Source organism: Notamacropus eugenii, chromosome 1 (assembly GCF_028372415.1).
Source record: "Notamacropus eugenii isolate mMacEug1 chromosome 1, mMacEug1.pri_v2, whole genome shotgun sequence".
Taxonomy (NCBI): domain Eukaryota; kingdom Metazoa; phylum Chordata; class Mammalia; order Diprotodontia; family Macropodidae; genus Notamacropus; species Notamacropus eugenii.
Genome location: NC_092872.1, coordinates 171,945,497 through 172,180,914, shown reverse-complemented (window position 1 = coordinate 172,180,914; position 235,418 = coordinate 171,945,497). Strand labels below are relative to the sequence as shown.

At 38.6% G+C, this 235,418-nt stretch overlaps 2 protein-coding genes and 2 pseudogenes across 2 annotated transcripts; 2 read left to right on the top strand and 2 right to left on the bottom strand.

Moving 5' to 3' along the window:
* Positions 1–21,798: 21,798 nt before the first annotated feature.
* LOC140510078 (protein FAM136A pseudogene) lies at positions 21,799–27,491 on the bottom strand (annotated as a pseudogene).
* A 70,204-nt stretch (positions 27,492–97,695) lies between these two features.
* On the top strand, positions 97,696–104,359 carry BCL2A1 (BCL2 related protein A1). The gene is made up of 2 exons (XM_072618927.1): positions 97,696–98,204; positions 104,051–104,359. Exons 1-2 carry the CDS (start codon positions 97,785–97,787, stop codon positions 104,171–104,173), a joined length of 543 nt encoding a protein of 180 aa, XP_072475028.1. The 5' UTR covers positions 97,696–97,784; the 3' UTR covers positions 104,174–104,359.
* Positions 104,360–108,715: 4,356 nt separating this feature from the next.
* MTHFS (methenyltetrahydrofolate synthetase) lies at positions 108,716–213,619 on the top strand. The gene is made up of 3 exons (XM_072618916.1): positions 108,716–108,936; positions 119,003–119,264; positions 212,239–213,619. Exons 1-3 carry the CDS (start codon positions 108,817–108,819, stop codon positions 212,460–212,462), a joined length of 606 nt encoding a protein of 201 aa, XP_072475017.1. The 5' UTR covers positions 108,716–108,816; the 3' UTR covers positions 212,463–213,619.
* LOC140521910 (U6atac minor spliceosomal RNA) lies at positions 201,329–201,437 on the bottom strand (annotated as a pseudogene).
* Positions 213,620–235,418: the final 21,799 nt, after the last annotated feature.

The following is a 235,418-nucleotide window of genomic DNA, read 5'->3' as shown; positions in this document are numbered from 1 at the left end:
AGGCCCAATTTCTTTCCTGAAGTAGAGTTCCATTTTTGACTATTTTGCACTAGAAACTCAGCATATCTGAAATTTAAATCATTTTCCCACAAAACATACTTCTCTTCCTCCCATCCTTATTTCAAATAGGAATCAAATGAAATAGTCTTTGTAAAGCATTTAGCAGTTCCTGGCCCATAGTAGGTGTTATACAAATATTTATTTATTCCCTTCCCTTCCCCTCATTTCTGTTGATAGGACCATCTTCCTCTCAGTAAGGGAGGATCAAAATTTCAGTCATCTCTGACTCTCCTTTTCTTCTTCCAGAACCCCAACATCCAGTCATTGACTGAGTCCTATTTGGACTTTTTCAACTTCTTTCCCAATCACAGAATCACCCTAAATCTCACAGGCCTCACAGGTCAACGAGTCCAACTTGTATGTAAATAGGAACCAAGTCTATAACATTCTTGGCAATTGGTCATCCGGCCTCTGCTCAAACTTGCAGTGAATCACTCCCTCTTCTCTCTAATGCCACTTCCTCCACCCTGGACCTGGTCCTCCCATCTCACCTGGAATTATAATAGCCTCTTAACTGGTATATGAATGGAAGTAAGGTGAAGGAAGCAGAACCAGGAAAACAATATGCATGACAACTACAGCAGTGTAAAAGGATGAATAAAACTGAGGCTGAACTGGTGTAATTTTAATGACCAGTCTTTCCCTCAAAGAAGAGATGCTGGATTGTACCCCCTCATCCACCATTATTCTTTGTAAAAACAGAGGGGCTGGTGACACTGATCAGGTTTGCTAAACTTCTGTTTCCTTTTAACTCTCTTTAAGGGATAGTTTTCTGGGTGGGAAACGGAAGAGAGATAATAGACTGAGAAAGGAAAGTAATATAAAAACAAAAGTTATAATAAAATCCTAAAATAAATAGCCTTTCTGCTTCAGTTCTCTCCCCACACCCTTTCTCCCGTGTGTGTGTGTGTGTACTTTTTTCTAAAGCACAGTTCGTATAATGTCATTCCCTTGTCAAAGAACAACAAGAAAACAGATTCTCCATTGCCAGCAAGTAAAAGTCAAACTCATTAAAGTCATATTTGAGGATATCTCTAATTTGACCTCAACGGACCTTTCAAACAGTATTCCCTCTTGTACCTCTTTGTACCCCTATACTCAGACCAAACAGAACAGTTCTTATTCTCTCCCCATATCCCTAATGTCTTCCTGCCCTGCCAGCCCACATCTCCTGCTGAAAACCTGCCCATCCTTCTCAACTCTGTTCAAATATTATCTTTCAAGAAGTCTTCTTTCTGGCTCCTAAACCCAATGTAAACTCTCCTTCTGCTAAAGTAACAGATCCCTGTGTGACTCTTGCACCTTCTCTTACCTTGTGTTATACCAATAGCTCTATTTCTATATGGTTTATTTCCTGGACTAGCTCTACGCTCTAAGCAGACCTTATCTTATTCATCTTTGTGCTACATATGCACCAGCAGACCAGCAGCATGCCTAACAATAATATCTCTGGTTTTGTGTAGAGCTTTACCAATATTTTCTCATTTTATCCTCACAATAACCCTAGTAGGTAGGTGCTATTATTATCTTCTTTTTAGTGATGAAGAAACTGAGGCAGATAAAGGTTAAGTAAGTTGTCCAGGGTCACAAAGCTACTAGGGTGTCTGAGGCCACATTTGAACTCAGGTCTTTTGAACTCCAAGTCCAGGGCTTTATGCAGTATGGCTTCACCTCTCTGCCATTGGATATTTAATAATTATCCTTTTGAGCAAGTGTGGAAGTATCCATTCCACTGCAAGATTTAGAGATACCTCACTGATGATATGCCTGGTGCTTATATATGTCATCAGGAAGTAGCTAATTTATAATTCAACCAATGACTAATAGTCTGAGGCAAGTAATTCTACATGCCAAAGCATACCACAATCTGACCTTGAACTGTAATTTTACACTTTGATAAAATTGCAGTATTCCGTGGGTGATTTAGGGCTGGCATACTATTCCCTCTTACCAGGAAATGGTTCTGCCAAATATTCTCAACATAATTAGTCTTGCTAATGATAAAAAACATCCTCAGATATTCTATAGGAATCCCATTTTTAAAAAAAACCATCCTAAGAAATTAAAGTGATACTAATATATAAAGCTTCTTGGATTGAAATACAAAATTTTCTTTCCCCTAAAAAGTCAGTCTGATGACGCTTTTTATGTTGAGATTCCAAGAACCAGTCTAGCTAAATTCAACAAGGCCTATTACCAGGTTGTCCATAGAATGGATTTAACCACAGTGACTAGCAGAGTTGGTGGGTTCAGGGCAAATACTTCAAACTTATCTCAATTCATCCAGGCCTCAGGATCCCACTGACCTCTGGCTTAACCACCAGACAGGTCCAAGGGACTACTATTTGCCAGGGAGAAGCCTAGGATAGTTTCTGAGATACAATCCAGACTGCTTTCTTCCTCCTATTCAATTCTGAGTATAGATCCCTGACTATTAACGTTGCTGGTTCAATACATACATACATACATATATACATATATATATGTATATGTATTGATAAACTAATTCAATTGCCTGAACATCATAATTTGGACAGTTGCTATTCTTTCTCTATTTGGTTTTCCTTATATAAATTTCTATATAAATCTCTTCAATGTGTTTATGGACCTTATTGAGAAAGCCTTACAGTATTTTGTGACTTGAATCATTCAGCACAATGTCATCTACAAACAAAAGTATCTGAAGGACCTCTCCTTCCATTTAGACTGTACAGATTATCAAGTCAGGTTCAGTCAGGAAGCATTTGTTAAATTATATGTTTATTATGTGTGAGGCACTGTGTTAAATGCTGGAAACACAAATAAAATAAAGAAGAAAGCAATTTCCCAGTTTCAAGGGTTTTACTTTCGGGGAAAGACAATACATAAACAGAGCTTGGGGGAGCTAGCATGAGGATAGCTGTGATAGCATGAGGATAGTGAAGTCCAGACCTCCTTCATAAACTGACCCATATGTCAACTTTCTCATTCCTATAAAATAATCTAAACACTAATTGAAATCAAAAGCAAGGAAAGGAAGGCAGTAAGCATGGATGGTCTGGGCCCTTTGGAGGTTCTGAGAAAAGCTCAGAAAAGGGGCCAGAAAGGTCAAGAAATGTTCTGAGATGAGGTCATATACACTATATGTAACTGGAGTTGATAGCTTTGGCGAGAATATTTAATCCCCTTTTAAAGCCTCGCCTGACAGTCATAGTCAAATAAATCATTGAACAAGATTATCTTTGTGGTTGTACCTTTGAAGAAATCCCAGTTGAATGGGAGACATGTAAGAGACCCTTTAAGTTTGTGTTTTGCTCTACCAGATCAGATGCTTTTTTGTAATTTAAAAAAAAGGTAATGCTCTCTATCATATACTTGCAACAATATGATCTGCTGTAGAAATACATCTGTAAAAATACACGTAATTCCTTCATATCTTTTCATCAAGTATACTTTCAATTTGTGTTTAGATTATTTTATAAATATTTTGTAGGAATGAGAAAAGTGACATATGGGTCAGTTTATGAAGGAGGCCAAGGTCTATTTAAAAAAAAGAACTAGGTCTTGATAGTGAATTGGGAAGATTGAGAAGGGTGACCATCTCTAGATTTTGGTGACTATTCTTTCCTCTTCTCCTCTTACCTGTTTGACTACTTCTTCTCTGTCTTCTTTCTGGATCTGCGTCAACCTCATACCTGCTAACTGTAGAAGTCCCCTAAAGCTCCGTCCTGGGCTTTCTTCCCTTCTTTCCCTAGACTATTTCACTTGATGATCTCATCAGTTCCCATGGTTTCAATTATCATCGCTAGGCAAATGATTCTCAAATCTAATTATCCAGTCCTAACCTCTCTGCCTATTGGACATCTTGAACTAGATATCCTTTGGATGTTATAAGCTCAACATGTCCAAAACTTGAACTCACTTTCTTCCCCCCAAAACTCTTCCCTCTTCCCAACTTTACTGTTCCCATCAAGTGGACCATCCTCCTCCCAGTCACCCAGGCTCACAACCCAGGTGTTATCCTTACCTCTTCTCTCACTCCTGCTATCCATTCAGTTGTCAGTCCTGTGGTTTCTGCCTTCATGGCATCTCTCGTATATAATACCCCTTCTCTCTTCTGCCACTGCCACTGATCTGATACAGGCCCTCATCACCTCACACCTAGACTACTGCAGTAGCTTGCTGCCCCAAGTCTCTCCCCATTCCAGTCCACACTCTATTCAGGTGGCAAATTGGTATTCCTAGAATGCAGGTCTGACTTTATGACCTCCCTCCAACCTCCATTCAATAAACTCTCTATTATCCCCAGAATCAAATGTAAAATCTTCTGGCTTTTAAAGCCCTACATAATCTGGCCCCTCCCTACCTTTCCAGGCTTCTCCCTTACACCCCTTCATATTCTCTGGGATCCAATGGCACTGCCCTCCTTGCTATTTCTAGACCATGGTGCCCCCTCTCCTGATTCCAAGTGTTTTCAGGGACCATCCCATCCCCCCTGCCTGAAACTCTCTCCCTCCTCTCTGACCCCTGCTTTCCCTGACTTCTTCCTTCAAGTTCCACCTTCTGCAAAAGGCCTTTCTCAGTCCTCCTTGATCTTTGTGCCTTCCCTTGAGATTACCCCCAATTTACTTTGTATGTATCTTATCCATACACAGTTCTTTGCTTGTCATCTCCACTAGACTTTGAGCTCCTTAAAAGCCGGGACTGGGGTTTTTGCCCTTTTTTGTATCCCCACCATTATGTTATTTATACTAAATGCTACTAGACTGACTGACTAATTCAGCACATTGGCCTGAATATTATTATAATTACATATCTTGAGTATTTTGAATTGATGGAAAGTTTTAAAAGGAAATGAGTAGTTGTGATTTCCTATTTTAGTTAAACTTTTTTTTAACCTTATTCTTAAATTAATAAATTTGCTTTCCTTCCTTCCTCTCTACTCTTCTCTTTCCTCCAACAATAGCTTGGATGAAACAATTCAGTCTTCATCGACACAGATAAAGCAGCTGTACATAATGCTGATTTCACAAATCTGTAATAATTTACTCCCTTGGATTAATGTTTTTATTTGAATATAAATAAAATTTGTTTTAAAAAATGAGCTCTTGAATTTTCTCAGTTGGTTCAAGTCCTTGTGCCATTTATAATCTCAGAGGGCCTGGATTTGAATCTTTGCTTTTGCATTTACAAATTAAGTCCTGCAGCAAGTGACTTAACTTATTTGAACTTTAACTTCCTCATCTCTAACTTGGAGGCAATAAAATGATCTACCTTACAGTCTTGTGAGGGAAGTGCTTTGTAAGTTGCAAAGTGTTTTTGCTAAAGGTATCTATTCCTGCCTAGCAGTGGGATATAAGTCAGTCATCAGGGGCCAGAACTTACTGAGATGCCACATAAAACTTCATACAGGCTGAGTGTTGTTCATCTCGGCACTTTACCCATCATGGTTTAAAATAGCAAAAAAGCAAAAGGTTTCTGAGTAGGCCTGGGATTTTGCTGTAAAGGCAAATGTTTAGCAGGAATACATCCGCAGCTTTCACAAAAACACTCAGGGATTTATTTTAATGTAAAAGGCAGCATTCACATTCGAGTTACCCACTGAGTGACAGAGAATTTTAACACAAGCAGCCCCACAAGGTGTGACATATCCTATTTTAATAAGTTCTCATGATACTTTAGCCAAGTGATCTCTAAGCAGAAGTAAGGGAAGCTGAAAGCAGCTGTTGACAATGCTGTGTCTTCCCTGACCTGCTAAGGATGTCTATCTAGTTTTTGCTGCAAAATATATGAGAAGCTTAGTTCAGTCCCTAGTGTCTTTCAGAGCATTGGCAGATGTTATTCAAGTGTGGTCCTGGGAACAGACTGTATTTCAAGGACTAGATTAGCTGACTGTGGAGTACCTAATCACTAGTAGGCAGTCCTATTGGTGATTCTTTGGCCTTGACAGCCCAGGGGAGGAAATAAACAAGAATACAAAATGATCCTCATTCCGTGGGATCCCCTTCTACGTCCATACTGAGGGTAACACGTTGATTTAAACGAGGGGAGGGGTGCTTAGAATTCTGTAGTTTTTAGATTGTCACAGACATTAACTATAACAATGAGTATATTCTGTGGGATGCTTAATTTGGAGTTAGAGAACCTGAGTTTAAATCCCAGCCCTGCCGTTTACTGTGTGATTTGGGGCCAGTCATTTCACATATCTAGACCTTCTGTAAAATAAGGGAGTTCAACCACATGACCTCCAAGAGCCAGTCTTCCAATTCTAAATGTGTGTATGTGTGTATGAATGTGTGAATGTGTATGAACGTGTCAGAGAGGGAAGGGCATGTGTGAGAGGTTATGTGTCAGAGAGGGAAGGGGGGAAAAGAGAGAGATTCTGCTGGAGGAACTGAATGATATAAATATTGAAATCCTCACTATAAGTGAACACAAGAGACAAAAGGAAGTTCCAGTTAAATGGTTCTCTTTGGAGAACCAAATAAAGGAAATGGAAGAATTGGCTTTATTCTGCTTCCAAATGCATTAACAAATATTTCATACCAAGTAAGCATTAGCAGGAAGGACATGCTGAAAATAAGAGACACCCCCCCCCCCCAAAAAAAAAACCCTAGAAATTCTCTCAATCAGCAAACATTGGATCTCCTTGCCAGGTGGAGAGATATGGCGATAATAATACTGTCGATAACAAAGGCAAAATCTCACAGAAAAGGATGATGGAAGATTATAAGCAGCCTACCCTCATGTAACAGCAAGGACCCCAGCATACACCAGAGGCCTGCTGTACAGGTTCTTTGAGTGTCTTTTCTAAAAGGAAAGCAACTTTTGAGGGGTCAACAGTCACTTTAATCAAGCACATATATCATTCACTTAATTCAGGGGAAAGAGTCAGCACCCTGAACTTCAAGGAAAATACTAACAGAGAAATAAAGACCAACAGACAGGGCTTCCAGCTGAGTGGAATAGGTTTAGTGAAGACTTCTCAGATCGTAATTCTTCTCCCAGGGGTGAGTTGAGACCGAGAGGCTCAAGGTTACAATATTTTTAGAGTGGAATAATTCCATATAAGGATATAAAACTGTGTAGGGTCTCAATGATTGGATGAAACTTACATAATTCTTCGATGTCTTCATTTCAAAAGGGATTGGCTAGATTTCGCATCTAGAATGTAAGATCATAGTCTCAGCCAATGAGGATAATGGTCAGTGGAGGGAGGTGGGTCTTGTGTTAGGGTCTATAAATATCACTGCTTCTCCTTTGTCTTCGGCTTTTCTTGCTCCAGGTGAGCTGGTACAGGAACTGCCCGGCTTCTCGAGAATCGAATAAATAAACTTTCTGTCATCACTTTGAAAGGCCTCTGAGTAATTAATTAAGTAGGGATCTGAGCCATCCCATACATAGCTATCTGACCAGAAGCAATACATCCATAGTTACCAGAGAGACAAACACCCACAACTGGATTTTCAAAGTGGGGGTAGGGCTCCTTAGCAGCTTTCCAGGGTCTCCTCTAGCACACAAACCTTCTTCCAAAAACCAAGCCCCCAAAATAAAACCTCACCTCAGAGTATTTATACACTTTTCAGAGCTGGAGGGCACAACTCCTCTGACCCAATTTCTCAATAGAAATTAACAATAGGTACTGAGGCCTGTTATTGGTGGGGAAGACCTTTAACTTCCCCACCCCACCACCATTAACCTTAAATTACTATTACACCTCATAAAATGGTAAGAAGCAGTAGCAGGAGGAAAAAAAAACAAGTTTATAGAAAGTTTAGCAAGAAACCCAAGTAGTCAAATCATCCTAAGAGGCTGAAAGATTGAAATTGAAAAAACAGTGAACAGAGAAGAAATGAAAGCTCTATAAGATTTCTAGAAGAAAAGACTCTTTTTCTTCATTGATACTGCAGGAGCCATCATATTTGGACTCTTAACATCACGATCCCCCCATTTTACCTGAGAAAGTGGAAATTATGCTCAAAAAAATAGAAAACTTAGAAGAGCAAATAAGACTAGACTAACCAGGTACAGAAGAGATTTATCCTAGAAGTGACACAAATATCCACACTTCCTTACCCTATGTGTATATCTAACCATAAATCCTCTACAATGGCTCCCTTCAATGTGCTAGGGAGCTTTATGTAAGTATCAATTTGATATATAATCTGTCTTTCTTTTATTCTTGACATGCCTGGCCTACCTAAGTTTCCAGTGATACGTCTATTTAATTTCATCTTGCATATAACTTCCTGTGTACAATTCATCATTTGTAATATGCTGACTTCTATTCTAGGCCCAGTTCATTATCCATGTTGAGTATCTTTAATACACACACACGTGTACATGTATATGTATGTGTGTATACATATGTATGTATGTATCTTTTTTTTAGAAATCCTTGTGAACTGATGAGAGTGAAGTAAGCAAAACCAGGAAGAAAATTTAAAAAATCACTTCAAGTCCACAAGCATTATTAAGCACCTAGAGTCCAGATGTGGGGAACCTGCAGCTTGAAGGCCACATGTGGCCTTTTGACCAAGTCCAAATTTTACAGAACAAATCCTTTTATTAAAAGAATTTGTTCTGTGAAGTTTGGATTCAGTCAAAGGGCAAAACTTGAGGACCTAGAGGGCCACATGTGGCCTCAAGGCTGCAGGTTCCCTGCCAGGTACTAGAGTGTGCCAGGCACTATGCTAAATTCTGGGGATACAAAGAAAGGCAAAAACAGTCCCTTCTCTCAAGAGTTGGCATTCTAATGGGGAAAGAAAAAATGCAAATAGCTATGTACAAATATGATATTATATATTAGATAAACTGGAGATAATCCCATGGGCAAGGAAAAGACCTCTTGTGGAAGGTACCTGAGACTTGAATAAAGCCAAAGAAGCCAGGAAACAAAGGTGAGGAGGGAAAGAATTCTAGTCGGTGAAAACACTTGGAGTTGAAAGATGCAGTGTTAAGAAATAACAAGGAGGTCAGTGTCAATGAAACATAGAGCATGTGGAACAATGTCAATGCGAAGAGCAGCCACAACCAAACGAAACTCAATACTGTGTAATGATAGTGACTAAACATGGCACTGAAGCAGTGTACACCTTTTGTGGTACTGTGGCGTAGAACCTTGACTCATTTGTTGTACTGCTTAGTTTTGCTGGACTCTTCTTTTTTCTTTGCTATAAGGGATGGCCTCTAGGTAGGTGGAAAGAGTGATATATTCAGAAATGAAGAGGATATCAAGGGCAAATATACCAATAAAGACTAAAACTATTCTTAAAGAATATGGTGATTGAATCTGAAGGGTCTTCAAGAGTTCTTCTTATAGAATTATATACTCCATAATAAAATTTCTCTAGCCTCTCATCCTCTGCAACAGATATTGGGATAGAAGCAAAAATTATCTTCCTGTTAGTTTTTTTTTTCAAATGCTCATCAGAAATACTATAGTATGCGATGACCAAGTGTTCTACAAAATTGTTTTTCTTGTTCCCTTTGAGATGTAATAAAGCCAACTTTACCAACTTTCTTATTTGTTTCTCTAAGTAGAACCTACAAACCATCCCTCCTTTTAGCTGAAAGTTCCTTTTGTCTTCTAGTCTGATAGTCAAGTTTTATGTAATTAATTTCCTCCAGAAGTTGGTTCATTCATCAATCTCTGGACAAGAATGTCAGATCTAGAACACCATCAGTTAAGTTATGTTAATAGTCTAAAAATGTGGTTTTGAGCACTCTTTTCCATGATTCTGCCATGGTCACTGGAGGAATGAAAGGAGGCCACATCAACTGAGAATCGTTGTGTATTTTCTTTTTTATATTGCATCAGTATCACAGGGTTGTTGTGAGAATCAAATGAGATAATAGTGGCAAAAGAGCGCTTAGCATAGTTCCTGGCACATAGTAGGTGCTATGTAAATGACTGTTCTTTCCCTTTCCTTCCTTTTCCGTGGGTTGCCATGATCAAAACATTCATCATTTGGTGATCAACATGTTGGTGGTGGGCCTCTCTACACTTAGCTAGGTTGGTTCTAGGAAAGCAGACACAATCTGTTGTTGGGATTATATTTGAAGCCTTTGTCAGCACAGTGGAAACTGCCATTCCATTGGCATAGCCTTCAGGAATGGCAACATAATGTTGCATTGGAGTAGGATTTTTGTGAAGGCAAACCTAAACTGGAAAAGCAAACCTTAAAGTTCCATATAAGTGCTAGTATGTGCAATTTATATGTGTCTGCATTAGTTCATAACTCTGCACTTACACTGCTTTAGAATCTAGTCTCTCTGTACACCAGATAGGAGAGGTGATCTCTAGGGCACAGATTCAGCCAACAAGAAATGTGTATAATTCTGCAAAATGAATTTATTCTCCTATCTCTGGTGAGAAGTGCACAGCAATAGTCACAGGAATGTGACAAAGGTTTGGTTCAATCTCATTTTTTTTAAGCACTGAGATAATAGTTGAATAAGTTAAAAGGTCACTGAACTTGTATTAGAGTCACAGTTCCATATTCTCTTCCCTTCAGTGTCACTTACTGAAGGGTAAAAGCACTAGTCTCTCAATTACCATCCTCTACCCCCTCCCCAAACCATTCTGCCATCCAAAATCAGATTACTCATATTCATGAATAATTCTGAATATGCAATTGTCCTAATCAAAATCCATCACTGGCTCCCTATTGCCTGCTGGAAAAGAAAAATCTATAATCCTTAACCTGATTTTCAATACCCTCTACCATATGGGCCCAACTTACCTTTCTAGCTTTATCTTCTCTTTTTATACAATCTATACTCTAACCTACCTGGATTACTCTCCATTTCTCAGATGTCTCACAGTCAGCACCGTGGTCAGGGGTAATGGGGTGCCTAGGAACTGTGAAGGGAGTCAGCACTTTGCAAAGGACAGCACCATGCCCCAGTAAGCTAAACTGCATTTCTTCATCATTAGGAGTGTGCCAGGGTATTGTTTACTGGAGATTTTAAGCAAGAAGAATGGATGAAACTGCTAATCATTATAAATTGGCTATTATTGCATAGCTATATCATAGTGTAAGTTGCTTTTAGAAGGTGATTAAGACTCAAGTGAGTTCCAGGGGTTTGAGATATGAATGTGACAGGGATATTATGATCTCTGGAAGAACTGTCTGATATACAGATACGTTAGTGTATTATACCCCACCCTCAGGTCTAGCACATGGAAAAGTGGCCAGGAAAGATCTAAGTGTTTCCTTCTTCCTTAGGGTGTCTTATGCTGTAATAAAGTCTTGTAAGACTACATTGCCTAGGGACCAATCTTCCAGGATAAGCTGAGTCTAAAATATTAGTTCCTTTTTGCCAAGGTCTTCATCTTTGATACCATCACTGTTGGACACTATCCATTCATTCTCTGTGGTTATTAATACCCACATTTTTCTGCCTTTGTTTACATCATTCCCTTTGCTAGGAATTCTACCTATATTGCCTGTTAAAATCTTTATCATTGCACAATTTAACAAATGTAGGAAATATTAGATCTAATTATATTTATTTTTTGTGAATTATGAAAAAAGCATTTGACATAGTAAAACAAAATACTTTAAAGCAGGTCTTTGACTTTCTGGTGAAGCTCATGGACCCCTGGTCAGACTAATGGTTTTAAATGGATGCAGTAAAATACAGAGGATTGCAAAGGAAAATAATTATATGAAAAAATGATTATGAAAATATTTTAAAAAACAATTCTATGGACCATAGGTTAAGGACCTCTGAGTTAAGACCTCACACAAATACTATCTTCTCCATGAAGTCTTCTTCCATCCCTCTCATCCCCAGTCCTCACCTATAAGTAACCTGCTTTGGAATCCCAAAGAATTTTGTATCTCTCTTTTCTACTTTTTAACTTGTTCTACTAGGATGAGAAGGTTCTTGAGATGATGCTATATAAAGAATGGTGGAAGGAAGTAGGTAGAGGTGGTTTTCTGGAAAAGAGAAGATGGTATCTTCAAGAATTTGAAAAGTTGGTATAAGAAAAATTTATATTTTTTTCTGATTGGTCTCAGAAGGCAAAACTAAGAACAATGGGTAAGTTTTAAAGAAAAAAATAATTAGCTTGATGCAAGGGAAATTATTGTAGAACAATGGTTTTATCGAGAAGTTTAATAAAGGTAAATAAATTGTCACAACAGAAGATTGAAAGTGCCTAGGAAGCACCTAAGTCAGCAAATATCTGACTTACTTGCCAAACAGAGAGATGGCTGCCAAAGGCAACACAGGTTTAGAATATAGACTCATTTGTAAAATCCTACAAAGAAGAATGCTGGATGATTATGAGCATTCTTGTCTCATAAAGCAGAGAGAAGCAAAGGAGAGAAAAATCAGTTTAAAGAAACCTTGGCAAGGTATCTGACTCTACAAAGTCATACCAAGGGCATTTATGGATGAAAATGGAAGAAGGACAACAAACAAGAAAAGAAGGAAAGATTTGTAATCATTATAACAACATCCACAACACTAGAACCATCACACTTGGATGATAACATCACAATCCTAGATGTGTTTAAAAGGTAAGTTGGGCCCATATGGTAGAGGGTATTGAAAGTCAGGTTAAGGATTACAGATTTTTTTTTTCCAGCAGTCAATGGGGAGCCAGTGATGGATTTTGATTAGGGGATTTGCATATTCAGAATTACTCATGAATATGATGTGTTCTACTTCCTTAGGAGGAAGTAGAAACTGCCCTGACTAAAAAGAACAAAGACAAGAAAGGTAACTAGATTGAACAAAAGATATATAGAAGAAATTTATGCTGCAAATGACAAAATTGTGAGGCTATTGAAGGACTGATATTCATAATATTTGAGGAGGGGAAGATAATAATGTCATGGGGAAAATCTCAGACCTTAATATTATTTGGAAAAGGCAATCAAGAGAATATAATTCACAACTGACATAAATGCCTACTATCCCATCTATACAGAATTTTTATGAGAATCATCTATATGCGAAAAGAGGACATCCTTAGTGAGGGTATTAGTAAAGAATAAACAGGATTTTACAAGCAATATTCAACGATGGACATCTTTACCATTGCACAATTAAACAAAAGTGTAGGAAATATAAAATCTAACTATTTTTTGTGGATTATGTAAAAAACATTTGATACAGTAGAACAAAATACTGCCCTATAAGTTCTTTACAACAAGGTTTCTCCTATCCATATGTCAAATTTATTGCAGTTTTCTTAAGAGATACAGCAACAGAAATTGTTGTTCAGTAGTTTCAGTCTTGTCCGATTCTTTGTGGCCCCATTTAGGGTTTTCTTGGCAAAGATACAAGAATGGCTTGCCATTTCCTTCTTCACCTCATTTTATAGATGAGGAAACTGAGACAAACAGGGTTAAGTGACTTGAGCAGGGTCACACCACTAGTAAGTGTCCTCAGACACTTTTGTGTCTGCCTCAGCCAGATTTGAACTTGTGAAAATGAGTCTTCCAGGCGCAACATTCTATCCACTGTAACACCTAGATGTAACAAAAATAACCCTGTTCAATGTTCTCATCATGCATAAAACAGGAAGATGTGTGCTCCCCAAAGTTGTGTATTGCTGTGATAGAGGAGATCCAGTACAGAGTCCAAGCTGAAGAGAGATTCCCTGTGGATGGAGCATCCTCAAGATGCTCCTGTTTGTGAATCACATTCTGCTTGAATTAAACCACAGAATCCTGCAGAATCTCCTAGAAGGGATCTTTAATAACTGAAAGGAATTTGGCTTGCCCATTCACACAGGAAAGACCAAGTGAAGACTGCCTATTGTCCAGATGGCAACATGCATTGGGATAGATAATCCACAGAGTTTATCTGTTAGTATCTCTGAACGGAGAATGCAAGTGGACAATCAATTGGGCCAGGAGTTAAGCAGGAGGAAGATGACTGAATTGTCTTCGTGAAATTGCAGAGCTCTTTTAATGGCCCCAAAATTCCCTTGAAAGCAAAGGCCCATATTTTTAATACAAACTTTATACCAGTGTTACTATGTATAATTGAGATGTGGAATACAATAGTCTTTGAAGAATTAAAAATGCCTAACACAGAGGGCAATGGAGAAGAGTTTGCTCATGGTGAATATTAGCAGCCTGCACCATATTAATGAAGAACAGGAATTAAAGCTGTCATTAAGGAATGTAAAATAGAATGAAAAGATGAGCTGCTCACATGGTGAGGGCTGACAGATATACATCCATAATATTCTATCAATACCTTGTCAATGTCAGGAGAAAACAAAGAAGCCATCCAGCAAGTTGGGTAGAAATTCAGCAAAACTTCACAAAACAACAGCCAAATCTGAAAGTGTTTGCAGTGTTCTACTTTTATGATCCTGCACCTCTAAGAAGAAATATGGAAGGTTTATTTCCTCATCTCTTTTTTAGAGATACGTGAGGTCATTATAATTACAAAACATTCAGTTTCATTTTATTTGTGTGCTTTCCATTGGTGGGATCCCTGTATGTTCCTTTGTGGTTGGTTCTGCTTACTTCACTCTGATTCAGTTCATATAAGTTCCTGTGCCTTCTTTAATTCTTTATATTCATTATTTCTTATGTTATAGCAGTTACACGTATGTACCCCAATTTGTACCCATTTGTTGGGAGGTTACAGCTTTGTATAAACCTTTTCCTACAATTTTCTACTTTGAAAAAAATATCTTTGTATTAAACATTTTTTAAAGACTTTTAATTTTTCTCAATTACATGTAAAACCTAATTTTAACATTCTTTTTAAAAATAATTTTCCAAATTCCCTCCCTCCTTCTCCTCTTCCCTCCTTGAAAAGGCAAACATTCTAATATAGATTATACATGTGTAGTCATCCAAAACAAATTTCCATATTAGACATGTTGTGGAAGAGAATACAGACTGAAAAAGAAAAGTAAAGAAAGTGTTTTTAAAAAGTATGCTTGTATCTGCATTCAGACTTTACTAGTTCTCTTTGGAGGAAGATAGCGTTTTTCATTGTAAGTCCTTTGGAACTGATTTGGATCATTGTGTTGCTGAGAATCACTAAGTCATTCACAGCTGATCATTATATACTACTGTGGTTACTATGTGCAATGATCTGGCTTTGCTCATTTAACTTTATACAAGTTTTCCTAGGTTTTTTTGACGTCTGCCTGCTCATCATTTCTTATAGCACAATATTGTTTCATCAAACTTGTTCAACCCAATTGACAGGTATCCCTTCAATTTCCAATTCACTGCCACCACTAAAAGACCTGCTATAAATACTTTTGTGCATATGGCACTTTTTTTCTTTTTATCTCTTTGGGATATAGACCTAGTAGTGGTATTGATGAATCAAAGGGTATGCACAATTTTATAGCCCTTTGGGCATAGTTTCAAATTGCTCTCCAAAGTCCACAACTCCTCCAAGAGTGAATTAGTGTCTGTTTTTCCACATTCCCTCCAACATCTGTCGTTTTCCTTTTCTGTCTTATTAGCCAATTTGATAACTGTGAGGTGGTACCTCAGCATTTCTCTAATCAATAGTGATTTACAATAGTGATTTTATATGACTTTAAATAGTTTTGATTTCTTATTCTGAAAACTGACTGCTCACATCCTTTGACCATTTGTCAATTGGGGAATGATTTGTATTCTTATGAATTTGACTCAATTCTCTATATATTTGAGGAATTAGGACTTTATCAGAGAAACTTGCTGTAAAAAATTTTCCCTAGTTGCCTGCTTTCCTTCTAATATTGACTTCATTGATTTTGTTATTGCAAAACCTTTTTAACTTAATGTAATCAAAATTATTCATTTTATGTCCCATAATGATTTCTATTCCTTGTTTGGTCACAGATTTTTCCCTTATCGATAGATCTGACAGGTCAAGTATTCCTTGCTTCCCTAATTCGCTTATGATATTACCTTTAATTTCTAAACCATGTATATATTTTGACCTTTTCTTGGAATACAGTGTGAGATATTGACCTGTGCCTGTTTTTCTACCAATATGTTTTCCAGTTTTCCCAGTAATTTTTGTCAAATAGTGAGTTTTTGGAAACTTGGGTTTATCAAAGACTAGATTACTATGGTCATTATGTATTACGTATCTGATTTGTCCCACTGATACTTCACTCTGTTTCTTAATTAAAACCAAATTGTTTTGCTGATTACCTCTTTTTAATACAAATTTTTTTCGTTGATCCCCTTGATATGCTTGACCTTTTGTTTTTGTTACTATTTTTCTAGCTCTATGAAAAATATTTTGGTAGTTTGATTGGTATGCCACTGAAAAAGCAAATTATTTTAGGTAGAATTATAATTTTTATTATATTGATTTAGCCTATATATGAGCAATTATTATTTCTCCAGTTTTTTAGATGTGACTTTATTTGTGTAAAAGGTATTCATATAGTTTCTGGATTTGTTTTGGGAGGGTAGTCTCCTAAGTGTTTTATCTTAAATGTAATTTCTCTTTTTATCTTTTACTGCTGGACATAAGCAAAAATGCCCACAATTTATGTGGGTTTATTTTATATCCTACAACTTTGCTGATGTTGCTAATTGTTTCAATTAGTTTTTTAGTTGATTCTCTAGGGTTCTTAAGGTATACTAACATATCATCTAGAAAGAATGATGCTTTTGTTTCCTCATTGCCTATGCTAATATCTTCAATTTCTTTTTCTTCTCTTATTGCTATAACTAATGAATAATAGTGATAATAATGAACTTTCTTGCTTCACCCATGATCTTACTGGGAAGGCTTCTAGATTATCGCCCTAACAGGCAGTGCTTCCTGATGGTTTTAGAGTGATACTACTTACTATTTTAAGGAACTCTCCATTTATTTCAACAATTCCTAGAGTTTTTAATAGGAATAATTATTGTATTTCATCAAAAGTTTTTCTGCATCTATTGAGATAATCATTATTTTTGTTATTTTCATTATTAATATGGTCAATTATCCCCACAGGTCTCCACCCACCTAGCACAGAGGGAATGTAATTGTTAAATAGTAACCATTTCTCTTTTACCCAGGAACCCTGAGGGTCTTCCCCTCTCAGTTTGAATTTTTTTTTTTTATTTAAGGAGCCATCCCTTGAGTAACTACCTAAAAGAAGCCTATTCATTGAATGGGTTTATTTTACTCAAAGTGAGAATGTAATAAGACCTTAGCCTAAAAGGGCCAGGGTTTCATTGCATCCTGGGTCATCTCCAGCTGCCCTGATGAATATCAGGCCACTGGACCCAGATGGCTCTGGAGAAGAAAATGAGGTTGGTGACCTTGCACAGCCCTCCCTCACTCAAATCAAAGTCAACTGCAAGTCATGTCATCATCTCGATGTCATGGGCCTCTTGGAGAATGAAGGACAAAACACAACAACCTTTTATTTCAATGCTTCCTAGAGTTTTTAATAGGAATAATTATTGTATTTTATCAGAAGTTTTTTTACATCTATTGAGAAAATCATGATCTTTGTTCTTTTTGTTATTGATATGGTCAGTTATACTGATGGTTTTTGTAATATTGAATCAGTCCTGGATTCCTGAATAAATCTCACTTGGTCATAATGTATGATTTTTGCAATCAATTGCTGTAATCTCATTGCTGGTATTATATTAAAAATTTTTGCATAAATATTCATTAATGAAATTGGTCAGTAGTTTTCTTCTCCTTTTGTTCATCCTGGTTTAGGTGTAACACCATATTTGTGTTGTAGAGGAAATTTGGCAGGACTTCTTTTTGCCTATTTTTCCAAATATCTTAGATGGTTTTGGAATTAATTATTCTTTAAATATTTGGTACAATTCACTTGTGAATTCTTCTTTGTCTGGGTTTTTTTTTTTCCTGAGGAAATTTAGTTATGGCTTGTCCAATTTCAGTTTTATTAATCTCTCCTTTGATTTTTAAGGATTTCCTGTTTTTGTTTAATTGGGGATTTTAATTTGTTCTTTTTTTTAGATTTTTTTTGTAGTTACATGCCCGGTTAATTGATCTGTTCTTTCTCTACTTTATTGATGTAGGCATTTAGAGATATAAAATTTCCCTGAGTCCTGTTTTCACTTCATTCCATATATTTTGTTATGTTGTGCTATTGTTGATATTCTTTTTAATAAAATTACTTATTGTTCCTATGATTTGTTTTTTGACTCATTCTTTAGGAGTAGATTATTAGTATCCAATTAACTTTTAATCTGTGCTTCCACAGCCCTTTATTAAATGCAATTCTTATTTCATTATTTTCTAAAAAGGGTGCATTTAATTTTCTACAATTGGTTGTAAGATTTTTATACTCTTAATACGTGATCAAGTTTTGTGTAGGTGACATACCACTGGGGAAAGGGTGTGCTCTCTTCTATTCCCATTAAATTATCTCCAGAGTCTATCATATCTAACTTTTCTAAAATTCTATTCATCTCATTGTCTTCTTAATTTTTTGGTTTGACTTATGTAATTCTGAGAAGGGAAAGTTGAGTTTTCCCTACTAGTATAGTTTTACTGTCTATTTTCTCCTGTAACTGATTTAACTTTTCCTTTAAGAATTTGGGTGCTATACCATTTGGCACATATATATTTAATGTCAATATTACTTCATTGTCTATGGTGCCTTTTAGCAAAATGTAGTTTTCCTGCTTATCCCTTTTTATAAGGTCTCTTTTTTGGTTCGTTCTGCTTTGTCTGAGATCATGATATTACCCCTACTCTTTTTCAAAAATTTCAGCTGAAGTAAAAATAGATTTTGCTTAATCTGTGTGTCCCTTTGTTTCAAGTGTGTTTCTTGTAAATAACATATTGTTGGATTCTGGTTTTTAATTAGTTCTTCTATCTCCTTCCATTTTATGGGTGAGTTCATCCCATTCACAGTCACAATTATGATTACCAACTGTGTGTTTCTCTCCATCCTATTTTTCCCTGTATATTCCTCTCTCTCTCTCTCTCTCCCTCTCTCTCTCCCCCCACCTTCCTTTCTCCTTCCCTCCTCAAAAGTCTGTTTTGCTTCTGACCACTGTCTCACTTAATTTGCTCTTTCTATCAGTGCTCCCACTGCCTTCTCTTTTCCCCTTCCCCTCCTACTTCCCTGTAGTGAAAGATAGCTTTTTATGCCCAACTAACTCTATATGTTATTTCCTCTTGGAGCCAGTTCCAATGACAATAAGATTCAAGTGTTGCCCAGCACCCCTCTCCTCCACTATGAAAACTCTTCCTTAAAGCCTCTTTTATGTGAGATAATTTTTTCCCATTCTTCCACTCTTTTCTCCCTTCTTTCAGTGCAGCTCTCTTTCTTACCCTTTATTTTTTTTTAAAAATCACCCCATCACAGTCAACACACTCCCATACCATCTGTCTATGTATACTCCTTCTAACTGCCCTAAGAATGATAAGGTTCTCTGGAGTTACAAGTATTATCTTTCCATATAGGAAAGTAAATAGTTTGACTTTACTGAATCCCTTATGATTTCTCTTTCATTTTTGCCTTTTTATACTTGAGTCTTTTGTTTGAAAATCAAATTATCTATTTATCTTTGGTCTTTTCATCAGAAATGCTTGAATGTTCTCAATTTCATTAAATACCCATTTTTCTCCTGAAGGATTTTACTCAGTTTTACTGGGTAAGTGATTCTGGGCTGCAGTTCTAGCTCCTTTGCCTTCTGGACTATCATATGTCAAACCCTCAGATTCTTTAATGTGGAAGCTGCTAGATCTTGTGTTACCCTGATGGTGATATTTTAATTGTTTCTTTCTGGCTACTTGCAATAGTTTCTCCTTGATCTGGGAGCTCTGGAATTTGACTATAATATTCCTGGGAGGTTTCATTTTGAGATCTCTTTCAGGAAGTGATTGATGGATTCTTTCAATTTCTATTTCACTTTCTGGTTCTGGGATATCAAGGCAGTTTTCCTTGATAACATCTTGAAATATAGTGTCTAGGTTATTTATTTTGTTTGATCATTGCTTTCAGGTAGTTCAATAATTCTAAAATTCACTCTCCTCAATCTGTTTTCCAGGTCACTTGTTTTTCCAATGAGATATTTCACATTTTCTTCTATTTTTTTTCATTTTTAAATTATGTTTTAGGGTTTCTTGATGTGTCATAGAGTCATTAGCTTCCACTTGCCCAATATAATTTTTAAGGAATTATTTTCTTCAGTCAACTTTTGTACCTTTTACCTTATTTGGCCAATTTTCCTTTTTAAGGAATTTTTTTCTTCAGTGAATTTTTAAAATCTTTTTTCCATTTGACCAGTTTTGCTCTTTTTCCCTGAATATAACAAAATACTTAATAACTAACATCCAAAAATAATTTTAAAAGTAAATAAATACAATAAGAAAATAAATCTTATATAAACTCTTAGAATTTAACAGGTAGAACTGAATCAAATAACAGAAAAGTTTTTATGTTCTGTGTCCCATTTCATAATTATCTCAAGTTATATTCTCATCCTTTTCTTCTTTTTCTCCCATTTTCCCCTTTTTCTCCCTATTTCACCTTTCACTCTTCTTCTCTTTTTATTTCTCTCTCTCCTCTCTGTTGCTTTCTCTCCCTCTCTCACCAATTCTGCTTTTTAAGGAGTTCTTCTATTCAATGGATTTTTGTGCCTTTTTTACTATTTGACCAATTCTGTTTTTTTTAAATCAAACTATTTATTTTTTCATCAAACCACTAGGAAAATATGACATAGCCTTGAAACACAGAACAGGAAGGCTATGTTAATTGCATTCAGTAAGAAGTTGATATAAAGAGAACAAGATCTTTTCCAACACAATGCCTGGTACTACCATGTTGCTCAAAGTTTTAACCAACAGTGATAATTGGATAATTGGTGCTAGCTGCCTCCTGTATTCTGGGGTAGAAAAAATCTCTCCCTTGCAACCTGCTTAGAAGTTTAAGTTGTTTTCTTACCCTTCCTCTCAACAAAATGTTTCTGTGGAAGAGGGCAAATGAGCAGGGCCAGGGTCAGGTATCACATCTTTTTCTGCTTTGGGGAAAACTAACTTTCCCCCAAACCAGTCACCTACCATTCCATTAAGCAAGAGGTTTAAGATTGTTCTGTAAGCAAAGAGGTTATCTTTAGTCTTAACTCAAAACCATTTCATGTTAGTCTTAAAAAACACTAACTTAAGTGTTGCTCCTTCCAGAAGGGCAAGAAGAAGTAAACTGAGCCGCATTCCCATATGCCTGGTAGGAGATTTCCCATTTATGATCTTGCTTGGTGTCCCTGTGAAAGCTGGCACGAGCTGTCTTCATCAAAGGAAAGATCATCTGGAACCTGCTCAGGGCTGTCATGCAAGTAAGCCTCCTTCCCCAGACTCCCTTCTCAATGCCACTTCTTATACTGGGGAGAAAAGCACAACTGTGTTTCTCTTTTCCAATCAGTACTGAATTCATGGCTGCTGCTTTCTGGACTATCAGAAATGGTTCAATCAGGTGGATGTGAGGTTGGCACCAAACAAAAGTGGATAGCTATCTCAGGGATTCATACCAGATGGGAGGTAGGTTGGGGAGAAGAATTGCTAATACCTATAAACCCAAACATTTATTCTGGCTTCTAGGAATGGAATACCTCTGAACTAGCTGAAAGCTGTTAAGGGTCATCGTCACTGAAGGGATGGGCCTGGGCACTATTAGCTCTCCATGCTACCTCTAATCCAGATCTGAGCACCAATTTCTTCCATTTCTTCACCTATGGGCTAAAACATATAATGGAACCAACAGAGTCCAGAGGCAGATGGGAAATTCCTATAAAGATATTCTTAAACTTGCTACCAGCCTCAATTTCTTCATTCTTAAATTTTCACTGAAAGGTAAAAATTTCCATACAATTTTACAAGTAGACCCCTTCTTCCACCCCAGATAGCTACTGACAATGACTGTTTTGCAATAGATACCAGGGAATCCTTCATCTTCTTGGTATTGGTCAGGATGAGGTCCATGTGGGCATCAACACATTTGGTCACACAGGACTCTAGCTGCCTCTTCACCTGCTGCTCCTTGCCCCCAGCATCCATCAAATCTTTGGCTTTGTCATTGCCGTGCATGGTGCATTGAGCCAGACGGTCCTGGAATTTCTCCAGTTCGCTGGTCACAAGAGCCTGTGCCTGGGCCAAGGGAGCATGGCAGCATTCAATGCACTGATGAACCTGCTGCATGGAGGCCTGGGTATCTTCACAGCAGCTGGCACTGCACCAGAACATGGTACCCTGCATCTTGTGGATATTCTCCCGCTCTAGTCCTTTTACCATGGTGTCCACCACCTCCTGCACCTGCAGCTGCTGCGATTCCACCACGGTGTACACGTGTACATCCCCACCCCGGCCCTGTGCCCCACCCAACTTGGCCTGAGAACTCTAGCCCCACGTCCACATGGAGGCCTGAGAGTGACCCCACCTCCCTTGGGACGCCCAATTCTGTTTTTTTAAGGTGTTATTTTCTTTAACATTTTTTGTGCCTCTTTTTACCTAGCTATTGACTCTTTTTTCATAATTTTCTTGCATCACTCTAATTTCTTTCCCCAGTTTTTCTCCTACATCTCTTATTTGATTTTTAAAATTCTTTTTGGAGGCGGAGCCAAGATGGCGGAGTAGAAAGACGCACATACGCTACCTCCGAACCCACTGCCCATAAAATACCTGTAAAAAAAAGAACCACGGGTGAATTCTGGAGCAACAGAAGCCACAGAACGGAGCAGACAAGATTTCTGCTCCAGAGAGCCTGAAAACCTCTCACAAAAGGTTCCTCACGACCCAGAGCAGAGCCCAACCCTTCCTCGACAGCGCAGTGCTGAAAGGAGCAGATCCGACCAGGCTTCAGGAACGGAATCTCCAGCAGCCACGCGAGTCCCTCCGCCCACAGGTGACAAGGGTTGGTGAGAGGGTCTCTTTGGCAGGTAGAGAGGGGAGTGGGGTGCCCCCATAACTCAGGCCCCCTAGGGAGGCAGCGACAGACCAGGGTTCCCCAAGCAGGCAGGAGCCTGGATCCATTGTTAAAGGTCTCTGCATAAACCCCCTGAGGGAACTGAGCCTGTGAGGCGGCCCTGCCCTGACTTGAGCACCTGAACTTAATCTCACACTGAACAGCAGCCCTGCCCCCGTCCAAAGCCCTGAGGCTGGGGAGCAGCATTTGAATCTCAGACCCCAAGTGCTGACTGGGCAGATCTGGAGGCAAAGTGGGTGTGAAGAGAATACTCAGAAGTCAAGTCACTGGCTGGGAAAATGCCCAGAAAAGGGAAAAAAATAAGACTATAGAAGGTTACCTTCTTGGTGAACAGGCATTTCCTCCCTTCCTTTCTGATGAGGAAGAACAATGCTTACCATCAGGGAAAAACGCAGAAGTCAAGGCTTCTGTATCCCAGCCCACTCAATGGGCTCAGGCCATGGAAGAGCTCAAAAAGGATTTTGAAAATCAAGTTAGAGAGGTAGAGGAAAAGCTGGGAAGAGAAATGAGAGATATGCAGTCAAAGCATGAACAGCAGGTCAGCATCCTGCTAAAGGAGACCCAAAAAAATGCTGAAGAAAATAACACCTTGAAAAATAGGCTAACTCAATTGGCAAAAGAGGTTCAAAAAGCCAATGAGGAGAAGAATGCTTTCAAAAGCAGAATTAGCCAAATGGAAAAGGAGATTCAAAAGCTCACTGAACAAAATAGTTCTTTCAAAATTAGAATGGAACAGATGGACGCTAATGACTTTATGAGAAACCAAGAAATCACAAAACAAAACCAAAAGAATGAAAACATGGAAGATAATGTGAAATATCTCATTGGAAAAACAACTGACCTGGAGAATAGATCCAGGAGAGACAATTTAAAAATTATGGGACTACCTGAAAGCCATGATCAAAAAAAGAGCCTAGACATCATCTTTCATGAAATTATCAAGGAAAACTGCCCTGAGATTCTAGAACCAGAGGGCAAAATAAGTATTCAAGGAATCCACAGATCACCGCCTGAAAGAGATCCAAAAATAGAAACTCCTAGGAACATTGTGGCCAAATTCCAGAGTTCCCAGGTCAAGGAGAAAATATTGCAAGCAGCTAGAAAGAAACAATTCAAGTATTGTGGAAATACAATCAGGATAACACAAGATCTAGCAGCTTCTACATTAAGGGATCAAAGGGCGTGGAATAGGATATTCCAGAAGTCAAAGGAACTAAAGGACTAAAACCAAGAATCACCTACCCAGCAAAACTGAGTATAATACTTCAGGGGAAAAATTGGTCTTTCAATGAAATAGAGGACTTTCAAGCATTCTTGATGAAAAGACCAGAGCTGAAAAGAAAATTTGACTTTCAAACACAAGAATGAAGAGAAGCATGAAAAAGTAAATAGCAAAGAGAAGTCATAAGGGACTTTACTAAAGTTGAACTGTTTACATTCCTACATGGAAAGACAATATTTGTAACTCTTGAAACTATTCAGTATCTGGGTACTGGGTGGGATTACACACACACACATACACACGCACACACTCACACACACACATAGAGACAGAGTGCACAGAGTGAATTGAAGATGATGGGATCATATCTTAAAAAAATGAAATGAAGCAGTGAGAGAGAAATATATTGGGAGGAGAAAGGGAGAAATTGAATGGGGCAAATTATCTCTCATAAAGGAGGCAAGCAAAAGACTTATTAGTGGAGGGATAAAGAGGGGAGGTGAGAGAAAAACATGAAGTTTACTCTCATCACATTCCACTAAAGGAAGGAATAAAATGCACACTCATTTTGGTATGAAAACCTATCTTACAATACAGGAAAGTGGGGGATAAGGGGATAAGCAGGGTGGGGGGGATGATAGAAGGGAGAGCATGGGGAGGAGGGGGCAATTTGAGGTCAACACTCATGGGGAGGGACAGGATCAAAAGAGAGAACAGAAGTAATGGGGGACAGGATAGGATGGAGGGAAATATAATTAGTTCTTACACAATACTACTGTTATGGAAGTCATTTGCAAAACTACACAGATTTGGCCTATATTGAATTGCTTGCCCTCCAAAGGGAAGGGAAGGGGTGGGGAGGAAGGGAGGAAGAGAAGTTGGAACTCAAAGTTTTAGGAACAACTGTGGAGTACTGTTCTTGCCACTAGGAAATAAGAAATAAAGGTAAAGGGGTATAGGATGGAGACAAGGGCAGAGAGGGATGATAGAAGAGAGGGCAGATTGGCAGACAGGGGCAATTAGAATGCTCGGAGTTTTGGGGTGGGGGGAGGGGACAAAAGGGGAGAAAATTTGGAACCCAAAATTTTGTGAAAATGAATGTTAAAAGTAAAATAAATAAAAAAAAGAAGAAAAAAAAGAAAAATAAAATAAAATGTAAAAAACTTTTAAAAATAAAATAAAATAAAATTCTTTTTGAGCTCTTTCAGGAATTCTTTTGGGCTCATCTCCAATTTATAGTTTTCTTTGAGACTTTGCATGTAGCTGTTTTGATTCTGTTGTTTTCTTCTGGGTTTGTTTCTTGATGTTCCCTGTCTCCATAGTAATTTTGTACAGTCAGACTCTTTTTGTTGTTGTTTGTTCATTTTTCTAATCTCTTTCTTAACTTTTACTTTACGTTAAAATTTGGTTCTGCTCCTGGTACGGAGATGGCACTGACCCAACTGTCAGCTTTCTGTGCTGCTGTTTTCAGAGCTGGTTCTGGAGGACTGAAAGTTTCAGTTCTTCCAAGAAGGTATGATCTAAGGAGAGGAGTGGTCACTGCTCTCCTGACCTGTGCTCTGGCCCTCGAGCCTTCACTCTATATGTAGAACCAGAATGAGGGCCCCTGGCCCCCTCTGTGGTTTTTACTTCTTCTGGCCCTGTAAATGCAACTAAGTAAGTGATAATGCTCCTTTCTGCCCTGGAACTGTGACCAGGGCTCCTGTCCCCCCAGGGCTATAAATAGCAGTTTACTAGTGTTCCTTTTTTGCCCTGGGACTGTGATCCAGAGCTATATAATGGGCAATGCAACAGGATCCTGCCCCTAGTGACAGGAAAGGGTCCTCTATAATCTTCTGATCACTTGTCTTGCTCCCTTACTATCATGTGCTGTGAGCTCCTGAAGCTGCTGCCTAACTGAGGCAGCCATTAACAAGACCCAGTCTGTACTGCTTGCACTGTGCTCCTGGGCCCTGGTACCACGACTCCAGTGAAAAAGACCCTTCCTGCCAACTCCCTAAGTTGTTTTGGACTGGAAAATTGTTTCACCTCAACCTTTTGTTGGTTCTGCCACTGTAGAATTCCTTTTGAGGCATTATTTTAAAGTTGTTTGGAAGGTAATTTGTGAAAGTTCATGTGAGTTCCTGCTACTATGCCATCCTGACTCTGCCTTCAAATCCTATATTTAACATTGATGATAAAGATCTGATATCCAAAATCTAAAAGGAATTGACCAAAAAAAAAGTATAAGAGTAGAAGTCATTTTCTAGTGGTCAGGTGGTAAGGATAGACAGTATTACAAAAAAAAAAATACTATCAATGAATGGTTAAGTGTTTAAAGTCAATAATAACCAGAGAAATTAAAATTAAAACAACTCTGAGATCCCACATTCTACCCAACGCATTATCAAAAATAATAAAATGCTGGCATAGCAGTGGTAAGTAAGGGAGACTCGGTTTCTTTGGAAGGTAATATAAAGAGATACAAAATGTTCAGATACTTTGATTGAGCATTTGTATATCCTGAGGAAGCAACCACCTGATGAAAAAAGACCTACCTGTAAAAAATAAAAATTCTGGCAGTTTATTTGGAAGAGAAAGAATTTGAAAATAAACTATGTTCCTGGTTTTTGGAAAATGACTGAAAGTTAAGGTATGGAAATATAATACAATTTACTTATTGCTGTTTTATTGTTTAGTCATTTCCAACTCTTCATCACCCCATTGCAGGTTTTCTTGGCAGAGATACTGGAGTAGGTTGCCATTTCCTTCTTTAGCTCATTTTACAGATGAGGAAACTGAGGCAAACAAGGTGAAGTGACTTGCCTGTGGTCACACAACTGTTAAGTGTCTGAAGCCAGTTTTGAATTCATGAAGATGAGTCTTCCCAACTCCAGGCCTACCACTGTATCCACTGAGCCATCTAGCTTTCCATGGAATATATTTACAGGGGAAAAAATAACAAATATGAAGAACTCAAAGTGTAGCAATGATTTGTTTCACACTTCTAATCCGAGGTTAATTATATCTCCCCCTCAGAATCCTAGAGATACCCTGAGGGTTTAGGATGACTCTAATGCTATCCACTTGAGCCCCCATTCCAGTTTTCCCCAATGTTAATCACCTTGTGATTGGCCTTCCAATTCTAGTTAACTAATTAATCTCAGATAGCTTTTATAAAGGGATATTTACTTCAAAGACACAGCAAAAACAAAAGTACAAACATCTCTCCCCAATACAAGAGGTCACACTCTCCCCAACGGGAGGGGACACACTGTCCTGTAGGCCACATTGGTCCCTCAGGAAAGTGGACTCAAACATTTCCCCCAAGCCCTGGGGGCCCATGCTCCCTTATTACTTTTGTATTTGAGAAGATAAAACTTGTACTTCATGTCATTTCTACCTATCATTTGCCCATCAAGTTGACGATGGCTGATGAGTGCATGTCTGCATCTCCATTGCTGTTAGCCTGGGCCTGGCGTTTCTCCCAGGCTTCCAAAGAATCCAAGCATGGACTCTAGCTTCTGATCTCTGGTGGCTCGTTCTCCTACACTTTGGAAGTTCACAAGGTCATAGCCTCTTTTAATTAAAACAATATAGAATAAATTAAAGAAGGCCAAGAACAGAGACTCACATTCACAGGCCACATGTTGGCCCTGGATGGGAAAGTTCCAAAACTTCTCCCTTTACTTCATTGTCTCCCTTACTCTTTTCTGAAACTAGGCAGGAAAAGAGTCCCATCAAGGGCACAATACTGGCTGACTAGGACCTTCGGGAAAGCCCGCAGTTTCATCTACATATCCAATCAACAATCCACCTCCTCATTACATGTTTCGCAAAGCAAAACCAGTGATAAAATGTTTTCACATTCTCCATATCAGGGAGCAGGATACTTCCATTACACCCGTTCTTCTACATGGATATTGCATCAACCCAACTCATCCATTCTTATCATGTTACAAAAGAAATGGAAAAATATTTACACAATATGGTTTAGGGTAAAGAAAGCAGAACCAAAAGATCTAAATAGATAGATCATTATGTAAATAGATGATTAACAAAATTAATGTTAATTCATTGAAAGATGTTACTATCTTATTAGGATAAATGCATACATCTTTGAGTTTTTTTTCCAAAGGAAAAAACATATATGTATTTAAATATAGACATATATTCATACACTTGTTTTTAATAATTTTATATTTTTTCTATTTTTTACCTACATATACATTTAACTATATATTTATACACACATACATGGTTGTGTAAATATGTATATTTATATATACATGTATACACATGATCATTTTCAATCACTTTGTTCCATTTTTTTAATCTTGTGCATATATTTGAAGGCCTGAACTTGTCAATGGAAGTTAAAATAACTTTTATTTTAAAACAAGATGAAATCTAGCTGAATTATTTTCAAGACAAATCCTTCAGCTGGAGATCTCTAATACTATTACTACCACTGAAAATTCAAATGATTTAAGTGCTAATTTATATCTGCTAAATTATATCTGAAACAGAAATGGCATGTCATAGCACAAATACCTTGGTCTGTTCTTGGAGAGATGTTCAGGAAGCAAGTGTGTAAGAAGCATAATTAGGATAATACTAGATGAGATTGAACCTAAGACAAAAAAAATAATAAACACTGTGGAAATAAACAAAGAAAGAACGCCCACACTCTGTACACATACTAAGCAGAACAGAGGAAACAAGGGGAGCCTTAGTAGGGAACTATGGGAAGGGAAGGAGAAAGTTTGCAGACGTATGATGAAGAAAGGCATTGTAGTGGTCTGGCCCACTTTCCATACGAAATAAATAATCACTGGCTGATTGCTTCAGAAGCACTAGAAACTGGCCAATTCATAGAACTTACTTAGGGTAGAAATTCCTAGGGAAAATTTGAACAGCGACATCAGGGTTGAACATGTAGCTTAGAAGCAGATACGACCTATGGGAATATGTGCTTTTCAATTTAGTCATAATATTTAGACAGTATATTTTAGTGGTTATCGTAAAAGTAATGAAGACGAGTTCAAATTCAGACTTTCCAATTCACTTACATGTCGTGGCATCACCTCCTTGATGTTATGGTCTTCTTTGAGAAGGACAAAACATTTGAGTGTGGACAAATTGATTAATCTCTCAGTGCCCCCAGCCAACTTTCCAAGACTAAGAGAAATTGTATATGTCTGGATGAGAAAAGTTTCCATACTCCGAGTCCCTATGCCAATGAAATCACAAGTCTAGATCAAAGAATTTTTAAATGTCTATCATTTTTGGTAAATATTATAAACAACAATCATCATGTTCTTTTCTTTAAAAACAATATTTATTGATACATTTTTATTTTGACACTATAAGTATTTCCCACACATTAACAAAAACAATCCTCTTTACAAAATACATTCTTTAGAAAAGCTTGGTTATCTATTAACAGAAAGAAGGAAGAAAAGAAGGAATGAAAGAAAGCACCTACTTATGTACTAGGTACTGAGCTAATTTCTTTACAGGTAACTTATTAATCCTCACAGTAGATATTATTATCTCCATTTTACAGTTGAGGAAACTGAGGCAGACAAGTCTTAACCAGAGTTGCACAGCTAGTATCTGGGGTGGGATTGGAATTTAACCTTATCTAGCTGCCCCTGAAAAGAAGTGATGGAAAGAAGAGAGAGATGTATCCTTTAACTCTAACATTATAGTACTAACATTGCCAAGAATTTTATTGCCTTTTCATGTTGGTTTTTCTTACCTTGCTGTAGCCATTATATATTGCTGTTTTGGCTCTGCCTTTCTTGGTCTGTAACACCTCATATGAGTCTTCTCATGTTTCTCTGAATTTTTCATGTGTACGTCCTTTCTTATGATTCAATAATATTCCATTATGTTTTTGTAATAGAATTCGTTTAGCCATTAATCAATCTTTGGGTTCATGTTGTGTTTGCACCTTTTCTTAACTCAAATAATACTGCTATGAAATTTTTTTCTCTGTATATGTAGCAGGGTTTTTGTTTACTCGTATTTTTTAAAAAGCCCATTAATAAGATCCCATAGGTAGAAATCCTTTTGATGTATGGGTATGTGTTACAGATGTGAATACCTCTCTGGTGCTCTGAAGGAGAAATCCATCTAACTCTCATCCCTCATCTGTGTACTGGCTCATTACTCTGTGAATTCTCTCACTAGTTTAAATGATAGTCTAGGTGGGAATTGATCCAGAAAGTATTTAATATGTAAAATGTTTCATTAATTATACATTTAGATCATACAAATCATTTACACTATGAACTTATAACATATATGCATAATACATACATATGTATAATATATATAATACACATATATATGTATATACATATGTCTTTTCTTAACATAAGTAACTTCCTTAGGAAATAATCCTAGTTGTAGTATCTCTGGGTCAAAAATTAGGAACAATCCAGTAGCTTACATAATTCCAAATTATCTTTTCAAAACTGTTGAAACAATTTGCAGCTATATAATGGTTGAGAATTACTATACCTTTCTTCTCATAGTCCTTTCTATGGTTTTTTTCTATATTTTCTGACTTGATATTTGTGAGTTGTTCACTCAAGATTGCTTTATTTTCATTCCTATTTTTTATTAGAAATTTTGAACAGTTTAATTGGTTTTTAAATTGTATTATTTTGAAGGAAAAAACTCAGCTTTAATAACTTGTTTTCAATTCTCTTTCTTAGAGGGCTTTGCAAACATTATGGATCCATTCTAAATGGATAAGATCATATATTTAGAATTGAAAGATCCTTAAAGGTTCTTTAGTCCAATGCTTTTATTTTACAGATGAAGAAACTGAGGTACAAAAAGTTAAATTATTTCCCAAAGAATACACAAATAGCAAGTGACAGAGTTGTTTAGGATTTAAACCAAGGTCCTCTGGCTCCAAATCCTTCCTTTTTCTGTAATTACCAACAATTTGGTTTCAAAATCAGCTAGATGTGGTGCTGGTTATGTGATGCTTATTGCCAGTTCCAGGACTTAACTTTTGTAAGTGCTTTTCAATCTTCCAAAGGACTGACCTCTATAAATACAGTATGGTGGGAGCAGCAAGGAATAGTGACTTTACTGCAAGAATGCTAATAGTCTGAGTTCAATTGATACATTAGTAATGGTACTATTTCAGTAGCCTGTTAAGGGTAGAGAAAAACAGTGAATTATGAAACCTTAAATGTTGGTTAATTCCCAAATCATCCTCCAGTATTGCAGTATCTTATTATTATATAGACATTATTAAACATAGATGCTTTTTCCAATCAATAGATATCCAACTTTTAATTAGGACTCAAATAATAAGATCCTTATTATAAATACATTTATTATTATAAATAAATAGATCCCTAACATTAAATGCTTACTTTGCATCAGACTTTGTTCTAGGTCTTGGAGATACAAAGATAAAAATGCAATAGTTCTTGCCCTCAAGGAACTTATAGTCATATCATCTAGAAGATACAACTAGAAAAGAATTAGTTGAAGGAAGCATGTCATACTTTCTTCAACTGGTCTCTCCCTTCCCTGCCATACTGCTCTAAAATGATACTATTCCAAGTTATTTAAGACACCCCAAAGCTTTCTTATTTCTTCCATTGACATCAAAGTGTAAGTGATACCCTGCCACAGTGAGGTGTGCATGCTGTAGAATCATCTTTTAATAATAAGAAGAATTTACATGGCACTTAAATGTTTGCAAAGCACTTTATTTACATTTGAGCCTCTCTTACCTATACTATTATCTCCATTTTACAGATGAGTAAAGTAAGGCTGAGAGAGATTAGGTGGCAGTCACACACTTAGTAAAGTCTGAGGGTGAATTTGATTCCAGGTCTTTCACACTCTCCATTCCACAACACTGAAGTGAAAATTCCTTATGGGAAGATATTTTGGTAATGAATCTGACCATATAATAATAGTTAGCATTTTTATAGCACTTCAAGGTTTACAAAGCACTTTATAAATATTATCTCACTTTATTTTCCCCTAAGAGGTAGGTTCTATTATTATCCATTAGAGAGAGGACAGTTAGGTCGTCCAATGGATAGGGTGCTGAACCTGGAGTCGGGAAGATCTGATTTGAAATCCAGCCTCAGATACTTACTAGCTGTATAACCCTGAGCAAGTCACGTGATCCCTGCTTGTTCCAATTTTCTCGTCTGTAACATGGAGAATATAGCACCCTACTCTCAGAGTGACTGTGAGAAAATGTGAGGTATATTTGTAATGCTGGCTTTTATCTAGCAGACATTCTTGAAGGAACCTTAGGGATCATCTAACTCAACTCCTCATTGTATAGGGGCTGAAACTGGGACTCAGATTGATAAAATGACTTATACAAAATCAAATAGTTTGTCCAAGGTAGAACTTGGACCAGAAGCTGGATTTCCTAACTCCCAAACCCTCTTGAGTACCTAAAATCCTTTGAAGAAGGTGCAAAACAAACCTGTTTTGCAGGGAAGTCTATTCAGTGGACAGTAATGCTACATTGACCTTTCACAGCAAAGGACCCAAAATATGTTGAAATTTTCCAGTCTTGAGTTTAAAATTGGGACAGGAAGGACCATAGTGGTTTGTAGTTTGACTTCTGCTGGTTGAATTAAAAGGCTACACAAGTAACTTATGGAATATATGTACTGCTATGGACAAGTGGAATAGGTTGAGTACTGTTGCTTTCAGAAGGCAAATAGTAGCTAACATTTCCATAGTGCCTTAAGGTTTACAAAATGCTTCACATATATCATCTTATTTTATCTTCACAATAACCCTGAGAGCTGGGTGCAATTATCATTCTCATTTTACAGATGAAACTGAGGCAGACACATATTAAACTCCCAAGGTCACAGAGATTGTAGCTGTTTAAGGCAGGATTTAAACTCCATTCTTTCCAACTCCAAACCCAGTCCTTTATCCACCTTATCACCTTGCTACCTCAAAAGCAATTTAAGTTCAATAATCAACCTGCTCTATACTTAATTATATTTTATTGAAAAAGATATTCTAGCAAGACCAGTCTATTTCTTTCTTAGTGATGACACCGTTCTCTACTGAAGTACCTCCCCCCATGTCTCAACACAGCGTGAAGGTGACCCTGGTTAGCTAACAGATCCAAGCTCTGCCCATTCTTACCAGGCTGGAAAGAATGACTTTGAGTACAGATGGGCTTGCAACAGACTTTGTGTCTGCCTAGCCAAGTGCTGAAAGGCTTATTGCCAGGAGGTTGGCCAACAGGTAATGAATTTTTTTGGCCCTAACAACTCATGACACAATTCAACTTGGTGTAAAAGGATTTTCAATCTTCATTAATGGAAAGAACGCCTGCACAGATGAACCATTTGAAGATTTGAAATATCATCTGCCTCCTGGCTTCCATGTCTTTCTTCAAATTCGAGCTAAAATCCCTCCTTCTACAAGAAGTCATTCCTGATCTGCCTTAATTCTAGTGCCTTCCTTCTGTTGAATATCTCCAATTTATTCTACACACACACACACACACACACACGCATTGTTTGTACATAATTGTTTACATGTTTACTTCCCCATTAGATTGTGAGCTCCTCCAGGACAAGGACTGTCTTTTGCTTTTTGTTATATCCCCAGCCCAGTGTCTGCTACGTAGTAGATGCTTAATAAATTCTGATTGATGGACTGGCTGATGGTCATTACAAGTAGACAAGTGGTAGTAGCTCTTCTTCTGGGACTTTACTTTAAAAGAGCTGACAGGTAACACTCTGAAGTTTATAAAGTGCTGTACATATATTATGTTAACTGGGCTTCAAACAGCCCTGTATAATAAATACAACTTATTCCATTTCCCTCCTTTATGAGGAAATAGGTTGAGATTAGTTAAGTGATTGCCTTACAGTTAGACAGTATCAGGGACAGAGTTTGAACCCAGGTCTCTGGTGATGCCAATGCCAAGTAACTTTACTGCTATACCACATAGTCTTTTCTCCATAGTTTCTCTATGCCACCATAATATAGCATTCATTCTGAAGTGAACTTGTGTGTGCTATTGCAGAAAATCCACTGGACCAGAAGCCAGGAAGCCTGGGTTCTAACCCAGTCCTGCCTCTTTGTGGCTAGCTATGTGACCATGAGCCAGTCATTTGGCAAGTTTCTACCCAAGCCTCAGTTTGCTCATCTATAAAATGAGGGAGTTGAATGAGATGGTCTCTAAGGTCCCAGTTCCATGATTCTCAGGAAGAAGATTTTTTTTGTACTTGACACAGTCAAAAGAAGTTTTAACAAACTCTACTGTTTTAACTTTGCTCTTAGATCTGTTTGTGCTCTTTTGGCCCTGGCATTATTCAATAGAAGTCCCTCAGGCCACATATTGAAACAAAACCAGAACTAAAAGAATAAATGTCATTTTCCTGAAGACACCCAGAGCCCTATAATGACCTTTAGTCCAGCAAAGATCACAGATAAACAGGAACATACCAGACAGACTTTAGTTTAAAAACCTTAAGTCTGATGGTTTTACATGCAGCCTTCTCTTGGCTGACACTGTTCCCCCTGCCTGGGCTTCTTTTCCCATTTCCTTCTAGTTATCCAAGGATCAGCTCAATCTGAACAATTTCCCTTCCTGAATCAGATATACTGTATATGCCTCTTTCATCATGCCATTCCTTTGTACAAAAACCCTTCAGTGGTTTCCCATTTCAGAGTATTGGGCTGAAATGCTTTTGTCTGGTTTTCCAGGCTCTCCACAATAATTAACTCACCCTAATCATCCAAATTTGCTTTCTACTTCTTCCCCAAACTCATCCTCTGTGGTCCTCAGACAGGCCTCCTCATTCTCTCTTCCCATTGATAATTTATGTTTATTCCTGTCTTCATGACTTGGTCCACCTTGTTCCTCTTGCCTGAAATGTGCTTCTATTTCCTGTTTACCTAAATTCAGTCTATTGTTCAAGTCTCCTCATAACACCCAAGTGCTTTAAATACTTTTGCTCCTTTGGATCCAATTCAACAAATAGGAATAAGTGCTTAAATTGTACTTATATTGTATAAAGACAAAAACAAAATAATCCCTGATCTCAAGGAGTTTAACATTGTTTTTTCCTCTGAAAATCTACACTACTGCTAGTTTGCACCACACAGGCTCATAGTTAATATATCTTATTATTTTGTGTATGAATCTATCTCATGATAAAACATGGCATAACTTTAGACAACTGTTTCTTCATATGTAAAATGAAGTAGTAAATCTAGATAATCTTTCTGGTCTAGCTCTAAATTCTTTGATCTTAAACTATCTCTGCATCCCTCTGTTTGTAATGATAATAAGAGTTAAAGATCTTCCCTACTCATTAAGGGAAGCTTGATTAGGGGAGATTTTTTTGTTGGAAGGCCCATACCTTTTGTTAATTTCTATTGAGGCACTGGTTCTCAAGGGTTGTGATGCCCTCTGGCTCTGAAAAATGTATAAATACTCTGAGGTGAGGTTTTACTTTGGGGCTTAGTTTTAGGAAGAAGGGTTGTGTGCAAGATGAGACCCTGGGAAGCCGCTAAGGAGGCCTCCGGCTTTGAAAACACCGATGTTGGTGCTTCTGTCTCTGGTAACTATGTATGTATGTAATGGTCAGAGTATTGGATCTGTCTGTTTATATGTGATGTATGTATTGCTAATGGTCAAACAGTTGGAAGCCCTGTCTGTTGATGTTTATTTCTCTGTATTTTCCTTGAAGTTTAGGGTGCTGACTTTTTCCCCTGAACTAAGTAAATGATACATGTGCTTGATTAAAATAGATTGTTGACCCCTCAAAAGTTGCTTTCCTTTTAGAAAAGCAGATCAGAGAACCTGTGATAGCAGCCCTTCCTGTGTATGTGAGGGTCCTTGCTTTTACACTGTTCCATCAGCAGAGACAATTTCACCATTATGTGGTCCATAGATACTTCTAACCTTGCAAAGATCCAGGAATTATCAAATTGCTACAGATTTATGAGAGATTTGCTATATGAGGGCATGCTTATAGGGGCAAACTTGTTCTTAAAATAGTTGTCAATTACCAGTTGGAGGCTAACTTGGTGTGAGTTACTAAAAAAACCATCCATTCACTCATCTACCACATACAATGGAAAGGACACTGGATCAGAAGTCAGAAGATCTGGGTTTGCTATATCCTGGTTTTGAGATTTACTCTTTGTAGAATGTTGGACAGTTCTTTGAGAAAAGAGGGTGCTAGGCTCTTTGACTCATGTGAGTTTCTTCAGGCTCTGCAGTCACTTTGGCTGCTTCTGACTTCAAGCTTCAAGAGAGAAGATGGAAGATGCCGATCCCACTTCAAGGAAGGAAAAGACTCAGAGAAGAAACTTACATGAGAAGAGCTGACAATCTCCATCATGTTCCTTTCTCCAGCTTGCTACACGTGAAACTAGAAGTTTCCCTTTTGGTGACTTCTGGGATGCTTTCTCTTGGTTGAGCTGAGTTGCCTTGTTCCTAATAGGAGAGTTTCTTTACTCTGTATTTTCTAGTATATATTCTCATAGACTTTGTCTGATTTCTATTTTGCTTTCAACTTGGATAAATGGGTTTCTTTGTCCCTTTCCATTTGTGTGCATTGTACGACTGGTATTTGGTGGGAAGGAGACCAAGTATTAGATATAAAGTTTGAATCCTCCTTTCCTCATTAAGGAACAGCAATTAGGAGTCACCCTGAACCTGAAAACTATATCCCCTAGACAAATAATATTTAAGGAAACAGATAGATATCATTCTAGCATGGTACCCCCTCTCTCTGACCCTCTGGTCACACTTCTAGCCCCAAACACCTATTCCCTTCCTGACAGGAATTAAAATCTCTCTTGGAGAAGGGGATAAAGGGGGGAAAGTTAGAAATGTCTGTTCTCCTTCTTTTCAAGCCATACAATGACATCCCTGTAATACATGTAGAGAACAGCCCTTACTTCACAGAATTGAAAATAAATGCATCCTTTAAATGGTAGAGAAGGAAGAAAAAGAAATTTCCATTCTGGACTCGACTTTCACCAGTGAGAAATAATAGATTGCTAAGTATGATCCTGCAAGGGAATCTTCACCCAGTATCTTGAAATTAGTGCCATAAAAGGAGAAGAAAGCCAGGTATGATCTGACATGTGCTCTAGATTTTAGGAAGCAGATTTCAAAAGATTCTTTGAAAGGATAGTTAGGGTCTCAAGGTCTAAAATTCAATAGGGAAAGATAGCCTAAGAGGAATGGGAAAGTCTCAGGAATGAAATTTTGAAGGCATATAAATAAACAGTTTTGAGGAGGAGAATAGAAGTGTTGTCTAAAGAGACCAAAGTGGGTACCCAGGGAACTCACTAACCAACTTAGCTTTTAAAAATACATATGTAGAGAGTATGGTAGCAAAGATTAAGTTTAGATTTAAGAGGAAGATGGAAGTAGACAACAGAGAATGAATGCAGAAGCATGACTCAGTCTTTTAAGAACAATGTAAAAGGTGCTAAAGCTTATAATGAATTGTGTCTTTAGAGCTATATGAAAGAAAATCATCAAGTATCACTGTATATATAGATATAATCAGAGGATCTTCAGTTCAATTCAATAAACTTTTATTAAGTTGTCATACACATAGCATTGATCTAGGAAGGAGGGAACAAAGACAAGAATGAAAGACCCTGCCCTTAAGGAGTTTATATTCTACTGGGAGGAGAAGGGATATAGCCTGCACACAGATAATAAAATCTGGATAACTTGAGCAAGAAGAGAACATTAATGACTTGAAGAGTGGAGAAATAAGGACAGTCTTTATGTAGGATGATTCACCTAAACTGAGCCTTGAAGGAAGCTAGGGATTCTAAGGAGTGGTGGCTGGAGAGGACTTATGGGGTACAACTTGTATAAAGGTATCCCAGAAGTGGGAGATGGAAGGTCAGGTTCAGAAAACAGATGGTAGACCAGGATGACTGATATCTAAAGAATATGAAGTATAATAATATGAAACATCTAGAAAGGTAGCCTGGAACCAGATTTTGGAATGTCAGGCTGGCACGTTTGCTGTGGGCTTCTCAATAGAATTTTTCCCATCTCCCCTCAGAATTCTGTGATCATAGAGCTGGAGGGGACTTCAGAGGTCATCTAATTTAACCCTCCATGTCACTCCTTGAAACAGATGTTAGCATAGAGGGTGCATTCTCTTTACTTATTTTCATCACAAACACTATAAAGGAAAATGACAAAATATCATAAGAAATGAAGTTTCTTTTTGCCTCTGAATACACAATACAACTAAGTCTGCCAAGTCCTTCATATGTCTAAGAAGAAAGCTATGAGCTATCCTTCTGTTTAGCTCAACTTTTTTTTTTTAAGCTTTTACGAAGGACTATTTACCTTGACCCTTCTCCACCATTCAACCATCACCACTATGAAAGGAGAAACACAGGGCTATGCTTTGTATTTTTCTTTGTTTCTTCATCATGACAGCCAAATAAATCATCCACTAGTGATCATCCTGCTAGTGACAGAGGCACCTGGTAGCCCAAAGGATAAAACTCTGAGTCTCGAGTCAGGAAGACCTGAGTTCAAGCCAGCCTCAGACACTTGCTAACTATGTGACCCTGGACAAGTCACTTAATCTGTATCTGTTATAGTTTCCTCAGCCGTAAAATGGGGATCAAAATAACACCTATCTTCCAGGGTTGTTGTGAGGATCAAATGAGCTAATATGTGTAAAGCAATTAGCACAATCCCTGGCACATAGTAGGCGTTCAGCAAATGTTTATTTCCTTCCCCGAGATGATACTTTCCATATGTATCCAAGCCAGTCCAAGAATGCAGATGTAAAATGTCTCTGGGACTATACTCAAATACATCTCCACCAATATCCTATAGCAATCTCATAGTATTTTGGAGATTACTAAGGAATCTCAAAGGCACAAGTTCTAGAAGGTTCTATTAAGCTGGAAAATCTGATAGAAATTGTATTTAAAGAGGAAATGAGATTATTTTGACATAACTTCTGTTAGTGAACCAATTTTAACTTCTCATATTCACTACTTTTAGGTATTCATAAAATGTGTTTATTAATATCTAGACCCTAGAACCATTACAGGCATGAATGATTAGCAGAAGTACTAGAAACCAGGGAAATCTCTTATGCTTTAGAAAGTTCCTCATTCTGTGAAATGATTGACATGAAAATGGAGCCCCTGGCAGTATTCAAGTCCTCATTCTGATTTCTACTGTAACTGATACCTCTATGTCTTGGTAAAGATGATGTTCTGCTAGTAGGTGACAGAGAAAAGGCAGAACTACTCAACGCCTATTTTGCTTTCATGTCCCTTGTTCTTTTCCCCTGAATCTCCTTTATTGGTCACTTTGGCTTAACCGTGCTTCCCACTAGACAGGTCTCCAGTTATGATGTGTCCATAGGACAGCAGATTTAAAAAGTTTCTTTGAAAGGATAGTTAGGATCCTATGGCCTAAAATTCTGCAGGGATCTTGCTGCCCTTAAAGAGCCAACCACTGCCACATCATCCCACTTTGGTAGATTTGGTACTACTCATGCTAACCCACAACAAATGTTCTAGAATTTTGCCACAGATTTAATATATCTAGCTCTCCTCCCCCTTGAAAATCAAGACATCTCTGATTATCTGATATCTCTTCCATTCTCTATAACTTCTCAAAAATCATTCATAGCAATTCTCTCATAATCACATCCATAAATTTTCATAGTTATCAGACTTTAGAGCTTGAAGTTAACTAGCTTTAAATTAATTTAAATTAATACTTTAAATTAATTCATACCAGCTAGGTGTTCTTCTTATCAGCTATCTTGGGCTTCCATATCTTTATCATGACATTTCCAGGTTTAAACTGGATCTCTTTCCAGTTTTACCACCATTCATTTTCCTTTCTGGAGAAGATGGAATTGTGATGGGAATTTTCCAGTTCTGCCTTCTCTCTGCCACCTGCTACCATTATACAACTGTCCCCAAGCCATGGGGCCTAGTACATTCCTTCACTTCTTGCTCTAAATATCGATTTAAAATTCATTTGGACAGTATTTGGTTGTTGTTGCATGTCCACACATCTCAGTTTAGTTTGTAGTTTAGTTTTCTTAACATTCTTATGGGCTTATGCTTTACTGTGAGTTTGTCCTTGATTCTGTGTGCTTCTTTCTTATTTTATATATGTGTTCTTTCAATAGCTGGACTCATCAGAGAGCTCACTGTGCCACCACAATTTTCTTTGAATGCTTGCCCCATTGTCCTTTCTTTTTTGGACATAATTCTCAATTTTATTATTAGGATTTCCACGTTTATATCCTCCATCTGGAATCATATTCCTTTTCTCAAACCTCTCTCCTTTGAATCCTACAAAGATATCTTTACTGAGCCTCTAGAAATGTGCTTTGCTAAAGTCTAAGGCACATCCATAGTCAGCATTGTCTCCAAAGGTCTCTGTCACTTCTACATTACCAGTCAACCCTTCCCTCTTGATCAAGGCTATTGGATGTACTTCTCTGCCATGAGGAAATGGTAAGTCATCCCTAAACATTTTTATAAATTGCTTGTTGAAAAAATGTCCAAGTTTGTAGAGAAACACAAGCAACAAGGGAATATAAAAACACAAAGGGAAGACAATGCTTTCCTTATAGCAAACATTAATCATGTTGTGGAAGAAACTTCAATACAGTAATAAAAGGGAGTAGTGAAGACTTCCTTTTCCAAATCATTTCCTGAACTGCAGGATAAAAGTACATTATGTTATTGAGTGAAAGTCAATGCCCAAGTGCCTTGTAGGATTTTTATTATCTTAGTGCATTCTGCCAATTAAACCTAACAATTTTTAATCCCCGGTTTCTAAGAATGGCAATTCCTATATTTTAAAAATGATTAAAAAAAGGTATATAGCCAATTAATAACTTCTTTTTCTACAGAGTTTAACCATATAACCCTTATCAGAGGTACCCTAGCAGATCAAATTGCAAACTGGCCTTAAAATCATAAAGACCTAGATCTAATTCCTGAATCTGTCTGACTCAGGGCAAGTCCCTCAAACTTCCATTGCGCCAAATACCTCTCTAAGGTTATAAGTTATCTATACATTGCTGATCCTTGAGGATGAAAAAGGTTTCCTTAGTTCTGTGAACTGATTAAATCTCCGGGGGTAGCCAAATACCCTTTATCAACTGATTTTTGAAAGCAAGACCAGAATTGGAGAATGTTAAAGCTATAAGAAACCTTGGAGGTTATCTCATCCAACCCCCTCATTTTGCAAGTGAAAATGAAGCCTAAGAAAATTAAAGTAATTGCCCAAGACCTCATGGCTAATTCTTAGCGGAGTTCGCACTAGGTCCTTTAACTTCAGTGCTTTTTCCAATACATTGAACTTCCAAATTCAAAACTAAATTCAATTTATATTACATCATTATCATTTATTCTGTGATCTCTAAATATACTTTTAAGCCAGGTTGCCAATACTATTTCTTCTTGAGCAGGAAGAAATGAAAAAATGTGCCCAAGGCCTTTTCTGTGTTGGCAGAACAGGCAAGCTGGTGGAGACAGGTTTAAACTTAGTGGTTTGTTTTCACAGAGATAAACTGCTCTAAAGAGCAGATGGGGGCAGGGTGGTGGTGGTGGGGTTTCCAAGTTCCTCCAGCTGCCATAATTGTGATAGAGAACCTGCAGACTGTGACCTTTCATATCACCTTTCCTATTCCTGAATTTCTTGAAGAAGGGATATATTCTTTTATCAGGATGAAAATCTCATGGGATTTTTTTTGACTCAGGAATCCATGAGTGTCAAACATGGTATTTGGAGGACATGCTCCAAGAACTACACTCTACCCTGTCTCCTAGTGTATTTCTCAGCCTAAAACTACAGAAACAAGGCTTAGGAAAATGATCTTCATTCCTCCTTCACTGTCTCTAGATCTAATCAAATGGCTCTTCTTCTTCTCCTGTGTCTAGAATGTTTTCTTTCTTTACCTCCAACTCCTGGCCTCCTTCAAGACTCAACATAAATCTTACCTTCTTCAGGAAACAAAGCTTTCCCTGTACCTTCCCTCTGAGATTACCTTCCACCAACACTATATACATATCTAAATCTATATCTGTATGTAGATATAGATATAGATATATATGTGTGCGTGTGTATACATATATGTATATACATAGAGTTTCTTACATATTTTCTCCTTTATTAGATTGTGACCTCCTGGAATACAGGGACTATGTTTTTTACTCTCTTTGTATCCCCAGCATTTAGTACAGTCCCTGGCACATAATAAGTATTTAATCAGCGATTGTTAACTGACTGATTGTAATACAGGATAGGCATCCTGGATTAGTGAGGACAGTGGTTTTACAGTCAGAAGAGCTGAGTTCTGGCTCTGACTTTTACTAGCTATATCACTCTGGGCAAGTTATTTCTATTTCTTTGAGTTATTGTGAGGAAAGTATTTTGTAAACTTTCATGTGAATTGGATTTAAGTGAGGGAGAGCTGTGCCAAGTAATCAACCTCACTCTCTTCCAGTCATGACTGACATCACAAAGGTGATGGCCCAGGCTGCGGTGGGTAACATTGGCTTTTATAAATTCCTTTTGAGGATCTATATCCCTTTTACTTTTCTGTGGCAAACACTGTTGGCACAGCTGTTTATCCTTTCATTTTGTGGACTGCAGGCTTCTTTTGTTCGATATAAACCAAACCATATTTTTGATTGTTACATACGAGGTTGGTCTGTCTTTTTCCTCAACAATCGACATTTTTGCCATATGGCTTGAATTTGTCCTTCTTATGAGATCCGTATAACTCAGAAAGGGAACACTACCTTCCGTCTCCTCCTTGGATATACCAGCTGTACACTCTCTGGAAAGTACAGAAAAAAAGCAAGCCTTCCCACACAGCCACCTTTGTATTTTGCACAGGTGATAACCGAACAATGCAGATTGTTTAAAAGTCCATGATGTAAAAAACACAGTGTGCTATGATAAGAATATAGAACACAAAATGTCCACTTTGAGAAAATAGCATTCCTTTGTCTTTGGAGCTGTGAAAAACTGGCTTCTCTCATATTGCTTGTTGCTCACTGTTCCCCAGAAGACCCTATATACCATGCCACCTTTGAGGGAGGTTGTCATTCTTGAAATACAGCTTAAATGCTGTGTGTGTGTGTGTGTGTGTGTGTGTGTGTGTGTGTGTGTGTGTGTGTGTGTGTGTGTGAAGCCTTTCCTGAACATCCCTTCTCCTCCCTCCATGGCTGTGGGAAACAAGGAAATTCAGTTTCTACAGTTTTGTAACCTAGCATGGTCAGGTAGAGGTCAGAAACTTGTGTGCAGGCTTGATGAGCTGTTTGAGGGAAAGCCTATGAGAGAGGAAGACATGAAGTCATGTGGCAATGGACAGTGTCGTGGTAGGTCCAAAATTCAGAACAGTATAAGAAGATTCCATTATTCTGAACAAGTTGTAGTCTTCCCATAGCCTTACTAAAAACTACCTGTTCATTCAAGGGAATGAACGTAGAAGGCCCTCCCTCCGCTGAACTCTATTTTAACAAATTTTCCTTGATACCGTTTTGTGTCAAGTTTGTCTCTAACAACGACTCAAGTGCTTTTTATTCAATTCCCATTGAGCCCTTTGTATCTTCCTTCCCCATTCTCCCCCCATTACACTCTACCTTGTAGTATCCTGATTTGTGCACAAGTTGTATAGTCCTTGAGAGAGGACAGGGTAGTATCTTCTTTCATTTTAGTATCTCCTAGGCCTTGCAGGATGGCTCCTATATAGCAAGTAATAGCATCTGAGTGGAAATTCTGATTCTGCCTTGAGCAAATTTCCCAACCTCTCTGGACCTCAGTTTCCTCATCATTTACAATGAGAGGGTTGGATTAAAGGATGGATAAGGTTTCTTTCATCTCTAGAGCTATGATCATAGGATCTACTTTTTTTTTTTAATCGAACTGAAGGAGACAAGCCAAAAAGTATCCCTCAATATCAGTGAGGGAATTCCCTTTCTCCATTGTGCAGCCAAATGAAAAGGAAATAATCTGAAGCAAAATATATATATAGATGGATAGATATACACACACATATATATATGTATACATATATATATATACATATATACAAATCTGTATGTATCTATCTATATCTATACATTTGGAAATAGTGGGAGGGTGAGGTAAAATAGTTCCCAAATAAAGTCATAACTAGGAGAAGGTGACTGAGTCTACCCCAGGGCATGCAAATGTAAAGATACTGACAACACTTTGAATCCTTAAGTAGTAAAGAAACAACTGGGTTTTATAACTATTTGCCAGGAATCATTAGGAAGCCAACAGGTAATACACTTCCCCTTCTCCCTACCCCCAGCAGTGTTTGAAAGTACATTTTGTACCACTGGCTCCTGGACCAAAAATTGCTAGTTCTGGCTCCATCAATAAGATGCTGATTAAGTTCCAGTGTCATCAGGAACTTGAGAATTTCCAATCAGACTCAGTCCTAACAGATCCAGAGGATCTTTTGCCTCGTGTAAAATGGAGACCTGAAGATACAGAGATATTGACACTCTCCTCTGATACTCATCATTGTGTCAGCGTAATTATAAGATGCCACTGTAATGAGGGAAGTCATAAGAGAAAAATTTCCAGTTAAATTCTCAACAGTATTTAATATTTTATTCATTACCATGGTATTGTGTTCTGCCTAAGGTAAAACAGCTTCAGAAAAATGAGATGTTATACATAGTCAAGATGACAAGCTTCTTTTCCTGTATATTTCTCCAGATCTTTGGTGCTTTACTCATTTTAAAATCTTTATCTTCTTAAAGGAAGAGGGAAATATCAATTTAAATTCAAGTATCCCTTAGAGAGAGGGGAGGAATATCAATTCCACAAACACTGGAAAATTGAGAAAGGATGTGTTTAAACTTTGAAACATTTTCCTTTAACAGGCCAAAATATATGTGCCTGTTTCTTGTGAACTTTCCTTGACTTCTCCTTAATTCTGAGTGCAGAATAACCTTCTTTCATGTCACTCAGCCCTGCTTTTTTTTTTTTTTTTTACTGGATGCTGGATTAGAATGAAGTAGATGAAATTCTTGTGAAAACATGAAAGACTGACCTGGCTGCCATGATATCGAGTCTAATTTGGTGCTGTTTGGCAGCAGATATAGGCACCAGTTCTGCTTTGTACTGAGAAAAGGTCAAAGTGTTCAGTGATGACAAACCACCACCCCTTATACACCTCCTCAGTTTAGTGTAATGGAAAGATAAGGGAATTTTCAGAGTCAGAGGACTAGGGCTCAGATCCTGACCTCACAACATTATTGACATGATTGCTTTATGACTGACCTTGGGCAGCTCACCACCTCTCTGGGCTGCCTCCTTTCTAGGAAAGGACTGAAATACATGGCCTTTAAAATCCCTTCCTCTTGCAAATCCTTTCATCTGGCTATTTTGAGCCTCAGAATTTTGAGTTGCAAAGGGCTAGAAAGGAGCTTAGATTCTACTTAGTCCAAATTCTTTATTTCAGAGGTGACAAAAAAAGAGGAAGTAACCTGTTACGTTACTGGCAAAACAGGGATTAGAATTCAAGTCTCTCTGGATTGCCAGTGCTCTCCCCATTGCATTGTGAAAAGTTTGGTTTGTTCCTACACCCCCAGGGCAATCATTATTTGCATCTTCCCTACACTGAGCCTTCTCCATTGTCTTCAAGGGCTCCAAGATTCCCCCTTGTTCTGGAGACTTCTAGAAGGAGGCTGCTTCATCTCCCAGCCTTTTCAAGGAGAGTGTAAAACCACTACCCTTCTGGGCCGCAAAGAATAAAGACTTTTGATAACTGACTCTGAAAGTATAAGAAAAAAAATAAAACAAAAGGTAACTGAAATGAACCATGAGTAAGACTGATGGGGTCATTTTATTGAAATGGAAGCCAAGACATGGTGCCATAAAGGCAGGAATTAGAGTGTTCATTAGTCTCAGCTATAAATCTATGCTTTGTGTGCTCCACTCCCCTACACCCCCCACAGCTCTTATGAATAGAAATTTACAGCAATTTCAATTACAGTAGAAGACTGGTTTCTTAGTTACCCTATCTGCAAAATGGCAATAACATTGGGGCACTTCACAGGCCATATGTGCGAGAATGAATGAAAAGGATTATATGGTGCACTTTAAATAGAAATGGTTCTACCAGCACATCATCATAAACCCTGATGACAACATGCTCAGTACGGCAACTGGCCCATTCATTGTGCATGAGGCAGCCTCCTCCTCAGTGTAGTAACTGGACAGACAGGAGCAGCCGGGAATGAAGTGAGCCTGGCAAAGAAGCAAGCCAAGTCGAAGGTAGGCCTCCTACAGTGCTGTGGAGCACTTCGTGTACAGCTCTCAGAGGCAGGAATTCCTCCCTCCACACCATCTCCACTCCCATCCCCATACATGTTTTGATTCCACTTAGGGATCTCTGCAGGCTCTCAGGGCTGGTTTGACATTGCTATGAGTGACAGCCACTGCTGTAGCTATCACCAATACCACTGCTACTAGAGCAAAATTAATTTATATTTACAAAGCCCTTTCCACAACAACCCTGTGAGCTGGGTAGTATAATTATTAACTCCATTTATTTTCAATATTTTTAGACTTATACCAGAGAGTTGGCACCATGGTTGGCCACCAACTAACCAAGGTTAGAGGGCCAGTATCTTGAAGGACCATATGGCATGATCGAAGGATGAACTATTACCAAGGAGAAGGGGCAAAAATGAGGGTAGAGAAAAGGAGATGAATGGACATTGAGGTTTGAGGGAGAAAATATGAATGACATCTAAGAATCTGTTCCCTTTGTAAGAATTAAGAGAGGAAGTTCGCATCTCAAAGACTTGATTTCTGGTGTCATATTCCAGAGTTTGGGGAAGGGGACACAGAGGTATATCTCTTACTCTTCCTGTTTAGGGAACCAATGTTACTTTTCCTGGGAAAAGAGGAGAAAGAACAGTTTTAACTATCATGTTTTGTCTAAGAACCTTGGGCCTCTTAGATGGAGAGAAGAGGAGCAAAGCATGTTTTAGGGGTAATTATGTCATTTAGTAAGTGACTAGAACTGAACCAGCAAAAGAGAAACTGAAGGTCCCAGTCCTGTGAAGAACCAAGCTTAAACTGGATTGGAAGAGTTGAGGAAGGGATGGATAGCTTTCTTTCCACTTACCCTTTACTATAGTCTCCCAGATATTTACCTCAGTTTCAGAGAGATTCTAGATGTCTGTAGCCAAATCAGTGCAGTAGTTGGTAGTTAAGGTTCAAATCTGGATGAATGAGATACTTGTGGATCACTTGTTAACAAATTAATATTTACTAAGCAATAATATGGAAAGGATTCTCAGTAAGAATACAGTACTGGTTCATATAGATGATCTCCTTCTTGTCTCTGCATAGAAATAAGTATGGTCAATAGGGTAAGATGTGATGACCCACAATGGGGCAATGCCAAGCCTGAAGGGTACTGACTTCTCATAGGCTAGCCTCCTTATGCACTTCAAAATCAGTATCTACTACCTAGTATCTCTCTTCCTCAGTCCATTTTCCACACAACTGATCAAGAAGCTTCTTAGGATAGCTTACAAATCAACTCCTCTCTTTTTCATCTAAAATTCTTCATAGTCTGGTTCCAACATATTTTTCCAAAACAACTTCATGTGGCTCCAGAGCACATTCTACACTCCCCTGTCAAACTGGCCTAACCACTGTTCCCAATACTTGTTATTCCATCTCCTATCTTGGGGCCCATTATACAAGCTGCCTCTCATTTTAGAATGTTTTTTCCTTCTTCACATATACCTCTAGCCATCTCTTACTCCCTTCAAGACTAATCTCCAATGTTCGTTCCTAAACCACAGGCCTTTCTTGATCACCCCAGCTGTTAAAGCTCTTCTTCCTTTTCCCTGCCTCCAATTGTATTTACTCTCTCTATATTTTAAATTTTACTTATCTGTATTTGTAAGAGAAAAACTTATCAATATCCTCTACCACATGAGTAAATCAAGCAATACCTTTTATTGAGTAAATGTTGTGATAATTCTTGTTTTTGCCTTATCATTTATTAAATGTTTCATGTTTAAGAGTCAGTGGTATCACTATAACTGACTGATTTTGAAAAAAAATGGGAAGCATAGTGGTGAGGAAGTTCTTAAAAGAGATTAATAATCTAGCATTTATATGTGTCTTTAAGATTTACAAAGTGTTGTATACATGCTATCTCATTTGATTCCTACAATAACTCTGTGAGGTAGTTGCTGTTATTATCCCCATTTTACAGGTGAGGAAACTGAAAGTCACAAAGGTTAAGTGACTTGCATATAGTCACACAAATATTAAGTGTCTGAGGCAGGATTTGAACTCAGGACTTCCTAACACTTAAATCTATTGCTGGTTCCTAACTGAAGGCCTTTCCTGATCACTCCAGTCATTAAAGCTATTTTTTTTCCTTCCCCTACCTTAACCAAAAGAGAGAGTCCCACATCTCACCCAAGGGGAAATTGATTGACCTTTACTTGGGTAAATTAGGGATAGAGATACAATCAAGGTGCTAGCTCCTCCACATGTCACCTCCTTCCTGAATTCTTTACCTCCCCTCAGGGAACTCTCCCTCAAGAGAATCTGGAACAGATTCTTCTTCATCAAAGCTGGAAGCCAGAAGAACTAGGCTGTCTCATCTCCCAACCTCATGCTTCCCACTATTCACCAGTGAGGAAAGTCTTGAGCCCTGGTTACACCCATATGGAAATATGGCACTCATTCTCAATCATTTGGGGGCTCCTGACTAGTGTTTATCATGGAGGAGAAAAGACTTAAAGGTGATAAGATAGCTATATTTAAAGGGTTGTTATATGGAGGAGGGATCAGATATTCTACTTGACCACAGAGAACTAGTAGTTTCTAGAATTAGAAACAGAGAGTGGAAGTTGAAAAGAAGCAGATATAGGCTTCATATAAGGAATAATTTCCTAAAAATTACAAGTATGGAGTAGTGAAAGATGCTGCCTTGGGAGATAGTGGGTTCCCTCTCACTGGAGATTTTCAAGAAAAGGTAGGTATGTATTGTAATATGTGTGTTCTGAAGCCCCATCCAACTCAGTAATTTTATGAAGTATAATAAATAAGTAAATCCATCTCTTTTTCTCCACCCACACTGCTGTCACCCTACTTTCAGGTCTTCATTGCTTCTCATCTAGACAGGCTATTATAATGTATTGCTAACTAGTCTCCTGACCTCCAATCTGTCCATTCCTACTCCCATATTTTATAAAGCTGCAAAATAATCTTCCTAATGTAAACATTTGACCACAATGCCATGCATTTATGATTAACTGAGTCAGTGATCTTTCTTCAATAGATCCTCTCAGTGCATTTATTTGAGGGTAAGTTCTCTTAGTTCCTCAAAACAGTCTGTGTCTCATTTCATCATTTTATTTGAGAGGCTTTGTTTTTTCTCAAGGTGATTTAATTACTTTTCCTTACACAAATGTTCCTTTTCTACCTCTTTTCAGGAACTCAAATGTCCACATATGAAAGGGGTTATGTCTTACATATATGAGAAGATAGAAAATGTCCATGAGCTTTAAAGAGTAGAAAAAATTTGGGTTTCACCTATCCCTCAAACAGAGGAAGGGGAAGGGAAAAGGGAGGAGGACAGGTACAGCTTTTCACCTCATCTCTGTGATGGAAAAGTCCCAGCAATCAGTCCACTTTGGACATAGTCTCAACACAGAGGTGGGGAACCTGTGGCCTTGAGACTACATGTGGTCTTCTAGGTCCTCAAGTGCAGCCCCATACTTGAGGACCTAGAAGGCTATATGTAGTCTCAAGGCGGCAGGTTCCCCACCTCTGTGACGCTACTGGGGATCAGGGACAACAAAGATATGCTCCCACCTGAAACTCAAACACCATCTACAACCTCCATTTCCTGTCTATCCTTGGTTCATTCACCCACTTTCCCTTTCAACTAGAATACTTATCCCATACCTGACATTCTTGTTCACATCTGTCTTATTTATTGCAATGTTTCTCCTTCAGGGTAAGGAGTAAAGAAAAGCCACAATGTTCTCCCTATAAAATAAACTTAATTTCTTCATTCCTGATAAGCAAAGGAATTCTGATCTGGCTAGCAGAACTTTATTCCTCAGTGGGCTGAGAATTCAATATCTTTCTCCATGTTGAAGAAAGGTACTAGATTATACCAGAATGTTAGCAATACAGGCTATTTATTATTAAATACTCCCTAAATTCGAAGTTAGAATAACATTAGTTGGACTTGCTATGTGTCTTGAGCCCCTTTCCCAGAAATTTGGCATATTCACCAATAGGTCAAAACCAGCTTCCCCACTTGCACACAAGCAGGTTTATAGGCATATTATACCTGAAAGGAAGTTTTATTTTGAACCCAAATAAATTAAAAGGTAGCAATGTTACATTTTATGCAAACAGGAAGCTCCAAAAACATATCTCTGTAGTCCTTGACAAAGGTTAAGTTTTCTTGCTGAGCCCCAGAGAAGGGAAATGACTTGTCCACAGCTACAAGGTGAGATAGCCCAAAGCTGTGATTAAAAACTCCATGTCCCAGACTTCCAGTCCAGTGCTCTTTCCACCACAAAAGTCTGCTTCCCCTCTCATCGTAGCTCATGGTCATTTTGTGGCAGATTGTTTTTTTTTAATAGTCACTGCATGATATTTGTTGCTTGTACATGGTTCTCCACCACGTTCTGCCAGCTATCTTACCCTTTACTCCCAGAACAAAAGGGATGATTATTGAGACGTTTTCCCTGGTGATAATTTAATCAGGGAGGAATGTGTTAAACACTCTCACCTCCATTCCCATAAAGAGGAATAGGTAAATAGGTATCTCCTAAGAAGGACTGAAATCATTCCTCTGACACAAATCTCTGTCTTAACCCCAATGCTGTTGTCTTCCAGCCTTTCTAGACTGGAGTTAGGCACTCTTTCCAGGGACTGAGAGGATTTGCCAATTCCAGGAATTCTCAGATTTATCTCTCTGTTTAATTGCCCTTGTTAAGTTCTGTTGAAATATGTCTTCATGTTCTGTTCTGTGCAAAGGGACATGGTGAACTTAACTGAAAGCTGTTTATTATCTGAATCTAGTTAGAATAAGGGCTGGTCGATAAGGGATCCATTGTATGTAAATGCAAGATTGTCACCTGATGGGAAGGTGGTAGAAATGAATTAGAAAGGAAGGAAAGAAGAAAAAGAAAGAAAGAAAGGAAGGAAGAAAGGAAGGAAGAAAGGAAGGAAGGAAGAAAGGAAGGAAGGAAGGAAGGAAGGAAGGAAGGAAGGAAGGAAGGAAGGAAGGAAGGAAGAAAGAAAGAAGAAAGAAAGAAAGAAAGAAAGAAAGAAAAGAAAGAAAGAAAGAAAGAAAGAAAGAAAGAAAGAAAGAAAGAAAGAAAGAAAGAAAGAAAGAAAGCAGGGAAGGAGGGAGGGAGGGAGGAAATCTTCTGTTTGAGGAAAACACAGCCATGAAAGTTAATCTTGCTAGTAATGGTTACATTGTATGATTATGATGTCCTTGGCTTCAGAAGGAGACAGAAAAGGTAGTCACAGAGAAGCCAGAGGGAATAACAAAGTTGTATTATTTAGATCTATCCAAAGAATTGGTTCTACCAAGCTGAAAAGGGTTGAGAACAACAGCTTTTAGTTTCATTTATCATTTGAAGAGTCTTTCAGTTTTTGAATTTCCACAAAGATTTTAAGTGTGCCCCATCACACTTGACCAATGTAGCTAGTTAAGGATGAGAAGGCTCATCACTGGGTGATGGATTCATTGTCCACAAAAAACAATAAAAATGCAAAATGGCCCTCCCATAGCAAGTTTCCCTACTTCTGCAGTGAGTGGTGGAATAGCAGAAAAAAGGCATAAAATCACCATTTTGAGTCCATTTATACATATGGATTTAACTGTTGGTATTCTAACATGAAACAACAAGGCATGGTGGATAGAGAGCTAGCCTTGGCAGGAAGACCTCAGTTCAGATCTCACATCTAACACATATTGGCTATGATATTTTAGGCAATCATTTAGCCTCTCAATACTCAGTATAGACAAATTTTAAAACCATAAGTTGCACCAAAGATGCCAACCTGTGTTGCTAGAGTTTTCTCACTTAATAGAGTACCAATACCACATGTCCAATATCTATTTCTATTCTAAACATCTTTATCCAATGAGAGACAACTTGACATACCACTAGGGGAAATGAACCATGCTGGTATAGACATTCTCCCTATGAATCAAACTAGAAGACACAAAGAAGCTGCAGCTAAACAGCAACAGGAGTCATAGGTTCTTGGAGAAATGAAAGAGGAGTTTGCTCTCGTTTTCCTAATGCACCCATAATGCATTATTTCATGGGCTACTTGGGCATAAAATCTTAGCAGGAGCAAAAATACCACCATAAAAAAAATTGTAGGTTATATGCTGGTATTTGTCAGAGAGGACAAAAATGTGGAGAAATTGTGCATGGCATTTGTTAAAAGCCTCTGCGGAGACTGAATTCAGCATATAATTTGATATTTGGTGAACAAGTGAAGTATAAAATAGAAATATACACTCCAACGATATTCCACTTTTTAAGGAGGATGTCTTGCAAAGTCCAAATGAAATAGGGATTGCTTCTCATTTGTTAAGTTCTGCAGATGTTTTCAGGAGATCTTATTATGCTTATTACTATCAAATCTCAGAACACTGGGAGGCTATGGGGCCTCCTAAATGAGAATCATATTCAAAAGAGATCAGCCTAATAATCCACAAAGGAAAAAAATAGTAAATAAAGATTGTATATTGTTCAAACTATAACATGTAATTGGATGGGTGTCCTATTAAATTAATTCACCAGTACACATCTTTGACAGACAGATAAACATTCAGATAAATAAGGAGTTATATCCTATTTTTAAAAGGGAGGATCGTTGACTGAATTTCACTTGGGAAAATATATAGCATTATCAATCATTCCAACCTATGATGCAAAAAAAATCTTTTGAAAACCAGTATTATCCCTCTGATATTATATGACTGTGACTCATGGGATAACTTGATTTCTGAAGAACTAAAACTGTGACTTGGAACACTGATTCATTGTTGGTGGAGCTATGAGCTGATCCAACCATTCTGGAGAGCAATTTGGAACTATGCCCAAAGGGCTACAAAAATATGCATACCCTTTTACCCAGAAATGCTGCTTCTGGGACTCTATTCCAAAGAGATCATAGAAATGGGAAAGGGTCCCACATGTACAAAAATATTTATAGCATCTCTCTTTGTGGTGGCCAAAAACTGGAACTCAAGGGGATGCCCATTAATTGGGGAATGGCTGAACAAGTTGTGGTATATGAATGTAATGGAATACTATTGTGCTATGAGAAATGATGAACAGGAAGACTTCAGAGAAGCCTAGAAAGACTTAAATGAACTGACACTGAGTGAAAGGAGCAGAACCAGGAGAACTTTGTACACAGCAACAACTACAGTGTGTGAAGAATTTTTCTGGTAGACTTAGTACTTCATTACAATTCAAAGACTTAAAAAATTTCCAATGGACTCTTGAGGCAAAATGCCTTCCACATCCAGAGAAAGAACTATGGAATTAGACCTCAGATAGAAACAGATTATTTTCTTTTGTATTATGTTTTGATTTGTTTTATGGTTTCTCCCATTCATTTTTATTCTTCTATACAACATGCATTTAATAGGAATGTACATGTAGAATCTATATAAGATTGTACACCATCTCAGAGAGGGAGTGAAGGTGTGGGGAATGAGGGGGAGGGAGTGGAAAAAAATCTAAGATATATGGAAGTGATTGTCAAACACTGAAAACAAATAAAATAATTCAATTAAAAAAAAAAACAAAACTGTGAGTAGCCTGAAGGGCAATGGACAGAAATATGGTAGAAGCAAGTAAGTTGCAGCACATTACCAATGATAACTTAAAAACTAGAAGTAGCTTTAAGGTCTTGTAGGGCTAATGCAGTATTCACAGTACCTTCCTGCTCCACCCTTTCCTGTTCTATTCATCCAGGAAGCTCTTCCTACCACAGACTCATGTGACTTAGGCTTCCATGTGACCTGACAAGTCATATGAGCCTCTTAATGAATGGGAAAGATCTTCCTATTTAAATTACCATTACAGGTCTTTGTTCAGAAAATGTATGATAGGAAAAGGGAGCATACTGGTCATGTAGTAAAAGAAAGTACAGATGCACTGGTACCTATGAATATGCCAGAGAAAGGCCTTCATCATGTTAGACAGATATTCTTTGGAGACTTCATGGTAGTTGATGAATAATCACACAAGATGAAAAGGCATGGATGGGTTAAGACCTGCATGACTTGTGGGAGAACCAAATGAAGTGACAGTCACTAAAATCACAAAAGTATAAGCTTGGCAAGACCATTCATAGCATGCTGGCCAAAGTGGAGAAAAGGCTTGAACAGCTCCAAAGCTGGCAAAAAGCCAATGGCATATTTTTGGTGCTGAGTTGATAGCTCAGAACTATCTTTGGAAAAGAATGACTTTAAAATAATAAAGACACATAGGTGAAGAAGTCCCTTCAATTGAACTGTGTATTGTCTTCCTCCTTTAGATTATAAGCTCCTTGAATGCAGAGGCTGTCTTTCTTTTTCTTATATTCTCATTGCTTAGCACATTGCCTGGCACATAGTAGGTACTTAGTAAATTTAAACTGGCTCACAAAGGAAACCAGTTATCTTGAAATACAATTATCAGAATTTTTTAAAAAGTTCATGGACCTCAGGTTAAGAACATTAATTTCTTTAATGTTTACGTTTTTGCTGTTGAAATAAGTAACTAGATTTTTTAAAATGAAAAATATAATTGAGTGGAAAAGCAAGTTTATTAAAACCACATAAATCATTAGCATTTCTGTATATTATGAATAAAACTAAGTAGAAAGAGATTAAAATAGAAATTGAATTTAAAATAACTACAAAACATATAAAAACTTGGGAGTCTACCTACCAAGATATACATAGGAATTATATGAATTCAACACAAAACACTGTTTACAGAGATAAAGGCAGACCTAGGTAGTTGGAACAATAATAATTGCTCATAGAGTAAGATGAGCCAATATAATAAAAATGATAATACTGCTTAAGCTAATTTACCTATTCATAGTCAAACTACCAAAGGATTATTTTGAAGAACTAGAAAAAATGGTAACAAAATTGAAATGGAGGAACAAAATGTCAAAAATATCAAGTAAAATAATGAAAAAAGAGGGTAGGAAAGGGGCCCAACAGTACCAGATCTCAAACTTTACTATAAAACAGTAATGATCAAAATAATTTGTTGGTAAATAAAAAATAGAAAGGTAGACCAGTAGAATAGATTAAGCATACAACATACAGAATCAAACAAACTTCGTAACCTAGTGTTCAGTAATAAGGACCTTAGCTATTGGGGTAAGACTCATTATTTGACCAAAAAAAAAAAAAAACAAACCTTCCGGGAATACTGCACAGTAGCCTAGCAGAAGTTAGGAGTAGACTAACATCTTACACCCTATGCTAAAATAAGTTCCAGAGCAACCATGATCCAGATATAAAAGGTAATAGCATAAACAAAGCAGAGGAGCAAAGAAGAAATTACCTTTCATATTTTAGGATAAAGAGACTAAGCAAAGGACACAGAGGATCATTGAGATAAAATTGACAATATTGATTACATATAATTAGAAAGTTTTTGTAAGAACAAATCCAATCCAGTTAAGATTTGAAGGGAAAAAGTTTACTGAGCGGAAAAAAATCTTTGCTATAAGTTTCTTTGGTAAGGGTTTCATTTGGAAGATTTATAAGGAACTGATTCAAATTTACAAGAATAAATGTCATTCTTTGATTGGTAAGTAGTTAAAGGATATGAATAAGCAGTTCTTAAGGGAAGAAATCTAAGCACTCTATAGACAAAAAATACTCCAGATCAATAATTATTAGAGAAATGCTACTAAGGTAACTGAGATTCTTCCTCATATATACAAGATTGGTAAAGTTGACAAAAATAGGAAGATGACAAATGTTGTAGGCACTTCAGGAAAATAGGCACTTGATATGCTTTTGGCAGAGCTATGATTGGTACAGCTATTATGGAAAGGAACTTGGAATACGTTTTAAAAAATTGCTAAATTGTGCATGCCTTCTGACCCAGGGATATTAGGCCTATATAACAAAAGAGATAAAAAACAGGAGAAAGTCCTGTTTGTTCCAAAATATTTATAGCAATTCCTTTTTGTAGTGAAAAAATACACTGGAAACAAAGATTGTGTCTGTTAATTGGGGACCAGGTGAACAAGTTACATATCTGAATGTGATGGAATACAATTGAGCTATAAGAAATGAAGATGGTTTTAGAGAAACCTAAGAAGGTTTGTATGAACTGATGCCAGGTGAAGTGAACAGAACCAGAACAGTAATTTATAATATAACATCAACATTCTGAAAGATTTAAGAACTCTGAGAAACACAGTAATCAATCACAGTTCCAGAGGACAGATGATGAATGCTAGCCACTGCACGAAAGAGATATGATGGACTATTAGCTCGTGCAGAATTAGACACACAGTTTTGGTTGTGGCCAATGGAGGTATTTATTTTGCTTGACCATATTGTTACAAAGGTTTATGTTGTTTTTTTTTTCAAGTGAAGAGGGAGGAGGGGGGAAAGTGGGAAGGGAAAAACAATGTTTGATAACTGTAAAAAAAAAAAAAAAGAAAAGAAAAAGAAAAGAAAAGCAAGGTTGTTGTCCTTCTTTGTTAATATGATGCCTGACTCAGGCAGGATCAGTATGGTAGAAAGAACACTGAATTTGGAGTCAGAAAACCTGGATCCCAATCCAAATTCTACTATTTATTGCCAAATGACTTTAGGCAAGCCACTTCACTTTTCTGGGCCTCAGTGTCCTCATATGAGGGGCTTGGACTTGATGATCTCTGAAGTCCTTTCCAACTCTAAATCCTATTATCCTCTGGTTTTATAAACAACTCTAGTACTCTTGCTTCTCCACTGGCTACTTGGTCTACTTGTTTTATCACTCCTTCTAGGAACACCTTGACCTCTGGTTTACCCTTTATTTATTCCTTTCACTTATTTGCTAAACCAAATTTGAAATGTGCTTTGTCTCTGTGTCTCAGTTTCTGGCCACCAGTCACAGCCTGGCATGGGACGAGTAAGATATAGGCAGGTATGGTTCACTTCTCAGCTGTCCTGAGGCTTGGTAAATGAGAGTGATGCTTAGCTGAGATTATGTTCCTGAGTATGTCTAAATTAAACTGGACTTTGCCTACTTGGGTGCTCCACCTGGTGGGGATCTAGAAATGCTAGTACCCTGGAAGAGGAGGCCATTAATATGGTGCCTGAGCAAATGAATGCACCAATTGTTTTGATTCAATGCTCAGTTTGCCTGTGCCTTGTAAACTCAAGCTATGGATACACAATAAATGCTAAATCAATCCACCAAATGCAGAATTGCATTTTCATCCTTCTCGGAGTGATTTCTAGCCCTAACATAGCTGGAACAGCTACAGTAGTAGTTAGTCCACAGTGACGTAACCATAGTTGTAAATTTTTAGTGTTTTTTAATTCTAAACATGGTAAGAAAAACAAATGGAAGCAGTTCTCTCCTCCCATTAAATTAGTCATTTTAGGCTCTCATGCTGGAGGTATGTATTATCCTTAGACACTGAGATGAGTTAGCCAGATAGTGAAATCTCCTTACTTATAGATCTTTCAGCATGGGACACTCACCATTTGCCTTACCTCACAGAATTATAGTCTTAGGACTGGGGGAGACCTCAGAGATTGGTAATTACAGCTCACTTATTTAACAGATGAGAGAACAGAGTCCTAGGGTAGTTAAGTGACTTGCCCAAAGTGACACAGGCAGACCCAGCAGAGGTAAGATTTAAACCCACATCCTCAGGTTCCAAACTTGTACTTTTTTCATTTGTGGGGCTGGAGGCTGGAAAGAAGATGCTTTCGAAGGTGTGGGGAAAGGTGGCAAAAGGGGCAGGAGAAGGGAAGGGAGGAAGGAATCAAGAATCTATTAGGGGGTTAACCATCTGCTATGAACTACCTGCTTTACAAATATTAACTCATCTGATCCTGACAATAGCCCTATGAAGTAGGTATTATCATCATTCCCATTTTACAGTTGGGAATACTGAGGCTGAATTAAGGAAGTTAAGAGAGGTTATCTGACGTGTGTGACAAGAGTCATCCAACTGATAAGTGTCTAAGCCTGGATTTGAACTCAGACCTTTCTGATTCGAGGCCCATTGTTTTTATCCACTGCACCACCTAACTTACAAGACAAAAAAAAAATCAAACCAACTAACTAAACAGCAAAATAACCAGACTGTAATGAAACTATGCAAGCAGATCACTGTACTGAAGAAGTAAAGGGAACTGCCTATGGGTTCTAGAAACGATGTGGTCATCCCAGGAAGACGCCAACCCTGTGGAGATGCCACCTGGCAACTTTTCCTACAAGTGCTGCTGTTCCTGCCTTCTCAGCAAACACATCTACTGAAGATCCAGAAGAGAAAGTTTTGGATACCAAAATCCTTGGCACTCTCAAATGCCTCAAAATCCAGAAATAGATGGGGTTTTATCAGTGGAAATGACAATATAGAATTTCCTTTCCTCTCATTCTCTTTTTAAACCTTTACAGCCTGGCTTCTGACCTCATCATTCAACCAAAACTGCCCCTCCAAAGCTGCTAACAATCTCTTACTTTCCAGATCCCATGGATTTTCTTTTTAGGGGGAATGAGGAAGGCAATCGGGGTTAGGTGACTTGCCCAGGGTCACACAGCTAATAATAAGTGTGTGAGGCTAGAATTGAGCTCAGGTCCTCCTGCCTCCAGAGCCAGTGCTCTATCCACTGTGCCACTTAGCTACCCCTCCATGGCCTTTTCTCATTGCTCATTCTCCCTGACCTCTCTGCAGTCTTTGATACAGTTGATTACTCAATTCTCCTTTATATTCTCTTCTCTCTAGTTTCTGTCACTATTCTAACTGGTTTTCCTCCTACCTATCTGACTAGTCCTTTTCAGTTTTCTGTGCTGGACCTTCGTTCACTTTGGGGGTCCCCTAGGACCTGAGCCCTCTTTGTCCTAGGCCGTCTTCTCTTCTTCCTCTGTATTATTTCACTTGACGATCTCATTAGCTCCCATAGATTCTACGACCTCTATGCTGACGGTTCTCAGATCTACTTATCCAGTCTTAACCTCTCAGTTGATCTTCATTATCACATCTCCATCTGCCTAATAGACATCTCAAACTGAATGTCTCATAATCATCTTAAACTCAACATGTTCAAAAATGAACTCATCTTTTCCCCCCAAACCTCCCCTTTTCCAAATTTCCCTTTTACTGTTGAGAATATTACCATCCTCCCAGTCACTCAGGCTTGCACCCTATAAATAGCATCTATCTCTTGGGATGATTTCGAAGACAAAATGAAATAATATTTACAAAGTACTTTGCAAACCTTACAGTGTTATAATAATGTCTATTATTACTACTACCATTATTGTTAAGAATGTTTATTATTATTTTTATAATTGTTGTTTGTTATTATTATGTAACTTTTATAAACTCATATAGGTGGTAAGTAGTAAAGCCAGGATTTGAATGCAAGTCTGCTGCTCCTGGCTTTTTCTGATGGACAACACTGCCTCCTTGTCATCATAATGTACTCTTTGACTTAGCTCCTGACAGGTCCTAGAAAGGCACAAGTCTTTGCTGAAAAAACAATGTTCCTTAGCCACTTAACATATAAGGCAAATACAGGGACAGAGTTCTGCAAAAGTTCAGTTTTCTATCCAAGATATCTCAGCAAAGCAGTGGGATTACATAATATCTCTGTGTCTCAGTTTCCTTATTTATAGTAATAATAGCTAGTATTTATGTAGGACCTCAGAGTTTGCAATGCACTTCACAATGTCTCATTACAGCCTCACACCAGTCCTGGGAGCCAGGTGCTATTATTGTCTCCATTTTTACAGCTGAGGAAACTGAGGCTCAGAGTTGTTAAATGACTTCCCCAGGGTCACACAAATAGTAATTATCTGAGGTAGGATTTGAACTCATGTCTTCTTAACTTTGGATTCAGCACTTCACTCACTGTCATTTAGGCTCCAGAAGAGTATAAAATGGGGATAATATCTATAGTATCTACTTCATAGGGTTGTAGTAGAGCTTAAATGGGATAATGTATCTTAAGCACTTTCATAGCCTAAACCACTGTTTAGTCAGCAGGCTGTGTCACACCAGAAGTGTGACTGATGACTGTGTTCACAAGTGAGTTTCTCCTGAAGCCTCCATTTGTGAAGAGGCAAGCCTTCATTCCCCTCCCAGCCTTGGGGTACTTTCATCCCCTCCCTCCATGTTTCATTTTCCTCTTGTGCGTTGTCTTTTCAGGCCCCTTGAAGGAACATGCCTTCTTATTGTTTATATTTGTATCCTCAGCACTTAGCACAGTCCCTGGCACCTATAGACGGTGCTTCATGTTAATTGATTGATTTTTGGTTCTGGAGACCTAGAGGACGATCCCTAGAATATTGTGTGAGAGCCTGATGAGAGGGAATGCACAACAGGCACAAAGGCGAGGCAGTCAATGGATACATTCCAGTCTGCACTATTATAGGATGTACCAGTTGAGCATTTCTCTAGGAAAATGTGGTTTGGGTTTCAAATAACATATATAACATATGTTATACATACATATACACACACGTACACATATCCATATGCACATGTGTGGAAAACGGTTATATTAAAAAAATGAACAAATCTATAGGTGCCATTTTCAAATCGAGGACCACCTATCGTCCAGTTTGTATACCATCATGCTTTAGTGACTGTAACTTTCAACACACTTCTGAAATCTAATTTTAAAATTCTGATGTGAACAAAATGCTGAATTCAAAAAGCATGTGAAGTAATTTCTGTAACTATTTCTAAATCTATTTGTGAGTAATCTTGAGTAATTTACCAGTCCTAACAAAGGTGAGGCAGAAGATGCACATAGTAAACATGTTTTGCAGAAAGCTTGTTTGAACAAAGAATATAAAACACAATGTGAACATTTTCATTTTAATCACTTGTTATCTCTTCTTAAGAAAGACATGCAGATTTGTGAGATGCCTTTTTTGTTATTGTTGTTGGTAGTACCAGCAGTGGTATCTGGCTTCTTCAGCATAAATGTAAAAATAGTGTCTAAACAGATGTAGACAACAAATAATTGCAAAGAAAGGAGGAGGGAATAAGAGAAAGGAAACCAGAAAAATGATGTATAATTAAAATACTGCTCCCTTCGGTGATGTGAGGCAAAGCAGACTTCAAAAAGTTCAGAGCAAAGAAATATTGCATCTGCTTTATTCCCAGGAGTACCAAATGGGACTGATGAGCTATCACAATCTCAGGATTTCTAGATTTCATTGAAGTATGAAGGCAATGTGGGCTTTTTAAAAAATATACTTTTATTGGTTTTAAGTAAGATCATGGACTATAATATTACTTCTAATGCACAGACTTAGTCTAATGGATGACTGGTTTCTAAAACTCAACACAAAGAATGTTTCATCCTTTAATTATTTCTTTGAATTCTGAATTCTTTCCTTTACCCAATAACTCTTGATAGTTCACTGTCTTAGGAAGATTCTGAGGATCACCTGGCAGGATAAGGTACCAGACACTGAAGTCCTTGCTTAAGCTGAACTGCCAAGTACTCAAACTATGCTTCAGAGAGTGCAACTCCAATGGGTTAGTCATGATGTTTGAATGCAAAATGTATGCTTGCCAAAAAGACTATTTTATGGATAACTTGCATGGGGCAGGCGATCACATGGTGGCCAGAAGAAACACTACAAGGACACTCTCAAGGTCTCTCTCAAGAACTTTGGATTTGACTGTGCAACATGGGAGACACTAGCACAGGATCGCTCAGCATGGCATGCCCACATAAGAAAAGGTGCTGTGCTCTTTGAGCAAAGCAGAGTTGAGACAGCAAAGTAAATGCAGGATGCACAATTTGGGATATCCACCCCAAATATTCAAACGGATTATTTGTGCCCAACCTGTGGTAGGGGATTTTGAGCTCATATTAGTCTGATCAGCCACAGTTGGACACACTGAAATTTCACTTTACAATAGTGATTTCATTTTGGTCCTCTTCGAAGATGAAGGACAACAACCAAACAACTCTTGATAGTAAAGTATCATTTAGAGTCTTTCGGTATGTTGTTTTCCTTTGCTAATATTGATGCAAAGTGTATCAGATCACCACTACAGGAAAACATTGCCCCTTGGCTGTAACTACTATTTCCTGAAAGTGGAATGCAGAACCCAATTTGACTTTAAGATCACTTTCCCAGGTCTTTCCTCACTTTCTCTTCACTTGGACCTTCCTTCCCTACTAGTGGTGGCAGCAACATGGAGGTGATGGGCAATCAAAATGCTGATTTCTGATTGTTTTATGATGAATAGCATTTCTGTCCATGAATCTCTGTGGGAGAGTATAGAAGTAGGCAATAAATCAGTGTGGACGGTATTCAGGTGAAACTTGTTGTACTCAGTCATTTTAAAAGTAGGCAAATGGAGAAAAAAAGAACATTAATCTTTTTTTTCTCATAGAACTAGGTCTTTGTGCTGGGTTTAAAATGGCATCAAAATAACTGTTTGGTGCCAAAATTAGAAAAAATAAAGCTGATAAAAGGAAGGAGCTTTGAGATTACCACAGCAATGGAAGAGATTACTGATGTGTGCTTTACTTTGACAGAGGCAGGACCAAGATTTCATCTATTAATTGCATTAGGATGTAGGGCTAGATTTAACTCAGAATGCTCTAAATGGCTAAACAACCAGGTGGTAGTATAGACTCAAACTGTCTCAGCAAGTGTTTCCAGATGCTTCATCCATATAGGGAATTCCTAGGTTGGAAACTTCCTTTGACAATGTAGTTCATCACCTTCTCTGTAATTTATAATCTTGGGGGACTGCTGCGAATTTAAGGGACTTGCTCAGGGTGATGTAGCCAATAATGTGTCAGAGGCAAGATCAGTCAGCCAGGACCTGGCTCCAAGGCCAACTGTATCCATTTTGCTGTGGCTCCCTTTTATCTAAGGGTGTAGATAATACCAACAATAATCCATAACTTATCTGGCTCATCCCATTGAGACTCCCAGTCTTCTTACCAACTTCTATGATGCAAAAAGATTCCTTGTTCTTATACAGGTTTGAGTACATTTCTTGAGCAAGAAAAAAAAAGAAATGAAAGCTACAGTGCTCCAAGTCCAAAGTCATTGAGCCGAGCTGTTCCTTTCAAAGTTTATAGTTTCAATTCCCCCTACTCTGTCTTATGTTCCTGGTTCTCACACATTCAGCATAAATAACATTTTTAGGAAAGCACTCTCCAGTATCCTCCTTTCCAAGGACAAGGGGAGGACAGAATTGTCTCACCATCCTGCTCCTGAAACAATGGCACTTGGGCTGCTTCTCAGGTACTTTAGTGTCTTTCTAGGTAAAGCCCTGATGAATACTTAGGCCGTTGGTGGTAGTTGCTCAACCAAACGGAGAGACTGACATCCTTGTCCTTACTCCACAGCTATTCTGGCAAACAAAAGCTCCCCAGAACTTAGTCTTCTTTGTCTCTTTTCCTATTAAAGTTCTTCATTGTCTTTCCAAATTGCACTCGCATAGTGAGAAATCATAGTATCCTAGATAAATGCCATTAGTTTAAGTGACTCTGCTAATTCAACTCTCCACTATTATTTAAGGCCTGTGGATGGCAAAGAAATGCAGAGGAAAAGAAAAACCAGGCCACACTGAGGTTACTTATAGTTGTAAAAATTACTGGCAGACAAACAAGTCTATTGGTAACACGAGTCTCAATGATTCAAATGAAAACAGAAAGTCAACAAATAGTTATTTAAAACATTCTTAAATTCTGGAGAGGGACAGCTTAAAAAGGATATAATTGCTACTTTCATGGGGCTTACTGTCTATTTTAGGGGGATAATACATAAACATTACTAGAAGAAATAATACATGAAAAGTTCATAAGAGAGATAAAAACAAAATGCAGGGGCAGGGAGGGAGAGGGGAGAAAGGCTATTACCAACAAGAGAAATGTTTTCTGGGGGAGAGAGTATTTCAGCTGAAGATACAAAGGAAATCAATAAGCAGAGATGACATTCCAGGCAAAGATAGAGAGGCAGCAAAGTTCACGCAGGGGCAGGAAGAATTCAGTTTGACTAGATTTTAAAGTACATAGAGAGGAACATATTGATGAATTTGGAAAGGGAGAGTGGTGCCAGATTAAAAAGGACCCTGGGTTCAGTGTGAAAGAGCTTAACTTTTATTTGGTACGTGTTATGGAATCATTGAACAATAAGTTAAAATGGGGAAGAGAATGGAGGAAGGCAAGACCTATAAGGATGCTACATTCCTATAACAATGGCCTCAGACTTGTGGCAGCAAGGAGGGAATAGATAGGAGAGTAATTGTGAAGGCAGGAATGATAGCACTTGTTGACTTACTGGCTGTGGGAGAGCAAAGAGTCAGAGAGTCCTGAGAATTCAAAGTTCTGCTTTATGGATTACTGTTCTCTTGATTGAGCAATCTGGAAGTGAAAGAGGAACTACAAACTGAATGACTTTTTCTTTTCTTTTTTTAAAATTTTTTTAATTTTATTTTTTTAGATGTTTACTTATTTATTTTAAGTTTTCAACAATCATTTCCACAAAATTTTGAGTTCCAAATTTTCTCCCCATCTCTCCCCTGCCCTTATCCCATAACTCCTTGCATTCTGATTACCCCTTCCCCCAGTCTGTCCTCCCTTCTATCACACCCCTCTCTTCCCTTATCCCCATTTCCTTTCTTTTCTTGTAGGGCAAGGTAGATAGATTTTTATATCTCATTACCTGTATTTCTTATTTCCTAGTTGCATGCAAAAACAACTTTCAACGTTCATTCCTAAAATTTTGAGTTCCAACTTCTCTCCCTTCCTCCCTCCTCACCCATCCCCACTGAGAAGGCAAGCAATTCAGCATAGACTATACATGTGTAGTTAAGGAAAAGACTTCCATAATAGTCATGTTGGGAAAGACTAACTATGTTTCCCTCCTGCTCCCCATTTATTCTGTTTTCTCTTTTGGCCTTGTCCTTTCCCAAAAGTGTTTACTTCCAATTATCCCCTCCTCCCATTGCCCTCCCTTCTGTCATCCCTCCCACACTCCCCTTATTTCTTTCTCCCCTACTTTCCTGTAGTGTAAGATAGATTTTCATACCAAATTGAGTATGCATGTTATTCCCTCCTGAAGTCAAATGTGATGAGAGTAAGCTTCCCTTTTCCCCTCCAGTGAAAAAGCTTTTTCCTGCCTCTTTTGTGAGAGATAATTTGCCCCATTCCATTTCTCCCTTTCCCCTCCCAATATATTCCTCTCTCACCCCTTAATTTCATTTTTTTAGATATCATTCCTTACTATTCAACTCACCATGTGCCCTCTGTCTATATGTATATTCCCTCCAACTACCCAAATACTGAGAAAAGTCTCAAGAGTTACAAAAGTTATCTTTCCATGTAGGAATGTAAACAGTTCAACTTTAGAAAGTCCTTTATGATTTCTCTTTCCTATTTACCTTTTCATACTTCTCTTGATTCTTGTGTTTGAAAGTCAAATTTTCTATTCAGTTCTGGTCTTTTCATCAAGAATGCTTGGAAGTCCTCTATATCATTGAATGACCATTTTTTCCTGCGAAGGATTATACTCAGTTTTGCTGGATAGGTGATTCTTGGTTTTAATCCCAGTTCCTTTGACTTTTGGAATATCATATTCCAAGTCCTTCGATCCCTTAATGTAGAAGCTGCCAGATCCTGTGTTATCTTGGTTGTATTTCCACAGTACTTGAATTGTTTCTTTCTAGCTGCTTGCAGTATTTTCTCCTTGACCTGAGAACACTGGAATTTGGCCACAATATTCCTAGGAGTTTCTCTTTTTCGATCTGTTTCAGGAGGTGATCAGTGGATTCTTTCAATATTTTGCCCTCTGGTGCTAGAATATCAGGGCAGTTTTCCTTGATAATTTCACAAAAGATGATGTCTAGGCTCTTTTTTTGATCATGGCTTTCAGGTAGGCCCATAATTTTTAAATTGTCTCTCCTGGATCAATTTTCCAGGTCAGTGGTTTTTCCAATGAGATATTTCACATTATCTTCCATTTTTTCATTCTTTTGGTTTTGCTTTATAATTTCTTGGTTTCTCATAAAATCATTAGCCTTCATCTGTTCCATTCTAATTTTTAAAGAACAATTTTCTTCAGTGAGCTTTTGAATCTCTTTTTCCATTTGACTAATTCTGCTTTTTAATTCATTCTTCTCCTCATTGGCTTTTTGGTCCTCTTTTGGAATTTGGGTTAGTCTATTTTTAAAGGTGTCATTTTCTTCAGCACTTTTTTGAGTCTCTTGACTGTTGACTCACTTTTCATGATTTTCTTGCACCCCTCCCATTTCTCTCCCCAATTTTTCCTCCACCTCTCTTACTTGACTTTCAAAATCCTTTTTGAGCTCTTCCATGACCTGAGACCATTGCATATTTTTTTGGAGGTTTTGAATGTAGAAACCTTACTTTGATGCCTTCCTCTGATGGTATGCTTTGTTCTACCTCATCTGAAAGGATGGAAGAAAATACCTTTTCACTAAGAAAGTAGAAGTCTATAGTCTTATTTTTTTTTCCCATTTAGGGGCATTTTTTCCCAGTCAGTTACTTGACTTTTGAGTCCTTTATCAAGTCGAGAGTATGCTCTGGGTATCTGTAAGTTCTCAGTTCCTCCAAGGTGGCACAATCAAGGCCTGCACGCCAATCTGGAAGCAACCACAATCTTTTCTGTCCAGGATCTGCAAGTAGGATTTCGTCTCCAGAACCTCCACCTGCTCCACCAAGCCAGTGCTCTTTCTCACCCCACGACTGCCCCTCAGGACTGAGACCCAGATCAGCTGCTCAATTCCCCCAGGGTCTTTAGCCTGAGGGCTCCAAAAGAGGAGGTGCTGCCACAGTGATTGCTGCCACCCTGGGGTCAGGGCTTAGGGTGGACCCTGTTCCCTTCTCACCCAGGTGAAAGAGCTTTCTTACTTACCTTTGAAGCTGTCTTTGGCATTTGTGGGTTGAGAAATCTGGGAACTGAAGCTGCTACCTGTGGTTTCCACACCCTGAAGCCTGCTCCAGTCCTGTCTGTGCCATGTGGCCAAGGTTGGGTTATGCTCTGCTCTGAACTTGGTGGAACAGACCTTGCGTGTCAGCCTTCCAGGCCGTCTTGGACTGGAAATCTCTTTCACTCTGTTGTTTTATGGCTTCTGCTGCTCTAGAATTTGTTTAGAGTCATTTTTTACAGGTATTTTATGGGCTATGAGAGTAAAGCTAGAGCAGGTCCATCCTTCTACTCCACCATCTTGGCTCTGCCACCCCCTCATAAAAGATACTTGTACATGTTTGAAGGCAAAAGGAAAAGAGCTAATGGGTAGGAGAGAGAAACTTTGATTGACTGAAGACTCATTTCCTCATTTCTATTAGTCCTTTGTCTTATAACTACTTAAATCACTAAAAGATTAAACAATTATGGTAATTAATTGGACATCCCATTGGGTTCTTATGAGTCAGATTTCTTAGAGTGAGTTTCCTAGTCATATCTAAATTTTTAAAAATCTGCATATTTTCATGGAATTTACATCCAGATGCAAATTATACAATATATCTGCCAGCATAGGTAGAACAAAAGTATTTTACAATTCAATTTACCAAACTTTTCATTCACTGAAGTCTCATCTGCTGTTGCAAACTTATACATAAGCTCTGGAAAGTTCTGTCAAGCTGGAAAGGCATTCAGCACTAGTAAAGCAATGAACTGTGTGTCTGTTGTGCAAGCATTAACCTCATTGCATGTAGAGAAGCTCACCTTCAGAAGACACATAGTATATTGGAGATGGAAATCTCTGCGTTGGTACTGGTTGGACTAGATAACATCTACATTACCCTTCCAACTCTGTAGTTCTATGTCACTATTAAGCTCTCTTTTATAGAAATCTTCCATTGGTATCATTGACATATACTTTTTAAACACATGTATGTTCCAAATAAATGAACATGAAGGACAAAAATTACAGTTAAAATAGTGATTAAAACAGTTTCTTTTGTTAATTTTAGAAATTATTTCAGCTTAGACCTTGTTCAGCAATTAAACTATTTTAAAATATTCATTTGACAAGTAGTTTATGGAATAGATATACTTTAAATTCACCTCCTTTAAAACTATTTCAAGATTAGTATTCAGTTCTACAATATCAAGAAAGATTGGAGCATTCAATTTTGTCATTGTAACCCTTAGTGCCAGATATTTAACACAAAAAAAGAATGGTCACATTCTTTTAAAATGGTATATTTTAGAATTCCCCACCACTTTTGCTATTCTGATTCAACTATCTGTCAAATCTTTTCAATAATGTTCGTATTTCATTATTTTTCTATTGACTTCCTCCTCAGGCAATATCAATGTGGTGATTAAAAGAATTTTCATGATCTCATGATTCTCATGCTACAAATATAACCAGGGTGAGGACACTGAGGCTTTGCCCCGAGCATCAAATTTCTAAGATATTAATAGTACTTGAAGTCCTTCAGACCTTGAGAGGATGAGGTGGGAGGGGGAGGAGAAACAGGGTTTATAAACCAGTTATCAAGCATAGTTGTTGTTGTGGTAACAACAATAACAAGTATAATTATTTAAAATAGGAAGCTACCAAATAGAAGGCTAAGAAAGCTCTTCCTCTGCCTAGTTCTCCCAACTTCCCATGCCTGTTTATGCTACTGTCCTAGAGTCTCTGTATCTATACTCCCATCACAAAGTGATACCCCATCCCCCACTATGACTAAATTGAAGGCCTCCTTCATACTTCTTGCCCAGAGTTCAGTGTGTGCTACTTGCCCTGAGCTCAAAAATAGCTAATTGTAGCTCTGGATGCAAGTTTTGCTAGTCAAATCTTCTTAGGGATTTGGTAGCATCTTGTTTGTAGAAAAATATGCAAAGAAAATCTTCCTTTAAAAAAGACATTCAGGAGGTAGAGCCAAGATGGCAGAGTAGAAAGACACACATATACTAGCTCCTTCCCCACAGCCCATAAAATACGTGTAAAAAATACTTCTTAACAAATTCTAGAGCAGCAGAAGCCACAGAACAACAGAGTGAAAGAGATTTCCAGCCCAAGGTCACCTAGAAAGCCGACAAGAAAGGTCTATCACACAGAGAGGACTGCAGCCCAACCTTGGCCAAGTTGCAGGCACTGAGAGGAACAGGATGGGAACAGGCCTTGGGGGCGGAATCCCCAGCAGCAGCGGAGGTTCTCAGATCCCTCAACCCACAAACACCAATGACAACTTCAAAGGTCAGTGAGAGAGCTTTTTCAACTGGGCGAGAAGCAAGCAGGGTCCTCACTTAGCCCTGCCCCAGGCAGTGGCAGCAGTAGAGGCAGCAACATCAGCAGCAGTGGCAACGTCCATTTGTGGAGCACTCAGCCTAAAGCTCCAGGGGAAATTGAGCAGTTGATCTGAACCTCAGCCCTGAGCACAGTCCTGGGATGTGGCAGAGCTGGAGGTGGTTGTGGAGTAAGAATTCTACTACTCCCAGATTCTCGGTAGAAAAGTTTTTGGTTGGTCCCAGACCAGTGTACAGGCCAGGAGAAGAGTAAACTCCTCTTCCTGTACCACCTTGGAGGAAGTGAGAACTTACAGGTCCTCAGAGTAGAGTCCTCCTCTTCACAAAGGACTCAAAAGTCAAATAACTGGCTGGGAATATGCCCAAAAAAAGGGGGAAAAAATAAGACTATAGAAGGTTGCTTTCTTAGTGAACAGGTATTTTCTTCCATCCTTTCAGATGTGGAAGAACAATGCTTACCATCAGAAGCCTCCCAAATAAATATGCAATGGTCTCAGGCCATGGAAGAGCTCAAAAAGGATTTTGAAAATCAAGTAAGAGAGGTGGAGGAAAAATTAGGAAGAGAAATGAGATTGATGCAAGAAAATCATGAAAAGCAAGTCAATAGCTTGCTAAAAGTGACCCCCAAAAATGCTGAAGAAAATATAAAAATAGGCTAACTCAATCAGCAAAAGAGGTCCAAAAAGCCAATGAGGAGAAGAATGCTTTAAAAAGCAGAATTAATCAAATGGAAAAAGAGGTTCAAAAGCTCACTGAAGAAAATTGTTCTTTAAAAATTAGAATGGAACAGATGGAGGCTAATGATTTTATGAGAAACCAAGAAATTATAAAGCAAAACCAAAAGAATGAAAAAATGGAAGATAATGTGAAATATCTCATTGGAAAAACCACTGACCTGGAAAATTGATCCAGGAGAGACAATTTAAAAATTATGGGCCTACCTGAAAGCCATGATCAAAAAAAAGAGCCTAGACATCATCTTTTGTGAAATTATCAAGGAAAACTGCCCTGATATTCTAGCACCAGAGGGCAAAATATTGAAAGAATCCACTGATCACCTCCTGAAACAGATCGAAAAAGAGAAACTCCTAGGAATATTGTGGCCAAATTCCAGTGTTCTCAGGTCAAGGAGAAAATACTGCAAGCAGCTAGAAAGAAACAATTCAAGTACTGTGGAAATACAACCAAGATAACACAGGATCTGGCAGCTTCTACATTAAGGGATCGAAGGACTTGGAATATGATATTCCAAAAGTCAAAGGAACTGGGATTAAAACCAAGAATCACCTATCCAGCAAAACTGAGTATAATCCTTCGCAGGAAAAAATGGTCATTCAATGATATAGAGGACTTCCAAGCATTCTTGATGAAAAGACCAGAACTGAATAGAAAATTTGACTTTCAAACACAAGAATCAAGAGAAGTATGAAAAGGTAAATAGGAAAGAGAAATCATAAAGGACTTTCTAAAGTTGAACTGTTTACATTCCTACATGGAAAGATAACTTTTGTAACTCTTGAGACTTTTCTCAGTATTTGGGTAGTTGGAGGGAATATACATATAGACAGAGGGCACATGGTGAGTTGAATAGTAAGGAATGATATCTAAAAAAATGAAATTAAGGGGTGAGAGAGGAATATATTGGGAGGGGAAAGGGAGAAATGGAATGGGGCAAATTATCTCTCACAAAAGAGGCAGGAAAAAGCTTTTTCACTGGAGGGGAAAAGGGAAGCTTACTCTCATCACATTTGACTTCAGGAGGGAATAACATGCATACTCAATTTGGTATGAAAATCTATCTTACACTACAGGAAAGTAGGGGAGAAAGAAATAAGGGGAGTGTGGGAGGGATGACAGAAGGGAGGGCAATGGGAGGAGGGGATAATTGGAAGTAAACACTTTTGGGAAAGGACAAGGCCAAAAGAGAAAACAGAATAAATGGGGAGCAGGAGGGAAACATAGTTAGTCTTTCCCAACATGACTATTATGGAAGTCTTTTCCTTAACTACACATGTATAGTCTATGCTGAATTGCTTGCCTTCTCAGTGGGGATGGGTGAGGAGGGAGGAAGGGAGAGAAGTTGGAACTCAAAATTTTAGGAATGAACGTTGAAAGTTGTTTTTGCATGCAACTAGGAAATAAGAAATACAGGTAATGAGATATAAAAATCTATCTACCTTGCCCTACAAGAAAAGAAAGGAAATGGGGATAAGGGAAGGGAGGGGTGTGATAGAAGGAAAGGCAGATTGGGGGAAGGGGTAATCAGATTACATGGTATCTTGGGGTGGGGGGAAGGAAGAGGTGGGGAGAAAATTTGGAACTCAAGATCTTGTGGAAATGAATGTTGAAAACTAAAAATAAGTAAATTTTTACAAAGTATCTTTTATCTTGAAAAACCCTTCATTTCATACTGTTGCCCCCTTTACCTACCGTTGGCAAAGCAAAGTTGACAACAGGGAAATACACTGAGGCTTCAGGATGTAAATGCCCAACAGGAAGAATACACATTCATTTGTCCTTGATGAAAGCTACATGTACCACTTCATCATAACCATCACAATCATTGCATTAAATATCGATGCACAGAACTGGAAAGAGAAGAAACAGCAAAAGAAAAATAGTGCTAGAGCTTATGCAGCTATAGTGTATTTTCCTCAGCTAATACCCCCATGGGGGGGGCACATTAGTATTAGTCTTTAAGAAGGAATGCCAGAGATGTGCTAGTGATCTGATCTGACTTTATCAGTTTTACTTAGAGGGGTTATTGCAATTCAGAAACTCAGTAAGATTTTTTTGTGTGTGTGTGCAGATGTTCATATGAACTAGGAAATTCTCTTCTTGTGCCTGCGAACCCTCCTTCTATTGATTGGTTGTGTGAATTTGCATACTTCCAAATGGGTCAGATGATTCAGGATTAGAAAGTGTGCCCAGTGTTTGCCTTCGTAGTTCAGCAAGGACACTTAGGAAGACTTTCTGCTGGCTTATATTATCCTTGAATAGTGTATAAAACAGGGAATTGATCAGATTCGACCAGACAGATAAAGTTAATGATGAAACCAAGTTTTAAGTTTACTAACTATCTTTACCAGGAGGTCTAGAAGAGTATATGGGAGGCAGAAACAATCAAAGTGTTAGACCAAAAGGGAGCATATGCAAGTATCTTCACATTTGAGAATTGGAGTATACTTAAAATTTAGATTGATACCAAGATGAGATGATCAGCAAACTAAAGGGGCAAACCTGAACTGAAGGAAGCCTTCAAAAGCCCAGAGAAGAGTTGCTTCTGAAACTTGTTGTTACATGATGAAGTTGAGCTATTTGTAGACTTATTTAGATTAGGTAAACTGTTGTAGCAATCTTGTCTATCTTGAAATATTAAAAGAGCTAATGTTCAGAGACAACTCTTCCTCTCTCTTTACCATATCCTGATACCACTCACCTAGAATCAGACATCACCTAATATTGGTTTTGTGGTAGCACAAGATAATATAATGAATAATCACTTATGTTGGCATGGTACTTATTAAATAAACAATAAATACAGCAATACGTGCAGCATGGCACAGACTCTGGGCTCCTTCTCACAGACCCCACTGTTAGGTGATGTCCTAGGAGGGTAACTAATTCTTCCCTCAGCAGTCTAGGGGTAATCCTGAGAGGTTTGGGATGCTTCTAATACTGTTGCTTATAAGTCATCATATAATGTGTTCCCTTCAATACTGATTATCATTTAATGTCTCTAATATCATCTAACCAATAAATACTAATTAAATTAAAAAATTAGCTTTTACAAAGGGATATTTACTAGGAAAATATGGCAAGGACATAAGTATAAAATTCCAAACCAGGAACATACTCTACCATTCTAAAGCCTGGGAAAAGTGGGCTTAGACAAAGTAGTTGCTACAAGGATCCCCTCCCAATTTCTCTTTCCCACCAATTTCCCACCAACTAGTTGCTGAAGAGGAGCCTTGATGGTTCTTCCAACCTTTTAGAACTCATGAGATCATAACCTATTCCTTTGCATTTCCAATATTCATCCACCTAAGGTCAGGAAAGAATGAAACAGAAGAGGAAAGAAATAGAGGCAATTATGTTTTCATGAAAACATGATGTCTGGATGGGGAGATATGGCAGTACACAGTAGGCAGTGATCCACTGTCATTTGTATGTTTCCACCTCTTCTTTCCACTTGGATGCCCACAATATTTTTAGCTTTTCTCAACCACCAGGGAAAAGAGAGAGAGTTCATTCATTTGAACCTTTTCAAATTCATGTATGTCATTAGTGGTTTTACTTCAGCAACAAATAAGATTATATGCCTTATGAAACACACTCAAAGATGTGAATACACAAAAACAAAAATACGTCACTTCAGTTATAAATAAAACTACTTCATTATGTTTATATGCAGCTACAATTCAGTGATATAGTTACTAGCAACATTACTTCAGCATACACAGAACCATAATTATGTTTGCTGCCTCTGAGAAATCAGTGCTATTGAGGGTTTTTAAAAAAGTTTTATTGATGTCTTCTATTATTATATTACAGTTATTTCTGAAAATACTCTACTCCTACCTTAAATCACATCCTTTCATGTAACTGAGAAAAACAAGTAAAAATACTCCCATGCAAGGAGAGGGTCTGAAAAATGTTAACTTTCTTCCCTAATACTCACTCTCATTTTCTCTGAGAGAAGACAGAGATATAGGCTAACCATTTATTCTCCTAGACCATCATTAGTCTTTCAGTTGCTTGGAATTTAATTTCTTTTCTAATTCTTTTCTCATTTACATTGTGGATATTGTTTTTTGGTTCTGTTTACTTCACTCTGTACATGTTCATAAAAATGATTGTATGTTTCTCTGAATTCCTCCACCTCTTTGAATCCCTGACTTAAAGATGATTTAAAAGGAAAATGACAAGCTGAGACTTGGTCTAGTCATTATGGAAAGCTATTTGAAACTACGCTAAAAATGTCATTAAACTAGTCTTACTTTTGACCCCATACTGTTATTTCTAGCCTCATGCCACAGAGACCAAGGAAAGTGGGAAAAGATTAATAATGTACACAGATATTTAGCTCTTTTTTGTTATAATGGAGAGCTGAAAATAAAAGTTATTTACCAATTGGGGGATGGCTGAACACATTATCCTGATATAAGAAACAACAAAAGAGATGAGTTCAGAGAAACTTGGGAAGACTCCTTTGAATTAGAATAAAGTGAATAAAACCAAGACAACAGTTTATATAAAAACATTAAAAAGAAAATGGACTTTGAAAGACTTAAGAACACAATGCACAATGACCAGCCACTACTCCAGAGAACTGATGTTGAATGAGTACACACATATAAAGTGCTTTGTAACCCTTAAAGTGCTATCTAAATACTAGTGATGATGATGATGTAATTCACCTCCAGAAAGAAGGATGATGGCACTCAAGGTTCAAAATGAGGCATACAGTTTTGGACCTAGGAAATGTGTGGGACTGGTTAGCTTAGCCATGCTTATTTGTTACAAGGACTGCATTTTTCTTTTATTTTTTTATTTGGTGGAGGGGACTTTGGAAGAGAGGGGAGCTAGCAGTAGTGTTGCCAAGAAAAAGAAGAAAGGCAAGAGGGTCACTAGAGTATGATTTTTAAACTGGAGATTAGAATAAAAGAAATGAATAAAAATAGAATAGAATAGAAAAGTAGAATAGAAAAGAAGCGTAGAAAAATGGGACAGCTTTGAAAGCAACATGTTGAATTTATTATATACTCCAAAAAAAGCAAGTGGTTTACAATAGAGATTTTTCAGTTTCACATATAGTTCATTTTCTGTTCCACTTTGTATATGGAAGTGTTTTATTTTTGTGGTGTTTGCTAATATCAGAATAGATACTTTTTAAAAAATGCCCTTGCCTTTGTGAAGTTCTTTCTTAGTTTACCTGCCACCTCCTACAGGAAGCCATTACTCTTTACTCAACTGCTAGTATTTTCTTTCCCGTTAAAGGTTAATTTCCATCTACTATGTATGTTTCCTGTATAACACCCATTTGGAAATATATGATGAAGGGGCTCTCCCTCTACCACTCAACCACTTCAGAGGAAGCACAGATAACTTCTGAATGTTTCTTGTGGGCCATGATGACTTTTAAGGTTAGGTACTGAGCTAGAACTCTTATATGCTAAAGGGACAATCATTATTCCTCAGGCTTCTCTTCCTACTAAACTCAAAATATAAGGATGAATTCTCTGAACTTTGAAGATTCAATGGGGAATATCCTTCTACCCACTGGCCTCCAGTTCTCCTACCTGTCTAGGATGGCACTGCCTACTGTGAACAGATTATGATGATAAAACAGCATTGATGCATGCAAAAAGAAGTGCTTGAATGTAAATAGAAACCAGACCATGTCAAATAGAATTCTTCTTCCTGACTTCCCCATTCCATTTCATTCTTTTGTTTTTTTTTTGGTCCATTCCTTTTAATAGATGGACATGATCTCAGACTGTTTAGAGCAATTCCAGGGTAGAACTAGGGTCTGTCCAGGCTACCTAAGACTGCCCTAAGGAGATTGTCCCTAACTCTGGACTGACTCTGATGGCCCTCCTAGGTTTCAACCATTCTAAGGAGCAGTAGAATGAGTCAAACAGCTATTAAAGTTGGTTGGTGGTATATGCAAAAACATTACTAATTTTTTTCTAAGTTGTGAGTAGGTGGCCAAGCTAGATGAGTAACAAACTATAATGAATAAATATACCTTAACAGAGCTTAGTGTTATAAAAAGAAAAAAAATAAGAATGATAATATCATTATGACACATTTAAGGAAATGTGCATTTGTTCATGTGATGTGATGCATGGCAATTAGGCATAAATGGTGAGCAGTTCATGTTAATTACTGTAATAATACTGTTATTTCTGTAATAAGTTTAGGAGGGGATAAGGGTGACGCAGAGCAGAAGTTTTGATGAGGCCTCCACGATGATCCCCATATCTATGTGTTATGTAAATATACATAGGGGCAGCTAGGTGGTGCAGCGGATAGAGCACTAGTGCAGGAGTCAGGAGGACCTGAGTTCAAATCTCACTTCAGATACTTGACACTCATTAGCTGTGTGACCTTGGGCAAGTCACTTAACCCCAATTGCCTCATCCTGCGTCATCTCCAGTCATTCTGATGAATATCTGGTCACTGGATTCACATGGCTTTGGAGGAGAAGGGAGGCTGGTGACCTGCACGGCCCTCCTTCACTCAAAACAAAGTCAAGTTCAAGTCATGTTATCATTTCTCTGATGACATGGTCTTCTTTGGCAACAGAGGACGAACACACACATGCACAAATACACACACATATAAAGCAAACAGAATAAATACTAGCAGTTACGGGGACCAGGAAAGGCTTCAAATAAAAAGTGGTACTTGAAAAGAGGGATTCTATGAGGTAGAGGGAAGAAGGAGTCCAGTCCAGGAATGGGGGGGCAGAGAGTACACAGAGATGGGAGTGTGTGAGCACAGAGAAGGCCAGTTTGGCTTGTCACAGACTGTGCGGGGTGGGAGTAATACCCAGTGAGCCTGGAAAGATAGACTGGAAGGGATTAAACAGCTGAGGAGAAGAGTTTATACTTGATTTTAGAGGCAATAAAGGGGCCATGGGAGTGACATGATCAGATCTCACTTAAAACAAAGGGCAACAAAGGAAGCAGGAAGGGTGATGGACTGGAGTGGAAGTACAGGAAGCAGAGAGGTCAATTAAGAGGCCACTGCAAATCTAGAGACTAGGCACTGGGAGCCCGAACTAAGGTGGTAGTTGTAAAGCTAGAGAAAAGGGTTAGATGAAAAGATGGTAGAAACAACATGATTAAATTGTTTGAGGCAGAATTCGAACACATGTCTTCCTGACTCCAAGCTTAGTGCTCTATTATGTCTCCTGGTTTCTTCTAGGCACTCATGGGACATGTGTGGCAGGAACAGGGCACGTGTGTACCACAAGGTCAGTGAACAAGGATACTGAGGACTATTCATACTCCTAAGGCAGCCTTGTCTCTGCCCCGATGCTGTTTCTCAATCATGTGCAAAGCCTTTGTAATCTCTCTTGAAGTCATTGAGCTCACTGAGCTTCAGTCCTGTGCTGAGGACTGGGGGTGTCTAGGCTGATTTGCAGGGTGTTGCTGTCATCAATGACCTGCTCTCTACTGCCACCTGCTGGTCCTCAGCTGCACTGTTGACTTCCCTCATTAGGGGAAGGGTCTGTTATTTAAATCATAGCTTTCTATAGAAGGAGGGATTTTAGTTGGGACATAAAGGAAACCAGGGAAAACTGTAAATGGAGATGAAGAGACACACTGTCGAGAATTCAAAGTTTTCTTCTATTTACTCATAAAACTAGGCTTGTTTTCTGGATTGGGGCATTATTCCAGGGCCAGTCCCTTGCATTTCCCTTTCCCCACCTTCCTCCTTTGTCTCCTGTCTTTTGCACTCTTGGATGAGGAAGGCAGGTCCCATCCTTTTCCTTCACCTTGCTAGATCACTAACTCGATATTCTATCCTCTGATGCATACCCCATAAGCCCAAACTAGATTTTAGAGATTGTGTTGGTCTCAGAACTTCTAGAGGGTTCCTGCTTCAGGCTGCCTGGGCAACCATCCATCTGGAGCTAGACTTGTATCCTGTTATGGCTCTGATAGGAGCTGTGGCTTAAGGCCTCCTGGAGGATCCCAAGGAATAATGCCAAAATCTCAACTCCCTTCATAGTCAACTTCCAGGGGCAGGCTCCAGCTCTTTCTGCAGCTCTGACAGGCCAGATCTGAGACGTCATTATCTTATAGAGAGATATTCCTTGTCATCTATTTTGTTATGGCACCTAATTAAATATCTTCGAGGATTAATGTATCTTGTGGCTGATTTGGTAAAGAAACACTACTAGACCCTCACAAGGTATTGTTTTGAGATGATATTGATCCAAAGACTACCTTGAATCTGATGTAGCTGAAAGAGGGGGAGGAGTTAGGGTGATTGTCATGACTGAGCAGGTTCCTTCACTGTAATATTAGGGGAAGAGATCTCTTTTTAATCTACAACTAACCTCTCTACCCGTGCCCTTGATCCCATTCTTCTAGACTCTTGAGGAACCCTGCTTCTAATCAGCCCAAACATCTATAGAATCCCCAACCTCTCTCTGTTGATGCCTTCTTATGTGTCTCAAAACATTCAAAACTTTTCCCTATCTAGAAAAAAATAATGGCATTGACTTCGCTAAATGAATGTAGTTGAAGATGACTAAGATGTGTGCACATATGGTCACATGTATATGTGTATACATGCTTGCACACAAAACTGGAAAATAAGTGGGGTAAATTCAAACTGGGATAAATAAAATATTTTCAATATGGTATTCACATTCTACAGCACATAGATCACTTTTGCTAGTCATGTAAATCTATAGAAAGAATATATGTTTATAGATTCTGGGAGAACTAGTATTTTTTTGCCCCATGTAGTTATGGAATGACTCTGCAGATGGCTGTTCCACTCTCATGCTGTGCTTGGTGCATAGTGACCAGATAACTTTTTTTATCAGGAGCAAAGCAAGCCTCCCACCACTTGCTTTGACACTTCTGTGGCCTTGTGTAGTCTCAAGCTGAAAGATAAAAGATGGAGGGGGGAGTAGAGGGAGAAATGTTCCTTTTCTTCCTGCACAAAGGGAACATGCTGTCCTTACACACAAAAGAAGAGAACTGAACAAAAAAATTAAAATATTTACAAATTTTCTATGATTTCATTCTCCCTACCAAAAGTTCTCCTTTTTGGAAACTATAGTGATGAATCTCAGGAAAGAATGGCTACCATTAATTGAAGCAGTAGACATCATGTTTGTGTCCAGGGAAAATGGATTTTTCTTAAGGAATCTGTTTGTTTTTTTCCTTGGAACTGGGGGAATCAACAAACAGCTGTGGGGCTGGTCAGCTGTTGAAAGCAAGGTGCTTGTGGTACTTCTGGTCTGGGTTGTACACTCTGCACTTGGTAGCCTATAAAACAATTTTTGAGTACACCCTTCCAGCATGTTCTCACACACTCTCTTTCTCTGTTTATAAATGATAAACATATACACCTATACTAATTTATCCTATACATTATAAAACAATCAATCAATAGTTTATAAACATTAATTAAGTGCCTACCATGTTCCAGGCACTTCATTAAGCACTGGGGATGAAAAAAAGTCTAAAGATAGTCCCTGCTTTCAAGAACCTCATAATCTAAAGGGGTCTAATGACTTACTGAGAGATTATAATAATATATTCTGTACATTATAAGAATACACAAAAAACATATAACATGATGAGATAAAGGTGAAATAATGTTTTAAAATAATTTTAATTTATTAATAAAACTTTTTTACTATAACATTTAATAATATTTTTGTGGCAGCTATTTGATTGAATATGCTTTATTATTTTTGAAAAAAATTTGTATACTCTGGGAACACGGAAAACTAGTAAGTAATAACAATTTCTTTGTAGTTAAATAATTAGATCAATGTAGCTAGTTAATCAGATAAATTTTTTTTAAGTTACTTTTAAATTGAGAGATTCAAAATACAGTAACAACAATAGCAGCTAACATTTATATGGTACTTCAAGGTTTTCAAATTGCTTGACAAACATCTCATTTTATCTTCAAAACAATCTTGGAAGGTAGGTGCTGTTATTATCCCTATTTTATGACTGAAGAAACTGAGGCAGCGATTAAATGACTTGGCCAAGAGCACAGAGTAAGTGTTTGTGGCCAAATTTGAACTCAGGTCTTAAATAACAGGTCACAACAGTAAGTAAACATAATGGTTTTACAGTAGGAGAAATATTTCTGTATGTAGTCATAATAAATTATGCAAAACAAACCAAAATAATTATCTCTGTTTTCAGCAGAAAGTTTTGAATATAAATCCATTCCATTTTCTTTATGTGATTCTGCTTAATGGGGAGTATCATGCTTTAATTTCCTATTCAGTTTTGACTATTTTATGAGTCTTAACACAAGGCTAGTTTGGCTGGACAGGAGAATGTAGGAAGGGAAGGAAGGTATAATAAGGTTGAAAGGATAGGCTGGGTTATGAAAGGCTTTAAGTGTCAAATAGAGGGTTTTATATTTGATCCTAGAGTCAAGAGGGAATGCCTACTTGAGTAGGCAAGTGATATGCTCAGATCTGAACTTTAGGAGGTGTGCAGATGACAGTGAGGAAAGACTTGAGGCAGAGAGATCAACTATCGGGTAACTGACATAGTTTAGACAAGAAGTGTTGAGGCCCTGAACTAATCTCAAGTGGTCATATAAATAGAGAGACAGATCAGAGAGATGTGAGATAAAGGTGACAAGCCTTGCTTGGATACATGCGTGAGTGAAAGTGAGAAGCTGAGATTGACAACCAAGGTTGTGAATGTGAGTAACTTCAAGAATGATAGTGCCTTTTATAGAAAGAAGGAAGTTCAGAAATGTGGAGAATTTGGGGAAAAAGACTATATGATTAACTTTGTGACTCAGATCTCCACTCATTCATGCTTCCTTTTCCTGTGAGATTCCAAGACACAATGAGAAAAGGGGAAGGGGGTTTATTCATTGGTCACTACCTAGAAACTCAGAACCCGCCCTGGGACATTTGCTAAAACCTTGAGGCAACCTAGGGGACTAGGGATCAGTGTTGGTGGGTGGAATTATCTTTGTAGCTGCTCCAACCAAGTTTGGATTATGTTCTAATTGTCCTGAAAGGCTATGGTTGTCACAGAATGTGGATAGGTTGGGAATATGCACAGTGGTGGGTTGTCACTGTTGTTGGGGGAATGTTGGGGGATAATGAGTGAAGTATGGTTATATTGGAGACATTCTTCATTCTTCATTGGAGACCAAAGGATGGTGGGATGTAACCTATATTTCTACTATCTCATTGGTCACATACCATTGAGGTCATGCTACATCCTCTCCTTTACAAGACCAGGCCCTACTTTGGAGACAACCTCACTAACTTGTCTTGACTGGCAGAGTTATAAATAGGGTGAGGAAATGAAGGTTTTTCTACATCTAGGAGAACGCACCTCCTCCCTGTAGTGGACCTTCATCCCCTGCCCCTGTACACCATAACTACCTCTGACCCCGTGTCTAGTCCTGGACTATCACCAACATTTCCTCATTACATTCGTAACCCTCTTTCAGGGCCTTTCTTTCCTCCTCATGAAGCTTTCCCCCTTATATCAGTAGGAAGACTGAAACATGTAAGCTAAGGCGGGATCCGAAGGTTTTCCAGTACTCCATGTGAACTTTCCCTAGCCCAAACCCTCTCTGTTCCCTTCCCTTTTCCTTGTCAGGTAGTTTCTCCAGTAGTGTCACCCTTACGTCTCTACTTCCCTGCAACTGAGCAGTAGCCTGAGGGAATTTCTGCCCAGGCTTTCCCAGCCTACCTTCTCAACCAAATTTGCCTAGAATTCCTAGTTACTGGGAAGGGTGAGGGAGAAAGATAATAGTCAGTAGATCAAGCAACATTTATTAAACTTCTATTATGTTTCAGAAACTACGCTAAGCTCTGGAGATACAAAGAAAGGTAAAAGACAGTCATTGCTTTCTAGGAGCTCAATCTAATGGGGTAATAAAATGCAAACAATTGTATACAAACAAGCCATGTATGGGATCAGTTGGAGATAATTAACAGGGAAGCTTCACACAAGAATTAAGGGGGATCTGAAAGGCATCCTGTGAAAGGTAGGTTTTTAGCTGCGGTTTGAAACTAGGGAAGCTAGGAGGCAGATATGTAAAGGGAGAGTATTTCAGACACAGGGAACAACCAGTGAAAATGCCCAGAATCTGGAAATGGAGTGTCTAATTCAAAAAACAGTGCAAAACATTTATTATTGATCCTGGACTTTATAGGAAACCCTTGGAGTTTATTGAGTAGGAGATGACACAGTTTATTGAGTAGGGGATGAATGGAAGACTGGAGTGGGAAGGGGCTTGTGGCAGGCAGAACAACCAGCAGGCCATTGCAATAATTCAGATGTGAAGTGATGAGGGTGATGGTAGTGTCAGAGAAAGAGGGTGTATATTAGAGATGTTATAAAGGTAAAATTAATAGACCTTGGCATTGCCGTGTGTGTGTGTGTGTGTGTGTGTATCTATAAATCTATATCTATCATTACACATATGTATGTGAATCACCTCCATAAAGATAAATTAAAACTATTAGAACTGCTGAAGTCACCAATAAAGGGAGTATAGAAACAGAAGAAAAGAGTTCTTACAATAGAAATTTGGCCATACCAACAGTTCCAGGATAATGAGGCTGAGGAGTGCCACAGTTTTGAACTCTAGGTTGGGGAGCTAAGTATGAAAGTGCTGGATTAGGGAGGGTACATCTCGAGTATGATGGCTGTGTTGAGGCCTGAACCTGGTATGTGTGAGGAAATGTCAAAGGGTTTCAGTGTTCCTAGGATCATTGACTATGAAGAAACCTTACAGATCATCAATTTCAAATTCCTCATTTAAGAAATTGACACCCAGAAGGGTTGCCCAAATCTCATGGTACTCTTATTTGATTCTAGATTGCCTTGGAAATGCTTTTTTAAAAAGCATTCTACCAAACTTTCTTCTAAGCAAATGTTTGTTGCTTGGACCCTGATATTCTGGGTTCTTCATTATCAGTGAATGGTGAGAAAGGACATTTTCACTTCTCATTATGAAACTTCTGCTTTAATCATTTGTGTTAATGTTTTACAGTGTCATTTAGGGAGATGGAAAATCCAGAGCTACTTTGGTCAGTAATTACTTTTAGTTATTTGAATAGCTGTTTCTTTGGGTACTTTCCCTACAATGATTTTTTGACAAAAGGAAAGTTTGATTTTTATTTTTTTAGTGCTTAAAAAAGGATGAATACTGCATCTCTGGCCACAGCATTGATACAATTAAATGCAAATAAAAGTTCTTTGTAAAAACAATTTAAATAATGATCATTGGTCATTATTCCTAACATCTCCAATAACTTGTAACATTACCATTTAATACGCAGGTAGGAAGACAGGAAGGTAGGTAGGTAAAATTGAGATGTAATAAAGCATATATTAAGTGCTTACCAGATTTAGCACTTTCCTGAGTATAAGATAAAAACAGCCCTTCCCTTCATGGAGCTTATACTGTAAAAGTGGGTGGTGGTGACAGGAGTAACATGGTGAATGGAGAAAAGGAGACGGAATCCAGAAAGAGTCCAGCTGAGAGTGGGGTGAAGCATGGCTGGAGTTCTTTCTGAAATAGGTGGAAGAACTGAGGGCTCGGTAGTGTTTAGTCTGTGGTTAGAAAATGTACCTGTATTGGTTCAAAAGAAGGATGAATTGTTCTCTATTTTTTTCTAAGATGCACTCACTTCTGTGAAATCCAAGGTGACCACATGCCTTGCTTTAGGCAGGACCAATTGTAACTTCGATCTCCAAATAAGCACTATGTTGACAACACTGGAATATGCTCTGCTGCCCCTGCTCTTGTTACTTTCCTTCTTTTCTCTTTTTTCTTACCATTTTCTTCTCCCCCTTCCTCTTCTTTTTTCATCTTCGTGTCCCCCTAGCTATCTGAATCCTACACCTCCTGAACATTTCTCAACAGCTTCATCAACCAGGCAAATGTTTCTTCTTTTTGGTTCCTTCCTAATTCATATCTTTATACTGTTTCATAATATTCAAAAGTTCATTTAATTACTCATCAGTATTTCCAATATTCATTTCAATTCCATCCTTAATATGACTCTTTACACTGCGGAGTACGAAAATGTGGGAGCTTAAGGAACTGAAACTTCTTATGGTAAAGTGATTACTACAGAATGAATACAGCGAATATGATCCTAAACAGAGCATAAAAAGTTTTTTAACCAAAAACCCCATTACTCAGAATCATAAGATTGCAGACATGTATAGGTTCTTCTTCAGTATTTTCTCTTTAATAGAACTTTATTGTAGGTGGAAAAGAAAGTGCTTCCATTTTACAATAAGCTGGTAGACTTTTTTTTTGGAAAGGCTTTTACTGAAATCTAATAGCAGAAATAGTAAGTATAAAGCATTTCCCCCAAAAAACTTGGAGTGTACTCTCCCACAAATATACAGAGTCTCTGGGAGGAAAAACAAGCATGAACTATGATAGTGAAGCATACACCTAGGGAACACGTGGCCAAGGCAACTCACAGATCTGGAACTATGGGGCTTTAATGAGCTTTTTTTCCTCCAGAAAGTCCTCATGAAGTTCACTGTGGGGTAAGGTACTGCTATCAATGATGATCAAGTCCGTCTTCCACTGGCTCCTTTCAGAGGATGAAGTCTTGTCTAGTGAGCTGGCTCAGTGGATGAGGTGGTTCAGCTTCTCTGCTGGCTCCTGGCTGGATTTGACCGTTACCAGATGAAGTCAGACAGGTGGTTCTGCAGCTGGATTGCCACACTAAGCTGTGCAGATTGACTGCTTGATGGCTGACCTCCTTACAAGATACAGTATCTTGGGAGGATAATGTGATCTGCTGCGCTCCCTGGGCTTGTTCTTCATTGGCTAATGACAGTCTTTACTTTCTCCAAACTTTGGCTTGGTCAAGTGTACAATGTTTTTTGCAGCTGGGGTATTACAATATTCTTTTCAGCACGGACTGTGTCCCTTAGCCTAGGATGAGCAGAAGCTCTTTGAATCCCTCAGAGCCTGGGCTCTGAGGTTTGGAAGCTCCAGGCAGGTGGTAGAAGAGGTCTGGATTCTTCCTATTCAGTACTCTTTCCTGGTCCAGAGTTAACTTGCCTCATTGAGGCACACTTCACCTTTACTTCTGATGATTTACCCAAATTACACTTTCCAGATTCCTGTTGGGTCTTATGTAGATTATAAGCTAGTGGAAACTCAGTCTAAATGTTATAGCCCCAACTCCTGGGTGCAAGTATGCTAAGGCTCACCCTCCTCTAGCCACTTGTTTCCTGTGGCAGTTTTAGAGTTGCTTCCTGGGTCCTTGCCCTCATTCCTTATTAGGCAATTCAGAAAATACCCTGATTTCAGCTGTCAGGACTACCACACTATCTTGCCTCATGGGTGGGTGAGTAGTTTCCTATTAGTGCATGTCAGCTTTCTATCTAAAACTCTCTATGTGTAAACCCTGGGTGACTCGGGGTGTGAGATCAAACCTTGTTGCAAGTCCAAGACCCTAGCCCATCTGTGGAGCTGAGGAAAGTAGAGAAGTGTAACCCCTTCCATTCTGTTTCCCTTTGATATCTGTCCCCCTCCCAAGGCAAGGCAGGTAGAACAGTGTTGACTTTTGGAAACAGTTTTCTTTCTGCAAGATAAATGACTGAGGAAAAAGATATGGAGGCAGTCTATATCCTAGGAGTTACTTTCACTGTTTCTGCTGGAATTTTTACATGCAGTTGAGCTATTCAGGCTTCAGGCCCTTGCTGGGGTCTTTTTGGAGTGGAGTTCTTCATTTATGAAAGCACCTCCTTTTTACCTTTCAATGACTTTATCTTTCATCTCTCCCAACTGTTTTTTTGCTTTGCTGAAATTCAAGGAGGTAGAGGACAACCCTTACATCCATATCATTTTAATTTCTCAGGATACCTTCCTCTTTCCCCACTTGGAGAGCCATCCCTTATCTCACTTATTTCTCCTCTCCACCTGTTTCTGACTACAATTCTAATAGAAATTATTATTTTTTTTGTATTTTAACCATTTGTACTAATTTAGATTATTGGACAGTCCCTTAAAAATAGGCTTTTCCTGCTTTCCCCAAGATATTTTCCTATGGGGAAAGGATGAGACAGATGGAATGTAATGGAGGGAGAAAGCCCAAAGTTGTTCTTTTCCCAAATATTATGAATGCTGACAATATTGGGGAATGAAGTAGAACTGCCATCTGCTTTGAAACTGCACCTTGAATGTGGATAAATAAATTCTGCAGGTAAACTGGGAAAAACTTTTTAAAAAAACTTCACAAAATCAATTTGAAAATATTTTTAAGAGAAAAAAAGATACTGTGTAATGTTCATTCTAAGTTTCATGCAAGTGAAATGGTTTTTCAGAATTAGGTTAACATTAAGCAATTAATATAAAATTATAGGATTTGGAGATGGAAGGATTCTGGTAGATCTTTTGGTCCTAAATGCCTTCAATGAAAAAAAAATGAGTAAATTGAGACTCCAAAAAGAAAACTTTTATCAAGGTCAAATATTACCAAGGTCATACAGTAACAAAGTAGCATATAGAAAGTAACAAATCTGGGATAAAAATTTATGGCTTCTGACTAAAAATTGAATGTGCTTTTCATTATATCAAAGTTCCCTGTGCCTTAATAATTGTTTTGCCTTTTTTATGTTTTCCTTCCTCCATTTTTCATGTGGTAACATTGGGGTTTAGGGGTGCTGAGACCCCAAAATAGCCACACGCTGGTCCTGCCTGAATGAATTCTACCCAAGCTTTACTTCAGCCAAAGAAAAAACAAGGCTTATTAAAAATTGCAAATTGCTCTATTGGCTAGACTCTTAAGGAATCAGAACATTTGTAATGCTCTAATGGAAGTGGGCCAGATTGAATCTGAGCATCTTCACGGAGGCACAGATGGATCTTATAAACGGATTGTGGAAAGGATTTAGCATTGGCCAAGTAGTCTGGGGTGATTGGAGGAGGAATCTAGGGAGAATTTTGATGGCAGTGGCGAGTAGTCTGGGGTGACTAGAGATCAGAGACCAGGAACCAAGAGATAGGATCAAGGGTAGCCTGAGGCAATCTGGAGGTAACAGATAAGGAAGACCTGGGCTAGGTTAAGGGTAGCAGAGAATTGGGTTTAACTATAATGGAAGGCCAGTTGAGGGGATTATAGCCTCAGGGAATGCCAGATCTAGTGGGAAAATTCAAGGGAGAGTTCAAGGCGGGGTTCTGCAGGGCCCATAGGCAAATGGGACCCAAATTCTTTTGGGGTAAGGGACAAAGGTCTCAGCTTGGGCCTGTGTCCCCATCATTAGTATTTTAGAAATTATGTATCATATGTAGGTGTTTTGTTTCTACTATTGGCCATATGTGCAAATCATTTTTATATTATCACACATATAAGGGACTTCTTCAATTGATCTTGATCTCACAGGTCTTTGAGATTGGAGCTGTGTTTGTCTCAGTGATGCGATATAGGCTCTGGGAGCTCCCCTTGAAATTTCTTTGAATCTTCCCACTTGATCTGGCATTTGGCCATAAGCCATAAGCTTTTCATCATCACTATGTCCAAATCTGTTACCTCGGGATTGCCTCCAGCTACTTCCCACCCTTGATCCTATTAAAATCCCATTCTCTTGGTTCCTGACCTTGGATCTCTAGTTACCCTAGTCTACTTGGCCACCCCTAGATCCCTCTCACAGTCTTTCTGTATATAAGATCTGTCTTGTCTCCACGAAGGTGTTCAGATTCAATATGGCCCTAATCACAAGGGCTCAGATTCAATCTGACCCACTAGTCCATACAAGCGTCACAAATATTCAGATTCCGTAAGAGTCTACCCCATATGGTGGATTTCTAATAAACTTTGTTTTTCTCTGGCTGAGAGAATGTTTGTGTCTAATTCATTTGGGCAGGACCCAGCGTGTCGCTATTTCAGGGTCCCAGAACCCCTAAACCTCAACAGCAGGACAACATCAATATCATATGTATGTAGGGATGGGGTGGGGTGGGGGTGGAGAGTTGAAAGCACTGGAAATAAATAAGACCAGAAGAAGGAAAATATCATGAGCATGGGAGGATGTTTCTGTAGTGCCTGTTGCAGTCTGCCAACAGCAAGGGTTTCCTTTTCTCCTGCTGCCACACTCTCATCCACTCATACCACAAGGAAGTCCCACATGATAGGAAAATGAACAATATGATACCTCTTAGAAAGATCAGGTTTCCATAAACAGGAGAACTTATAAGCAGAGACATAACTTTTTTTATATGTATTCCTAAATTAAACAAATCCTCAAGGCAAACACAAACTGAGTTCAGGCAAGATTATTCTGGAGGTTGGGGGCTGGTGATATTTGTATTCTACGTAACTAGAGTAGACCCTCCGATCTCTTCCACCTAGAATGGAAACTCTTACTATGAGCACTGATCCTGACTGCTGTCCTCTTTCCATCCTTACAAATAGCTATCACTGCATCCTACTTCTTACCTATGTAATAACTGTCAAAACCTTACATTTGTGATGTCCTATACATGCTCACCTTTTGAGGAAAAAATCCAGGAACCTGGAGGTTGCATTTATTAATTTGAATATATTATACCTGAAAGGGCATCAAAAGCCTAGAAGTAGCTGGTGGCAGGAGAAGAAAGGCACTATGCAGATAATCAAATTAATTTCACATGTGAACTGAAAAAAAAAAACAGAAGGAAATTGCTTAAGAGGCTATGAAATTCCCTCCTCACGCATCCTGGTTTGATGCTTTGAAAAGGGCATCTAAAAAAGGTGCCTCCACTTTCTGTTTGCTGTATTAACTCTCTACAGTCTGGCACTTTCTCTCACCATTCATTTCAAACTTCACCCTCCAAAGTTACTAAGGATTCTGAATCATCAGATCTACTGGTCATTCTTCCTTTCCTCGTGGAAGCCTCTGACACTGCCAGTCACCCTATTTTCCTTGATATTCTCTTTTCACTTTACTTTTAGGATACTGCTCTCTACTGGTTCTCTTCTTACCTATCTATTCCTTTTGTCTCCTTTATTGGGTCTTTGTCCAAGTTATTCCTGCTATTTTCCCTTCTCCTTCTGTGCTGTTTCACTTGCTGATGTTTGCTTTCCTTGCATTTGAGCTTCATCTTTATGCTGAAGCTTCTCAAATCTGCTTATCTCTAACCTCTCTGCTGACCAGTCTTGCATCTCCAACTGCCTATTGGACATCTCAAATTGGATATCCCAAAGACATCTGAAACTTTGCATGTCCAAAATGGAACTCATTATCTTTTCCCCCAAATCCTTCCCTGTTACTGTTGAGGGTACTGCCATCCTCTCAGTCATCCAGGCTCATAACTTGGGTGTCATCCTCAACTCCTCTCTCACTTCCCACATCCAATCTGTTGTCAAGTCCTGTCAATGTTACCTTAGTGACATCTCCCTATGCACTCTTTTCTCTTTTTTAATATTGCTACCACCCTGGACTTCACATCTGCACTATTGCAATAACCTCCTGGTTGGCCTCCCTTCCACTAAAGTCTCTCCACTTTAGTCTATCCTCCACTCAACTGTCAAAGTGATCTTCCTAGGTTTGACTGTGTCACTCCCTTAACTCTAGTGGCTTCCTATCATCTGTAGAATCAAATATTAAATCCTTTATTTGGCATTCAAAGACATTTATAACCTTTCTCTTCCCTTCCCTTTTCACCTTTTCACTTTTTTTACACCTCGTACCCTTTCATGTACCCTGCAATCCAGTGAAATCGGCCTCCTTAATGTTCCTAGAACAAGATACTCTATTTCCAGAATGAACATTTTCATTGACCATCTCCCGTACCTAGAATGTTCTTCTTCCTCATATGTGCCTCCTGACTTCCTTCAAGTCCCAGCTAAAATTCCACTTTCTACAGGAAGGCTTTCCCAATGCCCCTATAATATTCTAGTGCCTTCCCCCTATTATCTCCAATTTATCCTGTTAATACCTTGTTTTAATATAGACTTTTGTTTTGTTTTCATGGTACATATTACCTCTCTCATTAGACTGTGAGCTCTTTGAGAGTGGGGACTATCTTTTGCCCTTCTTCATATTCTCAGTTCTTGGTATAGTGCCTGGCACATAGTAGGTACTTAATAAATGTTTATTTGGCCTCAAATACTCAGTAGTTATGTATAAGTCACTTAACCTTGACTGCCTCCAAAAAAATTTGTTGACTGACTAGTTTTATCAGCTAATTTATAATACCTTTTTTTACTGATCCTAAAAATAATTATAATATCTCAGTTATTGGGGCAGGACATGAACTCTTCTCTCCTTGTAGCTGTTTTAGGTTCTCTGGAGAGGTATAACTAAATTTCAATTATTTCTAGCCTTGAAATTTGTATCTATAATTGAAATACACTGTTCTTGTGGAGAATATGGAGAGATATGGATTCAATGATAGTATAGTCTGATGGATTCAGACTTGGTTGTATGGTTGTACTCAAAAAGTTACTATGGGTCAATGTGGCAAGTATCAATGATTTGGATAAAGTCATTGGTGAGTCATTATGCTTATTAAATTTGCAGATGTAACAAGCCTGGGAGTGTTAGGGAATGAGCTGGATCACAAGAATCAGGATCCAAAAGGATCCTGACAAACTAAAGCATTGGGCTGAATATAACTGGATGAGATTCAATAGGGAAACTTGTATTTCAATACCAAAAAATCCCTGTCACAAGTGTAAGATGGAGGAGGTATGAATAGGCAGTAGTTAGTCTAAAAAAAGACCTGTGGGTTGTAGTGGATTGCAAGTTCCATGTGATTCAGGAATATAATGCAGTAGTCAAAAAAGCTAATGCAGTCTTGGGCTGTGTCAAGAGAGGCATAGCATCTAGGAAAGGGGAAGTGATAATTCCACTATACTCTATTGTCTTCAGACCTTGTAGGGACTTTGTGTTCAGTTCTGGGCACCACAAGTTAAGGACAATAATAAATGCTGAAGGGTCTTCAGTCCATGACATGAGGATCAGTTACAGGAACTGAGAATGTTTGGCTTGGAGAAACGAAGGTATGGCAGCTACTTCAAGTATTTAAAGGACTCTAATGTGGAAGAACTCTAAAGGTTCTAGGATTTTTCTAAGGGTTTGGAGTATTTCTACTCTAAGGCCATTTGCTTGAGCCTTCCCCATTTCAAGTGAGGGTTCCCCCCCTTGTTAGTCACCAGTGAGTTACTTCCCAGTTCCATTAGCTTTTTAAAAATTGTTTATTTAACTTTTAATATTCATTTTCACAAAATTTTGGGTTCCAAATTTTCTCCCCTTTTGTCCCCTCCCCCCACCCCAAAACACCAAGCATTCTAATTGCCCCTATCACAAATCTGCCATCTCTTCTATCATCCCTCTCTGCCCTTGTCTCCATCTTCTCTTTTGTCCTGTAGGGTCAAATAACTTTCTATATCCCTTTGCCTGTATTTCTTGTTTCCTAGTAGCAAGAACAGTACTCGACAGTTGTTCCTAAAACTTTGAGTTCCAACTTCTCTTCCTCCCTCCCTCCCCACCCCTTCCCTTTGAATGGCAAGCAATTCAATATAGGCCATATCTGTGTAGCTTTGCAAATGACTTCCATAATAGTCGTGTTGTATAAGACTAACTATATTTCCCTCCATCCTATCCTGTCCCCCATTACTTCTATTCTCTCTTTTGATCCTGTCCCTCCCCATGAGTTTTGACCTCAAATTGCTCCCTCTTCCCCATGCCCTCCCTTCCATCATCCCCCCCACCCTGCTTATCCCCTTATCCCCCACTTTCCTGTATTGTAAGATAGGTTTTTATGCCAAAATGAGTGTGCATTTTATTCCTTCCTTTAGTGGAATGTGATGAGAGTAAACTTCATGTTTTTCCCTCACCTCCCCTCTTTTTCCCTCCACTAAAAAGTCTTTTGCTTGCCTCTTTTATGAGAGATAATTTGCCCCATTCAATTTCTCCCTTTCTCCTCCCAATATATTTCTCTCTCACTGCTTCATTTCATTTTTTTTAAGATATGATCCCATCCTCTTCAATTCACTCTGTGCACTCTGTCTCTATGTGTGTGTGTGTGTGCGTGTACATGTGTGTGTGTGTAACCCTACCCAGTACCCAGATACTGAAAAGTTTCAAGAGTTACAAATATTGTCTTTCCATGTAGGAATGTAAACAGTTCAACTTTAATAAGTCCCTTATGACTTCTCTTTGCTGTTTACCTTTTCATGCTTCTCTTCATTCTTGTGTTTGAAAGTCAAATTTTCTTTTCAGCTCTGGTCTTTTCATCAAGAATGCTTGAAAGTCCTCTATTTCATTGAAAGACCATTTTTTCCCCTGAAGTATTATACTCAGTTTTTCTGGGTAGGTGATTCTTGGTTTTACTCCTAGTTCCTTTGACTTCTGGAATATCATATTCCACGCCCTTCGATCCCTCAATGTAGAAGTTGCTAGATCTTGTGTTATCCTGATTGTATTTCCACAATACTTGAATTGTTTCTTTCTAGCTGCTTGCAATATTTTCTCCTTGACCTGGGAACTCTGGAATTTGGCCACAATGTTCCTAGGAGTTTCTCTTTTTGGATCTCTTTCAGGCGGTGATTGGTGGATTGCTTGAAGATTTATTTTGCCCTCTGGTTCTAGAATCTCAGGGTAGTTTTCCTTGATAATTTCATGAAAGATGATGTCTAGGCTCTTTTTTTGATCATGGCTTTCAGGTAGTTTCCATAATTTTTAAATTGTCTCTCCTGGATCTATTTTCCAGGTCAGTTGTTTTTCCAATGAGATATTTCACATTATCTTCCATTTTTTCATTCTTTTGGTTTTGTTTTGTGATTTCTTGGTTTCTCATAAAGTTATTGGCCTCCATCTGTTCCATTCTAATTTTGAAAGAACTATTTTCTTCAGTGAGCTTTTGAATCTCCTTTTCCATTTGGCTAATTCTGCTTTTGAAAGCATTCTTCTCCTCATTGGCTTTTTGAACCTCTTTTGCCAATTGAGTTAGCCTATTTTTCAAGGTGTTATTTTCTTCAGCATTTTTTTGGGTCTCCTTTAGCAGGGTGTTTACTTGTTTTTCATACTTCGCTTGCATGTCTCTCATTGCTCTTCCCAGTTTTTCCTTCACCTCTCTAACTTGATTTTCAAAATCCTTTTTGAGCTCTTCCATGGCCTGAGTGGGCTGGGATACAGAAGCCTTGACTTCTGTGTCTTTCCCTGATGGTAAGCATTGTTCCTCCTCATCAGAGAGGAAGGGAGGAAATGCCTATTCACCAAGAAGGTAACCTTCTATAGTCTTATTTTTTTTCCCTTTTCTGGGCATTTTCCCAGCCAGTGACTTGACTTCTGAGTATTCTCTTCACACCCACTTTGCCTCCAGATCTGCCCAGCCAGCACTTGGGGTCTGAGATTCAAATGCTGCTCCCTAGCCTCAGGGCTTTGGGCGGGGGCAGGGCTGCTATTCAGTGTGAGATTAAGTTTAGGTGCTCAGGGTGGGGGCAGGGCCGCCTGACAGGCTCAGTTCCCTCAGGGAGTTTGGGGAGACTTTCAACAATGGATCCGAGCTCCTGCCTGCTTGGGGAGCCCTGGTCTGCTCCCACCTCTGCTGCTGCCTCCCGAGGGGGCCTGAGTTATGGGGGCACCCCACTCCCCTCTCGGCAAGCCGAGAAGACCCTCTCACCAACCTTTGGGGCCTGTGGGTGGAGGGACCTGTGCAGCCGCTGGAGATTCCATCCCTGAAGCCCACTCAGATCTGCTCCTCTCGGTGCCGAGTGGGCAAGGCAAGGCTGGGCTCGGTTCCTGGTCCGGGGGCGACAGACCTTTTGCGAGAGGTTTTCAGGGCTCTCTGGAACAGAAATCTCCTCTGCTCCATTGTTCTGTGGCTTCTGCTGCTCCAGAATTTGTTGGGAGTTCTCCTTTACAGATATTTTATGGGCTGTGGGTTTGGAGCTAGTGTATGTGTGTCTTTCTACTCCGCCATCTTGGCTCCGCCCCCTCCATTAGCTTTTACAAAGGAATATTTACTTCAAAAATATAGAAAGAATAAAAATACAAACATTTCCCTGAGACCAGTTAAAGAATGTCCATGAATGCTCTAAAATCTCTCCAAGACCCTTCCTTCACACATCATTACAACTCTTAGAAGCAACCTCTTGGGCTTCTTTTACATGGAGAAATGGACCAGCTATACATGCTGATATAGTCAAGCACATACTTGCACTTATACAGATTGAACCACTTGGTTAGTTCCCACAATGCCTGTTAAATTCTTCCCTTTTTTTGATGTTGCTTGAGGGGGTATTTTGAACATGTCCACATCTCCAATTCAGACCAGTCCTCTAGGATCCCAAGAAGACATAAACGTCCTTTCATTTTCTCCCCAGTGCCATACAGCAAAGAGTTTCACACCAATCAGCAAGACATGGTCTAATGCTGTTCCACATTTACAGGCAAAAATCACAGTTGCCCCCAAATAAAAAATTATTGAGATTCAACAAGAACATTTTAGAAAAATTACCAAAGATTACTGCTTGCTTAGTACTCAATAAGTACCTTTTGGTAAGACAGATAGCACTAGCACACAGGCAGGCTGTTGACACAGGTTCGTTCTTGATCTGGTCATACAGGAAAGACATTAAGACAGCTTCTAGGGTTAGTAATCCTATTTTATCCTAGTCTAGTCTTCTCACAAAGGTTGCTGATAATGGGAGCACCAACTCCTACAGCATTCCCTAATCATCTCTCTTGCAGGGACATGGCGAGAAGTCCCTTACTTCTACTACCCTTACTTCTCAGTGGGGTCAATCGAGACAAGCACAGCTTCTGCACTACCCCAAATCCCCTCAAGCCTCAATGGGGGTCTGTTGAGGCAAACACAGATTCCCCCCAAGTCTTGATGGGGACCAGTCAAGGCATACACAGCATTCCAGATTGTGCATTAAACCCTAGGGGTTCCCCCACTCCTTAACCAGTGCCCACCTGATTTATAGGGCAACAGACAAAGAAGGCATTTTGCCAGCAATAATTTCCAATTAAATTACCTCATCCCTGTATTTACTGTGCAGTCACAGTAGATATTTAGATATTATTTATCATTATATAATGCTTTGCAAGCATGGTGAATATGTTTTGAACCATGAGCCTGGGAAATAGAAATTGTTATGGCTATGGATCCTCCAAAACTGAACTATAAGAAATAATAACAAAAATCTACTTTACACACCCCAAAATCCACCTTACTTACACTTTCTTAGTGCTTAAAATGGCTTTCCTCAACCCAAAGACAATAAAGAAAAGGAAAAAGACAAAGAAAATTGGCTTCCTGTGTTGGAAGGAAACCTGGACATAGCAGAGCTTCCCAAACCACATAGACAAAACCAAATTTCTGACCTAGTTGACTGGAAGTCACCCCCACATCCTTAGGTGAAAAACTAATTGTCCTTGGTGAAAACTCTTCCATGATTCCCTTAGTAAAAAGGCCATCCATCCAGGATTCAGACAAATATGTCTAACTTTTCCTTTCTACACAGGGTACACTAAAATTTCTCTAGGGATCCTGGGGCCATAGACAATTTTCTCAGAGGTCCAGGAAGATTTCCTCTGGGTTCTTCTAAAGAGCATCCCAAATATTCCAAAATGGATCTCTGCCACTGTGAGGGCAATCCTGTTGTTTCCCCTTCGTTCTTGAAGATGACCCTAATTTCAGGAAGGTGATACCATGACTTGCTAGTGAATTGGATTCCAGAGCCATCTGGACCCAGTGGCAAGATGTATAGATCAGGACTACTGGAGACAGTCCTGGATGCAATGGGAGATCTTGGCATTTTTAAGCTAAGGTTCTTTTCCAGGTCTCATTTTGAGTGAGGCAATGTCCATTCAGTTGGCCATGATTAAGGCTAGATAAGAAATGAAGCAAAGAACGGCCCTTTTACCTAATCAAAAAAAAAAAAAATCATCAGTCTGGAGGGGAAGACCCTCAGGGTTTCCGGCCAAAACAAAAACAACTGCTACTTACATTCACTCTGAGCCATCAGGGCCTAGACAATGACAAGTTGGGTTTGGGCTGGGACTTAATTGTTGGCCAATCTGTGAGAGCCAGAGTGATTTGGGTTTAAGGGTGGGTCCTTAAAAAAGAAATATAGCTGGTAAACCCCTAGATATCTTAGGAGGTTTCAGTGATCAAAATATACACTCCTTTGGGCAGAGCACCAGCAGGTAAGGATGTGATACTCTATGTGGACAGAGGGAGAGGAAGGAGGAGAAAAGAGGTAAGTGGAAGGGAGGGGAAGAGAGCAGAGAAGCTGCTTGGTCCAACTGCCAGGACAATCCTGTCAGAATTCCAGACTCACCCAATAACAGAACAAATAAGCTTACTAATTAAGCTAAGGGTTGATAGTTCTCTACCCAACTTCATGGTACATGGTACATGGTAAATCCACCAGGAATAGAAACTCATTCACATGGAATGCTGCAGCATATTTCCACAACTCTTGTCAAGTAGGTAGAGTAATATTGTTGTTCCCTTTTTAAAGATGATGGACCTGAGGCTTAGGGGGCTAAATGACTTGTGCCCTCCCTCCCCAGGTCATGCAGTAGTAGAGATAAGACTCCACTGCCATCTCCCTCTATAGAATGTGATACTAGTAAGTGTCCTATTTCAGTTTAATCATTAATTTCAATTCTTGTCTCCCATACTTGTTTATAAGAGTTGCTCCTGAACTTGGTTAATTAATAAACTGGAATTGGGGGAACTTAGAAGTCCCTTTCACAGCATGAAATCTATGATTCCAATTGACTTCTGAATTAATCAAGAGCTGAATGAATGAGAAATGCAAATTGAGAATTTTGTTTGTTTTTGTGGGAGAAATTTTCTCCGACCTGAGGCAATTCTAGAGTATCTTGACATTGAAGACAAAAAAAGACATCTTTCCCTTCCCTTTTTATCACATTCTTTCTCTAAAATAGCAGCCTTTATTTGAGTGTCAAAATATCAAGTTACCAACTGCTAGAGGACAGACAGAATGCTTAAATTTCTTGGCATGAATCTATGATCAGTGCCCATTTTCTGGGCTTGTTTCCAAAAGGAAATGAATATTATCATGTCCTTTCTAGGCATTCCCTTTCCCTCTCTTCCCGCCCCCCATGGCTTATGGCTTTTAAAGACTAATCAGTCATTTAGAATACAAGGAAGTATGACCTTTCTTTGAACAAGATTTTCTTCTGCATTTTGAACTTTCATTTACAGCCTACACAGGAAAAGCAGGCACATTAAAAAGTCCTCTGTGATGCAAACAAAAATTCCACCTGCCCCCACATCTTGATGTTTTATATTTCCTGAGCAGTTAGCTCTTTCTTCTAATTGTATCAGCAGCTTCAAAGTGTTAAAACCCCAAATTTGGTTCTCTTGTTTGATATGGCTGATTATGAATTTCATTATGTTCACAGGTTAGCCGAGGACTACTTGAAGCATGTTCAACGAATGCCACAAGTGGGATCGTGTCTAAACAAGACATCTCAAATACTACAAAAGGTTGCTTTCTCTGTCCAAGAAGAAGTTGAAAAGGATATGGAAACATTCTTGAGTACTTTGGACATTGTTTCGGTAGATTCTGCCAGAAGAATTTTCAATAGCGTTATGGAAAAGGAATTTGAGGATGGCATCATTAACTGGGGACGTATTGTCACCATATTTGCTTTTGGGGGAATTCTCCTCAAGAAGCTTCTGAGACATAAAGCTCCACTAACTATGGGCACCCATGAAGAAATTTCTTATTTTATTGCTGAGTTCATAATGAACAATATAGCAGAGTGGATAAGACAAAATGGAGGATGGGTATGTTTTATAGAAATGTTTCTCAAAATTTTTTATTGGTAAAATAGAAAATGACAGTTTCCTTATTCTTTAATCTGCCTGGTGATTCTATCTGTTTAGCACAGTCTTTCCTAGATGGCCTATTTTACGTGTCTAGACCTTGATTAAAACTTTCTGGTACAGTTTGAGAGAATCACATTATTGTGATGCTGGAAGGGGATTGTACCAGCAGACACAGAATATATTTTATTTGTAATAATATTAAGAGACAAGACTGATACTTCAGTGACCTAAAAAAATAATTAACTGCTATATGCACCCTAAGAATTAAGGAATGATTTTATTACATAGTGCAGCGAGTAGGAAGGGCATAGAGTGAATACCAAGGGATGTTAGGGTAGCTCAGGAATTCAATGAAGAGAAAAGGGGGGAGCACACCATAAATGCTTAGGAAGACAGTAGGCAGATGCAGATCCTCAAATGTAAACTTGATTGGAATTTGAAGAACAACATAGCCCATGCAGATGGGCTGGTTTGAAGAGATACAGCACAAAGCCAGAAGACCAAGTAACCAGAAATCAGTTCAGAAGAAGGGAGTCTTAGGAAAAAGATGACACAATGTATGCTGCTTGGCTTCCTTTGGAAAGGATGTATGTATGGTGGAACATGTTGGTCCTTATATCTTAAAAGTCAAGACCTACTTAACATGTAAGGAACATGTTGCTTGCCTTGTAGCAAGCATTATTAAAATAGGGTGGGTAATATTTTATAGTTGTTCTGACCATGTAGAACACAGAACATGTTGTAGGTATCTCAATTAGCAATTATTTTTAGACATTTCTAATATTTATTTGAGACAGTTACACATTTCTGCAAATATTTAAGCTATACTCTCTAGTAATAATTTTTGTTGGTAAAAATGCATGCATTACTCTGTCTAGTACAAAATGAGCATGATGTGGAAATCTACCTGTCAGTGAGACCTTTTTTTATGAACTTCTGAGACCTTGGTAAAATTGTGATTCATGTTAATATTTCTTAAAAGACTTAGATGTGCTAGGCACCGTGTTGGCCACTATACTGAACAAGAACTGATATGATTTTCATATCAGTAAGTAATCTAAACTTAATACATGTTTTCCTTCTTTAATAAGAGGGCTACTATTTTCTTTCTTTCTTTTTTTTTTTTTTTAGTAATTGAAATACTTTCAGTTATACTTAAAATTATAACTCATACAACACCTAATTTCTCTCCAAAATATCTCTGTGAAATGACAAAAGAAAATCATATTATCTCCCAATTTTGTGTAGAAGAACAGAGAAACTGATTTGTCTCAGAGTTTAATAATTAGTAGACTCATAACAAAGTAGTCCTTTGGCTTAGTTAGAAGTTCTTTTGGTTTAGTTTTAATACATGTAATCTGTTCAACTATGATTTTGTCACACATAGTTATAAGACTATTAATGTTCTCTACTCATACATAGCACCTCTATTATTTTTTAAAATCAATCTTTAAACCTTTTTTTTTTACTTATTTATCACAATTTTGCATTTTAAACATATTCAGAAGTCACTTATTTTTCTGCCCTGTGGAAATATTTACCTTGATTTGACTGATAAGAAATTCCTTCTCATAATCAAAAACAACCTATAGGAGATTATTAGATGAGTTATAGGTATAATATATCTGTAGTCAATTCCTATTACATTTATGTATAATCAAGAAAATTCTTCAAAACAGTAACAATGAATCTACCTATCTCAGATATCTGTATCTACATATGCATGCAGTAAAAATCTTCAAGAAGCTTTTGTGTATACTAGACATAATCAATAAATGATAAAGGCAACTGATCTTTAATCTCACAGCTGACAAGAATTTGTATTTTGTTACCCACCTCATCTACTTCTTTTGAAAGGTCAACAGATTCCATTGTGTGCGTTGTTGTTCAGTCATTTTGAGTCATGTTCAACTCTGTGTGATCTCATTTGGGGTTTTCTTGGCAAAGAGACTGGAGTGGTTTGTCATTTCCTTCTCCAGTTCATTTTATAGGTGAGGAAACTGAGGCAGATAGGAATAAATGATTTGCCCAGGGTCACACTGTTAGGAAGGAGGCAACATTTGAATTCAGGTCTTCCTGACTCTTGGCCCAGTAATCTATTCACTGGACCACCCAGCTGCCCTTCCATCATGTAGAAATATGTAACATATGTGATTATATTTAAAACTGCTTTGAAATGCCATTTTGAGATTTCTAGTATGCCTATATACTAAATTATTAAAGATGACTATATTTGGAAGTCAAGTGAAAGCTACCTTTTACTTTCTCTTTCCTTTTAGGTTTTTTAACTCCATCAGTTGGTAGGACTACTCAGAAATTAATCTGGAGATTTCCTTTTGAAGGAATTTGTCCATAAATTTTCATGTGGCAAGAAGTCTGAAGTGAAAATTTCACAATAAAATGCTACTTATTCCTTTGTCCAGATGAGTTGAGACATTGTAGTGGAGCAGAGGGCATATAGGATTTGGACCTGAGGACCAAGATTCAAATTATACTTGCTTTACTTACTACAAATTTCATTTTGGGCAATTTATTAATACCCTCTTGGCCTCCTTTTACTCACATGAAGAGGTTTAACTACAGGCCCATTCATCTCTTTTAGTTCTAAATCTACGATCTTTTGAGAGTCTCAGAATGTACATGAGCCTCCGAGGCAACTCACTGTCCTTTGGTCCTGTGCTTTCAGTTGCTTCATATAATGAGCCAGACCAGGGGTGAGGAACCTGTGGCCTTGAGGCCACATCAAAGCCACAGGTTCCCCACCCCTGAGTCAGACTTTATTAGTTAGTAACCTACTTCTATAATAACTCTTCGGAGCTTTTAGCAAATGAGTCAATCTGATTCCTGTGCTCCCTGAAATCATGCATGGGAGAATCTCTTCATTCTCACACATGGGAGATGACTGGAGAAAAAATGGAAAATATGCCACTGCTAACCTAGATGTTTTTCCCCTTCCCTCAAGTTTCTGAGTTTCTTTAATTCCCACTAAAAGACTACAGCTTAATTTTTTTTTTTTTAGTTCTACAGAGGTTATACAAATAATAACATAAATATATTTGAAGACTACTTAAAATTTGATGGGTAGGGAAAAGAGGCATGTTGATCAACACTAGGATCCCTCTCTTCACCAGAATAACTTTATTTTTTTCTTTTGCTACTTTCATCTCTTGTTTCTCTTCCCCTCGGTTATTTATTATTATTTCCCCTTCTGTTTCAATGTTTTCTTGAATATCAAGGGGATTCTTTCTTTCTTTAAAAAATCCATGCCAGTAGAGTGAAAATCTCCCGTCAGTCTCCCTTTTGTGTTCCACGTGGCTTTCTCTAAGATGACATATCTCATTCATAGAATAACAGCAATGGTTCTGAACCAGGGTTAGTAGGATTCTACTTGTACTTCTCTAAAGCACCCTCCTAGCCTATTTAAGTACTAAGATGTATAGCACCAGCAGACTGTTGGGAGAACATCACTGATACCAAACAAAGTCCTTTACAAAGCTAAATATAGACAGGGAGGAGTGGAATCTTCAGAGTAAATACTGTATGAAACTCTGGAACAGACAAATGAGCCATTAAAAGAAAAATCTAAAGAAAAAAAAACTTTCATGTTTCTTTGTAAAGAATGACCACTGCATACTTTGATGGCAAACATTTAACTCAGTGGAAACTCACAGAGCACTGACTATAAAGTTTGCTTTCTTTCTGGATGTCGACATTATCTAAATGTAAGACCTCAGGTTGAATGGCTTATTTGCTTTGCTCATCATACCTCTGTGTAAAACAGAATCTGAAAATTAAAAAACCTGAACTTTAAGTTCTTCTGAATTCTAACAAACCAAATTAAAAATGTTGTGTTAAGAAATGATGGCAGATGCTTATGTTTCCAGAAGAGCACAGTCCTAGCAAAGAACTGTTAAAAAAAAATTCTCATGTAGACCCATTTAAGTGATTTCTGGAAACCTCTCAGTGAGACTATTAAACACTTTTGAGTTTAGAATACTTTTTTGGGGTTTTAGGCCCAAAAAAGTAACTGTGATTTTATTTACTTTGAGCAGTAGCTGCAGTATTTTATTTCAAACTGTGAATTAGCCTGAGGTCAATATAGTTAAATTGAGCCAATTACTCCCAGAGATACTAAAATATATGTGAACATTTTAAAAAATGTCTCTTGGAATTAATAATAGAATAGTGGCTTAAATTACCATTATTTTAGATGCTAAATTTTTGCGTTTTAAAGAGATGATATAGTAACTTCCCAGAGCAAAGGAGACAATTTCATTTCCATAATAATAGGTGACATTTGGATATTATCTTTGATTCTCAACAACTCCATGAAACTGGTGTTATCTTCATTTTATAGATAATGGAATTGAGGCTCTGGAAGGATAAATGATTCCCCTGGGATCAAATGACTGCTCTTACAGGTGTTATTCACATTCTGGTCTCTCCTGACTCCAAACAGTGTCTTACACATATCAATGTTTGTTGAATTGTGCTTTGTATTATTCCACTGAGCATGGATCCAGGGTGGATAGGCTATATATGGGAAAATGAGGAGGTTTTCTCACCCTGTGTTTAGAATATAGCAGGGTCCTTATGACACAGAGAGAAAAGGGATTATTAAATATAGTAAAAATTGGTTTATCTTTTTGCCAAATTGAAATCTCTACTAACTGTCACTTTGCCAGTAAGAGAACAAGTGATCATAAAAGCAACTTGGAGATACTACAGGATCCTAATGTGTTTATGATTATCTAAATCATCTAAAAAAATACTGAATCATGTTCATTTTCTTGAATTTTATCTCCTTAAAGTTATTGTTCAGTAATGTACCACTGTATTCGATACAGAAATCTGAGATGTACTCTGATGGAAGATATACAGATCTAGGACACAGAAAGCCTGTGTCCTAGTCCCTGTTCCCCTCCTGAGTGACCTTAGGCAAGTCACTGAACCTCTCTTTCCTCATATATAAAATCAGCACGTTGGTCTAAGGTCCTTATAATTAATCGACAAGCATTTGTGTTAGTAGTATAGAAAAAACAGTAAAACATCCCTGCTTTTTAGAACTTAACCTGAGGTCTATGAAATTTAAAAAAAAGCCCAAAACTATATTTCAATATAATTGGTTTCCTTTGTAGTTCTGTGTATTTTATTTGATGCCTTTAAAATATTACTCTTAGAAAGGGTCCAGAGTCTTCATTAGACTGCTCCAGAGGTCCAGGACAAGAGAAAGATTAAGAACCACTTGTTGATCAGTCATAGTGAGTGGAGCCATGGGGCATATATATTACCCTTTCCAGTATCAATGGTAATATTGATTTGCTATGTAGATAAGAGGATAAAGAGGTAGGAGAGGTGGTGGTAGTGAAACAGCAGGGCAGATAGCAAAATATGTAAATGGGCTAGGCCTGGTGGCCTGTTTGATAGCTAGAAGAGATTAATTACAGCTTGAGTATCTAGGTAGACATAGAGAGTTTGAAGTAAAGACTGACTCATTCCCTCTCCTATCTGGGCAGCTCCATTTCCTGGTAAGTCCTAATGCTGCACAGAGTAACTCCATCCGAGTTAGGGGAAAGGGTAACTGTTCTTGGTAGAGAGAAGCAGGAGAGAGCAAGACAGACCTCTTGGGTCCATGGACCTGAGGTTAAAAAGACTTTTTGCCCTCTAGTATTTGCAAAAGAAATTGGGTGAACTATTTACCATTTATTGGTTTATGAGAGTTTTAATGCTTTACATCATTAACTTAATCCTCACTTGTTTTGGAAATGTTTAAAAACAAAGAATTCATTTTTTTTTTTAAACAGGAAAATGGCTTCGTAAACAACTTTGAACCTAATATGGCATGGCCAAACTTCACAGATATTTCAACAAAGATCTGGGGTATATTTTCCTTTCTGAAGTATTTCTTTTCGACTGAAAAAAATTAGCCTGCATTGTGACACCAGCCTATCCTAAAGCACTGGCTAACATAAGAACTCTAGCCAAGATTTACCTCTTTAAGGCAATTTTGTGGACATGACCAGTTCTTTAAGGAATCTATGACAACTTAAAAAAAAATCACCATTTTTTTTAACAAACTGGGAGTGTATCAATAAATCTACACATTCAGACAACCTATTTTGCTTGGAGTAGAAAATTTAAGCTCTTAGTAGGTGAGCATAGCAGAATACAAGTTCTGCCTTATCACTTCAATAATACGTTCAATTGACAGGAACACATCAAGCCTTGAACATCAATATCAATGAACATTTACTGATATGTTGTTTTTGTATACTACTGTACTATATAGTGCTACAATCTTCCTTGAAGACTGAGCTGGTTACATTATTTACAAATATTTTCAATGACTCTCTAAGGATTACCAAATAAAGTTCAACTCATCTCTAGAATGCAATACCCTACACACAGATGTGTGTATGTATATGTGTGAATTTGGAAGCCATGTACATAGAAATGATATTTGAATCTACAGAAGTTGATGAGGATACTATGGGAATGATGTCCAAAGAGAAGAAACTCTAGTATGGAGTCTTGGCAGACAACCACACTTGGAGGGTGGGAGAAGGATAATCCAGCTGTAAGGTAATGCCTCTTTCTTATGTAGATATTTTATTTACTGAAAGGGGTAGATAAAGGACATTTATGTCAGAAACAGAGAGAAGCAGCTTGAGATGAAACAGAAACTTTCTGAAGAGGACCTGGGAAAACAGTCCCTCAGTGCTTGGAGATACAGTTCTGAGTAGGTCCTAACGAAAGAAGATCCCCAGAGTCACTATTTCCCAGTAGCTAACTCACATATAACTGTTTCTGGGACTTGTAAATTTATTGCTGGGAAATTCTGAGTTAAAGAACTGCTTGGGGAGCAGAAATTAATTGTATATTGATTGTGTTATATATAACAGAAATTTAAATTTTCAATTTTCCAGTCTAACATAGAATTGGGTCATAACACAAGTAGTTACTGATTTGAGACAGAAAAGACAAATATGCCAGAAATTTTATAGTAAAAGCTAAGCCATTCAAAGCTGCTGCTCTGAAACAAGCTAATTAGAGATGTAGAGGTTCTTACAGTTGAAGCTGGGGGCTCAACTGATTGGAGAAGAGCTGATGCTTGGAGCTGGAGAAAGCAAAATCCTCTAATGTTTGAAGAGTTAAATAGGAAAATATGGTCCTGTTCTCTACTTAGAGCTTTAGAGAGGGGACACCAAAAAGATCTTACCACTGTTTCAGTAGAGAGAAAGTAGCAATAAAATAGCTTTATCTAAAAGGAGAGTAAATAGGCCCAGCAATGGAATGTTTAAATTATGTAACAGGTAAAGCAAAGTTCAGGCTGTTCCCAAGACTAAACACGTAAAAGCCTACCATCCAGAGTTGCTAGGTGCCATGGTTTCTCCGTTCTCTGTGTCCACTGTTTCCCAAAGACACTTTTGTATTTGTGTGATAATGTGACCCAAGTGTACAGGTAGATTATCATGGTAAGGTTATTATTGTTTTGTCTTCTGTTATTAAATGTTTCATGATTATTATTAAGAGTTAATGGTGCCATCACGGCTAATTCAAATGGTAAGCATATTGGTAAGGGTTCAGGAGTTACAACTGTGAATAGTAGACATATGTATACCCCCATAGCAAGGTTGTCTTTAGGCCCTTGAAAATAAGTTGTAGCAATATGGTGACACTAGATAACCATTATGACCTGACAGCATAGGTGGAACTGAAAAGTGAGAGAGTCCCAGCCCAGCAGGAGAATCTTTAGAGAGTTAGTGGTCAGTACCATGCCCTGCAGGCAACACAGCTAAGGAGACTGAGCAAGTCAGAGGTAAAATAACAATCAAACTAAGAGAGAGGAGGAAAGGGTGGTCAACTACAGAGAAGTACAATGGAAACGTTGGTAACCACTGAGAGAGCAGTTTCAATAGATCAGCAAAGTCATAAGTCAATTTGCCAGGGCTGAGTCATGGGAGGTAAAGGTTCTTTCTAAGAGGTTGTTTATAAAAGAAATATCTATAAATACAGAAGGACAGTAGAGTCAAGGGAAGATTTTTATGGATTAAGAGCCTACATTATGTGCAAGAATGGGGAAGATCTACAAATATTTGTAGGCTTTGGAAAAGGAGTCAGCAGATACAAAGAGGTCAAAGATGAGGTTAAAGGAATGAAACAAAGGAGATAAGCTCAAGGGTACAAATAGAGTTAATGGCACCAACTGGGGAATCCATAAACACATTTGGTTGCATGAATATAGAGGTAGTGATGAAACTATGATTTCATGGACACAGGGAACTCTCATGTGAGGAAAATCTTTCTATCAATGCAAGTCATCGCCTTAACTGCAACTAACAGTCTTAAAAGAGTTTGTCTAAAGCAGTGTGTCAAATTCAGGCCACTAATTCATACATAATGACCAGGAAGATTTAAACAAAATTATGTAGAGTGAAACAAGCAGAACCAGGAAATCAATATGCACAATCACTGTAACGAAGTACATGGAAACAACAATAAACCAAAACTGAATGTTGTATAATTATAATGTTCAAGTTGGGCCCCAGAGAAAAGAAGAAAATGTACCTCATTTCTTTGATGAGGTAGGGATGTGTGCACAGGGATGTAAAATATTTCATAAACTATTATATGTGGCTGATGTACTGTTTCATTTTGCTAAATATTTTTAAAAACTCTTTGTTACAGGGTAACAAAGACCAAGTCTTTATAGCCCTAAGGCCTCAAACCTATAAATGTCCATTGAATTATTCATGTTCGTTACTGAGGTCAGAAGAAGCTAGATTTTTGTCCCAGTTCTGTTATTGGTTGTGCCACCATATGTTTCCTAACTTCTGTTGAGTTTTTGTGTGGTGGACTCCAGGGCTATGTCTTGGCCCCTCATTTCTTTGGGTTCAATTATTATGTCTATGCAGATGGATGTTGATCAAATTGACCTATGCAGACCTCACCTCTCTTACTATCACCATATCCAGTCCCATAACACCATTAGTCTTCCAGATAGGCCCATCTGGATATCTCAGCCATCTTAACCTCAACACATCCTAAAAGGAATACATTCCTCCCCCCAAACTTAGCCAATATTTTCAACTTTCTTATTTCTGTCAAGGGTATTACCACATTTCCAAACAGATTTGCAACCTTGGAAAAATCCTTAACTATTTCCTCTCTCCAGTTATTAATCAATTTTTCCTTTCTTACCTTTCTCCTTATGTCATTTCTACTGTAGTTCCAACCCTCATTGCTTTTCATCTTGATTAGTAACTTTCTGATTGGTCCTCCTTCAAGTCTCTACCCAGCTATCAAACTGAAATTCCTATGGCATAGATCTTGTCATGTGATCCAAGAAGCTTCAGTGGCTTCCTATGGCCCTTTAGGGCAAAATACAGACTTCTTTGGCATTTAAATCTCATCAACCTTGGCTCCAACATATTTTCCAATTACTTCCTCTTCTAGATTCTACTTTGTAGTCACACTGGACTACTCCTTTTCAGCACTACACATTCCATCTCCCACCCTGGTGATCTTTGCATAGGCTTTTCCAACCCTAGCTCTTTCCAAGGCTCAGCTCAGGAGCCACTCACTAAGAGGAATTTCTTAATTGTTCCAGTTGTTACCAACTCCTTTCTCCCACCCCCAATTATGTTTATTTGACCCCTACCTAACTGGGTACAGGGGGCTTGCCTTCACTGGCTATTTTCTTTTGTCTATCTCTAGCCCTCAGCATGGAGTCTGGCCCTTACAAAAGGCTTGCTGAATTAGTCTTCTCCTCTGTAAAATAAGGTTCTATTACCCACCTCAGGACTTTTATGGGAAAAGTAGAACCTAAATGAGGAAAGTGCCTTTACAGTTCCACCTAAACACATGCTATTATAGCTGTTCCTAAGGACAAGCAAACCCTGTGAGGCAGCTGGCCCCTTTATTTTATAGGAGAAAAACAGAAATAAGATGACCAGGGTAAGGTCACACTGTGGCAGGGGGTCTCAACACCCCATTACCAACCACCCCGCTTCATCGGAACCACGTGGGGATATTCTGACCTCGCCCAAGGTACATCATTCTCCTCATCTCTAAAGTGAGGGAGGAAGACCGGGGGGCACGTGCCAGGGGGGCACGGGGGAGGACGGGCTAGTTCATGTCCAAACAGCAGTAACCTGGACTGTTCGTTCCGTACCTGGGGAGCCCATCCTATTTGGATCCGTGCCTTCTACAGCTTAAGGAGGAGCTAGTGGCCCAGAATCCCAGGCCCGCCTGACCCTGGGCAAGTCCCTAATGCCCGCTCGGAATCCTGCGGCCCTCCCGCACCTGGCTCATCCTTCCCGCTGAGCTGGTGTAAACCAGGGATTCCTGGGCCCGACCCTTCGGTCAAGGTGTCCCTAGGATTCCCGAGGCCCGCCGGGGAGGGCGGGGCCTACTCCTGGGGGCGGGGTCTGCTCAGGGGAGGGCGGGGCGTGCTCCGGGGAGGGCGGAGCCTGCTCAGGGGGAGGTCGCTTCCGAGGTCAGGCTCAGGTGTCCCTCTCCCCAGTTGGGCCGGAGGGGTCAGGGGGGCGGGTCTGCTCCGTACTCCAACATGGCGGCCGCAGCGGCTATAAACGGAGCCAAGCACAACTTGCGAGCCGAGCTGAAGCAGCGACTACGGGCGCTCAGCGCCGAGGAACGGCTCCGTCAGTCCCGTCTGCTGACCGAGAAGGTGCGCGGGGTGAAGCGAGGGCGCGGGTGGGGAACCCTAGGGCAGCATGTAGGAAGACTCGTGCTATCTCGCGTTTGGACTCAGGCGCGCGAGCGCGCACGTAATTAGGCCTTGGGGACGCGGCTCCACCCCTCACGTTTAACGCGCGCGCCCCCGCGCTTCTGCGTGTGTCCTTCCCGGGCTCCTGAGACCTAGGGCTGGGAGGGCCCTTTGACCTCATTGGCTCCTCCCCTCTCACTGCAACATAAGGAAACTGACGGAGATGAAACTGACACGTTGAGAAGAGCTGACCTTCCAGCTCGGGAGCTCTGGTCCTCCATCGTAGCTGCCTCCCCAAATGTAGCGCTTACAAAAGTCACACTTCAGTCCATTTCTTCAAACTACCCTGGCACTGCCAGGCACATACCAAGGGGAGCTTAAAAATGGAAAAGTCCCTACATCCCTCTTGAAGTTGTAAAGTGGTGGCGAGGCCCATGCTGGTCTATTTGGCCGTGATGTGGCTGTTCAGAGGTGCAGCAGTTCTGCACGAATATTTCTGGAAGACCTCGGTCAGGCGCTGCTGGGTGCTGAGAATGCAGATAGGATAGGATTTTTACCTTCAGAGGTTCTTGATTCCTAGGCTATAAAACTCTCAGAGTTGAAGGGTCGACCTCCTTTTGTGTCTAGCACTGTTTCTGGGGTGTACTGCTCACAATCCCCTCACCCCAGAAACTTAAGCGTTTATTTGAATGAATGATTATCCCATCAAATTCTTTAAGACGGACATACTTTGTATTAAACAGTTTTGCACAAAGTATATGTTTAAAAAAAAGGGACAGTTTTGGAAAGAATGAAGACCTGTAGCAAAGCTGTATGTTATAAGTCATCAAGTTAGGATAAATGTGCTGGATTTGGAGGCAGGAAGACTTATCTTCTGATAATTAACTAGTGGTGTTTCCATGGGCAAGTAAGCCCACTTCACCTTTCTCATCTTCATTGACAACATGAAGGACTGCCACTAGATGATCTATCTCACAGGTCCTTTCCAACTGTAAATCTATAGTTTGATTAGATAACTCTTCGTGACTGAATTATAAAGAGCATCTGTTTAAGGCAATTCCCGTAGCACTGAAATAAAAAAAAATCCTTGATGTTGGAATGACTTAGGCAGGAAATGTTAAAAAAGTGTTCAGAGAAAGAAAGATCACCTTCCTCTGGGGTGATTATTAATGCTTTCATGGAATAAGTGAAATTTGATCTATGCCTTTAATGGATGGATTGGATTTTCCTAGGTATTGAAAGGGGAGGAGAGTCTACTAAAGGAAGTGGATTGATTAATGGATTTGGAGTTAGTAGACCTAGGACCTAGTAGAATGCTACATAAATGAGAGATTATATAAATACATTTTAATATACTTATGTACCTTTAGTCTTAGAGATTTACCTGGGGCATTAAAATGTTAAATGGCTTGCTCAGCATCAGACCCGTAATATGTGTCAGACTATTTTAAATCTTGACTTTCCTAACTCAAAGGACAGACTTCTCCAAGGCTATAAATACCATTAATATGCTGACCTAAATTAGTGGAGGGAGTTTTATCTTGGTGGTTCCCATGCAGATACGCCCCAACAGTATTTTCATACTTCAGGGATCTATCATTTCATTGTACTGAGTGATGCTTTCATAAATTCATATTGCAACTACTCTCGAGTTCAGAAGGTGGTCTTTGAAAATTCTAGTGGCCAAAAATTTCATCCCTTTGAAGCCAACTTAGTGATGAGCCTCTTTGAAATTTCTGGAAGGGTTCTTGACCCTTAATGGAAGACTTTCTATCTTCATAGGACCTACCAGAGCTTGTGTTCTAGCTACGTGGAACAGTGGATAGATCACTGGGCCTGGAGTCATAAAAACCTGAGTTTTAATCCTACTTCACACACTTACTAGCCATGTGACCCTAGGCAAGTCAGTTAACAGCTATTTACCTCAGTTTCCTCATCTGTAAAATGGGGCTAATAATATCACCCACCTCCTAGGGCTGCTATGAAGATAAAATGAAATAATAATTTTAAAGTGCTTAGCACAGAGTACCTGGCACATGGTAAGCACTATATAAATGTTAGCTACTACTACTACATGGTTTTAATTACTCAATATCCTTACTCTCTGCCAATTAGCATGAGAATATCACGAGCATAGACAGACCTTGTCAAAAAACTCCATCAAAAAAATCTAGTCTGATTTCACCTTTTCTTGGTGAAACCTTGTGAGCTGTTAGGGATAACATACTTTTCTAAATACTCGTAAATTCTCCCTTTTAATAAAACATTTTAGAATTTTGCCAGGAATTAAATCACACTCACTAGTTTGGATACTACACTGTTTTCCTTTGGAAATTGGTACATGTTGATCCCCTGTTCTGTGATACTTCACTAATTCTATGCAATCTTTCAAAGTTCACTGACAGAATCACAGGAAGTACAAATTCTTGTTCTTTCTGTACCTCCAGTGGGGCTGATCTGGGCCTGGTGATATGAACTCATCTGCTGAGGGTAGATAAGTATTTTCTTTCCATCTCCTCACTTAACTTGGTGTTCAGCCCTCGTTTACCATATTTATTCTCCTCCCCCGTCCCAAGACAATTTTCCTTAGAAGGAAAACTGAGTCAAAATAAGACTTTTGAGGTTCTTTCTTCTCTAACTCACTCATTATTATTGTGCCATACATTCTTTATAGTAGAACTATTCCTTATTTAATCATCCTTTTGTCTCCAAAAAAGCTGAAAAAAGCTCCTTTTTGTTGTGCTTAGCATTCATTGTTAGCCTTAGCTTATTCTAGCATTTCTGATTTTTTTTTATGACTGTGCTACTCTTTTGTATTTATCCTCCATTTCTACCCTTTTTTCCATCTTTTATAAATGACTTTAAAAAATCTTAGTCAATGAATGCCCTGTGGCTCATAATCAGCATCACAAGATGATAGGAAAATATATTTCTTACTTCATTAAGTATGTTCTTCTTGGACAAGAATCATCATTACTGTATTTTAAGCCAAAGCCCAGAAATCCAAATCCAATTCTCAGGAACCATCTTCTTAATTAGTTGTTCACTTCTCTAATTACCTCTCTTCTGAAGGCCCTGCTTCAATAAGCTGCTGTAATGGAAACACCATTTATTTTTCTAGACTAGAGTCTTCAATTTCTTCCATAGGATTCATGAGTTGTAGTTTTTTTCTGTTAGTATCATTTGTCTCCATGAATCAATAGGAGTAGCTTGTGGTCCTTGGCTGTGACATGTCTGAGGCATATCTCCACATTCCAGATACATGCTCTAGGGAGCTAGGTCATGCAGTAGATAGAGCACTGGGCCTGGACTCGGGAATACCCAAGATAAAATTCGGCCTCAGACACTTAGCGGTGTGGCCCTGGACCTCTGTTTGCTTCAGTTTCCTCATTGGTAAAGGGATAATAATAGTACCAATCTCCCAAGGTGGTTGTGAAGATCAAATGAAGTAACTTTTGTAAAACTCTTAACATAGTGCCTGGCACATAATAGGTACTTAATAAATGCTTGTTTCCTTCCTTCTTCCTTCCTTTCCTTCCTCTCCCTTTTCCTCCCTCCCTCTTTCCCTTCCTCCCTCCCTTCCTTTCTGTTGGCCAATAGCCATTTTGATATTCTTTAGCAGAGACTTTTTCTTTTCGGCTGTTCTTGGTCATCATTATGCCTCAGAGCATAGGACTGTGTTTCTTCTTCAGTGGGTTCCCACTCAATGGGAAAAACCTCATACCTAGAGTTCCAGATGTTTAGTGATCAGTTTTCTCTTCCTGTTGTATTCACATTGTTTTGCCTTTATGGTTTCCCTCTCCCAGTCAGAAATTTCATATTCTTTGTTTTCTCTTTGAAGCACTTCCTCATTTAAAGGAATTCTACTCTCTGCTTATCTAGAGAGTAGAGAAGCTTTCTTTTAGCTCTTTCTTATTTTCTTATAGTAGAGAGGTCATTCTCCACTTTGTGTATATATGTTTGTTAACTTGTTACTTGGCAGAAACAGGAGCATGACATTCTTGACAGATCACTGCACAGTTCCACTTGCCCTTCATACTTTCTGGAAGCAAGATCTTCAGTCTTCTGTCATTCTTGTTTGTAGCTTTTGTGGCTAGTTGTCATGGCATACTGCAATGTTTGGTTTGGTTTGTTGCACCTCAGACTTCTGAATCAGGTTTTTCCTCTATATCTGCCTGTCTATCTATCTATCTATCTGTCTGTCTGTCTGTCTGTCTGTCTGTCTATCTATCTATCTATCTATCTATCTATCTATCTATCTATCGCAGATTTCTCACCTTTTCTTGCAATATAATAACAGTTTAGCTGGCTTTGATTAGAAATTTCTAGATTATTGTGCCTAGCTCAAATGGAGGTAGTAATTGCTGTAATCTCTTTTCTGTGAATCTTAATTAGAAAGTCTATTATCAACCTTTTTTGTACCTCTTCATACATCTCTCCACTACTATTCTTTTTATGAACTTAGATAGAACCTCCTGTATTAACTGATTTTCTGGCTACCGTTCCTTCCCCCTAGCACCTTGCCTGTTGTATTAGTACAAACACCACCATTTTCAGGAAGCTGTCCATGATTTCCCCAGTTGTGAACAATCTTCCCCCTCAGTCTTCACTTAGCATTCTGTTTTAGGCTCTCTAGAGCTCTTAACATGCCATATAATATATTACTGTTATCACCCTACTATTTTGTAATCTCCATATGAGCTGAGACTGTGTTTTATCTACATATTATGCCTCCCCTGATGCTTACAGTAGTATTCTGTGTATGATGAGGGCTTAATTGATATCTTGTGTTGTATTTTAAATACATGTCCAGGCTGCCATAAGAGAGGTATCTGAAGGTCAAGTGAGTGGATATGCTAGAGATATTGTTGGTGTGGAGTTACCAGCTGATGCCATGAGGATAAGTTATTTGAAGAAGGGCATTATAAGGGCTCTTCCTGTTTGGTTTTTGCTTATTTATTCAATGCTATTTGTGTAGGAGAGACAGCATGTTGAAGAAGGAGTGTAAAACTTTATGTCAAAAGAGCTGGGCTCCAGCTCTAACCGTGCTTCATGATTAGCTGTGTGACTGTGGACAAGCCATTTCACTTTTCTAAATCTCGGTTTTCTTACCTTTAAAATGAGGATAATAATACTTAAACCTCATTGGGTTGTTGGGAGGATAGTGCTTTGCAAATTGTGAAGAGCTAATAAATGCAAGTTATTATGATTTATGTTCCATGCTTAATCTCAAATTTGAGGCCATCTCTGGAGGGATGAGGGCCTGAGACATATCATTTATATCTGAGGCCCTTTCACTCTAATAGGTTCTGCAGGTGAAGTTTGATTGAAATGATGATCAAAGAGAATCAATGTTGGGAAGAAGTCAGTGGGAGATTCTAGCTAAGGATGCGGAAATATAAAAGCAGCTAAATTTATCAGAATAGAAGGAAGAGGAAGATGATCATGGAAATGGGCTTATGTGTAGACATTAATTAATGTATGTTTGCCAATGATACTTTATTGATGCTGCCTCTTCTCCTGTTCTGTCAGCTCAGGCTCTTACCTCATAAAATTCTGCAGCATCGGTGAACCTGGGACTCCTACCCTCATCTACTTGGCCTTAAGGATGACCGCTTAAAATAGCAAATGAGTGTCTCTAACAATATCACTGACTTTAATATGAACCTGTTCTCTCTTCTTACACCTTATCTCCCTTCTATACTCTATGATACAGCAATACCAGCCTTCTTGCTATTTCTCCTTGAACAGTCCATCTCCTGATGTTGCATTTTCACTGGCTGACCTCGAGGCTTGAAATTCTCTCCCTTCTCATCCCCACCTTCTAACTTTGAAGGCTTTCTTCAAATCTCAGTTAAAGTCCTACCTTCTACAAAAAGCTTTTCCTGATGCCCCTTAATGCTAGAGCCTTCCATCTCGTGATAATTTCCAATTTACCTTGTCTGTAGCTTGTTTATAGACAGTTATTGCATGTTATCTCTCCCATTAGATTTCTCCTTGAGAGTAGGGACTCTCTTCTACCTTTCTTTGTATCCCCAGTGCTTACTTAGCACAGTGCCTGGCACGTAGGAGGCATTTAATAAATGTGAGTTGACTGAGCTGACTGAACTATAAAATAATAACAATGATAGAAAACTTGCCTCTCAAGTTCACTAGATAGGATATGTGAAGAGGATGATGACTAAGTAAATGTTAACTGTTCTTTTTGGCATGTGATTTACCTGGAGAGAGTTTTATACCATTTTGGCATTTTCCCCAGTAGGGCCAAAAGCTTCATTTTATTCTGGCAGGTTAAAACTTTTACATTAGGAAATGTATCTTGGCAGCAATACAGAAAATATAATGGTTATGTTAAAGATGTCCTTAGGAAAATTTATATAATATTAGTTTTTTTTTAAAAAGTATATATACAGAATCGAATATAGAATGACTACTTACAACTAATCATGTTCACTAGAAGTGCTTTTCCTCTGAGTTTTGTGTAGTTTATTCTATAGGTTCTCCAAGACTTCATTATGGACTGGAGATGACTCAGTGTTCTGGAAAGCTATGCTAGCAGAGCACAAGCTCAGGTAGTGCCTTCTGAGCTAATAAGGCTTTGTCCCAGTAAGGGACTCTGAGTCTTTGTCCAGTTTGGAGAAATCCTTTATTTATTTGACTAGAGGATGATGAATTTTACTATTACAGAAACTCAGGAAGACCATCTAAGTGCCACAGGTTTTATGGTCTGTCTTTGTAAAAGGATGATCCCACAACATCGAAATCATAAATGCTAGATGTGTTGAGCATGGCACATAGTTCCTATAAAATTTTTTTTTTGTTTGGGAGGTATTTCTCAGTGTTCTGTTACTCTAAAGACAGCTTCTGAAGAATTTATGAAGTAGAAACAATAATAATTCCCTGTAGCATTTACATATAGTAAAATATTTTTACACATCCTGCCTTAGTCTGTTTCTCTTACAACAGTCTTGTGAGTTTAGCAGAGAAGCAGTTCACCATCTTTCATTGAGGAACCTGAGACCTAGATCTATTCAGCAAGGACCCAGAAGGCAAAACTAGGAGCACTGAGAGAATGTTATAGAAGATGGATTTTGGCTTAATACAATGAGAGACTTCCTATCAATGAAAACTTCCCCAAAGTGGAATGGGTTGCCTCTTGAAGTCATAAAATCATGGAGTAGGAGTTGTCAGGGACCTTAACAGTCAGTTGGTATAATGCTATGATTCTGCAGATGGGGAAAGAGATTAAATGGCTTGCTCAGGTCACTTTGGTAGTAAGTGGCACAGGCATATTTTGAACCCAGGTCCTCTGACTTCAAACCCAGCATTCTTTCCATTATACCCATCTCATATTCTGTAGTAAGCTGCCCATTTAGCACTTCAAGCCGAAGTTCATGTGACATCCCCCTCTCACCACTGCTCCCCGCTTTAACTTTCTCCTCCACCCTCTTAAAAAGTTTTATTATAGAAAGGATCCCTGAGATTCTCTTAGGTGCTGAAAGGTAGTAGGTGACATAGCCAGAAATGGAGCCTAAGACCTTTGACTCTTAACTCAGTTGTCTTTTTTTCCCCCAGCAGCGTACCTGGTACATGGAGTGGTCACCCACATTTTAATGCCTTACAATTCTCAAACAAACCACGTGGTTGTCCACTCAATCTTTGGTCTGGCTTGCTCATTCCAGTCTGCTCATGCACACTAACAGGTTCCCAGAAAACCACCATTAACTCTTATGGACCCAGAGAATGTGGACAAATATACTCTCATCATATACCACTTCAGTTTTGAGCCTCCGCTAACATACTTCACTTTACACGAAACCAAACACTGATAATAGTGGTACTTGTAGGTCTAAAACACAAACTTAACAATAAAACAAAAGAAATAATAATGTATTCATATACTAAATCCAATGTGGGAATAATAAATATGTCACAATCTACACATAAAGATGGATAGCACTCTGATACCAGTGTATCTGTGAATGAAAGCACGCATACACAGAAAACCTTCTAAGGAGGCACATGAGGGAACTCAGGGTAACACACAACTCTGCAACTGTAAACTTGGGTATCTTCTTTCTTTCCCAGGAAATGTCCCTAAAAATTCCTTGAGGAACTATGTAGCTTCTGTATTGAAGAGATGTGTTCATTGCCAAGATGAGTTAATCCATACTGTGCTTTATCAGTACCTCACACTGGCATGGTATCTTAGCTAAAGTAGTCAATCTGCTTAGTGACTTCTCTGATTTTTTATTTCTAAGTGATTCCTCTACTTAATTGCACTTATTTCTCAACATCAGCTGTAATGTCCATCACTTTCAGCTTCAAACTTAGTTGATTCTGTTCTTAAATCTGTTGTTTTACTTTTTTCTTCTCTTACTTTCTAGGGTCAGACTCTGGGTCCTTTCCACAAATTACTCCACTGTAGCTTATGGTTAATAATGGAGCTCTCATGTTCTGTCTATAGTCAGATAAAGAAATTTCTTTTATCCCATAATCAGAGAAAAGTTCTGGCATTGTTATCTTTCTATGCTATTATAAAGCTTTTCACATTTTTTTATTCAAAGTAAGAAAGAAAAATAAAGAATAGTAACTGTCTCAGAACTTTGAATTAGAGTATTTCTTAGAACTGATCAAAGCAGATACCTCCACAACAAACTGCTCCATATGAAGGGATAGTGACTTAAAATGATGGTACCTTACCATAGAATCATTAACTGGAATCTGGAAGAGACCTTAGATGAAGAAACTAGTCTGGGGCAGTTACTTGTCTGCAATGACACAGGTAGTAAATGGCAGGATTTAAACCTTAGGTCTTTGACTCCCATAGTGGTGCTCGGTTCATTGTACTATGCTGACTTTTTTCTTTTTTTTTGTTGTCTTATTCTCATATTGTCATTTCTAGATGTATCCCTCCGTTCAATCCATTATATCCACCTAATAATGAACCTTCCTTTTTAAGAAAAAAAATTCTGCAAACTCAACCAATACACAGCCCACCTCTGATAGTATATGCAACATTCTGCATCTCAGGAGAAAGGGTGTATCAGTAAGCCCTCCAGCATACACAGGGGTGTTGCCTTCATAAAAGGAAAGCAACTTTCAAGGGGTTAACAATCACTTTAATCAGGCACAGGTATCAGACAAAATCAAAATCAAAATTTCAGAGAAATCATCAGAAAAAGCATCAACTTCTGGGTTTGGGGGGAGGAGGGAGGTCCTTACCAGCTTCCCAGAGTCTCTCTGACCAAAGAAACATTTCTAATCAGTAAGCCCTAAAGTAAAACCTCACGCTCAGATTATTTATGCATTTTTTAGAGCCAGAGGGCATAGTCCTCTGACCCAGTGTCAATAGAAAGACCATAAAAAATAGAAAAAATAGAAATTTTTCAGTAGAAAAAAACAAAAGGTACTTGAGACCCTCCTACAAAATAACTCCCTTAATCAAGCTTTCCACAATAGGCAAGCCCATCCATGAGTGGGAAGGATCTTCCTCAATCACATTATTCAATCAGAGGCACTTTTAATAAAACAAAAACTGCAAAAGATCCTAATTTGATTGCCATTCCTAGGGATGAGGAGCATTTCCTTATATCTGGAGTAGCCACTAGAATTCTCCAAATTAAATGGCATTTTATTTTTTCTTTCTATTTACATTGGTTTAGTAATTATGTATAGTCTTGATTATGCTTATTTCACTTTGCATCAATTCATGCATGTTTTCCCAAATTCCTTATATCCATCATGTCTTAAAGCAAAATAGTCCATTCCTATTCCATAATTCATTTAGTTTTTCCCAAGTGGGTACCCACTTTCTTTGCAATTTCTTGCTACTTCAGAAAAAACTCCAATGCTGTCATGAGTATTTTTTTTTTAACATATGAGACCCCAGTGCTTTTTCTTGCATGCAACAAATTGGTGAAGAAATTGGAAAAAAAAAACTAATAGGAAGTAGAAAGATTTTTAATTAATATTCATCATATTTTCAGTAGCTTCGTAAATATAATTGCAATCTTTTCCCTTTTAGGTGATTGCTCACAGTAAATATCAAGAATCTCAGCGAATTTCAATCTTTCTGAGCATGCAGGATGAAATTGAGACAGAAGTAATTATCAAAGATATTTTTCAGCGTGGTAAAACATGTTTTATCCCTCGGTACAAATTCAAGAGCAACTCCATGGATATGGTCAAGTTATTTTCTGCAGAAGAAATTTTTTCACTTCCCAAAACTTCCTGGAACATTCATCAGCCGAGAGATGATGATGTGAGGGAGGAGGCTTTGTCCACAGGTGAGTGGGGAGCCTTTGCTTCCTAACTGAATTCTGCCTTTGAGCACATAGCTCCCTTGTTGCAGTCAGTCAGACGTGGCTGCTTCACTCCCTTATAATGTAGGCTAAGCAAGAGATCTTTCTGGGTCTCAAGGAACTTAGCCCCTTAAGTACGGTCCTGGCCAGTTGTCTATTTCAACCTGTCTCCTGCAGAGTTGGAATTAGACTAGATCCCATAGCAGAGTGGAAGAGACTTTGAGTTATAAGAACCTCTTAACGCCCCAGGCCACAATATTAATCAGATTAATAAGGTCAGTATTCATCATATGATTACTGATTTTTGAGCAGAGGACTTATGATAGCAGTGGATATAGAAATGCCATCTATTCTGTTTGGGTAAATTACTTCCTGTACCTAATGGTATTCCTCACTTTTTATTCACTGTTTCAGTTTTTGTTATATATTTTGTACTTGCCTTGAAATTCTGATGCTTCTTGACTTTCCCTTTCTTTATGATTAATATGATTTCAGTGCAGTAAAGCATTGGCCATTTTATTATTTGGTTTTATCGTTACTTTTTAAGAGAGAACGGATTCATTTTCTCTTGACACTCTATGGGCTTCCCACAAGCACCATCTCTTCCCCTTCAGAAAATGTTTCCCCGAAATGGTTAAGCAAAAATACCTGAGAGAGTTATTTAAACTATGAAAAAACCCCCATCCAGCTGAGCATTTATGTCTGATAGTGCATGCTGCTTTCCTCTTTTAGAGTTAATTGATTGTTAACAGAAAGGAAGGACATGTGCTTTAACTTCAATAATTTGGCACCAGCATTGTCAGTTTTATTTGGACTGATTTTCATTGCCTTTTGGTGCAGTGGATAGAACACTGAGCTTGGAATCAGGAAAACTCACCTTGATGAGTTCAAATCTGACCTCAAACAGCTACTAGCTGTGTGACCCTAGACAAATTACTTAACCATGTTGGCCTCAGTTCCTCATCTGTGAAATGAACTAGAGAAGGAAATGGCAAGTCAATCTAGTATCTTTGCCAAAACCCCAGATGGGGTTACAAAGTGTCAGACTCAACTGAAACAACTCAACAAGAAACAATTGATTTTATATATTGTTCTTTTGCCTCTGCTTTCTTTACTTTGAATCACTTCATACATGTCTTCTCACTTTTTCTGCATTCTCTATACTTATCATTATTTATGATCCAGTAGTATTCCATTATATCCATATATCTTAGTTTCTTCAGGCATTTCTCACTAATAGAATTATAGATTTAGAGCCGAAGGGAATTTAGGGGTCACCTACCTCTAACATCCTTATTTTACAGATGAGGAACGGAGGCCCAGAGAGATTAAGTGATTCTCCTGGGACCATGCAGGCAGAAAGCAGCAGTCCGACTTTGACTCCCAGTGTTTTTTCTGCTATGCTAGGCAAAAATTTTTAAAAATGATCATATTATGAATCTTTTTGTACGTATTGGTCTTTTCTTGTTGTTATCCACCCTGAGATATAAACACAGTTGTGGGACCTCTGGTTACAAATAGCATGAACAACTTGGTAACTTTCTTTCATAATTCCAAATTATTTTCCAGAATGATGAGAACAGTTCACAGCATGACCATTAGTGAATTAGTTTGCTTGGCTTCATGACTGAATTTCCCCCTCTTTTCTGATTTGATGTATGTGAGGTGATACCTTTGTGTTGTTTTAATTTGCTTTTGTCTGTGATTTTGAACATTCTAGATAGCTGTTGAGAGTTTATTTTTCTTCTTTTGAGAACTATTCATTCATCTTCTTAGACTACTTAGCTATTTGGGACTATGATCATTACTTTCTACTCCTATATTACAAAACTCATTATTTTTAGGTGCTTCTTCTTTTGTTGATCTATTTTTGCTACTAGGTAATTCCTTCACTCTGGCTGTTCCCTATTGTACCACAGTATTTTATTCTAAATGTAATTAAGCTTCAGGAAGAATTTAAATTTATGAGTAAAGGGAAATATCAGAGGAGGAATTTCCATTGATTGATTCCCCTATAATTGTAACTGGGGAAGAATATCATTCCCTAGATATTTAGACAACTTCTTAACCAGTTCTTAAAAAAATAAAAAAAGTCCTTTCTTTAAATATTCAGCTAACATTCCCTCCTCTTAATGCCTTCATCAAGGATGCCCTTGATGCAGATTATTTTCATAAAAATTTCATATAGTTGGCAAAGTAGGCATAGAGGTCACTAGTTATTGATATTCTTTCTCTTGATTGCTTTTTGTTTGTAAGAACATGGTCCAGGATTTTTTCCATATCTTTTACGTCTTCAGATACCTGGAGAGTAAGGAAAGAGAGTAATATATAGTAAGCCTGGAAAGAAAACTTGGGTCCAGGTTGTAAAGGGCTTAAAAGCCAAACAGGAAGACTTGGTGTTTTATATTAGAGGGAAGAGAGAATCATTAGAGTTTAGGCGGGGAATGATTTAGTTATATTTGCATTTAAGGAAATCACCATGGTAGATGTGTGGATGGTAGATGGATCGAAATGTTGAGAGAGATGAGGAAAGGAGACCATTGTTATAATCTTGTTAAGAGGTGATGAGGTGATGGCCACCTGAGTAAAGAGAAGGAGTCAGGTGTTAGAGATGTTAGGGAGGTAGAAATGGCAAAAATATGTGCTATGAAGGAAAATGAGGAGTTGAGGATGACATGGAGATTGTGAACCTGGGAGAAGAGAGGAATGGTGATGCCTTTGATAAGTTCTGCTTTGAATATATTAAATTTGAGATCTCTCTAGAATGTCTAAATTTGGAATGTCCAGTAAGTAATTGGTTATATAAGATAGAAGCTCAGGAAAGAGACTGGGGCTGATCTGTGAGTCATCCATAAGAGATAACCACAAGAGCTGATGAGGTCAGCAAGAGATAGTGTAGAGTAAAAAGGGGGTCCATATCAGAACCTTGAGGAAAATCCACAGTATATGGTATGGATGAAAAAGCCATCAAGGGAGCCTTTGAGGAGTGGCTAGACAGAAGAAGGAAAATTAGGAGAGAATAATGGAAAACAAAAGAGAAATAGAGAAGAGAAGACATCCTGTAAAAAGAGGATAATCAACAGTGTCAGATGCAGCAAGATGGCAAGATGGATGAGCACTGAGAATTACCATCAAATTTGTTTCTCAGCATATTTTTCCATCCTGTCCAATATTTCCACTTCCTTCCTTTATTGCTTCTTGTGACTGAACAGAATTAGTGTCTGTCACTTTTTATGGAAGTTGGGTGTCTCTCCCCCTTTCCAATTACTGCTGTTGGGTATCTCTATAGCTGACTTCCTGAATAGTAAGCCTCTGGGCTTAATTATGCTTCCTGTGGTTGGCATGTGGGTGTAGGATTGTTGAATGAGACCTCTATATAGTAAAAGTTTCTGGAGTTATTAATTCATTGGGTGTTTGCCATATATGTCTTTTTAACTTGTGTATCCATTTTTAATTGTTATATTCACTGCATAATTACCCTCTCTTGATTTTTGGAATTGTAGTTTGTAGCAAGCAACTATTTAACCATTTTGCTGGTTACATGGTCTTTGGGTCTTGCCTTCAATCTGAGAACACTTCAAACCATCTAAAGGCCCAAAAATTGGTCTCGGTAATTAAACCTACCAGCAACCAGTAACTACCCTTCTTCTTCCTTAAATATCTTAGGTAACTCCAGCTCTTACGTGTTGCCATACTAGCTGTTTACCAATGCAGATCTCAGTTTACAATCTTAGAGGATTGCCTAGGGTAATGAGAGGTTAAACAATTTGCCCAAAGTGGCAGTCCTGTGTGTTAGAGGAAGGACTAGAACTCAGGTCTTCCTGACTCTGAGGCCAGTTCCTTATCCACCAAACCATGATGCCTCTGCCTTATATAGATTTAACCACATAGAATTTCTGTTCAGGGACTTGATGAATTGATGTAATGCAACCCAGATGCCTTGGCTGCGCTGCTCACCCCAGCTTTAGTGCTGACTAAGTAGACTGCTTCTCCTGGCCATTTTGTTGATGCCCTCTCTATTAATAATGCAAACAGCTTCTATAGCAAACTGAATTGCCCATGTGGGGGATTTGTATTTATCTGACTTTTCTTATAAATTGGTAGACCTAATTTATTTGGCAGTGTGACAGTTGGTAAGAAAATTTGAAGTCTATCAGCCATTAACTGAGTTCTGGCAGTAATCTGAGGAGTCTCTGGGGAATTTTGTGTTAATGGTATACTTTTTTTCCCACACATAAAAAATATCACAGTATGTTAGGACTTTAGAGTCAGAAGCAACCCTAGAACTCTTAGTCCAGGGTTTTTCAAAACTTTTTTTTGCTTACAACACAGTATTCTTCACCATGAGGAATGGAGCCAGAGTGGATATTTAAGTTGGCAACAAAGAAAAATACTCAGGGAATTGGGCCTCAGATCACCTGGAGTCTTGGGATTCTCCTACCTCTCCTTTCCCTCCTCCCTCATCCTCCCTCCACCTTCTTTTTTCTTTACTTCCTCATCATTCACAGCAAAGAACACAGCTTTGCATTTGGATGAATAGGAATGCTATTGTCAAATGATAAGTAGAAAGAGAAGGCAACAGACCACAGCAGAGGGCAGAGGCAAAGCTAGAAGGGAACTCAGAGACTGTCCATTCCGCTCCCTTCATTTTTCAAATGAAGAAACCTACATGCCTTATTCAAGGTCATTAATGGCACAGTTTGAACCCAGGTCCGCTGGGGCTCAAATGTGGAAATCTGGGGCTTGGGAAGGAGTTTTGTGGTACACCTAGAAACTTCGTCACAAGGGTGTGCCACAGCTCTCTCTTTGGGAATCACTTATCTCGTCTAATTCTCTCATTTTATAGAAGTGGAAACAGGCCTAGACTGGCCTAGCTCATGGTTCTGCAGTGATTTAGAGTTGAAAGAGAGCAGAATCCATGTCTCCTGACTCTCATGCTACAATGCCACGCTTCCTCTCCACTTGAATGTCCTTATTTTACTGAACTTAAAACAGCAAATCCAATAAAAAAACTAACAGATTTAAAGTATGCATTCAAGTAGAGTAAAGTAAAAGCAGGAGATATTTGTCTTTCATTTTTGAAGAGGGCCAGTGACATCACTGGTTCTTGATTAAAAGTAAAAAATCAAGTCCAACGTAAAAGCTTGTCTGGCCTTTCCTTCTCTTTTGTTAACAAGAAAAGGTGCTAATCAGCAAGGAGGGGTGAGGGGGTTTCCTATTTGGAAATCTCTATGTGAAATCACAGTTGTAGTCAGTCTCTATTCCTATTTTTCCTTTCTTTCTCCTTTTCCTTTTCTACTATATTCTGTCTTTTCAGGGCAGTGCCCCAAAGTTCCCCCTGTTCTGCTTTTACCAGTCTGTGCTTGGCCACCAGCATACCTCAGATTTTGCTGCCCTCCATCTCTCTCTCTCTCTCCCTCTCTGTGTGAATACCCTCTCAATTCCTCTTCCTCTATTAATGGCAGATATTAGGCTTTTGGAAAATTCTTTACTATTAAGCAAAACAAATGAAAATAAAACACATACAGAGAAGACTTATAAAATCACAGAGCATGAGAATGATCTGGGGATAATCATTGTCTTTCTGTTGCAGGCCCTTTTCTTTCTGGCTTCCCCTGCTCTGTGGCCAAATGCTGTGGTGCCTCTTGGGAAGATTCTGTTTTCTGACTTTGCCTTAGACTTGACTCCTATTTATTTCTCCTTTAAAGATGGAGCCCCTTCTGGATCTTCCTGCCAACTTCAGGGTTAGCACCCTCAGATCTTTCAGATATCACCATTCTTAAAGTAGAAAGACCCTTGAATTTAGGACTCATTGCTTCCCTTGCTCACTCCTCCTCTCTCCTCTGGGAAAAGTTCACTAGATCATCATGTACATATAGATATGAGATGGGATGAGAAGGTAGGCATAATTTTATTGATATAAGGAACTCCTCAGTGAGGAGATCTTTCTACCAATGCAGATCTCAGTTTATAATCTTAGAGAATTGCCTAGGGTAGTGAGAGGTTAAACAATTTGCCCAGAGTGGCAGTCCTGTATGTTAGAGGAAGGACTGGAACTCAGGTGTTCCTCACTCTGAGGCCAGTTCCCTATCCACTAAACCATGATGCCTCTGCCTTATATACATTTAACCACATAGAATTTCTATTCAGGGACTTTTCTTTAGCCATTCCCTCAAACCTATAGGAGACGGAGCTCTTTGCAATTACATTAATCACTCCATCTGTCAAAAGGTATCTTTTATTTGTATATGGCTTTTTGAAACTTTAACTCTTTATCTTAGGGAACTGGTTCTATTGTGTAGTGAAATGTAGAAATGAATAAGAAGCCCAGCTCATTGTTAAGTGTCTGTGCTAATGTATGGTAGCAATGGCAAGGGGAATTTAAATTTACAAATAGTCTGAAAACACCTAGATAACACAACTTAAAATTGCATTGACTTAAAAGTAGTCATAGGAGCTAATTTTTCTTCCTTTCTTCTTCTTATCTTCTCTATACCTTAGACTAATAGAGCTGTTAACATGATTCCTTACAAGATAAAGTAAGTTTCGTGTTACAAGGAGCTATCATTAAAATGAAATTTTAGCTTCACAAAAGTCTTGAGCCTTGGCCAGTAGTTCACTTATATCATGCAGCATTTGTTGTGGCAAATTTCCAAAGCAATTGAAGAATCAGGACAGTTAGACTTGGTTGTACAAAGATTTAATTTCTAATGAAGAAACTCAAACATAGGTAACAGAAAGGAAAAGTAAGGTTTATCTGTCGTCTACAGATGGGTTAGTTAAACTGAATAACAGAGCAGATCTAGGAGTCACACAGAATGAAGGAATGGGAGTGGTTTGAGAGCTGTATCAGCTGAAGAAGGACACCACAGAGAGGAGATCACACATCCATCCAAGAATATCTTGACTAGATGCCACAGAAGTACAATAAACTAGGCCCAGAATTTAATAGAAGATTGATATCTGGCTAGATTTCATTTGATATATTGAGCAATTTTTTTTTAATAATTCCAAGCTGCTCAGTATTGTAGAAAGCCAGCTTTTTATTACCAATAGTTCCCAAGTGACACTGTATGAACACAATCTCAGAAAAATCAAAATCTCTCATGTAACCCAAAGACCTACATGGCAAGTATACATAGGCTACAATATATAACTAAAGACAAATTTCCACCACAGTGGAAAGAACTCTGGATTTTGAGTCAGAAAGCCTGGGTACAAATGCTGGCCCTGCCACTTACTAGTTGTGACCTCAAGCACATTAATCTCTGGGCTTCATTTTCTTCATCTTGGATGAGGGAGTGGCACTGGGTGACCTCTAAGATTCCTTCCAGCTCTAAATCTATAAGTGGAAAAAAAGACAGATCAAGGACATATGATTGGAAAAAGAGGCCGGTTGTGTGACCTAAGTCACAGATATCTCATGGACACCCAGTTATTACACTGTGAACCAGCAGTGCTCACACTTACCTTGGCTGTGCTTCTTACTTTCTGGACTTTACTTCTGCGCTAGCAGCCTGTTCATCCTAGAAGATGAATCTGCCTTCTCCTTGAATTGGTGACTTCCTCCCTGAACCTCCATTTGCAGAAGTGGCCAAGACAACCTTGCTTAGGTAAGGCTCTCTTACCTCTACTCTTGGCTCTACTCTTGGCTCTTCAGACTTTCACACCTTGCATTGGTTCTCCTTGTCCTCATCTGCTTTCATCTCTCTTGTCTGTGTTGTTTTCCCCTCTTAGGGTGTAATCTCTTTGAAGGTAGGGACTGCCTTTTTTATGCTTATATTTGTATTTTCGTCATTTAGCATAGTGGTTAATAACACAGTAAGTAATTAATGAAAGCTCTCTCTCTCTCTTTCTTTCTCTCTCTCTCTCTCTCTCTCTCTCTTTCTCTCTCTCTCTCTCTCTCTCTCTCTCTCTCTCTCTCTCTCTCTCTCTCTCTCTCTCTCTCTCCCTCTCTCCCTCTCTCCCTCTCTCTCCCCCCTCCTCCTCTGTCCCTCCCTCTCTTCATCTCCACACTCCCCCCTCTCCCCCAGACTCCCATCACAGATCACTAAAGCAGTGGAATATAACAGAAGAATTTTGAGAAATCACAAGGACTGTATAAATGAGAACTGAAAACAAAACTAGTTTCCAACTTTTAAAGACCTCTGGAAGATCACTCATTACGTGACTCTCATGATTCTTTACTATCTGAATAGAATTTTCCCCATATATAATCTTAACTTTTCATGATGAAATTAGTATTTTTTCTTTTATATGATTTTAGAATACATATGAAAGACACTATCTGTCTACCAAGTCATTTGTTCTACCAGACTAATGATTTTTTTATAGTTAACATGATAAAAATAATTGGATCATATATTTTCTATGTATTTTGGTCAGTTTTATGACTTAGATATAGTCTGCTAGAGCATGTGGCTGCCAAAGCCTGCATGTTCCGCCTCAACACTTCATAAAAGATGCTCTGAGAACATGTATAGATGATCCACCTATAGTAGTTTTGGAGAAGCAGACATAACATTTGGTGGTTATGGCTATTTTGTCAGTCACTTTTTTTCTTGTTAATAATAAAATCCACATATTTCCCCAAAGGGTGGTATCTTCTCTTATTTCAGATAACTTGAGGATTGTTCCCTCAGTACCCCTAAAATTGTGCCACCTCTAGTTTGAACCTCTTTATTATGTGTATGGTCTTGTCTAGTCTAGCTCTTCCCATTTTTATTTTCTTAGTGCTATTTCTGTTTCCTCTAGAAACAGATCTAGGGTATGATATTAGAATCCTAATGTGGTGTTCTACACAGAAAAAATTGTTACAAAAATCTTTACATATTTTTTACATTTTTGTCTGTTGTTCTCCCCAGTTTTATCCTTAAATGACCTCACCCTTATAGGTCATCAGTACTTTACTCAAGAAGAGAGTTAGGAGGCATTGGTCATGGTGTGCTCTAAATAACATTTTAGTAAATGAAATTAATTACATTTTTGCACAGAAAAAATGGTTTGTTATTGATGTGGTACTAATATCCAAATTAGTTATCTATGTATAGTCAAGTATACTGTATACTGCCTTGTTAGAGTAAAGACCTAAATCAATACTAAGAAAGAATAAAAATGAGAATGTATGACATACAACTGAAGTGAATCTAACTTGATGTCATACATTGCTGGTGTCATAAGTGGAAAATGTATAAAAAAGCAGCCATCAACTTAGACTATCACCATTTCCTGGGGAAGTTTGACTACTGGAAGTCACATGACCAGGAAACCAGATGAACCTAGAAACTGCTTTAGCCAGTTCATACTTGATTTTCTTGTCAAGCAGAGAAATATGGAAGCCAGTTGCAATATTGATTTAAAATATAAAGTCATTTGCAAAATCTTATGGAGGAGAGTAGTGAATGATCATGAACTGTATTATTTTATAGAACAGTGAGAAGCAACGGCAGTGTCAGAGAAACAAAAACAAATTTATAGAAAGCTTAGACAGAGACCCAACTAAGCCAAGTCCAAGACATAAAGTCTATAAAATCAAGTGTTTCATGGATATAGTGGATGAGCATGGACATATTGAATGTATCCTTGAATATTAGAATTAGGAAGTAGTAGTGAGGGCAACCTATTGATGCTTCAGAGGAGTAGCTTGGGAACAGGTAAATGAAGATACTATTTGACATGGTGGGTAAATTAATGCTGAAGTCTGATAGTTTTGCTAGAGCAAGTTACAAAATTAATGGGTGAGCCCACTACACAGTTGTGTGTCTGTCTTCAGGTGGGGCCCTTGATGTTGCTTCACAATGCTTTAATTTATCTTGTGTTGATTCCCCAGGGCATGTTTCACAGTGACTGTTCCAAATATTTTCCATACTTCCCCAACTCCCACTTGATTTGGCAAATGATTTTGCTTCCTTCATTATAAAGACAATTTTGGCCATCTTTCACGAACTCCTCGATCCAGGCTGAATCATGTATCATAGAATGTTAAAGCAGGTAAGCACCTTACAAATCATCTGGTCCAGCTTTTTCATTTTACTGATGAAGACACTCGACACTCAGAGAAACTGTCTGATGTCAAATTAATATAGAACCTAGGGAACCTAGATTTCTTTACTTCTCAGCCACTGTTGATTCTTGTTTTTTTTTAGTTTTGTTGAAATTTAATTGTTTAATTTAATTGTAAATTTTTAATTATTAAATTAACTAATAATTAATTTTAATTAAACAAATAATTAACTTATTTAATTGTTAATTAATTACATTCTCTCCCTCTTTCTGTCTTCTCTCCTACCCACTGAGAAGGCAAGAAATACGATACCCATTATAATATGAAGTCATGCAAAACACTTCTATATTAGCCATGTTGTGGGGAAAAAAAAGAACAAGAAAATTAAGGAGGAAAAATTATTCAACCAGTATTCATTGTTGTGACTCTCAAAACATCTCTGTCTAGACCTTTAAATCTTCACATTTCCTTTTCTTTCCTTTTTGTCTTTGTGGAAAATCCATCTCTCTTCATTTCCAAGGCTGTTTTGTACTCTTGATGCCATCCCCTCTCAGTCCCTCCAGAGCCTTATTCCACTCATTATCCCATCCTTTTTCTTATCTTTTCATTCTTTCCTGCTCCAATAAGGCTGTCTAACTAGAGGAAAATCAATGACATTTTTCTTTTAATTTTTTTTTTAATTTAAGGAAGCTTTTTTAAGAATTATAAGTAAAATCACAGAATTATGGAACCTTAAATTTGGACGTGAATTTGTCCCTGACATGTATTCTCTAAAGATGGGCCCCTTACTATTTCAAGAGGCAGCCCATTTTGTTGTTGCCTTGTTATAAATATTAGGAAATTCTCCCTTTAACCTGAAACTTGCCATCTTCGCGGTGAAATCTGCCTCCCTCACATTTCTACGAGTTGTTCTTAGTTCTCTTTAACGTGAGACGACATAGCACCAATCTCCTTCATTTTATGAATAGCTCTTTGAAATGTTGCAGATAGTCAATAGTTATCTTGTCATTTTTTTCCCAGTTAAATAGCACTCTCCACCCTCAACTGAGAGATCTCTACAGCAGTTAGCACAATGCCTGGCACATGGTGGGCACTCCTTCTTCCTCTTCCCTCCTTTACTTTGCTGTTTTTCATTTGACATTGCTTTGGATATGTATATGATATATTAGTATGTAATATGTAGATAATGAAACACAGGTATATGTAATAAATTATATGCATATGTAATAAAATACACGTGTGCGATAATTAATATTTAAATGTAGTAAAAACTTTGTAGTTCCAAAATGGAAACAACTATTACATAAATTGGTAAAATAGTATAGTTTCCAGGAAATAATCAGCAACATACTATAGTGAATTCTGATGGTAAATCATTGATGCTACTTCACAAAACAGAAGCATTAGAACAGGAGTTCTTTTTTTTAAATTAAATTATTTTATTTGTTTTCAGTGTTGTACAATCACTTCCATATATCTTAGCTCCCTCCCCCTCCTTCCCCACTCCCTCCCTGAGAGGGCATACAATTTTATATAGGTTCTACACATACATTCCTGTTAGATATATTTTTACCTTGATATGTTGCATAGAAGAATTAAAATGAATGGGAGAAATCATAAAACAAAACAAAACATAACAAAAGAAAATGGTCCGCTTCATTCTGCGATCAAATTCCATAGTTCTTTCTCTGGATGTGGAAGGTGTTTTGCCTCAAGTCCATTGGGAATTTTTTAGGTCCTTGCATTGCTATGAAGGGCTAAGTCTACCAGAAAAATTTCTTACACGCTGTGGTTGTTGCTGTGTACAAAGTTCTCCTGGTTCTGCTCCTTTCACTCAGCATCAGATCATGTAAGTCTTTCCAGGCCTCTCTGAAGTCTTCCTGTTCATCATTTCTTATAGCACAATAGTATTCCACTACATTCATATACCACAATTTATTCAGCCATTCTCCAGTTGATGGTCATCCCCTTGATTTCCAGTTCTTGGCCACCACAAAGAGAGCAGCTATAAATATTTTTGTACATGTGGGACCCTTTCCCATTTTTGTGATACATCCTAGAAGGGATGTTGCTAGGTCAAAGGATGTGCACATTTTTGTAGCCCTTTGGGTATAGTTCCAAATTGCTCTCCAGAATGATTGGATCAGCTCACAACTCCACCAGAAATGAATTAGTAGGACAGGAGTTCTTAACCTGAGGTCTGTGAACTTACAAAAATAAGTGGATAAGTATTTTTCGGTATGTGTTTAAAGACATTCTTCTGAAAGGGTAGTGTATTGGATTCACTAGATTGCCAAAGAGGTCCATGACACAAATGAGGTTAAAGATCTCTTCATTTACCAGTCAATCCACAGGCAGTTTATTCAGTCTGTACACTGTCCCAGAGACCATCTAGGTTTTAGCTCTCAGAGAGTAGGCATGGCAGTTTTTAAGTGCAAGACAAGCTGTCCGTGTAGCTTTTGAATTGTGCCTTAGAAGGAATATCTTAAAATTGTCTGTCACTTTATAGTCTTTGAAGTCCCTTCACATCCATTTGCCTCATTTTGTCCTTATTCCTATGCCATGACATAGGTAGGGTGGACGTTAGCATCCATCCATTTTTAGGTGAGGATGCTGCGGCCCCAAAACAGAGTGCTTGTTCAGGATCCCACAGCAGCTGAGAGGAAAACCCAGTTCTCCTGCTTTTGTTTCCAGGGCTCTTCAGATTCCTTTTATTTTTAGAGCCTTGTATGTTACCGTTGTTCTGCTCTCTGAGTTTTTCCTTTTGCTTTTATTCTGAGAGTGTGCTGCATTATACATACTATTCCAGAAAGCATTATTCTTGATAATTTACAAATAGAAGGACTTTGATTATAGGCAATAAGTACACATGAAAGTAGATTGTTTGTCTGAAGCTGAGTTTTTCAGTCCATTTTGCATCCAACAGAACAGGACTGGATGGACAGGATATCCCTGGCCTTTTCCAATGTTTTCTCCTTTGCCTTTTAGACAACAGCTTTAGAACCTACCCTAATTTCAGACTGGCATTTTACTTGCTAACTCTTTACACATTAAAATTAAGCGATACTTCCGGAGGGGTTATAGCCTGTTATTCTTGCCAAGATATGTTAGCCTGCTAAATGCTCTATTCCAGCACAATGATTCATTGAATGTACTGGGTGAGCACTTAAGTATCATTAGAAGGAAGGGCCCAGGTGAATTCAAACTATTTACGTTAAGAAGTTCAGGTGTTTAAAACTGTTATTACAATTCAATTTTCATTTATTACCTTTAACTGGGACCTTAAAAATCCTCATTAGATTTACAGACATATGATTGTACAGATGCAAGTTTAACAAAGGAGTCTGGAATTTTAAAACTCTGTATTCTTTAGTGTATTGTTTTTGGTCGTCAGCTTACAGGCCAGGTGTATGGAGATGCCCACATAGGAATTTCCATGGAGGCTGAGGGGCTTTGACTGTTCTTCTGCCAGCATGCCTTTGCTTAGAGCTGATTTCCTTCTTGGACTGACCTTTTTTTCAGTCAGTCAGCTAGCATTTATTAAGCTCTTGTTATGTTCCAGGCACTGTGCTAAACTCAGGAACACAAAGGAAGGCCAGAAGACCTTATTTATGTCTTGCCTTTTAGTCTGAGAACGCTTTCCTCTTCTTTCATGATACCTTTCTTGGCCACCCAACCCTCCAGATACACCCTTCAGAAAGATCCAATGCAGTATGTTATCTGTAGAGTCAAGGTGAAGCTCTGGCCTCGCGATAGAGTCCACTCTGTCTATTCATCTGTCCTGTGAGATCATTCCCTTTAATGTTTTTACTTGTGAAGTCAGTTTTAACTCCTATAAATGACAATGCCTTAAAGGATCAGACAGTTGGAATGTTACTCTGTGAAAATAGACTGTTTTCTTTGTGAAATGAAAAACCATTGTTCCCAGACTCATTGCTGTTTCTCATCTTCATATTTTCACTTTAATGGCCCAGGGCTGCCTTGTAGATTTTGTAATCAACTTTCTTTGCAAAGCTTGATGATAGTAATAACTTATAATTATACAACATTGGGCATTAGAGGTATAAACAAAAAAGCAGGCCAGAACCTAGTGGGGCTACAGGAGTATAGTTGTTTTTGGAGCAAAATCATAGGCTTAAATGGCATGTTTGTAAATGTGTGTGCTGGTGCCTGGTCCTGAGGGCTTTCATTCATTCATTATTCATGTATGTATGCATGTATCTATTTGTTTATTTGTTTTTGGGGGGAAGGGGATGGGAATAGTGGTAGAGGAGATGTGTAAATAGGGCAGATGCTAGACTTGGAGTCAGGTTTGAAATCTGCCTTAGATGTAACTAGCCAGGTAACCCTGAACATACCTACCTTCATACCTCATACCCTCATGTCTAAATTGGGGATAACAATGACATCTACAAGGTAGGGTTTTTGGTAGGGTTGAATGAGATGTTATGTAAACTATTGCTATTAGCTTCTGTTGCATTTGATTCAGTAAAAAAGCTTAGAACAGTGACATAAATCCTGAATTGAAATGTCAGCATTACATCATTGTAGAACAGAAGGTGATGTAATCAAGCAGTTCATGCCTGTTAAAGAGGCTTGTAATTAAAACTAGTAAATCGACCAGCGCTCTTCTAATACTTAGGGCATAACTTCACATAAATACAAAACTGTGTCATGTGAAAATTGAAATTCATTTTAAAAAACCTTCAAGTTGTTTCCCAAAGTCAATCAAGTTGTTTAAGAGCTAGTAGGGAACCTATTAGGATGATGCCCTGTCTCAGTGCACAGAATGCGCCATGAGCATACAGCCTAACATCAGAGGCAGGGAGGTGCCATGGCCTTTAGTCAGGAAGGCCTGAGTTCAAATCCAGCCTCAGATGCTTACTATGTGTGTGACTCTGAGCAAGTCATTTAACCTCTGATTTTTCATTTGTAAAATGAGGATAATAATAATACCTACCTCCCAGTGAAAAATCCTTACAGTGCCTGACATTTAGTAGGCACCATATGAATACTTATTCTTGTTTTCCAACATAAAACCTGTGAAACTTCCTCATCTTTCTCATAGCCTGTCTCTCTTTCTGTTAGGATATCTCTATGTCTCTCTCTGTGTCTTTGGACTTCTCTGTGTGACTGTGTCTTGGCATGATGGCATTTCTCTCTGATTCTTTCTGTGATTCTATCTAATTTATTTATTTAAGTTTTCAGCATTCATTTCCACAAAATTTTGGGTTCCAAATTTTCTCCCCATCTCTCCCCTGCCCTCACCCCCAAATGCCGAGCATTCTGATTAGCCCTACCACCAATGTGCCCTCCCTTCTAACATCCCTCCCTTCCCTTATCCCCATCTTCTCTCTTATACTATAGGGCAAGATAACTTTCTATACTCCATTACCTGTATTTCTTATTTCCTAGTTGTATGCAAGAACAATTCTCAACATTTGTTCCTAAAACTTTGAGTTCCAACTTCTCTTCCTCCCTCCCTCCCTACCCATCATCATTGGGTAGGCAAACAATTCAATATTGGCTATATATGTGTAGTTTGGCAAATGACTTCCATAATAGTCATGTTGTGCGAGACTAACTATATTTCCCTCCATCCTATCCTGCTCCCCATTTCTTCCTCTCTCTCTTTTGACCCTGTCCCTCCCCAAGAGTGTTGACTTTTAATTGCTCCCTCCTCCCATTGCCCTCCCTTCCATCATCCCCGCCCCTGCTTATCCCCCACTTTCCTGTGCTGTAAGATAGGTTTTCATACCAAAATGAGTGTGCATTTTATTCCTTCCTTTAGTTGAATGTGATGAGAGTAAGCTTCATGTTTTTTCTCTCACCTCCCCCCTTTTCCCTCCACTGAAAAGTCTTTTACTTGCCTCTTTTATGAGGATAATTTGCCTCATTCCATTTCTCCCTTTCTCTTCCCAATATATTTCTCTCTCACCCCTTGATTTCATTTTTTTAAGATATGGTCCCATCCTATTCAGTTCACCCTGTGCTCTGTGTGTGTGTGTGTGTGTGTGTGTGTGTGTGTGTGTGTGTAATCCCACCAACAACCCAGATACTAAAAAAAAGTTTCAAGAGTTACGAATATTTACAAATAAACAGTTCAACTATAGTAAGTCCCTTATGATTTCTCTTTGCTGTTTACCTTTCCATACTTCTATTGATTCTTGTGTTTGAAAGTCAAATTTTCTTTTCAGCTCTGCTCTTCTCATCAAGAATGCTTGAAAGTCCTCTATTTCAGTGAAAGACCATTTTTTCCCCTGAAGTATTATACTCAGTTTTGCTGGGTAGGTGATTCTTGGTTTCAGTCCTAGTTCCTTTGATTTCTGGAATATCCTATTCCACACCCTTCGATCCCTTAATGTAGAAGCTGCTAGATCTTGTGTTATCCTGATTGTATTTCCACAATACTTGAATTGTTTCTTTCTAGCTGCTTGCAATATTTTCTCCTTGACCAGGGAACTCTGGAATTTGGCCACAGTGTTCCTAGGGATTTCTTTTTTTCTGGATCTCTTTCAGGAGGTTATCGGTAGATTCTTTCAATATTTATTTTGCCCCCTGGTTCTAGAATATCAGGGCAATTTTCCTTGATAATTTCATGAAAGATAATGTCTAGGCTCTTTTTTTGATCATGGCTTTCAGGTAGTCCCATAATTTTTAAATTGTCTCTCCTGGATCTATTTTCCAGGTCAGTTGTTTTTCCAATGAGATATTTCACATTATCTTCCATCTTTTCATTCTTTTGTTTTTGTTTTGTGATTTCTTGGTTTCTCATAAAGTCACTAGCCTCCATCTGTTCCATTCTAATTTTGAAAGAACTATTTTCTTCAATGAGCTTTTGAACCTCCTTTTCCGTTTGGCTAATTCTGCTTTTTAAAGCATTTTTCTCCTCACTGGCTTTTTGAATCTCTTTTGCCAATTGAGTTAGCCTATTTTTCAAGGTGTTATTTTCTTCAGCTTTTTTTGGGTCTCCTTTAGCAAGGTGTTTACCCGCTTTTCTTGCATCTTTCTCATTTCTTTTCCCAATTTTTCTTCCACCTCTCTTACTTGATTTTCAAAATTCTTTTTGAGCTCTTCCATGGCCTGAGCCCATTGAATATTTATTTTGGATGTTTGGGATACAGAAGCCTTGACTTTTATGTCTTTCCCTGATGGTAAGCATTGTTCTTCCTCACCCAAAAAGATGGGAGAAGATACCTGTTCACCAAGAAAGTAACCTTCTATAGTCTTATTTTTTCCCCCCTTTTGGGCATTTTCCCAACCAGTTACTTGACTTTTGGGTCCTTTGTCAAGAGTAGGGTATACTCTGGGAATCTGTAAGATCTCAGTTCCTCTAAGGTGGCACAATCAAGGGTGTACACTGGTCTGGGAGGGGGAAGAGATTTTTGTGCCCAGAATCTTAGCAGTTTCCTCTGCACAGGCACCTGGCCTCCAGTTCCTCCAAGCCAGCACTGGGGGCTGATTTTCAGAAAAGCTTCATGGGCAGGGCTGCCATTCAGTGTGAGATAAAGATCAGCTCCCTCAAGGCCTCTATACAGGGCTGAGGTAAGAATCATTCTCCTCAGTGCCCCTGGGGTTTTACGATCCAACAGTGGATGCGAGCTACTGTGGAAACTGCTGCCGCCTGCCCCATGTGGCCTCTGTGGCTGCTGCCTAAGGCTGGAGCTATGGGAAGGCCCTTCTCCCTTCCCAGCCAACTGAAAAAACCCTGACAGTGACCTTTGGCACCTGTGGGTTGAGGGATCTGTGAACCCGCTGCTGCCGCCACTGGGGATTCTGTGACCAGAGATTCTGCCCCTGAGGTGTCCTCCTCCCAGAGCCACGCCTGGCCCTGCGGCCGGGCTAGGCTCTGCTCCGTGTCCAGTGCAGTCAATATTTCCTGTGGGCCTTTCAGGTCACCCTGGGCTGGAAATCTCCTCTACTCTGTCGTTCTCCACTTCTGCTGCTCCAGAATTTGTGGAGAGTCCCTCCCTACAGGTATTTTGTGGGCTGCGTGGGGACAGCCTCCGTATGTGTGTCTTTCTGCTCTGCCATCTTGGCTCTGCCCCCTGCGATTCTGTCAGTGCCTCTGTTTTACTCCTTTCTTGTGTTTCTTCCCCTCCATCTCTCCTTATTTCTTTCTTCCTCTTTAACTCTCCTTTTCATTTTGTTCCTTTTTCTTAAGCATCTGTAAATTTAGAAATAAAAGACATTTACAATTATATTGTATATTCTAGTTTCATGTTCTTTGCTAATTTAAAAAGCCCGTGAGCAAGAACTTTATTTCTGTCTCTTAATACAAAGAAGCTGGAATGCGGCCTTCCCTTGATCTTCCTGCCCTGGGGGCCAGTGGCCCTTGGTAGAAAGAAACATTTCCCCATTCTGCTCTGTGGAATATTGGGGGGCTCACTGTTGTACCTAATAGAGTCTGAACAGAGCACTGTTTCACTTTCATTATAAATTGATATAACTTCTTTTGAATAGTTAAACGCTTTATCTTATTTTAACCATATTAATGTTGTTTTTTTGGACATGTGAATTAAAATGAAAAACTGTTATTTTATGATTTTTGTTTTTAAATCACAGTTATTTCCAGGAATGCCCGCTTCCTTATCACCCCCTCATCATCCTCAACAATAAGCCTTATCATGTGACCAAAAAAAAAAATTAAGTAAAACCAACCAACACAGTACTCCTCTCTCTGATTAGGGTGTGCAGCATTCTACTCTCAGAACCCTCCCACCTCTCCAAAGAACGAAGAGATGTTCCTTTCCTTATCTCTTCTCTGGGTTCAAGATTGATTGTTATAATTGTATAGCTTTCAGGTTCATTTTAGTGTTCTTTTCATTTGCATTGTTGTAGTCCATGTGTATATTGTCTCCCTAGTTCTGAAGGTGCTTTTCCTTATGTTTGACCTAACCAAACTGTTTTAGGGCAGGGACCATTTCATTTTTGTTTTTTATTGAGCAGAGTATGTGGTAAATAGTAGGTGCCTAATAAATGCTTGTTGAGTGACTCATTAGTATTACAGTTGGATATGTTGTGCAGTCTCCCTGGGTTTTTAGTTTCCTCACCTGTAAAGGGAGGTGTTGAGACTAGATGGCACTTGGGGCCCCTTCCTGGTCTGGATAGATGATCTAAAGATATGAAGAACTCAAGTATTTCTGAAGGTAATTTGTTTATTTCTGTCTTGATTAACACGTGGCTTGGCACATGGAAATATTGCTGAAATTCAGTACTTATGAATCAGATATACTAGTGAAACAGAGGCAAGCACATTAATATAGAGATCAAGACAAAAAAAATTGTACTTAGCCACCTTTGGGAACGAGTAAGATTTATAGATTAAAAATTTTTCCTTTTCTGCCATAGTCACCAATTGGTGGCCTTACCCACTGCATAATGTCACAATTGACATTTAGTCCATTCTTGATTTATCTCCCCTAGTGGAGGAGGACTGGGTGGATGTTTGAGTCAAATTGATAGGTTTAAAAATGCTTAGACTCAGTTTGGGGATATATTCAGATATAGGCAGCCTGGTACAGTGGGACAACTGTGGGATTTGGAATGAGAAAACCTAGGTTCAGCTTTTTGCTCTGCTACTCATATCACATGGCCAAATCATTTAACTTTTTTGGGTCTCAGTTCCCTTATTAGTCAAATGAGGCTTGGATTAGATGACCTTTAAAATCACCTTCTTTTTCTTAATAAATCTGTGAATCTGTAGTTGAGGGGAGGGAGGGAAGGAAAAGAGAGAGTGGAACAATTACAGTATTTTTGTAATGTGGTGAAAGCCCCCATGGTTCCATGCAATTTCATATGCCCAATAGATGCTCAGGAGGTGTTAAATCATGATAGGATCATATGTGAATGGAGTTACTGAAGAACGTTAAATAATGGACCTCAGATTCCTTGATGTAGGCATGGTGTGAAATGTTCTAGTTTATTTCAGGTGTATTGACTGAATTTAGGTGACAGTCTTTTCAGATGCCTTCTGAAGTAATGCAGTTTGGGCAACCTATTCCAAAGGCAAAATGTGTCTCTTTTAAAAAGTTTATATTGAGAATATATGCCGAAAGGATCACTATTAATAAAAAAAACGACCTTTCCAAATTGTTTATGTATTTATATATGTATGTGCGTGTGTGTATATGTGTGTGTATGTGTGTGTGCGTGTGTGTGCGTGTGTGTGTGCATGTGTGTGCGTGTGTGTGTATGTGTGTGTGTGTGCCCGTGCGTGTGTGTGTGCACGTGCGTGTGTGTATTAGGGGCTTGCAGCTAATAGGTGCCATCCAAATTGAGTTGTTGCTGTTAATTCCAAATTCAGCTGCCCAGTGCTAGAGTTCAGGGTTATGTTTGATATTTCCCTTTTCTACTTTACAGTTTCAGGTAGAAAAATATCTGTATCTGTATCGTCTAAAAGTCTTGATGACCATGGGCAAGTCAGTTAGCCTCTATGAGAATCAGTTTCCTTATCTGTAAAAGGGTAATTATATTTATACTATCTGCCTTAGAGGATTGTGGTGATCAAATGAGATAAAGAATTTGAACATCTGAGCTATTATTTTAATTAGCTAGGCTGGATTTCAGACCTGTGGTCTGTCATTTAGGCAGGTTCAGAGAGGCTCATTACCAGGGAGTCGGTCACCAGGTGACAGATCTTTTGGCCATAGCCACTCATTAAACCATCTGCTAAGGCATGGATGAAATCTGTGTTGGCAGTGGGAGTATCCCACTCTGATGAAATCGTAGATCCTTGAAGTATTATGTTTCATAATAATAATTACTGTAATTATTATTTATAAAACAAAACTGCATGACCAGTCTGGTGAGACCGAATCATAAGTTGGGGGTCAGCCTTCTTATCTTCTTTATCTTCGTTCTGGATCATGTCCTGGTTGAAGCCTGGCACTCCCCACTGGGAATCTCAAAAGGAACAAATTTGTCTTTCCTTAGGGAATTAGATCTTCGGAGAGTTAAGGTCTTTCTTAAAAGGGGGCATGCATAGTTTTGGGCTTAGTTAGGTAGCTGTAACTTCTTGGTAGCTTTCTTTTTTAAATTAATCATCTTCTAAGATTTTGCTTTTATTTATGGCTTTATTTTGTCAACATTATTAATTAAAATTCACTTAGTTTTCTAGGTTCAAGATTTTGGTGTCATTGAACCTTTCTGTTTCTTCGTGGCTCACATTTGAACAGTAACTAAGTTTTTTCTGTTCTGCCACCACAATGTTATCATGTCCTTTCTTTTCCCACAGCCATCACCCTGATTTAGGTTCTCCTTGCAATAGACTCCTGAAAGGCCATTGCGCCTTGATTCTCTCCTCATATTCAGCTAGGTGGTGTAATGAATTGAGTGCCGGATCTGGAATCAAGACCTTATTTCAAATCCTGCCATAGACAGTGGGTTATTAGCTGTGTGACTCTGGATAAGTCATGTGATAATTCCAGATTTCAGTGACCTCATCTGTAGAATGGGGATAATGGTAGCACCTACCTCAGAGTCATTTTGTGAATCAAATGAGAGAATGTATGTACAGCGTTTTGTGAACCTTAAAGTGCTATGTCAGTGCAGCTTTTATCATCTGGCATCCCCCTGGCACACACCTCTCAGTCACTTCTCAGTGTTTCCTTCTTGCCTGCCAAGTAAAGCTCCAAGTCATTGACCCAGTAGACATCACCCTGCTTTGCTAGCCTTACCTCCTTCTGGCCCTTGACACAGATTATACTCCAGCCAAAGTGGACTATGTTCTGTCTTCTTCACACCCTGTAACTTTTATTTCATGCCCCAAATAGTTTCTCTTGATTTCTTCACCTATTAAAATTCCTACATATCCTTTAAAGCCTAACTCAGAAGTTACTTCTTTTGGAACGCTTTCCTTGATCTTCCTGGTCAGTAACATAGCCCTTTATTTTGCAAGTCTCTAATGAACTTATCATAATATATTGTATAATATAGCTGTCTTAATCTTATCTGAGTAAGAGGCTTTATGAGGGCAGGGTTTAAAGCAGTAATGAGGTATTCTTTCAGTGTGACAAATTCAAGTGAGTGTGTGTGTGCGAGCGGTGTGGTTGGGGCAGTAGCAGTGTGGAGTAAGGTGAAAATGGGGAAGAAATAAGTGTTTACATAGTACCTTTGTGCCCGGCACTGTGCTGAAAACCCTTCACAAATATTATCTCACTTGATCCTCACAGCAATGCTGTTATTATTCCCATTTCACAGTTGAGGTAACTGAGGCAAACAGAGGTTAAGTGGCTGACTCACCCAAGGTTATACAGCTAATATCTGAGGCTGGATTTGAATTCAGATCAGATCTTTCTGATTCCAAATGCAGTGCTCTATCCCCTGCATCACTTTCCTTCCTCAAAGAACATTTCCATTGGGAGAAAGGGCAGCCTAGTCATCAGAGAATCCTGCCCATATTCCTTTGGGAGTTTAGGGGAAGGTCTCCTAGGAGAAGGGTGCCCTGGTGATGATATCCAGAGGTAATGTCTTAGATTGGAAGAGGGAGCACAGTCATGCTGTTCAGCAGAGGGCGGTCTCAAGGCAACTGATGTGAGCACTCTCCCCCACTCCCCCAGAATACATGTTCCCTCTCAACCTGATGTCCTCACCCTGGGACAGAGTACCAGTTATCCTACCCTAGTTCTATCCTTGGAAGAGATTAGATCAGCAGGTGTTTTTTTCCCTAAATTTTTTTATGTGCCTCAGCACCAAGTATAGTGCTGTGCACACAGTAGATATTAAATAAATGTTTGTTGAATTTAGTTAATGGAGATTATAAAGGTAATTGGTACTTAAATTATGTCATGCCCTAATACAATAAATTCTGCTGACTCCCCATTCCCTCTAGGATCAAATATAAAGTCTTATGTTTGGCTTTCAGAACTCTTCTCAACCTGGCCCCTTGCTGCCTTTCTGGTCTTCTTGTACCTTTGTTCCATCAAAGTACTCTGTGGTCCAGTGATGCTGGCCTCCCTTGCTGTTCCATGAACAATACTCCATCTCTTGACTCCATGCCTTTTAATGACTGTTGTCCCCAGGCCTGTGATGCTCTTTCTACTCACCTCCACTTCCTGCCTTCTTTCAAGTCTTAGCTAAAATCCCTTCTGCAGATCCTTCTGAATGCTGGTGTCTTATGTCTGAGATTACTCCAGTCTTCCCAGTATAAAATGTAGATATATCTTGTATGGACATAGCTGTTTGCATGTTATCTCCTCCGCTGGATCATGAGCTTATAGAGGACAAGGACTGTTTTTGCCTTGCCCATAACTCGGGGGCTTAATAAATGTTTGTTGACTTGGCTATGGAGAACACTTTGCTTTAAACAAAAGTGCTCCTAAAAGGGGATCAGAGCAGCTGCATCAAAATAACATAAATTATTCTTAAAATGTTTACTAATAATGCTAAGGACAAAACTCATTTTAAAGCTTTTATATTTTCAGATTAATTTTATTCTGAATCTAACAACAGAATCTAACATTCTAACATTCTCCGGGAGAATGAAGGTTGTGTGTATTTATCACCAATAGTTGCTTTATAATCATGAATGAAATTCACTGAGTGCTCACATTTTAAGATGTTTTACAACAGTTTAAATTTTCTCCTTGGCTTATATAGGCCACTATTTTGGGATTATTTCATTTTAGGACACTTCTTTTAAAATCAAGACTTTCATTTTAAATTCAATCCTTTTTGTTCACAAGTGCCTTTGTAATTTTTCTGGAGCTATTTAAAAAGAATGGTAGCATGACAAGCTTTACACTTCAAGATCACTAGAGACATCACTTCTGCGATGGATCCTTCAATAATTTCAATCACAAGCTCTCCACAGTTTCTTATCCTGAGAAATTCTTGGCTGTTTCCTCCCATAAATCCTCTGCAGAGGTTTTACCAATCCCTTGGAGGCCTTCTCTGGGTTTTTTAACATCCAGTGCTGAACTTGGGAAACTATTTGTTTGATTTGGTATGTGACTGGCTCCTTTCCTCTTTGGGTTATACATTTCTTTTTCTTCTTTTTTTTAAATAGTATCTTATTTTTTCCCAAATTACATAATAAGAAAATTTTTTAGCGTTCATTTTTGTAGGATTTTGAGTTGCAAATTTTTCTCTCTCTCCCTTCTAAAAATGGTAGGCAGGTTGATATAGTTTATAATGTGCTATCATGTAAAACATATTTCCATATTCATTACATTTGTGGGAGAAGAGACAGATCAAAAAGAAATAAAACCATGAAGAAGAATGAAGTAAGTGAAAAAATATGCTTTGACCTGCCTTCAGAGTCCATCCGTTCTTTATCTGGATAGGGATGGCCTTTTCCTTCATGAGTCCTTCATTACTTGTCTTGGAGGATTGTGTTGCTGAGAAGAGCTGGGCCATTCATGGTTGATCATCACACAGTGTTACTGATACTGGATACAGTCTTTTCCTGGTTCTGCTCATTTCACTTTGCATCAGTTTGTACAAGTCCAGGTTTTTCTGAAATCTGCTTGTTCATTATTCCATTACATTTGTATTTCACAGTTTGCCACCATGAAAAGGGCTGCTGTAAATATCTTTGCACAAGTGGGTCCTTTTCCCTTTTTTTAATGATCTCTTTGGCATACAGACCTAGTAGTGGTATTGCTGGATCAAGGGGTATGCACATTTTGGTTGCCCTTTGGGCATGGTTCCAAATTGCTCTTCAGAATGGTTGGATGAGCTCACAGCTCCACCAACAATGCATTAGTGTCCCAGTTTTCCCACATCCTCTCCAATATTTATCATTTTCCTTTTTTGTCATCTTAGCAAATTTGGTGTGAGGTGGTGTTTCAGAGTTGTTTTCATTTTCATTTCTCTAATCAAAAGTGTCTTAAAGTACTTCTTCATATGCCTATAGATAGCTTTGATTTCTTCATCTGAAAACTGCCTGTTCATATCCTTTGACCATTTATCAGTTTGGGGTGGGTTGTACTTTTTTTGGGGTGGAATGGTGTCATGCGAAGAGTGTGGCATTTGGAATCAGAAGAGCTGTGTTCATTTCTCAGATCTGGCATTGCCTACATGTGTGAACAGAGTTTTTGTAGCAGTATGGGTATACCAAAGTAAAACATGCATCCTTTTATATTTGATATGTTTTTAAAATGTTTATTTCTTTAAAATAGTTTTTATGTAGGTTACACCAAATATCCAAACCAAATAAACATATATTTATGATTATTTATACTTTAAAATTAATTTATTTATATAATAGGGTTATAACTTGATTCTTTGTATTATGAATAAGCCTTTTAATATAGTCTCAGTATTTATATAGTTTGGGCAGTTCTACTTTCTTTCATTTACATTACTTAATGTAAGTCTTTTCAAATTTTCTTATAGCCCCCATATTTATCATTTTAATGGTATGCTAGTAGCTCATTATGTTGATATACCATAGTCTTTTCAATTCTATTCACGAACTGTTGGGCATTTAGATTGTTTCTAACTCTTTGCAATTACAAATAATGCTGCTATATATTTTTTTGAAAAGACATCTTATTATCTTGTTTTGACACATTCCAAATGTTTCAGTACCCAGAATGATTAAAAGCTATGTACTCTAGCCAGCATTTGTCCAACATTAGGGCAGTGGTGTACAGTACATAAGCTTCATCCAGTGATTAAATGAGAAAAAAAGGAAAATTGTATTTATGAAGCATTTAGGGCTTTAGTCAATGGGCCCCATGCCAGAAGAAAACAATCTTCATTAATTTGAGTGCTTAATTTGTGGAACTGCATGTTACAGCAGAGATTTTCTGTTTTGGACTCTTTCCTGTGTGTTCTGTTAACATAAAATGAACCAGTTATAATTTCATTTTAATAACATTTCAAGTCAGCATTATTTATTTTTTTGTAAACTGAAACTTCAGATTGGCACAATAAGGTTATTCATCCCATAAAGTTTCCTTATGTTGAAAATGCTACATTTTGGGTTTTTCTTTTTGTTTGAATCAGCTGTGTTACATTGGTATTTTTTTGTTTGAGAACTTTGTATTAATGCATCTTTAATGTTTCAGCAAAACAAAATGATTAATTACAAAATAAGTAATTAATGAATAAAGTAGACCTAAATAACATAATAAAAGAATGTTAAATTTTTTTTTGCAAGTTCTTGAGTCTTTTTTCAAAAAGTTGTATTTATCATGGTTTCATTAGTATAGTTGATGTGCTACTCTTTCAGAGTGTGTCAGGTTATCCATTTTTAAGTCATTTTCAGAATCTTAGCACTGAAAAAAGAACCCAGGTATCTCAACTTCTTGTCTATTCTTTATTAGGTTCTGCTCTCTCACTTAAATAGACCAGTGATTAGTCTTCAAAAAGTGATCATTTGTGGGCTCTTGATGACATTGATTTACTTTGGGGATATTGACATGATACCACAATAACTAGATAACTGTTCAACAATCTAGTTATTTTGAGTCAGCTAGCTGTTTCAGTGGATAGAGGCTTGGACTCCTGGGGGTAGAATGGTGTTGTGGGAAGAATGTGGCATTTGGAATCAGAAGACATGTGTGAACAGAGGTTTTGTGAGTTCAAATACAGCGTCACGTGCTTATTAGCTATGTCACAACCTCTGGCTTCCTTAGTTTCCTAAAAATAGGATTAATAGCAGTACCTGCCTTTGGTCTTCAGGTGCTTCCAGTTACAAGAGAGAAGATAAAATGATATGTGAAGATAAATGTTGTGAAGGTAAAATGACATAATATTTGTAAAACACTTCTTAACATTAAACTGCTATACAAATGCCAGTTACTACTGCTGCTGCTACTAAGCAGATTTTGTCTATGTGGCAGGAGGCTATCTCCCACATGGAGCATGGGGTTGTCGCTGTGTTGAGCACACAATGACAACCCCATGGGAGGTAAAATAGACATCTCTAGCCTCTTCTTCTCTTCCCTTCCCCCATTTCCAGGAGAGTCTTTAATTCTTGCTAGGAAGGGAAGCAAGAGTTTGGGGAAATGAGGCTTAACCACTCTGCTCTGTACAGAGAGAGGGGATACTAGACCAGAACTATATCTGTCTGTTCCCTTAAATATTTTTAGTCCAGGGATATGCTTTTCAAATTCAATCTAACTTCTGATGGCTGTTTCACTAATTGGGGGAAGGAGGGTCCCGAGCTTTATATACAAAGCTTGACCCCTTTCCCACCAAATAAAAAGTTTCATAGTGAACACATATTATAAAATCAGAATAGAAATCCTTTTATCTGAATTAGTAGCAAAACCAGAAAAAATATGTGTCCATGAGAATATATGTTTTAGATAATACAGAGGAGAGGAGAGAAAGTCCTGGACCTTATCCAAGGGGAAGTTTCCTAAAGTCTGTAGTGTAGCAAGCTGGATTAAGGACACTGATGGAGACTGTCAGAATCTTTTCTTCCCAGAATCTTTTCCTTAAGCAACCTGATGTGAGGTTGACATCTTCCATCTTCTCTCTTGAAGCTAGAAGCACCTGAAGACCAACGGCTCAGAAAATTCAGAGCTTTCCTCTTTCCCGTTCTAACCAACTCAGCCCTATCCCCTCATACAGTTACAGGGCATTGATGCCAACCAGTAAGGAGAGAGTCCCATACCAAAGAGCTTTGGGACTAGGACTGTATCTACATGATATCAGATAGCTTCTTTGTCTAATTTTCATTTAACTTACTGATCTTTTGACTAAATTAGTTATTGTGGTTCTTATTTTAGCAGTATTTGTCTCTGCATTCATTTAAGAAACATTACTGCCATCTACTTACATACTACTGTGCTTAATAAATGTTTGTTTAGTTAATAAATAACAAAAGAAAATACCATAGCAACCCTCTTCAGATAAGGCAGTATGGTGGATAAGAGAACCAGCCTTGGCATAAGGAAGACCTCAGTTCAAACCCTGCTATGCACTTACACTATTTGGTTCTGTTATATTAGGAAAGACACTGAGTTTCTCAGTGTCCTGGGCAACACTCTAAAGCTGATTGTAGAACAATTACTACTCTCCACTGGTAGAGGAAATTTCCTCACTGGGAGTTCCATATACCAATGGATTCAGAGGTCTATACCAAATTAGACGTCAAGGATACATGTTCTAGACTAGACAGATGGTCTTTCTACCCAACTGCATAACACAGTTTGACCCCCTGTCATTCACCCCTCTGCTAGTCCATTGGGAGATCTTATCAGCTCCTATGTATTTGATTATCACTATGCACATAGCTCCCAAATCTATATCTTTAACCCTCATTTTTACCTTGATACAATCCAATTGTCTAGTTAACATTTCCATTTTAATGTCTCATTGTCTTCTCAAATATCTCCAAAATAGAACTCCTAATCAGTGTTGCATTCTCATGCCCCTGCAAACACATCCTTCTTACACTTCCCTACTTTTTAAAGGGTACTATTGCTCTCCCACAGTTACCCAGATTTGTGTCCGTTGAGTCATCCTTGACTCTTCTCTCTTGCTTCTCCCAGTCACTTGCCAAGCTCTATTGATTCTGCTTCCAGAACATCTTTTGCATATGTCCCCTTTTCTCCATTTATTCTAGTTCAGACCCTCATAATTTCTTCCCTGTATTATTATAATTGACACTTAATCTGTCTCCTCTCAATCTTTCTTCTACATAGATGTCACAATAATCTTGTGAAGACAGAGTTCTGACTACATAATTCCTTCACTGATTCTTGCCTCTAAGGTAAAATGCAAACTCCTCAGCTTAGTTTTTAAGACTCCTCATGTGCCAGCCTCCAGCCTACCTTTCTAGGTATCACCACCTTATGCCCATCCATAAGCTCCATGCTTTCATTCACAAGTGGCCCTTCATGCTTGTAATGTCTCCTCTTTCACATCTCTGCCTCTCAGAATTTTTTCTTCTTTCAAGGTTCATCTCATACATAACCTTCCCCTTGAAGATTTTTCCTATTTTCTGAAGCAGTTAGGATTCTCTTCTGCCTCAAACTTTTGTTTATTTATATGTGTACATGTTATGTTTTCCCACATGCATATAAACTATTTGAAGGTAAGAGTTCAAGGCGTGTTACATTTTAGTTATATCCTTAGAACCTATTATGAGTGTTTAATAAATTATTTTCGCATTGAATTGATTCTTACTAGGGAGCCTCTGTTACATTCATGGGACTTGATTCAATCTGATCAGGAGCATCTGGAAAACCTTACCCATCTGTAGGTAATCTCTCTTCTGTTTGGATTCAGTTGACGGCATGCTCCATGATGATGGTGAGCACTTTTGAAGCATATCTATTTTATGCCTCACTTGATACTGAGAATCAGAACATTTTTAAACAAAGTTTTCTCTGTGATTATAACTATTGAGGAATGGTACATTATCTTAACATATGCATGGGAGTCACTCTGTTAGAAGAAAGCCTGTGAAATTGCATTTTGCTCTACTGAGTCACATGCTTTTTATTATCAAGAAACAATAAACGCAGTGGGATCTTATATTTTTCTCCATCTTGCTTTTAATCGTGTGACTATAAAGATGTGGTCTGTAGAAATCAGTCTCAAAGCAAATAAGTAATTTGAACAGTCAGTGCAGATGGATAATGACCTGGGACCAGAACTGAATAGAAAGTAGACAGTGGGCTAGATTGATTTCCATGATCCCAAGTTGCTTTTTGATGCAAAAATTCATCTTTAAAAGCCAATATACTTTCAGTAATGCTATATGTCTGTGACTTATGGAATACCACAATTTACACAAATTCAATTCAGAAGTAAGATAGACTTATGATAGTGATAAGCTGGCAGCAGAATACTTACTATCCAGATTGACACACAGCTAGATGAGCAACACATTGAGTTAACCTAGATACTTTCTGTCTATTCTGGGTCTGTTTTGTATTTGTGTAACTGTTTTGTGTTATGTGCCTCATTAGAATGTTAGCTCTTTGAGGCCAGGCACAGTCTTTGCCCTGCTTTATATCCTTAGTGCTTAGCACACTGCCTTACATATAATAAGCACTTAAGAGATGCTTTCTGATTGATGTCAATATAATATCAGTAGTGATTTGTATGTAAGAATGGGTATACAAAGCCTTTTGAGAGATCTCATACCTCATCAGTATGGCTAATGTAGCAGTGAAAATTCCAGACCATCAAAACAGGTACATTAATGCACTATTGGTGGAGCCATGAATTGGCACAGATGTCCTAGAAATCAGTTTGGAACCCTGCCCCCAAAGTCACCAAACTGCGCATATCCATTAAAAAAATTAAATTATTTTTTCCATTCAGTTTTATTTTCAGTTCCAGAATCTCTCCCTTTCCTCCCCTTCTCCCCTCTTCATTGAGAAGGCAAGAAATACCAAGTCCACTATAAATATGAAGTCATGCAAAATAAATTTAAATGTTAGCTAGGTGTTTTTGGTTGTGATGATCAATTTACAATGGTTAAACTTCCTTTGGATGTGATGATAGTTTGTATTATCATTTTGGGTTGTCATTAACTGAAGTGACTGAAAAACTGAAGAACTGCTGCTTCTTTTTGTCCATTTCCTATTTTTCCATATCAAATGCTTGTTTAAATAGGTTAGATTGGAGTTCATTTGATTTCCCTGATATCTTATCATTATTACTTTTTATTTTTATTTGGTTTTGATTTTTTGATCTTTTCTATGTCGGTTGTCTTATTCTACAGATATTGATTTGGAAATACCCAATATGTTCATATCCAGTTATTTCCTATCTCCTAAGATATACAGGAAATATTTGATCAGAAAGATGGTGGACCAGTTACGTGGCAAGAGAGAGGGATAACAAATGCTCAGCCTCAGTGCCGCCCTGATGCCCAAAGATTATTGAAAGATCTCAGGAGTGTAGAACCTGTGGCCTTGAGGCCGCCTGTGGCCCTCTAGGTCCTCAAGTGCTTTCCTTTGACAAACTCCAAGCTTCACAAAAGTAATTCCTTTACTGAAAGGATTTGTTCTGTAAAACATGGTCAAAAGACCACATCCAAGGACCCAGAAGGCTGCTGACCTTGAGGTGGCAGATTCATATATAGATAGACAAAGACTTTCCATGTATTGAGCAGATGCTTTAATTTGTAGATCCTCCATAGAGGATTTGTGGAAGCATGTGGAATTCTTGCGGACAAGAATTACATACAGTGAGCACTTGTAGATAGGTTAAATCTGCCCAGATGAAGGGTGGACTCAGGTCAGTGAGATAATAATGAAGTCATGAAATATAGAAGTAGTATATATAACAGATGCCTATTTTCTGATATTTTGGTACCTACTGAAACTTAACTGTTGCCTCAGTTTTGAAAACTTGATTTTCCTATAGGAAAATATATGTATTAGAGCAAAAAGTTCTATATTAATAGTACTTTGGCTTGAAACCAGTAATCAGTCTATCCCTCGGTATGTTTAAGATTGAAGGTAAGTCAGTGAGGCAAGGGATAATTAGGCAGTTTGTGTGAGAGTCTAATGAGAAACTGTATATTTTTCCCATTTTGTAAAATAAACGTTCCATTTGCATTTGCATTTTTTATGAGGGGTCTTGTTTTTCCTTGATGTAATAGCAGGAGGAAAGGAGTAGAATTGGTGAAATGTGGGCATGATCAATGTAAATTTTGCTTTATGAAATATTATTTCACATACCTAATTAAAAACATTTCCTTGGACAGTTTAAATATATCCAGTGAAGATATCGGGAGGATTTTGAATGAAGTAATACTGTGTGGGGAGAGGGGGTCAATTTTAGTTGAAAAGAAAAAAACTTACAAAGTTGCTAAAGAAACAGAGGAATATTCGCAATTTATTAGGACAGAAGGACTACAGATAAAGCTGCATATATTATATAGTACATATATATATCTGTATCTGTCTATCTTTGCCTTAGTTGTCAGAATAACAGAATAAAATGATAAAATGATGTGATAAGGGACAGTATCTTTGAACAGCATAGACTTGATAAGATCTGTGAAACTAGGAAATTACAAACATGTGAAATCCCTGTCCCTTATGCCCCTGGTAGTTTGTTCTCTCCTTTCTCTGGAGAGGTTGCTACATTTTAAGTTCCATGGAAGTATGCTCAGTTAGTAATAAACTACATAAAGCCATAACTATTGACTACCTGTGCTTTGGTAAGTTTTATCTTGTGGGTCCGTCACAGGTAAAGAACTCAAAACAGGAGGGGACAAAAGGCAGAATGTTTTGATGTATCTGTGCACTAGCTCCTCGCAGTAACGTTAACAATGAAATTTAAGATGATTTAAATGTAACTGAATGAATCCAGTAGATATAGGATTCCTCTAATCTGTGTTAGACCTACCTGTCAACACCTTCCTAAAGAAAACAAACTTAGAGAAACATTGCAGATGGATTGAATAACTTAGCTTAATGTTGCTAGGATGAATTTAGCTTCAACATCTTTAGACTTCCTGAAGGTTTAAGTTCTTATCTCAACAAAAACTTAGTTTCTACTGAGTGATACTATTCATGTTTTAAGGAGCCATCAGAAGAGAAAGCCCTCTTACTTGCTTTTAAAAGAAGATATCCCTTAGACAAAGGCCTTCCTTATACTTTTTGGCTGGAACTGAATGCAACCTAAACCAATTTAGTTACCTATACTTAGAAAGATGGGAAGTTTTTTTTCCCCATGTTGTTGGTCCCTGAGAAGAAATCTTACCACACACACATATACATATATACATACATACATATTACATATATATACATACATATAATTTTTTTAAGTGGTAGAAATATAGAATTCTATTTAAGTCCTTTTCTGATGTTTCATTGTGGTATAGAAGTAATAGATGCCAACTTCTTGAAACTTTGTCTGTGAAAGCACCAGCTCTGGCAATCCCTATCCAGTAGTAGGATTTTGAATATGCCTTGAACTGTGCATCAGAAATTTGAAGATCACAGAGGCTCACCCTCAGGTTGCCGGCAGGGTGATGTTTAGAGGGGCTACAATTCTAAAAGACTGTCTACTAAGGTATAAAGTGGGTTGTGATTTGTATAGGTGAAGAAAATACCCACTCTAACAAAACAATAATAAAGGCATAGATGGTGCCCTGTATCAGATTTTCAGATGGCACAATACTGGGAGGGCTGGCCCACACACTAGATGACAAGAGTCAGCATCCAAAAGGTGTTTGACTTTAGGCTAAATTGAGTAAGTTGAAATATAATAGGAATAAATGGAAAATTTTGTACTTGAGTTCTCAAAATTAACTTCATGGATACAAGAAAGGGAAGGACTGATTATGTAGAAGTTTGCCTCACAAATATTTGGAGCATTTAGTGGACTGCAAGCTCAGTTTGGGTCTGTGGTATATGGCATCCAGAAAAACCAGATGTAAACTTGGGCTACATTATGATGTGCATAGGTTACAGGCATATGTAAGTTAAGTAACATCTGCAGTACGCTGCCCTGGTTAGGTCCCATCTAGAGTACTATTTGGATTCAATTTTGTATCCCATGTTTTAGGGCAGATGTTGATAAGCCAAAGAGCATCCAGAAGAAAGCATCTATTTTGCAGAGGAAGAAAATAAGGTTTGAGAGCTTAAGCATTTTGCCCAAGGTGATGGAGGCATTAGATGATGGAGCCAGAAGTTGAGCCCAAATCTCCTCACACCAGAAACAACACACTTTCCTCTGCACTGCTGAGCAGTGCCTCAGGCTCCCAGTAGAGTATGGATGACACCTTGTTAGGTAGGCTGTAGGGGGACTCTTTTAATGTATTCATTGGACTAGATGGCTGCTAAGGTCCATTTGAACTCTGGAATTTTCTGATTCTGTAATGTATGAGAATTTTTAAAGTTTGCAAATGTAAAAGTTTGCATATACACTTTATATAATTTGACTCTCTCAACAATCCTGTGAGGTAGGTACTTAATAGGTATTCTGATCCCCATTTTATATTTGGGGAGGCTAAGGATCAAAGGGGATAAATGGCTTCTGAATGGTCATTCCACTAGTAAGTATCAAAGGTAGCTTTCTAACCCAAATCTTTCTGAATCAAAGCCCAGAACTTTATTATCTATTACAATACTGCTTGACATCCTTGAAGTAAGGGGAAAGATCTCTATCTTGTGCATGGTAACATAAAGACCATATGCTGTGAAACACTTTGTGGTGTGACTTTACTTAATTTTGCCTTTCATAAGAAATTGAGGAAGGACCATCATAGACATAGAGGAACTGTCTTGAGAAAGAAGAAGATGTGTAGGTAATTGAATTTTTAACAATTATTTTCTGTAGTATTTCCTAAAGGTCAATGAGATTAAGTATTGGAACTTAAAAAACAATCATGTCTAAACAATTAGGCACTGAGAAAAATTTTGCCTGCTGCTATCTGAAGTATAGTCATACCTTACCTAAAGTTCTTAACTGATTTTTGCAAAAACGTGTTTAGATGTAACAGTATCATACAGGGTAGTGAGTTCCATAGGAAAGTGACCGTAAGTGGACAATCAATAAAATGACATCATGACATGATTTTGTGATATTATGATGTGGTTTGGTGATATTTAGTTGAACCAGTATTATGCTGGGATATGGGGTTGCTTAGATTTTAAAATTCCATAGCTGAAATAAATACATTTTCTATTTTCCAGCAGATGTCAGTGTTCAACAGACTGACTAGTGTGAATTAGTCAGCTTTTTCTATATGATTTTCTATAGTTAAAATGTCTTTCTTTTGTTTACTTATGGGAGAAAAAATTACAGTGTAGTGTTCTTAGAATTATTTATACTCTGGAGGGATTGATGGATCATTATTTTAGATGTTAAGCTGTTAAAATGTGAAAACTGGAAAGACTTTCTAGAAAATCAGCAAGTCAAATCTCTTCATTTTGCAGTGAAGGAAGTTGAATTTCAAAGAAGGGAAATGGCTTGTCCATGCTCACACAGTCAACCAAATGAACATTTATTAAGTGCCTACTATGTACCAAGCACTAGTGATACCAATACAAACCTCAGTCTCTGCCCTTAAGTAACTTACATGGCACACAAACCCAGGTTGTACCTGCCTCCAGATTCAGTGCTTTTTCTGTGACACAATATGGTACCGTGCACTTATTACGTCAGTAATCCGTTTTTAAAAATCCAACTTTCTGGGCTGTGTTAATATTTGAGTGCCTCTGGTTTGAAAGAGAAATCATTTCTGTCATCTGTCAGCAAGATGATTGTGTATGCAAATGTGCTTTCTCATGTAATGAATACTTCTTTCCATTATTCATTAATATATGTATGTTTTAGTCCTCTTTAAAAAACAACAATCCCTCAAACTAACAAATGATTTTTGAGAGAAAAACACAAAATAAAAATTTGACTCACCTTTAAATAAAGAACGAGACATCCAACACAAGAAATAGTAAATTGCTCAGCTTTTTTTTCCTGTCTAATCAGAGGAGGGGAATATGAGCACCAAGAAGGGCAGGTTTAAACAAAATGGAAACATGGGTGAGATATTTTTTTAATGCTTTCAGCCTCTCTTTCCCCCCTTACTGTTTCCCTGTGTACCCTTGTTATCCCTCGAGGTGCACTATGCCTTCCTGCCTATCAAATCTCTTATCAGATATTCCCATCTGAAGATGAATCATTTATATTTTAGGTGATATGGGCAAGCTTTTCCCTTTTTTTGCTTAGAACCAGCACTTGGAATGCTTATACCATTGAATTTCTGCAGCTATTCATTGGTGTTTGGCATACTACCTTACATTGCTATTTGTCCTTTTATGTGTTTGTCTTGTTTCCCCAATTAGATTATAAGCTCTTTGACAATGGACCTTAGCTAGGTTGGGTCTTCTTCTTCTGTACCATTTGATTTGACTTCATTAGCTCTCATGGATTCAATTATCCCTTCTTTGCTGCTGATTCTTAGATCTGTTTCTCTGTCCCTAACCTTTCTGCTGACCTCCACTCTCACACTTCCAGCTGTCCATTGGTGTCCTGTAGATGTTTAAACTCAATTATGTGTCAAACTGATCTCACATCTTTTCATCATTTTTTCTCCCAACTCTTCCTTCCTCTTCCCCACTTTCAGACTTCCTTCTTTGCTGTTACGGACACTACTGTCCTCCCATTCACCCAGATTTATAACCTAAATGTCATCCTGACTCTCATCCACCCTCCTTTCTTTTCAGTCTGTGGGCAAGGCTTATTGATTTCACCTTTGCAATATCTTCTGAATATATCCTCTCTGACATTGCTACCACTTGGTGCAGGCCCTCATCACCTCAGACTTGTACTGCTGCACTACCCTGCTGGTTGGTCTCCCTCCTTCCAGTCTCTCCCCACTCCTCTCCCTCCTCTACTCAGCTATAAGATTGATCTTCATGAAGCAGAGATCTGACCGTATCATCCCTGTACTCTACCCCAGTTCAGTCACTCCAGTGGCATTCTGTTACTTCCTGGATCAAATATAGATTCATATAGCATTCAAAGCCCTTTATAACCTGTCCTCTTGCTTTTCCAGTGTTCTTACAGTTTATTCCTTTGTTGTTTTTGTTGAATCATTTCAGTCATGTTTGACTTTTCATGATCCTGTTTGGGATTTCTTGACAGAGCTACTGGAGTGACTTGCCATTTCCTTCTCTGGCTCATTTAACAGATGAGGAAACTGAGGCACACAGGGTGAAGGGACTTGCCCAGGGTCACACAGCTACTAAGTATCTGAAATTGGACATAATGCTCTATCCATTGTGCCACATATAGTCTGTAATCTGGTGACACTGGGCTCCTGGCACAAGATATCTCCCAACTTGGGGCATTTTTACTGACTGTCTCCTCTGTCTGGAATTCTTTCCTTTTTCATCTCCACTTTTGGATTTCCTGGGTTCTTTCAAGTCCCTGTTAAAAATGCTATCTTCTGTAGTTAGCCTTTCCTGATTCCCAGTTAATGCTACTGCCTGCTTTCTATTGGTTATCCCCAAGGAACCCTGTACTTCTCTTGTTTATACATGTTGTCACAGAGACTGTGCTGTGCCTTTTCTTTGTGTCTCTATTGCATAGCACAGTGCCTGGCACATAACAAATGCTTAATTAATGCTTATTGACTGAGTGACCTTTGGAAGTCTATTTAGTAAAAAATATAGAATTCCTAGCATTCATAATTCACAATATGTAGAACTAGAAGAGACCTTTACTTATTTTGTTCTCCTCATTTTACAGATGAGAAAACAAGCTTCTGAGGAAGCCTTGCAAAGCCGCTCTAATTCTAAAGGCCTTGCACATTGAACTAGCCTGTGCTGCCTTGGCGCTGTCTTTATAATAGTGATGAGATAACTCCTGATTCAGCTGAACTTTTTTGGCTTCCTCCCCTTGCAACCTTGGGCTTGAATTTGTCAAGTGGCTGCAAGAGCTGGCTCTCTTGGCCTCATTAGTTCAGCACTCTGTTCAGCAGAACCAAGTGATCACAGATAAGTTTTCAGCTTAGGATCCTATAATCATAGGATCATAGATTTAGAACTAGAAGAGACCTTAGAAGTCACCTAGTTAAGTCTTCCCATTCCCCCTTTTTCTAAATGGATGAGGCCTAGGAAAGTGAAGTGACTTGCCCAAATTCACATAGGTGATAATCACCAGAGACGGGATTTGAGCCCAGATTCCTTGACTTATGTAATCCAAGGGGTGGACTATTCAAAATCATCATGTCAGTGGCATGGTTAACTGTTAGGTCAGAAGCAATAGAGTGTAGTAGTAGAATACAGTGCCAGGTTTGGACTCAGGGAGACTGGGGTTCATGCATCAACTTTGACATTTACCATCCCTGTGATTCTGGATAAGTCCTTTGTACATCTATAGGTGCCCCACGTAACTCCCTAGCAGCTTCTCTACTAAATCATAGATGGATTGTGTTTTGGTAGAAAAGTTCCCTTGCTGAAAGTTCCCCACACTGTCAAAACTATAGATGTTTTGGTGTTCCTGATCAGTAGCACTGAGGGGACCAATGAAATGCTGCCTAATTTAGGAAAACAAAAACGATCCAAGCCAAAATTTTCATGGGGCTGCTTCCATGGACTTTTTGACCTTGAAAAAGTACTGACATCCCCAAAGCATGACCCCATTGGCCAAGTAAATTGTTATTCCAGATTCAAAAATGGCATGCCTTGACTAATAGGAAGATATACGGCATATTCTTGGAAGTGAGCAGTAGAGTCTTGGATTGGAGAGACAGTCAATGAAATATCCTTCTGCCCTTTTATGATGGCCTTGAAAGTATCTCACCATCTTTTATGATGACTTGATTGACTTGATTGAAAAGAATGTGTCTATCGATAAATTGCTTATTTCCATATTAACTGTGTGAAATGTCATGCTCCTTTTTCTTTTCTTTTCTTTCAACACTAGATTTAGAGAATATTTCTTTGCCTTGTTCCCAATTGTTTTAAAACCTTAGGAGAATTTCTAAAGGAGAGGGACTCTTGGATAACTTTTTTTCTAGGGACCTTTGAAAGTTTCAAAGGAAATTTAAATTCTCCACTTGTACAAATAGAGAGGTTTCCAAGTTATTCAGAAAATCCAGTGGATAATTTGCAGCTTGAGACATGAATTATTTGCTTTCTCACAGGAAATTCAACTGCATTTTTTTTGTTCCTAGTCAGAGGCTGTCAGGATGCTGGACAGTCTGTTTGACGATACAAGAAATGATCTAGTAGGTAGAGCTCGGCCTTGGTATCAGAAGATCTTGCTTCTGCTGTCAGCTTTGTAGCTTTGTGATTTGGGGTAAGTTATAACTCCTTTCAGGATTTCACTTTCCTTTTCTGTAAAATGAGGAGGTTGTACTAGATTAATTTTGATACAACTCAACAAATGTAGTAGCTATAACAGCCTTAAAGTTTGCAAAGCACTGTCTGTGTATTTCATCTGATCTTTACCACAACTCTGTGAAGTAGGTACTATTCTTATCTTTATTTATGCGTGAGCAAGCTGAGGCTGACCAAATGACTTGTTCAACGTCACATGTCTAGTAGGTGTGTGAAGCTGGATTTGAACTCAGGTGTTCCTGACTCCAAGTGCAGAGCTCTTACTCACTACACCACCTAGCTGCCTCATCACAATTTTTTAAGCACATATATGCCAAGTTCTGGGACACAAACATAATAACTAATAATAATAGTATTTATATAGTGTTTGTAAAATGTTTTATAAACATTATCCCATTTTATCCTCATAACAGGATAAAATGAGGATAAAATTATACCCATTTTATAGATGAGGGAACTGAGAATGAGAGGTTAAATGAAATTCTTGGGGTCACAAAGCTAGTGAGTGAAGAGACCCAGATTTGAACTCAGGCTTTTCTGTCTCTACCTCTAGCACTGTACTGGATAGAGTCTATCCACTCTGCCCATGACCCATTCTCTGCCCTCAGTGGAATAGAATGAAAAAAGCATTTATGAAGCCCATTTCTATGTGTAAAGCATTATTCTGCATGCGAGAGATGCTCTGTAAATCTGGAAATGTGAATGTGGCATGAACACAGCAAGGTGTAATTTAAGAAAGGCTGTAGTGGAAGAGCAAGGGGAGTTCTTGGAAAAGTGGCCTGTGCTGTCGTGAGGAAAAAACATTTCCAGCTGGGGCTTCATGGCTGAGACAAAATTTGGAAAGCCCAGGAGGACTGGGAGTGCTTTCTTGGCATGGGAGATTACTTTCTTGAATGTGCGTAAAATGTTTGTATTGAAGGAACAACTTATAGTCCAGTTTGATAAGAAGATTGGGGACCACTGTGTGAAATAAGGTTAGAAATGGTGGTTGGTGCTAGATTGGGTGAGGTCATGAATGCCAGCATAAGGTCTCTATTTTGTCCTAGAAGCAATAGGAAGACCCTGAAGATTTTTGAATAGGTAAGGATATGGTCACAGTGGTGCTTTAGGAAGATTTCTTTTTTTTTACTCTTCTTTCTCTCTTCTTTTTTTAGTTAATTTATTTTTAGTTTTCAACATTTACTTCCATAAATTTTAAATTTTCTCCCCCTCCATCCCCTCTCTTCTCCCCAAGATGGCATGCAATCTTATATATAGGTTCTACATAGACATTCCTATTAAAAATATTTTCACATTAGTCCTGTTGTGTAGAAGAATTAGAACGAATGGGAGGAGCCATGAGAAAGAAAAAGACCAAACAAAACAACAACAAAAAGAAAATAGTCTGCTTCGCTCTGCATTCAGACTCCATAGTTCTTTCTCTGGATGTGGATGGCATTTTCCATCATGAGTCCTTTGGAATTGTTTTAGGTTCTTGCATTGCAGAGAAGGGCTAAGTCTATCAAAGTCAGTTATCGCATGCTGTGGCTGTTTTTGTGTACAGCGTTCTCCTGGTTCTGCTCACTTCACTCAGCATCAGTTCATATAAGTCTTTCCAGGTTTTTCTGAAGTCCACCTGTTGATCATTTCTTATAGCACAATAGTATTCTATCACATTCATATACCACGGCTTGTTTAGCCATTCCCCAATTGACGGGCATCCTCTCAATTTCTAGTTCTTGGCCACCATAAAGAGAGCTGCTATAAATATTTTTGTACATGTGAGACCCTTTCCCATTTTTATGATCTCTTTGGGTTACAGTCCTAGAAGCAATATTGCTGGTCAAAGGCTATGCACATTTTTATAGCCCTTTGGGCATAGTTCCAGGTTGCTCTCCAGAATGGTTGGGTCGACTCCCAACTTCACAAGCAATGAATTAGTGTTCCAGCTCTTCCACATCTTGACACTTCCCTTAAGGGTGGTCTGAAATGGGGACAGATTGAAAGCAAGAAAACCAGTTAGAAGGGTATTCTGAAAGGCCAAGCAGGATTTGATAATGCCTTAATCTCGGGGGGTGGCAGTGAGTCAAGAGAAGAGGGTAAATGCAAGATATATCATGGAGACAGAATTGGCAGGGCCTTGTAACAGTGAAGAGTCAAAGATGACTCTTTTTGAGCCTTGGTGACTGGGAGGATAATGGTACTACCAGGAGGAGGAGGTATTGTCGTTGTTAGTCCTTCATTCTCAAAGAGGACCATGGCCTCATGGAGATGATGCCATGACATGCAAGTGAATTGGATTTAAGTGAGGGAGGGGTATGCAGAGTCACTAGCCTCATTTTCTCCTTGGGAGCCGTCTGGGTTCAGTGACCAGATATAGATCAGGACAACCGGAGATGGCCCAGGATGCAGTGGGAGACCTTGGCCTTCTTTCACCAGGAAGAGTAAGGAAATAGGAAAGAGTCATGTTTTGGGTGGAGAAGACAGTGAGTTCAGTTTGGGGCATATTGAGTTTGAGGTGCTGGGATGGAAATGTCCAACAGGCAGTTAAAAGTATGGGACTGGAATTTAGGAGAAATATGAAGGCTGGCTTTGTGAATTTAGTGATTAGCTGCATAAGTTATTGTCCTTTTCATATGTGAACAATTTGGTTTTTTGAAAGGGACAGAAAATGAATTTTGGGGGTAGAAAATGAGCACAAAGATATGATGTAATTCATGGTAGTGGAAATACCAAGGGAGAGAGCATAGAGATAGTTTTTAAATGAGAGAGAGAGAGAGAGAGAGAGAGAGAGAGAGAGTGTGTGTGTGTGTGTGTGTGTGTGTTGGACCCTTTTGAGAGTCTGGTAAAGCCCTTCTCAAAATAATGTTTTTAAATGAATAAAATAAAGTACATAGGATTTCAGAGGAGACTAATTATATTGAAATACAGTTATAAAAATATTAAAGGTAAAAAGGAAGTTCACAGTCCTAGGGCTTGCGTAGAGAGAAGAGGGTCATGGATAGAGCTTTGGCAGATTCTCTCACTTAGTTGGCAGCCACAAGATAATGAACCAGCAAAGGAAACTGAGAAGCAATTGTCAGAAAAGGAGGAAATCTTAAGTTTGCCATATATGGAGTAGAGAGTGTTTAGGAGGGTTTTGTGGAGATGCTCAGTGGTGTTAAAAACTTAAGAAAAAAAATCCAGGAAGGGAAAGGTCTGAGAAAAGACCAAAGATGAGCTTTATGGTTCTGTCTAGATCTAACATTCTTTGTTCTTGTGATTTAAGAACACGGCATAATCTATGAAGATGCTGTGAAATTCTCTAAAAACATCAAGGAATGCTTGTAAGTTGGCTTTGCTAAATGCATCAAGACTATCTCCACTCTGCATTTTTCAAAATATCAGTAGAATTCTAAGTTTCTTAAGAGCTAATTCTTGTCAGGTGACTGTCACTGATCTAACAGAATTAGTATTTGGAGAAGTGTTCTTTTTCAGGTGTGCAGTTTTGACTTGTCAGTTAGAGGTCATTCATGTAGTCCACCTCTCTCCTTATATAGGGAGAGACCTGAGGCTCAGAGACAAGACACTTAGTCATGCAGTTGGGACTAGAATCCAGGGCTCCTTACTTTTAGCTCAGTATTAAATATGCTAGGGCAGCTAGGTGGTGCAATAGTGCACTCACCTTGGAGTCAGGAAGACTCATCTTCCTGAGTTCAAATCCAGCCTCAGACACTTACTAGCTATGTAACCCTAGACAGTCACTTAACCTTGTTTGCCTCAGTTTCCTCATCTGTAAGATAAGCTGGAGAAGGAAATGCAAATCTTTCCAATATCATGACCCAAATGGGGTCATGAAGAGTCGGACATGACTGAACCACTGTCTCTGTGTCGTTGTAGAGCAGTACAAAGTTACTGAATAGCTTAATCCAGGATCCTATGTGGCCTGGGCTTTTTTATAGTTCTTGCATTTTCTGAATCAGGCTGTTCTAGCAACTGAATATAGCATGAAGGGTTAAAAGAGTAAGTAGATCACCCGTCAAGGAAGAATTATTGATGCAGATAACCAGGATAGAGTTGCAGTGAATAAGCACTTGGAGCTCATTGGAGAAAGACATTATATAAATACTAGGTGCTATTATTTCTGAGTAATAGCTTACTTTATCTTGGACTTGCAGTAATAGAAACTATTCTAGGTGGCATGAGGCTCACATTAGCAGAACTTGGAAGAGTGGTGCAGGCATAAGAAATATGATAACATACTATGTAATTTTATTTTAGTTAAATGTATTGAACCAGAAAAGTTGCAAGCCTTTCAAGTGCTTTCTTTTTGAACATCTTAGTAAAACAAATGGTGACAATGAGATAAAAGCTCCAAGTCTTTTCAGCATTTAAGGTGATACAATAACACAATTATTAAGAATAGTGGCTTTGAGAGTTGACCTTCTAAGGAGGGAGAAAAGCAGAAATGGAGGTTTCGATTACAGTCACTCATTTCTCTTTCTGGAGGGCAGCCTAGTGGCAAGGTTGTGAGACTCAGAAGCTGACAAGCTCCCACATGTACAGACTGTGTCCCTGTGGGTGGCAGCCTCATTGTGCTAAACCTCAGTTTCCTCATCTTTAAGTTGAGGAAAATAAGACCAGTATTACTTGTAGGGAAGCGTATCAATGTAAGCTGTCATCAGTGACTATGAAATTGTCTTTTCTTTGCCGGAGTACCTACTTGATGGTACTGAGACTCCACTGGGCACTAGGGACACAAAGACAAAACCGAAACCGTTCCTACCTTAAAAGAGCTTGTTCTTTTCTTTTTGTCAACTGACTGGAAAAATCATTGTTGGCTGTCCTGATGTGTGTACTTAAGTTAGAGATGAACAGGCTAAAAAGTGTTTTACTTTAGGATTTTGCTCTACCTAGCTCCTAACTCATTACTTGACTGTCCACACAGATAAGCTAGTAATAGGTTTCATAATATTGTGATAAAGATAGGGAAAGGATCTGTAATTTCCTTCCTGATTTTAGTATTCCTTTTTGGGGACAGCCAATTAAGATGTTAAAGAGTATAAGAGACACAGGGGTGCATCTCATTATTATTAATAACAGTGGTAGTACCTGGAACTGAACTTGGCATTTGGGAAAAAAAAAAATTGCCCCTTAGTGAATACTGTTTTATGTAAAGTTCTTTGCTGGAAACCTTTTTGCATATTAGCAGTAAAGAGTATTTAGCTTATTTAGAATTCTCATCAATCTTTAATCCTTTGCAGACTTAAATAAAAGACAGTTTTTAAAAAATTGGATTTTCTCTTTAGAAAGAAGTCCTTGGATTTGACAATATTCATATAATATGCCAGTACCTACTATGTTCAAGACAATGCTGAATAAAAGATACAATATGAGTGCATTTATTATTACATAAAGTAAGATACAAATAGTTTTAGCTCTTATGAAGTAAGGACATAAGGACTTTCAAAATTGTGGAGTCAAATTGACTCCATTTACGGATGAGGAAACTGTATCTGAGAGGTAAAGTTACCTGTCCAAGGTCAAACAGCCACTTAGAGTCAAAGCAGATTAGAACTTTCGGTCCTGATTTCCAATCCGTTGTTCTTTCCACAACACTGACCTGCTTCTGTATCTTTATTGCCATTTCACATATACTCTAAGAAAATTTGGGAAGTATTCAACAATTATTTTTTGACCATGACACCATGACAGTGATAATGAAAAGTTGCATGTAATTCAGATTTTCTAAATTGAAGAATTTTTTTCCCCAGTGATTTATATGGAAAGTCAGAACTGTGTTCTTATAGAAAACATTAGAGAAATTCAGAATGCTATGTGAAGTCTGAGAGAGCCAACTGTAACTAACAAGTAGAATGGAAAAGGTGACATTTGCTTTTAAAGTGTAGATAGTAATTCAGCAGACAAAGAGGAGAAGGGAGGGTATCCCCACTGTCCCAGTGCAAAAGCAGAGAAATTAGAAAATCTGGGGAATGTTGGGATGGTGAGTTCTTCAGGAATGTTACAGCTCTTCATAATCTAGTACCCCTCTTTCTTGCCAGGCTGATTAAATAGGATTCTCCTCATGTACTTGACATTTCAGCCAAACTAGCCCCCTTGTCACTGTATCTCCCTGGCTTTGCACCGGGACATGCCTGGCATGTTCTCCCTGTCACCTCCCTTAAGGTTCAAGAGCCCTCCTTCTGTAGGGAGCCTTTACAGATGCCTCCATTTATTTGTTCTCCTTCTCCTCTTCCCAACACTTTGTGTTTATTTTGTAGATATTTTCTATTGACTTCCTCGTGCTCCTGTTGTTTTTCCCCAGTAGAATGCTAGCTCTTTCAGGGTAGGAGCAGTTTCGGTTTTGTCTTTGTGCCCCTGGTGCCCAGCTGAGCACCAAGCACACAGTATTTCATTAATAATACTTGTTGAATTCTATTGAATTCGACCTCACTGACCTTGGTCAGCTCCCTGGGGATTCTAGCTCCTCAGAACTGGTCCAGCGAGAGGACCAAAAGACTGGAGAGTTACACTGCATCCTGACCTCAGCATTTAACTCCGAAGAAGAAAAGACTTTTCTCCTTAGTGGGGAAACTACTTGTTCTTTTCAAATATGCATAAGGGAACTCGGGAGGTTTTTAGTCCAAGAGGAAGTCGACTAAAGGGGTTTGCCCAGCTCCATTCTTGAGCAAGTCAGTTAGCATTAAGGAGAATGAGCCAGGCGGGGTCCATTCAAAAAGGGACCAAGGGAACTGGGAGTTAGGCCAGTGAGACAGCAGCTGATGCTTTTGTTTGGGGGTGATTTTGGTTGGGCAGAGGTACCGCAGAGGGTCAACACAGGCTAAAGTAGCTGTAATAGAGCTGTGCTGTGAAGCACCACCTTCGTTCTCTCTCCCTCTCCTTTTCCTCCCTCTTCATCCCTCTTCCTCCCTCTCCTTCACCTTTTCTCTTCCCTCCCTGACCTTCCCTTTCTTCTCTCTTCTTTACCCTCCTGTGATTATTGTGTAAATGGTAGATATTACTTCCCCTTTCCTTATAGAAATGAGGGGCTAGATGTGTGTAGTGTTGCGTTTACTGTTAGATGGGTTCTTTTTGCTTCACTGTTTTTCTTTGTTAACAAAGAAGGGCTTGCTGGGCGGCAGGAGTCATAGGGTATATCTGGAATTGAATATGATATAAAAAAAGGGCATCAATAAAACTTGGAAAAGGAAAAAAAACTGGTGTATCTATTTCAGCAGAAAAGAAGTCTATTACAGCACGAAGAGAAAAGGAAAGAGTAGATGCTGCAGTGAAATGTCTGGGCCTCCTGATGGTCTGGCTCTTTGGAATGTGTTTAAGCCCTGGCTTAGGATATAATTATTACAAGGGAGCAGAGAACATAGAGAAAGGCTGTCATTTTAACTACTTTTACTCCTCCTAGATGTGGGGCTTGGGGTAAGATTTTCTCTTAAAAAGGCAGTCCTAAAAATGTATTAAGGTTCCTCTGTCCTCCAGCAACTCTGGGAATCAACTTACTGTATCCCTCTCGTTCTGCATACAAGTAAATACTTCTTTAAAGAGTTCTTGCAGGTAATCTAGTTTGTGTTTTTGTGGTTCCTTTTCTTTTTTAGTGAAGGCTGCTTTTGCAGTAATTCAGTTAGGTAGTGATTCTTCTTTCATAGGTTTAGGTTTTCATATCATCACAGTTCATCAGCTATCTCAGAGTCTCCAGTATGTCCTCTGGCTTCTTCCTGGGTTGTACTGGTCCCTGCAAATTTTTAGTTACCACCAGGTGTCAGAAGAGAGTTGAGGATATCTGGGCAGTGTAAGCTGATAGGCCTGAATCAAAAGGATGTAGTGTTTATAATTCAATTAATTAGTGGGCCAGAAATTGAATGTTAAATAAAACATTGAGAACTCAAAGATAAATAACTTTCAGAGTAAACTTGAAGTGAATAGAAATTGTTCATCGCTCAGGTGTGCTCCGGATTCACAGCCTGTCCTCGGGGTCTGTTCTGCCCCTGAGGTCCTGCTAGGAAGACTTTTCTTTATTAGCCTTTCATTCTAGACGGTCCTAGCCTAGCTGCTGTTCTTTCTGGCTGTTTTTTCTTTTCTTTTATGGACTTGTGCAATTAGCCAGAAGAATAACATCCTCTTATAGTCACATGATACAAAAAAATCAGCTTCCATTTTTGTAGCCCGTTAGGGCTTCAGGAACACTTTCCTTGCAATAACATCTTTGGCCTGTGCTGTGTGTGAGGTGGGTAATGGTGGTTATTGCAGCTGACAGAGCTTCTCCCACCTGATTCCAAAAGGCTTGGGACATGGAATCTGAGAACCTGGGTTCAACCTTGGGGAAGTTACTTAACCTTTCTTAGACTGTAAAATTAGGTGGTTGGACCAAATGACCTCTAAGGTCTCTTCCAGTTTAAATCTATGATAATGATCTCTAAGCTCCCTAATAGCTCTGATCCTATATTAACATTAGTCAGTCAGCAAGCGTTCATTAAACACTATGTGCCTAGCACCATGCTAAGTACTGGGAATATAAATATAAGCTCCCCTTCCCCCCAAAAAAAGACATTAGGTTTTTAATAGTTAATAATTGGCTTTCCATAACATATTTTCTTTGTGCTAGGTACTTGGATGAATTGATCCTTCAGTATAATCTCACCAGTGAGGATATTGCCTCCAAACATTGAAGAGCATGACCTACCCAGGCCTTCTCATCCCATGATATTAGAGATTAGATCTAACAGAGCCTTAGATCATATCCTACTTAGATTCTAACATATAGGAGGGTGGTGGCCAGGCAGGTTGAAGTCACAGATGGTTGATGGAGCCATAAGGGCTATTGAATGATGTGTCCTTTTCCCAGAAGCAATAGTAATATTAATTTGATTGCTGGTCCCAGAACAAGAGGTAGAAATTGAGGGCAAGGGGTGTTATTCAGAGTGGCATGGTAGTAAGGTGGCATGATAGGGTGCTTGGGAACAGTGGGCTCTCACCAATCAGCATGGCCCCATTAGAGGTTAAGAGCTGGTCTTAACCAGCTGGTTAAGGGTTGTGGGGCAGAGAGAAGGTCCAGTGGTGGGAGTGGTACCAGTCTTTGGCAGGGCAGGGAGATGGCTTATATAGGGGCAGAGATTTGGAACTACACAGGACCTTGGAAGTCGTTAGGTCACACTCTTTCCTTTCCTCTTTTAAAAACTATAACATACAGTAAAGTATCTTATAATCATTTATAATTGAACTCTTGCAAAGTGATACATATATATGTGTAATACATACTGGGGAGATATAAGGATAATTAAGAAAAGGATGCTGTCTTCTTGGAACTTAAAATCTTTACTTACATATATTGTCTTAGAGTGTTCTCTATACATATACCATACTGTATCTGTCTACTATAGGAAAACATTGGAATCTCTGGCCCCAGGAATGCTGCCACCTTCCATTTCACTTAAGTTCATCTAGACCAGCAGGCTCATTTTTCAGAGGGTGCTGATCTTCGTTGCCGTTTTGACAAGCACAGTTCCTGTGCTTTAGAGAATGCCTTATGTGTCCCAAAAGAAAAAAAAGGTTATTTGGGAATATCAGTCCAGAGATGATAAATCATACTCAGAATCAAAGACTTGCAGATTTCCAAGGGATCTCATGCTATGTCTTCCAGTCTGCTTGCAAGTGATTCTTCAGTCTTTGCCTGAAAGCCTGTAGTGAGGAGGACCCTGTCTTCCAGTGCAGCCTGTCTTACTTATTGGCAGCTCTTATTATATTGGGTGTCAGTGTTTCTCTTTGTAACTTCTGCCCATTGCTTCCCCCCCACCCCCACCTCAATCACAGATTTAGACCTGGAAGGGAACTTGGAAGCCTTCAAGTCCAGTACTTTCATTTTAAAGATTAAGAAACTTAGGCATAGAAAAATTTAGTGACTTGCCCAGAGTCACACAGCTAGAGAATGACAGGGGCAAGATTTCAGCTCTGGGGTTTTTGACTCTAACTCTAGTGTGCTTTCTGTCATACTCTCTAGCTGCTGCGCCTTTGGGGGCCAAATTGCCTAAATCCCTCTTCGATATGACCATGTTTTGAATACTTGTAGACAGCTACCCTTTAAACCTTTTCTTCTTCATGTTAAATGTCCCTAATCCCTTTAACCAGGCTTCACGTGGATTGATCCTGAGTCTCTTTCATTATTTTTGGAAGTGTGGATGTGTGTGTGGGGGGGATTGTAAGATTTTCTTATAGTAATTCTCATAGTAATAATGGCAATAATAATGGCAATAATTGTTGACCTTTGCATAGTGCTCGAAAGTTTTCAGAGTGACATACACACATTTATATGTCACTTTGATAGCATGTGTGTTCATACCTGCGCACACGCGTGCACGCACGCACACCTTTGTTTGAACCTAGAAACAGTCCTCAGAGATCAGTGGCAGCCAGGTGGCCCAGTGAAGATCACTGGGCCTAGAGTCAGGAAGACCTGCATTCAAATCCAGCCTCAAACACTACCTGTATGACCCTGAGCAAGTCACTTAACCTCTGTTAACCTGACTTTCCTCAACTGTAAAATGGAGATAGTAATACTTGTAAATGTAGATGATAATATCACCGACCTTGCAGGCTTGTTGTGGGGTTCAAATGAGATTATATTTGTAAAGCACTTACTAGCAGAGTACCTGGCACATAGTAAGCATTGTGTACATGCTTATCTCCCTCCCTCCAGGACAGCAGTAATATTATCCCTATTGTACAGATGAGGCAACTGAGGACCAGGGAGATTAAGTATTTGCTCTTGGTCACACAGGTGGCCAATGTCAAAGGCAGGATTTGAAGCAAGGTTTTTTTCCCTTTATCTACCAGATCAAGGTTCTGAATTTCTCTTCGAATTTATAGAAAAGCTAAAGAATTTGACATTAATAACTAGAGCCTATGGCCCTGATTCTGATACCCTGATTGGAACCCTGTAATGTCACAAATGAAATAATGTATATCCAGTGCTTTGCCAACTTTAAAATGCTATAGAAAGGTCAGTAAGAGATACTTAAGGGTTAGTTAATTAGGGATAGGGATTGGGCCTTTGATTTTATTGGTATAGAGAAATCCTAGATTAGGAAACTCCATCTGTCACTTTTTACAAATACTTTCTCTGCCGGTGAGAATCTTCGAGAGTGTTCTAGATCAATGAGTGTTTGAGCGACTTCCCTAAGGTCACACAACAAGTATGGGTCATAGGTGGGACATGCACTCAGGTTTCCTTGGACTCAAGGTCAGCCCTCAGCTGTTTTGTGAAGCTACCTCTCTATGTAATTATCAGTCCAAACATCTCTAACTTATTATTTGTCTTCATAGGAACCCCTGGTGAATCCTAAGCATCCACTAACTTAAGAATCCACTCTTCTTTTGAAGTTCCTGTCAGTGATGATTTATCCTATTGCTTCTTGACATCAGTAATAAAAAAAAAATGCAGGAGGGGTTCCTCCAGAAAGCTCAGGCCTGCTAGGGTTTTTTGTGTGTGTTAAAAGTAAGAAACTAGTTAGTGGAGGGTGTGCTAAGCTCAGGAGAAGCACAAAGTCAGTCATGACTATCAACAGGGAATCACAACTTTATGAAAATTAGGTAGAGATTTCTGTAAGATATCCTGGTAAATGGAACTGAGTAAAAGCTGTGCTTCAAACAACTTTTATAACCCATTGTGATTTATGGGAGTTTTCCAGACTTCCCTTTGAGTTGAAGGGTACATCAGTTTTCTTAAAATTTGTAAATAATCTGGTAATTAGAATTTGTAACTTTAGAATTTAGCTTTTATTGAGAATATTTAATAATCTAGTCATAGAGTTCCGATGTTATAAGGAATCCTGGGGAGGGAGTAATGGATAGAGAACTGACCTTCAAGCCTGGACAAGCTGAGTTCAAATCCTAACCCTTACACATACTGACTGTGTGTGAACTTTATGGCCCAGGCATCTCTCTCAAACTGTGACAGATCTGCATTTGTAGAGGGAGTCTTCTTCACCCATGAAATCACAGATCTGGGCCAAGAAACAAAGAAGAAAACTTCATTTTCATCCTAATCTCCTTTGTTCCCCACATCACAGTCCTATAGCATCTAGGCTTGAAAAGAGGCAGTGACAGGGAGCTCTTAGCAAGGCAAGTAATTCAGTTGTTGAGCAAATGAAATTATTCTAATGTTCTTTCTTAAACTGACTCAAATATTTTCTTCTTTAACTTCTGCCATTAATTTCAGTTCTGCCTTCTGAAGCAAGATAGAACAGTTCTCCACTGCCTGACAAACCCTTCAGCTATATTGAAAATACTCAGGTCCTCCCTTAGCCTTCTCTTCTCCAGATTAAACATCCCTAATTTCTTTAAATGTCCTTTGTGTAACAGAATTCCTAGATCTCTTCTCTTCCTAGTTGCCCTCTGCGGACAGGTTCAGTTTGCCCGTTTATCCAGAATTGAACAGATGTTTTGATCAGAGAATAGAGTAAGACTGTTAATTACTTTGATCTGGCTATATTAGTTCTATTAATGCAAAATTGGTGACTTTTTAGCAGTCATTTATAAATATTGACCGATATTAAGATTGTAGTAAGCAAAATGTATTATATCACCATGTGAATGGCAGTCTTCAGCTCTCCTCTATCTGGTACCTGTGCAGATGAATTTTTTATTCTAAATGTGATGCTTCACATTTTCCCCTGTCCAGTTTTATTTTAGTGCTTCTGACCTCTCTGACCATTCTGCATCTTGATTTTTATCATTTATGGAATTAACTATCTCTCCCAGGTTTGTTTTACCTGTAAATAAAAGGAGCTGAAACCCAGGGCAGAGATGCCCTCTCCATCAGTGTAGGAGCTGGCAAGATGTGTAGCAAGTATTTAAATGTAAGTTACAGCAGTGTAATGGGTCAGTTGCTAGTTAATTACAGGTACATGTGAAAATTAATGCCCAAAATCTACTGACACTGGGACTTGCCCAAGGTCACACAGTATCAAAAGTCATATTTGCACTCAGGTCTGCCTGACTCCTGTTCTACCAGACCATCTGCCATACCACTTGGCTGCCTTACAGATTTCTCAGAGCATCTTCTTAGCTGTCCTCTTCCTCTAGCTGGAGAAGGATCATGGGGAAAGGGCACAATAATTGAAAGTATTTCTTTATCTAAGTCATTAAGAAATGGTTGACTGGGAGGGAACAAAGGATAGAACTCTCTGATGATATTCCAGTAAAACCACCTTCCAGATTAATACCAATCTACTAATTAACAATTTTTGTAGCTGGTTATTCAGCTAGCTATAAATTCAATTGATTGGGCAGTCATCCTCTTTCTGTCTTATGCCCATCATCCATTTCTCTCCCTCTAATAATGAGTGTCTCTCAAAGCTCTGTCCTGTCTTCCTCTTCTTTCTTTATTTCCTTTCAATTGGTGATCTCATTACTTCTGTGGATTCAATGATCACCTCTATACAAATGAAACCATAGTATCATTCCTGAGTTCTAGTTATGCATCATAGACAATCTATTGGACATTTCTAACTTTTCCATATACATCTCACACTTAATATATCCAAAATGGAGCTCATTATTTCTCTTCCTTAGCCCTCCCCCTCCAGATGTGCCCAGTCATTTTGAGGACACTGCTTCTCTTCCAGTCACATGGGCTCCCAACCTCAGCATCATGCACCATATCTAGTCAGCCTAACAAGCTTTTCAGTTCTAGCTCTAGAACATATCTTGTCTGTTCCCTTTTTTCACAGTGACCACTCAAACCTTCATCTTGTCTCACCTGCACTATTGTAACAGTCTTCTAATTTGTTTCCTTGACTCCAGTCTTTCCTCTTTTTTAACCTATTCTCCATACAGATATCAAATTGATATTTCTAAAGCAAAATTATGATCTGCATCTCTCCCTTGGTTAGGAATCTTCAGTGGCTCCCTGTTGCTTCTCAGATGAAATATTAAACTCTTCAGCTTGCCGTTTAAAGAATTTCACAAACTTCCTTCAGGTGCATTGCACTTTATTCCATTTTATGTACATCCTGTACTAGTCATGCAGGCCATTTCTAACCATACTACTCAGGTGTAGCCATAACAGCCAAATTTCATCAGGTCTAGCCAAACTGGCCAGTTCATTTGCTGTTCCTTGCCACTGGCATCCATATCTCCCCTATGTTCATTGCACAGACTCTTCTCTAAACCTGAGATGGTCTTCTGCCTGAGTCCAGCCTCTTAGAGTCCTTCTTTTAAGGCTCAGCTCCTATGCTACTACATGTGAAAAGTCTTTCTTCATCTCTCTCCCTCTTCATGTGCATAATGATTGATTTCCATGTTTTAGCCCCTCTATATAATATGAGTTCATTGAGGGTAGAAACTGGTTTTTATCTTGTCTTTATATCCCCAGTACCTTGGCATTGCACATAATAATTATTTTATAAATACTTGTTGGATTGAATATCAAGACAGATTTTGTTGAGTGCTTTGCTGAAATCAAAATATATCATATTTGGGACATTCTCCTGATCCAACAACCTACCAATGCTATTTTTAAAAAAAAGTAAATGAGGTTAGTTTCACATATTTTCTTTTAAAAACTGTACTTATCTCTGGTTTATGCCCCATCCCTCTTTCTTTTCTATATCCTTGCACACCATCTGTTTAATATTTTCTTCTAAAATATTGCAGGGGTTAGTGTTAAGCTTTCTTGGATAGTTTCCAGAACTTATTTATTTGCCTTTTTTTTTTTTTTTTTGTAAATGAATAGTTGACAGCCTTCTGGCAGTTCTTCCATTCTATGACTTCTCAAAGATTACAGACAGTGGCTCTGAGATTACATCTCCAAATTCCTTCAGCACCCACCATCTATCTCTGACTGAATTCTCACATTCTTTTAAGGTGGCTATTGGTGCCCTCTTACTCACTTGTCGCCTGTGTTTGGTTCCAGTTTCTTCTTTATATTGTTTGCTCATCAATCTGGAAAGTATGTTGGACAACCTGCTTTCTAGAGAAGATGGAAATAAAATAGGAGTTGCTTCCTTTTTGTCACTTGCCAATGGCTGGTGAATAGGTGGGACTCATATTTGGCTGTTTCATTGTGTCCAGAAGAGGTAGAGGTATTTGAATCTTCCTCAAGGACTAAGGGAAGTTAAAAAAAAGTGGGAGAGGGGAAGATGTTTTCTTTTATAGAGAACCATTGACACTAGGAATATGGTAGTTCATTCTGAAGGAAACTGCTGTAGTAAAGAATTAAGGATTGACCCTGTCAGTTAGGTATTTAGTCATAGGGTATATTGCATCAGGAAAACTAAATGTACATGGATATTTTGTGATTCATGGCATCCTTTGTCTCTAATACCCTTCATTCTTAATAAATGAATCTGGGTAGAGGGTCTGCCTCTATGTTCTATATTATAAAATTGCAGCACAGAGGAAGGTATGAGGGGATATCAGTTGCTATGAATAGGTAGTTAGGGTACGTAGTCTATAAAGCAAGGAACTTGGTGTGAGCAAGATTTGGGTTAAAATTCTGCCTTCAAATCCTGTATATACTGGGAGGTTGGTACTTATATATACTGGGAGGTTGGTATATATAGTTTTCAACTAATAGGCTGAGAGCTCGAAGGCATCAAACCTATGTGACTCAGCACAGCTGTGAATTACCAAGGTTCAAAGGAGATTGATCCTTCAGATATTTACAATTTAGCATGAGCCAGGGAACGTAAACTCCAAGGAAAAAACAACAACAAAAAGCTCACTTTGCTTACTCTTACAGCATTTAAGACAGATTACTTCATTTGACAATCAAAGCAACCTCCTGAAGTGTTACAGCTATGATGGTCCACCTTTCACAAATGAGAAAATATGGCTCAGAGGGGCTAAGTTATTTCTCCATGGTCATAGAACTAAAAAGTAGGATTTGAAGGTAGAATTTTAACCCAAATCCCTCTGCTGCCTCCTCCTCTCCCCACAAACACATATTTTAACATAGCATTAGGTTGGGAAAAGTCATGATTATTTCATATTAGTGAAGAAAGATTTTGTGGAGCTGCTTGCATTATGAGCAGCATTGGGAAGGGGTTTTAGAGAACAATTTTAGTTATTTAGTGCATTGTAGAGAGATACTTGAAAGTGGAGACAGAAGTCAGACAATTAGGCAAATAGGGCTTTCAAAGTATTGGAAAGCCTAAATCCAGCTATTTAGGCTAAGATGGCCTGCTGAAAGATTTAGAAGACTTAAAATTTTGTGCTTGAATCATAGTTTATTAGAAAGCTACCACAGTAATTAACAAATCAACCAAGAAAAATCTTTTTTTAAGAATCTTCTGTGTAAAAGACTGGAAGGTATTATAATTTATAGTTAAGTTGGTGATATTCCCAGGTGTATGTAGAGGGAATGGGAAGGGCCAGTAGTAATGCTTGTACCTGGGGGTGCCAACTTATCTCCAATTCCTAATGTTGCCACAGTTAGGCAGGATCGTTTAGTAGTGAGACCAGGAAAACACGGCATTTGCCTGGAGGGGCTGTGTAATATTTAGGTATGTCGGTAAGCACCCCAATATACACAGGGGAACTTGCTACCACAGGTTCTTAGATCTGCATTCATAAAAGGAAAGCAACTTTCAGGGGATTAACAGTTATTTTAATCAAGCACAGGTATCAGAGAAAATCAAAATTTCAGAGAAATCAGAAGTCAACAGACATGCTTCAAAAATGTCTGACCATTACATACATACACAGTTACCAGGGAGGGAAGCATCACCTTCTGGAGTTTGGGAGGGGAGGGCTCCTTAGTGGCTTCCCAGAGTCTCTCTGGCCAAAGAAATACTTCTACTCAGTAAGCCCCAAAGTAAAACCTCACCCTCAGAGCATTTATACACCTTTTAGAGCCAGTGCCTCAATAGAGAAAACAAAAGGTACTTGGGACCCTCCTACAAAACAACTCCGCTAATCAAGCTTCCCACTATGGGCAAGCCCATCCATGGGTAGGAAAGATCTTCCTTAATCACATTATTCAATCAGAGACACTTTTGGTAAAACAGAAACAGCAAAATATTCTATTTTACTTGCCACTTTTACACTAGGACTTTTTTTTTTTTTTTTTTACAATTTTACACTAGGACAGCACAGACTTGTACTGGTGGTATTATTAAACTGACTTTTATGCTCTGACTGTAAAGATGAATTGAAAGGAAGATGATTAAGAGAATCACTTTATGTGTTTGTTATAGCTTTTTGGCTGAGTGATGTTGCTCTGGTTGTTGTCCTTTGTCTTCAAAGAGGACCAAAATGACATCACCATTGTAAAGTGATATTTCAGTGTGTCCAGCTGTGGCTGATCAGACGAATACTGGCTCCGAGTGCTCTACTCCAGGTTGGGCACAGATAGTTTGTATGAATATGTGAGGTGAATATCCCAAATTTGCACATCCTGTGTTTACTTTGTGCTGTCTCAATTCTGGTTTGCTCAAAGAACACAGCACCTTTTCTTATGTGGGCATGCCATGCTGAGCAGTCCTGTGCCAGTGTCTCCCATGTTGCACAATCAAATCCAGAGTTCTTGAGAGAGACCTTGAGAGTGTCCTTGTATCATTTCTTCTGGCCACCATGTGATCGCCTGCCCCATGCAAGTTCTCCATAAAATAGTCTTTTTGGCAAGCATACATTTTGCATTCAAACAATGTGGCCAGCCCATTGGAGTTGCACTCTCTGAAGCATAGTTTGAATACTTGGCAGTTCAGCTTGAGCAAGGACTTCAGCGTCTGGTACCTTATCATATCATGTGATCCTCAAAATCTTTCCAAGACAGTTCAAATGGAAATGATTCAGTTTCCTGGCATGGTGCTGGTAGATTTGTCTGTGTTTCACAGGCATACAAAAATTAGGTCAGCACAACAGCTCTCTAGACCTTCAATTTGGTAGTCAGTCTAATACATCTTCTTTGCCGAACATTTCTTCGGCACTTTCCAAACACTGAGCTAGGGGGCGGAGCCAAGATGGCGGAGTAGAAAGACACATATACACTAGCTCCGAACCCACAACCCACAAAATATCTGTAAAAAAGAACTACCAACAAATTCTGGAGCAGCAGAAGCCACAGAACAACAGAGTGGAGGAGATTTCTGTTCCAGAGAGCCTGAAAACCTCTCGCAAAAGGTCTGTTGCACTGTGGACGTGGAGCTGAACCTAGCCCTGCGTTGGCTGCACGGCACCGAGAGGAGCGGATCCGAGCAGGCTTCAGGGACGGAATCTCCAGCAGCCGCACGGGTCCCTCCACCCACAGGTGACAAGGGTCAGTGAGAGGGTCTCTTTGGAGGGTCGAGAGGGGAGTGGGGTGCCCCGATAACTCAGGCCCCCTAGGGAGGCAGCAGCAGAGGCAGTGGCAGACCGGGGCTCCCCAAGCAGGCAGGCTCCTGGATCCATTGTTGAAGTTCTCTGCATAAACCCTCTGAGGGAACTGAGCCCGTGAGGCATCCCTGCCCCCACCTGAGCTCCTGAACTTGATTTCACACTGAATAGCAGTCCTGCCCCCGCCCAAAGCCCTGAGGCTCGGAAGCAGCATTTGAATCTCAGCCCCTAAGTGCTAGCTGGGCGGATCTGGAGGCAGAGTGGGTGTGAAGAGAATATTCAGAAGTCAAGTCACTGGCTGGGAAAATGCCCAGAAAAGGGAAAAAAAATAAGACTATAGAAGGTAACTTTCTTGGTGAACAGGTATTTCCTTCCTTCCTTTCTGATGAGGAAGAACAATGCTTACCATCAGGGAAAGACATGGAAGTCAAGGCTTCTGTATCCCAGCCCACTCAATGGGCTCAGGCCATGGAAGAGCTCAAAAAGGATTTTGAAAATCAAGTTAGAGAGGTGGTGGAAAAACTGGGAAGAGCAATGAGAGACATGCAAGCGAAGTATGAAAAACAAGTAAACACCCTGCTAAAGGAGACCCAAAATAATGCTGAAGAAAATAACACCCTGAAAAAATAGGCTAACTCAGTTGGCAAAAGAGGTTCAAAAAGCCAGTGAGGAGAAGAATGCTTTCAAAAGCAGAATTAGCCAAATGGAAAAGGAGGTTCAAAAGCTCACTGAAGAAAATAGTTCTTTCAAAATTAGAATGGAACAGATGGAGGCCAATAACTTTATGAGAAACCAAGAAATCACAAAATAAAACCAAAAGAATGAAAAAATGGAAGATAATGTGAAATATCTCATTGGAAAAACAACTGACCTGGAAAATAGATCCAGGACAGACAATTGAAAAATTATGGGAACTACCTGAAAGCCATGATCAAAAAAAGAGCCTAGATATTATGTTTCATGAAATTATCAAGGAAAACTGCCCTGAGATTCTAGAACCAGAGGGCAAAATAAGTATTCAAGGAATCCACCAATCACCGCCTGAAAGAGATCCAAAAAGAGAAACTCCTAGGAACATTGTGGCCAAATTCCAGAGTTCCCAGGTCAAGGAGAAAATATTGCAAGCAGCTAGAAAGAAACAATTCAAGTATTGTGGAAATACAATCAGGATAACACAAGACCTAGCAGCTTCTACATTAAGGGATCAAAGGGCGTGGAATAGGATATTCCAGAAGTCAAAGGAACTAGGACTAAAACCAAGAATCACCTACCCAGCAAAACTGAGTATAATACTTCAGGGGAAAAATTGGTCTTTCAATGAAATAGAGGACTTTCAAGCATTCTTGATGAAAAGACCAGAGCTGAAAAGAAAATTTGACTTTCAAACACAAGAATGAAGAGAAGCATCAAAAGGTAAACAGTAAAGAGAAGTCATAAGGGACTTATTAAAGTTGAACTGTTTACATTCCTACATGGAAAGACAATATTTGTAACTCTTTAAACAAACACTGAGCTAACTCTGGCAATGTGTGCATCCCTGGAAAGTGCACTACCAAGGTAATTGAACTTATCCACAGCATTAAAAACTTCTCCATTTGTTGTAACTGATAGTTCCATGTATGGATGGTGTGGTAGTGGCTGATGGAGCACCCGTGTTTTTTTAGTGTTAATTATTAGGCCAAAATTAGTATAGGCAGCAGAGAATTGATCCATAGTTTGTTGCATCTCAGCTTCAGAGGCTGCATTGAGTGCACAATCATCTGTGAACAGAAAATCATGCACCAACACTCCCTCCACTTTGGTCTTGGCTTGTAGCCTTTTCAAATTGAAGAATTTACCATCACTGCAGTAGCTGACCTTGAAGTCATGTTCATCCTCATTGAAATCATTTGTCAACATAGCTGAAAATATCATGCATGGGAGATGCACATTTATAGATAAATTTCTATACCCCATTACTTGTGTTTCTTATTTCCCAGTGCACACAGCCCTGTTTCACTCCGTTGGTGAATGGGAAGGCACAAGAGTTTTGTCCATTATTCAGAACCTGGGCAAACATGCCATCATGAAATTGACATACAATATTGATGAACTTCTCTGGGCAACCAAATTTTGACATAATTTTCCATAAGCCCCCCCAAAATTACAGAAAAGTCAAAAAAAATTAGATGTTGCTTTAGGGAGCCTAAGAATGACCTTCCCAGTTTTTCTTTTTTTAAAATTTCCTTGTATTATGTGTGGAAAAGTCTCATGCCTTGGACTCTAATGCCTGAGTTCTTAAGCATAGAGAATACTGAAGACTGAATGATGATCACCCTGTGCCATAAGGTCAGTTTTTAACACCACCTCATGACCCTTTCCCCTTTCTTTAGGCATCTCTGCCAGAGGTTGCAGTATATTGGTAGTTCAGTGTTGCAGAACCCTGAAACCAGGTAGTATATGATAAAAATGGAAGTAGGAAACTGCTTTACTGAACATTTCCTATTGGATATCCTGCTGGTTCAGAATGTCCAAAATTGAACATATTTTTCCCACTCTTTTTAAAAAAATTTTTTAAAAAATTGAATCTTTTTTTTTTTAATTTTTCATTTTTAACACAGTTCATATCACATAAAGCAATTCCACCTTTTGGTCAGGTGCTACTTCTTTTAAAGCATTTACAGTATAGACCACAAATGAATTTTTTTTTAACATTAACCGAGACACAAATAATAACTATGCGTGCTAACTTCATAAGCCCTTGACGTGATTGTCTCCATACTATTGCTAAGAATTAAAGGACCCTAATTTATTGTTGTTGGTCTAAAGTCATAAGCCTAATAGCTTAATTTTAGACTTAACTTTGGATGTTCCTCTACCAACAATCTATAATTTAATGGATCTGGTATTACGCTTACAAACTATAGGAAGTTCCCACTAAGAGTAGGGACATTGCAAGGAAACAATATCTCCCTAGCTTCATGTCAGTCCCAGGCAGGAGTAGATTGTCAATTTGCATTCAATCAGGCTTAAAGTCTGCCAGGTATCAGTGGGGAAATTGAGTCAGGAGAATCCTACCTCAGCTCAGGCTGAACAGCCACTCTCCCACCCTTCCCATGAAATCATCTTTTGCAGTTCATACCAGCATCTCACAGGCTTACTGGCATCATGGATTGGAGGCTCAGACCACCTTTCTTGATATCCATACCTGGAGTTAGACTCAGAAGAACAGTCAGTTAATAGTCCCATAAAATCTTAGAATAACAAGCTCCAATAACCAGTTTTCAGATAAGACTACAATTTCACCTTAAGGAATATCTTTTGAGGCAGGTCTTAAGTGACTTACGTGCCTTTCTGTACATGTTCCAGTTCCTGCTTAAATAACAATCATAAAATCAAATTTATCATTAAAACCTTAACTTTTTCATCAATGCCAAATTTTACCTGAGGTTACCTGCCTCTAGGAAACTTAGACTAAAATTCATTTCCCCAAACTAAAGATGTCTCTGATTTAGTCTCGGTAATTAATTCAGTCAATTGTTTTAATACTACTTGCTTTTACTTTGTAACATGTCCAATTTTTCTCCCCATCTCTCCCCTTCCCCCATCCCCTAATACCTTGCATTCTGATTAGCCCTTCACTCAGTGTACCCTTCCTTTTGTCATATCTCACCCTTCTCTTGTCCCCATCTTCTCTGTTTTATTGTAGGGCAAGATAAATTTCTATACCCCATTACTTGTGTTTCTTATTTCCCGGTTATATGCAATAATAATTCTGAATATTCGTTTCTAATACTTTGAATTCCCATTTCTCTCCCTCCCTCCCTACCCATCCCCACTGAGAAGGCAAGCAATTCAATACAGGATATATATGTGTAATTTTGCAAAAGACTTCCATAATAATCATGTTGTGTAATACTAACTATATTGCCCTCTATCCTACTCTATTCCCCCTTATTTTTTTATTCCCTTATTTGACCTTGTTCCTTCCCAAAAGTGTTTATTTCTAGTTACTCCCTTCTCCCATTTGCCCAGCCTTCTATCATTCCCCTCATCCCACTTGTCCCCTCCTCCCCTGCTTTCCAGTAGTGTAAGATAGATTTTCATACCAAATTTAGTGAGCATGTTATTCACTCCTTAAGCCATATGTGGAGAGAGTAGCTTCACTTTTCCCCTCTCCCCTTCTCCCTTTTCTCCTCCATTGAACAAGATTTTTCTTATCTCTTTTATGAGTTATAGCCTGCCTCATTCCATTTCTCCCTTTCTCCTCCCAGAATTTTCCTCCCTCACCCTTTAATTTTTATTATATTTTTTTATGGATATCATCTCTTCTGATTCAACACAGCCTGTACTCTCTGTCTATATGTATGTGTGTGTGTGTGTGTGTGTGTGTGTGTGTGTGTGTATGTACAATCCCTCCACCTACCTAAATACTGAGAAAAGTCTCAAGAGTTAGAAGTATTATCTTTCCATGTAGGAATGTAAACAATTCAGCTTTAGAAAGTCTTTTATAATTTGTCTTTCCTGTTTACCTTTTCATGCTTCTCTTGATTCTTGTGTTTGAAATTTTCTATTCACTTCTGGTCTTTTCATCAGGAATGCTTGAAACTCCTCTATATCATTGAATGACCATTTTTTCCCTTGAAGTATTATACTCAGTTTTGCTGGGTAGATGATTCTTGGTTTTAATCCCAGTTCCTTTGACTTCTGGAGTATCCTATTCCAAGCCCTTTGATCCCTTAATGTTGAATCTACTAGATCCTATGTTATCCTGATTGTATTTCCACAATACTCGAATCGTTTCTTTCTAGCTGCTTGCAGTATTTTCTCCTTTACCAGGAAACACAGGAATTTGATCACAATATTCCTTGGAGTTTCTCTTTTTCGATCTGTTTCAGGAGGTGATCAGTGGATTCTTTCAGTATTTATTTTGCCCTCTGATTCTAGAATATCAGGACAGTTTTCCTTGATAATTTCATGGAAGATAATGTGTAGGCTCTTTTTTTGATCATGGCTTTCAGGTAGTCCCATAATTTTTAAATTGTCTCTCCTGGATCTATTTTCCATGTCAGTTGTTTTTCCAATGAGATGTTTCACATTATCTTCAATTTTTTCAAACTTCTGGTTTTGTTTTTTTAACTGCTTGGTTTATTTCATAGTCATTCATTTCCCTGAACTCAATTCTCTCTTTCAAAGAACTATTTTGTTCAGTGAGCTTTTGAACCTTCTCCTCCACTTGGTTAATTCTGCTTTTTAAAGCCTCCTTCTCCTTGTTGACTTTTTCTACCTCTTTTTCCAATTGAGTTAGGCTCCTTTTTAAAGGTGTTATTTTCCTCAGTATTTTTTTGGTTTTCCTTTAGCAAGCTGCTAACTCATTTTTCAAATTCTTTTGTTGCCTGATTCCAATTTAAGTTCACTTTGGAGGCCCTGCAGGCAGGAGCCTTGACTTCCTGTGACAGTATGCCATGTACTTCCTCATCTGAAAGGATGGGAAGAGACACCTGTTACCAAGAAAGTGACCTTCTGTAATCTTATTTTTTTTCTCCATTTTTGGGTATTTTCCCAGCCAGTTACTTGACTTCTGAATCCTTTGTCAAGAGGATGGTCCTGTTGCCCCTTCTCTCCCCAGTATTGTGTTTAAGGCTGAGATTGGACTCAGCTGCTTGATTCCCTAGGCTTTGGGTGGGGGCAGGGCTACCACTGAGTGCTGAGGTTCAGATCAGCTGCTCAGTTTTCCCAGAGGCTTTAAGTTGAGCTGCCTTCACAGTGGACCCAGGTTGCTTCCCAGCCACTGTAGCTGCCTACAGTCTGCTGCTGCTATTGCTGCTGTTGCTGCTGTTGCCTGGGGCTCTTGCTGGAGGAACCCCATTTCCTGCTCACCCAGCTGGGAAAGCCCTGCCGCACTGACCTTTGGAGCTTTCTTTGTCTCTTGTGGGTTGAAGTATCTGGGACCCTCCCTGCTGGGAACTCTGTCCTGGAGGTCTGTTCAGGTGTGTTCCTCCCAGTTTTGCGTGGCCAGGGTTGCGCTCTGCTCAGCTCAGTGTCCCGTCAGATGGGCCTTTCCTGTTGGCCTTCTAGGTTACCTTTGTCTGGAAACCTCCTTTGCTCTGTTGTTTTGTGGCTTCTGCTGCTCTAGAATTTGTTGAGAGTCATTTTTTACAGGTATTTTGTGGGCTGTGGGGGAAGTGCTAGAGTATATGTGTCTTTCTACTTGGCCATCCTGGCTCCGCCCTCGGATCATTTTTTTATCACACATCCCTTCCCCCTAAGTCTTTCCCCCTTTTAAAATTCCTTAGTTCTGTTTGATAACATGACCGCCTTCCTTGGTTTTTTTTTGAAGCATTTGAAGTTGTTAGTGTCTGAGGATTTGAACTCAGGTCCTTTTGACTCTAGGGCTGGTGGTCTGTCCACTGAGCCACCTTTTTTGTTCTAAAAACCTAGGAGATTTCCTTGACCGTTTCCTCTCTGTCACCTCTTATCCAACTAATTTTTAAGTTCCTATCATTTAATTCTTCAGTTTCTCTTCATAACCATCCTCTCTGTTTTTATACTGCTCACATCTCAGTTCAGCCTTAATTATCTCCCACCTGGACTGTCATAATAGCATCCTTAGTGATCCCTCTGTCACAGACCTTTCTAGTTTAGCCTTCACAAACAGTTGCCAAAATGATACATATTTTAAAAAACACGTTTGTTTTCACATATATTTATATGTACCTCTTATTGCTCTTCCCTATCAAATAACAACAAAAAGAACAAAACCTCTCTAAATAAAATTCTCGTCATAAACATACATAGCCAAGCAAAACCAATTTCCACATTGACTGTGCCTGAAAATGTGTGCTTTCTCTCCATTTTAAGTTCATCACCTATCTGGTGGGAGGTGAGTGTCGTGGTTCATCTTCAGTTTTCTGAACTTGCAATTTATCATTACATTGATCAGAAATCCAAAGTCTTACAAAATTGTTTTTCTCTGTAATGCTGTGGTCAGTATATGTGTGTGTGTGTATACATATTCATATATGTACACATGTATGTATATGTATATGTAAAATTGTTCTAGTTTTATTTATCTTACTGTGCATCAGTTAATAGAGATCTTCCCAATTTCCTTTGCAACAATTTTGACTTTCTTATGATACAATGATATTCCACTGCATCCACATACCTTAATTTGTTTAGCCATTTCCAAAGAGGATGATGCCCCCTTAGTTTCCAATTCTAAAGTGATGCCTTAATGCATAAGTCTGAGGATGCTTCCCTGCCCTGCCCCCTACTTAACCTTCAACGAGTGCTTATTGCCTATAAGATAAAATGCAAACTCCTTAGCCATCATGTAAGTTCTTGGTTATAACCTGACATTTTTTTCTCTTCTAAAAATTATTTATTTATTTATTTATTGTTTTCAATATTTGCTCTTATAAGATTTGAATTACAAAATTTTTTCCTCCTCTCTTCTTTCTCTTCCTCCTCCCTAAGATGGCAAGCAATCTGATGTAGTCTATATATGTACAATTGTATTAGGTGTATTTCCACATTGTTGTAAAAGAAAAATGAGGACAAAAGGGAAGAACCATGAGAAAGGAAAAACAAAAAAAAGTGAAAATAGTATGCTTTGATCTGCATTCAGACTCCATAGTTCTTTCTCCAGATGTGGGTAGCATTTTCCATCATGAGTCTTTTGGAATTGTGTTAGATCATTTTGTTGCTGAGAAAAGCCAAGTGTATCAAAGCTGATCATCACACAGTGTTGCTGAATAACCCTGTCTTTGTAACCTTTGTTTGAAATTTTAAATATTACTTTATTTCATGCGTTTTACATTCCAGTCAGACTGAACTGCTAGCTGTTCTTTATCGTCTCATGCCCTCATGCCTAGATTATCTTCTCTTTCCTCTCTCTAGCCATTAAAGTCTTTTTCCTTCCAGGTACAGTGCAGGTGTGAGCACTTTCATGAAGCCTCTCCTCAATACTCCCAAAGCCCAGCTGAAAGTGGTCTTTTTTTCCTCAGATCTTTCTAGAGGACTTTATCTTCCTTCCCCTTGCCCATTCTACTATGTATTAAGTTGATTTGTGTAGAGGTTGCAGTTCTCCTGTAAGTTCTTTCGGAGCAGGGCTAGTGACATTTTTCATCTTTCTATCCCCACTACCTGGCACGGTGCTTTGCATATAGTAGTTGTTCAATAAGTATTTGTTGAATTATGAACTGAGAGAATGAAGTCTAGGGAACAGTGAACAGACCAGGAGTGGAGATGTCATGTAAGGGAGTACCGGGCAATAAGATTAGCAAAGGAGGTTTGGCTGTGTCGTGGAGAGTTTGGAATGCTAGGCTAAGAAATTTGGGCCTCCAATGGAAGGATACTGGGATTAGCTCCTGTACAGGGCTGTTGTGGAGAAACTGAGAAGTCCTATATAAAATTAACTCTAACGACCATAATCATTACTGCTATTAATCCTTTAGGCAATGTGATCTGTTTTGAAGTTTGTAAGTAGGGTATGAAATCATGAAATAAATGTTTTAGATTAATCTGTCAGTGATACATCGGATGGATTGCAAGGGGAGAGACGAGTCTGGGAAACTAATTAGGTGTTGAGAAGAGGTGGCATATTCAAAGTGACAAGCAGAGGAGACCACTTTGGCAACAGCTGAGAGAATTGATTGGAGGAGGGCAATGCTGGAGTCAGATGGTCCACTGAGAAGATATTTACAGTAGGCCAATCAGAAGACTCCAAGTTGGGCTAGAGGAGAAGGGATGTCATTCAGGTAGGAACCACAGAACTGGGCAATGGGGAGAATGTTGGTGAAATGAAAATGAAGCATATAAAGAGCTGGGCAGGGGGTAATGACAGGTGGGAAAGCTGGAGGCAAGGCCTATTTCCAGCCCCAGCATAGTCCTGGTTCTGAGCTCTTGGAGGCTAAAAATAACCTAGTTTCCTACCACCTAGAAAGCATCAGTCAGGCTAATTTTAGCCCTGGGCAGCTCAGAACGGCAGCCAGGCCTTAAGGAGGGAAAGGAGAGCAAGATGGGGCAGGGCTTATCTTTGCCAGGTCACAGTCTCCTAAGAGCTATTGGTAGGCCAGCTGCAGCCTCACCAGCGTGCAGGTAAAAAAAGATACTGGGTGAAGATGAACTACAGGAAAGTAGAGAAGGTCTCTGACAGGGAAAAAGAAGCTGCACCTGATAGACCACAACTGTACCATTAGACTTCTTATATATAACTGCAAAAGAGCCTTGTGGTAGGGGAGAGGTGGGATTTCTTTTCCCCTAATTCATTGCTCCTTAAACTGGGGAAAACCTAAAAGGTATCTATTAAATATAGGCTTGATCTTTGATTGGATAGCCAAGTTGGATACGGCATGTTGCTAAGGTCTGGCAGGACCTTTATTGCATGTGATAGTGAGCCTTCACCAATGTCTTACTCACATCCCTCATTTTGGTGTGAAGTTGATACAGAAGGTTATTTCAGTCAGTGGAACTCAAACTGGAGAGTTGCACCCAGCTGGAAAGACTTCAAGTCAGGGATTGATGACAGAATTTATTGGTCATCCTAAAAGCAGCATAGCTAAGTTGGTGAGCATTGTCACTAGATTGGCCACCAATGAATTTTTCAGCCATAAAGCCATTTACAAAGGCTAGAGAAAGGTAATATACTGTCTGTGTTTGTGAAAGGAGTTTCCACAGCACCAAAATGATATATCTTTGATGTACTGGTGAATAATAGTAGCCAGCATTTATATAGCACTTTAAGATTTGGAAAGCACTTTATATATGTTAAATGCTGTCCTATTTGGCCCTTTCAACAACCCTATGGCATAGTTGCTATTTTCATCCCCATTTTACAGGTGAGGAAATAGACTCAGAAGTTAAGTGACTTACCTTCTGGTCATATAATTGGTAAGTGTCTGAGCTAGGATTTTACTCAGGTTTTTCCACAGTGTAACCTAGCTGCCTCTAAGAAATGTTATCAGTCACATGGGCAAGAGGCTGAGGAAGGATTAATATATTTCCATCACCACTACTGGAATGAACATTTAGAAATGCAACTTTGCTAATGGCAGGCCAGGAACATTAACTTTGTAAATGAAGCACAATCAATTTAGCACTTGATCTATGTATATTGTAGTGGAAGAGCATTGAATTTAAAGGAGATATGGATTAAAATTTTATTGCCAGCCCTAACTAACTCTGTGGCTATGAGCAAGTTACTTATCCACTATGAACTGGTAAAAGTAGATGTACTTGTGGTACATCGACCTCATAGGTTTGTTGGAAAGATCAAGTGAGAGAGTGTAGACAGTGTAACTTGCAAACCTTAGAACACTGTATATGTCAGATGTTATTATTTAGAGTCAGGTTTTAGGGTTCTGAACCCACCTTTGTCATTAGAACCTCCATCCACATACATAGCTGCAAGTAACTTGCATATTCATCCTAAACTGTTTGAGTTTTGAAAGATCTTGTAGAATACTCTGAATGCATTATTTTTTAATTGAGGGAACTGAGGCCCAGAGGAAAGAGCAAAGTCATTTGATCAAAGACATATAGCTTGTAAGTACTGGAACCAAGGTCTTTGGTCTTAAAGCCCAAGGTCCTTTCCATTACACCGTATTGCCTCTAGGCGGATGATGCACCCAGTGTAGTTTGCATTGTATTCCAGGAGTGATAATGATAGTGGCTTTCACAGGTGAGTCAGTTGGGATGAATTTAATGAGGGTTAATGGAATTTCCTGACAGACAGGAGCATTGTACGGTCAAGGGAACGGTTGAGCATCTGAATCATGATGCAGAGAAACAAAATGGTGGAGGAGTTCTGGAGTCCTAGAATTAAATTATCGTGGAAGCATGATCATAGCATTATCATGGAAGCCAACAAGCAGAAGGAAGCCATGGAAGTAGAAATAGATGTATGCCCTTTTAATTTTTTGTTCACATGATCTGAGAGCTTATGAACTACATAAATGGATTACAAGCTGGAAGCAGATTTTTATTACCTGAATGGAAGTTCTGTGGTTTTCAATGTGGCCTCTAGCTGAAGTCATGCCTCCTTTTATGGTAGTCTTCTGTATGCCAGATGGGTTTCCTCATCCATGGAATTAATGGGTGGAACCTGTATATTGGTGACAGAGAACACTTTGGTTGGTTCCCTCTTTTCATTTCTGCTGTAAGGTCCAACTGAGACTTGTTAAAGTTCTTAGCTTGAAAGGGCCAAGGTCTCCCACTGCATCCTGGGCCATCTCTAGTTGTCTTGATTCATATCTGACTACTGGACTCAGAGGGCTCTGGAGGAAAAAGTGAGGCTGGTAACTTTGTACAGTCCTCCCTCACTTAAATCCAATTCACTTGCATGTCATGGCATCCCCTCCCTGATGTCATGGTCCTCTTCAAGAATGAAGGACAGACAGCAAGGTGAATATGTGTTTGTTCCAGTAGTTTCATGCAAGCATCAACAGACTGGAGGCTGCAGCATGGGCTTTTGCTGTTCTTTTTTTTTTAAATTTTATAAAATTTATTTATTTTCAGTTCTCAATATTCACTTCCACCAGAATTTGAAGTCACAATATTCTCCCCATCTCTCCCCACCCCCCACCCCAGGACAGCATGCACTCCATCTACCTTTTCCTCCAGTCTGTTCTCCCTTCTATTACCCATCTTTTTTCCATTCCCTTTCCCCTTTATTTTCCTGTAGGGCAAAATAGATCTCTATACTCCATTACCTGTATATCTTAATTTCCAGTTGTATGCTAAAAGAATTTTTTACATTTTTAACATTCATTATTAAAGTTTTGAGTTCTGTATTCTCTCCCTTCTTCCCTCCCCACCCGCCCACATTGAGAAAACAAGCAATTCAATGCAGAGCACTGCCATAATAATTATGTTGTAAAAGACTGACCACATTTCCCTCTACCCTATCCTGCCCTCCATTTATTCCATTCTCTCCCTTGACCTGTCCTCCTACAATGTGTTTGCTTCTGATTATCCTTTCCCTAGTTTGCTGTCCCCTCTATTATATTCCTTCTCCTGTCCCCTTCCCCCTTGCCTTTCTGCAGGGTAAAATAGATTTCCATATCCAATTGAGTGTGTGCTATTTTCTCCTTAAACCAAATCCAATGAGAGTAAGGCTCACTTATTTACTTTCATCTCCTCCTTCTTCCTTTCCATTGTAAAAGCTCTTTCTTCCCTCTTTTATGTGAGATGATTTACTACATTCTACCTCTCCTTCCTTTCTCCTTCCTACTCTTAGTACATTCCACTCAAGAGCAAATTTTATTTTTTTTAGGTATTTACCCTTCAACTCAGTCTATGCTCTCTATGTGTATGTATATATGTATATGTGTGTGTATACACACACACATATATATACACACACACATATACACCCATGTACATATACATATCTACACTTAAATAATGTACCCATACATATGTATCCATATAGACATGTGTGTATGTGTGTATATGTATATATATGTATACCCTCTAACAACCCTAAAACTGAAAAGATCTTGTGAGTTGCAGATAACATCTTTCCATGTAGGAATGTAAACAGTTCAACTTTAATACGTTCCTGAAGGCTTCTCTTTCCTTTTTACCTTTTCATGTTTCTCTTGATTCTTGTATTTGAAAGTCAGATTTTCTATTTAGCTCTGGTCTTTTCAACAAGAATGCTTGGAAGTCCTCTATTTCATTGAAATTCCATTTTTTTCCCCTGAAGTATTATACTCAGTTTTTCTGGGTAGGTGGTTCTTGGTTTTAATCCTATCTCCTTTGACCTCTGGAATATCATATTCCAAGTCCTTCGATCCCTTAGTGTAGAATCTGCTAAATCCTCTGTTATCCTGATTGTATTTCCACAGTACTTGAAATGTTTCTTTGTGGCTGCTTGTAATATTTTCTCCTTGACCTGGGAACTCTAGAATTTGGCTACAATATTCCTAGGAGTCTTCCTTTGGGGATCTCTTTCAGGAGATGATCAGTGAATTCTTTCCATTTCTATTTTACCCTCTGGTTCTAGAATATCAGGGCAGTTTTCCTTGATAATTTCTTAGAATATGATGTCTAGGCTCTTTTTTTGATCACGGTAGCTAATAATTTTTAGGTAGACTAATAATTTTTAAATTATCTCTCCTGGATTCATTTTCCAGGTCAGTTGTTTTTCCAGCGAGATATTTCACATTGTCTTCTATTTTTTCATTCTTTTGGTTTTGTTTTATAATTTCTTGGTTTCTTATAAAGTCATTAGCTTCCATATGCTCCATCCTAATTTTCAAAGAACTATTTTCTTCAGTGAGCTTTTGAACTTCCTTTTAATTTGACCCATTCTGTTTTTTAAAGCATTTTTATCCTCGTTGACTTTTTGGACCTCTTTTGCCATTTGGGTTAGTCTATTTTTAAAGGTGTTATTTTCTTCAGCATTTTTTGGATTCTCCTTTTAACAAGCTGTTGACTTGTTTTTCATGATTTTCTTGCATTACTCTTATTTCTCTTCACAATTTTCTCCACCTTTCTTACTTGATTTTCAAAATCCTTTTTGAGCTCTTCCATAGTCTGAGATCATTGAATACTTTTGGTGGGGTTTTGGATGTAGAAGCCTTGACTTTGATGTCTTCCTCTGATGGTATGCTTTGTTCTTCATCACCTGAAAGGATGGAAAAAAATACCTTTTTAACAAGAAAGTAACCTTCTATAGTCTTATTTACCTGCCCCCTGCCCCTTGGGGGCATTTTCCCAGCCAGTTACTTGACTCTTGAGTCTTCTGTCAAATGGAGGGTGTACTGACCTAGGTTTCAGAGGTTTTGTGCAGCTGTTCTCTGAGATATCTCTAGGGACATGTAAATTCTCAGTTCCTCCAAGGTGGCACAGTCAAGGGAGAAGACTTTACTCCTCTCCTGGCATGCTCTCTGGTCTGTGAGTAACCACAAGCACTCTTTTCTGCCCTGGAATTGCGAGTAGGGTTCCCTCTCTACAACCACTACCACCTCCACCGTGCCAGCACTCCTCCTCACCCCAGGACCACCACTCAGGACTGAGACTCAGATCATTCGATTTTCCCAGGTTGTGTTTCCCCTTTAGGCCGAGGGTTCCAAAAGTGGATGCTGCTGCCATAGTGGCTGCTGCCACCTTGGAGCTGGGACCAGGGCCAGTCCGCACTCCCCACTCACCTACGTGAAAGAGCTTTCTTACTGACCTTTGAAGCTGTCTTTGGCATTTGTGGGTTGAGAAATCTGGGAATTGCAGCTGCTTCCCATGATTCCTCACCCTGAAGCGTGCTCTAGTCCTGTCTGTGCCGTGCCACATGGCCAAGGCTGGGCCATACTCTGCTCTGAGCCTGGTGTGATATTCTTTTTGTATAGACCTTCCAGGCTGTCTTGGGATGGAAGTCTCTGTCATTTTGTGACTTCTGCTCTAGGATTTGTTTAGAGTCATTTTTTACAGGTATTTTATGGCCTGTGGGGGGAGAGCTTCTACAGGTCTGTCCTTCCATTCCACCATGTTGGCTCCACCCCTTTTACTGTTCTTCTAAACTTCTCTCCTCTAGCTTTGTTGGAAGAAGAGATGATACTCTACTAAAATGAAGGAATGAATGCTGGTTAATGCCATGGGAGCAACTTTTCTGTCATCCTTATGTATTCACTTATTACAAGTTCAGTGCATCAGTAAACAAACTAGAAAAGAGAATATCAGAGGTTTTCAGAGCCATTGGACCAACATTTATTTTGAAATAGGTTTGTATCCATAGTTAACATTTTATGCTGTCTTTTGTGGCCACAGATTCCATAGCTGCTTGCAGAAAATGAAGGTGATAGAGTGAATGTTGAAGAGGGAGAAAAACATCAGACAACAGACCAGGCTTTGGAAATCTTAAATTAGAACTTGTGACTATTGTGACCTAAAACAGTGGTCTTTGTATGTTGTAGCAAGGTTCTCCAAATCATTATAGCCTGATCCAAAAAGTCCCACAAACGTGCATTTGAAAAGTATATTTCTAATTACAAATTTGAACCAACATTAAAAATGAATATTCAGATGTATAATCCAAATAATAGTTTTAAATGAAGGGTATTATGTTAGTAATGTTTTCTCATATGCCAGTTGGAAGTTAGCATGGTATGTGGTCAGTCTCTTGCACAAATGTATTAGAATCATAGAACGCTGGAGCTGACTGGAATTTTAGAGATTTTCTAGTTCACTTTTCTATTTTTATAGATGAGAAAACTGAAACTAAAATTGGGGAACTGGTTTTTACCAAGCAGGTTTGTAGCAGATTAGCTCAGACTTCCATCCAAAGGTTTTTTCCAGTAATGGATAAGAAAGGTTGATAACTAGTAGCCCAGTACATTCGTTATAGGTCAGATGACAAAAGTTCATGACTTTCCCTTCAGGCCAACTGTTTTTCCCTCTTTTAAAAAAGTTAATTTTAATTTGTCTTTTGTGTTTTATACCATAATTATTTATTTATTGATCAAATCTTGTTGCAGTGATGAAATAACATTTCAATATTATGCCACAGTTTGTTCAACCTTTCTTCAATCAGTGGACACCTGTTTTCTTTCGTTACTTTTCTTTCTGTCATTGACTTCTTTGAGATAGGTGTCCTGTAGTTTTCATGACAGTTTTTGATGTGACCTTAGGAATGAGTGGACTCTCCTCTATTTCCTTTGTTCCTAGCATGGCATAGTAGAGAGTGCCCTGAATTTGAACTCAAAAGATCTGGGTTTTAATTTTGGAGGTGGTATTTATTGCCTTTGTGATTTAAACAAGACAGTTCATCTCTTTGGGCCCAAGTATTTCCTCATCTCCAATAAGAAAGGGTTGAACCAGATAATATCTCAGTTCTCTTCAAAGTCTAAAAATAAGTATCCATTGAGCCTTACAATTCTTGATCCTCTCTGTGTATGAGACATAAAAACATCTAAACACAGAGGCAGAAAGATTCATGCTACTACACAAGGGAGTTCCTAGGGAATTCCCTCTACCAACAAGATCACAAGCCATCTAAGAATTAGTAGATGATTCCTAGGGACTTGTCTAAGGCACATGGAAGTTATTGACTTACTTAAATTTATGCAGCTAGTAAGTGTCAAAGGTGAGATTGGAACTCAGGTTTTCCTTATATCAAGACTAGAACTCTATCCACTAAATCATATTCTAAAAATGTCAAATATTTTCACTTATAAAGAACCTTCACTGTGAGGGACTGTTATTGTTACTTTGCTCCCCCTTTTATGCCTATGAGTAATTCTTTGATGATGATGATAAGTTGTTTTATTTTCTTTAAAATTTCTTTTATCCATTTTTAGCTTAAAGACAAAAAGACAACAAAAGAGAACATTTCCATTTCCACAGCATAACGTAAGAAGAGGATTCAATATAAAATCATGAATTTCCATTTCATGCGATTTGCTCTTTTTGAAAAACAACGTAATAAATACTACACATCATTTTCAAAGCTGCCTTGCTTTTCTGTGCTTTCTTCTAATTTTTGTTTGGTTCTCTGCTGTGTATTTTTAAATTGTTTTGCTCCTTCCCTCCCCACACCTCTCTGGAAAAGGCAAATATTAGTCACATATACAATATATACATACATATCTATATGCATACTTCTGTTTAACAGTTATTTCTCTGGATACGGATAGCATCCTTCTTCACAGGTCCTTTGTAGTTGATTTGAGTATTTGTAATACTCAAGATGACTTAGTCTTTCAAGGTTGTTCTTAGAAAGATATTGCTGTTACTGCGTACAACATCCTCTCAGTTCTGCTCATTTCACTTGTCTTTATTTTATGCAAGTCTTTCCATGGTTTCCTGATACCCATCAACTCATCATTTTTATAGCACAGTAGTATTCCAATATTCCATTGCTGTGAGTAATTCTTAAAAACCATAGAATTTTAGTTCTGAAAGGGACCTTGGAGAGATTGTCTAATCCCAGCCTCCTCTTCTTTTATTTTTATGATAGTCATTTCCAGATATAGTGTTGTCCCCTCCCCCTTGTGGCTGTCCTTCCTCCCCCACTAAGAACAGAACCCACCCTCCCTTGTAACAAAGAAAAACACTTAAGCAAAACCAACTTACACAGTGACTGTGTCTGTCAGTCTGTGCAAGCCATCCCGGCCTTCCTCTCTGCAGAGGTGAGAGGTATGTTGCATTGTTTGTTATCCCAATCTCCTTATTTCCCAGATTTCAAGACTTTAGTAAACAGAAACACCAGGCATGAGCAGTGTTGGGGTAGAGACATTTCAGATACGATACTTCATTATTTAGCCCAGGTTGATGTAACTAAAACAACACTTTTACTGACTGAATACTAACTAAAGCCCCACTTCTGTTTTTACAGTTTCTTTCGGTTTTTCCCCACTCAGGCTAACTCTTAACTTTACCAGGCTTCAGATATAACCCTCTCCCATGGAAAAAAAACTGATCTCTCTGTAGTCAATAGAACTCATATCAGGCAGTTCTCTGTATTCTACCCAGCTCCTTTTGATGGATCTCTTTTCCCGTGACCTTTTCTGTAGAGAGAAGTACCTTACATCATGGCAAAGGTAAACTAAGAATGTTAGAAGTGAAGTGTTAGATGAATCTGGAATGAGAATGGAGAATATGGTTGTGGCTGGAAAGGAAGAGGTGGTGAGGATAGAATATTAAATAAGAAAGACCTGTGTCTAGGAATTTAGGATTACCAGGTGTTGTGTATACTTGAGTGACCTAGGTATGCCAGGATTTTAAGAGGCAGTGGAGTGTAGTAGAAAGAGTATTTTATGTTTTACTTTCAAAGAAAAAAAACCACCTTTAAACATTAATAGAGTTCCTTTGCATAATATGCTAACTAAAACTGATTTTTAGAACCATAAAATGTTAAATCTAGAAGGGACTTTAAAGATCATGACCCTAGTACCTGGTAGTGTGCCTTGCCCCATTTTCACTCTTTAGTGCTTCCCCAAGTAGGGTCACCTGGCATCCATCCAACTTACTTGACTGCTCATTTGGCTTGGATGAGGTGGGAGTCACCAGCTCTGTTCCTTCCAGGGAGATGTAGGACCACCTGGTCTTATTATCTGCCCTGCTTTTATGCCCTGACACTTTCCTCTAACTTACTGATGTAGCCTAAAGATCCTTGGAACTTGCTCTTGGTCCTGTCACTGTCCACTCTTAGGTTAACTTTCTTTTCTGTAGTGTTTCTCTCAGTTAGAATGTGAGCTCCATGAGAGGAAGACCTGTCTCAGTTTTTCTATTTGTATCCCTAGTGCTATGTACAATGCTTGGTATGTCATGTTTAATAAATGTTCCATTCATTCATTCACCATCTTCTCTAAACTGCTCACTTTATAGAGGCCCATAAAGTTGAATTAACTTGCTGCAGGTCACACACATCTAAGGTTGTAATAGACTTAGAGCTCAGGTTTCCCATCCAATCCAAAGAATGGATGTTATTTTTATAATATTCTGATAGATGAAATAGTCATAGGATTATATATTTAGAGAAAAAAAAGATTGGAGGGTGGTGGTAGTAGTGGTTATCTAGCCTAACATTCTTATTTTAAAGGTGAGGAACCTGAGGCCCAGAGAGGTTGTGACTTGTTCTTTCCAAAGTTATAACATTAAAAAGAAAAAAATCCTTTCTGAAAAGTGAAGTCTGTATAATTGTAAATGAACTGTACTAGGCCTCACTTTAACCTAGGTGTTAGTCAATTAAACAAATATTTATTATGTACCGATTGAAGTGATTTATGAAGTACTTGGGACAAGTAATATTTTGACAGGGTTTCATTTTGTAACAGCAGTTCATTAAGACTCATTCATGAGTCTTAATACTGACACCAGACTGACTTAGAACATCTATCTGACCTTGACCAATTGAAAGCAGATTGAACTGTTTTCCAGCTTCATTAGTTCTTCATCCAATAGGTGCCAGATTTTGTGCCGAACATATGTTTAGCTGATCTCATGCTTTTAATTCTTTGATTTTTAAGAAAAGATATTATTTCAAGAAAAGGTGAAAAAAATTATAACTTGTAGAGCATACCTAAGTGAATATTAGAGATACTGCAGAGGTTATTATTGGTTTGGGGAAGTCAGGCATTTCAAGCATTTTTTAAGCTCATAATAAATTAGGCTAAATTCTGCGTAAACACAATGGAAAATGAAAGTCAGTGTAAAAAACTGTATATGACAAAATAGCGCTGCAAAAAAGCCCAATTTAGCTTGAGAAAACAAGTAAGACTTCAGAAAGGCTTAGCAGCTGGACTGCCTGTTATTGATTCCTCTACTGTGTGGTATAAGCATCTTAAATTTGGGAGAACAGTGAGAAGACCAGTAAAATAAAACAAAAAACACACAACAAAACAGCTGCAACCTATTGTTATGAAGAAAGAATCCTTGTGGGCAAGACAATACAAAGACTGGAATACTAAAGACTGGAAAAGAGTAATTTTTACTTAATGAAACTCACTTTTTCATTCAAAGCTCTATTACAACCATTGTAAGGAGTTCAGGGGAGCCTGTAAGACTTGACTGTAACCCCTAAAAATGTTTTTTGTTTTTTCTCCTTTTAGCAGGCTTGGAAGTCTTGTCCCTAATGAGGGAATAATGAAGTCTGATAAATATACTTACATACTGAGATGCAAATTTGGTTAAATGGAGGTAGAAATAGTGTCACGGGCTTGCACTACAATAATAATAATAGGTAACATTACATAGAACTTCCTGTGTGCCAGGTACTGCGCCAAATGCCATGAAAATTCAAAAAATATACCCAAGAAATGGAGACAAACATGCTTCAGTGGCCTGGGAACTCATGTTATTTAAACCCTATTGAAATCAAGACTAGACCTAGAAAAATTGACTGTCAAAATTATGCTTAATATCCAATGTGATAAAAGTGCAGTTTAATTATGATGAATTTAAAAGTATGTGTCAAAATCTTGTAAGCACAATCATAAATCATGCGAAACACATTATAACAAAATAACATCACATTATAAAAATTTAAAAAGACATAATAAATTGTAAAGTGCATTTTGTCAGTACATTTAATTACTTTAATTAGTCCTAGTTAATTTGTGCATCATTGTTTGTGCACAGTGTAATGCTAGGTGCTGTTTTCCATTCCACTGACAGTTAACATTTTGAACTGGAACATATATTTAAGAAGTAGGTGCAGAATCTAGCAAAACATTTGGATTTGAAGTGAGAAGATCTTCGTTCAAATATTTGTTGTGTGCAACTTGGGGCTAATTCCTTCACTTTTGGGGGCTTTGGTTTCTTCATCTATTAAATGGGAGGGGTAGGGCAGAGATGAGGTTGGACTAAATGATTTCCATGATCTTAAGTCCTAAGTTTGAGTAGACCACAACATTGTTGTCTGTTTCTTTCATCATTTTTGTGATTTGGAAAAGGAATATAGGTTTTCACAAACTGAACTGGCAGATTTCACGGATGACTCTTTCCTTGTGAGAATAGTCCATTCCTAGAGCCAGACAACTGCCTGCTGAGTGAATTCTTCTGGGAGGAAAATGGGACAAATGACAAAGCAAAAATTTACGAGAATGTTTCAAACAGAAATGCACTAACCAGCTTTGCTTTAGAAGGAAGCTATGATATCCTGTTGTTTTTTGGCATAGCATTTCTTCCACTAGTCACAAAAACCGGTTCTTTATGTTCATGGTACAGCAGTGTCAGTTTCTAAAAGATGTTTGCTTGAGAGACCCCTTGGTGAAATAACCTGTTTTGATGATGATTTTTTTGGCTCAGAAATCTTTTTGCGCTTATCTTTGCTTCTAAAGTAGCACTAGCAACATTTTTCTGTTGACTTTTTATGGCTCAGGTTTCAGAGGAACTTCCTGGTCTTGAAGCCAGAAAATCTGGGTTTTAGCCCTGTTTCTTCCACTTATTAGTGTTGTGAAACTGAGAAGTTGTTTCTTTTCTGAGCTTCAGTTTCTTCATCTACAACAATGGGAAAAATGAAAAATGATACTTGTCCTCACAGGATTCTTGTGAAGAAAGTGCTTTGCAGATCTTAAAGCAATCATTGATTCCATTATACCTCCTCTGATCCAACCAAGTCTGGTCTCATCTTCTCCTAAACATATCACAGTCTTTCTTACTTCTGTGCTTTAGTTTTATGCTTGTGCAAACCAGAAAGACTATACACTCCTTGAGGTCGAGAGCTATCTTTGCTTTTGTATTTATATCCTCAGGGGTTACTCAGTGTTCAACACATAAGAGCTTTATAAATGCCCCTTTTTCCTCCCTCTCTTCCTTCCTTCCTTCCTTCCTTCCTTCCTTCCTTCCTTCCTTCCTTCCTTCCTTCCTTCCCTCCTTCCCTCCTTCCCTCCTTCCCTCCTTCCCTCCTTCCCTCCTTCCCTCCTTCCCTCCTTCCCTCCTTCCTTCCTTCCTTCCTTCCCTCCTTCCCTCCTTCCCTCCTTCCCTCCTTCCCTCCTTCCCTCCTTCCCTCCTTCCCTCCTTCCCTCCTTCCCTCCTTCCCTCCTTCCCTCCTTCCTTCCCTCCTTCCTTCCCTCCTTCCTTCCTTCCTTCCCTCCTTCCTTCCTTCCTTCCCTCCTTCCTTCCTTCCCTCCCTCCTTCCTTCCTTCCTTCCTTCCTTCCTCCACCCCTAATTAGGTAAGATACAACTGGGCAAAGCTGGGCTCTTTATTTATACTACATATCTAGAACTTGTCTGTGATATAGCTTGGGCCATGAAAATCCTTATACTGTAGTAAAATGGTTCTTGTACTTAAAAGACCTGTCCTATGTGTGAAGTAGCTGAAAAATAAAGGTGCAAGAGGTATAGCCCAATGAGAAAGCTCTCACTTAGCCTTTGGTGGAAGGAGTAGAAGGGACTTGAAGTAAAAATGGGTAGGTTGTAATGCAGGATATAATGAATGTCAAGGTCAGGCAACAGTTAAGTTGGCCAATTTTTGAAAGGGAGGAAAGAGAAGTAAGTCTGGAAAGATAGGCTGGAGCCTGTCTTTAAGCCTGAAGGGCTTAAACTACTGAGCTGAGGAGTTTGTATTTTGCCTTAGAGGCAATAGAGAACAACTCAAGAGTCTTGACATGAGGCATGACATTCTCAGAACGATTTTTCCCCCCAAATTTAATTTATTTGTTTACAAGTTTTCAACAGTCACTTCCGTAACTTCCAAATTTTCTCCCCCTCCCTCCCACCCTTCTTCCCCAAGATGATATGCAATCTTATGTGGACTGTACACATACATTCCTGTTAAACACATTTTCACATTAGTAATGTTGCATAGAAGAATTAAAATGAATGGGAGAAATCATGAGGAAAACAAAACATAACACAATAGTCTGCTTCACTCTGCATTTGAGTTCCATAGTTCTTTCTCTGGATGTGGGGGGCATTTTGCCTCATGAGTCCTTTGGAGATGTTTTAGGTCTTTGCATTGCTGAGAAGGGCTAAGTCTGTCAAAGTCAGTCATCGCCTACTATGGCTGTTATCGTATACAATGTTTTCCTGGTTCTGTTCACTTCATTCATCATCAGATCACGTAAATCTTCCCAGGTTTTCTGAAGTCTGCTTGTTTGTCATTTCTATAGCACAAGAGTATTCCTTTACATTCATATACCACAACTTGTTCAGCCATTCCCCAGTTGATGGACATCCCCTTGATTTCCAGTTCTTGGCCACCACGAAAAAGAGCTGCTAAAAATATTTTTGTATGCATGGGATCTTTTCCCATTTTTATGATCTCTTTGGGATACAGCCCTAGAAACGGTATTGCTGGGTCGATGGGTATGCACATTTTTATAGCCTTTTGGGCATAGTTCCAAATTGCTCTCCAGAATAACTGGATCAGCTCATAACTCCACCAATAATGAATTAGTGTTTCAACTCTCCCACATCTTCTCCAACATTTATCATTTTTCTGTTTTGTCATGTTAGGCAATCTGATAGGTGTGCTATGGTACCTCAGAGTTGTTTTGATTTGCATCTCTCTAATCAATAGTGATTTAGAGTACTTTTTCATATGACTATAGATAGCTTTAATTTCTTCCTCTGAAAACTGCCTGTTCCTATCCTTAGACCATTTATCAGTTGGAGAATGACTTGTATTCTTGAACATTTGATTCAGTTCTCTATATATTTTAGAAACGAGGCCTTTATCACAGGCACTAATTGGAAAATTCTTTCCCAGTTTTCTGCTTCCCTCCTAATCTTGCTTGCACTGGCTTTGTTTGTGCAAAACTTTTCTATTTAATATAATCAATGTTATCCATTTTGCATTTCATAATGTTCTCTATCTCTTGTTTCTTCATAAATTCCTCCATTCTCCACAAATCTGACAAACTATTCCTTGTTCTCCTATTTTGTTTATGGTATCAGTCTTTATACGTAGATTGTGTACCCATTTGGACTTTATTCTGCAGAACTCTTAATAATTGAATGACAGTAAACAGCACAGTATGAACCAAGGTAACCATGTCTTCTGCATTATCACAGGTTATCTTTGCAAGCCTGTACATGAATACAGGAAACACTTATTACTAGCCAGGAGGCAGCACCCAATGATTGTACTTCTGGAATAGAGCACAGGAAAGTTATTTAAGGTAATAGTGAGGGGTACTCAGCACCTCCTAACTGTTGAAACTGGTCCCTGTGGTTGTACAAGGCAAAACATTGGAAGCATTGCTCTGGTGATTATAAATGGTGATTTGGGCCTAGGCCCAAAACTCTGCCTTACAACCAGAGACAACTAATCTAGTCCCTCCCCCTCTTTCTCTTTTTCCTGCCCATACCCACTTGTCCCTTTGAGTGTACGGCCAAGGTAATATTCACAGCACCTAAGAATATGCAGGTGTAGTTCTGAATCACAAAGTATAACTGATTCTCCACGTAGAATGCAGAAGAAAAACACTTATTCAGACACCAGAAAGCCAATCCATCATAGTAACCAAGAAGTTAATACACATTAGTGCTGCAGGGGACAAAGCCATTCCCAAGCATTCCCCTCCCTCCTGGGGTCTTCCTACAGACAAAGAAACACTCATGAGACTAGTTGTCTGCTTGCCTGTATCCTCTCCTCCCTCCATGTTAACTGCTCTCACCAGCTTCCTCCCAGTTGTTCTCCTACTCCATCCTTTCCGATTTCATCCCTTCAGCAAGCTCCTCCCACTACAGGCTCCATGTGACTCAGAATTCCATGTGACCCAGGCAGGTCACATTGGCCTATTAATGAATGGGAAAGATCTTCCCATTTAAATTACCATTACAGTGAGCTAAGTGAGTTCCCTCTGCTATTGGTCCACATTCTGTTCCAAACTACTTTCCTACCCCATTCCATGTTAATGTCATTCTTGTACTCCATATTTCATTCAGAATAAACTGCCAGATCTTTCTTAGTCTTGTCCTGCATTTAAAAACTGCTCCCTGCCACCAGAATCCATAAAAAAAAACAAAACAAGCTACATTGATTGATGATGCTATACGACTACAAGTCATGGAACCCCATCATCTTTGAAGACTCTACTTTGTAGGTGTCCTAAAGCCTCTGCGGGCTATAAGTAGACTCCAGTGTATTACTAATGATGACGTTAAATAAATAGCATAGAAGACATCATTACAAACTTGTAGGCAGAAAGGAGATTGCACTTGGCCCCATGTGCTCGCTTAAAAGCGTCACGCACACAGGGAATCACATTTGGCCTGTGACTCTGCTTTAATTCCCTACCAGCACCCTCATCTGTTACTGCTTTCTCATTCAAAGTTGCCTTGTGCCTGCATTTTATGAGTCTTGTGTATACTTGCATAAACATGCATATCATGTTTCCTCTTCCTCTTCTCCCTCTTTTCCCCTTAGAATGTAAGTTCTTTGAAGGCAGGGGCTGTTTTCTTTTGTAACTGAACCTACAATTTCACTGACTTAGGGAAATCCAGGGTGAGGAATCAGTGTCAAGCCCCACAATTCTCTGCAACTTAGGGGTTGTCAAGAGTTGCACGATTAAATGACGTATGACAAAGTCACAGTCAGTATGAATTACAGACTTGAAATAAGGTTTTATTGACTTTGAGACTGGCTTTCCATCTACTGCACTGAGCCAGCTTTCCAAAACCATGTTTGGATGCCACAGAAAATCATAGGTGTTATAAAGACTCTAGGACCCCTTTCATCCTTATTAAGGAAAATCCTGGTGTTCTCTCCTTTCATACAATACTTAACTGTGTTTAGTGTATAGTATGTGTTTCCTTAATGCTAGAAATTCTTCTTTCAGGGCTAAACCTTGGGTAATGTGGTTGAAGCAAGTAGGAAGCACTATAATAGCCAACTGAAAGTCCCTCTCTAAGAGTTACCTAAGAGTTACTCTAAGAGTAACTCTCTAAGAGTTACTCTCTAAGAGGGAGCTCTGATTCAGGGATTGATAACACAGTAATATCAGGGATAATCTGAAGAGCCAGATCCCAATTCCCTCTCTGGGATCCATAACATACATAGGTACTGGAAGGATGCTGCTGGATAGGATGAGATACTAAGGAGACTGAACCTTACTAGTAAGGAGAGGAGATTATGATGGGGCATGGAGCAGACTGAGTAGAAAAGATCAAGGTTAACAAATCCAGATCAGGGTAGCTACCTGTGTATCAAGATGTAGTAATTTATGCAACCAGTGTGACCAGCTGTGAGTTCTATATTTTATGAGTACATTGCCCAGACTTCTCTTGTGGGCATGTGGGTTTACATTTGTGCACATTGTTATTAGGACAATTAACTTTCTCACTCTGTGGGCCCTTCCTCTTGGACCATGATGTTCTCTTACCTTGCCTACAACCTCCACCTTAAAAAGAACACCGTCCTTATACATCATTCTAAGAAAATGGTACTGTGTTACTATATGCATTTGAATAAAAATATGCATATATTTATTTTATATGCATATTTTTATCTACCTCTCTATTTATCCTTTTATACTTGCCCACGTCTCAGTGAACATTTCTAAAAGACATTTTGAGCCAAAGCTTATGTCTTCATAAAATTAAATCATATGGACTCATGATTTTATCAGTGTTAGGAAGCTTCTGATGAAGAAATAGTCTCTACTAGTGCTGATCAGTCACTGCCTGCCTGGCACACTGAGAGGTTAAATGACTTTCCCAGGGTATACTGCCTACGTGTCTCAGGTGGAACTCTATACAAGTCTTCCTTCTATCCAATATATCATAGAATAGTTAAGTAAGAAAATAACCTATGGATTAATTACTGATATTTGTTCTATGGTTAAAGACAGTAGAAATGAACTTTTAAACAAGGTCAGGACCAAAATCGCTGTAGTCTCAAAAGTGAGGAATGGCATATTCCAAATAGGATACTCTTGAAATTTTAGGATAAAAGTTCTTTTTTAATCCTGTTGACCATTATTTTTACTTTTATAAGGAAAGCCTTTAAAAGTAAGATAGAAGCATTTGATATGCTCCATTGATTGAACAGGGTAGTACCTTTGGGAAAATCTACTGAAAAACCCTGTTGGCAGCTTGCTGACCAAGCATTAGTTTGGCCATGAGATGGAACAAGTTAATTTCCAGTTATATTCCACTTGCTTACTGTGGTACCAATAGTTAGAGATTGAAACCAGAATTAGACCCAAGTGGATATTTAAGGACATTATGGCTTGATTAGTGGAAAAGTACCTTGAAGATCACAGAGGTCTTTTTTGATCTCCCTGGAAGGGGGAGTACCCCACCAGATCAACTAGAGGTCTTTCTGTTGAATACATGGGATGCAGCAGAAGGAAATAGAAAATATGCTTACTCTTACCAACCACCTGCTTATCCTCAAACTCCCTCCCTTCCCCAACTTACAAGAGAAAAGCTAGAAAAATCAGGAAATATCTCCCCATGGTTCCCCAGTAAGGGAGGGGGAATTAATCAGCCCCTATAGAAATTCAGCCAAACTGATAGTCTCTAACAGTTTGAGTGCGAAACATTTCAGCTGTGTACCTCAGTACCTTTATTCTTCCTCTTCCCTTGTGATAACATCAAAAGACTAGGAAAATGGATCATTTTTAGCCTTGAAAAGGGTCTGAGAACTAATGTGATAGGCCACAAGTTGTTGGGTGTAGTGAAAGTAACATAAAACTGAAGAGTGGGTACTAATCCTTTTTTTCCATCCTGAGGCTTGCAAGCTTTCACACCCCTGGTATTTCCTTTCTGATCTTTCCTTCTCACCTTTTTCTCTCTTTCCTCTCCCAAAAATGAAAGGGAATTGGGAAAAACCAACTGCATAATAATACATTTATGAACCATCTTGAAACCTTGTTTTTCATTCTAATTTCCTGTCCTTTCTTCAAACTTGAATTTTACCCGAGTAGTCTCCATTATTGGAAATAGGTTATCAGCACCATCATACGAACCCAGAAGTGATTCAGGTAAGGAACCCAGATTCCCTGTGTGTGTTTTCAGTATCCTTCCCCACTCTGTTTAGGTGATAATCTCTTGATGAAGTGGTGGACATATTGATGAGACTCATTTGGTGACAGAATACCTTTTTGATATTGTTTCATTTTCAGAGAACAACCAGGAGACAAAACAATGGTCATCTGAACAGTGACTGTGTTTAGACTTGCTAGCCTTTCCCTTTTGTTTTGAATCCTTTCCTTGGTCCAGGCAGACTGAGACATGAATCAGACAGCTTTCTACTGATCTGAAGAAATTAGCTTCTCCCTTCCACCTCCTCAGTTCTTCCAAGTCCAGCACTGAAATCCTTCTGTGGACAGAAAATAGGAAAATAAGCCCTAACTCTTACTGTGGTCATAATAATAGGAGCCTGTCCAAAGAGCTAGCAGAAGGAAGGTAGACAAGCAAGGCAATACCAGTTCTACTGGGTTAAATTTAATATGTGTTTGAGATGAACAAACAAAACAGTTGATGAGCTTTTCCAAATGGTTGTAATGTTGAATAATCGTCACATAAGAGTTAATCAAGATGCAGCTCAAGTAGCCCCTTCTACGCTAAGCCTTTCCTGATTCTCCCAATGGTTAGGGTTTCCCTTCAGCCGTCTTATACGTAGCTACATTATCTTTATTTGTATTTATCCTCTTCACAGTTGTTCTGTATATGTTCATATATGTTGTTGTTAACTCTCCTGTTAGAACACGAGCGCCTTACGAATAAGGCTTGTTTCATTTATTGTTTCTGTATCCTCAGTGCGGAGTGCAGAGTAGGCACTTAATAAATGCTTTTGGGTTGATCCATTTGGGCTTGTCACTGAGTGAGAAGCCATTTCAGTAGGCTACCTCTTACTGGGGTCGTAATAATAACGCCACCCTACAATTACCTAGAATTCTTAAGGTTTGCCAAGTGTTTTAAGTTCAATTCAGTGCACGTATTGGGACAAAGACATCCCTTGTTCCCAGGAGGTTTACATTGTACTGGACACTTTCCCTGTAACAACCCTGTGAGGCAGGTAGTACAAACTCTATTATGCTTATTTTTTTAGGCTAGGAAACTGAAACAGAGGTGCTAAATGACAAGGACTAGAGCTAGGATTCAGCCCTAGTCTTCTGACTTCAAGACTACTGCTTTCTCTTGTACCACAGTTATCTTGGGATGATCCTGATATGAAAGAATCACCATCTAAGTACAGAAACGAATTTAAATCATGATCCTAGTAATAACAGCTCAGAACTGCATAGCTCTTTTCTAACAGCCCCCAGTGAGAGGACCTCATTTTACACTAAAGACACAAGGACTTAGAAGTTCAGTGGCATGCCCTGAATGGCTAACTAGAGCTGGTAAATGGCAAACCAGAGCTTGAGTTCAAGCCTCTCCCCTTCCACTCCAACTCTTGGTTTCTTTCAACTGCACCATTGTGCTGATCCAGATATGATTCAGGTAAGAAACTCAGATTTCACGTGTGTGTTTTAGATATCTAGAATTGCAAATCATGGCCCATGGCTGAACCTTTTGCAAAACAAAGTGACTTCTTTGAGGGTGATCAGTATTATTATCAGTTACAGAACAGTACAGTTCCATTAAGAAAATTACTTTCCACTCTGACCATTATCTTCCTTTCTTTAGTTTCCAGCCTTGCCTTTCTCTCTGCTGGGCTTTGTTTCTCCCTCCTGTGCTCTCCCCCACTAGTTTCAGCAAAAGATTACGCTGTTGGCATATCAAATTATTTTCACTGAAGACCAAATAAGTTTATATAAATACTACGTTCCCTTGTGCTTTCTTGGTCTAACTAGTCTGTGCTTGGCCCATTAATTGTCCTCTATGTGAAATACTTTATAATTTCACAATAATTTTCTAAATAAGTAAAAAAAATACCTACTCATACAAATTATTATTACTTCATTCATTTTTGCCAAATTCAGTCTCCTCTGTGGAGCTTTCATAGGGCAAAAAAGTAAATAAATCATCCTTTTATGTTCATGTGATATAGCTTCTCCTGGGTGAGTAAGCTCTTTCCAGTGTTATAAGTAGCACTGTTTCAGTACTTGATAACCATTGTAGTTGGTACACGTGAAGGGATGCAGATAGAAAAACATCGTTTATCCAGTAGTATCAGAACTGCCACAAACCCAACGTAAACCAAGCTGCAGGAAGTGAGGAAAATAGTTGAGAAATAGCAAAGACACAAAGATTACACATGATGTGATATAATTGATCGGTTCATTGGATAGAAGGAAGGGGGCACTTTCATTGACTGGCAAGAGCTATAAAAGCTAACCCTTACAGATACCATAGCTGAGCTGTGTGGGGAACAGGAACAGGTGAGGCAAAGGGATGAGAAAGAGAAGAAGGACAGTAAGCACAGGGAGGAGCAGCCTTTGCTGGCCTTTCTCCAGGTCACATCCAGCATCATTGGGTGGTGCCTCGAGTCTCTGTCATTGGCCTTTGTTTCTCTTCTCTCTCCTCTCCCACTTGGATTTTGCTCGTTCCTGTGGGTTCAGTGGTTCCTATGCAGATGATTCTCACATCTTAGATCCAGCCCTAATCTTTCTCCCAATGAATAGTCATACCTCACCAGCATCGCAACCTACACATTCTGTAGGCTACTCAAACTCAGCATGCCCAAACAACTGATTTTCTTTTCTCCAGACTCTTCCTTCTTTCCAATTTCCCTGTTACTTTACTTAGTCAGTAATCATTTGACATCTCTTAAATATCTACTTTGTGCTTGACACTGTGCTTACAGTGCTGGGCCTAGGAAGACTTGGCATTGAAAGCTCTGTCCAGCCTAGTCTTTCTGTATTTCTAGACTTGTTACACCTATTCCCCCTCCATGCCTTCATCTTCCTAGTCCTCAGACATCTCCATCTATCTTCCATCTCTGTGCCTTTGGAAGAGCTGTCTCCCATTCTTTGGGATGTTCTTCCGTCTCACTTCCATTTCTTAGTTTCTCTAGCTTTCTTCAAGACTCAGCTTAAATCCAGTTTTCTTCAGGAGTCCTGTCCCAGGCCCACAAGCTTCTAGTGACATTCCCTCTGAGATTGTCTCCCCCATCAGGCTGCCTTCCTTGAAGAAGATAATTATCCTCTTCCTGATACAGGTCTGGGGGCTTTATTGGAGGGCTTTAATGGAATGGAGTTCTATGGACATGTTTATAGAAATGAAGTCTTTTGGTGTGGTACAGAATCCTTTGTCTAAAAGAGATGTTTTGTTTATAAGGGGACCTTTTTCTTAGAAGAAATATTTTGAATGCTACACCTTGACTGACCTCATTATCTTCAGAAAAGTCTGAAATTATAGTTGGGTGGTGGTTGTAATGAATGGAAAAAAACCTTTTATTCTTATTGACTATGTATGTAAAGGAGCTATATTTTTAAATGAGAGTTATTATTAGTGGTTGTAATAGCAGCAGTGATAGCACCCACTCCTCCCTAGAGAAAGCTCCATGAGCAGTAGAATAGACCAGTAACATGCTAAGTTATCAAAGAGCAGCATGTTTTAGTGGAAAGAACACTGGATTTAGAATCAGGGGTCCTGGGTTCTAATCATATAGTTGTCTAAATTTATGATCCAGGTTCATATTTTGCCTTTGACACTTACTGCTTTTTTGACCTTGGGCAAATCACTTAACTTTCCTCGATCTCATTTTTCTTATCTGCAAAATGGAGAATACATGGGTGTGGAATTGTAGTAGATAGCTTCTCAGGTACATTTTGACTTTAGAACTATAATCCTTAAAATTTGGAGTGAATGAATAGGGCATAAGGATAGTATCCAGAGGAAGCAAATTGAATCTGTTTAAGGTACCAAAATTATATTTGGGGAAGGGAAGCTGACACTAGGTATTTGCCAGGTATGTTGACAGCTGTAAATAGTTTGAAAACTCTGAGGATCATAACTTAGACAAATGTTCTTTAGAAGCTGTTGTGATAAGTGTGCGTGTGTGTGTGTGTGTGTGTGTGTGTGTGTGTGTGTGTATATGTACTATTTAATCAGGAAGGTGTTTGTAATTCAGAAAAAAAAAAGATTGAGGCTCACACTTGGCCAACCCAAGTTATTCTTCCTCTTTCCCATCTCCCTTCCTGCCCCAATTAGTAAGTTTTCATTTTCTCTCCCTCCCTCTTCTTCACTAAGAATAAAACCTTGTAACAAATATGCATAGTCAAGCCATATTGATCATGTCTAAAAATGTGTGTCTCATTCTGAATGTTTAGTCTTGTCATTTCTCTGTGAGGAGGTGCTGAGTAGCATTTATCATCATTAATCCTCTGGAATCATGGGTAATTTTTTCATTGTTTAGGATTCTTAAGTCTTTCAAAATGGTTCATTTTTACAATGTTGTCGTTATAGTGTAATTATTCTCCTAGTTCTGCTCACTTTATTTTGTATCAGTTCATAGAAGTTTTCCTGTTTGTTTGAAGTTGTCCCTTTCATAATTTTCACAACACAATAGTATTACTATTATATTCTTATACCACAATTTGTTAGGCCATTTTTTAATTGATAGGCATCTCCTTAGTTTCTTTGCCATCACAGAGCTGCTATATTTTTTGTTCATATAAGACTTCTTTGATCTCCCCCCCTTTTTTAATTGGTTATTTGTTGTTTATTTAGTATTTATGGTTAGTATGACATTTGAGGAATTGGTTGCGTTATACATATACAGATCCTTTTATATAATGTGGAGATTTACAACTATTGATATTATATATACAGGCAGACAAAAATCAGGTCCTCTGGAAAGGTACATGGGGCCTTGCTATAATGTCTTAGTGGAGGGGAGCACAAAGGTAATCAATGCATCAATAAAGAATTTCTACCGTATGGTGTTTTGTATCCAGGAGTGTTGTCTTCTGGACCTATGGGAACCTGCGGCACCTACATACAAAGCAGGTAGTTTATATACTTGTGGGTCACTGACTCTGCTGGACACCAACCACTGAGACTATAAAGTCATATCCAGCATCATAGGCAAACAACAGCAGGGTTTAATAAATAATAGTCACATGGTACCATTGCCCATTTCTAACTTTAGGAAGAAACTAGAGTGCGTTCACAGGTTTTACATTTCTGGTGTTCAGTCACTCATCAGAGGAAGGATTTGACCTGTTTGAAAAGCCCATCATACGTAACCCCTTAACCACTGTCATGTTCTCTTGATTAAAGGTTTTAGAATTGCAGCTCCTTCTGGATTCCCCAAAGAGTATCTGCTCTCTTCTTTAAACAGCTCTCCATCTCTGGATTCAGGTTTACCTTCACCACATCTGAAATATCATGCTGCCCCAACACATATGGGACACTGAAGAAGACATCCTCATGAATGCCATATAGGCCCTTAATCATGGTGGAAATTGGATGCACTCTCCTCAGATTCTTCATAATGCTTTCTGCCAGATCTGCCGCAGACAAGCCAATTAAGACAACTTTCTCCCTCCCGTTGATGAGCCCCAGCCGTGACAATGACCAGTTTTGAGTTTGCAGTCACACTGTAGTCTTTGCCAGAAATAGTCTTTGGTGATTTGAGGAAAAGGCTGCCATGTTGGAGATCCAACATTCCTCCCTTTAGTTTGTCTTCTATTACATCAACTAGGGCAAGTTCATCAGCCACATCCTTTGTTAAGATACTTATGGCACATATGCCAATTGCGCCAACCCCAACAACAGTGATCTTGTTCTGGGGAACTTGGTCTTCCTTTAGGACATTCAAAATCATCTGATCCTTGAGAGTAGATGCCATTTTGGGGATATCTGGGAGATATCTGAACTCATATTGAGGTTGCTGGTCAGGCTACGAAAGTTCTGAGTTAGATGTGAAGCTGCTGCTCCCAGACTTGCACTAATCTCCCTCCTTCCTCAGGAGTTCAGTACCTGGTTTATAGTCATGTGTTCCTCCTCAAATCTTGCCCTTTTTCCTGGGAACTTCAGTATTCACATGCCTGCTCCTTCTAGTGCATTAACCTTGACCTTCCATTACCTACCTACATCTACATTTCCCCTCAGTCATCCACAGGTGTAGTTACAATTTCAACCTACCCTTCACCTTAAACTATGCCACCCTGTGTCCTTCAGTGCTTAAATTCCTTTGATCGCAGTTGCTTATCTTTCCATCTCTCTTTCTGCCTCTCTCCTAAGTCTATCCTTTGTTCTTCGTTTCCCTCATCCCTCTCTGTTCTCCCAGCCTGTCATCCCCTGTCCTGACCTTGCTTCCCTTCCTTCACTATTTTGACCCTATACTTAACCAATTCATCTTTGCATTTTCCTCCACCCTTAAATCCCTTGACTCCTTGTTTTTGACCCATTCACATTCTACTAATCCTCAGTCTTAAGTCACAATTGGCACCTTTGACTTTCTATTTCCCTACTGAAGCTGCTGAAATAGTGTGGAAAAGTTAATGCAACTGTTCTGACTGTGTCCAATACAGATTTATGTCACCTATTTTCAAATGGACTATCACTGTTGCATAGCAATCTTTTTATTTTTCCCTTTATTGACTCAGTCACTCCCTTCCCCACCCCTCATCCCCAGTGACTCTCCAAATCTTTTCCTCTCTCCTCAAGCTTCTTTGTCCTCCCACCCAGTGCAGACAACTTTCCTCCTGCTTTACTGAGAAAATTGAAGCCATCCATCATGAATTTCTTCATTTTCTCTACTCCACATCTCAACATCCCTCTAATTTTCATCCATTCTGTCCTTTCCACTAGTCTTTGAAGATGTGTCCCTTCTTTTTTGCTAAAGTTTACTCCTCTTGTGCCCTTAATTGTAATCTTCTGTCATTTCTGTGATATTGTCCTATAGATCATCTTCTTTCTCATTTTTCATCTCTTCCTGTGTACTGGCTCCTTTCCCTCTGACTACAAACATCTTCTGGTCTCCCCCACCATTAAAAACCGTCATTTAGCTCTGCCATCCTCTCAATATCATCTATTTCTCCTTCCTTTCCTTGAAAACCCTTTCTGCCTCCATTGCCTTACTGCCTACCTGCTCACTTCTCAACTCCTTGCAATCTAATTTTTGATCTAATTGTTCAGTTGAAGCTGGTCTCTCAAAGCTTGCCAGTTGTCTTTTTATTCACTAAATTTGATGACCTTTTCTCAGTCTTTATCCTCTATGATCTTACCACCTCTTTGACACTGTGGAACACTTCCCTTTTCTTGGAGATTTTCACCCACTTTAGTATCTGTACCATTTTTATCTCTTGATTCTCCCCGCACCAGTCTGCTTGTTCCTTCTCAGTTTCAGCGTAGGAATCCGGGAGGATGATGAGTCAATGATAATACCAAAGTTTTCAGCCTGTATAATTGGAAGGTGGTGGTGCCTTCAGCAGTAACTGAAAAAGTTACGAAGAGAGATAGATTTACAGGGAAAGATCACAAGATAACAGAGCAAGAATTTAAAGGGACCTCACATGGCATGTGGTCTGCTCCCCCATTTTACAGTTGTGAACGTGAAGTTGTATGACTAAGATCATGCAGGTAGTAATTGTCAGAGGTGGGATTTGAACCCAGGTATTTTGGCTCTGGAGATAACGAGTTGTAGATGTTTCGTGTGAGATGTGCATGCTCTGTCTTTCCTTTCAATCTTTCTTATTTCTCTTGATGGTACCACTATTCCCCAGGTCACCCTGGTTTATCCCTACCTTGATTGACTCTTCTGTCTCCCTTGCTCCACATCCAATCAATTGCCTATATTTGTTGGTTATACCTACACCATCTTTTGTATCCGTTGTATCCATTGTATCCACCCCTAACAAGGTGACTACTTCCTTAACTGAGGCTCTCATTGCTGCTTGCCTGGACTAGTGTAATAGTCTCCCCATTTCTTGTTTCTCCTCTTTCTAATCCATCCTTCACAGAGCGGCCGAAACAATCTTTTTCTCAGACATACATCTAACCATGTGACTCCTCTGTTCAGACACCTTCAGTGCTCTTCTGTCTCTTAGGAGAAAATGCAAACCATTCTGTCTGGAATTTAAGACCTTCTCCAATCCCAGTCCAGCTCATCATTCTAACTTTATTTTATGTTATTCCTTTTGAGCTGTCTGTGTTCTGACTATGGGCCCCAAACCCAGTAATCTACCCCCTACTCCTCCATTCTCATGGGCTGTCCCTTGTCCATGGAATCCCCTCCCTCCTTATTTGTTTCTGTTTTATTTTTCTAGGCTCAATTATCCATGACTTCCCTCCTTCAATCCCAGTTGTGGCATACTGCTTTTTCATAATTACATATTTTTCTGTGTAGATGTTGTACACCTCCCATCAGTCTGTGTCTAGTGGGATTTGTCTTTGTATCTCTAGTGCTTTGCGTACAGCATATAGACGTTCAAATTTAATTGTCTAAATTGAAAGAGAAAAGCCAAAGAACCAGCCTTTTAGGTTTAAGATAAGCATTATGTAGAATTAACTTGCAAACATTCAAGTATTACAGTGGAACTATATATATATATATATATATATATATATATATATCTTTCCTTTAATAATATGGTAGGATTAAAATAATCCATTATTTTTTAATTTGCTAACTCTTTTATATTTGTTTCTTTCTTTTTTTTTTTTTTTTTTTTATAATAGGGGGTCTGGATCTCATCTTCATGCCAGGTCTTGGATTTGACAAACATGGCAACCGCCTGGGAAGGGGGAAGGGATACTATGACACCTACCTGAGGAAGTGCTTGCAGCACCAAGAAAGAAAACCTTATACGATTGCTTTGGCTTTCAAAGAGCAGATCTGTGATGCCGTGCCGGTGGGAGAAAATGATATGAAAGTAGATGAAGTACTCTGTGAGGGCCAGTGACCTCTGTGGTTCCCAGTGACAGGGCTATGGAATGGTCTGAGTAAAATGATACACGTTTCTTGTCTCCTTTCCAAAAATCAGTTGCAGCTCTATCCTTGTATCATTAGGAACTGGATTGACTTTGGTGTAATTAGAAAGGATTTAGTATGAAATATTAGTTAAAAATCTTTAGCAATGTGGATAAAAGAACATTAGTTAAAGGTGAACATTGCATTTAGTGATTTTTCTTCCTAATTTCCTGGTCTTAAAATGACAGGTTTTATATTCCCTTTGAAATGTAAATTATGAATGAGATTCTGTGGTCCACCTTGCATGATGAAGAGAACTTAACCTCCTTTAGAACAAGCCTTTTGCTATATTCTCACATGTCCTGTAATGTCTCTGCTGCAGTGCCTAAGATACATGGGAAGATCTGATAAATATTAATTGCTTTGTTGATGTTTGTTTCTGGTTCAGACTTTAGAGAAGGCAAATAGTACTCATCCCGACTTTATTAATCCTTTTCTTTGTTCACCCAACCTGAAATTTGGGTTTAATACTTCATAGCTTTGGTGGGTTAAAGTGACGTAGGATGCAACAAAAATTGCTCTTTGGTTTTGCAGCTTAATATAATTCACCATGATAAGTCCCTAAATGCCTCATTATAGGAAAGCTGCCTATTAGTATCTCTAGATTCTAATGCCAAGTTTTGGTGTTATAGTGATTATAAACTCAGCTCCATTTATTTGGGATTTCTGACTTGGAAATAAAATTTGCCTTAGGTGGAAAGTTGGCTGATGACATTTCACCTGGGGAACAGTATCTTCTTTGGTTGTGGTAATAACTTAAAAGTGACATTATTTGAATAATTTGTTCATAATGGCTTAGAGAATTGGGTGAGATTTGAGACTTCATGTAGAAAGAGCACAGACACATTGCAAAGAAAGTCAAGTAGGCTACAAAGAATGAAGAAGGTAGAAGTAACAGGGTGGGGGAGTGGGTAGGGAAACTACCTGTGAGCTATAAGGACAAATACTATGTTGGTTAAAAAAAAGTGATTCAACACTATTTGATATTTTGAGTTATTTAGACTATAAATATTAATGTTAACTACACTGTAATTATAAGTTTCAATACTGATGCTTTTTTATAATTAAAACTTTTTGCTATAGAGTGAATCTGGATTTTTCATTGTTGCTTTAATTGGGTGGTTTGTGGTTTTTTTTGGCGTATGAATGGAAGTTTTTTTTTTTTACATGAAACCATGAAACTATTACTTATAACATACATTAAAAAGGAATATAATCAGACAGTTTACTTTCAAAATTTGCCTGTGTGTCTGTGTCTCCATCTGAGCCTCTTTCTGTTGTCATATGTTTTTAATGATACAATTACCATTTCTTCTTTTTCTTTTTTTGTCATCTATATAACAGTTTCTCTGAAATTAAAAAACAACAACAACCATTTCTTTTATTCTTGTGAATAAAGATAGTGAAGCAGAAGAAATCCAGCACTTAACACAGTGACTGGCATATATTAATCACTTAATAAATGTTTACTGACTGACTGACCTACTGCAATCTGCCCCTTGATCCCTTCTCACAGTAGGTAATATGGTCCATCAGTGTTCTGATGTAGTGATGAGTAATTGTATTAATCTAGTTCTTAAGTTTTTGAAGTTGATTTTTAAAAATACCATTTTAGTTGTTCTTGTAGTTGTACTTACTTCATAATTCATATATTTTTTCAGGTTTCTATGAGTTAATCCTATTCATAATTTTTATGCTATAATAGTATTTTGTTACATTCATATATCATAAATTCCCTAGTTGATGGCTGCCCCTTAGTTTCCCATTCTTTACTGCCCCAAAATAAGGCTGCTATAAACATTTTTTGTACATATGGGACATCTGTCTCTTTGTTCTCTTTGAGCTTTACATACCTGGAAATGGAATTGCTAGATCAAAGGAATTTATAGTTTGGTGACTTTTTGAAGTAGATTTCCAAATTAGTTTCCAAAATGGCTGGACCAAGTCACAGCTTCACCACCAGTGCATTAGTGTGCCTTTCCCAGCCCCTCCAACATTTGTTATTTTTCATTTTTGTCTTTTTTGCTAATTTGATATGTTTGAGGTGGAATCTTAGGGTCATTTTAATTTGTATTTTTATTCTTATTTGGAAGGTTTTTTTAATATGACTATTGATAGCTTGGATTTCTTCCTCTGAGAACTTTTTATTCATATACTTTAACATATCCATTGGGAAATGGTGTGTGTTACATTAATTTTGAGAAATTGGTATAATTTACCAGTATTTTTTTTTCATATGAACCAGCCCCCGTAGTTGTAGATGTACATAATTTTTCTTTTGTTATAACCTCTTTAAAAGTTGGTGTCTTTAATGTAGTAAGTGATACTGATTATAACCTCATTGGCTGTTCATCTTTTTACATACATGACCTGTCTGCACAGCTCAGGCCCATGTATGTAGTGCAAATATCAGTGGACTTAGGACCCTAGAGTCAGAAGTTTGGGGTTTGTGGTAGAAATTCTAGAATGGATCATTATAGAGATAGTTGTGTGTTCATCCTTCATTGCTGAAGAAGACCATGCTATCAGAGAAATAATGACATGACTTGCACTTGACTTTGTTTTGAGTGAGGGAGGGCTGTGCAGGTCACCAGCCTCACTTCTCCTCCAAAGCCATCTGAATCCAGTGACCAGATATTCATCAGGATGACTGGAGATGACCCAGGATGAGGCAGTTGGGGTTGAGTGACTTGCCCAAGGTCACACAGCTAGTGAGTGTCAAGTGTCTGAGATGAGATTTGAACTCAGGTCCTCCTGACTCCTGCACTGGTGCTCTATCCACTGTACCACCTAGCTGCCCCATGGAGATAGTTAATGTACAATTAGAAAATGAAATGACAATTACAAGGAAACTAGCATGGTATCATCAAGAGCAAGTCATAACAGACTAATTTTATTTTATTTTTTGGATGGGATTTATAAACTGGCAGGTCAGGGAAATATTAATAGATTTTAACAAAGCATTTAATAATAACAACAATAGCTAGTGTTTATGTAATGCTTGAAGCTTTGCAGTGCCAACCTCATTCTCCCAGAATCAAATAACCAGTAAATGGCTGAGCTCAGATCTTCCTGTTTCCAAAGCTAGCAGTCTATCCACTACACCACAGGTATTGAACTTGGTGACTGGAGGTGTGTCCTGAGTTAGTTTAAAATGTAGTTGGCAAATATTTAACAAATATACAAAAACACAATACTCTGGGGGTTTATTAGCATCTGTCCTACCGGCTCTATGGGGTTGCCAGGAGGCTCAAATGAAATAATGTATAAGAAAGCAATGAGAAAACTTTCGGGTGCTATCCACATGCAAGAGATTATCACAGTCATATACCAATGGTACTGTTACTTACCACTGTCATGTGGTGGGGCCATATCTCTCTGACCTTCACTTTCTTAATCTGTAAAATAAGGGCTTGAGGTAGATGATCTTCCAGGTCTAACACTGTAATTCAGTGTTGAAGCACTCAGTACAGTGCCTTATACATAAAAGGTTAAATAACTGGTGAAATCTTACTTTCACCAAGCTGCATACATCATGTGCTTCTCCCTGTGATGTGCATTATACACACAGTTAAGTATTCAATGAACAGGGCTTGAATTGTTGGATGAAGTAGATGAGGAGACATGATTTGACCCCTGGTATGACCAATCTTATATGCTTCCCCAGTGGAAATAGTGCTGGATTTAGAATCAAAAGACCTGGATTCAAAATCTGTCTTAGTCACTAATTCTGTGAGTTTGGGCAAGTCATTTTACTTTAACCTCAGTTTCCTTACCTGTAAAATGAATGCAGGTAGAGAAAGAGAGCACTCAATGACCTTTATGGTCCCTCAATTTATGATCCTATGATCTTATGAATGGCAATGTTCATTATATTGATTATTTTATGGGAAGAGTTAGGTATCTTGTTGGGGCAATGTAACTGTCAACATTTTTTCATGAAACAGTGGGTCCTCCCTCGTGCATCTGGTGTAACAAATAGAATCAGTGATACGGAGCTCAAGGTACTCTACCCTTAGTGAAATTACATTCCCACTGGGGATTAGTGGTATTTTTTCAATGCTGAAATGAAAAGGTATACAATATACTATATATGCAGAATGAATACATTAAAGGAAAATATTGTATCCAGTTTTGCTGCCTATGGAAGATAGATGATAAATCATCCTTTATAATCTGTAGCTGACGATTTCATTTGCTTTTTAATGTTTACTGATCTTTTGGAAATGCAGGAAATTCACATAAAGCAAGTTGCTTGATGAACTTTAATCTTATCCATAATTGGATAATAAAACTGAGTATGTACAGTAATTAAAAGTATTGTGATAAAAGACGCAATCTGCAGTTTCATATATAGCCATTTCTGAAAATTGTTAAGTTCATCTCAGGTCATGTACTGGTGACACTTAAAAAAGAAAGGTAATAGTGCTTATGAAATGAGATTCAGTATCAGTGATGTCCCTGGAATCAGGACAGATTTTAAAGACTATGCCTAACAAAGCCCACTCTCAAAGAAGAGTGAAAGGATGTGCTTTTAGAGATGTTTGCTGGCTACCAAGGAAATAGTCTATTGCTGTCTATTTCTGCACATTTAGCACAAATATCCTAGTGGAGCTTAGAGGGAATGTGAGTTTGATAGTCCAATCTCTACTTTTTTGGCTTCTCTAGTAATGTTTATCATTACTGTAGCCAGTTTTCATAGGTCTCAATCTTCCCCTGTTCCACTTTGTTTACCCCAACCCTCTTACTCCAGTTTTCCTATTCCCTCAGAGCCCTAGGTGCCAGTGCACATTATCTGGCTCTCTAGCTCCTTACCCCTCCAGGTTTAACCCTGCAGATATCCCATGGCCATCGTAAGTCACGGTGCTGAACTGTTGGTTTGCCTGAAACCTTCCTACCAACCCATTGCCAATCTGGACTAAACACTTGTCTGTTTTACTGTGGTCATGCTGCATTTCTTTGGTCCCAGCCCCAGATCTGTTCTTGGCTTTCTCCCAGATCCCCCCAAGATACAGGTTGCCTCTATGCTAACCTGCCTAACGTAGTTGAAGTTGTTGTTCTGTCCCCAGAATCAACATTTTCTCCTATCCACATGCATGTAGGTGCCAACAGCTTCCTGTTCCACAACACTAGCAAGAGGCCAGTAGTTTTTAATTTCTGGTTAAAGTGTCTGCCCCAGGACTTGGACCTATTACAGAAAAGGGTAATTAAAATTCAGGCAGCACTAGAATGGGAAGCAAATGTTCGGGAGAGGTAGTAGATGGCACAGCCAGCCATATATCTGAACATATCAAATACAACCAAACTATCTACTCAACTGGATTCCACCCTGTGGGAGAAACAGTCCCTGGATTTATTTATCCAAAGCAAGTAGAACCCTTGATGGATAAAACTGCATGTGACCTATGGGATTATCTAATCCAATGCTGTCTTTTTATCGATGAGGAAAGTAAGGACCAGAGATAGGATCAGATAACCAATTTGTGATAGAACCTAAGTCTCCTGAGTCTCAATCGAGAATTTTTTTTTCCATTGCACATATCCCCTCTTTCTCAATTTAACATCATTAAGACAAGTGAAGTAGGTCATTTATAGGACTACTTACATATGCTCTGCAGGGCAATTAGTCAGTGTTGGGCAGTATAATGTAGCACCCACAGCTTTCTGTTTTGTCTCCTTGTCAATGGATCTATTCTTTGACATTTGTTTCATTCATTTTCTCTACCATGATCTCCCCAGGTCTATATGTGGTACCCAGTTATGCTCGCAGAGAACTCCTCAATTCCTTTTCTCATATTCTACTCTAGTCCCCTATTGACTACCCAATTGTGTCAGAGTGATTTTGATGGTTCCTCAAAAGGTGGGAAGGATATTGGGAACTGTTGACAGTAAAGTCATTGGATAGAGGGAGAGAGGAGACAATACTATTGGCCACATTCTCCTCCTTTGGGAATCTCTTTAAGGAGAGGAGGAGTCAATTGTCAGCAACAAACTGAGAGACTGACCAAGTCTTCACAACCTACTGGTGGTAACAGTAATTAATAATAATAATGATAACTAACAATTACACAGCACCTAGTATATGTCAGGCATTGTACCTTTAAGAACTTTACATATAGTATCACATTTCAATCAATCAGTAAACATTGATTAATTACCTCCTATGTGCCAGGCACTGTGCTAAGTGCTTGGGATACAAAAAGAGGCAAAAGACAGAGCCTGACTTAAAGGAGTTGACAATCTAATGGGGGAGACAATGTGCAAAGCAAGCTATATAAAAGATGAACAGGAAATAATTAATGGAGGGAATTAGAATTAAGAGGTGTTAGAAACTGTAGGAAGTGAGATTTTAGTCGGGATTTAAAGGAGGCAGGGATGTCAGTACTCAAAGCAGAAGGAGAGCATTCAAGGTATGGGGGATAGTCAGAGGGAAGGTTCAGAGCTAAGAGGTGGAATGTGTTGTTCATTTAGCAACCAGAAAGCCAGTGTCACTGCAGCAAGATGTATGTTTTGGGGAGGAAGGTATAGGAAAATTGGAAAGGTAGGAGGGGGTTAGGTTATGCAGGGCTTTGAATGCAAACAGAGCATTTTGTATTTGTTCCTGGGGCAATAGGAAGCCAGTAGAGTTTATTTTGGGGGGGAGAAGTAACATGATTGCACCTACTTTAGGAAAATCACTTTAGTGGCTGAATGAAGGATGGACTGGAGTGGGGAGAGACTTGAGGCAGGCAGACCCACCAGTAGGTTACTTCAATAGTGCAGTTGTAAGGTGAGGGAAGACTGTACCAGAGTGGTGGCAGTGTCAGAGAAGAAGAGGGAGAGTGTTTAGGAGGTGTTGCAAAGGTGAAATCAATAGGCCTTGGCAACAGATTGGATTTCGGAGATGAGAAATAGTGAGGAATATAGGATGACCCCTAGTTCATGAGCCTGAGGGACTAAAAATATGGTGGTGTTCTCTACAGTAATAGGGAAGGTAGGAGGTTAGGGGGAAAATAAGGAGGAAATGTAATGAGTTATATTTTGGACATACATTTTTAAGATGTTCACTGGACATCCATTTTGAGATGTCTGAAAATAGTTGCATAGGTGGGATTTGTGAGTCATCATCTTAGCAATGGTAATTAAATCCATAGGAGCTGATGAGATCACCAAGTGACTTGTAGTGTGGAGGGAGAATAAGGCCCAGGACAGAACCCTGAGGATCACTTATGATTAGAGGGCGTGATCTGGAGGAGGATCTAGGGAAGGAGAGAAGAAAAAATGATCCTATAGGTAGGAGGAAAACCAGAAGAGGGTGAGAGCCTGAAAACTAGCAAAAAGACAGTATCAAGGAGAATGACCAGCAGCGTCAAAGCCTACAGAGAGGTCAAAGAGAATGAGGACTGAGAACAGGTCATTGCAACAACCCTCCAAGGAAGGGACTCTTATTATCCCCATTTTATAGTTAAAGAAACAGGCAGGCGGAGTTTAAGCAGCTTTCCCAGGATCACGTAATTGGATTAGAACTCAGGTCTTTCCTACTTCAGGCCCAGTACTCTATCCACTGTACCGCCTAGCTACCTCAAAGAATACTGGACTGGGATAGCTCTACTGTGGCGTCTGTTTTCCTTGTGAAGAAGCTGCTTACCCTTAACCAAACTGCTTAGCCTCCCTGTGTTTCATTTTTATCATCTATAAAATGAGACAAAGATTAGGTGATCTTTAAAGTCTAGCTATTACAAATAAAAAAATAAAAAATTCAAAATGCTGTGTGATTGCATTTAACGTCTTAGGTCAGGCGAAACCTGACAACACTAATCACATGAATGGCCAGTACTCCTCAGACCACGTCTATAGAAATTAAAGTGGCTATTTGTGGCCATTATATGCACCAAAGCAATGCTGCTTTTCCCCTTATAATGCCCAGATAATCATGGATTCTTTCTTTGCCTGAATTACCTGGATAATTGTCTATTCTTTCTGTGTCTTTTTTTCAGGACCCAAATTTAGGCCAGTGTGGATAATTTGGGGAGTTTTAAATTTCCCATTTACGTAGCAACACCCTATCCTATTTTGGAAGAAATGATAAACCCCTCTGGGCCATTGATAGCTTTCCTACTATCAAAGGAAGCTAAGATCCTGTGTTGTCTCCCCAGTTCTTCCATATCTTTAACTAAGGTCCTGGAGGCCTGGGATACCCAGAAGGGGAAAGTCCAGCTACAAAGTCTCAGTTCATCAAGCAAGAGGTTGGTCAGATGATGAAGAAGGGAAATTGCCAGAACTGTGGGCAAAATATAAGGCAAATACGGGCCCAAGGTAGATGTGACCCAGTAATATCTGGACTTTAGGTGCAGAATTCATACACAGTTTGTCAAGCTACATGTAGTATGCATACCTGTATTTTTAAGCCCCTTGTATGATAATTCTCAGCCCTTTCTCCCTGTTTCTTGGAGTAAGTTTCAGCTTTGAACAGCTCCAAATGAACTGTTTGAGTTGCAGTGAACAGATTCTTCAATTAGACATTGCCAAGGCTATGTGGACACATGAAGGAAAGCCAATCATCTGGAAGCATGGTGCCCCTACAGCCTTTTTGGCTTCATATCTCACTTCCTAGCAAAAAACATTTGTACCTCTGAAATTGGAATTCAACCTAATAACCAAGGAACAAATACGCTAGGGTGAAAAAGGAACTTTTTTTAAGTGGAGTCGGTTTTCTAAATGTATTTTACCCATAGGAATGGCACGGTGAATGAAGTTGGATCCATTTCTTGAATGGAAAAGTTAAGAACTTGTCCCTTCCCCTGTTTTCCTGACCTTGACATGTAGTCGAGACACAGAAACTCATAAAAACACAGTGAGATGTAAGACACATAGGGATACAAACAAAGGAAGGTACAGATATATACAGCCACTGAGCTGGAGATGTAAACAAAAGGGAAAAGACATGCATACTTATATTCATATGTATATATATATATATATGTGCATACACATATATACATAAAAGAAAATGAAACTATTCAACAAATATTTATTGTGTACAGACATTGGGCTAAGTAGGGATACAAAAACAAAAAAAAAAAACAGTTCTCATCAAAGAGCTTGTGGGGGAAAGGGGAAAAATGCAATGGGTTCTTAGGTACATCAATACAAAGTGATTGATTAGGTGGAGAACCTTCAGCCTCAAGGCTCCATGTGGCCTTCTAAGTCCTTGGGTGCTGCCTTTTGACTGAATCCAAGTTTTACAAAACATATCTTTTTATTAAAGGGATTTGTTCTTTGGAGTTTGGATTCAGTCAAAGGACCTCATTTGAGGATCTAGAGGGTCTATGAGGTTCCCCACCTCTTGTGGGGAAAGTGAAAGCACTGGTGATGAAGGGGATCAGGAAAGATTTAATGGTTAAAAGAGTGGAACCTAAGGTGAGCCTTGAGAAAAGGCAAGGACTGTGAGATGTAGAGATGAGGAGTGCATGACAGTTATGGAGAATAGCTAGGGAGATTATGTGGAAGTGCAAGGTAGAATGTTGAGTATGGAATAGTCAGTTTTATTGTGTGTGGAGCATGTGAAGGTAGTATGGTATAATATGGGGCCTTAGTTTCATGAAGACCTGCTTTCAAATCTCACTTTTGTCACAATCCTGTTGTATGGCCTAGACAAATCACTGAAGCTCTCTGTGTCCCCAGGTAACTTTCTGAGACTTTCAGGTTGCAGTGGTAGAGGTAATCCCTCACCAGGAGCTTGCTACATATAAAGGTTAAGGAGGAAAAATAGAATTATGTGGGGAAAAGTTCTGGAAAGGTAGTCTGGAACCAACTTGTGATGGGTATTAAATACAAGGCTGAGGAGTTGCAGCACCTAGAGTAACAGATTTCAGAGCTGGAAGGGACAACGGGGGGTTAGGAGCTCTTGACCTTTTTTGTGTCCTGAATCCCTTTGGTAGTCTGATGAAACCAATGGACCTCTTCTTCCCAGAATAACATTTTTAAATGCATAAAATAAAATACATAGAATTACAAAAGGAATAAAATATATTGAAGTATAGTTATTAAAATATTTTTAAAAAGTTAATGGACCCCTAGTCCTAACTCTAGTCCAGTTACCTTATTTTGTAGTTGAGGAAATTAAATCCTAGACAGGAAATAATTTGCTCATGTTCACACAGTACGAAGAGAGACAGATTAACTCAGAGACCCTGATCCCCAAATTCTTACGGATGAGGTTTCTTAGACTGATGTTCTCATCTTGGAGCCTAGTAGGATTTTGTTATTGAGGATCGTTAAAACCAAATCATGCCTTTTTTTCCAATAGGTATGGACATGGTAATGAGTCCTAGTAACTCTCTACTGCGATGAATTAAATTAATCAGAGGTCCAGCTTTCACTCATGGGATGGTTTCTGAACCATAACAAAACACTGTAACTTAGATTCAGTGTAAAGTAGATTTCCATTGGGACTTGTTAATGGAGCTGTATCACTACTAATATCAATGGGTAAGTTGGATAATGGTTAGTGTATTGACCCTTGGAGTCAGGAAGACCTGTATAAAATCCTACCTCAGATGCTTGCTTAGTTGTGTGACCCTGGGCAGTTGCTTAACTTCTCTGTGTCACAGTTTTCTCTTCTGTAAAATGAGAGAGGGCTGGATTTAATGACCTTCCTTCTAGTTCTGAATCTGTGATCTAGATCTCAATCCTCATCTTGCCACTGCCATTTGCTAGCTATGTGACTGTGGGCAAGTCACTTAACCCCTCTCTGTCTTATTTTCCTCATCCATAAGATGAGATTAGTAATACCCATAGCATCTACCATACAGGGCTGTTTTGAGGCTCAAATAAGATGGCATTCTTAAAGTACCTTCTCAACTTTTAAGTATTCCATAAATATTAGTTATTAGTGTTATTTTTACTTCATTTCTGTGGGTTGTTAGATGTTAGCATGTTAGACCAGATATCCTATAACATCTCTAAAAACTATGGTCCTGTGATTTCATTATATAATATTATTCTCTGTAATACACTATCAATGTTACAACACACTTGGCTTTTTCTTTTGTCTAAATGAAATCCCATTGACTCTCGTCCCTGATGACACTATACTATACAAACTTCATTTTTTTCAGAAAATCAGTCTTTTTACCTATGTGTTTCCTATGGGAAATATATTTATAATAAATAGCTCAACTTTAGGCAAAAGTAATTTTTTTCCCTTGAAAACAATGTTTGTTGGCTTGAATCAATTAGATAACTATCCTAATTATCCACTCAACTGATTGAGTGCCTCTCATGCCCAGCACATATGCATGGTGGGAGATGCAAAGTAAGAGGAAGACATTGTCCATGTCCTCAATGAATTTATAATTGAGAAGAAGAGACGAGCTAATTAACTACTACTAACTAATTAATTAAACTAACATATATAAGATAATTAAGGAATAATTAAGTGATAAACTTTTCTAACATAGGTGTGATTATGGTTCAGAGGAAGGAGAAATCAACATAGGCTAAAGTCTAGGGAGACATGGCAGGATTGGAAGGTAGGACTTATACTCAATTCAACAAACATTTATTAAGCACCTGTAAGAGCCTGTGGTAGGAATTGGATTAACAGGTAAAATATTATATAGGCTCAGTCTTCAAGAATCTTGTCCGTATGGTGTAGAGAACTAAGCATTCTGTTTGGTTGCAAGGATCTGTGTTACCTTGGATGAATTACTTTGTCTCACTGAATGGTCAGTCAGCTAATACACATTTATCAATATGTGCTAGGCACTATGCTAAGCTCTCGGGATGCAAAAAGAGGCAAAAAAGAGAGCTCACAATCTAGTAAAACATTACTTTCTTCATCTATTAAAAGAGGAGTTTGAATTATATGCTCTGTAATGTCCCTTCTAACACGGAATCCAGGGGTTTGCTGAAACCAGCTGAACAGGTTAGGAGAGGTGTTGTGACATTTTGTGTTCAAGCATTTATACCTCAGAAATCAGCAAACACTAAAATCAGGGCTTGCTTTGTTTTGTTGGTTGTCTAGTTTTAAGCAAGTGTTAATAATGCAGATTCAACTTAAAAGTATGTGTGCACATTTTTCCCCCTAGGGAGCCCAGTTAAATATTTACCAGTATACCCCTCTATTGCTCTATAAACATTGCTTGAGCTCAGTGGGAGGGCAATGGATCACCCAGGGAATGAAGTCATCACCCAGAAAGGAGGTCTGGTGACTGTAGAATAACAACCATTGACATTTATATAGTGCTATGAGGTTTACGTCCATTATCTCATTTGATCCTCACAATGATCCATCTAAATCCCATAATCTTGAACTTGACTGTATAGAGATGATGATGATGATGATGATGATGATGATGATGATGATGATGATAATGATGCTGAATAGAGGTGGACAAATGAAGAAAAAATCGGAAAAATTCCAGATGAAGGAAAAGCATGAGCAAACGTGGAGGCAGGGCTGTCATGAGTAATTTCACCATTCAGGACAAGCAGCACAAAATGGACTCTCAAATCAATTTTGTAATTTATGAGTCAAAAAAAAAAAAGGAGTAATTAAGGAAAAGTCAGTTAAGTGGGAATTAGTTTTCATAGCGGTTCACAGTTGGGTGTCATTAATAGTGCTTGTCTCTTCCTATTATAACTAATTATTTTACCTAATTAGAATAATAGAATCATCTGTCTAAGAGTAGAAGGGACCTCCCACACCATGTAGCCCAACCCCCTCATGTGAGAGGTGAGAAATTGGAAGCCTAAGGGAGAGTTAAGTGACTTGTTCAAAGTTATATGGGTAGTTAAATATCAAAGGTAGAATTGGAACCTAAGTTCTCTGACTCCAGAGCCAATATCATTTGTACTGTATCATGCAATTAGATTCAGTAGTTTCTGGCTAGTGGCCAGCTAGGTGGCACAGTGGATAGAGTGGCAGGTCTGGAGTCAGGAAAACTCATCTTCATGAGTCCAACTCTGGCTTCAGACACTTGACTGTGTGGTCCTGGGCAAGTGACTTCACCCTGTTTGACTGAGCTGGAGAAGGAAATAGCAAACCACTCCAGTATCTCTGCCAAGAAAACCCCAAACGGGTTCATGAAGGGTCAAACGTAACTGAAATGACTGAACAACGACTATGGAGTATGTGTAATGAAGTTTTGTGCATATATATATATATATGTACATATATATATACTTATACATACACATATATACACACACACATATATACATACACACATGTACATACATATACATGCATGCATATGTACATACATACATACATATGTGTGTGTGTATGTGTGTAAAGGCTTGGTCACCCCATACTTTTGGTTTTGTATGGATATGGGAGTGAAAATGATATGCACAAGAAATGGGCTAGAGACTAACAATGGTGCCTTTTCTTTTTTACTGTTGTCTCAATATCTTCTCTGAACAGTGAGCTTATCATTTATTTAATTCTCCCTTCCCACATTATAGCCAAACAAATCAACTTTGTTCGTCTTGATCTTTCCTTATCAACCTGCAATCAATGTGAGTTTTAGTACGCCAAATACCATTCTTACAGTGTCACATCAAGACTTTGTATTTACCTTGTGTTAGGTTTTTTTGTTTCCATCTTCTTTTGAAAACTTAAGTTGTTGGGTGAGTTCTTAGTGAATCTCTACCAGTCACTTCAGATGACTCATTTTCCCTGTTCACAAGAACTGTTTCCCGTGGTGTCTAAGTTTCATTCTTGAGAGCCTTCCCATATCTCATCAACTAACTTCCATCACAACATTTATATTTATGATGTCTACCTCCCTTTCCTTGAAATCTGCTGTCCCCAAATTTAGGATATGTATTGGTCCAGCCTGACTTTCCCTTCTGTGTCTATCACAAACTCTAGGAGGGTGTAGTCATTTTTGGCCAAGATTCCTATTGTTTCACCCTCCCCACTACTGCCTGTTGGTGAGAATCAGGTCCAAAATACAGTTCTGTTGTTTACCTTTTGAAGGATGAAATAATAAGCAAAGACATTTAGGCGTTATGTGGTGCTCTGCTTTTGGCAGAGAGGGAGCTCCAGTAAATGTCTGGTTAAGTGAAGTTTCTTATCCTGCCTCTGTGCCAGGTTTATGATCTGTTTCCCCAAATCCTTGTCTATTTTCTTTTTTTTATTGTCCAAATTGTTTCCAGTTTTCTCCTTTGAGAAAAAGAGGGATTGGGAGTCAAGTCAACTAGTCAGTAAGCCTTTATTTAAGCACATATGTTCCAAGCACTGTGCTAAGTGCTCAGGATACAAAGCGAGGCAAAAGCAGTGCCTCTTCTCAGGGAACTCGTAGTCTAATAGGGGAAGGGAGCTAAGCTTGCAGTTATGAAAATAATGTAGAAGGGATGCACTTGAGAGATATTTACAGGGGAAAATACCCAGCAAAACTAAGTGACTTTCTTGATATAGGGATTTAAGGCATGTAGGTCAGCCCATGTCACTTCCCCACTCAAAAGTGTTGAATCAGCCCCTTTGGACTTTACAATAAAATACCAATTCCTCAACTTGGAGTCTAGGTCCTCCACAATTTGACTCTGGCATACCATACCCACTTTATTTCTTATCACTCCTTAACATACACCTCTCACCTTCAAGCTAAGCAGAATTATTTAGCAGTAGCTCAGTTCAACATTTTGTCTTGCCTTTATGTTTTGCACAGGATTTCCCCATGTCTGTATTTCAGTTCCTTACCTCTGCCTCTTCCTCCAAAGCTCATCTCTGGTACCATTTCTTCCATTACCCTAGCCCCATCTTCCCCTTTGCCAGTGATTCTAACTTATATTTACTATACATCTACATTTTAGGTGCATGTGTTGCATCGGTGCATTAAGGACATCAACTGTTGTTTTGGTCTTTGTATTTTCAGTAGCTGAAACAAGATCTTCCATAGAGAGGAGGTAATTAATGTTCGTGGAATTGAACTGAACAACAGGAAGTAAGAATGGAAATCTTAAGGACGTACTCTTTTTTAGTTCTATTGGCTTTTGACATTATGAAAGCAGTGTTTTAGGAGGATTGATCTAGAAACTTGACTACATTCTACATAGAGTCCAGACTATGAGGGAAAGAATTGAATGGATCAAATGGGGATGGAATAAATATGAAAGATTCAGTATGACACTATGATAATAATCTAGGAAGGTTATAAGAATTGTTACATAACTTATAAAAATGTTCTCTAAATATCCTGAAGCATGATGCAATATTTAAAAAACTATAATAAATTCATCAAACACTTATTGGATCCTTGCTATTTACAAAGTTCTGTGCTTGGAAAAAATATAAAGTTTATAGAAGACCATCTCTGCCTTCAAGGAACTGATAGAAAAGTAAGATGCGAACACAAATTCCTGCAAGATATGATATTGTAAGATTAGTACATCAAGGAAATAAATGAATGAATGAAGCTATAATCTGAAGTACAGAAATAGATTTTGGGGGAAAAACCTTTGTGGTAAATAACTGATAAAAATTTGAGACTTCAAATTTATAAGAATTCTTAGGGGAGTCCCAAGATACTCCACAGAGAGTACTTAGTGCAGTGGCTAGCACATAATAACAATTTAACAAATGTTTATTGCCTGCCTTGTGGAGCCTATACAGAATGAAGTTATGTGTCTGGGGAATTCTGTACGTCCCTGAAGAAACTGGAGCTCAGGGAAGAGGGAGAAAAATTGTATTTATTGTTTACCGCCCATTGTGAGTTTTTTGGGTGTTTTCTGCATTTTTTGTGTGTGGAGTAAAATTAAAGACTGTCCTGTAAATGATATGCCTTCTTACTGCTAATACTTAAATGGAAACTAGGGACTGTCCCTTTGACTCACATCTGTGGAGTGCTAGACATGAGCTGTATCCTGAAATTTCCCAAAAGAAAATCTGGGTTGGGGCCAGAAGAGCCAAAGCATCACCAAAATTGAACTCAGTCATTGTAAGTCCAGTGTTTGGGGTACTGGGGTCATCAATTACATCTTGGAGACATCATTCTGCCACATATAATCTCTTAAGTTCACCTTGCCCCTATGTTTTCAAACCCTTTATGAGCACCCTTGTGTTTCTCTTTCAGTGGACTCATTTTACCTAGCCCATTAAGACTATTAACCTCATGGCTACAAGGAGCCTCCATAGCAGTGCCTACCCAGGTTTGCCAAACTCTGGGCAGTCTTCTGGATTCTGGACCTCTCCTCATGACCAGCAGCAGATTTGGTTTTTATGTGTCTCATTCTTCAGGGAGATGCTTTCAGCAAGTATAATAGCTTGTCTGGTTCCCCGAACTGAAAGCTGGGTCCTCAACAATTTCCTGAAAGTCTCTCCCTGACTCAGTCTTAGGCCTCAATGTAAGCCCTCATCAGAGGAGGTAAAAGAATCTCAGGATTGTCAGTTTGTACTGTTTGTATCATCAGTCTTGCTCCTCATCTGCTAATTGAGTTTCTTATATCTAGGATCTTGTCCCAGAGGACCACATCAACATATTATAGGGAGATCATCTCAATAACTTATATTGATTCTAGTAGCTAGGATCTTGGCTTGTCTCCCTATTAGGGGGATGTCTACCCCGAGTATGTGAAGATTTTCCCTGGTAGCTAAGAACAGTTTGTTCTAATGACCATGAAGGCGGCTGAAGCAGCTACTGTGGAGTGTTTAGAGCTTGGTCAGACATAAAAGATGCCATGGTCATCTACTGCATCCTGGGCCATTGCCCGTTGTCTTGACCTTTGTCTTGCCACTGGACTTTGATTCCTCTGGAAGACAGAGTGAGACTGTGCAACTCCACGTCAATTAAATCCAGTTCATGTGCAAATCAAAGTATTGCCCATCATCCACTATTTTGCTCCAGGATCGTGATGTCATTGGTCTTCTTTGAAAAGGAAGGATGACCAACCACAATTTACTTTGGTTCCTTGCCTAGTATCCTTGGGCCTTCAGGATTGGAATTTTGCTTTGTAATCCCCAGTCCTTTTGGAACTGGGATATTGCTCCTGAACGCAGTCCCCATGGTGAATATCTGCTCCAGATTCTCTTGGTGCTGATTTCTTGCTTTGACTTCTGTTATTATTGTACTCCACTCACTTATTCAGTCTTTCTCCTATTGCTTGTTGTAGGGAATTGCTTTACTTTACGTATTTAATGCTCTCTCTCTCTCTCTCTCTCTCTCTCTCCCTCTTCCTCCATTCTTCCCTCTCTCTCTGTATTTATATATATGTACATATATACACATACATATGTATGTATATGTGCATATTTATACACACATATACACAGATGTATGCACATGCATATATACACACATAAAACCTGTATATATGTATATAATATTTATATTTATCATACATATTTATTATTTCTACTCCTTTAGGGTATGTCCATTTGTTTTTCCTTGGACAGCTTAGAGTGAGCTTTTTTCCATATGGTTTGAAACTCCCACAAAGTATTACAGATCATAATGTAATAAAAATTATATTACTAAATATAGGGACTATGAAAATGCAGATTAAGAAGTGATTGGAGACTAACTTAGTCTTAAAGAATGAGTGACTGTATAGAACAAGTCATAGAAACAATAAATAATTTTATTAAGAAGAATGACAATGATGAGACAATATACCAAAACCTATGGGATGCAGCAAAAGCAGAAACCAGAAAAAATTTATGTCTCCAAATGCTTACATCAGTAAAATAGAGAAACAGCAGAGCAATGAATTGGGTATGCAATTAAAAACAAAACTAGAAAAAGGACAATTTAAAATTCCCCAATTAAACACCAAATTGGAAATCCTAAAAATTAAAGGTGAGATTAGTAAAAAGTAGATTAAGAAGGCCATTGAATTAATAAATAAAACTAGGAGTTGATTTTATGAAAAATGCCAGCAAAATAGATAAACTATTGGTTAATATAATTTTTAAAAAAAGAAAGAAGAAAACCAGATGATTGGTATCAAAAATGAAAAGGGTGAAATCAAAGCAATTTTAGGTGTCATTTTGACCAATTGTATGCCAATAAATTGAACAATTTAAGTGAAATGGAAGAGTATTTATCAAAATATAAATTGCCTCCATTAAGAGAAGAGAAAATAGAATATCTAAATAAAACTGTTTTAGAAAAAGAAATTCAATAGGCCATCAATGAGCTTCCTAAGGAAAAGAAAAAGCATAGGACTCAGATGGACTTACAAGTCTACCAAACATTTAAAGATCAACTAATTCCAATATTAACTTAGTTATTTGGGATAATACGCAAAGAAGGCGTTCTACCAAATTCCTTTTGCAAAACAAATATGGTGCTGATACTTAAAACAAGAAGAGTAAAAACAGAAAGAAAATTAAAGACCAATCTCACTAATGAATAGAGATGCAAAAATCCTATATAAAATACTAGCTAGTATGTACATCAGTATATCACAACATTATACATTGTGACCAAATGAGATTTATACCAGGAATGCAGGGATGGTTTAATAGGAAAACTATCAACACAATTGATTATATGAATAATAAAAGTAACAAAAATCATATGATTATATCAATAGATGCAGAAAAGGTTTTTGACAAACCAACACACATTCCTATCAAAAATACTTGAAAGCATAGCTATAAATAGATTTTCCCTTAAAATGATAAGAAGCATCAATCTAAAACCACGAGCAAGCATTATTTGTGATGGAGATAATCTAAAAGCCTTTCCACTAAGATCAGGAGTGAAATAAGGATGGCCAATATCACCAATTTATTCAGTATTGTATTAGAAATGCTAGCAATGGCAATAAATCATAATAAAACTATCTCTTTTTGCAGGTGATAGGATGATCATACGTGGAAAATCCTAGAGATTTAACTAAAAAGTTAGTTGAAACACTTAGTAATTTTAGGAAAGTAGCAGGATGCAAAATAAATCCACATGAATAATTAGCATTTCCACTCATCACCAATAAAAACCTGCAAAAAGAGATAGTAAGAGATATCCCATTTAAAATAACCATAGACAGCATAAAATACCTAGGAATATACTTTGCCAAGACAAACCTGGGAATTTGATTATACAATAATTTTTATACGAATTAAGTCAGATTTAAATAATTGGAGAAATATTAATTGTTCATGAGTAGGCAGAACTAATATAATAAAAACAAAAATTCTACCATTAATTTACTTAGTGACATTCCAGTTAAATTACCAAAAAATTATTTTATTGAGCTAGAAAAATAATAAAGTCATTTTGGAAAAACAAATATAAAAAATTAATGAAAAATGTAAATGAAGGAGGTTTAGCAGTACCAGGTCTTAAAGTATATTATAAAACATTAATCATCAAACTATCTGGTACTGGCTAAGAAACAGAAAGGTAGATCGGTGGAACAGAGTAGACATACTAGTAGTAATGTAGTAGTAATACATAGTAGCAAATGATTATAGTAACCTTGTGTTTGAGAAGTGTAAAGATTTAAGCTTTGGGGATAAGAACTCACTCTTTAGTAAAAACTGTTTTGAAAACTGGACAGCAGTCTGGGAGAAATTGAGTATAGACCAATATCTTACACCATTTAACAAGATAAGGTCATAATGGATACATGACCTGGATATAAAGGGAGATATCTTAAGAGAATCAGAAGAACGTGGAACATATTACCTATCAGACTTATGGATAGGAGAAGAATTTATGAATAAACGAGATGGAGAGCACTGTGAGATGTAAAATGGATGATTTTTATTACATTAAATTTTTTTTGTACAAATAAGACCAATGTAGCCAAGATTAGAAGGAAAGTGGAAAATTAGGGGAAAAAATTTTCTAGATTGTTTCTCAGATAAAGGGTTCATATCTCAAATATGTAGAGAACTTTGTCAACTTTAAAAGAATATGAGTCATTCCCCACTTGATAAATGGTCAAAGGATATGAACAGGCAGTTTTTCAATGGGGAAATAAAATCTATATGTAGTCTAAAATAGATAAAAATAATAAATAATAATAATAAATCATTATTGATTAGAGAAATGCATATTAAAACAACTTTGAGATATCTCATATCTATCAGATTGGCTAAAACTATAGAAGGGGAAAATGACAAAAATTGTAGGGGATGTGGAAAAATCGGGACACTAATGTACTGTTGGTGGAACTGTGGACTGATCCAACCATTTTGGAGAACAATTTGGAATTGTACCTAAAGTGTTATAAAACTGTGTAACCCCTTTGACTCAGCAATACCATTATTTGGTCTGTTTCCCAAGGCAATCAGGGGAAAAGGAAAAGAACTTATACATTCTAAAATATTTATAGCAGCTCTCTTTGTGGTGTCAAAGAATTGGAATTTGAGGGAATGCCCATCATTTGGAAAATGGTTAAACAAGTTGTGGTATAATACTGTGATGAAGTACTACTGTGTTGTAAGAAATGATGAATTGGGGAGTAGAGTCAAGATGGTGGAGTAGAAAGACGCATATACTCTATACCCATAAAATACCTGTAAAGAAAGACTCTCAACTAATTCTAGAACAGCGGAAGACACAGAACAACGGAGTGGAGGAGATTTCTAGCCCAGGGTGACCTGGAAGGCCAATGGGAAAAGTCTGTTGCACTAGACATGGAGTGGAGCCCAGCCCAGCCTTGGCCATGCAGCACTGGGAGGAGTGAGACCAGAGCAGGCTTCGGGATGAAATCCCAGATGGCAGCGGTGGTTCACAGATTCCCCCACCCCACAGGCACCAAAGGTCAGTGAGAGGGCTTTTTCAACTAGAGCAAGAAGAGAACAGGGTCCTCCCCCAGCCCTGGCCCGAGGCAGCACTGGAGGAGGCAGCAGTAGCATGCAATCACAGCTTCTGGTGGCCCCACCAGTCAAGCAGCAGCTGGCATCCACTGTTCCATTGTTGGAGTGCTCAGCTTAAAGCCCCTGGGGGAACTGAGCAGCTGATCTGAACCTCAGCTGGGAGTCAGGCCAGGGAGTAAACTCCTCTCCCATGATTGTGACACCTTCGAGGAACTGAGATCTTACAGGTCCTCAGAATATACCCTATGCTTGAAAAAGGACCCAAAAGTCAAGTAACTGGCTGGAAAAATGCCCAAAAAAGGGAAAAAAAAAATAAGAGTATAGAAGGTTACCTTCTTGGTGACAGGTATTCTCTCCCATCCTTTCAGATGAGGAAGAACAATGTTTACCATCAGAGGAAGACATAAAAGTCAAGGCTTCTGCATCCAAAACCTCCAAAATAAATATTCAATGGTCCCAGGCCATGGAAAAGCTCAAAAAGGATTTAGAAAACTAAGTAAGAGAGGTAGAGGAAAAATTGAGAAGAGAAATGAGAACAAGGCAAGAAAATCATGAAAAGCAAGTCAATAGCTTGCTAAAGGATACCCAAAAAAATGCTGAAGAAGATAACACCTTTAAAAATAGGCTAACTCAATTGGCAAAAGAGGTTCAAAAAGCCAATGAGGAGAAGAATGCTTTAAAAAGCAGAATTAGCCAAATGGAAAAGGAGGTTCAAAAGCTCACTGAAGAAAATAGTTCTTTAAAAATTAGAATGGAACAGATGGGGGCTAATGACTTTATGAGAAACCAAGAAATCACAAAACAAAATCAAAAGAATGAAAAAATGGAAGATAATGTGAAATATCTCATTGGAAAAACAACTGACCTGGGAAATTGATCCAGGAGAGACAATTTAAAAATTATGGGACTACCTGAAAGCCATGATCAAAAGAAGAGCCTAGACATCATCTTTCATGAAATTATCAAGGAAAACTGCCCTGAGATTCTAGAACCAGAGGGCAAAAGAAGTATTCAAGGAATCCACCAATCACCTCCTGAAAGAGATCCAAAAAGAGAAACTCTTAGGAATATTGCTGCCAAATTCCAGAGTTCCCAGGTCAAGGAGAAAATATTGCAAGCAGCTAGAAAGAAACAATTTGAGTATTGTGGAAATACTATCAGGATAACACAAGATTTAGAAGCTTCTACATTAAGGGATCTAAGGGCTTGGAATATGATATTCCAGAAGTCAAAGGAACTAGGATTAAAACCAAGAATCACTTACCCAGCAAAACTGAGTATAATACTTCAGGGGGAAGAAATTGTCATTCAGTGGAATAGAGGACTTTCAAGCATTCTTGATGAAAAGACCAAAGCGGAAAAGAAAATTTGACTTTCAAACACAAGAATCAAGACAAACATGAAAAGGTAAATGGGAAAGAGAAATCACAAGGGACTTACTAAAGTTGAACTGTTTACATTCCTACATGGAAAGATTAATATTTGTAACTCTTGAGACTTTTCTCAGTATTTGGGTAGTTGGAGGGATTATACACACACACACACACACACACACACACACACACACAGAGACAGAGAGCACAGGGTGAGTTAAATAGGAAAGGGTCATATCTAAAAAAAATAAAATTGAAGGATGAGAGAGGAATATATTGGGAGGAGAAAGGGAGAAATGGAATGGGGCAAATTGTCTCTCATAGAGAAGCAAGAAAAAGCTTTTCCAATGAAGGGGAAAAGTGGGGAGGTGAGAGGGAAAAAGTGAAGCTTACTCTCATCACATTTGGCTCAAGGAAGGAATAATATGCACACTCAATTTGGTATGAAAACCTATCTTACAATACAGGAAAGTGGGGGACAAGAGGATAAGCAGGGTGGAGGGGATGATGGAAGGAAGGGCAAATGGGAGGAGGGAGCAATTAGAAGTAAACACTCTTGGGGAAGGACAAGTTCGAAAGAGAGAATAGAGGAAATGGGGCAGGATAGGATGGAGGGAAATATAGTTAGTCTTACACAACATGACTATATATATGGAAGTCTTTTGCAAAACTACACATATATAGCCTATATTGAATTGCTTGCCTTCCCAATGGGGATAGGTGGGGAGGGAGGAAGGAAGAGAAATTGGAACTC

Excerpts from the sequence above, each read along its gene's own strand:
- BCL2A1 (XM_072618927.1), top strand. The coding sequence starts at position 97,785 with ATGGCTGATTATGAATTTCATTATGTTCACAGGTTAGCCGAGGACTAC. Across the intron at positions 98,205-104,050 it reads TAAGACAAAATGGAGGATGG|GAAAATGGCTTCGTAAACAA; the intron begins GTATGTTTTATA and ends TTTTTTAAACAG.
- MTHFS (XM_072618916.1), top strand. The coding sequence starts at position 108,817 with ATGGCGGCCGCAGCGGCTATAAACGGAGCCAAGCACAACTTGCGAGCC. Across the intron at positions 108,937-119,002 it reads CCCGTCTGCTGACCGAGAAG|GTGATTGCTCACAGTAAATA; the intron begins GTGCGCGGGGTG and ends TTTCCCTTTTAG. Across the intron at positions 119,265-212,238 it reads GGAGGAGGCTTTGTCCACAG|GGGGTCTGGATCTCATCTTC; the intron begins GTGAGTGGGGAG and ends TTTTTATAATAG.